Source organism: Haemaphysalis longicornis, unplaced genomic scaffold (genome assembly GCF_048455015.1).
Source record: "Haemaphysalis longicornis isolate Haplotype H1 unplaced genomic scaffold, Haemaphysalis longicornis Haplotype H1 scaffold_12, whole genome shotgun sequence".
Lineage (NCBI taxonomy): Eukaryota > Metazoa > Arthropoda > Arachnida > Ixodida > Ixodidae > Haemaphysalis > Haemaphysalis longicornis.
This window is the reverse complement of record NW_027526225.1, coordinates 103,288,831-103,537,758: the sequence shown is the minus strand read 5'-3', so window position 1 is coordinate 103,537,758 and position 248,928 is coordinate 103,288,831. Positions and strand designations below refer to the sequence as shown.

The window sequence follows — 248,928 nt, the reverse complement described above, 5'->3', positions numbered from 1 at the left end:
CATGTCTGTGGCCGTTTCTAGTGTTGCCAAGCGAAGGAATTGACTACTAAAATTTTCAAGGGATACCACCTATAGCTGCGGTAAACAGAACTATGGCCATACAGTCTCCGGTTTGGTGCTTTGGTATGACGCCGAGTGGTAGAGCACCTACAAACATTACATATTCCGAACGCTGCCTTCTCATATCGCATGAAAGGACAGTGAAAAGCACTTTGCAGACAATTATGGTGCATTTATTTGCGTGCAGTATCGTTTAGCTGTATAATTTTAATGTGCCGGCATCGTACATACTATCGCGCCCAATTCGACTCGCAACAGGCGAGCGCCCGCCGCAGCTGCTCCCCGGGAGGCGGTGGCGCCTTGCAGTCATAGTTGTGAACTAACTAACATTAAAAAGTAAAACTGGTGAACGTATTTTTAATGAATGCCACACAACCTACAAAATATAAAACAGAAGCAACAAACTGTTACATGTCAGTCATATGTCATACATGTTAAAAACAAAAATATTTCACAAGTAAAAGGAACAAACAGTATGTGTAATTGGTTTATTAAGCCAATGAAATACATGTAACAGAAGAACAAAGAACTTGTGCAGATCTGATGGGCGACATGGATGTAATCAACCCGGACGACCGCTTTTTCTCAGTCGTTTATTCCTCGTACGTCATTAAAATGGAATCGCCTTCCCTCTCCTACAGCAACCATTGTAAATCACATGCTTTTCAAAAATGCCATAGTCAACATTGTGTAATTCTTGCTTGTTGTGTACAGTTATGCTTGCTTGCTGGGTTTCTTTTTGTTTTGCCTAATTTTGTATAAGATGTTTGATATGTATTTCTCTCGCTGCTTTTTTTTGTTATTCTTATGAATGTACCCACTCCCCTCTATAATGCCATTGGCCCTGAGGGTATTACTAATAAATAAATAAATAAATAATAGAAGAACAAAAAACTTGTGCACGTCTGATGGGTGACATGTGGAGCAAAAAAACAAAATATTTCACAAGTAAAATAAGTGAACAGTACATATAATTGGTGTGTAAAACCAACAAACTATGGAATAAAAGCAGTAAAATATTGCTAATCTGGAATGTGTTAACGGTGAACAAATGAACAAGACTATTTCACAAGTACCAGTAAATGTAACTGGTTTGTAATACCAACAAACTGCGGAATAAAAGCATTAAACTATTGCTCATATTGCACGTGTTACAATGAACAAACCAAAAGACAAAGCTATATTTCACAGGTGATGTCAATGAACAACACATGCAACTGGTTTCAGAAATCAGTAAACTATGAAACAAAAGAAGTAAACTGTTTCGCGTCTAACATATATTGTAGTAATAAACAGACGCGAATAACGCCAATGAATGGCATGTGCTGTAGGTTCATGAATCCAGTAACACCTATGAACTATGACAAAAGTAGTGCAAATACATCTTTAGCAGTGCACGGAATGATAGGACAAGAAACATGTGGAAACACACAACACGGCGTCCCTTCATGTTCTTGCAGCGCCTTTTGTCCTGTCGTTTTGTGCGCAGTTAAAGATGTGGGGAATAAAAGTATCGCCTATCATGTGTACAGCACATTTCGTAGTATTATGGAACACAGAAACAAGCTAATAAATGCAACTCTTTCACCAGCAGTTGTCCTTGGTGCACTGCTGTCCCCAGAGGGTTCAATGTAGGTGTGATTAGGTGGAGCTGGAACAAACCAGCTGGGAACCGTGATAATGTCCTAACAAATCTGCCTAATCTGCCCCTTCAACACCTGTGTCAGCTAGGTGCTGATGGTGTTGCTATAAGCTGTCAGAAAATCACAACTCCGAGTGAATCTTTATATCATCTTTTTTGAAGTTGCGAGAATATCAAATATTTAAAAAGACACTACCGCTTCAGCTTAAGGGGCACGGGGTCGTCATATACTTACCAGTGTGCCAGTTTTAGCACCTGTCGTTGTACACCTGTAAAAACGAACGCAAGTATTATGGCCTACCTGATATTTTCTAAAAGTGTCAATTAAGTGTAGTGGGTTGCTAATCAATTGCTTGTATTCACTGGCGAGGCGCGCTTGCAGGCAACTGTGTGAGTGCGCCGTCACTCGTTACGTCAGGATCCGCAGGATGGCGGTACTTGTCCGTGCTCGTTACAAACTCTACCTACCATGCGCAAAGTATTGCCTCGAGTCCAATGTGAGTGCGATTAATAACATCTCTGTTGACGCCACCGTTGAGAATCGGTTTGAAACGGAGCAGACGACGCACGCCCGTGTTTTTTTTCTTCGGCGTGCGGGCGCAGTGGCCCAAGCCGCGCCATGTCCGTGGCGCATCGGCCATGTCTGTGGCCGTTTCCAGTGTTGCCAAACGAAGGAACTGACTGCTAAACTTTTCAAGGGATACCACCTATAGCTGCGATAAACAGAACTATGGCCATACAGTCTCCGGTTTGGTGCTTTGGTATGACGCCGAGTGGTAGAGCACCTACAAACATTACATATTCCGAACGCTGCCTTCTCATATCGCTTAAAAGGACAGTGAAAAGCACTTTGCAGACAATTATGGTGCATTTCTTTGCGTGCAGTATCGTTTAGCTGTATAATTTTAATGTGCCGGCATCATACATACTATCGCGCCCAATTCGACTCGCAACAGGCGAGCGCCCGCCGCAGCTGCTCCCCGGGAGGCGGTGGCGCCTTGCAGCGAAGCACTCGAGAAGTAAAGGGAGAGTGGCCGCTCTTCCGATAATCATCAGCAATCCCCGAGTGCTCAGTTACCTTTCGCGCTCCGAATGCGCATGATGTGCCTGATGTAGTTCAGCCTGGCGAAGCCTTGCGACTCCAGAATTGTGACGCGTGATTGTTTCGTTGCTATTACCGCGAAATGATCTGTGGTTCGGCTATTGTTATGGAACGCATTTTTAAAGAAGCTTTGTTATTGATCACCTTAAAAATTAACACTGTCCTGTATGTTATTCACTTTGATTCCTCTAAATTAACTTCGAATCGTCTTAATTCCCAATAATTTATCTTTGTTTTGTCGTCCTTCCTAATCCCCTTTGATCTATCATAATTCCCTTTCGCTCCTATTCATTTACTTTGATTCCCCTTAATTCGCTTTCATTGCTCTTAACTTTAACAACTCTCAATTCACTTTGTCATCCATTCGTGCGCCGTCATGCTCTGGTCCCATTTAACTGCCTTGAACTCGCTGGAGGAGTCCAGAACTTATACATAGGGTATTGGCGAGCGGTTTTCGCTCAAGGACTTGACGAAACGACGATATAAATAATGCTTTGGTCTTAATAATATTAACACTTTTGGAAATACACAAGGTATATTTACTTATAGATGTTCATTACAAATTTAAACTCGCCAAAATTAATTCAGAGTTAACAAATTGAAACTGAGAGTTTATTGACCTGCGCCACTGTATTGGCGTTACATGTCTGTTCGTTATGAGGGAGCAACAAAGCAAAAACATGCAATAACAATAACTTTTGTTAAAAAAAACCTTATGGAGACGAATTTGATGGTGCCTCAGTATCGAGTCATGCCTCCTTTAGCAGCGATCACATGAGTAATTCTGGATGGAAGCGATGCATAAAGAGCCTCCACGTAGCCTCTCTCCTTAATGACGTTCCATGCAGCTTCAACCACGTGCCACAGGTCGTCCGCCAATGCTCTATGTAGTCCTTCCTTCGACAGCGCTACCTTTATCCTTCCCCATACAGGCTCGATAATGCTCACGTCGGTACATCCATTCAAGTTGGCGCACACCGCGGTCAGTTAGCAATTTCTTGACACTTTTTGCTGTGTGCACAGGTGCCAGGTCTTGCTGGAAGAGGTAATCGCCGTCAGGAAATGGGCCGTCTAGGGCATATGGGATCATTACATATTCCAGGATTTCGGAAAATTTCTCTTCATTTAGGGAGCCTTCAATTCGGTGTAATGCGCCAAGTCCATCTCTGGACATGACGGCCCACACGTTTGCGGTGGTCCTTCCGCTTGAGGCCACTTCTTGTATGTATTCCGGCTCGTAGCGAGTGTTCACAGGACGCCAGACGCGACGTTTCTGGAACCATCTTGTGGTAAACGTCGATTCGTCCAAGAACACCACCTGCTCCCAGTCGTCAACGCTTCAGGGGCTGTGCTCAGACGCAAACCTGAGACGTGCTGCCTTGTTGTCGTCGGATAGGAGAGGCTTTTGCACGGTGACACGGCTCCTCAGTCCGGCTTCAGCCAAGCTTCTTTTCACAGTAGTCAGTGAAGCTGAAATACCTGCATGCTGCTGCGCAGCATGCTGTTGAGCATGCTGCTGCGCAGTGCCAAACGGATTAACATAAGCCGCGGTGACCAAAACCTCGTCTTCAATGGCGCTGGTAACGCGGGGGCGACGATCATGAGGGGCGTCACAAATTCGCCCTTCATTTCTATAAGCCTGAATAATGCGGTTCACTGTGTTCGTTGATCGGCCAGTTAATTCAGCGGTTTCTCACTGCGTATAAGACTCCAGGCATAATTCCACAATGCGCACACGTTCACTGTGAGGCACCCTTGACATGGTGCGGCCTGCTGTGAAAAGAACAGTGCAGCCGAAAAGAGCATTGAAAGGGGCGTTAAAAACTGGCATCAGTGCTTTATGCTCTCCTCTCGTTTTTCAGCGTGAAAATGACGCTGTGACCAATAGAAAGCAGTAGGTGTTTACGGTTCCTTGGAAGATATCGTCATGCATATTTTCTTTTATTCTTAGCATATTGTTTTTTACGGCACTTATACGTTTTCATTGTGGTAAGGCAAGCACAGCGGCGCAGTGGCCATCAGTGACGTAGCTGAAAGCATAATAGTGCATTTCGTACCGTGAGGTATTGTCAGAATTAGAGGCAGAAGCATTAAAAAAATGCGGTCAGCCAGTGTTTCACATATCTTTATTTGTGTAAAAGATTGAACGTTATCGATATTTCGTGACTCCCTGTTATTGCCAAAGTGGAAGGCTTGCGCAATTGCGCATAAGAGCATTGCAGCCAATGATAAAACTTATCGCTGGCGGTGCGGTAAGCCACCCGAAAACTTCTGAGGTAACAATTTATACCAGCCGCAAAAGAAAGAACCCAGCAATTATGCAAACGGGGGATGCTAATGGGTATCGGAACAGCTGACCCCTCTCCCTTTACTTCTCGAATGCTTCGCTGCAAGGCGCCACCACCTCCCGTGGAGCAGCTGCGGTGGCTGCTCGCCTGTTGCAAGTCAAATTGGGCGCGATAGTACGTGTATTTTTGCGTATAGTATCCATCATGTATACAGTGTGAACTGTAAGGTTTTTGAGGGAACCTTTAAATTCCTATCTGCGAGAACTACAGTTTGATAACCTGCCTCTTTCACAACCGTAGTGCTATCTCCAGCTACAAATGAGCTCTCAGCAGACCCAGCAATTGGCACAGAGCGAGTAGGCAGTTATTATGTGCTCACGTTTTTACCCAAAGTTCGGGAGCAGGCAGCAAGGAAGTACAAAAAGCTCACCGGCAGCGATGAATTCAAGTAGGCCCTTGAACCTGCGATGGAAACCATTTTCATTTTTGGTCAATACAAAGCACATGCTACTGGAAAAGCAGGGATGGACACATACATACGGGCAGTTATGTCAGCTGGAGTGGCGACTGGTGGCATGCCTGTGCTGAAGCTGAAATATCAGCAAACATCAGAAGGAAATGTTGTCGTTTCTTTTTTTCTGCACACTCACCGCGATGCAGCGGTACTTGGTGTTTGGGAAATGCTCGACGTGGACATCCTGCAGCTTCTGAGTGACCTGGGAATGTCCCAGCCTTGAACACATCAGCGAATAATCAGTCGGGGGAACCTTACGTACCTCGCGTGGCAATCTGTTGCCTAAACTGTTTGTCGCATGTGAAAAAAAGAAATAAAAAGCAGGAAGCTATAGTCTGCTTGCTAATGAAAGTGCATTGGTGATAATTGTGAAGCTTCAGCCACAGAATGTTCCTTCCTTGGGGACATCAGAAACGCCTTGTGGGAAAAAATTGGACGGAAACCATCAAGGAATTTTTGTTCACAGGTTTTGCTGTCATAATCATTCTGGTCTGTGTAATCACTGGTTGTATGTAGGGCTTAATATATGTGGCACTGAGTTGAATTTGGTTTGAAAGATGGTTTGCAGGTGGCTTGATTGCGTTCTCAGCCAGCTCTTTCATTGGAATTGCTAAGATAATCAGACTCCATGACATTTCCCATGGGCTGATTGGTTTGGCCTGCTCATGCTCCTTGATCAGATGGTTTGTTCTTAAAACATGCGCTAACCCATTGCCCTAATTGGTCAGAACTTGTGCATGGTACGTGGTGCTTTTTGTGACGCAGTAAATTACTAATATGATGCACCAAAAGACAAAAACCTCAACACAGTAATGGGATAGTGGTAGCCCAGTTCTCACAATAGGCGGTGAAAACCGAGAGTTTAAGAAAATTGGTTTTGGGCAGGAAATATTCAGACAAACTGACAAAGAGATAAAAAAGCAACTAACTCAATTTGTCCTAAATGACATCCTTGAAGATGTAAGGGTCTGAGGAATTTGCACAAATTTTCCTTTCCTGTGCAGAGTGAAACAAGGAATGCATCTAAAATTGCACGGTGTGCTCCGAAAAGTTAGAATACTGAACTAACATGCTCGGCATTCATAAGTTTTACTCCCTCCTCGCCATCCGCTGTTTTTTTATTTCTCAGATCTAACGTTGATGATAGTTAGCTCTGCCGTAATTGTAGACACATGTCCTCCTGGTCTTTTTGCCATGAGTGCACTCCCTTCAGCCTATTTTGTTCTGCTTGTACCGTCATCGTTTTTTCTATGCGCAAGCCCTTTGTGCAGTTTGCACTGCTTTTGTCGCAAATTTGTACGGACAGATTGCTTATATAACAAGCAGCTTATGCAACAGACAGTACTGGCATTATGAAACTACTAGATGGTCGCAACAAAAAAAGGGGTCTTCTTACCTGCGGCGTCCAGAAGCCACTGCAGGCGAAAAAACCTGGAAAAAAAGGAAAAGAACACGCATTGCTGTGTAATATTGTTTTGGGATCAAATAAATGACCAAGGTCCTGCAAGGAAGGACACTGGAAAAAAGGCATTGGCTTTGCCACCAGTGCTTGCAGTCAAAGGAATCACCCTGAGAAAATAGCACCAGCTCGCGGGACTGAAATTGCGCATAACATCGCCGTTAGGTTTGTTGTTGGCCCTGATGTCAGTGGCGTATCATGCAGCATCAACTGAATGTGTGATCATACGGCGCTGTTCCAACAACTGGTGTGTGAGCAGTTCCGAACGCGGGCATATCCAGGGCAGAGATCGCCAAATTGTTACTTGAGGTTACTTGGGCTCCTGGACTGATTAACCCCACCCATTGTTCTGCGACAGAAAGTTCTCAACCACTACTATACTACTACCAACCTCACGTTAGGCTCAAAATTATGTTTTTATTTGTAACGCTGTCAACTGGCACCTGCAGCTTGGCGTAAAATCAGTTTGATGTAGCTTGTTGCATCATAAGGCCCAGCGTTACCGCTACATTACGGAAACCTAGGTGTAGGCCTAGGAAGGACATTCGGCCTAGGCTGTAGGTTGGAATAATAGAGAGAAGAAAAAAAAACTCAAAGAAAAGGGCTAATGGTAATGAAAGTTACCTGTAAACAACATTCCACGACGAATATTATACTATTATAAATTAAGAGATATTTGGATAGTCATTTTCTTGGATCCTGCAATGGTTGTATAACATGTAACCTACCTTTTTTCAAAAGTTTGGAAACTTGAGAATGTTTCTCAGTGAATTCTGCAACACTGCTGCATATTCTGATACAGCGCTTCTGTGTGATTCACAAGCCGTTATCAGTTGGACTGTCATATCATGCATTTACTTTAAAGTTCTCCACACACACACACTAAAATGGGGTAGGGGATAAAGGAGGTGTGTCCCCTTACGTTGGTACACCGGTGCCATGTGTTTCACGCTCCCATGCTGGCTTTCCTCTGCATAGGTGTGCTGACTGCCGGGCTGCGACAGGTCCTGCACATATGTCCACAACCTCATTACTGGTTGACCTGGCAGGTCTGCACTCTTATTGCTTACGGGTGCATGCAGCAAACACTTGCAAAGAGGGGAGTGCACAAAACACAAGCCTGTGTTGCGCCCAGCCTCGTGTACAGTCTGCCGAATAGTTAATTTGCTTTGCACGCAAACACCTACAGAACTTGAATCCGCGGGGATATATCGTAGTTGTAAACATACGTCAATACTTAACAGTGGGTGTCCAGAAACACTGCGCAACAGGTAATTGGTATATAGCTTCAAGCCAAACTTCGGTTACGTGTTGCCACGGACTGACCATGGCCGCAACCATAGCAGTGGTACGTCGGCTTGGGGTGAACCTGTGGAATGACGCAGAGCGGATGGGGATTACTGTGATGTGATCTGCTTCTGCGAGGTCAAGAGCAGTTATGACCACGAGGTTTTGCATTACCAGAAGCAGGACTCGGGTATTTGCCAGTAGATTCAAAATGACCACTGGACGCCACCCATAGAGAGCAGCACAAGTGTAATCCCCACCACTGCCGTTACCCTCACGTTAATTAGAAGCTTAATACTGCGAGCAACTGGTGGGCTACAAACTTAGTTGCGAACCGAGTTGAGACACTGTTTTATTTTTGATTGACCACTGTTGCTGAAGTGGATGTGCCAGCGCAAACACGTACTCGTGACTAGGGGACTTGTGCCTGTGGCTCACGGAGGTCGGCACGCTGAACACTGCAGCGTGAGAAGAAAAAATAATGGCGGTGCCTTGATGGATCACATGCGCGTAATCCCAGTGAAAAGAGTAATCAAACTGCCATCCACGTACACAGCCATGTGCCGGGCACAGGCGCTTTATCACACTCCCGCAGCGTCGCACCAATGGGTGGCTGCAAGGACTTGCCATGTCTGAATTCGCAGAAAAGCATTTCTATCGACATGCACCGATGATGTTACCTTTGCTTCCACATAGGGCACCAGAATGGTGCGAAAAGGGTTAAGAAAGGCATGCAAATGCAGGAAAACAACATCTTGAGGGCATTGCAACGCTCTTTCAATCTGCAGCCTCTTTGCTGCCGTTTTTCGGCGCGGCCATTGCCGTGGCTACCAGCCCTACAGCGGCCACCGCGTCACGGAGGAAAGAAAAGCGTTCTTTTTTTTCCTCCATGGACGACGTTCTGCCGAGCCAGCGTTGTTCTATTTCCACCCTTCTCCTCCTCTTCTCCGCTGGACGAAGAGTCCTGGCGCGATGTCGGGAGCACGCCGGTCTCCCCGAACGCCGGCTGGTTGCGGAAGTCGCGGGTCCGGAATCGGATCGACCCGCCGTGTACTTGGGCGGCCGCGTTGCTTGAAAGGAAAATAAATGGATGAGGATATGTGGGTTCGTGAAGACCTTGCCAAGTAGGCTAATACGTATTGAATACCTTTGCCTGAATTAATCCACGCAACGTACGTAGGACGCAATAAGAATGAAGATAGGCAGGACAGTAAAATGCAACTGTCACGCACAATCCTCCATGCCACAAAATACTCAGTAGACTTGTAAAACCTAAAAACGTAAAGCTGTCAAAAATCTAAAGCAATGCATGAAATGCGACGGAGAACCGTCGCCGGTCGCTGGGGATGGTTAGTACGTTTGCGTTTGCGACACCATGCACCTGCCAAGAAAAAGGAAAAAATAAACCTTCTTGTCATAGTTATGGGTTTTTATTGAACAAGGGAGAACATAAACAAACAAGCCAGCCGACAAGCAAGCAAGGAAGCAATGCGCAGCGCAAGGGTAGCCAGCGGTCTCTTGCAGCGAACGCGGACGCCATCTTGCATGCCTCGTACAAGGGCCGCGTGCTAGAAAACACACGGAACGGATAGCGTTCAGTCAGTCGCGGCAACGTCCAGAAGGAATTTATTTTCCACATAATGAAGTTTATGAAACAAGCATCTAAACCAGCGTCCTCTTAAATAGGCCACGCTCTCGACTCTCGTGGCACCGCGTGGCATACAATTCCCGGTCGTCTGGCGGTCCACGATAGCTGGGATTTTAACAGCTGTTTAAGCTTTAAGTTTCGCCGTATAGCGTTACCAGAACGATACTGAGGGAAAATGTCGAGCGCACGCATGAGCGTGCGCCTCGTGAGGAGCGCCCGGCGTCGCCCAGGCTCGTGCGTAGAATTGCGCCACGTGAGGAGCCCATAAAAAACACGTGAGCGTGAGCCTCTTGAAGAGTAAGGGTGGGCACTTAGTTGGCCAGCTCGACCTTCGAGAACACCCTTCCCAGCGCTGGTAGCGTGATCATCTCGCCTCCTGTTCTCCTCGTCATTCGCCAGTTCACGTGAACTCGCGCCTGAACTGGGGGGAACAGACGCCGAGTTCGGGAAGCCGGTAGCCGCGGATTCTAGCGCGTGCTAACGTGGTCCCTAATATCGAGGGTCGCTCCCGGAGAGGAACCAACCAACTGTGGAGCCAAGCGCATCATTCGTGAAGCTCAAAAAAGCAGTAGTTCCAGCACCGGGAACAGAAATGCAGTAAACCCTTGTTATAACGAGGCCTTCGGGACAGGAAGTGGACTTCGTTATAAGTGTTGAGAACAGATTTAGCGGAAATCTCCAAGGTGGACACGACTTCTGCAAAGGAAAGTGGTCGGCCGTTATAAGCGGTGCTTCATTAAATACGGTATTGCGTTAAAAGGGGCATTATGATAGAAGCGGGAGTATTTGCTGCAGTGCAGTTGAACCGCGAGAAACTTCGAATAAAATGATTTTGTTGTAACAAGGGCCCGCTGTATGTGCGACACAAGGGGGAGTAAGCGTCACACGCAAATGTGTTTCGTCAGCCGAGCCGTTTAGCTTTTAGTTCCGCCGTGGAGCGCTAGCAGAAGCTAGCCGAGCGCTTGAGCGTGCCGCTCGTGAGGACTGCCCGGCGTCGTCCAGGCTGGTGCGTGGGTTTTCGCCGCGTGACGGGCTTACAACCAAATTACCAAGAAAAAATACCCAGCGGACGTGATGGTGCGCTTCGTGAGGAACGCCCGCTGTCGTCCAGCGCGACATTAGAGAACACCCTGCCCAGCGTTCGAGGCGCGATCTCTCGCATGATGTTCTCCTCACCAGTTCACGTGCGTTCCTGCCTGAAGTGGGGAGCACAGACGCACAGTTCGCGAAGCCGGTTGCCACGGGTTATAGCGCGTGCTAACGCGGTCCATTCTGGGAGAGATGTGAAACCTGCGGACAAAACGATCTGAGCCAGCCAGTCATGGAGACCTTTCAGCGGCAAGTGCGGAAATCCACGTTAGGTGCAACATCCGGCTCTCCGATGAAGGGAGAGGGGCCACCAGCTCTGTTGTTTTGTTCCAGCTTTGCACCATTATAGTTCAAGCTGCACCAATATTGTTCCAATGGCTAACGTCGCATGCATCAAAACAGAGGAGATGTTCTTTGCCAAATACAGTTAAAAGCAAATCGCCCTTCTAGAAGTGAAGAAGCTATAATGTTTTGTGTTGGAGGAGGTTTGGACAGGCGCTGAGAGCATGTTTATTAATGCGCCGTTGACCCAACGTTACTAGATGGTTGTTCCTGCGTTCGCTCGGTTCATAAAGATAAATAGGGGTTGTGCGTCATGATGAAGCCACACTCCACCCAGCGCCAAAGCTAGCAGCGGCAATAGAGAACTACTACCACAACTGCGTCAACCACGGGCCATTTGTTCCGGAACCCTTTTTTACTACAACGCAAGCGCTGGCAGTTCTCGCACCAGCCCTAGTCGCATGAGGACGCCAAAGACAGCCTATCACCAGTGCCCTCATCCTGTGATAAACGGGATAGCAACATTACGGGCTTTCATACACCGATAAAACTGAATCCCTGCCATTGATAGTTTTCGACCCTTGTTCCCTATACGCCAAATCATATAATTACCAAGTGTTGCCAAAATTAACCATTTCTTACCCGGTCTTTTGTTTCACCGGATGATCGGTTTTCAATTGCAAGCTTGCTGCGCGGCTGGCATTCCGGAGGCTGCGTCCGGGTAAATCACGCGATGCGGGTGCCGGTACCCGTATATTTCTACCACGATCGGTAAGACATTGCAACTTCCTCCCCCGCATAGCCTTGTTTACCGTGCAATCCCAAAGGAAATAAAACAAAATTACACCATCTTCCCGTGGGGAACCCTGATGAGGATGCGAAGCATCGTGGCGGTTCCGTGTAGTTCCATTTTGTTGCCGTTATGTTGAGTGATCTGGTTTTTACTAGCGCCAGAGGGAATTCCGCGTCCGGGTCCACACCGGTGGCAAAGGCACGCAAGTGCTGTTGTGTTACGGTGAGTAGGCGGTGGTTCTCGAGGCGCCGAAACTCGTCCATCATGTTCTTGTCGATGTTGTCGTAGTAGTAGAATGGGTAGTCTCCGTCAGCTTTGGTGAGGTAAAGGTTGTTGACATCGGTGCACCGGCTGAGAGCAATGTACGCGCCCTCCTCTTCGCAGCTTTGTTGTTGTTGTTGTTGTTGATCCTGATAATTAATGGCGCATACCCAATCAGGGGATCGGCCAAACAACAGAGGATTGTAAAAATGAATGGTATTCTTATCAATTCACGACACGCCTAGGAAAGATAATTTAGATCAGTTGGTTTTGAGAAGAAAAAAAAACTGGAAAATAAAGCGAGGATGACCAATCTCAATCATAAAGAGAATCGTTTAGAATTTTCAATGTACCCCGTTTCGGATGCCCCGAACGATAGTATAGTCGGCCCTATTAGTGATATCCCCAAACTGCAAAGCGGCACCTCCAGGGACTGATGTCTCAGTCGGGAAAAACGTCGGCATGTCAACAGGTAGTGTTCGACAGACTCGTCTTCGTTGCAATAGCTGCACAGAGCTGTTGGCGCCAGACCAGACCTGTGCAAGCTTTGTCTTCTCGTTCTTCTTCTTCTTCGGCGGTTCCCCTACGAGAAGATGACGACGGTGGTTGAACGCGAACCTATCTCGTGATGGATTCTTTTGTTGGCCAATCCCTAGGGGCATCCTGCCACAATCAGCATCAGAGGCGCTGCGGACGGGGCTGGTTGAGCTGCAAGGCGCGTGGCGCTTCCCGCCACAGCTTTGTTGGTGCTTTGCCAACTCACTCTTGAGCGCGGCGATTTCCTCTCGCAGGCTCTCGGCTTGTCTGGAAGAGATTCCATGCGGTTGGCGGTCAAGGCGGGATACTACTTTGCTCTAAGTCATTTCAATCTTCCAACGAAAAATGCCTTGTGGCACTACACATTTTTGTAACAGCACGGAAGCTCTAGTAGTTACTACGTTTCAGATAAAGTCGATCGCCAGAATAGACGCCCTTCGTCACGCTAGACAGTCACTTGAAGCCAGAAATTTTTTCTGAGAGGCCTGGCGCCGTAGCCGAAGCTCCGATTGCACTCAGTTGGTTCAATTATCCGCAAAAAAGTCGTTCTTAGTCATAAAATTAAAGGTGAGGGGGCTATAAAACGTATCATCGTTCAGTTAAAATACCATTTAGCCCTTAGTGCTCCTTCAAAGACAATCAATTGCCGTCTCAGTGGGCTACGCATCCTCGAGTTAGCAAAATTTCCTGCAGGTGCAAGGAAACAAGTCGTCCACTCTCACATTATTGTGTAATAAAGGTCCCTCTCTCACTCTCTCGTTTGCCAGTCTAGAATAGTTCTAAGCAGTTTGCGAGCTTGCCAGGCCTGAGGGTTGATCCTCCATTAGGCATTCCATAGGGAGAAACAATGTACGGAGCTACTTCGGAACAGTCCTGGGTAGTTTTCAACTCTCAGCGCGGTTTCACGGCCAGAAGCAAAAGTGTGTCATGAGAAGCAGCTACTTAGCAGCATGAAGACCTGGATTCATTTAACGTATTACATAAGAGCCTTTCATTCGTGCGTAGCTTCCTAGCGAGAAGCAACCAGCCACGCTTGCGGAGGAGTGACACACCAAGCAGCTTCAAGGCGTAACATCTACACGTTGCAACCGGCTAAGCAAACGTTTCCAATTTTTACATCCCGGACGAAGAGAGTTTGGTTGAAAAGCAGCAACACGACACTCCGAAGGCTTAAAGTTAAACCATCTTGATTTGTCGCAGTATTGTTTTCTATTCTTACAACAGCAGTATAACCAGAAGCAACAGTTAGTGCTTGCAAATCAGCGACATGACACTCTTAAGGGGTGGTGTAAACCATTTATATCTGCTACAAAAGTGTTTGCAAGTATGACTACAGCTCTTCAACCTAAGCAACCTTCAGCCACTTTATGAAGCCTATCCCACTCTTGTCACCTTTTTTGAAACAATAACAACATGCAAGTTGGGGTAGAGGGGTTGAATCAAAATGAACTAAAGCGCTATGTGAAGTCTCTCAAACGTTCACCCCACCCTGTAGAATGGCAATGGTTTATCATGACTAAGACACTGGGAATCTCAACATCTGGCATTATAGATTGAAAACACTTTTAACTTGAATGTAAACTCTGTTGTAAAACCCCGTAAAATATTCAGTGTAGGAGCACCAGATTGTGCACTGTAAAAACAATCTGTAATATTACGGACAAATTACGGACCAGATGGCCGCAATAAAACAGAGCCGTGTTTCGTTTGATGCAGAACAACGAAAACACCCGCCATTTAACGGAAGTGTGCTCCGTCCCTCAGTATACGGATGCTCTCTCCGTTACACGTCAAACGGAGTCTTTTTCTGCTTTTCAAAATGCGGGCGTTTTCTCTGTATGATGCAGAACAGAAAGAGATCAGTTTATTAATAACTGGAAGAAATATATTGTCGTGTCGATCGTCGGGAATCGATCTAGAACATTCGTGGCGTAATGAATGCGGCTGTCTTACGTTAGTATCTGAAGTGTAGTAAACTTAGTGAGGACCATGAGTGCCATACCGCTCAACACGAGCGCTGTATCCTGTCTTTACGATGATCCGGCGACGTCGCTGCCCCGGACCTGCAAACTGCACATGCAAGTGTGACCGGCACACTTGTAGAAATTATAAGATCATTTGCGTGCAGAAGCAGAGTTGCGGAAGGTAATTTAGTTCTTAAGGAATCAATATCGGCCGAAGTATTTAGCCTAAAGCTTAAAACCAAAGCACAGCAAGCACTATTTATGCAGTGTGAAATCGCAGTCGCAGCCAGTCACACACATTTTTGCGAGCGCTTTCTCGAAACAGCGGAGTTGATGGTGATCAACTATTGTGGGGGGCTTCGCGGAACCTTACTGCGCAAGCGCTATTTAAGTAATCGCACTTTATCAGCCAGAAAATCTGCAAGCCAGCTAGTAAACACCGATGTATGGCACACGCAGAGTGGGCATTCATGTAGTATACAGGTTGTTCGGCATAAGTGTATCGTTCGTGCGGTGGTGCAGTGGTCTCGAGCGTCGTGCCCATTCGGTCAACGTCGCCGGTTCGATTCCTCGTCGAAGTATTTTGTTTCTGAAGGTTCTATCAACTACGGAAAGACGTGCTTTTTGAAACGGAGTGTTTGTTTTGTTTTGTTACGGCCTTTCCGTACTACGGAATGTCCGTTCTTAAAATTCTTTCGTTGTCTAAATTACGGTAATGTGTCCGGCAACATTTTGCCCGAAGCTTTCTCCTTAAAATTGGCCAATTTGTTTACAGCGTAATTATTAAACCACAGCCATCGATAAGAAACTAAACTGCAACAAACAAATTTTTATTACCGGTGAAGGCCATCGCACAAAATCTTCTGAAAGACGATAGGAATATAAACCGTTGGTTTAGTCGTCTGAAATCCGAAATTTTTGGAGCTAATTTGAAGCAAGTTTAATAGCTTACACTTCATAGAAATTCCAACACTGCAGACACAATACAAAGCAATTTGAGCTTAGTCTACGCAATCAGTTTCGTTGGTTGCTGCCGCTTTGATTAGCAACGGGCCATACAAACGAACAGCATACAGGACACAGCGCACATGAGCATTTTTCAACATGCATCTCTAACACGCGTAGTCCTGCCGTGAGGCCACACAATTCCAGCTTTCTGGAATGACGAAGTTCAATATCAAGCAATATTATAGTGCGAATTCTTGGTTTCCCTCTTTCAAGCAGCCACAATCCAGTCACTGCATTTGATTACCTGATTAATATTCGCGCTCGTTCATACTGTTTTAAAGCAAAGCTTTCTACCTCTACCCCCCATGGGTTCTTTCGCGACCGTTGGTGTCACCAGAAAACTCCAGCGAACAAATAAAAGAATTTACTGGCACCGCCGGGAATCGAACCTGGAACTAATAGACTAACAAAGCGAGAGCCCGTTGTCTTACCGATTCAGCTACGAGCCCACGCGAACACAGGAAGACAAATGGTGTACTCACCAAGCACATCTACGGGTTTACCCCCTGCCTTCTCGCTGAATGCCACGTGAAAGCATCACACGCCCACTCACACCCATCTAGCGGCCATGTGCGAACCTTGCACATGTGCTAAGAGTTACAAAAATTAAAGGAAGCTCACACCAATCCATGGAATCTCACTTTTAGTACGCCAATGTGCTAAAGCCTGTGGCCTCCAGTGTTCACGTAAAAAATCACAGCTCCTTGTCGTCCGCCCTCATGCCAAATCAAGGAATACATTCAAATAATCCTTGATGACCAGGCCATCGCTCCAAACCCCAGCATCAAGATCCTGGGCCTACACTTCCAGGCCAACACCAGGAGTGACGCTCCTTGCAGCGCCTCAAAAACAGAATTAATCTAATCATACACATGATCAGGCGAGTTGCCACCAAGAAGCGAGGCCTAAAAGAATCCGGTACCTTTCGATTAATTGAAGCTTCCGTCCTCTCGAGAGTTACTTACGACAAACCCCTATCTTCTTCTCGACGAGGAAGACATAGAGATGCTTTATATAATGATTAGACAGGCGGTTGAGAAGGCCATTGGTCTTCTCATGAGTGCGTCCACACTGAGGCTGCTTAGCACGGGCTCCACAACACGGTGGAAGAGCTGATAGAAGGCCATCTTTCTAACCAGAAGGTCCGACTCAGAACATCGGTGGGTAACCGCATGCTTCACCAGATTGGCTGGGCAGCTCAGAATGTCACTCCGCTTGACGTACTCCCAGACTCTTGGCGACTAAAACTAAAGATGCTCCATTTGCTTAGAAATATGAACCCCTCACATGACGAGGGTCAACGAAAAGCACGGGCTCAAGCGCTAAACACCACCCTCGGTGGGGCTCATGCAGTTATCTACACAGACTTCTCCTAACATCGAGGGCAGCAACACGCCATCATTGTGGCTTACTCCAGAACCAACCTCCTTGCGTGTACCTCGCTTAGGACCCAACAAATGACGGCAGAAGAAAAGGCAGCCATCACCTTGGCTCTCACTCAACCAGGGGTTCGGAGGGTAGTCACCGATTCCCAGCAAGCCTACTGGTATTACCAGTCGGGTTGGGTGTCCTGACCTGCCCTGTGCGTGCTAAAAAACCACTACCCAAACGGTTCCATTCAGCTCATCTGGACACCCCCTCACTCTTCAATGGATGGCAACGAATACGCCCACCCAACAGGCCTGCAATTTTACCTCCCGTGCTATGGAGCTGCACGAGGACAGTCCCCCGCTTGTCACGTTCAGGGAGATAACCCAGCATTATCGCCTTCTGAGACAGACCGTACCCTCGCCTTACCCTGACCTTTCCAGAGAACAACAAACTACCCTACGGCTCCTACAATCCTGGCTCCTTCCCACAGCCTACGTGTCTTCAATTAATGTATCCGGATCGCTACGATGCTGAATGTAAATTTTGCTCAGAAGTAGGAACACTACGCCCCGAAACGGGGTGTGCGACTTTAGCCCTGAGCACCCTCCTCTCTTTCCGTCAACTACCCAACAAGAGCAATGGGAGATGCTGCTATCCAGGCCCTCTCTACCTACCCAGCTTCAGCGGGTGGACAGAACACAGGCCGCGCGGACTGCATATGGGCCCCACAGAAGAAGGAATCACTCCCCAAGGCTGCACTCTGGGTCGTTCAGAAATCCGAACAGAAGTATTTCTTCCTCCTCCTTCTCAGCCGCAAGTCTCGTCGCCTCCGTCCGCGGCGCAGAGACGGAGAAGTCAGATCGTCTAACACTGGGTTGGAGCTAACTTTGATTTTATAAAAAAAAAGTTTACACTCTTGCTAGAACCAATACAACTCAACCAAACACCGCTCATGCATCATGCATTGATTTAACCTTACCAAGAATATCTCTTGGAAGTAATAAATGGTGTGGTTAAGTGCATTTCACTTCTCTCTGGTTTTGCTATTTGTAGAGCCATGTGAGTGATTTTAGTGACGTCGCATGAATAATCGTTACGGGTGCCGTTTACAGCTTTGCTTTCCAACCACATTCACAGGGTGGATTGGCGCGATTTTTTTCTTTTCGACTGTAAAGCTAGGCAGTCTCAGGCAACTATGCGCGAATGTTTAGTTCTTCTCACGTCCCTTTAATAATGCTGTAATCATGCCTGTAATCATCAGCGCTGGTTCAGTGTTATCCTCCCCTTTGTCCCGTTGTTTGTGCGCTGCGGAGATGGTTGCTTGCTTACGTCAGGTAAAAAAAAATCGTTGATCCATCTGAACCTCTACCAGTCAAAGCAACATGGGCAGCCGATGCGAATCAGTAAAGAACGGTCTCTTCCGCTGTTATTTGTAAAGTATAACGCGATACCTAAGGGCGCGTAAAGCTGTACGGCCAGCCGCCCGTATATGACACAAACAAGACGGCACACAAGCGAGCCCAACCCGGAACGGCGTCTGGCCAGACGGCCACAAATTACGTAGGCCTAGCCCTCAACCCCGGGCGCAGGTTACGTTCACAGCGCGAAAAAAGAACCCTTGCAATAGGTCACCGTTACTGTCACAGAAGAAAGCCACTCATATTATTCCCTCAGGGAGGTTGCGTTACGCAAACACACTTTCCCCAATCACTCCAGCCATAGGGCAGCCTTGATGTTCTCGGTTGATTGGTGACGATGTTGCGCACGAAAACAGACCACAACAATTTCCTGATGTACAAATCACGACTAGAAATACGTACACAGAACAAACGCGTTCTTGGTGCACTACAGCGCAATCACAAATCGCGTACACCGCTTTGGTTCGGGCAAGGTCGTAGACGCTGGACGACGCGACAGAGGAACGACGTTCGGAAAGCCAGCGCGGCCATATTAGAAGTAGTTCTCCTTCGAAACGTTCGTCAGTGACGTCACGCTAATGGTGAGACACCATTGCTTTCTGATGAGCATAACTTCCCTTTGATGTGAGAAATGCCGCTGCAGAGTTAAGCTTTGACATTATAAGTCCGGAAATTATTACAACATTACAAGTCCGGAAACACATCCACCATGAAATCAGAGGTTGATTGATTGATTGTAGGGTTTAACGCGCCGACGCAACGCAGGCGATGAGGCGCGCCGTAGTGGAGGGCTCCGGATTAATTTTGACCACCTGGGGATCTTTAACGTGCGCCGAAATCTCGTACACACGGGCGTTTTTGCTTTTCGCCTCCATCAGAAAAGCGGCCGCCGCGGCCGGGAATCGAACCCGCGACCTCGCGCTCAGCAGCGCAACGCCTTAGCCACTGAGCCACCGCGGCGGGTGAAATCAGAGGTACACGTATTAGCAGTAATTGGCTTTCATATAGAAGAGCAAAACCAACAGCTGGGAACAATTGGCTGCGAAGCAAGCATCAACATAGGCAGCAGACTTGCTTTATTTTGCTGCAGACACCACGCTTTTATTTGGAGGCTATATATATAGGGTTGTTCGTTTTCGGGTAAAACCCGATTTTACCCGATTCTTGCACCCCGAACAAGTTTTAGGAGAATCGGGTTAAACCCGATTTCTCCCCGAATAAACCTCCCTGTAGCGATCTGCACAATCGTGAGTTGACGGTCTGCCGTTCTCTCCTGGCGCCCCGCTCACAAACAAACGGGTGCATTTCACCCTGCTGCTTGGAGAGTAGCGCTGCAGTTTTTATCCACGCTTTCTAGACAGGTCGCCGTGAGGGCGTACATGCACCCCCCCCCCTAAAAAAATGCTTGCAGAAGAAAGTGGGAAACACGTTTGAGGCCGGCCACGCTTCGAGTACATTGTGAACAAATTTAGGGTGAAAGAAAAGCAAAGAAATCTGCCCCTTTGCCCACTGCAGATTAGTCTCGGGTATGTGCGCCTGCTTCCAAGAATTTCACGCGGAAGGGACGGGTGACCAGTCGGTGGGGGAGAGATTGAGCGACGAAGACGTTTTGTGTACAGGTTTTTTTACCAGCGTGGGTTCCAACCCGCATTATTATCGCTATTCTTCAGCCAGCCTCCGTCACGGTGACTTAGACGCGCTCGTCGGTCGGCCCTGCTGAGAGCCGTGCGTGGTGTCCTTCCTCCCCCGCGCATCACGCAGCTGGTGATATCTCCTTTCGAATGGCCACAAAAGCAGGGAAAGAAGCCACTGCACTCAAAATCCTGTTTTGACAGGAGCAGCAAAATTCTGGAAATTGTGGTATTGCTCTTTTTCGAAGAACTTCTAAAAAGGGTCACGTTTTTTAGTGGGTGGGGATAAAGACGAACGAGAAGAGAATGTGAACAAAACGCGATCCAAGGTTGGTCTCTTAGGTTTTCTTCCAGTTTTTCTGTGACGAAGTGAATCAGGCTTCTGATTGGTGCGAACTCTAACCAACGAGACGCATATCGCCATCCTCACTTAGCATTACCAGGCGCGTCTTGTGAGCGCAAAGCCACCGTCGCGGACATAAGGCGGCACCGGAAACTTCAGCGTGGAGATGGGAAGAAAACGAAAGACACTGGATGACTGGTGTAAAGAACATGAAGATCTCCAGATCGCAACGAAAGACAGTGAAGGCACCCGCACGTTAGTGTGCAAATATTGCAACACCGAGATGGTCACCGATCCAGCGAAGAAGCCCTACGACCGAATTCGGGAGCATCTAATGTCATCTCGTCATAAGAAGTTCAAGACGGCTTCCAAGGAAGCTGAGACTGCGGGAACGTCTCAGCAGACGCTTTTTGATATGTCCTGTAGACAGCGTGCGAAAGAAACTGAAGCGGACGGCGTTATCCATGACTTTGTTCGTGCCCTAGCGTACAGCGGAATAAGCATGCACCAGGCGGACGGACCGCTGGGAGACTTCGCACGCAAATACTGCAAGGCCGCGAAGACCATGCCAACAGGACAAAGACTTCGGCTGAAATACCTGAAAGAAGCTTTTGACAAGGACATGGAGAAAATACGCGATGATATGCGAGATGTGAAAGTGAGCGTCATCGTCGATGAATCCCCAGACATCACTGGTGTGCCTACCATCAACACTCTCCTGTGCTACTATAGCCAGAAAAACGTGAAGAAGCACGTTGTTCTGGTCGACGTCGACAGGGTAAATGCATCGAACAGTTACACGGTGGCCAGCGCAGTTAGCAAGGCGCTCCTGACGGTTGGCAAGACGTGGAAAGACGTTGTGGCAGTAGCCACAGACTCAGCGGAGTACATGCGAAAGATGGTTCGAGAAATCTGTCAGGCTGAAGGGATCCAAATCTTGCATGTGAAAGATATAGCACACCTTATTCATGTGAGTGTTGACCATGCCATTTCTTTACCATGCATGTCTGATGTTCGATCCGTAGTGATCAAGTTTGGAGCGTTATTTAAGCACGCTAACAAGCTTTACCAAAAGTACACTGAAATTTGTTCTTCTAATGGCCTCTTTGGACCTGACATTAAGAAGCCACCTTCTGTTGTCCCGAATCAATGGCAAAGCTTCTACAAGGCACTTGTGGTAGTCGTAGAAATGTGGAGCTCGTTAACAGAACTTTCTGAAAGCTCGCATGATAGCAGCAAAGCGGAAGCTATTCGAGGGATACTTTCTGAAAAAGAAGTTGTTTATGCGAAGGCAATCTTGATGAGAGATGCACTCGGCCCACTTTTGGAAGCCCAGAAAACGCTTGAAAGTGGGAAGCTTTTGATGCCCAGCTTTGATCACCTGGTAAACGTGAAGCTGCAGCAGATTGTCGGGGAGCTTTCGGCGATGATCGGTAAAAGCGATCAGGCCAAAGCTGTTTTGTCTATGTTACCCAAGCGCAGCGCTAATTTAGTAAAAACATGTTCTGAAGAGTTCTGCACGAAACTCGCCACAAAATGGCGCTGCACTCTTGGACGGAACGTCTCAGAAAAAGAGGAAAACCAGCTAACTTTGTGGAAGTTGGGAGCCGTCCTTGATCCGTTTCAGAAGCGTCTGCTGGGGCAGTCATTTGAGGACTACCGACCTCTGTTCATGTCCGTAACCGACAATGTAGATTCCCTTAATGACGAGTTCAACCAGTATTTGCTGGAAGCGAGCCCCACAAACCCAGCTGTCGAACTAATCGAGTATTGGCATGACTCTACTTCTCGCTACCCAAGGCTTGCAAAAGCTGCACTGACATTGTTGTGCCTAGCTAATGGTAGCTGTGATGTGGAGAGAACTTTCTCCCAGCTGAGATATGTTCAACGACCGGACAGATCTCGAATGGAGACTGACATGTTGCGCATGCAGATGATAATGTATGTCAACAAGGACGTGTAAAAAATCGATGACCAGATTTTCGAGAATAAAATGTATAATTTCTAAGAGTCAATGTTTACTGATTCATTCATTTTCAAACACCACTGATTCATTTTCAAACAAACACAAAATTTCGGGTAGTATACTGTATTTGCTATAATACTCTGGTGTCTGTCCCAATTACCAGCTTGAAACACCAAATTTAACGTGTTATACTTAAAAAGCCCGTGATACGTTTTGATAAGCTCAGTGTAAGTTCTGATAAGTACAACCGTATATTTAACCCGAAAAAACCCGAAGTAAGGAATGGTTTCGCAAAAAACCCGATTTTTCCCCGAATATCAGTTTGAAAAATACCGCCCGATTTTTACCCCCCGAATTTGAAAAAATATAAAACCCGAAAACGAACAACCCTATATATATACCACATGCTGAACATCTGAAATATATTACCCACGGCACCACTAAGCAGCATGACCGAGAAAAGCATACAAGGTACCACTGTGGGCATACAAGCAGTGCTACGTAACCTCACTCAATTTAACGTGCTCTAGCCAAACTAACAAGTACAATCACTGAAATATCCAACCTAAAGGACCCCAGTGCAAACTCAAATGGCAGCTTGGAAAAAATACACGAAAGAAGTAGCCGGAGTCAAACATCCTCTCTCCATTGCAACAAGGAGCTATAGAACCTTTTCAGAAAAGTTGGCGACATAGTACATGCGCGAGCTTTCATGATGACAACACTGAGGTCATTCGCAAACGTCGGGCATGATAAAGGAAACGCGGCTCAATCATAGGCTCTATCTAGTCTGATCGGATAGGTTTTGTGAGCTTTTGCTTGCTGTTTTGATTTCATCATGACATGCGGTTACGAGATCTGGAGGACTCATGCCGACTCAGTGCTGCGTCCCCTTCTGCAAACGGCACGGATACGTGATCAAAGCAAGAAGAAAGATACATAACATTGTGTTTGCATGCACGCATAGGAACTCTTCGTCGTTTCCTAGCATTTCACCCCTTGTGCGCACATCCGCTTGTTAGGCTATCGTGAATTTGTTCTTGCTTCAAGAAGCACCCTCCATAAGCTTCCTGTAAAGATTCGCTCCGCGTTGCACCTCGTAAATGGTTCTATGTGCCAGTTAGCGTGATCTACGCGGCGTGAGGCAAGTCTACGTGCAGGTTAGTGCGGGCTGCGCGGCGTATGGCAAGTCTTGATAGAAGCATCGCAAATGTCGGTAAAGCGCAATGGAGAGGCCGCGTCGTCTCTGCTCTATCACCGTTCCATCCTTCGTGTAGTTGCAAATCCAGGTTTGACAGCTTCACTTGCAAAGTTATGGGTGCTTGTTTCAAACACCAACTCTATTTAGCGCAGCTTGTTTTTCTTCGTTGCCTTCGCACGAAAAGAGCCTGCAGAGTACATTTTTGGCAAATTTCGCGCAATGACGCTGCGACACGATGTTAGCAAGCAAGTATGCAAACGAAAAGAGAGGCATGGTAGCAGTGCACTCGGCGACGTATTTTATTAAACACATTTATCACAACCGCTCGCGGTACAACTGGTCGAGAAGCAAAGCTCTTGTCTTGTGTGGGGAATACCAGAGGTACAATGTTTTTCTTTTATTTACAGATTTCGTATAACAGATTTCTAGCACAAAAGAAATCAGGATGAGATGGATTGCTGCCATCAAGTGAGATGAAGGACCACACTTTCAGATTTCAGAGAAAACAAAAGTTTGTTCGGAGCACTTCGTAGAGTCAGACTTCTAGACTAGCGTAAAAAGCTGGCGGTGGGTACTCCGTGGGTCAGCTCTGCCTTTAATTTTTAATTTCGGAAACCAAAACCACCAACAAAGCCACCTCGTGAAGGTGCGTCCAACCTTGCCCCCAACAAAAAATTGGCTGCGTATCTGCTACTTTCGTTGCAAATGTCGTCAAAAGACGATAGTCTTTATCGGTTTTTGCGAAGTAAATGCCTCCCTTCACTTTCCCGCTCACCTCTCATGTTGTTCCTCTTGCGTCGCGCTCCTCCCAAGGTAAAGACGCCAAAGGTTTGCTTAAATCATTTTAAATTTCCCGCGTTCCACTGCTCCAAACCGGGTGTCTCGATGCGAACGCTGCCGTACGGCGAAGACGCGCGTTAATCGAGGCGCCCTACTTCAACGTTTATAAAACCGCGTTTCCCTACTCCACGTGCGTTGCAAGCAGAATGCGAACCTATCTAGTTGAACCTTGCGTAACTGTTGCCGGTTGATTTCTTAAAATGGCGCCAGAAGCTATATTGGCGCGGGCGACAGCAGGCGACGGCGGAGTGAATTCTTTTTCTGCAGTTGATGAAGTATTTAATTTCGCAAAGGTCAAGCATGTTTGACTTTTTTATAAAGGAACACCGCAAATATCACTTCTGTATTGATTTGTTGTCTCATATTTGCGTAATGTCTTGTTCTTCTTCAACAATGTTGACAAGTATGAACCTTACATCGGACATAGACGGGTAGATTTAGCAGTGACTATATAAGACTATTGCGCAGGCATTGTTTTGCTTTGGCCGGTCGGCTGAATCGAGTCACAGACAGACAGACAGACAGACATACAGACATACAGACAGACCAAAATTTCTGGGTTTAAGTAGCCCAAGAAAGACTATCGTCTTTAAAAGCACTCCTTATGTCGACAACCCACTTCAAATACCGGTCAGCCTTCACTGCAGAACATAGAAGAAGGGAGTAAAAACCAACCTCCTGAGGTGATGTTCATCCTCAGCAGCGAGCTCTATCAAATTCAGTCCATGACAGTCACGCCCCTCTACAGGAAAAATTTGTGGGCAGTGAATTTCAAATTCAGTGGCAGCCTTAGACTGTTGTGTGCGGCTGCAAATATATAATTGCTGCTCAAGAAATGCAGGTGGCAGAAAGCAAACAAAATTAATAAAAACTGCAGCAGCAGCTGGAGAGGAAAGATGCTACAAGTACGAAAAATGTGTTGCGCTCAAGCAAAGTTAAATGCACAAATAGGTGAGCTACATTCGCTTAATGCTGCAAGCAAGGTGGAACGAGTGGAACTACAAAAAAAGCTTGAAGAGGTACAGTGCAAACTGTCTGCTCAAGGCAAGAAACTTGGCCTCCTCCTTGACGAGCTTGTCAAGGTTCAATGCAAAATTGAAAGCCTGCAAGAAGAAAACATACCGTTCGGAATAGAAAACATTTCGAGACAGTGACGAGGACATTCAGTTCTGCACTGGGTTGAGGGGCTAAAGCAATTTTGTTCAAGTTTTGAAGTTTCTCGATGCTGGGAAGATGGTGAGAACATCATACAGCACCAGGGCAACAGCTATCGTAACAAGAGTGGAGGGCCACGGAAGGTGAACGGCGAAGATCAACTTTTTTGTGTTGATAAAGCTTAGACAAGTACTGTTTCATCAGAACATTTGCCATTTGCTTAGCATATCGACAAGCACTGTTTGAATGATATTTTTATGAATTCATGTACCTGCAAATGCGCGAAATGGACATATGGCAATCCAGATTTGTAGTTGACGCTGCCTTGCCAGCAGTATTTGCCAGCAAATATAGCTCAACGCGAGTGCTCCTAGACGCAAACGCGATTAGGTGTGATGTGCCGTCGTGTACCTCCTACTTTTGGCTTGTTGCCGCGTGTCCTGCTCAAGCAGAGCAGACGGTGCTGGTGTCGTGCAGACCTTCTCAAATTGTATATAAAAAACTACATTCGCTTGCACTAGCCGCTTTTATTCGCGAAACATACAATTACCTTTAAATATAGTGAGCCATATGCACAAACTGCATAGGAGTATAGATGGGCACTCCTCTAAAAAATTCTCTTTATGAGCATCTATGCTTCAAGGCTCAACAGCATTTTGTACAGACTATGTTAACAAGGTAAACTATAATAGAAATAAAGCCAACAACAGCGTGCTAGGGCACCAGTTAAAGCATACATGCAGGATGCTGTTTTTTTTTTAGATGGGCAGGGGAACCTTCTTGGGCATCTTCGAAGAACTTCGGCGAAGCCAGAGCTTGTGCAGGGGGAAGGGGCCACAGGTGAAATCCCAGACACCCGAACACTGGAGCCATCAGGCAGGAGCGACTGCTTGTAGGCCATTGGCGAGCAAGAAGGTGCCAGGCCATACCTAGACTTTTTGTACGGCTGCCCAGAAGTATTCAGCAAACACAGGGCAAACGGGTCCCCGGGGATGAAGAGCAACAATTATTTGGCAAATTCGTTTGTGGCGGCTTTTTTCTGCTCTTCGTTGCGAAGATGAATTCAACGCTCACTTGATCGTCCTAACTTTTAGACACCAAGTCCACCCTCTCTAACACTTCTCCAGTCAATGTCTTGAGTGGACCTTCCTTTTGAGCAACTGCTACGGGAACTATCTATTGTTGGGGAAGGTCTGTACATGACAGGTGCTCGGGGGGTTCCGCGAACCCTTTTTCCTGGAGAAGCGAAACTGTCCGCAGCATTCCCATCAAGCGGTTGCAGGCTACTTTTCCAGCCGCACACTCACAACTACTATAAACAACCGCTCCTTGCCCATCTATTGCAGGAATTACAGGGTACGCTTCAGCGTTCTTTTTTTTTTTTGCTGCGGTGGCACTCCGCCTTCGGAAAGACAAGGCCATCACCGAAAAAAAGCCGTTACACAAAATATACAGTGTGGCAAATGGTGTACATGACGCGCATTCTTAAAGCTCGTCTCTCATCTAACTTATTAATAAAGTTCGTCGGCTTTTACTGCGAAAACAAGTCTATGTTGAAGCTTTGCGTGTCGGAAACCTCCTTGCGCTTTCTGTAAAAAAGAAAAAAAAATGCGCAGGTACATGGTGAAAAATGAAGAAAGGAATAAGTCATTGCAGATGAAATGCATCCTTTTCAATTACCATAGCCTTATATTTATGCTGAGGGTCGAGGAGTTATATGCCAAAGTACACTGAGCAAGAACAGTGCTTCTGGGGTTTCATTGAAATACAACTGGCATATACGGATGCGGCCCATTCTTACACAGCTTTACACGGAAACTTGCACATTTTGGTACATCACCATCTTCGTCGAGCCAAATTTTGGGTGACACAATGTGTTACAGTTCTCATTAGCACCTTTTTATAACTCCTCATCATAATTTCAGTAACACTGCTCTTCTGCAATAAATTTATTTTGCATAAATATGTGCTACTTCATGAGTGATGTAGTGATCCTATAGCTTGAACATGTTTATAAGGTTGGTAGAATAAGCAGTCAATTGTTAGCTAAGCACGTTGAGCTGTTTTTCCTCTTAACTAGTGTGATCTCGGAGAATTCGTTCAGCATGAAAGTTTATTAGATCCTTTAAACTAACTGTTGCTGGTCTTTGAATTGAAGTACTGTTTTTGAAGACCCATTTCCGGCTGTTCTATAAAAAATAAGCTGCATCCCTATAATGAAATTTCCTAGTCAGGTTTTCACTGGCGTTGCTGACTGACGAGCACGCCAACTTCGAGGGGGAATGCAAATTTTACCTCACCCGCAGTGTGCTTTAGTACTTCAGCAGCGTCACTTCCCAGAACGAAACAACACAAATGACTGAATGCCGTAACTGCTGCATTTGCTTTACTGGCCAACAGCCACATTTGCCTTTCGGTTTCAGGTGTAGCTGACTGCTTGCCGGTCGGTACGACACTCACGCAATAATGTACATGTGCAAAATGACCAGCATAATGCAGAGAAATGCACACAGTATCAATACGCACCGCGCTTTGCTTGTTCGCGAGTAATGAAAGAGAAAACATACCTTTGCTTGCAGGTGTTTGTTCTCACGGACGACGGCAACGTATGACTCAACACTGAAGTTATAGCTGCGCTCCAGGCACCGCTCCGTGGACGATATGACTGAGTAGAATTCGCGTATGCGCTCGTCGCTCAAACACGGTATACCAGAGAGGTTGCTGTCCCATCGGGTGATAAGAAAGACCAATCCCCGTGACGCAGACGCCATACACCCAGTACCCCAGTACTGAGAGTCCGTGCAGTCCGAGCTTACGCGATGCGCGAGCACGATGAGCCTAACAGCCGGCGCTGCCGGTCTGTTTGCTACATAATGGCAGCGCGCAATGCTGCTCGACTGGCTTTCCGCTTGTCCTCTATGTCTGATAGTATTTTTCAAGGTGTCTATACGCCATCGAGGCAGGCACGCTGGATTCGGGTATGCCCGCCGTAAATTTCAACAATAGCTTTTTCAGTGTAACGGAATCCAGCAAAGCAAAATAGAAATGCATCGGTAAATTTATTTATTTATTTATTTATTTATTTATTTTTATTCATTCATTGATGCTGTCAACCCTCGCTTGAGGGTAATAACACCGAGGGAGTACATAGTGACTACAAACATAAAAAGGAAAAACAAGAAATGGCAATCACAAAGCAATGCACTCAGGAAAACAGAATTGGAAGTACTTTAACCATGACTAAAATAAGCATCGATTTCGCTGTCAAAATTTTGCAGATTGGTTCTATTAATAACATTGGGGGTAAGCGATTCCATGGTTCTAAAACATCCGAAAAAAAAAAGACCATCAAAAAATGTCCGTGCGAGCCTTGAAAGGTTTAATGAGAGCGCCATGGTTCAATCTCGCGCTACGTTTTCCGGGAAGGTGTGTGTACTCGTCATTAGGTATTTTAATAGCCCTTGGATTGTACGAAATAATGTTTTACGTTTTGTTTCCGTCTTCTAATCTCCAGTGATTCTAAATTGCACGAATTTGGCACACCAGTTACTGAATCCAGCCTTCTATATCTAGAGCATACAAACCGCGCTGCTAGCCTCTGAATTCGTTCTAACTCGGCTACCAAGTGTTCCTTGTGAGGGCTCCAAACCACGGAGGCGTACTCCAGTCTAGGTCGAATATATGTTTTGAATGCCAGGAGTTCAAGGTCCTTTGGGGTTTTATGTAACTTCGCCCGTAGAAAACAAAAGCTTTTAATGATTCAGAACAAACCGATTGAATAAGACGATTCCAAGTTAAGTTGTTCGTAATTGTCACCCCTAAGTATTTAAAATACGAAGTTTTACAGATGTTGTTCCTCCTGATGTTGTACTGAAAATTTAGTATATCTTTCATGTTAGTGATGTGTACATATGTTGTTTTCTTGAAGTTAATTTGCATATCCCATTCGCAACACCACAATTTCAAACCTTGAAGGCACTTGTTCAACTCGAGTTGATTATCATACAGCTTACAGGCATATAAAACAAACAATCACCAGCATAAAGTTTCATCTGAACAGGTGGCTTTACAATAGTGGCTATAATATTTATGCACAATAAAAACAACAGCGGGCCAAGCACGGAACCTTGCGGCACACCTGAAAACACGTCAAGCGTAGCTGAAAAAGAACCATCAATCCTCACCGCTTGCTTGCAGTTATTCAGGTAGGCGCCAATCCAATTTCAAATTGCATCACTGAATCCCATTTTTCGAAGTTTAAAAAGCAGTTTAGTGTGGTTGACAACATTTAAAGGTTTACCAAAATCAATACAATTTACGTCATCCTGTTGGCAATCGTCTATAGCTGAGCTGAAATCATGAATGGTTTGAATCTATTGCGCCACTGTGGACTTGCAACTTCTAAATCCATGCTGACAGTCAGTAAGTAATTAATTCGCCTCCAAGTGAACAATGATATGCTTTGCTATAATATGCTCTATAACTTTGCAGCATACAGAAGTCAGTGACGCAGGACGATAGTTGCTGATAATCATTGTTACCGGCTTTACACAAAAAATATGACTATTGCGCAGAGCCAGTCCTGTGGAATAGAGTCAGATTTTAAAGATTTCTCAGTGATAATAACAAGGAAGAACTATACCCATTCTGCGTATCTATGCAGAAATGCATTTGGTATTTTGTCCGGGCCGCTATCGCGTCGAGATATAGCAACCGAGAAAAAACACATTCTCGAGGAAATAAAAGGGGTTCTATAGGACATGCGCATGAATACTGCAAGTTGCTATCACCGAGCACATCTGACGGCGTCGTGCTGACGGCATGGTGAACACCGACTGGAAAAACCTGTTGAACTCGTCTGCTATCTCAGTCTTTTGGATCCCTGTTCTCGCTCCGGCAGTGATCTGTTCAATTTTTTTTTCGGCCAACCATATAAAGCTAGAATATTTGAGGCGCACTCTTAAAAAACTCCGCCAGGGTATGTTTAAAAAACTTAATCTTTGATTCGGACAAGGCGTCTATTAGGCTTTAGAGGCTTGAGATAATTCGGTACTGTTCCTGCCTTTTGTCCGTAGTCTTTTAATTATTCTTTTAATGTGAATTATATTCCTGGTTAGCAATGGGCTGCGTTGTTTTACTTTTTTAAGACGAGACGGCATGAATCTGTGTACACAGGGGTCTACGATGGATTTAAATCGATTCCACAATATCTCCACGGAGTCTTATTCTGAGGCGGACTGAAAGTCGTCGAAGGCGACCTCTAAGAAATCTAAATAGTCGTGTTATTCGGTTCCGCAAATTTTTTTAACTTTTACACGGGAAATACACTTCGGATGAGCACATTTCTCTGTGTTTACGTAGACAATAACAATCCGGTGGTCTGATATGCCCTCTTCCACTGATACCATGTAGTCATCCAACTGGCTTGATAAGAACACAGGGTCGAGCATTGACTGGGTTTCAGTAGTTATTCTAGTGGCTTCCTTAACGATTTGCGTAAGATTGTGTGAAAACAATATCTTTAATAATTGATCTCCGCTTAAAATTTCGACATTACCAGTGGATAAGGTTTCCGAGTTAATGGGCGGAAAGTTAAAATCACCAGCCATCAACAACCGTGCGCTATCATTTACATTGTGGCACAGCAAAGTATTTTGTTCATCTAAACATTCAGGCGATGTAGCGGGAGGTCTATAAAGAGCTCCAATTACGTATACCAGGTTTTGGTAAGTGATCTTACACCACACGGGTTCCTGTAACGTGAAATTAATTAGTGCTGCGCGTATTGAAGATTTCACCATAGTCGCTATCCACCCCCTCCGGAATCTCGATCCCACCTGAACATGGTGTATCGTACTGGAACATTGCAGTCGCGTGATACAGGACTGCAGAGCCATGTTTCTGTTACGATTATCAGGTGAGGAGCCTGAGAAACGTAATACACTCTAGATCAGTTACTTTGTTTGCTATGCTACGAGCATTTAACAGGACTACAGTTAGCTATGCTGATGACGGGTTGTACGAGGAGGACTAAGTGAGGCGTTAGATTCATTTGATGCCTCTTGTGCGTTTTCTCGACCGCCCTTGCCCCGCTTGCTGTGCAAAGGATACGTTTTTTCAGTTTATGGTCCCAACCATAAAGCCTGCTATCTACTTTTAGTTTATCGCGAACCAGTGTTGTTTTTCCCCTGAGCCCTATCTGATGCCGCAATATTCCACAGTTTCTTCCGTACTTGTACGGTTTCTGGGGCATAATCGTTGCTCACGCTAATCGAACTGCGTTTCAGTTTACCGGAATTCTTCATTATGCATTCGTTCTCTTTGAAATCATAAAATATATTATAACCGGCCTAATTTTTCCGGATTGTTCGCTGCCAGTTCGACGGATTCTCTCTATTGTTGTGGCCTGGACGCCGAGTATTTTGTGAAACACGTTTTTGAATACACACACCATTAAATCCGCCTCAGTTTCCGACTTTCGCTCAAGAACGCCGAAAACTAAGGGTTATTTCTTCGACTTCGGTTTTCCTACTCAACGAGCTGTTCTGTCGGCTACTGCACGACAAAGTTGCCGTGCTCTCTTAAGACGTCCATGTCAGTCTGCTTCTTAAGTGCCTCTTCTTTTGATGACGTCACCCCTGTCGGTAGACGGCCAGCGAGCGGTGGTTCGACGATCTCGCATCGACGAACAAACACGGACGCTATCTTTTCATTTCTAATGCTTGTCGCTGAAGTTGAAGACGTAACCCACGGCAATTCCTGCAAAAAAGCAGCAGCACTTCCAGCATGCTGTTGCCAGCAAAGTTGCTTTGCCCACTGCGGATAGGGGCGATTTGACTGAATGTATCGCCTTCTCGCCGCGTACAAAAAATATACTTCCAACGTGGCTTTGCCGACGGTTCAGGGTATTATCGTGCTGCGCTTCCAGGTTTCGCCATGGCGAGTCTATTCGCAAGGTACTTTTTTTTAACTTCAAAGGGATGTCCGAGAACTGCTGCTGAATCATACTTGCAGCGGTGGCGATAGCCACCCGGCGAAACACTAGCATCAATTTCGGCAATGTCTACATCAGGAATATGTCCTACAAAATTGATCTCGTATCAATAGCGGATGGCCTCCCGCCTCTTCAAAAATCGCCAGCGCCACGCTCCATTTTCTGTGCAGCGCTATCGCACTGCTGCGCTAACAACAAATGACGAAAGAGCGAGCCGATAATTCTCAAATTTTCCTCATCAGCAGCAGGCGCCTCCTTCCTTCAATGGTTCTCAAGTTGGAAGCATTAGCATTTTAAGCGTGTTTTGCCCTTGACGATCAGCTTAAAGAAAACGTATACACTTCAGGAAAGCCCAAAATATAACTCATTCAATAAGGCAGCGAGCTACGTTCGGTGCTCAAATGTTGATTGCCCGTCGCGCGAGAGCGCTTTCACCGGATGATCGGTTTTCAATTGCAAGCTTGCTGCGCGGTTGCCATTCCGGAGGCTGCGTCCGGGTAAATCACGCGATGCGGGTGCCGGTACCCGTATATTTCTACCACGATCGGTAAGACATTGCAACTTCCTCCCCCGCATAGCCTTGTTTACCGTGCAATCCCAAAGGAAATAAAACAAAATTACACCATCTTCCCGTGGCGAACCCTGATGAGGATGCGAAGCATCGTGGCGGTTCCGTGTAGTTCCATTGTGTTGCGGTTATGTTGAGTGATCTGGTTTTTACTAGCGCCAGAGTTAATTCCGCGTCCGGGTCCACACCGGTGGCAAAGGCACGCAAGTGCTGTTGTGTTACGGTGAGTAGGCGGTGGTTCTCGAGGCGCTGAAACTCGTCCATCATGTTCTTGTCGATGTTGTCTCTGTGGTAGAATCGGTAGTCTCCGTCAGCTTTGGTGAGGTAAAGGTTGTTGACATTGGTGCACCGGCTGAGAGCAATGTACACGCCCTCCTCTTGGCAGCTTTGTCTTCTCGATCTTTTAAAGCAAAGCTTTCTACCTCTACCCCCCATGGGTTCTTTCGCGACCGTTGGTGTCACCAGAAAACTCCAGCGAACAAATAAAAGAATTTACTGGCACCGCCGGGAATCGAACCTGGAACTAATAGACTAACAAAGCGAGAGCCCGTTGTCTTACCGATTCAGCTACGAGCCCACGCGAACACAGGAAGACAAATGGTGTACTCACCAAGCACATCTACGGGTTTACCCCCTGCCTTCTCGCTGAATGCCACGTGAAAGCATCACACGCCCACTCACACCCATCTAGCGGCCATGTGCGAACCTTGCACATGTGCTAAGAGTTACAAAAATTAAAGGAAGCTCACACCAATCCATGGAATCTCACTTTTAGTACGCCAATGTGCTAAAGCCTGTGGCCTCCAGTGTTCATGTAAAAAATCACAGCTCCTTGTCGTCCGCCCTCACGCCAAATCAAGGAATACATTCAAATAATCCTTGATGACCAGGCCATCGCTCCAAACCCCAGCATCAAGATCCTGGGCCTACACTTCCAGGCCAACACCAGGAGTGACGCTCCTTGCAGCGCCTCAAAAACAGAATTAATCTAATCATACACATGATCAGGCGAGTTGCCACCAAGAAGCGAGGCCTAAAAGAATCCGGTACCTTTCGATTAATTGAAGCTTCCGTCCTCTCGAGAGTTACTTACGACAAACCCCTATCTTCTTCTCGACGAGGAAGACATAGAGATGCTTTATATAATGATTAGACAGGCGGTTGAGAAGGCCATTGGTCTTCTCAGGAGTGCGTCCACACTGAGGCTGCTTAGCACGGGCTCCACAACACGGTGGAAGAGCTGATAGAAGGCCATCTTTCTAACCAGAAGGTCCGACTCAGAACATCGGTGGGTAACCGCATGCTTCACCAGATTGGCTGGGCAGCTCAGAATGTCACTCCGCTTGACGTACTCCCAGACTCTTGGCGACTAAAACTAAAGATGCTCCATTTGCTTAGAAATATGAACCCCTCACATGACGAGGGTCAACGAAAAGCACGGGCTCAAGCGCTAAACACCACCCTCGGTGGGGCTCATGCAGTTATCTACACAGACTTCTCCTAACATCGAGGGCAGCAACACGCCATCATTGTGGCTTACTCCAGAACCAACCTCCTTGCGTGTACCTCGCTTAGGACCCAACAAATGACGGCAGAAGAAAAGGCAGCCATCACCTTGGCTCTCACTCAACCAGGGGTTCGGAGGGTAGTCACCGATTCCCAGCAAGCCTACTGGTATTACCAGTCGGGTTGGGTGTCCTGACCTGCCCTGTGCGTGCTAAAAAACCACTACCCAAACGGTTCCATTCAGCTCATCTGGACACCCCCTCACTCTTCAATGGATGGCAACGAATACGCCCACCCAACAGGCCTGCAATTTTACCTCCCGTGCTATGGAGCTGCACGAGGACAGTCCCCCGCTTGTCACGTTCAGGGAGATAACCCAGCATTATCGCCTTCTGAGACAGACCGTACCCTCGCCTTACCCTGACCTTTCCAGAGAACAACAAACTACCCTACGGCTCCTACAATCCTGGCTCCTTCCCACAGCCTACGTGTCTTCAATTAATGTATCCGGATCGCTACGATGCTGAATGTAAATTTTGCTCAGAAGTAGGAACACTACGCCCCGAAACGGGGTGTGCGACTTTAGCCCTGAGCACCCTCCTCTCTTTCCGTCAACTACCCAACAAGAGCAATGGGAGATGCTGCTATCCAGGCCCTCTCTACCTACCCAGCTTCAGCGGGTGGACAGAACACAGGCCGCGCGGACTGCATATGGGCCCCACAGAAGAAGGAATCACTCCCCAAGGCTGCACTCTGGGTCGTTCAGAAATCCGAACAGAAGTATTTCTTCCTCCTCCTTCTCAGCCGCAAGTCTCGTCGCCTCCGTCCGCGGCGCAGAGACGGAGAAGTCAGATCGTCTAACACTGGGTTGGAGCTAACTTTGATTTTATAAAAAAAAAGTTTACACTCTTGCTAGAACCAATACAACTCAACCAAACACCGCTCATGCATCATGCATTGATTTAACCTTACCAAGAATATCTCTTGGAAGTAATAAATGGTGTGGTTAAGTGCATTTCACTTCTCTCTGGTTTTGCTATTTGTAGAGCCATGTGAGTGATTTTAGTGACGTCGCATGAATAATCGTTACGGGTGCCGTTTACAGCTTTGCTTTCCAACCACATTCACAGGGTGGATTGGCGCGATTTTTAAAGCAAAGCTTTCTACCTCTACCCCCCATGGGTTCTTTCGCGACCGTTGGTGTCACCAGAAAACTCCAGCGAACAAATAAAAGAATTTACTGGCACCGCCGGGAATCGAACCTGGAACTAATAGACTAACAAAGCGAGAGCCCGTTGTCTTACCGATTCAGCTACGAGCCCACGCGGAGACTGGGAAGACAGGTGGTGTACTCACCAAGCACATCTACGGGTTCACCCCCTGCGTTCTCGCTGAATGCCAAGTGAAAGCGCCACGCGACCACTCACGCCCGTCTAGCGGCCCTGTGCGCACCTTGCTCATGTGCTAAGAATTACAATAATTAAAGTAAGCTCACACCAATGCATGGCATCCCACTTTTAGTACGCCAATGTGCTAAAGCCTGTCGCCTCCAGTGTTCAGGTAAACAATCACAGCTCCTTGTCGTCCGCCCTAACCCAAAACCAAGGAATACATTCAAATACTCCTTGATGGCCAGGCCATCACTCCAAGCCCCATCATCAATATCCTGGGCCTACATCTCGAGGCTAACACCAAGAGTTACGTCTCCTTGCAGCGCCTCAAAAACAGCATTAATCAAATCATACACATGATCAGGCGAGTTTCCACGAAGAAGCGAGGCCTAAAGGAATCCGGTACCTTTCGATTAATTGAAGCTTCTGTCCTCTCGAGAGTTACTTACGTCAACCCCCTGTCTCCTTCTCGACAAGGAAGACGTAGAGATGCTTTAAATAATAATTAGAAAGGCGGTTGAGCAGGCCATTGGTCTTCTCATGAGTGCGTCCACACAGAGGCTGCTTAGCACGGGGCTCCACAACATGGTGGAAGAGCTGATAGAAGGCCATCTTCCTAACCAGAAGGTCCGACTCAGAACTGCGATGGGTAACCGCATGCTTCACCAGATTGGCTGGGCAGCCCTTAATGTCACTCCGCTTGACGTACTCCCAGACTCTCGGCGACTAAAGCTAAAGATGCTCCATTTGCTTAGCAATATGAACCCCTCACATGACGAGGGTCACCGAAAAGCACGGGCTGAAGCACTAAACACCATTCTCGGTGGTGTTCATGCAGTTATCTACACAGACGCCTCCAAACATCGATGGCTGTAATACGCCATCATCGTGGCTACCTCCAGAACCAACCTCCTTGCGTGTACCTCGCTTAGGACCCAAGAAATGACGGCAGCAGAAGAGAAAGCCATCACCTTGGCTCTCACTCAACAAGGGGTTCGGAGGGTAGTCATCGATTCCAAGCAAGCCTACTAGAATTACCACTAGGGTTGGGTGTCCTGACCTGCACTGCGCGTGCTAAAAAACCACTCCCCAAACGGTTCCATTCAGCTCATCTGGACACCCCCTCACGCTTCAATGGAGGGCAACAAATACGCCCACCCAACAAGCCTGCGCTTTTACCTCCCGTGCTATGGAGCTGCACGAGGACAGTCACCAGCTTGTCCCGTTCAGGGAGATAACCCAGCATTATCGCCTTCTGAGACAGACCGTACCTTCGCTTTACCCTGACCTTTCCAGAGAACAACAAACTACCCTACGGCTCATACAATCCGGGCCTCTTCCCACAGCCTACGCGTCTTCTCTTAATGCATCCGAATCGCTACGACCCTGAATGTAAATCTTGCTCAGAAGTAGGAACACTCCACCCCGTAATCGGGGTGTGCGACTTTAGTTCTGAGAACTCTCCTCTCTTTCCGTCAACTATCCAACAAGAGCGATGGGAGATGCTGCTGTCCAGGCCCTCTCTACCTACCCAGCTTCAGTGGGTGGACAGAACATAGGCCGCGCGGACTGCATATGGGCCCCACAGAAGAAGGAATCACTCCCCAGGGCTGCACTCTGGGCCGTTCAGAAATCTGAACAGAAGTAGTTCTTCCTCCTGCTCCTTCTCTGTCGCAAATCTCGTCGGCTCCGTCCGCGGCGCAGAGACGGAGAAGACATGTCTAACACCGGGTTGGAGCTTACTTTAATTTTATAAAAAAGGTTTCCACTCTTGTGCTACACCAATACAACTACACCAAACACCGTTCATGCTTCATGCATTGATTTAACCTTAACAAGAATCTCTTTGAAGTAATAAATGGTGTGGTTAAATGCATTTCACTTCTCTCTGGTTTTGCTATTTGTAGAGCGATGTGAGTGAATTTAAGTGACGTCGCATGGGTAATCGTTATGGGTGCCGTTTACAGCTTTGCTTTCCAACCACATTCACGGGGTGGATTGGCGCGATTTTTTTTTTTTATAGTGTAGTATCGCGGAGCTGTGGGTGTAAGGAGGAGAGTTGCGCGTGCGCACTGAGCGTGTGGACGGCCCCGCCATCAACGACGGAGGACCAGGCGAGCCTAAGAAATGCTCCGCATTTAAAAGATGACCTTGCGAAACGCTAACTTATATTTCAGGCTTTTTTCTCACGTACAAGCTGGTTACGTGGTACAAGCTGTGATACAAGCTGGTTATGTGATACAAGCTGGTTTATCCGCGCGACGGATAAGTTAGTTCATCCGCACGACGGGAAAGCTTTGCAGGAAAGCTGGCGTGCTCCTGACATTACGCGACATTTACACACAAGCCAAGAACTACACTGCCAGCGGTACCGGAATGATCAACTCTGTGCTTGGCACATTGGTGACTTCTCACAGTCCATAAGTCACCGCCGTTATCTGTAACTGGTAATTATTGCGGTAAGGAAAGCCTTTGCCGCCTAAAGTTGAGTGTTCTTTCACCCGCCGTGCCGCTAACAGTCGAACAGTATCAGGCGCCCGCATTATCAAAAAACAAATGCCAGCACAGAAACTTCACTTCACAGTTCACCTCACTCTCCCTTTTTCTGCTTCCCTACAAGGCTGCCTTCGAGCCTGCGGTGTAAATACGTTTTACCTTTAAAAAAAGAAACCACGTTAGGCTTAAGCTAATTCTGCACAGCGCCAGCGACGCAAAAGAAGCAGACAGCGCAGTCGTAAGGTGAAACTCCGTTGTGAATAATTGAATGGTACATAACTTGCAAAAAGTTCCTGTGAAGCGTAAAATCCATACAACGCCGGTGTTGCAGATGCAGTCTTCCTGACTCAAAGCGTAGATCGTCGATCGCATGGACGACGCTCGAATGGCTCGGATTCGAAGCGGCGGAAATCGGAGCAGCAGGACAATGAGTGCGCATGCGCGGCGCGATAAAGTGCTGTATTCTTCGCTGCGTGCGCGGGTTGGTGAAGTCCGGACTGGTGAAGTCTGATAAAATGCGATACGTTATTGAGACCTATCACTAGCCTTAATGTGTGCGACACGTGCGTTAGAAACACTCGGATATTCCTCGTGTACGGGCGTCTTTTCACACGTAAATAGAACATTTTTAATGCTACGGTACAGTTCCTGTTTCCTCGATGCAACTGCAAATTGGGTGTATTTTGACGACCCTTACATTTTTCCCTGCCGTTTCCATGTTAATTCACAGAATTTTCTAAAACTGCACAATATGACAATGAGAATCGACGAGTCGGTCGGGAAGACCTCACGGAGGATGACATTGAGCTGTCTTGAGAAGTAAAGATACCCAAGGGGTTCTAGCAGATTACTCCTGGCGATGGCGAGTGAGCGGAACGATCATTGGACACACACACACACACACACACGCACACGCACACGCGCACGCACGCACGCACGCACGCACGCACGCACGCACACACACACACACACACACACACACACACACACACACACACACAAACACACACACACGCGCACGCACGCACGCACGCACGCACGCATACACACAGAGAGAGAGAGAGAGAGAGAGAGAGAGAGAGAAAAGGTTTTATTACCTATAGGGTGTAAGCACTGGATTTTCGACAGCGCGGCGCCCCAACATCCGCGGACACGCCGACGCCATATGTGCAGTTGAACGCTGCCGCGCGGGCAGCGTGTTTCCCGACGCGAAACTTGGTTTGCGGCGTGGTGTTGGCAAGAATTAGGTTCGTGTGGATGGTGTTTTTTCTGTGTGATTCGTGGGTTTGCGAATGCCTTGTCGTAAGGAGTAGCCAGCATTGTCTTCGCTTTGAAATTCCGTACTGCGCTGTTCACACCTCATACAACCGCAGACCCGCGGCAGGTGGCATGAAGCGAGGTGTTTTTTAAGGGGGGCGGGGGGTTGCTGTCTTGAAGGCGGTCTGATTTCGCGCGACGAATGCAACCGTCCAACAATTAGACAGGCGCAGACAGTGGCGTGGATAATGTTTCGCGCTATCTCGGTAGTCGCCGCCACACCTAGTTTTATCACGTACTTACCTCGGGATCGTCTACACCATGAACTTGTGCGTAATTGCTCAGCTTCATTGGGAGCTCAGGTGGAGAATGGTCATGCGTTCCAACGCGCTAGGACACTGTCGCCAGAGCTCCTCAACGTCTCTCATACCCCTCAAGAAGCACGCAGCATGCCGGGGTAGCACGGTAAAACCATCGCCTCGTCTCACACGCCACCACCACACAAAATATCGTTGTTGCCTGGGTGGAGAAATTTTTCTAACTCGACCAGCGCTCGTTTGAAGCAATGCAAGGATGACACGTAGCGCAACAGATTCGGTACTGATTAGCCATATCATCAATAACTTCTTTGCGCTTTCGTCGAATGAAGCCAGACCATCTTCAAGCACTGCCCTAGCTTCGGCTTTGAAATAGAAAAGGAAAACAAATATACCAGGCGGTTGCCTTCGTTGTGTGGTGCGCTTCGGGTCTATAGGTTGTGCGAGGCATGGAGAGCGCAGTCCGGAATCTCGTAGCGAAAACAATGCGGGCTACTCGTTACGACAAGGCATTCGCAAACCCACGAATCACGCAAAGAAAACACCGTCCACACGAACGTTCGTGCCAACACCGCGCCGCAAACCACATTTCGCGTCGGGAAACGCACTGCCTTCGCGGCAGAGTGCAACCGCAAATATGGCGTCGGCGCCGCCGCTCAGGTGGAGCCGCCGCGCGGTCGAAATCGCGGTGTTCTGTTTAGCCCTCCCATTCCATAGGGTCTCTGGTGACGTCTTCAAGCCATTGCCTGATGGACGTGCCAGTTGCCTTAGCACGGGAGAGTGCTGTCCAGGGGCTGGTCCAGAGGTGATGGATGCGGCGGTCGAAAAGTTCAGCAGAAAGTTCAACAACAGGTCAACAGAAAGTTCAACTAGGCTTTCGCCTTGAGTACTTTTAAACTTTTAGGCACCCATCGTGATTTTATTACAGCGAAATTCCTTTAAATAGACAGGCTAAAATTGTCGCGTTTAGGTAGCCCAAGAAAGATTTTAAAGATCGCAGCATGCAGGGGTTGACTGGCTGGCGGGGCTTCCTGGATGTCTTCCGGTGAAGACAGAGGCGAGTGCCTATCGGTTCCTCCTGGCGGCAATATCCGCGCGCGAGGCTGTGACGACGATCCGCACCGGATGCCCGCCGCGCGTGCGCGCTTACAGCCGCAATCGCGGATTCCTTGCGGCCACGGTAGATGTGGATGTGCGTGCTTCTGACTGCAACTACGCGGCTGCAGTCTGACGGGAGGATTGCCCGCTAATCGGCCCTCATGCTTCACAAGCACGTGTCCACATGGAGTGCTTACCTGATCTCTGCTGTTGTACTCCTGTGGGCAGAAGGACGAAATGCCGGTAAGACAACTTCGTTAGATACTTAGGGCTAAGGCATGAGCGGTAACCTAGCCTAGTAACCTAGGAGTAACTAACTGCCGCAGCTTATCTCCTACAAGCGTTCCAAAAAGGAGACTCTGGCGAGGATAAAAAGCGCAGCAGGCTATCGGCGTTGAGTCTTCACATCGCATACCATGCTCCTGGTATTTTTCGTAGAGGCACTAACACCAAATTTTTCGCGCATGTTGATTTGCTATGCGCATACATTTGATTACAATTCGACGAGATATTTGATAATTCTTTGGATGCTAAAGATGAATATCCAGTGTTCTAACCATTTTATAAACCCAGGAAATCCCATCCAAAACCTTCGGATTGCCACATGTGAGATAAAAGAAGCGTACGACTGATTGTCGATGACTGAATGGCGGCATCGATAGCTAAGGAGTACACACTGTGTCAACCGGACACACAACCACAAGTGAGGAGTACGAGGAACAGCAGTGACGCCATGGACTAGGTTATTCGCCTCTTTCTGATTGGTACAAGGGTGGTGGGACACTGAGACACACTGCACGTCGAAAGGGATGGAACACCTGTGATACCCCCTGGCGCTGATCACTTGAACCCGATTCTTTGCCTGTGTGTCCTGCGTGAAACTCCTGTCATCTAGCTCACCAAAGCTATCGCTTCGAAACGGGGGAAATGAAAAACAGAGCTAATTAGCATCGAACACTACCCTTGCTAAGTTCTTGCTTTGTTGTTTGCGAATTTGAAAAAAAAAACATACAGCATACTACGAAAATTAGCATTTGTGCCCATGGTGGGACAAAAAAGCTTCCTCTGCTCAAGATGTTGCCAAGATGCGTGGACTGTGTTCTTGCTGTCCCTTTCATTCGCCAAGGAAGTGTGTTTTATTTCGTGAAAAACTGGTGGTTGAAGTTTCTCCGAGAAAATATATGCATGCCTCGAACGGAAATCAGCGGACAGACGCGTACCGATGCATTTGATGTATGCCAGATTTCGCAATTCGCTCGCTTACGCCGGGATACGTCAATGCGTGAGTACGTTATTACGCGCCCATGTTGTAAAGCCTAATGTAAGATTCGACTGGTAGCTCTCGAATGCTGGAGGCGATGCCGACACCAGTCTGTAGCTTTTACAATGCTGACGCTCAGCGATGGCAGAATCTTGCTTTTAGAGACGGAGCGGTAATCACAGGACGAATGAATTTCGCACTGAAGGTGCCACAACTGAAGACTGAAGGCGCATCACGTGACTTGGATTGGCTCGGCCGCGGGTAACCCCACCCTCCACCACGGAGGAAGGAGCGTTTCCTGAGGCTGTACAAAAAACCCCGACCTTCCCTGCGGATGACTGGTTCCGGTCAGTGACGTCACGCGGAGACTCGAATAGGATCCATTACGTAACAATTCGGCGGATTTTCAATTGCGCCATTAAAAAATATAGAAACGAAAGTTTTCCTTGCTGCCCTCAATGTGAACCTAAATCTAAGGCTTCATCGTCGACGTGGGTTCAGTAAGCGCATGACACAATGGGTAAAGGCTCGCTGCAAAGCGCAACTTTGTAGCGAGCCTTTGACCAAGGTGTCGGACGTTTCAGAAACAGACAAGTTTATGGCGCGTTTTGCGGCAATTTCCGCTTATAGTGACATCTAACTTCACGAAAATTCAAGGGTTCGCGCTGATAAAAATGACGACGTAACCCACATGACTATCATGCATGACCTCCTCAAGTTACGCATATAACACCTCAAGTAGTAGTAGGAAATGTTTATTAGAGGAAACGAAAAGGGCAAAGCGTCCCTAGTCCAGGATGCCTCTTGACAGGGCCGACTCGATGGCCCGAGAAACCAAGGCCCTCTGGCGGGCCGTGTCCGGGCTGGTCAGCTGTCTCCCACTGCCCTGGGGTGGCGAAGGGGGTTGTTTAGGGGAGGGGGGACAGGAGCATAAATCGTGGAATGCGGTGAGGGGGGTGTCGCAGTGCTGGCATTGACGGGGGTAGATGGTGGAAGCGATAGGGTGGAGGATGACGTGATTGTAAAAGGTACCGGCCTGAAGGCGAAGATAGATTATGGCTCGCTGGTTGGTTAGGGTGGGGTGCGGAGAGGGGTATACCCGGCGGGAAGGGGGGTAGTGAGGCATAAGGGCGTTGTACGTATTATCGAAAAGAATTTGTAAGTTGTGGGAGTTCGTGTGGGGCGGTGGGTTCACTAGGTATTGGTGGAGAATGCCCGGAAGAGCAGAGCTCGGGCAGCCGCGTCGGCCGCTTCATTCCCCAGAAGGCCGAAGTGTCCGGGAGTTCAGGTGATCGTGATGGTGGCCTCTTCGGGTAGAAGTTGGAGTGGAGGAATGGCTAGACCTGCCCGGTACAGGCGGCATGCCTGCTGCGAGTCGGAGACTACGGTGATCTGTGGAAGCATGGAGTGGGTGGTGAGAACGCGATTACCAGAGCTTCTGTCGTTTGTATTTTTTTGCGTGCGTGGTGGAGGCCGTGGAGATTTGGCTAGCGTCGACCAAAGTTGTGCGTCGAGAGCAGGAGTCATAGGCGATGTCAGTGTAACGAACCTGTAGGTCATCCGCTAGCTTCTTTATGAGGCAGCGGACTCGAGCTTCCCGGCGGCCTTGGTTGAAGGTGGGATGAATTTGTATAGGGGAAACGCGGATGCCGTGCTTGATGGTAGTTGGGAGACGTTGTGGCCGGTCTTGATGTGGCGATGTAGGGTAGCCGAGCGCGTGAACCGAACGGCATGGCCAGCTGGTGTAAAGCTGAAGCGTTGAAGTTGTGAGTTTCTCTGAGCCTCCATGAGCTTCCCAAGGACGTTGGGCAGCCCCAGTTTGAGCAGTTTGTCTGTGGAGGTGTGAATGGGGAGGCCAAGAGCCGTTTTGTAGGCTTTAAGAATGAGGGTTTCAATTTTTTCGGTTTCTTGTTATTGTGGTCGAATTCTACCACAAGAAACCGAAAAAAAAATAAAGCCCTCAGATTTACTTATGGTGTGGCGTAGGGGACTTTGCTGATCAGGAGGGCTTGGGCCAGACGACAGATTTCTTATTCTGTGAGGCCGTGATGTCGGCTGCGGATTCTGCGGATGAGATGGTTCAAGCGAGTAATGGAGGTTTGAAGTTCCGGAAGGAGTGTTGTACCCGTGCCGTCCCGGTTGAAGGGTACGCCGAGGACGCTGAGGGTGGTTTCCCAGGGGATGAGTTTACCTTGTATGGACACTTCCGGATCAGGTGTTGGAGGAGAGGGCGGTCATGTGATCGGCCCCGCAGGATGAGAAGGGCTGATTTAGCAGGTTGACAGGTTAGGCCCGAGGACGCAGGCAGTTGACGGTGGTGTCTACAGCTTGTTGAAGGGCGTCTTGCTGTTCTCCGCTGGAACCACAGGTGGTCCAGAAAGTGATGTCGTCGGCGTATATTGGATGATGCAGGTTGTGTATTTTGTTGAGAAGAGTAGGTAGTTCAAGTAATGCAACACTGAAAAGCAGGGGGGAAATCACAAATTCTTGCCGTGTGCCTTTAGAGGTTGTCCTGATATACGCGAGGTCAGGCTTCGAGCTTGGTAGTAGCCGTGCAGAGAAGCTCTACAACGTAGAGAAACTCTACAACGTAGTTGAAGGTGAGAGACGCGCAGTGCGTGGCATTGAAGTTGCGTAGGATTGCCTGGTGGGTAACGTCGTCGTTGAGTGTGCCTTTTGCGTCGAGCGCATGGATGTTGCGTGACGTGGTGCGGCTGAGGTGGTCTAGCACCTGCTCGTTAAGTTGTAAAAGAATGTCCTGCGTGGAAATTTTGTGCGAAAACCAAGCGTGAGCCTAAATATAAATCAATACCTTGCCTTCATCGTCGACGTGGATTCAGTCAGGCGCATGACACCATGGTTGAAAGCTCGCTACAAAGTGGCACTTTACACCGAGCTTTTTGCAGCAAGCGAGGTATTTTTCTTTGAGGTAGTCAGTAAGGCGGTGATGCACAAGACGTTCAAAGAGGGTCCCAAGGCATGAGATGATGGCGATCGGACGTAGTGATGTCAGCGAATTGGGTTCGTGGGGTTTTGGGATTAAGGTAATTTCCGAGTGTGCCCTTCGTCCAGTGTGTCTTGAAGAGCTGCAGGAGGGAGTCGAGGTCGAGGTTACGAAGGAGGTGCTTGTGATGCGATCTTTGCTAGGTGTGGTGTTACGTTTCAGATTGGCTAGTGCGGCCTGTAATTCTTCCATGGTGAACGGGCCGTCGAGTGCGTGGTTGGGCTTGCCGGTTTAAGTCCGAGTGGGGCAGAGGGGTTGGTAGCGGGCGTGCCGAAGAGATTCGTCTGGGCTGCGTGGAGCAGATCTCTGGGGTTGAGAGAGCAGTTCCGAATAAGTCTCTGTATTTGGTGGTTACTCTGAGTGCGGGAGATGATGCTGTCAAGTAGGTGGCGAAGTAGATGCCAAGTACGTTTGGAACTTAGGGTACCTTTGAGAGAACCAGTTCTGTCGGTGAAGCGTGGACGCATAATCCTTCATTTGGTTGAAGAGAAGCGCAGAGTATTTCCTGATGGAAGAATGTGCTTTCTTTACTTTGTTAGTTTGGACACTGTATCAATCTCCGAGTCCGGGTTGCTCCACACAAGCACTGCACAAGTGCACATGCATGCGACGCTTCGCTGACTGGTACGCTAGTAGGAAAATTTAAGGCCACTTGAAGGCGGGAGATGAGTTAGCGAAGTCAATATAGTACTAAGGAAATAAAATCAACTAAAACGTTTACCGTACAGCGCAAAACTAGGGAGCAGAAAGCACTTTTTTGCGCTGGGTGAGTAAGCACAGCAGTCAGGAGCACGACCACACATCTGCGAACGCTTTTCCGTCTAAGAAATGCAATTGCTAGACGTGAGATATTGTGGAAGTTTAGGCGACACTTACTGCAGGAGCGCTATAGAACAAATAGTCACCTAAGCTGTTTGAAATGCTAAAACTAAATAAAAGTGTAAACTGGTTGTACATTATATACCTTATATATCCAGCTTCGGCAGCGCTGGCTCGTGCCCTAGTGGTCTGAAGCGCTAGGATTATTGTTTTGCAAGTCACAAGTTTGAATCCCCGTGGGTACATGCTTTTTTTAAAGCAAAGCTTTCTACCTCTACCCCCCAAGGGTTCTTTCGCGACCGTTGGTGTCACCAGAAAACTCCCACCAACAAATAAAAGAGTTCACTGGCACCGCCAGGAATCGAACCTGGAACTACTGGTATAACAAAGCCAGATCCCGTTGTCTTACCGATTTAGCTACGAGCCCACGCGCAGACGGGAAAGAAAGGAAGTGCACTCACCAAGCACACCAACGGGTTTACCCCCTGCATTCTCGGTGAATGCAACGTGATTGCTTCTCGCGACACCTCGCGCTGCTGTGCGATCCCCCCACGGCACGTCTAGCGGCCCTGTACGCGGATTGCGCGAGTCTAGGAGTTACAAAATTTAATAGAAGCTCACGCGAACGCATGGCATCTCTCTTCTAGTACGCCAATGTTCTTAATCCTGAGGCCTCCACTTTTCACGTAAAAAATCACAGCTCCTTGTCGTACGCCCTCGCGACAAATTACAAACCAAGGAACACATTAGAATACCTTTTGAGGGTCGTGACATCACTCCAAGCCCCAGCATCAAGATCCTGGACCTACATCTCCAGGCCAACACCAAGCGTGGCGTATCCTTGCAGCGCCTCAAACACAGCATCAATCAAATAATGCACGTTATCAGGCGTGTTGCCACCAAGAAGCGAGGCCTCAAGGAATCCGATACCTTTCGATTAAATTCAAGCTTTTGTCCTCTCTAGGATCACTTACGTCAAACCTTGTCTTATTCTCGGCGATGAGGACGTAAAGATGCTTTATATAATGGTTAGAAAGGCGGTTGAGCAGGCCATTCGTCTTCCCACGAGTGCGTCCACAGAGAACCTGCTTAGCACGGGGCTCCACAATACAGTGGAAGAGCTGATAGAGGGCCATATTTCTAACCAGAAGTTACGACTAAGCATAACTGCGTCGGGTCGCCGCATCTTTCACTAGATTGGCCGGACAGCACAGAATCTCACTCCGCTTGATGAACCCCCGGACTCTTGGCGACAAGAACTCAAGATGCTCCTTTGCTTAGAAATATGAACCCCTCACACGACGAGGGTCGCCGACAAACACGGGCTCACGCGATCAACACCACCCTCGGTGGGGATCATACAGTTATCTACACAGACGCCTACCAACCTCCTTCACCTTACCCTGACCTTTGCAGACAACAACAAACTACCCTACGGCTTATACAATCCAGCTCCTTCCCACACCCGACGCGTCTTCGTTTATTTCACAAGAGTCTCTACAACGCTGAATGCAAATTTTTCTCTGAAGTAGAAACACTCCGCTACATAATCGGGGTGTGCAACTTTAGCCCTCAGAACCCTCCTCTCTTTCCGTAAACTACCCACCAAGAGCAATGGCAGGTGCTGCTGCCCAGCCCCTCTCTGCCTACCCAGCTTCAGCTGGTGGACAGAGCACAGGCGGCGCGGACTGCATATGGGCTCCTGTGAAGAAGGAACCGCTCCCCTGGGCAGCGCTCTCGGCCATTCAGAAGTCCGAATAGAAGTATTTTCTCCTTCTTGTCACCTCTTTCGTTCTGCAGCCGATCTCGTCGCCTACGCCTCCGGCGGCAGCGACGGAGAAGTGAGATCGTCTAACACCTGGTTTGAGCTGCCTTTTATTTCATAAAAAAAAGTTTGCAGTCATGCCCTTCACCAATACAACTCCACAAACCACCGTTCATGCATCATGCATTGATTTCACCTTACCAAGAATATCTCTTTGAACTAATAAAGGGTGTGATTAAGTGAATTTCTCTTCTCTCTGGTAATGTAGAGCGACGTGAGTGAATTTAAGTGAAGTCGCATGGGTAATCGTTTTGGGTGCAGTTTACAGCTTTGCTTTCAAACCACATTCACAGGGTGGATTGGCGCGATTTTTTCGTAAGTTGATTTTTTTTCTTTTGCGGCAGATGTTTTCTTGACAGAGTTCACCATTTTTGGGCCGTAACGTTCGCTGCTCCACGAGCGACTTCGCAGAACGCGCGCAGACTGACACTGACGCGCTAGCGAGTTATCGTTGGCGTGCTGTTGCCACAAGCACCGGCTACTTGCGGGCAGTGGGCACAGGCCAGAATCAGCAGAACCTTGGCCTGGAGCGAACAGGCTGCTTACGATACAGGCATCAGTGAGGCCAGATCCGAATATGCGGGAACAGCGCATGGCATTTGAGCGTGTGCGGTGACGCGGAGGGCGTTCATCCACTGCCCTCGGCTAGTGATTGCTACGATTCCAAACCGTCATGGTAGGCTTATCTTAGGCATTTTACAGCCGACAACATGGCAGAAGCGCGGTACGACGGTTACTGAGATATCGAGAATGCCCATCCAACGATGCCGTCGGATGTCAAGCATGTTGTTTTACAGAAACGAAACCGAAACTTGTTTGAATGCTACCCTTGGGCATCGTCCAATCAAGGTGCATTTCCTCCTGTCGTCACAGCCGTTAGTGCCGCCACAGACCGCGCATGGTAGTTCTTCTTCTTTCCCGCTTTATAAAATAATTGCCTACTTATCAACCGGAAACGATTGAAAGTTTGCTAATTTGAGCCAGTCTAAGCAGTGCAAGCAAAACCGGTAGCTTGAAAAATTCACTTCAGTGTCCCTTTAATATGTTCAAACAGCTCTTTATTTTTTTTAACCCCTTCACACCAAAAGAACAAATCCTGGCCTACTCGGGACGACGTTCTGTGAATTGAAGAAAAGTACTCTTGCTCTCTGTAGTGGTGTTTTCTATAACGCATATCTGATTATTGGGAGAATAAGGCTGTCGGAAATATACGGTAAATATCCCTCCAGGTCTGAGCTAGCGCAGTGTTACTGTATTTTTACCGTATACGCGATTAGCATGCGTGCACGTGTGTGCGTGTGCGTGCGCATGCGCGTGCGCGTGTGAGTGTGCCTGCCAGCGTGAGTGCGTGCGTGTGTAAGTGTGTGCGTGCTTGTGCGCGTGTGTGTGTGCGTGTGCGTGTTATGGCGCTGCACCTGTTGGTGGGGCGCCATAAGGAGGAGGAACAACTTCATTTCGTCAACAATCATTGAGTTGTTAGATTAATGATGGGCTTCTTCTTCACTCCGTAAGGCGGCCAGAAGACCTTGCTTTATAGCGATTTGGGCCTCAGGCACGGAGCTGGTCACCGCAGTCTACCTATCTGTTTGGTTTGAGAGATTCCATTTGGCTTTACGTTTGAGAAGTTTCTACGACAGAAACAAGAAACATGCGGCGTTCGTTTCGCAACCGGGTAGAATGTAGCAGGTGGTGGTGGTGCTGGGAAAACTTTATTCTTACAAAGCTGCATAGAAAGAGGCGCCAGCTGGGAGCACCGGCAGACTACAGTCCCCTAGTCGACGGCCAGGAGCCCGTGGGCCCTAGCCGCGAGTTCGGCCAGCTGGACCACAGTCTTGCACTTGTCGGTCGGAGCAATGTAGCATGGGCGACCAACGATTGATGCGATGCATTGAGCAGCTCGAGAACGTTTTTTTTGGGGGGATCAAATACGGATTCGAAACAGTCGAGCATCACGCAGTTCTTTCTTTCACAATAAAAAAAAATCGTTTTCCTGCGAGTTATTTTGCCTTTCTTACGAAAGCCCCTGTGTGCATTGGAGCTTTTGTTATAATCACGAGGTTTTATTTCACTAAACTGGCCACAAATTTTCACCATTTCGTTTAACGCGAAACTCTGCTTAACTCGAAAATTTTAGTAGACTTAGGACATCGTGGGAGAAGATAATTTATTACAAACCACATATCAGGGCGCAGCGAAAAGTGGTAACAGAGCTGCCCTAAAAAAACGATCAGTTTCCAAATAGTTCGGGCACTAAACGCACTTCAACAAATGTCTGTGGTGGGGAGACAAGCTACTGCAAAATCAACCCACACAAATTTCAGAGGTGTTCAAAGAAAGAGTTCAAAAATTAGCTGAAGCTCAATACGGTACTATAGATATTCCCTGGATGTTGTTCCAGACCACTATGAACCGCGTGGACCATCGTAACAAAAAGGCTTCGTCGCCTAGAGTTGCCAAATCGTATAAGTGACGCATAGGGATCGACCGTACACGCCACAACAGTGGGAACATCGCCCGTTGCTGTCGGGCGCCAACACACGCGGCCCCGCTATTTAGCAACAATACTAAAGCACCAGCACAGGCCAAGTAGTTCACAAACACGTCATTTGAACGTCTGCGCATTGCCGCTACACGACACTGGAACAAGTCATGTTCTAATGTTTCAGTGTGACCGCAGTGCGGGCACCGTGAGGAACGCACAACGCCGAATATCGCCAGGTGATCACTTGTCGGTAGTTCTTCCCAACCACATAACCACCCGAAATCCAGAACATCAGCCGGAAGTGCCGTCGAAGTCAGCTGGTGCCAAAGGGTGCCGCTTGATCTTGCTATTTGTTGATTGGCTAAGGTTCATTTTTCACACAATGCGCTTGCCGTCCTTTCCCAAAAAAACTTAGGATTGGCAAGGTAGACTGGCCGTTTCTCAGTGTTTTGACAACGTAGGCATAAAATGGTGGCTTCTGCTCGGCAGACGGACCGGCAATGCGTTCGTCACAAAACACTGAGCGGGAAGATTTCAGAAAGTACTGCAGCAGCGCCCTCCCTGGATACTGAGTTGAGTCTTGAAAGGATAAATTTATTATCAAGAAATTCTGGTATCAATGATACAGCGCAACAAGCAGAAACAGTTAAACAAGTGCAGCGCCTGTTGCTACAAAACTAATAGAGCGTGAAGGCTGCCAGTTACAGACACTTACAGAAACACATAAAAAGCTTCAAATTGATTGTAGACAAAAGATTAACATACAAACAATTTAGAGTTGCTTACAACCAAAAGATTAACATGCGAGGTAAACAAAGATAAAAAAACATTCGCTTCAAGAGTGCAGCAATATACAGAAGAGGGTTGGTTTTATGTCACAACGGGTACTGTACCGCACTAACACACAATTCTAACACCAAAATCAATTGTTACAACGAAAATCCCTAAGGACACAGGTCTGGAAAACTGGCATGAATAATAACCCTTTTGTTCGAAACCTCAATACACCATGTAGACCAATGTCGCAGAAACTCTTCCTCACCCAAAAGGGCTAACTCGCTTTCCAAAAAGGACACGAGGTTTTGTCTGAAAAAGGAAAGCAAGAGCCACTGCATACGTAGCTTGCGATTCTGTGCTACGGCCCTGCAGCGATTACGCCATAGTGTCTATTTTTTCATCCTCTTGAGCGAGGGAAATGCCCCCGCCGCGTAGAAATGTTAACTTCGAAGCATGCAGAACCGCGTTAGCCCCCCGCCCAGTAGTTAAAAGCCAGCTCCGAAGGACCGCGTTAGCCCCCCGCCCAGTAGTTAAAAGCCAGCTCCGAAAACAGAATATGCCAGTCGTGTTCTCGAGGTTTCCCGAGCCGATCTCAGCCCCGCTTTTGGGAAGAAAATGTTACGTGTGGGAAGAATAGAGCTCTGGTTTGTTCCTCGGGGTGCTTTCTATTTTTTCATTTTCTTCAGCGAGGGAAATGCCCCTGCCGCGTAGAAATGTTAACTTCGAAGCATGCAGGACCGCGTTAGCCCCCCGCCCAGTAGTTTAAAGCGAGCTCCGAAAACAGAATATGCCAGTCGTGTTCTCGAGGTTTCCCGAGCCGATCTCAGCCCCGCTTTTGGGAAGAAAATGCTACGTGTGAGAAGAATAGAGCTCCGGTATGTTCCACGGGCTTCTTTCTATTTTTTTATTTTCTTCAGCGAGGGAAATGCCCCCGCCGCGTAGAAGTGTTAACTTCGAAGCATGCAGGACCGCGTTAGCCCTCCGCCCAGTAGTTAAAAGCCAGCTCCGCAAACAGAATAAGCCATTCGCGTTCTGAAAAAAAAAAAAAAAACCTCTACGCAATTCTGGAATTGCACATTGGGGCTTGGGGTGCGGCCTGATCCCGGCGACCATTGCCGGTAACGCACTTCCTCACCAGAGCAGGATTGGCCACCCTGCTGTAGTAACGGCCACAACCTCCCATGAATACGCCAATTAATCCACGGCCCTCAGTCCCCAGCGGCTGCGAAGCAACTGACCACGGCGGCGGTCAGACCTCTGACGTAGCAGAGGGTGCTAAGAATACCTGGACCCGGACAGGCCGCCATTGGAATCTGAACCTGGCAACCTTTAACACGCGAACCCTATCTAGTGAAGCGAGTCTAGACGTGTTGTTCGAGGAATTAGAGGGCATTAAATGGGATATTATAGAGCTTAAAGAGGTTAGGAGGACGGGTGAAGCCTTTACGGTGCTGAAAAATGGACACGTGCTATGTTACCGTGGTCTAGTGGACAGAAGAGAACTGGGAGTGGGATTTCTTGTGAATAAAAGGATAGCTGGCAACATAGATGAATACTATAGCATTAACGAAAGGGTAGCAGGTCTTGTAATTAAACTCAATAAGAGGTACAAGCTCAAGGTGGTACAGGGCTATGTCCCAACATCTAGCCACGATGACCAGGTAGTGGAACGCTTCTATGAAGATGTGGAATCGGCATGGCTAAAGTAAAAACACAGTATACCTTAGTTATGGGGGACTTCAATGCTAAAGTAGGCAAGAATCAGGCTGTAGACAAGGCGGTTGGGAACTATGGTCTGGGCTGTAGAAATAGCAGGGGGGACCTATTAGATGAGTTTGCAGAACGGAATAACCTTCGCATAATGAACCTTCTTCTGTAAACGGGAGAGCCGGAAGTGGACGTGGAGGAGCCCGAATGGCGACCATAAAAATGAAATAGACTTCATATTATGCGATAACCCTGGCGTCGTGAAGGATGTGGAAGTGCTCGGAAGGGTAAGGTGTAGTGAGCACCGTATGGTAAGATCCCGAATTAAGCTAGATTTGAGGAGGGACCGTAGCAAGCTAGTACGGAAAAAGCCGATTAACGAACTAACAGTAAGGCGTAAAGTAGAAGAATTGAGGATCGCACTACAGAACCAATATTCAGCTCTTACCGAGGAAGCCGAGCTTACGACACAGGAAGCCAGCGACAACCTTACACGCATTATCAGGGAGTGTGCAGTAGAAGTCGGGGGCACGATGGCTAGACAGGATACTGGTAAACGTTCCCAGGAGACGAAAGATTTAATTAGGAAACGGCAAACCGTGACAACCTCCACCCCAGCTGACAGAATAGAACTAGCGGAGCTTTCGAAGTTAATCAATAAGCGGAAGACAGCCGACATACGGAAGTATAATGTGGAGAGGATTGAATACGCTGTAAAGCACGGAGCTAGCCTGAAAGCGGTGAAGAGGCGTCTTGGCATGGGGAAAAATCAGATGTATGCACTTAAAGATAAGCAAGGCAATGTGTTCACAAATAGGGATAAAATAGTCACAGTGGCCGAGGAGTTCTATAGGGGCCTGTACAGTAGCCGGGACATCCAGGATAATGCCGAACGAGAAAGTAGTTCAGAGGAGATAGGCATCCCACCAGTAACGACCGAAGAAGTAAGGAAGGCTTTGAAAGAAATGAAAGGGGGCAAAGAACCAGGTAAGGATCAGATAACAGCAGACCTCTTGAAGGATGGCGGAGAAATTGTACTTGAAAAACTGGCAAACCTATATACGAAATGCCTAAATACCGGAAGTGTACCGGAATCTTGGAAGAACGCGAACATCATCCTAATCCATAAAAAAGGTGACATGAAGGACTTGAAAAATTACAGGCTGATCAGCTTACTGTCAGTCGACTACAAGGTACTTACTAAGGTAATCGCTCACAGAATTTCTGCAACCTTAAATTTCAGTCCGTAAAGGGTTCCGTAAAGGTTCCGTAAAGCAGGGTTCCGTAAAGGTTATTCAACAATGGACCATATTCACACGATCAACCAGGTGATAGAGAAGTGCGCTGAATATACTGAACCCCTATTAATAGCCTTCATAGATTATGAGAAAGCATTTGACTCGGTCGAAACCTTAGCAGTCATTCAGGCACTACGGAACCAGGGGGTCGATGAGCATTATGTAAAAATGCTAGAAAATATCTACAATGGGTCCACAGTTACCATCATCCTCCATAAGGAGAGCAGTAAAATACCTATGAGGGGCGTCAGACAAGGAGACGCAATCTTTCCAATGTTATTCACAGCATGTTTACACGAAGTATTCAAAACGTTGGGTTGGGAACAGGTGGGAGTAAGGGTTAATGGAGAATACCTCAGTAACCTCAGATTTGCTGATGACGTTGCCTTGCTAAGTAACTCAGGGGACGAATTGCAAAGCATGCTTTCCGAACTGGACGAACAGACTAGAACCGTGGGCCTGAAAATTAATATGCAGAAAACCAAAGTAATGATCAATAACCTAGGAACAGCACAGCAGTTTGGGATAGGGGGTGAGGCAGTGGAAGTCGTAAGCCAATATATCTACGTAGGCCAAGTGGTGACCCCAGATCCCAACCAGGAGGCAGAGATAATTAAAAGGATCAGAATGGGGTGGAGTGCATACGGCAGGCATTCTCAGATAATGAATGGCAGCCTTCCATTGTCCTTGAAGAAGAAAGTGTATGACAGCTGCATCTTACCGGTACTCACCTACGGGGCAGAAACGTGGAGGCTCACTAAGAGGGTTCAACTTAAATTGAGAATGACTCAGCGGGCGATGGAGCGGAAAATGATAGGTGTAACATTAAGGGACAAGAAGAGAGCGGGGTGGGTCAGGAAACAAACGCGTGTTAAGGACATACTAGTAGAAATTAAGAAGAAGAAATGGACGTGGGCCGGGCATGTAATGCGAAGGCAAGATAACCGTTAGTCGTTAAGGGTAACAGAGTGGATCCCTAGAGAAGGCAAGCGTTGCAGGGGGCGACAGAAAGTTAGATGGGCAGATGAGATCAAGAGGTTTGCAGAGATAAATTGGTCACAGTTGGCACAGGACCACGGTAATTGGAGAAATATGGGAGAGGCCTTTGCCCTGCAGTGGGCGTAGACAGGCTGATGATGATGATGATGATGATGATGATATAATCGCCAATTACTACGAATAGTGTGCCTAGGGGAGTGCCAGGGCACTGTTCTCTGTGTTGATACCGTGCAAGCCCCAAACTTGGAGCGGCACGGTGTATGATGCGCCAATAGCAACGCGCAACACTGCAGCTTGAGAAAGTGTGTGCCGTGGATTCTGGTTGGCCGCAGTTGGGACAGGAAGAATTCTGTGTTACTCCCCAGCGAAATAATCTGTCTTTTGTGGAAAGAATTCGCCACGCTTTTTGCCAGTGGATGTTTTTGGTGCCGTCTTGCAGCCTACCTGAACTCAGCCGTGGCCAGGGGAATCTCGGGGATCCACACATCTGTCCCATCTCACAGTAAGTATTTTTTACACAGCCTGGAAGGTTGTTCATTCACAAAATCGAGATCAGCATCCAGTGCACGAATTTTCTTAGGTAAAGTAATGATGGCCTTCAACAGTCTTGACGAGATTGCTGCACTGGGGTGCTTGTTTCTGGCCATAGTTGGGCAAAGAACCCGTCTAGAAGGTCCGAGAAAGTATAGGATCAAAGGTCTGCCCGGAGATTCTACGTCACTGAGAAGTGAAGAGACGACTCTAAGGGCCAACAACTGGCTCATGAGGTAGATGCAAGGGAGACCATAACCCCCCGAGCGGCGTGGGAGGCGCAGGGCATCTCTCACTAAACGCTCCGGGCTTCCGTCACAGAAGAAAGAAAAAATGTTCCGGGACACTTTGTGCGTAACAGGATTGAGAGGCAGCATAATATTGGAGGAAAAAAAGAATTTAACAAGAAAACGCATTTAATCAGATACTATTACTCCGAAAAAGAGAAGTTGAAAGACCTAGCCCGGGCCACATTCTTTTGAATATCATCAACTAACTCGGGCCACATGTCTGGAGAAACCATTCTTCGGTAAATTTGACGCCGAGGATCTTCAGGTCACGAAATATTTTTAAGTTATGAATGGGGGCGAGTGTAGCGTTTCCCAGAGGGAGGACAGCACTTTTTGTGACATTTACCTCGGCACCTGAAAGTCGAGCATAAGACTGGAAGTCCCCTAAAACAGCCGTGAGGCTATCAGTGTCCCAGACAAAAATGGTGACGTCATCTGCGTAGGCAGACACTTTAACCGAGCCTTGTCCGGGCAAGGGGAGACCCCTAATTTTGGGGTTATCAACGAGTTTTCTGATGAAGTTGTCTAGACATAAGAAAAACAAGCGGCGACAAGGGGCATCCTTGTCTGACACCTCTATGAATTGCAATTTCACCCTGTACCACAACATTAAAAACCAGGTCACGGGATAAATTATTATAGAATTCTCGGTGAAGCTGAACAAATTCAGAGGGAAACACATATGCCTAAAATATGACAAGCAGGTATGAATGATTGACCCTATCGAATGCCTGTTTTTGGTCTAAAGAGACACACAGGCCAGCAATACCAGTTTGGTGCGTATAGGCTAGTATGTCTCGGGTTAGGCTAAGTGCCGAAAAAATATTTCTGTATGGGGCGACGCCAACCTGTTGGAGTGAGAGGAGGTCCGGCCAAAGACCTTTAATTCTGGACACCAAAAGCGAAGTTAAAATCTTGTAGTCTGAATTCAAAACGGTTATTGTCCTGTAAGAACTCGGGAGAGAGGGGTCTTTTCCTTCTTTCAAAAGTAAGATTAGACGGCCTCTCTTAAACGAGTTTGAAAGCCGCTGATCTGCTAGGATTGAATTTATAGGTTGCACTAAAGAAGAGCCTAATTCTGCCCAGCGACGCTTGTAGAATTCCGTTGGCAAACCGTCCAGACCAGGCGCCGGACCAGGCGCCGGACCAGGCGCCATTTCTCTTAAAATGTCGTATAGCTCGGAACAGGTTACGTCCTTCAGTATTTGGGAGTGTATGCTTTGTGGAACCTGAGGTAGTGAATTGGAATCAGAACATAGTTGTGCTACCATGTGTCTTTCATCTACCAGGAGTAAATGTCCTTCAAAGACCTCAGAAAAGAAAGAAAGAAACCCTGATTTTATAGCTGATTGGGCTGTGGAGATGGTGTTATCCGGGCAGCGCACACACTGTATAATGTTTGGAGTTTCTCGCGTCGCCAAAAATCTTTGAGTTTCTAAACTACCGTTGCAAGGACTATGAATATTGTAGGAAGCGGATGGTTGCATTGTTTCATTCAGGTTGGCGTTTGTTTCGCTCCTTAAGGATGCCAAGATATTCGCTCATTGAAGGCGTTAGTTCTTTATCATATCTAACTATCCGGATACGCTTGAGCGTGTTGTTAAGCTCAGCTGTGTCACGAACTATTTTTTGTTGGCCAGCTGTTTGAGCTAGTTGCCTCCATATGGATTTTGAACTGTCCCACTGTTGTATCCTAACTTCGACCTGTAGGAAAGAAGAAATATCTGTTTTTAATGATAATAAAGCAACGTCGTCTTGCAGTATTCTAGTATCAAGCTTCCAGTGTCGGGCGCCATGAAGTTACGGTGACCTGGAAATAGGGACACGAACAGTGGGTAATGGTCGTAAATGTAACGGGGCCATACTAGGGAATTGATTTACTTCTATGTTTGACATAGCGGTAGTTAGGTCTGGAGTTATTTAAAACCTGTCTAGTCGGGATATTGAGGAACCGCGCTACCCCGTGTGAGAGAAATGATTTCCGCAATGGAGCAGCCACACATCCTCCAGGTGAAAGTCTTGCAATAGGAACCCGAGTGCGTGCGTTCCACGTCGGTCGTCCCTGACCCGGCCCGCGTACATCACGCGTTACTATCAAGGACGCTGTTGAAATCTCCGCAAAGAATTGTGGGCACGCGCTCCAAGAAATAAACCCCCAGGCAACGAAAGAAGTGGTTTGGAGCTGTGACGCGTGCAGGAGCATACACATTAATGATTTTAAAGCGGGCCACAGAAAGAAAAAATTTCAAGACTAGCAATCTTCCTTCACCATCTGTCGAAATAAAACTGGAGCAACGGATGGTGTGGTAATGGTCGTAAATGTGACGGGGCCATACTAGGGAAGTGGGTAATGGTCGTAAATGTAACGGGGCCATACTAGGGAATTGATTTACTTCTATGTTTGACATAGCGTTAGTTAGGTCTGGAGTTATTTAAAACCTGTCTAGTCGGGACATTGAGGAACCGCGCTACCCCGTGTGAGAGAAATGATTTCCGCAATGGAGCAGCCACACATCCTCCAGGTGAAAGTCTTGCAATAGGAACCCGAGTGCGTGCGTTCCACGTCGGTCGTCCCTGACCCGGCCCGCGTACATCACGCGTTACTATCAAGGACGCTGTTGAAATCTCCGCAAAGAATTGTGGGCACGCGCTCCAAGAAATAAACCCCCAGGCAACGAAAGAAGTGGTTTGGAGCTGTGACGCGTGCAGGAGCATACACATTAATGATTTTAAAGCGGGCCACAGAAAGAAAAAATTTCAAGACTAGCAATCTTCCTTCACCATCTGTCGAAACAAAACTGGAGCAACGGATGGTGTGGTTGAAGATTAGGACGCCCCACAGCCGTGGTTAGACGCCAAAGAAAAATAAGACGGAATATTATGTTCTGCTGAAACGTTCTGACGACTTCAATTGAAAAAAAGTTCACTTCTTGGAGGAACACCAGATCTACAAAATTTTTCCTGGCAAAGTGAATCACCTCTCTTTGTTTGTCACTGTTTTTAAACCCTTGGAGATTTAGGGTTAATATTCGTAGCATAATGAGAATAAATAAAACACTAGCACGTACTAGACTAGCCATAAAAATTAAAAAAAATACGTGAGCTTCAACAAACGCCCTGAAACATCACGCGGTCCTGGAACGCGGAGGTTTGGTGAACGCCAAGACCACGCGCAGCCCTCCGAAAAAATAATAAAAAATAGAGGTATCCCAAGTGAAAAGGCACGCGCATCTAAAACGCAGCAACAATGGAGGCAGACAGGAGCCGTGTGCAGCTTGGACCGCTGTCACGTGACCTCGGGAGAAAGAAGTGAGCCGGAGGGAGCACACAATGGCCGCCATGCTAGTACGAAACCAAACATAGGAGGAAGCAATATTAGAAGCATCAATGGGCTTTCGCGTCGGCATTCGATGGAACTTCTGCCATTTCCCCCACCCATTGAAAGTACCCACCAGCGACAGCGAATAACGGCGGCATCAGGCAAATAAAGGAGTTAATGAAGACAGAGAAGCTCATTGGTGCTACTCTAATTTCACAAATCCGGACTAGCGCTAGGGGAAGGCAGACACAACTTCTTCTTGCGTCTGCTACGTCGTCCGAGTCGGTTGATGATGATAACACGCGCGTGCTTTCCACACGAGAGGTGTCCATCAAGTCCGCAACATGGTTGATCGGGTTGACCAGATGTGGATCTTTTGCTTGCGTTGGACAAGCAGGTTCGTTCGAGTTCGGTAGGTTTATCGGGAGTGAGACGTCGTCCGGGTGTTGTGAGGGCCCGCCAGTGGGGCCTGCCGCAGTCGCGTCACGATGGTACGGTTTGGACGCCTCTCGGTGGACTGGTTTGGCGTCTTAGTCGATGAAGGAGCCGCGGAGTCCACGGTTGCGGTCACCTCGGTGCTTTGCCTCTGGAACAGGGGCAGGGTCTACTGGGTGGGACGACGGGAGCTGACTGCGAGAATCCGCTGAGCCACTTTCTTCCGTGTCGATGTCTGTGGAGGAGGGGGGCGGAAGAAACGCTCCGTTGGATGAAGGGTATGAGTTGCCCGCCGTCTCTTCATTGGGCTGACTAGTAAGCTCGTCGGATGATGACGTGTCCTTCGCAGGCGTCGGCGTAGTTGCCATATCTTCCATCAGCGTCTCGTAGATTATTGTGGCTTGCGAATCGCCATCGCTGGAAGACGAAGCGCTACTGGGGATGTCGTCTGGTATTTCACGGCCGGTATTTCACGGGAGCGGGATGAGTAGAGGCCATCTTGGACGGCGAGACGAAGGTGACGAGCACTCAGATGGCGGATAGCGTCCACAGACACAAGGGGAGGGTGCTACCCAACGCATACCGTAGGGTCGCCCCACAAGAAAACGAAGTAAACTCACTTGATCAATTGGCCGCAACAGAGCTGTCCCTCGATTCAGCCTCCCGGCCAAAGCAGGGAGTCTACAAGGTCGAACACTGTTAACGAGTTATTACTGTACTTACATAGAAGTACTTCTGCTCTTACACCAGCGCAGGAAAGTCCTTCAATAGAGTCGGTGAGCTTGTCGCAAGAATAAGACATTTTAGCGCTAATTATGGAATTATGCATTTGAATGTGAGCATCTACAAGTCACCATGCGGATTTGCAAAAACGTTTTAATCGTAAGGTGGTTATTAAAGTAAATAAGTCATAGCATTTTATTATGTACCAAACACCTATACCACCCAGTTCCAACACCCACCCAGAAGGCTATTCATTATTTCAACGCCCTTTTCCTTACAAGGGCATAAAGTTACAAATTAGGGTGCTGAAAACTAAGAAAAAGGGTGTGAAAGACCGCCAACTAAGAAGAATGTAGTAAGAGATTGATTGATTGATTGATTGATTGATTGATTGATTGATTGATTGATTGATTGATTGATTGATTGATTGATTGATTGATTGATTGATTGATTGATTGATTGATTGATTGATTGATTGATTGATTGTGGGGTTTAACCCGCCGACGCTTCACACGCGATGAGGCGCGCTGGAATGGAGGGCTCCGGATTAATTTTGACTACATGGGGATCTTTGAAGTGCGCCGAAATCTCGAACAGACGGGAGTTTCGCTTAAAAGGTGTAAATGACTTTCAACTTTAGAGGTATGTTATACCCGTTTACACGGGTGGACTGAACATGTTTTCCAAGCGAGGGGATGTTTTGTATCTCACGATGCTTAAAACAATATGAATTTGTTGCAAGCGGAGCTCTTTAAGCTTGAACTGGGTTTTGTGGCGTTAGTAAAAAAATACAAAGAAAACCAACTCCGTCGCCTGCAAAAGGGTGCACCACCACCAATAGAATTATAACAGTGAAGCCGCCTTTCGAGACTGTTCGTGTGTGCACGTGAGCACAACGGGCGCATCGTATGCGCACATCGTACTATACCATTTTAAAGGTACTAGTCATTTTGGGATACTAAAACGCGAGCGAAATTGGTGCAGCTTTTACTAGTGGTGCAAGGCTTGACAAACAGCAGAGCTTGGGGGCGACCTAGCTTATTTAATCTTTGGATCCGCTGTCAGTGGCAGAGACACACTGCAACAGCCTTGTAAAATCCGGCTAAACTTGTCCTTATCCCTCAGCACTTTGCCTATAGCCTAGCAAGAACATCGCAAAACCTAAAAGAAACTTAGCAAATCCCAGCAAAACCTACCAAGACTTAGTAATAACGGAAGAAGATACGTCGACCTCCAGTTCCCCAGTTCTTTTTTGTTTTTGTTTTGCAACTGAACACTTATTTCACACCCTTTCAACACCAAAAAGAAAACAAAGGGTGTTGCAATCGGTCCACAACATTTTCGCCACTCAAGAAGAGTTTAAGGCTACAAATTAGTGTGCTGGAACCTAAGAAAAAGGGCGTGATGACTTCCGATAGCACCCTCATTCCACTAATACTACACCTTTTTTAGGCAATAAAGGTGTAAGAAAATTTAGCGCGTATGTATCATATTTTTAATTTTAAAAGTTTAAATTTATGCATCGGGTGGCAAAGCTAAACTTGGTTCATGAGGCGAACCGCATATGGAAACGAGGATCATTGCAGACGAACATTTTCTTTGCTTTTCAACATTTCTTACGAGGTGGGGAGGAGCGTATGAGCGGATGTCTTGTACTTCGCAGCGCAAATAAACATGCATTCATGGCGTTAATCAAGGAACAACTGAACACCTTTTCCACACTTTTTCAACACCCCACCAAAAGCCAACGGTGTTGAAGTTGGTGTAGAGCTACGAATAAGGTGGTTGAGATTCAAGAAAAAGGGCGTAATGGTCTCCCAACACCCCTTGTGCACTTATAATACGCCCTTTTTTGCCGAAAGGGTGTAAAAAAATCTATCTATCTATCTATCTATCTATCTATCTATCTATCTATCTATCTATCTATCTATCTATCTATCGATCTATCTATCTATCTATCTATCTATCTATCTATCTATCTATCTATCTATCTATCTGTCTGTCTGTCTGTCTGTCTGTCTGTCTGTCTGTCTGTCTGTCTGTCTGTCTATCTATCTATCTATCTATCTATCTATCTATCTATCTATCTATCTATCTATCTATCTATCTATCTATCTATCTATCTATCTATCTATCTATCTATCTATCTATCTATCTATCAATCAATCAATCAATCAATCAATCAATCGCGCACACCAGGAGCGACTTTACTGATTTCTTGTTTACTCTTACCCATTTTTCCTGTTTCTTTTGTTTCAGGCCAGGACAACCCTAAAATAATTGACTGTCGAACAGATGCAGTGAGTTCCGAATGCCCCGTCGGCAACATTTGCTGGTAAGCACTTGATGGTCACTTGCCTTTAAACGAAGCCCACCTTAACGAAGCTTCCGTGGTTTGGGGCCTATATGCAGTTTGTCGCCGATTAATTCAACGGCTATTCAAGGTGACGGTAGTGGCGACACCGCGGACCCCGAGCCCATGTGGGTTGGACCCACCCACGCCCTCGGCTGTGCGTGGCTTTGCCATGTCCGGGGAAAAGGGCATCCTGGTGGTTGAGCCAAAGCCAGGGTTGTTTTGGACCTTTATGGCCCCCTGGCAGAGGCAACAAACCACTTCGGCCCCCGCTTCCTGTAGACGGTGCCCCCAGTCTGACCCGACCTGGGGGGAATCAGCCAGTCGCCTTTTCCTGTCCTCTTCTTCATTCTTTTGCTTTCCTATTGTCCTTCCTAACCCTGTCCTGTCATTTTCTCTTTTCTTTATTTCTCCATTTTCTCCAGGCGGCGAGGGTTAACCCTGTGCGAAAGCTTCAGCCTAGATCCCGAGCATAGGGTTATAGTGGCAACGTACAGTTAGAGTGGGCTGCAAAGCCACGTTCCCTTGTTGTGCTCCGTGGTGGGTGACTGGCATTGCCACCGAATTCATTCCATATTTTATGGCTTCCTTCTCCATTCCGCCCAAACGAACTGATCGGCCTCCGAAACGAGGCCGCACCGAAGAACTTTTCAAACCGATTTCTAACCTCGTCTTCAACCACCCTGACAACTTCCCACGCTTCCTAATGATGCAGTCAGTTGATAAAGCAACTCCCGTTACCAGCAAATCTGTGTTTTTGGTTGCAAAGTTCATTGAAGGTTTGATAGGAAAAAACTATGAAGCGAAACAGCTCACTTCCGGAGACCTGCTGATCAAAGTAAAGAGTAGAGAGCAGTCCAACACCCTTTTGAAGGAAACCAAGCTAGCCGACCCTCAGATCACAGTAACTCCCCACCGTACCCTCAACAGCTGCCAAGGTGTCATTTCCGAATCAGAACTGATCAACGAAACAGACTCTGACCTGCTTGAAGGTTTGCGCGAGCAGGGGGTAACCGCTGTGCGACGCATCACCAGTAGACGGGACGGAAACGAAATTAAGACGAAGCACATAATACTGACCTTTGATCGATGCACTTTGCCAGAGTATGTAAACGCAGGGTTTCTGCACTGCAAGACCAGAGTATACATACCAAACCCACGACGTTGTTTCATCTGCCAGAGATATGGGCACGGCAGCAATTCCTGCCGAGGAAAACAAACGTGTGCAAAGTGCTCTGAGCAGGACCATTCTGCTGACGACTGCAAAAACACCCAACTCAAGTGCAGCAACTGTGGAGGACCCCACGGGGCATACTCTCGTTCTTGCCAGGAGTTTAAGAAAGAAAAAGAAATCATCAACCTAAAAGTGACACAAAATCTCTCATTTCCAGAAGCCCGTAAAAGGTATGCGCTGCTTCCTTCAGGGAGCTACGCCAGCGCGGCCCGCCGGGGGGTGGGGCGGCGTCTGCTTTCTGCGGCCACTCAGGTCAGTGAAACTGACTTGGGGGCGCACCTACCCCCCATGGTGCTGCCCTTGACAGGCCAAACAACTCAGGCATCGCCAGCGGTGCTCGCAGGCCTTGCACCTGACCAGAATTGCACTGGGAGTGGCGTTGCTGTCGCTACTCCACAGACTCCGGCCGCCGAAACTCCGGTGGCGATGGATGTGGGTACAGAAGGCCCCTCTTCTGCAGCCATGTCCAGCACATTGACAAAGGTAGTGGCTGAATCTTCGGCCATTTCTTCAAACGCGTTGCGGAGCGGGCGCTGTAAATCCTCCATTCCGCCAACGCCCCGAAACTCACATGAGGACATGGATGTCGGGCCATCCCGGCCTGCATCGCAGTCGTCAAAAGAACAGCGCGGCAGTCTTGGCCGCGGGAAAAAAACCACAAGCCCCCCGAGTCACTGGTCCTGATTCGGGCTCAGGGACATAGGAATCTCCGTCCGAGCAAAACATACGCTCAATATCTTTGTTCTATTTTTTTATGGCAGTTCAAAGTATTATCCAATGGAACTGTAGGGGACTAATTAGAAACCTCGATGACATCTACGAAATCCTTCATAAGTACCATCCAAATATCCTATGCCTACAAGAAACACACTTAAAATCTACACAAACTAACTTTCTCAAACGATACTCGGTATTCAGGAGAGACAGGGACAGCTGCACTCACTCCTCTGGTGGTATAGCGATTGTCTTGCAAAAGTCTGTCCCCTGCCAACCTCTTCGGTTGCTCACTGCCCTCGAAGCTGTGGCAGTCCGAGCTATCCTCTTTTATAGGTTAATAACAGTTTGCTCTCTGTACATTCCCCCGGATTACCGTCTATCGAGCTCAGAATTCGGGTCCCTCATTGATGAGCTCCCGGAACCCTTCTTATTAGTGGGCGACCTTAATGCTCACAGTGAACTCTGGGGGTCTCAACGGACAGATGCCCGAGGCCGCTTGCTAGAAAAGTTTTTATTTTCTTCCGGAGCTTGTCTACTCAGTCACAAACAGCCGACATACTACAACACTACACACAACACATACTCACACATAGACTTGGCAATCGGCTCTTCTGTCCTCTTTCCGTCTGTTGAATGGGGACTGGACGATAATCCTTATGGAAGCGACCACTTCCCAGTCATCCTGAAAGGCATAGACAAAAGCCCTAACAGTTCCATCTGTCATAAAAGGTTTAACGAATCTGGTGCAGATTGACTGAAATTTAAACAGCTGTCTCAGCTTTCATACACATCTTTAAGCCATTTGGGCATTGATGAAGCCTGTGAACTGATTACGGCCCATATATTTCATGCCACCGAGTGCTCGATTCCGCAAACATCTGGTGCCACACCTAACACTAGGAGGCCGTGGTGGAATGAGGAGTGTCGGCATGCACGGCAGGCTCAAAATAAGGCATGGGGCATCCTTCGCAGGTATCCCACTTCCCAAAACCTCATTTCCTTCAAACGTGCGAAGGCACAAGGAAGGCGCATTCGCCAGCAAGCCAAAAAGGAGAGCTGGCACTCTTTGGTGACTTCTATAAATTCGTACACAGATGCAGGCAAAGTATGGAATAGAATTAAAAAGCTTAATGGACGGAAAACACACATCCTACCCTTAGTTAGCAGTGCGGGTGGCACCCTGGAGGACCAGGCAAACGCACTAGCAAAACACTTTCAATATATTTCAAGTTCTACACACTACACGAATACTTTCTTGCGGTATAAATCATCCATGGAGAAAAAACCTATTAGGGATAACAAAACATCTGACGAACCATACAACTCTGAATTTTCTCTACCAGAGCTTTTGGTTGCCCTCGGAACATGTAAGGCTTCAGCACCGGGAGCAGACAGTATATCATATACAATGATTCAACATCTGCACGCAGAATCTCTCCAAACACTCCTGCACCTATTCAATAAAAGTTGGGCAGCAGGATACTTTCCAAGAGCTTGGAAAGAAGCTATTGTAGTTGCCATATTAAAAGAAGGGAAATATGCCTCACTACCTACCAGTTACCGACCAATAGCTCTGACATGTTGCCTGGGAAAGCTTTTTGAAAAAATGGTAAATAAAAGGCTAATGCACTTTCTTGAATATAACGGCATCCTGGACAGTTGTCAGGCAGGTTATTGTTCAGGTCGAAGCACAACTGACCAGCTAGTAGCCTTTGAGAGTTATGTCAAAGATGCTTTCATCCACAAACAGCACTGTCTTTCTGTTTTCTTTCACTTGGAAAAAGCATATGACACAACTTGGCGCCACGGCATACTGCTTGATATCAAGGCATTCGGTGTGTCTGGGCACATGTTAAACACTATTGAAAGTTATTTGTCACAGCGAACCTTTAGAGTAAGAGTAGGGACAGTGGTATCTGGAACGTACACACAAGAAAATGATGTTCCTCAAGGTGGAGTGTTAAGCTTTACTCTGTTTATAGTTAAAATGATTTCGCTTGGGAAATCATTGCCACCCACAATCTCCTACTCAATGTACGTTGACGACGTCCATATTAGCTTTAGATCATGCAACCTGTCCATATGCGAACGGCAGATACAGTTAGGCGTAAACAGGCTTGCGAAATGGACAGAAGAAAATGGTTTTAAACTGAATCCTCATAAAAGTACGTGTGTTTTATTCACAAGACAGCGTGGAATTCATCCAGAACCGGACATCACTCTGAACGGAGAATGAATTCCTGTCAAGAAAGAACAAACGTTTTTAGGTGTTATACTTGACCAAAAGTTTACATTCATACCGCAAATAAAGACGCTCAAACAAAAATGCTTAAACACTATGAACATTTTAAAAGTATTGTCGCATCAGTCTTATGGTGTTGATAAAGACTGCCTTCTACGCCTATTTGTCAGTTTAGTTAGATCACGTATGGACTACGGAAGCGTAATTTATGGGTCCGCGTCTAAAACGGCCCTAAAAATGTTAGACCCAGTGCTGCATTTAGGCCTTCGCCTTGCTTCGGGAGCATTCAGAACAAGTCCGATTCAAAGTCTCTATGTCGAATGTGACCACTGGTGCCTAGAGCACCACCGTGCTTATACAGCACTGCTCTATGCTATCAGAACAATGTCTATGGAAAATCACCCGTGCACTTATATTCTGAACGACGCCTCGTCTGCCCGTTTATATTTAGCACGCCCCTCGATACCTGCCCCTATGTCCTTGCGTGTCAAAGGCCTTGCAGAGGAAATGAAGTATCTTTTGATGAGGGCATGAAGACCTCCATCGCCGATGTAGTCCCGCCTTGAGAAATGTCAGCGATTTGTTGCGACACATCCTTTAAACTCATTGATAAGCGCCGTGCACCTCGTGAATTGATCTTACAGCATTTTTTACATTTACAACACACATATCCATACACCTCCTTTTACACGGATGCCTCGAAGTCTGCTTCCGCTGTGTCGTGTGCTGCACATAGCCCGGATTTCGCCAGCACAAGGACCTTGAACAGAAATACCAGTATCTTTACAGCAGAGGCTTATGGTATTTTAATCACAGTGGAGCACATTACACAGAACAAAATACAAGAATCAATTATCTACACAGACTCCCTAAGTGTGGTTACAGCACTAGATTCCTTTCAACCTGTAAAAAATGTTGTCCTCAATCACCTTTTTAAAGCTCTTGTGACTGCTTATAAATTAAAACTAAAAATACTTGTTTGCTGGATCCCTGGACACAGTGGCATTCTGGGCAATGAAATTGCCGACCAGAACGCCACTTTGGCGGCCCTCCGTAGGGGTGTTGATGTAGCGCAGGTCCCTTACCTTGATTTGAAGCCAGTCATCCGAAGGGAAATCCGTAAATGCTGGCAGAACACATGGGACACATACACAGACAACAAACTCCACTCAGTAAAACCAAACCTAGGAAGGTATGCAACAGAAAAACTAAACAGATTCATTGAAGTATCGATTTGCAGACTACGCATAGGTCACACTTACGCTACCCACGCATATCTCTTGAATGGTTCACTCCCACCAGTTTGCGACAAGTGTGGGGACCGGCTCTCCGTCCTCCATGTGTTAATTGAGTGCACATCCTGCAATGAGGCCAGAAAACGGCATTTCCCAAAAATATATACCTTCAACATTCTACTACGCCCTGAAACTGTTTTTAGGAGATGAACCTATGTTCACAATCAAATCTCTTTTAAGTTATCTTGCAGAAATCAAGTTTTTAAAGTTCATCTCATACAGTGCGTGACCTCAGAGCCTACGAGCATTGAGCAAGGCCCTGATGTTTCCTACGAGGGGCCCGCTCATGTACCATGCTCTTCGGCTCAAGATACAGTCATGTTCTATCCATAGTCCCCTTCATCTGCCATCATGAATATCTCCCTGTTTTAGTCTTCGGGCCGTCTACACCCATATATACAATATTTTAAGATATATCATACTCATTTTATACATATTTTAAGCACAAACCTCACTATGAAAAACGACGTGACATAGTTTTGGCGCTCTTTGGTCTTAGTTACCCTTGCGCCAATAAATGCAAACATACATACATATATTAATTCATCGCTTGGAGGATGGACTTCCGACAAAGGCGAAAAGAAGAAAAGAATCTGGGCCTAAACTTCCTATTGAGGAATTTAGCGCGTCTCCTTCGCGATTTCCCTTCAGTCTGTTCTTTTCTAATCATTCGCAGCGCTCCACATCTGAAGGCGCGACAAGAAAATGCGCATTAGATGTTTTCTGTTAACCACGTATTTGAAGTCAGTAGCTGCTGCACCGTGGGTCACGAAGCCGCGCCTATGAGCCCGTAAAGAACCACGAAGAGAAGGTTCAAGCAGAGTCCGTCAACGCTTTATTAGAAGGACCTTGGTACAACTGTGGTTTATAGCGAAAAATGCTTTGTCCCGATACCAATGATAGCAATTAATCGCAGACTTCAAGCGAATAACGCACATCAAACTCACGTCAGTGAGCGGGCCGAGGTCACAAAATTTAGTCCCGCAACGGCCGGGGCAGCGAAGAGGTTGAAACAAAGTGTGTGTGTGTTTGTGTGTGCGTGTGCGGAGGGGGGGGGGGTGGATAAAAATGGCAACGTTAAAGAACCAAGTCCTTTCCCACACATTGGAAATATGCCGGGTCATTTCTGAATAAAATTTCGTGCGTCAAGTATTCGAGAAACATGTCGATACAAATCTCCAGGACGACTAAAATGTGGACGCCGATACTGAAATTCTATAAAATATTTGTTCCACGATGACGCTCGACACATATGGCGACTGCATTGGGTGCGCTAAAAAAACAAATAGAAAGAAATGAACTAAGACGCTCATGAGCGGGCCGAGCCGCAATCGAAAGGTCCGCGTGTATGAGACCCCTGACGTAGATGTTAGTGAAAACAGAAGGAGAAACAGTTTCCGGCGATTTCGCTATGCCGCAGTTCTAAAACACAACGACCCGTCCTTCTCGGGTTCCGGTAACTTCTACGGCCAGTGAGCAGATACAGGGTGGGCTGGGACGCTGCCCCGTCCGTCTGCTCGGACCGGGCTCTGGTTCAGCTTCTACGGGCGGCGGCCTCGACCAATGGGATCCCGGAATAAATAACATCACCCATGCCAGAGAGGTCTAACACCCTCTCCCTCCCTTTAACCCTATAGTGTGCATTAGAGAAGATTTTCCTGCTGCCCCTCAATAACTTCACAAAATATGGTTTGTGCCATTGCCAGTCGCCGACCAAAGCCACTGCTAAGAAGCATGAATAAAGGATTGCAGTGGGGCCTCCAGTTCCGCCGTGAAATTAAGTCACTTCTAACTTGAATGGTAATAGGTAGTTACCACACTGAATAATATTGTTACACCATGTTGCCAAATTATAATAATATTGATTAATATTGTCACGTTCTTAGTGCTGGCCCATATTATGTCACTCCTGCTCATATTACATCACTTTTAGCGCGAAATTTAAAAGTTCTTTTATATCTCTTGCTTTTTTTCTGGCAAATACCGTAAAGTTCCGACAGAATCACCCACCCCCGAAACGTCGCCAACCTCCCCTTAGGGGGGGGGGGGAGGGAGGGGTATAGTCAATATACCTAAAGGCCCTAAACATCGCCCATCCTCTAAAACCGATGACTTCAGCACCGATAAGTGAACAAAATAATAAATGCGAATCCTCTATTCATGTGTTGATGCGGTCAATTATTTGTCCTTTCCGCACTTGAACCGAAGTTCGCCCATCTCGTATTTTTCACTCGAGATCTCCATATTTTTGGGTTGACTTTCTTTCGGAACTTTACCGTAAACGTTTTTCGTGGCGGATGATGGAGCTTATCAATAGTTACCAAAGGCTAGTTTTTTTTGTTTTTTTGATATTTTTTGTTGACATCTTCATGGCCCTTTTAGAGCACGCCATTTCGACAGCGCTACTCGTTGAGGAAGCGGCCGCGATCGAAGCAGCGACCTGGCGGAGTTCGCTTTATCTATGTGGTTTAAACCAGCCGAAAGAATTTCTTGGCGCCGCATGAGCTCACAGTGCCGGACAGCGTCTCGCTCTTTATGTTTTGTTTTGGTTCTGCTATCATCTCGCCTCTCTTCGACGCTAATTTATCCCTGTTTCTTTCCCTACAATTCAACCCGACTGAATTTGCCATTCTTTATAAACACTGTAATTTATTAATTGTGTCCCCTGTGGTATTAGTTCGGACAGCACTAGATCTATTTCGCAGCAGGAACAGCGTCCTCAAAATCTGTTAGAAGCAACAGGTCACCGTAAATATGTAGTTCAGCAGTTGATGTTGACGAACATAGATACGCTACACATACACTTAGTGATAAGTATAATTTGTTTTCCTTCATTATTCGTATGACACCTTCTAGACGCAGACAGGCAGTTGAATTTCGCGCTTCCTGAGTCCTATTTTCGAAGTCAAGCGCGCAGGTGCTCTTCTCGAGCATAACTGGTTGGGAAAACAGCGCCAAGAACGGTGACCACGAAAAGAAAACAGTTGTGTGTTTTCTTGAGACTGACACCGTAATTTGTGCGGTTTTTACATGCAAATCAGTCGAAATGAGTGCTCAAGAGTGAGTACGCCGACCTGCGCATGCAACCAGACTCTCCCCACACTCCCCCTCGCTTGCCACATTTTTGTTATTTCTATCGCGGAGTGTCGGGGTTAGCAAATTTATGAGTTTACTCGTCCAATATTGTAACGATAAACCAATTCTGTGAGAGAGAGAGCCCGTCGTCATGCTAAAAACAAGTTGAAATTGTGGTTGATAGTGTTCGAACAATGGCCTTAGTTGATACGGGTGCAACAGTGTATGTGATGAGCGTTGAGTTTAAAAACAGGCTTGGACGTAAGCTGATACTTACGTAGGACAAGGTGGTTACATTTCGTGGTGTGGGTGGTGAGTTGCTGCACCCTCTTGGAGTATGCTCAGTGAATTTCTCCTTCGGCGGCCATTTATTCAGAGCGGAATTTACTGTGCTCCCGCGGACTACACATGACGTCATCTTGGGCATCGGCTTTTTGAGGCAGTGTGGTGCTACGGTTCACTCTAGAAGGGGAGAAATTTTTATAGACGGCACTGCCTTATCTGCATTTGTTGAAAAGTCTGCTGCCCACCAGACCACATTGGACACATATTGCGTGTTGGAGGACACCATCATGCCTGCACGATTTTCCCTATTTGTCCTAGTATGGTCCTCCGGAGCCCCACATCGTGAAATTGACGCTTTAGTGGAGCCCATTTCTCCGAATTGTGCCAAGAAAAACATCGTCGTTCCCCGCGCAGTTGTTACCGTTGTCCATGGTCACTCTACGTTGTGGTCTGTCAACTACTCCAGTGAGGCCGTAGTGTTGCCACGATGTCTCAAACTTGCCCACGAGATTCCGTATGCGTACCCTTCAATAGCAGTTTTGAACAAAGAGCTGAACCCATCAGTTAATACTTGCCCTGTGGACACCGTGTGCCACCCGAAAGTCAATGAGCACTCAGAAGAAACAGCAATGATCGTGAGGGTAGCGAAACAAGCACAACTAGAAATTACTGTAGAGTTGAAGGTTCGTGATTCGACATCGGAAGCAAGAAATACTGCATTCTCTTATCCGGTTAAAACAACGCTTAGCGTACCCTACAACGAGAACTGGCGTGAAGGAATAAAAAGGACATCTGAAGAGAAAGCGGGAACAGGCAGCAGACTTCTCGATAGTCGGCACACGTTTAGGTTCCCTGAATTGGCCGACCGCATAAAATCCCTGGAATGTCGTCAGAAAAACAGAAAAGGGACCAGTACACCGAAGGGAAATCAACTTAGGACCAATTTTCCTCGCAACCTGATGTATTCAATATGCTAGTGGCCCCAAAGAATGCGGACTGTTAGGATGAAAGTGGAAAAACCAAGTGATAGACCGCCTAATTCCGACAGCGAGGGTTAAGCGAAATGAAATAGCGAGAAAAGTAGACGGTTTATTTACAAGGAATGTCTACGAGGTGCATCAATAAGATACAAAGAAGGCCAAAGTCTTTATGGACAAAATGACTGCCGGCTGGCGAACGAAGTTTCCACCCAGAATAGGCAACTAAAAAAATCTGCTCGGAGTGTATTTTCCACAGTTTAAAGCAAGAAAACAGGTCTACTCTTCGGCACGCTAGCAAGCGCCGTTTTCATCGATGGCAGCAGAAGTGGCGAGGCCCCCGAATATGCTTGCTTCAACGGACTTGAATTCTTAATGACTGCCAACTGGACTGGTTTCAACCATGGACTCTGAACACATAAACTTGTAACCATTTTCGAGCGGGAGAGGATGTAGAAAAAGATGACGCCTCGACTCCTTTGTGCAATTATAATCATCATCAGTGTTATGCTCCAATAAACGACGCATCAGAATGGGTCTTGGCGGCTCGTCGCTTTCTCCACATTCTTGACAGGAACAACAGCGTGGTTGGTCGCATATGTCTGAGGTCATGCCAGTGCAGCCAGGGTCGCGTACAAAGAAATCAGTGCAGTTTATCTGCTGTAAGGTGTGACTCCAGTGCACGCGTTACAAATTTTCTCTCACCTTTCTTGCTAGGGTGACACGCCCGGCCGATTGTCCTACACCGGATGTGCAGCTCAAGTTGTGGGGCACTGAAAAATACACCTGGGTAAGTTACGAGTTACTCTTTCAACGCATGCATGAGGTGAACATCAGTGTTGACTTATAGAAAAAAATGCAATGCAAATTCACAACCCAGAATTTTTGTTCAAATTACGGGTATGGAAATCGTATTTGTTATCGGTGTATACGGAAATCATCAACATGATTACTTCGAAATGGTACAATGACAAAGTTGAGAGAAATGGCTAAAACCAGCAAAGAGAGCTGTGGCCTGCTTAGGAACGAAATGAAGTGCGAATGGATGTCCATACGATAAAGCTATGTTATCAGTAATTCACGTAACTGGGGCCAAACGTTAAAACAAGAAGGGGAGAATTTTCCAGCAACAGTGTAAATAATAACTATTAGGGTGCCATGGACCATCGCACATTTCTTTGCATATTGGTAGTTTTAAAAAATTAGTTGAAATAAAATACTTAATATTTAATGAGTGAGTTCAACCAAACTTGTTCATTGCACACTTGTAGAGCAACCAAAAATCGGGAAAATACAAAAGTTTCTCCGAAATGTTTTGTAGATACAGAGAATCAATTCTTTCATTGAAAAAGCTGTGGCTACTGGCAAAAGCGTGGCTGTGTTCATAGAAATTCTTTATTAAGATTCATGTGTTCTGGTTTTACAGTCTGTCAAAGCCTGAAAGAAATGTTTTAAATCCAACTGCCTCAGCATTTTCCCATTCAGGACCAAGTTGCTTCACTTCATTTACTTTTTTGTTTCTCTTACTGCCTGGTTTTGCTTTCCATATGCCTTAGCAGCCCTTTTATGTTTTTTTTAATAGGAGAAAATACGTTTTTCTAAAGACATGTAATAATTTGTTTGTTATAATTGTATCTTTCACCCCCTTGCACCTGTGATTCTTGCTCGACTTACAGTAGCTGCAGCAGTGACAGCGAGTAGCAGTTTGTCCACATGTATCTTAAAACAAAGGCAGCATGCAAACAGTATATGACTACTTGCCATGAGGCATCCAATGGCGCTTTGGTTCAAACCTGTTAGGCTTTCTCTGGCGCAAATTATTGAGTGCAGACATATGCGCAGCAAAAAATTGGATTTCAAGAGCAACTGCCGGGTATTGGTGAAATGAAAAGGTGCGTCTGAATCCCCACAGGACTCCCAAATATGTGCGGCTGCAATACATGACCGACGGCTGTCTCCATGGAATGCGAGCACTCTCACCGTAGCATTCAGGCGTGAAGTAGATGGATTTGCAAACTTTCGTGGATCCTGGTGCAACCAGCTGAAGTCACTCAGGTGAGGTGGGCGGAACGAATACATTGCACTTTTCTTGATAGGGTGGCAAGTCGTACGACTTCCAGAACATCTGGCCAAACAGACAGTACGTTCAACGTTCTGGTGGAAAAAAAATTCAAGCCATTCCACTCAATGTGAAAGCTGGTGGAAGTGCAGAGCAGGGATTCGCCATAATGGGCTGCAGCGCCGTTATCCTCTCACTGCTGCATTTCAAATTTCCCGCCTTCCTAGTGTTCGCGTGCCCCCTGCCTGAAATTGCGCCAGTGTGAGTTCTAGTCTTTTTCAGCTCTGTTTAATTTCGTATGCTGGAGCTGTTTTGCGTCATTTCAAACGCGTATTTTTTTTTTTTTTGAGCGGCTTGAGCCTTTTTGCGTCATATCGAATGCGCCATTTTTTCTTGCGAGGCTGGAACCTTTCTGCGGCATTTCGAACGCGCCATTTCTTTCTTGCGCGGACGTGTTTTTCGCTATCGTAGAAATCAACCGAACGAGCGTTCCTAACTAAGTGAACGTGGGGGCTGCCGGTTATATACACAGATTTTGCCCGAAATGTACATGCAGTTTTCGTTTCGCTAAATAACGGGGAGATGTATGACAAGCGCCAGCGGTTCACGAGGTTTGAACGGTTATGAATATTTAAACTGCGTGGTTTTCGAAGCCTCAGCGTGACTCCCTGACCCCTGTACAGGGAGTCACACTGAGTCCGTTAGCTCGCTCCGCCGCCTGATTCCGGCAGTCGCATCAACCGTTAGCGAGCTAAGACGACAAGGCGAAACCATAAAGTGCTCTGCACTTAAAATGAATTTTGGTTTGCATGCAGGCTTGCGTAAGTACTGATTGCAGATCTTAGGAAAAAGTCCTGTATTGGTTACCATATTTTTCGAGGTAAAAAGTGGGCCACACCAGTGGGAGGGAGCGTACAAAACATAAAGGATTCAGATTGGGAGAAAAGATTTAACACGACAACTTCTCTTATTTGAGACGTTACATTTTGCACTTAGTCCTTACTCAGGAAGAGGAAACAATCACACTCATAGTTCAACTACGTCCATTTATTTCAAATGTCCCGCTGCAGGCCCTCCGTTGGTGTACTTAGCGGACGATTTATTCTTTTAAGCGGGACTTTATCCCAGAGACGCGGTTGTAAAATTCTTCGCACTTGTGCAAAAAATAACGCTGCACGCAATGTTGGCAGCAGGCTGATGCCCATGTCCAGTTTACAATAGAGGAGGAGGAGAAACCAACGTTTATTTTATATATTTAAAGCAGATAGGCGGCCGCCTTAGTCCAGGTAGCCGCGTGCTGTCGCTGCTCGGGAGTACCGCTGGATCAGGTTTTGCTGGTCCTGCAGGTCCGAGCTAGTCAGAGCGCATTCCCACTGCTCGGTAGTAGGTGAGGGAAGTGGGGAGTGGTGATGTGGGCAGAAGATGGCTGGGTAGTGGCAGTATTGGCAGTTGTAGGTGAAATAGGTGGAGGAGATATGAGACGCGATGGTGCCGTTGTAAAATGTATTTGTTTGGAGACTTCGCTACATGCGGGATTCTTCGTTTATGAGCGCAGGGTGGGGAGGAAGGTATTCTCGGCGGCTGTGGCGATAGTGTGCTAAGATATCGGAGTAGGTGGCTGGTAGTGGGTGCAGCGTGTCTCTCAGGGTGTCCAAGTCGCCCGGCTTCGTCAGGAATTCTCGGTAGTGGAGTTCGCGGGCCGCAGCGTGGGCTGCTTCGTTTCCGGGGAGGGAGGCGTGACCTGGGGTCCAGACGATGTTTACGTTAGTTGGTGATACTACGGCTTGTAGAATCTTGAGGGCAGGTAGATGAATTCTTCCAAGCAGGTATCTTCGACAGGGTTGCTGCGAGTCGGTGATAATCGCGAGGTAGTCGCACGTTGCTGTATGCATTGCTAGGGCTATTGCCGTAGCTTCCGCTGCAGATGGGGATAGGTGGCGGTAAGTGGCTGCAGTGTATATGATGCCGTTGGTGTGGGTGCCCGGTAGGGTTGGATGGGAAGGTGAGTGACCGATGTCGGTGTCCGATGAGTACTTCTTTTGTAGTTAGCAAACACGAGTGTTGCGACGTCCTTTGTTGTAGTCGGGATGAATATGGGGGGGGATTGGTGTGACTTTGATGGTGGACCGTATATCAGGTAGTATCGGCTGTAGTGCTTCATGGGGTTCTGGTATAGGACGGCCTAAATTCTAGAGGACTGTGCGGGCTGTAGGGGGGAGCGTTAGGCGAGAGAGTAGGCTGGTTCTTTTAGATTTATGAGTTCTGAGAGCGAATTATGTTTTCCAATTTGGAGGAGCGTGTTGATGGAAATGAAAGCCAGTAGTCCCAGGGCTATCTTTTAGGCTCCACGGATGAGAGCATCCAATTTGAAGTGTTCTTGGGGTTGGAGTTGCACATAGGGAGTGCCATTGGTAAGCCTGCTGAGCAGTACTGCTAAGCAGGCGTATTACGTAATGCTTGCACAAATTGACGCGCGTCTTTGTCTTTAAACAAAAAAAACGATCTCCACTTGCGCCACGTGGTTCCAGGAAAACACTGGGCTAGTTCCGCGAAGCGAGAAATCTCAGTGCAGCATACATACATCTCCTACTTGCACCCATCTCTCAGAGACCGAAATACCTCAAGCGTTTAAATATCCTAGTTTCTTTTCAATTTTTTGCTTGATGATGGTCCACAGGTGAAATACAGGCGAGTCCACTTATAACAATACCGCTTACAATAATATTCTGAATATAACGATGAACAACGATGGGACTGCCCACTTTTGTATGCACTCTACGGTAAAAAAAACAGCTCATCATGCTCCGGCGCCGCGGTGTCGTATATAATGATTGAATCTGGTTGCAGCGTGCACCAAAAATGTGAGCTACCGCCGGCTCTCTGTGACGAAGGCATTCGTAGTGGCAAGCCGCGATGCGCCTCGCATCCCTTCTGCCCTTCAGAAAATTATGTAAATGCGTTTCCTATTCAGTACAGCCAGCCGTCACCTGAGCTTTCTTAGGGGTGTTATATCAACGCATAAACGTACCTAAAGCATACAAAGCCACCCAAACTGAAATAAATAACAGGCAAAATGGACATGAAATGTTTGAAAACCGCGGTGTAGAAAAATATTACACAGAAATAGCCGAAACTAACCAAAAAGGGGTAAACCAGCAAAATACGTACAAGAAGCAGTAGCTCAAACTGACAAAAGTCAACGAAAATACCCGAAATATCATTTATAATGCATAAAGATGTCATAAATAGATTATATGCGTGATAAAAAATGTTATTATTCAAATATCACAAACCTTTGAAAATGAAACAAAAGCGGTGACGGGATTTGAACCCGGGTTCGGATGTTCGCTTCCCAGCGGAACTACGCAGGAGGGGAGCAGCTTTTCTTCCAAACACTCCTCCCGACACTGCCGCTCTGGCATCGTCCTTACGACCGCTCGCCCTATCGCAATGCTCGCAATGCTCACGACTCGCGAGCTTGCACCGCTCGCTTGCGCGTAACCTGTTGTCTCGCGTGCGCAACACCTTGAATTTCGCTGGGTGCCTCTTCAATTGTCTGGGTTTTTTCGCGGAAGGGATGTCAGGGCCGATGTTTTCGAAATGTCTGAGTGCCTCAGTAAAGATGGAATCGGTGCGCGGATATGTTCTGCACACAGCAGTCACAGTGAAGACTCTTAGGATGGGTTTGCGCAGCCTACTCAGGTAGTGTCTTCACAGGAGGCCCAACGCATGATACAGTCCCTCAAGGACTTCGTTTCCGCCGAAGTCCTTTTACTCATCTAGGTGAAGCACCTGTAAAAGCTTTTGAAAAGGATGTGCGCCCGCTTCGCATGAACTAAACAAAGCAGATCGACTATGGCCTTTTTTCTGCAACTAAGCAGTAGTACAACGTTGCTGGCGTCAGAATACACTGTTCTGACATCCGTTTTGTCTTCTTTTTTCACAAACCGCTTATAGCAATTAGTGATTATAAAGATGGAATTTTCTTGGCACTTCAATATAGTTTTAAGTGGACAAGACTGTAATGCCTTTGCAGAGTCATTTCGGCAAGACACTTCAAAGCGTTCTTCGGTAAGAATAGATCTAAAGTTTGTCTCTCCGTAAATATTTTAAAGGACTTAAAGTCGTGTTTGTAAAATATACTTGTAGCGAGTCGGTACAGTATTGGTTTGGTAAACATGCTTGGCGCCAATTTTGAAACAATGCTTCACTGCGAAAACGGGGCTTGATTGTGTATGGGAACAAAAAGACTGGACGGCAGAAGCAGATCTTTAAAACGGGACTGTTCCGGCGAAAACGGGACGTCCAGTCACCCTAGGCCTGTACCTTCATTTATTTCTCTTAATATTAACTCTCTCCATACCACAAGAAAAACATACACCATCTTCCCGTGGGGAACCCTGAGGAGGATTCGAAGCATCATGGGGGTTCCGTGTGGTTCCATTGTGTTGCCGTTATGTTGAGTGATCTGGTGCTAAGTAGCGCCAGAGGGAATTAAGTGTCCGGGTCCACACCGGTGGGAAAGGCACGCAAGTACTGTTGTTTGACGGTGAGTAGGCGGTGGTTCTCGAGGCGCCGAAACTCGTCCGTCATGTTCTTGTCGACATTGTCGTCTCTGTGGTAGAATCGGTAGTCTCCGTCAGCGTTGGTGAGGTAAAGGTTGTTGACGTTGGTGCACCGGCTGAGAGCAACGTACACGCCCTCCTCTTCGCAGCTTTGTCTTCTTCTCCTTCTTCTTCTTCGGCGGTTCCCCTACGGGAAGATGACGACGGTGGGTGAACGCGAAGCTTTCTCGTGATGGATTACCAATGTACACGCCCTCCTCTTCACAGCTTTGTCTTCTTCTTCAGTGCTTGTCCTACGGGAAGATGACGACGATGGTTGAACGCGAAGCTATCTCGTGATGGATTCTTTGGTTGGCCAATCCCTAGGGGCATCCTGCCACAATCATCATCAGAGGCGCTGCAGACGGGGCACGGACAAGTGACATCCCCACGAGCAAGAGATTTAAACGCCAATTTGCCACGGGTTTACCTTAATTTTGCTCTTGCAGAAGCTGTTGGATGGAAAATTGATACGCCCTACTTCACATTGAAGTAAAACAGGTGTTTTAATACATAAAAGAGGAGGTCTTATGATACAATTAAGTTTCATTTGGAAAATAGAAAATTTTGAGCAAATGAGCAAGCTGTATTTATAATGAAATTTAAAATTGAACACAAGCAGAGAATAAACAGCGCGACGTTGAATGGACGAGAAGGTTCAGTACACGACAAACGAGGGCTGACTGTAAACTAATGTTTTGTTTTGGAACACAAAACAATACACGCGGGCCCTTCTTGTCCTGTCCACGTTGCGCCGTTTGGTCAAGAATGCAAGCGTACCAACCAGTTCATGTTTATATTGAGCTAGCGGGCATTGCAGAAGTGGATGTTCTAGATTAGCATTTTTTTCTAGACTAGAGTATGTTTAGTGCAGGACAGTTTTTAGTTACAACAAATTAATTCAGTCTTTATATGTAGTGACATTGTAAAAGGCAGTCAAAGTAAAATTGCTAACCTGTTCTACCCCCTCCCCCAACTCAACCCACGAACTTTCACAGCTCTGACTGCAGCTTCTTGGAAGTTTAGGTTAGGTTAGGTTAGATGTATCGAGGGCTGGTCTTGATTTCACAGATCTACGTTGCCTGAACAATGGAGGAAAGAAAACTTCCTATGGTGTAAACCGGTCTGCCATTATCATCGTCATCATCATCATAACTAGACTCATTGCTGTTGGAGTTATTACTAAAATCATGGTGAAACTAAGTGTGAGATCAGCAGCGTTTGTGAGCACGCTGCGCCCACTCACAAACAATTGCATTTATCTTTTTCAGCTGTGATTGTTGTTTTAGCGGTCAGTTATGAAAATGCCTGCATAGGAAAAGCACACATAATGATCTTTTAAGTGAGCCTCTGAGCATATGGATCGTGGGGCATCTGCACTGAATTGGCATGGCGTGAAAACAGTTGATGGCACATTGAAAATTAACGTTAAAGGTAATTTACCTGAGTTACAAAAGTCTCAAGCTGTTCTTAATAAATTTTGTGCATTTCATTCTGCACTTCCCTCATTATATATGTGACAGTGCTGAGGTGTGATTCGAGTGTGGATTGTCAACTGTAATGATAAAAAGCTATTTTGCTTCTTCAGCCACGGAAAAACATCCTACTACAACTACTACATCTCCGAGGTCGATAATGGATGGTTCCACTTTGTAAGCCCCCGCATTGAAGGTGAGGCAACTTTTCAGCGTAATATGTTCATGAAGTGAACTTAGTGTGTTGATGTTGTCTGGGTCCAGTATGCTGGTCTAACTTTATGAATTCTTTTTGCAATTGTGTTTTTCCTTTGTAACAGAACCAGTGCTGGACTTGACGTCAGTTCACGTGCGCTACCGTCATGGTCCTCGTGTTGCCAACCACGTGCAGGTCTGCTTCGGCCCACCAGAACACGATATTCGTTTCGCTCAATACGAGGGGGATATTTCGCCATACTGGGGAACCAGGGAGTACGAAGGCGAGTGACCCATCCGGTATTCGCAGTCCTTAGATTGAGTTGAATTCAAATTTACTTCTAAATGTACATTTAGGGTTGTTCGTTTTCGGGCTTTATATTTTTTTAAAATAGGGAGGGTACAAATCGGGTGATATTTTGCAAGCTCATAATCGGGAAGAAAATATTTTTTTGTAAAATCATTCCGAAATTCGGGCTTTCACGTTAAATCTATAGATGTATTCAGTAATACCTCTGTTAAACGGGCACTTTCAATGGTGATTGAATCATCCGGATCGGGTGCTGCTACAAGGCAGTTTCAATCGCGATCGAGCCCGATCCCACTCGAACTCAATCCTGGTTTCTCAAGCGCGATTGAAGTTTCCGAGCGTGATCGGACAAAAGTGGTAATACTCTCGTCCTCGAGTAGTAATGGCACAGAACGTTACAACCTCAACTAACGCCGCAAATTGTATCAGATACCTTTACCCAAAAAAGCGTGAAGTAACATTTATATAGTTCCGTATAACTACGACCGCGTAAAGTTACCAAACGCCGGTCGCGAAGTACATTTTTAGCGCCATCTGGCATACGTGAGTGTAATTGGTGCAACCTATCGATAGGGATAGAAACGTGCCGTGTAGCAGCCGCAGTGCGTAGCGCGCTCGAAAAGAAAATCGCGCTACGGTTCAATCCTCATTGAAAGTGCCCAATTCATTTTATCAGAAGATATGCCGAGCTTCTTAACCCTAAATCACTAAAATTGGTGTTTGTTGCAAGCTGGGAATAGGAGCGACATCAGGGTTTTCTAGCAAACATTCCCCAAATTGGCGTTTGTTCGGAAATGAATGAGCAATGGTGACAGTGAAGAGCTATAACTTCTCAGGAATGAAACATTTCGTTCATAAACAGCTGCCTGATTCATTTTTTTACACATTTATTTATTCATTAATCACACTAGCCACATCACCAGTTTGGCATTACAGTGTGAGGAAGAATTCATGTATCATTGACAAATGAAAGCGGTTAGTACCGAAAACATGAAGAGAACAATTACAGTTCAGGGGAAATCGCTGATTCAAACAAAGAGCAAGAACACTTATTGCATATTCGACAAGAACAACAACAACAAAATGAAAACATAAGCAGAACATAATCGCACATGCACGAAGCGAAACAAATTGACTCTGGTGATGCAAGTAGCAAACTAAAAAAAGGAAACGCAAATGCAATCGCACGGCTGTAGCAAAGGCATCACTTGAAGATAGCGATACGACGTCACGACGCAATCTGTTCCATTCACTGAGCGTCCTTGGGAAAAAAAGACATCTTAAAAAGTTCTGCTCTGCATTTATGCTCTTTAGACTTGAGTGAACGGTCGTGCCTTGCAGAAGTGTACTCTGCTGCCTTAATTTAGCTCATGTATATTGTGCAAAAATTTTAATCTGAATGTCTTTCCATAATTTTGAAGTGTATTCCAGCATAAGTTTTCCTTTGTGTGGGATGCGCTAAAATACCAAGTATAATTTGGTAACCTTCTCGCCCAGTTCTGTTCAAGGGATAAGAAATCGGAATTCATGAGCAAGGCCCGAAAAGCGAAGCTCCTCTTGAGCGACATCAGCATAACACAGACACCTGACAGTCCCGTGTATGTGAATGAACATTTGACTCCTGCGAACAAGGCGCTCTTTTCTAAGGCTCTGGTTCTAACGAAAGAGAAAAAATGGATGTTTCTTTAGACAGCAAACGGCCAAATAAAAGCACGCAAGACAACCGACAGCAAAGTATACAGGATACGCGATGAGGCTGATCTGGCTAAAATAGACTAACTGGCTCCCGTTTTACAAAATGCATATGCACCAGCCATGTCTTTTTCGTCGCCTCTTCTGTCACAGGTACAACTAAACGCGTTTCTAGGAAATAACTTCCGCTCTTTTATTCACTTTAACGCCAGAAGCCTTGGAAAACACTTTGGTGAATTTCATAATTTTCTTTTATCGTTTACTAACCCTTTCTCAGTTATTGGTGCAGAAACCTGGTTATCGAAAGACGATAGAAATATTTTTTTGTTTTCCTTCGTACACAGCTCATTACTGTCACAGGTTATCTAGCAATTATGGTGGCGAAGCTGAACACGTGTTCTCCAATGTTTCCTGCAAATGAAGATTTCATGTTGAGTTAAACATCCTTCACTGTGAATCCGCCTGGCTTCAATTTGGGCATACTTTTCTTGATCTAAATAACAAAAGATTCATATTGGGCTGCATTTACATTTCACCATCTACATCAGTTCCTGAATTTTTCACAAGCTTGCAACGTTCCCTATATGTTATTTCCTTTAAAAGCAAAAATGCTATTATCATGGGTGACATCAACAATAATTTACTTGCAGATTTGTCCTCTAAGTCAATCAACGATCTAGTTGCACTAAACAGCTTCGGGTATAAATGTTTAATCTGTCTTCCAACTAGACCAACCAGCAATAGCAATGGATCCCTCATCGATCATGCATTTTCAAATCTGCTCACTGCACCAGATGCCGGAGTGCAAAAAATAATATTACCGACCACTATCTGATATTTCTGCGATTCGACTCTGGTGAAAAATGTAACTTACCTTCATTTATCCGACATAAATTGGACAAAAAGAAATTTATTGTTGCCGTTGCTAATACTGACTGGTCTGAAGTTTATCTTAAAGCCGACTCACAAGAAGCTTTCCCCCTTTTTCATCTATGCTCCTATCACATGTTCAGTACTGTACAGATAAATAAAATACAAAAAAATACAGTGGAACCCCGATAATACGACTTTCAAGGGAGCGCGAGAAAGCGTCGTATGACCGGAGCTCGTACGACCGGGGTGCGGGTAAATGCCGGCCTAGCAGACGGTCTCACGCGACAGGTGGGCTCAGAACTTATTTAAACTACTATATTTAGCACGTTCTCACGTTATTTGGGAACCTTCAACTGAAATCGCATGTTTAAAGAAATGGCAACGCCTATGTTGTGCCCCCTCCCCGCGTCCAGCTAGCCCGCCAACCAAGCGCCGCGCGCTACTCGAGATAAGGCAGGCGTGGTCGATCAAATTTACAAGGAAAAGGCGGGTGTGAAATTGCTAAAGCCTAGCGAAACAAACGATAGTGCAAGGTGGAGAGGAACAAAAACGGCATTGCGATACATGGTGGAGACACCCTTTGAACGGTCCCGTGCCGTCGCTATTGGGTTATAGTGCTCAGCGCATAGCTGTTTTCGTTTCCCAAAAGACTCAGCAACGCGACATAGATAATGTAATTGAAGCTTCACGACTCAACCATGTTGCGGCGAAAATTATAGCGCGGTCTCGCTACAGTGACGCGTTGCAGCGGCCAGCGAGTGACTCGAACTAGCGGTGCCAACGGGTACGAGACTCCACCCATCGCCTCGTGTATTTTGCTCCACTTTTGCCGCGGACGCGCGTGAATTGAGGCACTCTGGCAAAGAAAAGAGCGGAGTGACAACGCGGCTTTGAAAGACACTCATTAGCAGAGAGCAGAGATACAGGGAGAAAGAGCGTCGTGGAAGAAAGAAACTTGGATCGAGCGGGCGGGGGAGCGGCTGTTCGGTCATCGCCATGGGCTTCCGTCCTATGTGTTTTCGCGTTCGTCGGCGGCTCAATGTTCTCTTCAAATTCATGGTCCACCTGCCACGTGAACTTCGACTTCTAGCGGTTGGCTCGTTGGCGTACTGCTACCGCGTGGGGTCATCGCAGCTCAACTCCCGCTCACGAGTACCCGCCTGCTTGCTTTTGTCTGTTCAGTAAGTGGTATGGCCCCACTGCGGACCTTTGCACATCAGGCAGCGTCAAACGGAGGTTAAGAATAAAGAAGGTCAGGGCGGCTCGGCAAATGGATGTAAAATATGGGAAAAGCGCGCGTTTATCCGCGCCAGGGTCTGTCGTATGAAGCGGACCGCGTGCAGCGGAGCTTCATATCATCGGGGTTTTTAATGCAATATTTCTATGGGCAGTTTGCCGGGAACGCGGTGATTTGTCGTAAGAAGGGGGTCGTCGTAAGTCCTGTGGTCGCATCAGCGGGGTTTCACAGTAATAGCATCACCAGCAAATTATGGCTGACGAGCAGATTTCCAATAGACATGTGCAAACGTGATAACTTCTATAAAAAATTAAAGGGAAACCGTTTAACACAAATTGGCTTCCTCGTTACAAAAAGTTTTGCTACCTAATAAACAGGCTTCTAAAACAAGCTAAAAGAAAGTATTATGAGGAAAAAATAACTAAGGCCGGAAATAGTACCAGAAAAAGGGAAATCATTAATTCTTTTTAAGTAGTGGTTAACAATGACGTTACTTATAGCAACCGAACTTACAACCCCGATCAGTTTGCAAAGTTCTTCTTTAACGCCGAGTTCACCCTATCTCCAATAAATGAAGTGATCTTAGATTGCCTAAAAATGACAAGTGCTGGCCTTGAGGGCATTCATCCCTGCCATAAAAAATGGTAGCTCACCTTGGATCAAGTGCATCCGCTTTAAATGTGAATTTAATGTTTAAATCTGGTGTTTTCCTGCACGAACTGAAGCAGGGTAAAATAATCCCCGCGCATAAAAAAGGAGATACTTCGTTACTGAATAACTACCGCCCCATTTGCATCTTGCCCTTTTTGACAAAGTAATTGAAAAACTGATCTCTACATGACTGACAAATTACCTGCACAACTTGAATATACTATCTCTCTGTCAATTTGGCTTCCGTGCCTGCTACTCCAGTCACCTTGCGCTTATTTCTCTTACTGACCAAGTAAAAGGCTATCGACAGTGGTTACTATGCGGGCAGCGTTTTCATCGACTTAACTAAAGCTTTCGACACGATACCACTGATGCAGTGTCTACCCAGCAAGTCAAATTTCCCAGAGTGAAGGAATATAAATATTTGGGAGTGGGGATAAACGAAGGGTATAACTACTTAAGAACTCACGAGGAGCAATTTAAGGGTAAGGGAAAGCAAAACGCAGCTATAATAAAGCGTAGAGCTATTTGGGGGTATAACAAATATGTAGTAGTGAGAGGAATGTGGAAAGGAGTAATGGTTCCGGGTATCACATTTTCGAATGCTGTACTCTGCTTAAAATCTGACGTTCTATCAGGCCTTGAAGTGAACCAGAGAATGGTAAGCCGTTTTGCCTTAGACGCGCATGGAAAAACAACTAACGGAGCAGTACAGGGAGATATGGGCTGGGCGTCGTTTGAAGTTCGAAAAGCACAGAGTAAAATATGTTTTGAGATGAGGTTGGGAGCAATGGATCAACGAAGGCGGGCAGCTAAGGTTTTTTGGTACCTATACTTCAAAAGCGTGGTCACGCAGTGATTAAGGAAGACTAGAAGGCTAACGATGAAATACAGAAAGAACAGTGGAGAATCCAAAACAGCCAAGGTAACGAAAAAAGAGGCCAGGCAGATTGAAACGAATTAACGGAAAGAAAAAATGGGAGCTAAAACATTCTTAGAGATGTAAAGGGCTGAGAAATTGAACATCAGAAAGGAAAATTTCTACTATAATTCCAAGGACAGTGCTTCGCTTTTTGAGGATAGAGCAGGTTGCTTGTAGCGAACTAAGAGCTTTGTGGGGAAGTATTCACAAAATCATGGGGTATGCGTGGTCTGCGGAAAAGAAACAGAAACTATGAGGCACATGGTGTCAGAATGCGAGGGTATTCATCCAAATCTACATGAGGTAAATATTGGGCTTCCAGAAGCCTTAGGATTTAAGAGGAAGTTAATCGGCACAGAGGAAGTTAACTTCAAGGCTGTTGAGGTGACGAAAGGAAGATTAGAATGCTGGTATACGAAAAGCAGAGAGTTGAATATTGCCTAGGACAGTTACCACTTGTAACGGGAAAAAAATATTTTGTGCCTAACAAGCTTTTTGTGCCTGCCCTAAGCAGCCCTTGTATTAAACCAAGAGTATAAAACATAGGTATATTAGTCCTTTTTGGTAAGATGACACGTCATCACCCCGCTAGAAAGGGGGAAATCAACAATCATCATCATCATAATCAATGATGACATTCCTTTCAATAAACTTGAAGTACGTGGGATAACTGGACCACCATTACTATTATTGCGTAGCTATCTCCGTAAACATACACAGAAGGGGGTAATTTCTAATGCATATTCCTCAACCATATTAACTAATATCGGCGCACGTCAGGGCTCTATTCTGGGGCCCCTTTTATTTCTACTCTATATTAATGATTTGCCGAATCGCCTTTCGTCCTCAAGTTGTACATTATACGCAGATGACACCACAATTTTTAGCTGCGATAGTAGTATTACGTCCTTAACTGAAAAACAAAATTCTGACCTGTCACAACTGGCTCGGTGGTGCAGTAATAATATGTTACAAATTAACGCGTCTAAGACAAAATTTGTCGTCTTCACTTCTCCGCAAAAACCTTTACCTTCTATTCCCCCGTTAAAATTGCTCTCAATAGCAGTGTGTCGAACCGAAAAAAAATACCGGTTCGGTTACGGTTCTGGTTCAGGCGAAGTCATTTCGTTCCTCTTAAGTTCCGGTTAGACAAAATCATTAACCGAACCCGTTCGGGAACAGGTTTGAAAGCTTGAACCGGTTCGCGAACCGGTTAGGTGAGTTGTATTATCATTGCAATTAGAAAAAAAACATTTGGTAGCTGAAAATGACAGTCAAATCAAAATACAAACAAAAATTCGAAAAAATGATGCTGTTCCCCAAGGGCGGTGGCGCAGTTGCAAAGATAACTTTATACAATTACCAGATATTACAAAAACAGAGGAAGTGGCGACGATTTACCACCTACCTTCCCGCCCAGACTTTATATTCTCCTAGCGACTATTCATAAAGCCACCGCCAAGAGATATGACGGAGGGATATATTTTCTGCCCTTTCCTTTTAGATGCGAAGCATCTCATGCTCGGGGCTGTGTCCCTTCCTCTCTCGTTGTCGTTGTCCGCCGTCTGCACTCTACTGCACATGCGCGTCTCTTCAGCCCCGTCAGCGTTTGGGCTGACGTCAGCGCAGTCCACTATAAAAAAGAAATAGTTAGGCGGCGCCCGGTTTCGATCCCACGACTCTCTCGCCGCAACGGGACGTACGTCGCGCTCTTCCCACTGCGCTACAAATCTGGACGGGAGCACGTGCTACGAACGCGCCTTATACCCCTGTCAAACGTGCCTATGTAAGTGCACTTACGCCGAGTGCACTCGGGCTTCCCGAGTGACATTTCGGCTGCGCGCTGCTAAACGACGAAATAAAGTGTCCTTAGTCGAGATGTCAGTGACGATAGCCGGCGTAAATATTACTCAAAATTACTTGAAAATCCCCCTGTTTATTACGTGAGAAATAATGTTATTTCATTGTGTTTGCATTGTTCAAAATCGCAGAAGTCCACAAAAAAACGGAGTTGGGGCGGCGACTGTACACCGGTACCGGCGCAGATGTCGTCACTGTTATTCACTGCGCAGCGAATAACAGCAGCATTATCGTTTAAGGGAAATTATCTGAAAGCGTGGAATGTAACAGACAAGGTTGAAGCGGGAACACAATCACAGGACCACAAGAAACCACCTACGAGAATGCCGCAGAGAACGGCTGCCATGGAGCAAAACCCCATTAGGCGGCGGTGGCATGTCGTAAGAGAGAGGTTATTTTTTTGTTTTTAGTCGCTGCTTCTCTTTTCGTAAAAGTAAATGAGCAATATATCTACAATTAACTTTTAAAGTTACTTATTATCATGTAAACGCTCACGGTTTTAAGTTATTTTTCCTGATTTTCGGACTTCTGCTCACGAGATTACTCACTTGGCGAACTGGCCCCGGTAAAGTTTGTTCGGGGAACACACTCAGCTTAAAGTGCGTTCCTTGTAAAGCGTCATTCGTGTGTGCCGTTTAGCTGCTCTCGAATGACATTTTAGCCGAGTGCACTCTGTGCAAGCTCACTTTAATAGGCGTGTTTGACAGAAGTATTAAGTCCTTCACTCATTCAAACAACGTCAAGAAGCTACTGATACAACTAAGGCACGCGAAGCTGAACGTCAACGGAAACGACGAACTGAAAACTAATGGGAACTTCAGTCGACCCCATGGCTGCTTCGCATACTACTCAGGGTTCCCCTACGGGAAGATGGTGTAATTTGTTTTGCTGGAATCGCAATCGTCGCTATGAAATCGCCCATCACGCTAACCTTGAAGCTTTCAATTTAGGCCTGCGTACTGGCGCGGTCAAATACCAGCGCTTAATACCAATGGCGCACATTTTTATATTTGTAACAAAACAGAAAACCCTACAACAGGCACATTAATACTACCAATGAATTAGATTATTTGGTCACGCTGAATTATTTGTAGCTGTCATCTTATCGAATGTGTAAGCCACATTTTTGTTAAAAGTAAGCTTTAGTTAACGCTCAGTCACTTCATTATTGCTCAGACCACTGCAATTCTTTTTGCGATAGCTATACCGGATGTGGGCATTACAATCAGTATGTCATCGTACCGCCTGGCCCCCGGCCATCGTTTCGTGTGCTACATTGCGGAATCTTAAAACCGATTATGCTGTTACAAAATGAAAGGGAAATTTGACTCGCGGACCATAAGATGGGACTTTTTTGGGTAGACGCACTTTAATTCGTCCACAGCAGTACTCCCCTCCGGAACGAGTAGCAGTAGAAGTAATATAGCGAGTTGGGCAGTCAGTACAAGTGCACCTTCGAAAAAAAGCAGATCTGAAAGAGACAAAACTGCAGAACAAGCAGAAAAGATGATCGCTGGGCTAATGGGGCAGTGTGAAGTGCCGACCTGCCTTTATGCACGCGCCATCAGCTTTATTACTGTTTCTGCTTCCAAGACAAGGTCGAGGGCTGCAGTTTCTTGCTAAGAGATTAAGTACGCACCATAACAGTTTTTCCTGATATATCTGTTGTTATTTGTATCCGTAAAAAACGGAACTTGTCCACTGTAATGTCCTCAAAAACTGACCATGGAACTCACTTCCTTCCCATTGATGACACGTTTGGTTGTGAAAGGCAGGGCAAAGAAACGTATAGAGCAATATCCACGTTTTGGTGCTTTTTTTACTTATTCGGTTTTACGTACTTTTAGCGTAAGATTTTAAAACAACGTGATCCGCCTTTGTTGTTTTCTGTGCAAACACATCTTTTATCAAAACTGGCGCATTTGATGCCCCGTGCTATATATCTGCTCCGAGGCGCAGCTTGTGTTGCATGTCGGCAGACCAATTTTAACCAGCTGGTAAAATTAAACGTGGATCAAAACCTTGATACACGGTTGTTCTCGATTTCCATCTACTTCAGAAAAACGGTCGTGGGGAAGGGATATCGAGGGCACTTGTGGTCAGAAGCAAATGGCTTAGCCACTGAGCAGCTCCTGCGGTCACACTAGTCAAGTATTAACAATTTGCAGGTGTCGGACCTTTTAAACAAATTATGAAATTCAAAAAGTTTGCACACATCCACGGTGGGCAAACTCCTGTAGCCTGATTGCTCCAATAAAGTCGCAACTACGGGAAGGAGAAGTTGTTTTATATTCCCTGCAAGCTGCCGAGAGTGACATTTCGTTTGGTCAGCTTGCACTACGCTCGCGTTTCAAGCAGCAACAGGCCATTGCTACATTGGTGCTCTTTCATTTCCCCTGTTGTTACATAGAGCGTGATAATGTTCAATTGTCTGAAGGTGAAAGTACGCGAGCGGGTATGATGTTGATGGTACGTGAAAGAAAAAAAGGCCTGAATTGCATTGACTGTCAATATCAACAACGGAGGGTGGAACCGTTTCGGCATGGACTGGTAACCGTTATTTTTTTCGGTTCCGTTGCGGTTCAGGTTCAGCGTGCTCAAAAAATAGCGGTACGGGTTCGGGTTCAGTTCCGGCAAAAATACCGGTTCAGTTCCTGTTTTCGGGGCGGTTCGGTTCTGGTTCAACACCCTGCTTAATACCATCTCTGCAAGTGACTGCTCTAAATTCCTAGGCGTTGAACTCGTACGCAACTTGAAATACCACCGACACATTGCTTATATTGGATAAAAAATGATGTATGGCGTAAGAACACTGATCAAACCTCGCCTTTAGTTCAATCCCTCAACACTAATTTCACTTTATTTTCCTTTTGTTTATTCACACATTTCGCACTGTATTATTTCATGGGGTGGCACAGACACCACTCATCTCGCTTCAGCTCGGAAAATTCAAAATCAAGCAATAAGAATTGCCACGTCAAGCCCATTTCTCTCTAACGCGACATTATTGCTTCACGAAAACAATATATTGCAATAAGAATTGCCACGTCAAGCCCATTTCTCATTAACGCTACGTTATTGCTTCACGAAAACAATATAATAACTGATGCCGAACTTGTTAAATATAACCTTGGTAGTTATATGTATAAGATAACAAACAATCAACTTCCGCACTTAACTTAATTATTTCAAGTAGCAATGTTACGAGGTTTGCTTTAAACATTCTTTTTCTCTTGCCTAAAATGCGCACTAATTACGGCAAGCAAACCGTTTATTTTCCAGGAATTTTTTCTGGAATAGTCTAACTTTTTACCTTAAAGCATCCCGTTCCCCGAATGTAATTAAAACGAAGCCAAAAAATCACATCATGTTTACTAAATAGCCTGTTTTCTATTAATAATTTTTTATGGTTCATTGTGAGTTGCTTTTTGTAATCCCTTTTTTTTGTTATGGCAGTGTGTTTTTCTTGATTTTCAATGGTGTCTGTATGATTATAAGCGTATATTGACATTTTCTTTGTATCAATTGCAATTTACTAAAGTTTTGTTTCTCTGCTATGTAAATAAAACTATTGCCACTTCTACACTGTGCAAAAGGTCCCCTTTGAGTCTCTGACTTATGGGACCTATTTCTGTATATCTTGCATGTGTTATATGTATTTCGTACAAATAAACCTTTTTTGATTTCTGATAACTTTGAACCACGAAACGGGCTGCCAAGCTTTGTACCCTTAACAGTTTCATTGTGTCTGTCACAGTGCAGGGGGCCCGAGATGGCACAAGGATATTCCAGTATCGGTCGTATGTTATTCTTGTAATGTTAATTCATTGTTTCTAAAGGAAATTATTTAGCATTTCTCCGTAACATACCAAGGACTGTACATTCCTTAGCATGACAGTGCCAGCACAGTTGAGGGGTCAAGTACGCACTCAGGTATTTATATCCGCGCACGGAGGCAAAATGTATTCCGGTAATGCTATACATATATACGTGTTGTGACTTTTGTCCAGTAAAAGCACATCTGCACAGTTTTGTCAAAATTTATACCCATGCCCCATTTATCACACCACTCTGCAGCCTTCCCTAAATCCTTCTGTAGTTCATTGTTTACATACATTATCATCTGCATGCGCAACATGCCGGCCTCCATTCGAGAGCTGTCCAATCGTAGAACGTACCTCAGCTGGGGGAAGTTCTCTCGACATCAGAGCTTCCGTTAGCTAGGCCCAACAATGGCAGTGCTGCATTTGCCAGCCTGGGGTTGCAAGCAGCAGAGTCATGTCAATGCTCAGTGAGGTCGACAGATGTGCTTGTGGGGCTTGCTTCCAGTAAGTAGTGGTTAAGAACGACGGACCATCTGCGCAAGATTGTGCTGCAGATCGCTACTTTAAAAAGGCTCATTCGCGGACAAATCGGGATTAACCTGAGTCTCTTAAATATGTTCGCGGTGTAAAAATCGAACAGCCCTATGTATAGTGGATACATTTTTTACTGGCTGCACAGTCAGTCCAGGAAATGAATAAATTTTACAATACTAAAAAGCATTCATGGCTTCTCCAGCTACTTGCAAAATAAGCAAGATCATGCTTTGTCGTTATTTCGAAGTAATTGTTATAAAAAGTTTCGGTGGTTTTCTCATATTTTTTAAACATAATTTGCTGTTTAAATGGTTATTCGGCAGTGTGTATCATTTTGCTCACGTATATTGAACTAGTTAAAACTGCAGCGAAGACTGCACGAGGTTTTGGCATTGGAACTTGGTCTAGTTCCAATTTTTTTCTTTTTTCTCTGCAGGGGTCTTTAAAGTAGACTGGCCTATCGGCAGCAGATATGCTTTTGGAGCATTTGTCTGCTCCGTGCACAAAAACATCCTCTCTTCTGCCACATCTCTTGCCATGCCGACAGCACGTGAGTGTGTTGTGACTCAGTGCAAAATTGTGGTTTTGGGGACATACCCTGCCCCAATACAAATTGTGTTCTTGTACTGGCTGAAGTCAAAGATTCTCACAGGTTTAATTTTGCTCTGAGGGCAAAATACTGCAAGCAGTAAACAAGCAAATATTGAAGCTCACTGTTCTAGTTGCTTTGACTGAGTTAGTAAAATAGGCTGGTACGTGGCCAATTATTACGGCTGGCGTTGATTTCAAATCTTGATCTCATTGATCGCTAGAATTTGCTTGCTGGATTGATTCATTTGTTGTGCCAGTGTAAACGAAGTAAACTATTCAAAATTACTATTCCGCATTTTATGGATATTTTTACGGTCACGTGGTCAGTATGGTCATTTCAGGCACTCACACGGAGTTTGTGTGGCTCTTTAAGCGAAGAAGCTCACGTTTTCAGATGAAATATTTTTCCAGGCTTGTAATTTCAGGTTGCATAGACTCATAATTGCCGTGTGCTGATGTGGCCAGGATGTTCGTCACTGCTTTCATCATTTTCAATATTTCTGGAAGGAGAAACCTCAGTCACATTGTGATAAAGAGAATAAGGAAGTTAGCGACGGTGCACAATGGTGATTGCATGAGCGGGGCAGGGATGACCGCTAGCATGGTGCAATGATGGCAGTGAGAAGAGCTGACTCAGGTAGAAAGTTGCAGCGTTGAACTTGATGCCATGATCCACTGTTGGTACACTTGTGGTGCGTTTCGTCTGGGTGCCAGTCGGCACCTGCTGCACACACAAGTTCTGTTCATTCGTATCACAGGTCATGGAACTGTGAAAGACCTGCCGCAGACTGACAGTTCTTTCTCCTCCCCAATCCTTTTCACATTGCTCTTTTCCTTTGTGCAGGCTCGTTCTTTCTTACTCTCATGAGCGCAGCACCACCTCTTGCAGCCGGTTGCTTTATTGTACCTTTTACCTTATTTTACCTTTTACCTTTCACTTTACCTTTTACCTTTTATTTTACCTTAACCGCTTTTACCTTGCGGTTTTTTGTTGTCTTGGCATGTATGTGCATGTTTACACGCATACTCATAGGCACACACACATGCCCACCACATGTGTGTGCACTTTGGAGAACATCCCGCAGAGGCAAAAGATGGGAGGCACACGTTTTAGAAATGTGAAATGAACCATGGCCGAGAAAAATCTCGGAATATCTTTGGTGGGTGCCCTTCTTTTAACGTGCGTTGTCGTGCACTGAAAAGCTAGACCGAATGAAATGTGCGGTAGAGGAAATGTTTATGCGTGCTACATCTCAATGACAGGTGGGCGTTTTAGTGCACACAATAACACGAATGCAAACCTTGGTGTCTCAAAATGTGCAGACTCTTGTTTCAGTTCCTTTCCACTTGACCTATCTCTAGATAAACATGTAAATTGTTTTCTTTTCTGGAAGCAGTTGAAACACTCGTGGGTTATGTTGCACATGAGTAGTTTTTAATCAGCACCTCGAGGTGAAACCTGATGACTGAACTAGTCAAGGAGATGCCTGTTTGACATCAGTGGACAAAACTAGCCCTTCATCCTAATCGCACGGGTGGCTGAATTTTTGTTGGCCAAACAACCCTTGTTCGCCATTAGTGACACACTTCATGTGAGTTTTGGGATGGAGTCATTCAAGCGTCTCATGGCTCAAACATCCTGCTGTCATTCAGTGCATAGCTGTCAGCCGCAGTGCTGTTTTGTTACCCACTCTTTCTAGTAATTTAGTAGTGGGGCAGGTTGCGGTTATTATCTGGCGTTTTGTCCTGCTTGTGATTCCAGCGGATTTTCCGAGACCCCTCAGCCAGACCATCAACAAGGGCGAAGCAGCTGCGGTTTTGAAAGTAAATGGAGGTTTAGCCTTCTGGTACAAGGATGGAGTCTATGCAAGTAGAGGCTCAAGGTTTGAAGTCTCAGATGGACAACTAGGTGACAGCGGACTCTACACATTCCATGAAAATAAAATGCCTGTCCAGGTCTCCAGGATTATTGTGAGAGGTTAGTAATACCCTCACCCATGTTCTAGGAAGTCTTAGTGATCCCACAGAAATGTGTGGTGTGGTTCTTTGCGATAAGATGACAGCAGGCATTGAGCATAATCTGCCTGCGTGCATGCACAGTGCTGCTGCCACTTGCGAAGCCACTGGTTGAAAACCAAACTGCAGCAGTCAGGCTTTATGAGCTGAATATGAAAAATGGCTGTGTGGTTGTAAGCCTGTGCAGAAGCCATGCCATTGTATCTATGGGAGCCCCATTCTTACAGTTCTCGGCACACGATGTTGGTGCTTGCTTTGTGTGCAGTGGGATTGAGATACGGACGCTTATCAGTTAAACTTTATGCCAAATTGATAGGAAATTGTGCTGCGTGCATAAAACATGCACCTATGATCATGGGGCTGCATGCGGTTTGACTTTTCGAGAAAACCCCGCCTACCGGTACTCCTCACATGATCTTGGCTTCTTCTCTAGCAAACTGCACGAGCCCTCGCTCCCCAATGCGTCAGGCCAGATAGGTGCCTAAGCTGCGTAAAATATTTATTGTTAAAAATGTTTGCCTCTCCTGAGGGGTGGTGTTTCTGCTGTGGTGCATTTTTTGTGCGTCTCAACAGACAGTTTCTTGCTTCCGTCACTGCGTGCGATATGTTGACCGTACGAAAAACCAAGGAGCCAGTCCGGCCAACACACGATTCATTGGAGATGCCACAACTGGGTGTACATATTAGGGACTGGAACGTAGACACTTCTTGTACCATGGCCTGGGAAGAGAGTTGACTATAATCGGCGACCTGGCTGGTTGAGATGTTGAGATTATGTTCGAGTCGCCACAACACTGCCCCATGTAGGTGTTAGTTATAAATCACAATAACCTTGTGAATGTAATAATACACTTGGCTCATTTGTTACTAGTGAAAAAAAAATCCGGGGTATGCAGTGGGGCAACTGCGTCCACTCATTTTTAAGGCGGTGATGTTAGCTTACAGAGCATCATTGAAGGTACACAGAATCGCAAAAAAATTTGGAGTGTCTTCTGGACAATAAAAATAGCAGTGTTGGAAGAGAGGTCTAAGGAAGGGCGATTGAGCAGGTGTTAGGAAAAGGAAATAGCAGCAACAGAGAAAGGATCTGATAAAGGGTGACACCCCGGCCAATGTTTTAGACGCGCTTATAGCAGATCAACAGAAGATTCAACTAGACTTTTGCCTTTACATTCTTTTGCTGTGATGGCTCAGTGGCTAAAGCATTGTACTGCTGAGCCCAAGGACGTGGGTTCGATTCCCGGCCGTGGCGGACGCTTTTCTGATGGAGACATAAAGCAAAAACGCCCATGTGTTCGAGATTTTGGCGCATGTTAAAGATCCCCATGTGGTCAAAATTAATCCAGTGGTGCCCGTTACCATGCACCTCATCGCCTTTGTAGCGTCGGCACATTAAAGCACATAGTTCATCAATCAATCAAATCAACCTTTCCGTTCGTAGAAAGTTCTAAACTCCACTGTCCCCGCAATTGTGCCCGCATATGCCTCACTCACATAGGATTACTTTTTCTTTACTTACTTTTGTCACTTTTATTAATGTAGAGCATTCTTTGCTTTCTAACCCCACTTGCTATGGCCTGGATGGCTGCCGAACCTTTTATTGCAAGTGTGCTCAAATGAGTAATAACAGTTGCCTTTAGCATATCTGCTACACACATGCATGTGCAAATACTATAAAACAAAGTGCTGCCCGTTGGCTATCTTTGCATTAAGCCACCACTAGCATGCCTAGTATACATTTCTTTCCAGTGTCTGGAGCAGAAGAAACTTATCGAAAAGTCTCTCTGTAATTAATAAAGGGGCCATGCAGACCAAATACAAGATTACTTTATTCGAACGATTTGGGTTTATAGTGGTGCCTGCCCTTGTCCGTATTCACAGAGAAATTAGTGAATTTAAGTTAAAATTTTGATTTTCCCGCCAAATTCTGTGTTTCACGATGTCTGCGATGACGTCACAAGGATGGATCTTCAAGCAAACTTCAAGTGCGCTGCTTCGTTTCCAGCGTATGAGGACCCTTGTTTACCACCAGTCCTACGACTAGATTATGGCACCATACTGCTCTGCACCGCTATAATCATTTATTTTGTTTTTTACCGTATTTGCACCTGGCTTGTTTTTGTTACGATAGAAATTAATCGTTTCTTGAAACATGGGGTAGGTTTCACTAATAGTCACATAAGACAGTCGGTTACGTCAATCTGGCACTGTCATGTGAAACAACCAAAAAGCGCCGCACTGATGTTTAGTGCGCGTAGTACCAACAGCAGTACACATTGGTACTTATATGTTAACGTGTGCATTCGTAACTTTCATTGTTTACGCCGCCATTCTTAGTGCTGTAAAATGAATATACGTTGCACTTAAGAGAAAAAGGCTCATTCGGCAAGCACCCCTGCCTAACTTGCATTTACTTTTTCTGGCCTAAGACAATAGCACTGCTGTGCATAATATGTTATGGGTTCCAGTGCGGGAAATGAGCTAGTGGGTCACATGGCCATTCCCTTTTTCTAAATAAAGAGTTTATTTGAGCGGAGTTTATGTTAAAAGTGGTGTCAGTGTTATTCTAACGAGGCAATGTTTCGAATGAACCAAACTCGTGTTTTGTATGCAAGGCCCCTTTAAGCATGCTCGGGAACTGTCATTGTGTTGTGGCAACGTCTGTCAAGGTTTTTCTTCTGCTGCATTACCATCCTGCTTAACTTTGCCGTAATCATTTGTTCTTATCGAGCACTAGCACGTGGACACACAAGCGCCTTAATTTATTAACACCAATATTATCCTTTTTATTGTGTGGAGCTTTGTACACATTAAACCAAATATAATTTTATTAAAAATTCATGATCTCTTCTAAGGCAAAAATTTTGTATACGTAAACCTCCTAATAAATATTTTTGAAGCTTCTATGGGCATTTGGTGAGTGTGATGGTGGTTGGGCTATCATCACTCCTTATGGCTGATAGTCGTTGTCCTAGAGGCCTCTACGACTTGTTCCCAAACCATTTCAGCTTGCCAAAAAGGCGCATATGGCCCAGGGTGCAGCAAACACTGTCCTCAATGTCAAAATGGTGGAGTCTGCCACGACATCACAGGCGCCTGCATCTGCCCTCCAGGGTTTGCAGGTCAGCTCTGCGAAAAAGGTGAGTGATGGATTTTGAAGTAAGGAGGGATTTTTACATTGCCTTAGTTTTTTATGTAGTCTACCTACCAAATCTTTCGATAACAAGAGGATCAAGCACGCGACAACATTCTGTACAAGCGCACGTAAGATTTGTAGTGCCAGTTGGGGCCACTTTCTCTTTATATTTTCATTCCTCTGCTTGGTAGGATCAGGACTACTAAAAAATGTGTGGAGCCATCCTTAAATCACACTTCCTGATTAATAAGCAATTTCTGACAGCTACCATTTACCAGCTAATTCAAAAGTAACAACTAAAGACCTCAGGAAGCCTAATATCTCATTTTTGCAATCAATTTTTTGTCAGGTGTTCCAAAGTAAAAATGAAGAATATAAACTGCTTCTTGAGGTAGAAATGGTACAACCAGTCAACGTTCATTGTACACCCGAAAGACATTCAGTGTGGTGTTCTGGGTGCTTGCAAGACGCCCGCAAAGATCCGAAAGACGTTCTTCAAATACTTAACAAAGCCACAGAGGTACAGCACAGTAATGAGGGCAACACAGTAAGAAAGATATAATGGCAAATTTCTTATATTTGTATCCCATCCGAAACTGAATCATCAAGGGACATGCTTGGGGTACCGATACGTCATGCATTGTTTGGATATTGACATGTCATGCACAAATGCCTTTTCCATAAGCCTCGGTGCAATATACAAATGCTTTATTCGGTTAGAAAACACTAAATTAGTCTTGTCTTAATTAGAAAAGTGTGGTAACTTTTTGCTTTATTTTATGTCCAATAATGTCATTTTAAGTTCAAGAGTTATTGGGTCCGTCCGTGAGTGGACATCCAGAAGTCTGTAGTGTTTGTACATTTGTTGTTGGATGTTCATTGTGCATCTACACATGGATGTACAGCGGACGTGTAGTGGATGTCTAGTTCTGGCGTTGAACGTTTGGCAGTTTTTCGGACATCATATGGTTGTTTGTTGTTTCTTTTGTAAGCACTTTCACAATACAAAAATTCAACAACATTGCTGTGTTAGGGGTGAAGCTTCTTAGGGGCTCGGGCTGTTGCCGTCTCATGTCGTCGTTATCTTATGTCATCATAGTACTAAAACACCGGGACACTCGTTTTCCAACGCCTCGCGCTATAATGTAATGCGTACGAAAAGAACGCACCGCGACCTTGCGCTACAATGCTTTGTGCTTCAAAGACAGAAGAATTACAGCAAAGCTGTTTATTTCCACCCCAACGGCTTCATCTCCGTGGGCAAAAACGCCAAGGCTCCAACACTTATAAACTGCATGTTTCGCCCCTTCCCAAGTTTCACGTTAGTGTTGATGACCCAGGATTTTTCGTTTGCATTTTTAGAGATATACACTACCACCACTACCGCTATGATGGAAAGTGAGGTCATGTGCAGGAAACACAAAATCACCGTAGAGAAAGAGCAGTGCTTCAAATTACACAACAGGTGTAACATTTGCAGCACAAGGAAAGCCCCTCATCAAGTGTTGTAGCTAGCAGACAAGGGGAACAATATGTGCGTTCGAAGCACGATGTTTCACTGTGGACTGTGCTATAAGCTGCCAAATATCTTGTTTTGTTCTTTATTGCTGCCTTTAAAACCATTGTGATCAAGGATCGGTGCTATTTCTCGTGCCTTTCAGCTTGCGAGCCTTACCACTTTGGCCAGCACTGCAGCCACAACTGCACGGAAGTGGCGTCTCTGTCCGGAGGCGGCGATGAACGCTGTGGGGGCATGCTGTTTTGTTTGCCTGACCCCTATGGCTGCTCCTGCTACCCTGGTTTCTCTGGCATAGACTGCACCACACGTGAGTCGTTTCTGACGTACGCACCAAAAACTGTGTCCACGACACTATGTCCACCCATGAAAAGAAAACAGTGACCGTTTCGTCAGAGCATTGGATTCAGGCATTCCTCCAGTATGTTCCCATGAGTAAATGTGGGTCAGGAGGATCTACTATTCTGCAGCTGTGTCAGTCCCAATGGTTATTCAAAGTGCACACAACCTGAAGTCTTCTTTGGACATCTCTGGCACAAGTGTGTGGGGGGTACTCCTGTTCACTTCAACAGTTATGGATCCTATAAAAATGTTCTTTCGGCATGTAGAACAGAACTCCCTTCTCCTTAATTTCTTGCAATTGATTATGTTATTTGATTATGTTATTGTTTATGCATTTTCTTTTAGTGTGGGCTGTGCATTTGATTCCCCTTCCCCTACTCCCCCACTTCCCCGGAAACTGCTACGCCACCGTGCGTTCATCAGTTGGACAAGTACACCGTTACCGATATACGAGCAGTCTCGGAAGTGTAAAGGGAGTTTTGGGAGCGCGCCTGCCCCTTGGTTATGCCCGGAATATGACTGCACAAAACAATTATTCCACCCCGATGTTTCCCCTGATGGCCTGGAGGACGTTTATAAAAAATGATAGTCTTTCTTGGGCTACTTGATCACACAAATCTTGGTCTATCTGTGTGTTTGTTTGTCTGTCTGTCTGTACCTCAATTCAGCCAGCCGGACAAAGTGAAAGAGAGAATGAACAAGACGTTTATTTACCCGCAACCATTCCTATAATCATCTAGATCTAGGGGCAGTGTTCATACATGTAAACATTGTTGAGCAAAAACAAAACATTACGCAAATCTGAGACACAAAATCAATACATAAGCGACATTTGCAGCGTTCCTTTATCACAAATTTCACGAATGCTTGATTTCCGCGATGGTAAAGAAATACTACAGCCACTGCAGAAAAAAAATTCCCTGCGTCACCTGCTGTCGCGCGCGTCACTATAGTTCATGGTGGCATTCCAAGTTGTTTAACAGTAATGAGATCCCAGTAGATGGGGCGTGAACCGCGTGTGGGAAGGGCCACAGAGGGGAGCAGTGGAGCGCAGTAAACTTGAATTTATTTACGCAGCAGGGGCACAGACGACTATCCTCTTCAAAGACATTTGCAACAAAGTCGGCATTTGCGCGGTCATTTTTCTTTTGTCTATAAAAGCTGTTGGTTCATTTCTTTAGGTGCTCATCAACGCCAGTATCAATATGTGGCAAGTGTGTTTGCCGGCCGTGGCCCTACATCCCTCCTTTCGCCTACTTTGTGTCTTTTTTAAAGGGGCGCCATGAAGACAAAATACAAGTTTGCTTGATTCGAAATATTTAGTGTTTTATAATGCTTTCAGCACATGCCCGGCAGCAAATGATGCTTTAAGCGCGAGACACATGGACGATTGGTGCATGCGATTCGCATGCGACTGATCGTTACGAGGGTCGCCAGGACTAGTCGGGAGCGTGAATTTGAGACACATGGTATTCTAGTTCACTATAACATGGTCCGATGCGCGCTTGTGATGCGTCGTTGGCGCCGCTCCGCCCACTGTTCTTGCTCCATTGTTGCCTCCCTGTTTAGGCGCACTCGGGCCAATTTAGATATATGTGCAAGAGAAATCCGAGCAGGAAAAAAACATTTATCTACTTGAAGAGAAAGTAAAAGTGCTATTTACGTTATACATTGCATTTTTATAAGTTCAGTACAGCGTGGTGCGAACATTTAGCACCCGTGATTCCGCTCGTCCATGCTGTAGGTACCGCTGGCAACATGTGTCTACCAGGGGGACAGCGCACGGGTCGGCGGTAGAGTGTACTAGAAGTTTTAGAGTGGCCCGAGCGGCGGCCTCTCCCATTGCTCCGCCGGGTCGACTTTCGCGCAGAAAATAAAAGCGGTATAGCAGCGGCGCTGCTGTCGTCAACAACTGACCAGCCGGCGCTCCCCGGCACCAGCTCCCAGCCTGCGCGCGGCAATATTTGCGTTGCTCGCTGCGGTGTTTTGCGCTTACGAAGCTGATTTATTTTGGATTATGAGGTTTAACGCGCCGGCGCTACACAGGCGATGAGGCAAGCGCTACTGGAGGGCTCCGGATTAATTTTGACCACCTGGGGATCTTTAACGTGCGCCGAAATCTCGAAGACACGGGCGTTTTTCGGTTTTATCCTCCATCACAAAAGCAGCCACCGTGGCCGGGAATCGAACCTGCGCCTTTGGTCAGCTGATTTAGAAAGTAGACGCAGAAACGTTATGACTCCGCTTGAGCAAACTTTAAACTTGTATGACCCGCCATAAAATTATCGACCACCCCTCCTCCCTCCCCCCCCCCCCCGCCCCAACGATACTTTCTCATTTTGTATGCGTTTTCTGAAAACGTTAATTGTTGATATACAGTAATCTCTCGTTAACTCAAAGTCGTAAAATTAGCTGAAAATTTTCAGATAAGCGCGGAGTTTCGAGTTAAATCAAATTCAGAAAATTTGTAGCCAGGTCCCTGAAATAACAGCTATATATATAGTGCTGCTAACAAAAGCACTATTGCACAGGGGAGATTTCGTAATAAAGGCAAAATAATTCGCAGGAAAAAGAAACTTTTATTATTGCAGAATAAAGACACAGCTGTATTGCGCTCGGCTGATTCGCGTTCGCATCTGCATCCCAGAAAAGCGTACCCGAGAATTCTCAACGCATCGCATGAATTGGTGGTCCCCACCGCTACAATCTACGTTGTTACAAAGCAGACGCAGCATGTATGTTGTTTCTGCCGTTGTAGGCACGTCTGGAGGCTCCTCCCCGTCCGCATGATCAGCTGCGTCGTCCACAGCTATCTTATGCGCCAGACAGCATTAATTCCGGTAACGGGAACGCGTAGTCCGCGTAAACTTGCACTTCACGACCGCGTTCGGCGAGTAGTGGGAGTAATCATTCGAACGGGGACCTTATCAGCTGCCTGCAGCGGACTTTGCCTTGTGTCCTCTCTGCCAGTATTTTGAGACTTCCGTGGTCCTCCGAAAAAACGTTTTGAGATAAAGCGGGCAAATGCGTAGCGCCTATGGGAGGTAAACACGGTGAGAAAAAGTTTCGAGAAGATATTTTGAGATATAGCAGAGTTCGAGTTAACGAGGGATTAATTTAACGGACAGGCACTAGAAATGTTCTTCCCTTCCCCTTCTTGACTGCGCATGAAGCAAAAGCGGCGGGGCGCACATTCTATGCTGCAAAAAGTTTACTGTTTTTTACGTTCCTACTTGGAACGAAAATACCAAAAGCCTTCTTCTGGGATACCCCTAACGTTGATGCGTGTACTGTCGTTAGTAGGCTTATTTTATTAACCTACTCTGTCGCAGGCACTTGGTAAGAAAGTGTGTACTGAAAACGAAGTGCCAAGTCTGCGGGACCAACTACTGCTTCCTGCATGCCAGAAGACGATGCCGCTGTGTTTACTACCTCTTGTAATTTGGAAGGGACTTCCGAATCCTTCCGCACATTTTTTAAAGTTTATAAGCGATCTCTAGGACGTTTTTACCGGTTGCTTCAGCGACAAGGAGCTCCACCGTGACAGCGTTATGGATGTGCTGCAGCCCTTATTCACAACAAACACCTTAACGGCGTTGGTTGCGACCAGCACGTGATACCTTGACCGCAAATTTGGTTTGGTTCTGTATACATTGCGACACGGATTCATTTCTACATAAAATGTTTAAACAAGTTCCGTGATTACATGCGGAGGTGGGAGCAACACCTTAAACTTAGCCGTCGCTAATGATCGAGGGCGAGTTATGAAAATGCGTTGACCAAAAATGTCAATTTAAATATCCATGTTACCGTGATTCCTAAACCTTTACATGTGTAGACTTTGTGCATGATTTCCCGCGTTACATTTCATTTGCTGGGCTATTGAAAATGAAAACAAAATGTGTATTTGTTCCAGTTCCGTTTATTTGAACCTCCATGTTAGCCTTCTTGAACCTTTACCTCTATAGTAGACGTGTTATATTTCATTTTTGTCGCGGTCAATATATCTTCTGATCTATGTTTTGCATTTGTTTTATGTGCGTGTAATTGTACTCTCAGCATACTTGCGAATTAAATTTGTGTTAATCTGATTCAACTCCTTTCTTGATCGAATCAGGTGAAAGGTGGTGCCATTAATAGAACGTTGCGGGAATAGTTCTATGAAAGACGGTCATTGGTACAACTGAGCTAACTGAGATAACCACTCTAAAAAGATATCTCGCTTGCGCGTGTCATTTTCTGTTCGGCCACCACGGTGACCCGTAATTATCCCAAGCGGGCCACTGCTTAAATACTGCTATAATAACAACTCACGCAATAAAAAACAAACGCAACAACTTATGATAGTAACCCACATAACTGCAGTCCGAGCGTAAATTGCAAGACAATAACTAAGAAATTTTTCTGAGAAGCTATCATCCCAGTCCTCATATTTTTTCGTGTCATGTCCATCAAGCAACCCAATAAGGACACAATCATAACGCAATGATGAACTGGTTCATATTTGTCAATTCAACGCAAAATACTTTTTTATGGTACATTGGAATAGCGAAAATGTCGCTGCAATTACTTTATTTAAGATCCGTTACGAATGCTGCACTGAAGGAAAATCCGTAATTTTCCTTGTTGTCGAGCGGGAAAGGCAAAACTAACGCAAAATGAGCTGCAGCGTTTATTTTTCATTTCGTTACTCACAGTCCACTGTACCTACAGTACATTTCAGCAATTGGACGACCCGCAGAAAAAATTTTTAGCGCTCCACGCGTAAAGCGTTTCCTGGCCCGGTTTCCTCCCCGCCGCTTTCGCTTTCAATGGTCGTTGACTACAGCGCCGCCGCTATTTTCTGCGCGAAACGAGTACCTCTCCGGGCGGCCGGTCGGGCCACTCTAAAACTTCTAGTTCACTCTATCGGCGGCGGCGGCGGCGGCGCAGAGCTGCTCCCCACGAAATACTCGAAATTGCCACTGGCGCCACCTCGGGGCTTTGAAAGAAACTTTGTCAGCGATGACCCCTTCGGCCTCTCATTGGCTGTGGCCCCACGACAATCGCAACAATGGCACGACTGCATCTGGCTTGGCAGTCGCACTTCGTGAGCCTCCTCCGACCAGCGAACATCGCCAAAACCGGTCCTAACGATCAGTCATATCCATCAGTCGCATGCGAATCGCGTGCACCAGTCGTCCGTGTGTCTCGCGCTTTATTTACCGAGAAATTGAACTGTTAAGCCAAAATTTCAATTCTCCCGCTAAATCATGTGTTTTCGTTACGGCGACAATGACGCTTTAAGAGCACGGCCTTAAAACTAAGGATAGCCTGCTGACCAGGGCTGATACCATTTTACAGACGGTTGTTTGGTTTTCTTGTTTAACTCCCACTTTCTCATTGACGGCGCTGTAATACTGCTGAAGTGCCAGTATTCGCACTTTGCTTCTGGCCGGACTTCTATAGCTGCCGTATTTTTATTCGGATTAATGCCAAGGAGGTTTAAAAAGTCAAGCATTTCCCAAGTAAGAGGGAAGATGGCAAAGTACGAATGCCCGAGTTTGCCCGAAGTTACCCGAAGTTACCCGATTTGATCCGGAGGGGCGCTATGTTAAAGTCTTTGGCATTCGCACGTTACGTACCTCTCACTTGGGAAATGCTTGGGAATGCGCCCTCGAGCGTCGGAATGCGGAGCCGACGAGCGAGCGCCCTCACGCGGACGGAATGCGAAGCGAACCGGCACAGCGGCGCGCCGCCCGCAGCTAAGCCGAGCAGGAGACCGTTGCTACGCCGAGACCGTTGCTACGCACGCTCTCTCTCCTCCTCCGCGCCGTTGCTAGGGGAGAGGGGGAGCGCGGACGGCGGGAGAGACGCGCGCGAAGGCGCAGTACCGGCGAGGGGGAGATGTCACGCGAGGGGGAGAGGCACGCGCCGAGGATGAGTGCAAACCTAGCGGGGGGAGAGGCGCGCCAGCTGCAGAGCACGTGATGTCACGGCGCGAGGGGGAGGGGGGAGCAGACGGCAAAGGCGCCAGCGCGCGGTCACGTGGAGTGTGACGTCACGGTGTGAGGAGCGGTGCGGAGCCGGTGCGGGGCGCGCGCAGCCACGGCGCGGGAGGGCGGAGCGCGCGCAGTCACGTGGGGTGTGACGTCGCTGCGCCGTTGCTACAGACGCTCCCCTCCGCTCCTCGCGCCGTTGCTAGGGGAGAGGAGGAGGCGCACTGCGGATGGCGGAAGGTTCGGGGTCGCTTATAAAGTACATTAAAAAACTTCTGGAGTGGAAGCCGCGCCCCGATGTTGAAGGCGGCAGCCGCCATATTGCTCCAGGCAGAAAACGTGAAAGCGGCCATTTGGGGCCACGCAGCCGTTGCGGTGTTTGCGGTTGTTCTCCACTATTCTTGTGTTAAAACGCTTCTGAACGCTGCGGTGAACTCGCGTGTCGCCTTCGGCACGCGAGTCGTGCGAATAGTGCGAAGCAGAAGTCTAGAATCATTCTGATGAGTAAGTACGCGCGAAACAACCTTCAATCGCTTGTTCCATTCAGCGCGCTATCTAACTCGAGGACCCCAGGCACAGTTGCAACGGGAACGCTCTGTACGAACTTTTTTATCTGGCAATACAAGGTGAAATATGTTTTTGTGTTGGCATCCCAGGTTCCCGAATGACAATACGCTGCGTGAGACTCGGAAAGATGGCTGGATGCCTAAGAATGCGCACGTTATTTTCTCGGAGCACTTTGAAGTTAGCTGCTTTGCGACGACGCGCCAAATAACGCTGCGACAAGGGGATGCATTCCTACCGTTTCTCCGCCTTTCCACGCACATATACGCCTAAACCTGCAGTGCCCCAGCCATTGGGAAATGATTCCGATCGGTTACACCCATCGGATGGACTTTTGGAAAAGCCTCTCGCCTTTTGTCGGTGCATTAGTGCCATCAGAAGTTGTGACACCGAAAGGGCATGGTTGCAGTTGTGCCGAGTCAGTTTCCGTCCTATACCAACCTACATGCTCCCGACTCATTCCAAGGAGCGAAAAACTGCTCTGTGCCCCATGTAACGAGTGCACGCAAGCGAGCAAAATTCAGGGGAGCGGCAGAGAAAATTTAGTTTGTGCAAGAAAAGCAAAACATATCCGTCTAGAAGACCCTGAGGCTGACCGCACACACATTGAATACTAGCTGCAAGAAAATATACCTTGGTGAGGAAGACGTGAAAAGTGGATTAAAAACTGAAGACCGCCACACGACATTTCAACTGGTCGCATATATTGCAAATACAAAAATGAATGCACCTCGCCTTCAAGTGAAACAGCAGAGACTGAACGAGCGCTTGCAAAAACTTCAGAAAACCTGTGGTAAATTCAGAAAAAAGTTCACAAATATGAGGTCAACAGAGCTGTGCAAGCTCTAAAGGCCCTTTCAGAAGTCGCGCAAGGAGGAAATAGGAATGCGAAATTTGTCACGGAACGATTATCAACTATTATAAGGTGTGGCCGAATTGGCAAGAGCCCACACTAGCGGAATGTGTGTCGACATCCTGTAAAGGTTACAATCATGTGTGGGAAAAAAAAACTGCTGATGCTGCCGTGTCGAAGCATGCTAAAAAAGCTCCTCGGGACTTCTACATGAGAGACTGGTTTAAGGAGTTCAACAAAGAAATGGCTGCAAGTGGAAAGACAAACCTTGCGGTTAGAAAAAGAGCCATACTGCAGCCTCACTATTGGTGAGATGTCAATACAGCAAAAAGTAATTTATGATCGTCGAGTTGACGGAATTTTCACGATTGTTGATATCGACTGTGAACATCGAATCAGTGGTGGCACTGAGATAGCCAACAAGCTCCTTTGTTATGCACGGGCTTTCCATGGCTTACGTTATCCCCGTAGGGTATTTTTTACCAGCAAACTGAAATATGACCAGCTGCACAACCTGACGCCCGAAATGCTGAAAGCTGTTGAGGAGGCGGGGTTTCTCATTATCCGTATTGTCACGAACAACTACCAAACAAGCACGGGCATGTTCCGAGGCATGTACTACAGCATGTTGAACCACATCCAGTACGGGAAAACAATGCATTATTCCTCTCATTTACCCAAACCACCTGATCCAGAAACTTTCCGCCACGGCTGCTATCGCTTCCGAACTGCCACCATGTCACCAATACCCAGCGCCACAGGCGACGTGGCTGAGTGAAAGGGAACTATCGCTCTCACAGGTAGAGAGGAGCATTCAGCAGGCCCCACCAAAAAGGGGAAGATCGAGTGGCTGTGGGCTTTGTGTAGAGTAAACAGTTTTCTTCCATCATCTTAAAGTTGCCATGCAGACAAAGCACAAGTTTGGTTTTTTCGAAAGATTGCCTCGTTAGAACCACACTGACACCCCTTTTAACGTAAACTTCGCTCAGATAAGCTGTATAATTAGGAAAAAGGGAATGGCCATGCGACCCACTAGCTCATTTCCCGCAACAGAACCTATGATGTCTTGTGCCCAGCTGTGCGATTAGCTAAGGCTGGCAAAAGCAAATGCAAATTAGGCAAGGCTTATTTATAAGCTTGCTGAACGAGCTATTTACACTTACATTTAGGGCACTTTCTTTTTATAGCAGTAAGAACGGTGGGGTGAACAATCAGAGTTACGAACGAACACATCAACACTGGTGCAGTTAGCGCGGCACTTTGCCACCGTCGGACGTGTTGGACCTGTCTGACACAACATTGACCAACTGACATAAGTGCATGGTAACTTACGTTACCATATTTTTCAAGTCATTGCTTATGCTTTAGGAAACGATTATTATTAACCAAGGAGGTTGAAAAAAATAGGCAGCATCTCCACTCCGTGGATGATGGCGAGGGTGCGGAGTACGGGGACTCGAAATTGCATCCAAGTTGCGCCCCGAGTGACATCCGATTTGCGCCCCGACCGTCATTCGATTTGAGCCGTGAGTTGCACCTTGATTATTCCTTAAATTAAGCTGCAACTCACGGCCTAAAGCGAATTTCGCTTGATTTTCGCTCGATGGTGGTGTGCGCACGGATGGACGCGGACGGACATTGCGAGGTCCTAAGGTACTCCGCACCGTTACAGGCGAGGGAGTAAGCCGTTTGACTCTGTGATTTCTTGCGATGGTAAATGCTATGCGCACGGATGCGGACGGACTCCGCACCTATAGAACTTCTGGAATGGAGATCCCCTATACACGCCAACGCGAGCGGGTGAAGCCGGGGAAGCCGGTTGGCGGCCATCTTGCTCCTGTCAAGAGCCAGCGCTGCGTGTGCGCTGGCAACGTAATGAGCGAGAATTCGCGGAGGCGTTTCAGCATAAAACAGGACAGTCGGTGTAGTTGATTTTGCCCACATTTCTTTTGTTATGTTATATAACCTATCCATAGTACACGGCGAAGTTTTTTACGCAATAATATATGAGCTAGGGTTATTCGCGTATGTGCGTATTCGCTCGCAACATTCCCGACGCGAGGTGCACTGTGGAACAGATAAAGTGGTAAATAAATTTTTATTTTATCTCAGGCTTTAGGGGCGTAGCCCGAGAGGGGTGAGGTGTGTTTCGGTGTCAGAACACTCTCCTAAATTTTCTGCTCGGTGCATTCCTTCTTCTGTCTCCTCCGTCTTTCGGCCTTTTTTCGTCTACGCCGTTCGCGCATTGTATCGTTATATTAATATGCGAAAACAAAAATATCGGGAAAAAGCATAGGCCGTATTGTCTTCTATGCATGGATAAAAAAGCAACAAATCCTACGAGAGCTGCCTAACATCACAATGCAGTCCAGCAGGAAACTAGGAACATTAATAAAACACGGGCCCTTAACAACCAAGCCGAGCAGAAACATACAAAAGAATACAAAGTCGGACCAGTTGGCCAGTTTTCCGCTACTATGATCTCCATGTGTCATTTACAGATTTGTAAAAATTGCTCCTTGTAAGCTGCGTTCGTACCGCGCTATGCGAGTTTCCGGGTTTATTTCTTTTAAAAATTGGTGAAACTCCACCTTTATATATATACAGACTGGCAATCTTCTTTGACAAAGCGTTAATTTCGGTTGCTGAGTGGATCGATGAGGCTCCAACTGAGGGAATAATGCTTGGTCATAGGCCATTGTCGACATCTTTACGATAAGGTGCGCTCGCTACTCGCACGTAACGATTTTTTTCTCTTGCATTTTCCACATTGCGGCAGATCTTCAGCTAGGGCATGTTTACACGGCTCACCATTAGCTTTCACAGCTGCTGGCAGCTCACTGGACAGCATCTCAGGGCAGCATTCGCCGCGGAATGTGCAACCATGCCCTTTCGGTGTCACAACTTCTGATGGCACTAATGCACCGACAAAAGGCGAGAGGCTTTTCCAAAAGTCCATCCGATGGGTGTAACCGATCGGAATCATTTCCCAATGGCTGGGGCACTGCAGGTTTAGGCGTATATGTGCGTGGAAAGGCGGAGAAACGGTAGGAATGCATCCCCTTGTCGCAGCGTTATTTGGCGCGTCGTCGCAAAGCAGCTAACTTCAAAGTGCTCCGAGAAAATAACGTGCGCATTCTTAGGCATCCAGCCATCTTTCCGAGTCTCACGCAGCGTATTGTCATTCGGGAACCTGGGATGCCAACACAAAAACATATTTCACCTTGTATTGCCAGATAAAAAAGTTCGTACAGAGCGTTCCCGTTGCAACTGTGCCTGGGGTCCTCGAGTTAGATAGCGCGCTGAATGGAACAAGCGATTGAAGGTTGTTTCGCGCGTACTTACTCATCAGAATGATTCTAGACTTCTGCTTCGCACTATTCGCACGACTCGCGTGCCGAAGGCGACACGCGAGTTCACCGCAGCGTTCAGAAGCGTTTTAACACAAGAATAGTGGAGAACAACCGCAAACACCGCAACGGCTGCGTGGCCCCAAATGGCCGCTTTCACGTTTTCTGCCTGGAGCAATATGGCGGCTGCCGCCTTCAACATCGGGGCGCGGCTTCCACTCCAGAAGTTTTTTAATGTACTTTATAAGCGACCCCGAACCTTCCGCCATCCGCAGTGCGCCTCCTCCTCTCCCCTAGCAACGGCGCGAGGAGCGGAGGGGAGCGTCTGTAGCAACGGCGCAGCGACGTCACACCCCACGTGACTGCGCGCGCTCCGCCCTCCCGCGCCGTGGCTGCGCGCGCCCCGCACCGGCTCCGCACCGCTCCTCACACCGTGACGTCACACTCCACGTGACCGCGCGCTGGCGCCTTTGCCGTCTGCTCCCCCCTCCCCCTCGCGCCGTGACATCACGTGCTCTGCAGCTGGCGCGCCTCTCCCCCCGCTAGGTTTGCACTCATCCTCGGCGCGTGCCTCTCCCCCTCGCGTGACATCTCCCCCTCGCCGGTACTGCGCCTTCGCGCGCGTCTCTCCCGCCGTCCGCGCTCCCCCTCTCCCCTAGCAACGGCGCGGAGGAGGAGAGAGAGCGTGCGTAGCAACGGTCTCGGCGTAGCAACGGTCTCCTGCTCGGCTTAGCTGCGGGCGGCGCGCCGCTGTGCCGGTTCGCTTCGCATTCCGTCCGCGTGAGGGCGCTCGCTCGTCGGCTCCGCATTCCGACGCTCGAGGGCGCATTCCCAAGCATTTCCCAAGTGAGAGGTACGTAACGTGCGAATGCCAAAGACTTTAACATAGCGCCCCTCCGGATCAAATCGGGTAACTTCGGGTAACTTCGGGCAAACTCGGGCATTCGTACTTTGCCATCTTCCCTCTTACTTGGGAAATGCTTGACTTTTTAAACCTCCTTGGCATTAATCCGAATAAAAATACGGCAGCTATAGAAGTCCGGCCAGAAGCAAAGTGCGAATACTGGCACTTCAGCAGTATTACAGCGCCGTCAATGAGAAAGTGGGAGTTAAACAAGAAAACCAAACAACCGTCTGTAAAATGGTATCAGCCCTGGTCAGCAGGCTATCCTTAGTTTTAAGGCCGTGCTCTTAAAGCGTCATTGTCGCCGTAACGAAAACACATGATTTAGCGGGAGAATTGAAATTTTGGCTTAACAGTTCAATTTCTCGGTAAATAAAGCGCGAGACACACGGACGACTGGTGCACGCGATTCGCATGCGACTGATGGATATGACTGATCGTTAGGACCGGTTTTGGCGATGTTCGCTGGTCGGAGGAGGCTCACGAAGTGCGACTGCCAAGCCAGATGCAGTCGTGCCATTGTTGCGATTGTCGTGGGGCCACAGCCAATGAGAGGCCGAAGGGGTCATCGCTGACAAAGTTTCTTTCAAAGCCCCGAGGTGGCGCCAGTGGCAATTTCGAGTATTTCGTGGGGAGCAGCTCTGCGCCGCCGCCGCCGCCGCCGATAGAGTGAACTAGAAGTTTTAGAGTGGCCCGACCGGCCGCCCGGAGAGGTACTCGTTTCGCGCAGAAAATAGCGGCGGCGCTGTAGTCAACGACCATTGAAAGCGAAAGCGGCGGGGAGGAAACCGGGCCAGGAAACGCTTTACGCGTGGAGCGCTAAAAATTTTTTCTGCGGGTCGTCCAATTGCTGAAATGTACTGTAGGTACAGTGGACTGTGAGTAAAGAAATGAAAAATAAACGCTGCAGCTCATTTTGCGTTAGTTTTGCCTTTCCCGCTCGACAACAAGGAAAATTACGGATTTTCCTTCAGTGCAGCATTCGTAACGGATCTTAAATAAAGTAATTGCAGCGACATTTTCGCTATTCCAATGTACCATAAAAAAGTATTTTGCGTTGAATTGACAAATATGAACCAGTTCATCATTGCGTTATGATTGTGTCCTTATTGGGTTGCTTGATGGACATGACACGAAAAAATATGAGGACTGGGATGATAGCTTCTCAGAAAAATTTCTTAGTTATTGTCTTGCAATTTACACTCGGACTGCAGTTATGTGGGTTACTATCATAAGTTGTTGCGTTTGTTTTTTATTGCGTGAGTTGTTATTATAGCAGTATTTAAGCAGTGGCCCGCTTGGGATAATTACGGGTCACCGTGGTGGCCGAACAGAAAATGACACGCGCAAGCGAGATATCTTTTTAGAGTGGTTATCTCAGTTAGCTCAGTTGTACCAATGACCGTCTTTCATAGAACTATTCCCGCAACGTTCTATTAATGGCACCACCTTTCACCTGATTCGATAAAGAAAGGAGTTGAATCAGAATAACACAAATTTAATTCGCAAGTATGCTGAGAGTACAATTACACGCACATAAAACAAATGCAAAACATAGATCAGAAGATACATTGACCGCGACAAAAATGAAATATAACACGTCTACTATAGAGGTAAAGGTTCAAGAAGGCTAACATGGAGGTTCAAATAAACGGAACTGGAACAAATACACATTTTGTTTTCATTTTCAATAGCCCAGCAAATGAAATGTAACGCGGGAAATCATGCACAAAGTCTACACATGTAAAGGTTTAGGAATCACGGTAACATGGATATTTAAATTGACATTTTTGGTCAACGCATTTTCATAACTCGCCCTCGATCATTAGCGACGGCTAAGTTTAAGGTGTTGCTCCCACCTCCGCATGTAATCACGGAACTTGTTTAAACATTTTATGTAGAAATGAATCCGTGTCGCAATGTATACAGAACCAAACCAAATTTGCGGTCAAGGTATCACGTGCTGGTCGCAACCAACGCCGTTAAGGTGTTTGTTGTGAATAAGGGCTGCAGCACATCCATAACGCTGTCATGGTGGAGCTCCTTGTCGCTGAAGCAACCGGTAAAAACGTCCTAGAGATCGCTTATAAACTTTAAAAAATGTGCGGAAGGATTCGGAAGTCCCCCCAAATTACAAGAGGTAGTAAACACAGCGGCATCGTCCCCTGGCATGCAGGAAGCAGTAGTTGGTCCCGCAGACTTGGCACTTCGTTTTCAGTACACACTTTCTTACCAAGTGCCTGCGACAGAGTAGGTTAATAAAATAAGCCCACTAACGACAGTACACGCATCAACGGTAGGGGTATCCCAGAAGAAGGCTTTTGGTATTTTCGTTCCAAGTAGGAACGTAAAAAACAGTAAACTTTTTGCAGCATAGAATGTGCGCCCCGCCGCTTTTGCTTCATGCGCAGTCAAGAAGGGGAAGGGAAGAACATTTCTAGTGCCTGTCCGTTAAATTAATCCCTCGTTAACTCGAACTCTGCTATATCTCAAAATATCTTCTCGAAACTTTTTCTCACCGTGTTTACCTCCCATAGGCGCTACGCATTTGCCCGCTTTATCTCAAAACGTTTTTTCGGAGGACCACGGAAGTCTCAAAATACTGGCAGAGAGGACACAAGGCAAAGTCCGCTGCAGGCAGCTGATAAGGTCCCCGTTCGAATGATTACTCCCACTACTCGCCGAACGCGGTCGTGAAGTGCAAGTTTACGCGGACTACGCGTTCCCGTTACCGGAATTAATGCTGTCTGGCGCATAAGATAGCTGTGGACGACGCAGCTGATCATGCGGACGGGGAGGAGCCTCCAGACGTGCCTACAACGGCAGAAACAACATACATGCTGCGTCTGCTTTGTAACAACGTAGATTGTAGCGGTGGGTACCACCAATTCATGCGATGCGTTGAGAATTCACGGGTACGCTTTTCTGGGATGCAGATGCGAACGCGAACGCGAAGAAGAAGCAAACCCTGAACAGGAGGCCGCCTCTTAGCCTTCAACCCAGCGTCCGGGGTAATTCCAGTACTAGCGCCGAATCCTCCCCTGGTGATCCTGGGGAAACATTAGTGCTTAGTGATTGCCGTAACAACGCTGCCGCCTTGTTGGCCTGGGAAGCGTTATAATTGTCATGGCAGCCTTACGAGAAGATGCAGTCGATAGGGTAAGAGGTGATGTAATCGCCCTGTTCGGGCCTTTGATTCTGCCCCCTCCTCTCCCCGCCCGGCCACCGCTGCCTCCGTTGGGCCCCACCCGTGCGCAGCTAACGCAGCCAGGGCAGGCCAGTGCACACCTGTTGGGCAATAAAGACAGCAGCGCAAATCTCACTTGAACACTTTATTCGCGCTAAGTCCGCGAATGCAACGTGTTGTAAGAAACACCAATGCACAATACAATGTAGAGTTGTCGTCAATCGCGGCGCTCGCACGACACAAGTTATATTTTCCAGCTCACCTTCACGGCACACGAAAACGTTTCTCACCGTTAACTACCACGATACAAAAAACTTCGTGTTCCGATTCGCCCTGGTTTTTGGCGTCTCTTTTTCTGCATTGTAATGTCCGAGAAAGCACAGGCGCGAATTTTCCCGCAACGTGAGACGCGCGCGCTCGCCTTGCCTTACAGCAGCAGCGGCAGCTGTGACCATTATCGTCATATAGGATGGTTGTCGCTACGACGAGAGCCGGGGAGGGAAAAAGTGAGTGGAGGAGTGTTTTCCCAGGGCCGCTACGTTTTGGAGCGCAATCATTGAACCGAAATTGACAAAAAGTAACATTGGCCTGCCCTGAATTTCATTTCTCTGATTTTTTATCTCTACCTGACCGTTTATTTTTGTTGTATTCTCGTGCATCAGCCACAGGTAACGTGCACAGCATTTCTGCGGAGCGGAGATCGCCAAAGGTGTACAAGTTCCAATGGTTTCCACCCACACTCACCAACGGAAACCTGCGGTCCTACAATTTTCTCCTCTACCAGCGGAAATGCCCTGAGCTCGAAGTTGTGTTGATAGTCAATGCATCTGTGGCAGCCAACGTGACGTCTTTTGAAGTCAAGAACTTGGCGGCTGGTGCAGCGTACAGAGTCCTGATATCGGCCACAACAATCGCTGATGGGCCATGGACGGCCTTAGACGGGGCCACCTATGAGGAGGGTTTGTTGTCTCTTGGTTTCTTCTTTTTGAGCTCTTTGAAAACATTTTCAAATAAGAATGTGGCTGCTATTAGGGTTGATGACTGACCACAGGGGTGATGCTAGTTAAAATGACGCGATAGTAGTCTACTGGGTTCAACTAGTTGGAATGAACTTGTTTGAATAAATACTTCTCCGTGCAGGAGACTTTCCATAACAAACATAGTGAAATGGTCTCCACAAACCACAATGATATTCTGCAAAATAAAGATAAAGAAATGGGAGGTCTTTACTCCGTATGAGCAACTTTGCTGAAGCTTTACTGATGTTCATTAGAAAAAATAAGATCATGCACTTTATTGTAGGGGTCAGAACTGTTTAAGTTTCCCTGTGTAGGAATGGAATCAATAATCATATTGTGGTTTTGCCCCCCTAATGTATGCTGTGGTAGGTCATCCCACTACTCGCCAATGGGAGGAGTCGAATGGGAAGTCAGATCACGGACTTGCTTTTCACAAGCGCTTCGAGCATTTAGCCCTCGAGGAAAAGTATACTTAATACAGGGTAGATTTTGTACCTGGCAAAACAAGCCTCGAGGCCCTATCAGTGACAGGTCATTAATTGTTTGAAGCCTTGTTTACTGTGCTGTTTTCTCGGCCTTTATTGAATTATTGGGCAAGTGCTTTTACCAGGTTTTATAAAAACTGTTGAAAAATTTTTTTCAAGTTCCTGAGGGCCAACCACGCCTTGCGAAAGCTCAAGTAGGCTACCGACGGGTGCAGTTGTCATGGTGGGAGCCCGACTGCCGACTGGCTAACGGCGTCATCACCGGCTACCGACTCGTACGCTCGTCCACGGCCGATTGGGAGCCGAATGCGGTCTCATCAGAGGTGAAGATAAACAGCGTGACCATGAATGACCTCACGCCATTCACCAAATACACAGTCAGCATTTCTGCCAAGAACAGTGTGGGCACTGGACCGGGTACCAACGTCACATTCACGACTTTGCCTGCTGGTATGTTTGAGCGCGGCTTTTTTTAAAACCTGGTTTTGTTTGCATTCTGGAAAGCCTTCTTAGTGTTTACACCTCATCTCGTGAGTGAGAGGCTTTGAGGCTTAATGTTGACGACACGCTTAGATCCCCACGGTGTCATGCAAAACTTGCCACACGGGTTTCGTCATGCATGGAAATTTTGCAGCGTGAGCTGTCAGTGGTGCGATTTCTGCGTTCCTGGTGCACACTAAACTTTTTTACACCCTTTTAGCCAAAAAGGGTGTAGCATAGGTAAAAAAAGGGTGTTGGGAGGCCTTTACACCCTTCTTCTTGAGTCTCAACACCCTTTTTCTAGCTCTACGCCCTTTTTGTTTAAAAAAAAGGGTGTTGATCAACTTCAACACCCTTGGTTTTTCTTAGGGTGTTGAAAGGGTGTGGAAAAGGTGTTCAGCTGTTCATTGAATAAGGCCATGTTCGGATGCTTTATAGCACTGTAAAGAAGAAGACATCCCCTCATATACTCCTCTACTCGCAAGAAATTTCCAAACGCAAAAAAAAATAATTGCTCTTATGCAATGATCACTCGTTTACTTATTCGGTGCACCACATGCCCCAAGTTTAGCTTTGGCACGTGAAACACCAATTTGAACCTTCAAAATTAAGAAGACTGTAGTCGTGTGGCGAAAAGGCTGTTTACCACCTGCAACACGCTTGGCTTTCTGTAGGTTGTTGAAACGGTGTGAAATAGATGTTCAGTTGCAAAAAAAAGAACAGCGGAGCTGGGGGCGACCTAGTTTCTTCCGGTGTTGCTAAGTTTTGTTATGTTTGCTAAGCTTTACAATGTTCTTGCTAAGCCAGGATGACCGCTCAGGGATGAGGCCAAATTTAACCGGATTTTACAAGGCTGTTCCAGTGTGCCCCCCTTCCCCCCCCCTCCTCCCCCCCGCCACATTTCCAGGATATCCAAGAGGGAAACAAGGTAGGTCGGCCCCCAGCGTTGCTGTTTCTCCAGCCTTGCACCACTATTGCAAGCTGCGCGAATTTTTTACCTTTTAGAATCCAAAAAAGACTTGTACCTTTGAAATGGTACAGTAAGAGGTGCGCATACGCATACGCCCCTTGAGCTCACACTCTAACAAGCTCGAAAGCCGACTTCACTGTTATAATACCCTATCTGCGGTGGTGCACCCTTTACAGATGCCCCAGTTCTTTTTGTTTGTATTTTTTGCTAATGCCACAGAAACTACCTCCTGAAGCTTAAAGAGCTTCACTGGTAATAAATTATGCCAATTCATATAGCTGTAAACATCGTGAGGTACAACCCCTCCCCCCGCCCGCTTGTAGAGAATGTTCAGTCCACCCGTGTAAACAGGTACAAAATGCCTCCAAAATTGTAGGTCTCTCCACCTTTTTTCTTCGTTGGCGGTCTTTTCTTACACCCTTTTTTTCTTCACGCCCTTTTTCTTAGTTTCGAACACCCTAATTTGTAGCTCCACACCCTTCTGGGAAAAAGGGTGTTGAAATTATGAACACCCTTTTTGAAGGGTGTTGAGGTGGTAGGGAAGATTTGTATGGTATTTAATAAAATTCTATCAGTTACGGATCAGAAAAACTACCGAGTAATTAAAAAGTTTTTGCAAATCCACGTGTTGATTTGTATATTCTCGTAGTAAAATTCATACTTCCAAAATTAGCGCTAAAATATCAGTTTTTTGCGACAAGCCCACCGACTCCATCTGGGGGCTTTCCTCTGCTGGGTATAAAAGCAAGAACAGCACATGTATTGCTAAGTAAGTATGCACTCCCTGTACCGCTTGCATCCCGTGTTCCAACTGTAACTTGTATGTATTGGCTGTTTGTGTTGAATGCTGCGCACTCCGCCGTTTGACATTGCCTCTGCGCATGCCATCACCTCAAAAAAAGGGTGTGAGACTCAACACCCTTTTTTAGGGTCTTGAGAATCCTCAACACCCCTTTTTAAAGGTGTTGAGCTCAACACCCTTTTTTCATCCATACACCCTTTTTTTGCCAAAACACATTTTAAGGGTGTTAGCCATGGGACAAGATTTTTACACCCTTTTCGGCCAAAAAGGGTGTAAAAAAGTTTAGTGTGTGGAGCACGTTTGCATAGGTCATGTTGATGCCTGTCTTAGATGGGTGGACCCCATGCGCAAACATACATATCTTTTAATTACAGAATAGCCACTGTGGTGGTTCCGTGGCTGAGGCGTTGACCTCCTGAGCCAAAGGATGTGGGTTCGATTCCCGGCCGTCACAGCCACTTTTTAGATGGAGGAGAAAAGCAAAAAAGCCCGTCTTTTGGGATTTAGGTGCATGGTGAAGATCCCCAAGTGGCCAAAGTTAACCAGGAGCCTCCGAATATTGCGCACCTCATAGCCAAGGGGTCTATAGCTTCATTGCACTAAACCCCCAAAATTTGAAGTTTTTCTTTCTTTTTAACGGCAAAGTGTCACATCGATGCCTTATATGACCTGGCGCGCCCCCCTAACCTAAGCGACGCTCGCTAGGACTGAGCCTCGCAAATAGTTATTCTCTCTCTCTTTCGCACCAGTTTGACTCGATCGGCTGCAATCAATCAAGCAGTCACCTTCAAAAAAGTAATAATTGTAGTCAATAATAATTTTGCCTCTTATTTTCACATTAGTTTTTTTAAAGTACAAGAACACTAAGTGCTACTCTGACATGCCCGCGTAAGAGATTTTTGGAGTTTTTATGAGTGGGACAAACAGTGAACAGTGTGCGCGCAAATGCTGTACAGCATTGCTAACAACAACGTTGCTTTTTTTCAGAATAGGGCAAATGATTTTGCCTTAATAATTGTAAAACACCCCACACTGCACCAAAATCTCCACCACTACTACGTAGTTATCACAATAAACGGAATGTGCCACATAGGTAATTTAGGGTAAAAAACAGCCGTTGTTGGTGTTGCTGTTATAGTTGTCTAGTCAATAAAATGGCCGCCGCTGATAAGAATAAACAAAAACAGGTGCAATACTATGTGATTTAATTCAGGTTCTTCTGGGCATTACAGCTACAACGATTGCAGGCGGCACTGGCTTGTAACGATTGTATTTTATATTCATGTGATGCAAATCTGACGATTGCTTTTAAACATGTATCCCCGCTGTAGCTGCCCACTGTGCTACCAACTTTGCTGTCTCCACAGTTGGAAATGGGGAAACAGATGTTGCTGCTCCTTTCATTGTAGCACATAGCCACTTTTGGGAGTTGGGAGCTTTGAGGGTCTGATAGGTCAGCTTCACAAAATTCACAAAACTATGAATTCGAAAACGCTTAAGATTGTAGTATAGGGCGCACCACGGGATACCCGAACATAATGGCACGTGAGTAGGACAGGTGCTCACCAGCTGCGCAGAGCCTTGATTCTTGGGAAGCTGTAGCGCACAGAATTTCCGCCGTAAGGCGAAGAAACGAAAGCGAAGAAAGAGACGCATCCACGATGTAGCTGAAAAGAAGCCGGTTGGAGTACGAAACTCGTGCCAAAGTACAAAGATACAAAATTGTAGAAATAGACTCAAATACGATGTGCCTGTAGAGAAGTTTTTAATTAGTACCACCAAACTTTCACCTTCAAAGCATGTAAGCAGACTTAAGTGCCCCGAAGAATTTTTATTTGTTTATTTGCGCTTCACGTGGTTTCCGTCTTTGTCATTTTAAAACTTCTTCTCATTGGCAGAGATGGTGTAATGAGGTATTACGAAACATACGGACCGTGCTGACGCAGGATTATACGAGGAGCGGTATTCTCGTGTTTGTCCGTTTTGAAAACGTCCGTTTTGCGTCCGTTTTATTGGGACGTACTCTCCCTTGTGGGTGGGCTTTGGATTGACTTTCGCGCAACTGTTCTTGCAAACACATTTTAAACAACTAAACCTTTTTTAAACGATCTTTTATGTGTTTATTGTTCCGCCAGCGAACCAACATGAAGGAGACGAAAAATCGTCTGCTCCAAATCGTCTGCTCCGAGAAGCTGTGGCTCATCAGAGCTCTTTGATGCAGGCAGTTGCGAAACTCCGCCTCAAAAAACGCCCTGCACCTGGACCCCCCTGCTTTGGATCATGCGTACGCTGGCGCCACTGCGGCCGCAGCACGAACTATCCAAAAAAACAAGCTATATATTCAAACTGAAAATTTAACGTTAAATTTTCTTTTAAAAGGAATAATTCTTTATTTTTATGCTTGGGATTGGGATTCAATTAAAGTTTATTCCTCCTCCTCCTATAATAAGTTATTCATTGCTATGTTAACTCCGGTTTTTAGGTTTGGATTGTTTCTGCGTCCGCGCAACTGCCTCGACAAATTAGCGCTTGTGCGGGCACTCCGGACAACATAGGTGCGACCTGAAGTACTCCATTTGCAGCGATCGTTTGGCTTACAGCACATTGTATGCCAAAAATGATCCAGTAGACGATCAGGTGGCTCTAATCATTTTCAGCTTGCTTAAAGCCGTAAAGGGGACTTCCAATTTATTTTATTGCCACCAGAAGACTGAAAAGGACGCGCAGCCGACGACAGTGCGCAAGCGACGGTTGACCAAACGGTCGCATTTCTTTTTACTGCTCTTGCTTCGTATGTATAAAAAACACTTGCATAGTTGAACCCATTGGGCTCATTTGGCATAACAAATTTACGTAAGCACTCAAATACCATTTTACATACAGCTCGTCGAGCGGCGAAGCAAGTTGTATAGTTTATTTTGTCACCAACAGATGGCGCCCCTGTAAAACAAGATCCAAATCAGTGGACCAATCGCAGGGCCACGTTTGGATGCATGGGGCCTACGGGGAGTTTCGCAACACCTATATCAAGTAACTCTGGTGGCTCATAGCTCCTCCGTGCTTGCATGGCGTCACATCCGGGTGTTCGCTTTTAGCCAATGAGGGCTTGCTCAAAACGGACTCTTTTTAAACGGACAAAAAACGGAGAAAACGTGAGAATACCACCCCAGAAGTCCGCTTTCTAGCTCTGAATTGTTTTCTCTGACCGTTAACAGAGTAACAGTGCCTCATTTGTCTGAACTGACTTTTTCTGCCCTTACCAGCGCCTCCACCTCCGACCAACCTGACCGTCTACAATCACAGCAGCCAGCAGCTGCTCGTCAGCTGGCTGCCCCCATACCCGCCCAATGGTGAACTCGAGCGTTACATCGTCCGCGTCAAACCGGTCGAAGAGGACGTGCAACCCAGAAATTTCTCTCTAACGCCAGGGAACGCTAGTTGTGACAGCAAAGTCCCGGCCGGTCACCACTGCGCCGTCCTGTCTCCCTTGCTTCCCAACAAGGCATACCAAGTGCTTGTAAGAGCATAACAGGAACTTGTATTGGGGCTAATTGTTGGGGCTAAAGGGGAAAATGATTTTGACGTGCAAACTTGTTTAGACGGCCTATTTTAGCTTTGCTCTATGGAAAATTAGGTGCAACAAAGAAGAATGAACTGAAAGACAATTTGTCACTTGCTTTATCTCGTTTTTCTGCTAGACACCCACTTCAGATGTGAAGGTTTCCGGACCTTCATTTAAGAATTTAGTTATTTTACTTTTACAAATTTGAACTTAATAAAATGGTTTTAGCTGTTATGATATGGTTTGTTTGAGTGAATGAGAGAAAAAAGAGCCATTGCTACTGAAAGGGGCTTACGTTTTTCATGCGGAAACGTCTTTAAAAGTACTCATGATTAGAATGCTTGCTGTTATTTGAGAGGGTAAATGGCATTCCAACTGAAATGGGTTCTATTTCTCTTACACGCCTTCCAATAAAGGTAATAGCCAAGAATAAGGATGTGCTGCAATGGAGTGAACGAAGCAACATGATAACAGCTAAAACACGAGAGTCAAGTAAGTCGCTGTGGTTTTTTCCACCCATGTTTAACATGTGCTCTTGAGGCAGTCTTCAAATGCCAGGTTTTAAATGCCTGACCAGGTCGCGCCACTTTCCCGGTGAGCTTCTGGGATTGTGTGAAGAAAGGGTACTGGTGCAGGATATGTACACGTGGCAAGGGGCTGTATTCTCGTAGACACAGGAACAATTTTTGTTATGACCAGTGGCTGCGTGGAACAGCACTTTCAACAGCACTTGGGAGGTGTGATCGGGGTGCGCAATTGATTAGAGCGACACGCTGTGAACCAATTCGGACCACTATAACTTGCTCTCCCACGTATTGAAAATCTCATTTTCGACAGAATTTGTCCCCAAATGTCTTTACCTAGAGCACTGTCTGTCTTCGGAGGTCTGAGAGACAACATGGTGTAATGATATCGTATTCATATCACTAAAACGCCCATTGCAAATCTGTCAATGAATTTCTTTTTTGGTCATTGGACTTGCGAATAATCATGGAAAGAAACATGGGTCTAGTGGGAAAAGCACACAAGGGCTGTCCAGGGGGCATCTACACATAGTGTGTAGACTGGAAAAAGTATACGTATTTTGAAGGTCCGTCTTAGCAACAGATGAATTATGCTCAGCTAAACATAAGTCAACACAGCATATTATGAAAAACAATACGCAGGTCTTAAACAGCCGTTTCTTTAATCAAATCCTTGTATCAGCTCAGCCACAATTTTGTGTTTTGCAACCTACAAAAGTACGTAGTAAAAAAAATACTGGAAATCTGCAAAGATAATTGCGACGAACTTTAAAATAAAAAAAAACGAAACAAAGGCACACAAAAACCTTGACAGGCAGTCATGTGTGAGGTATGGGATGAATGGGGGAAATCATCATCAATGTCATCATTATCAGCCAGCTTATGTACAGATACAACGATTTATTCAGTGTATTCATCCTCTGAAAGAGAAGCAGCTGTTACGATATGTTATTTGCTTTAAAAAATAGCGCACATTATTCTTTAGTACCCTAGTGAAAAAATATTACTACTAGTTTTTTCCTATTGAAACTCATAGTCTTAAAGAAGACATTTTAAGTGACCAGTATTTAATAGGGAACTTTGACGCCCCTGGTGCAGTTTTGCCACACTGCGAGAAGAGTCGCGAGGAATTAAGACGTGATCATATTGTGCAGGCATTTCTTGTCAGACAAACGTGATTATTTCCCTGTTGCCATCCTCAGAACCTGGACCACCGTCTCAGGTTTATCAGAAAGACCGACAAGAAACTGCCGTCGTCGTGGCCTGGAAGGAGCCAAAGCTGTCCAACGGTGTCATTCTAGGCTACAAGGTGCGCACTTGAAGTCTGACTTGCTTGTGCATTCTGCTTGGCCTATGGACAGCCTAAGAAAGAAAAATAAACCTTCTGGACATTCTGCATGGATAAAGAAAAAACTTTTTTTGCGGCAGGAAAGACTAGTTTTTTTTCAGGCAGGGGTTTAAGCCAGCCAGCCAATGATTTTTCTATGGAATGCAAATGCTTGATGTATATGTGCTTGCTAGAAAGCTGGTGTGAAAGGTTCTGTGATAACTGCTGTCTCAAGATGCTGCTCTCACAAGCTACACCAAGCAGTGCGTGCAGAGGATCGTTTAACACACTATGGAAGCAAAGGACAGGAGCGCTTCTTTACACAACATTGGGTTCACTTCAAAGAACCTTAGGGAGTTCAAATAGATCCTCAGTTCTTGAACCTCAGTATACATCATAACCTTGGTGTCGCTTCGGCACTTCAAATGCTCAGCTTTCCGTTTTTGTGTAATGCACTGCAATGGCCCAGTTTAATTGCACGCTCCCTGCAGCATTAGAAGGAGCATTGTTCAAACCGCGTAACATAGCGCTGCATTCTACTTGATTGCATTGAAGTCTGTGACATTTCTTATGAACACCAGTTCTTCAGTATGCCGGCATTGGCTAGTAACGTCAAGATAACGGGAATGTTTGCATGCACTCTACGCAGATTACAGTTAAACCAGGATGTAATGGAGTTGACAAAAGTTCGCAATTTTTCGTTAAATTCAGGTTTTCGTTACATGTAGGTTTTGATTTAGGGATCGCAGGAATGAATCAGAAACAAAGCCAAAATGTTAGAAATCAGTGAAGGTGAACTCACCCTTCATAGATTTATTTTATAGCGAAAAACTGCGCGAGTTACGCCTGTTGTTTTCGCACGAGCTTAAGCACTACACGGCGCTCCAAATGAGCAAAGCCACTTACCCCGTATTAGCGAACATAACTTATGTATCACGTCGGCGGTGTGACACATTTTGGTGCCTTAACCCATTACAAGAACCAAACTTATGCTGAAAGAGTGCCTTTTGCGAATGGGATGCTTTTTGCGGCACTCAAGATTGTTGAGAGAATGCGGCAACATTCTTCTTTCTCGCCAGCGAAAACGGCATTTAAAATTGTGCGCTATTTTTGAAAAGGCGCAACTTTTCGCTTTCTAGCAGCAGCACTCATCACCGAAGAAGCGATAGCACAGATAGAAGTGGAGACGCGCGACTACACGCCGACAGGACGGCCTGGCACCTCAAAACTTAAAGGGACACTGAAGTGATAGGTAAACATTGCGGGATTACTTTCGCAAATTGTAGTCCGGAGTCCCCAGGCCATGTTTCGACCACCCTTGGCGCGTTTACGCGATTTTATTTAGTAGAAAAATTAATTCGAAAATGCTGTCCTCCTCTCTTTACGCTCGCCCATTTTCTGCGGCGTTCTCGTGTGACGTCCGGAGGGGATAAGCTGGCAATTGGCTGCGCTACTGCACGGCTCCCCGGCCTTCAGACAGAGTCAGTCGGCCCAGCGTTTCGTCCGCCGGCCGCCGACGGGTCGTCGCAATTCGTTCGCTCAGTTGAAACGAAGCCAGGACACGCTTGTGAATGGTAGAATTTGCCCTTCTTTACTTGGTTAGTTTGTACACTGTATCTAGCTCCAAGTCAAGGTCGCTTCACACAAGCGCTGCACAAGCGCACATGCGACGCCTCGCTGACTGGTATGCCAGTAGGAAAATATAAGGCCTCTTGAAGGCGGGAGAAGAGTCAGCGAAGTCAATATAGGTACTAAGGAAATAAAATCAACTGATATTTGTACCGTACAGCGTAAAACTAGGGTGCGGGAAGCACTTTTTTGCGCTGGGCGAACAAGCACAGCGGTCAGCAGCACGACTACGCATCTGCGAACGCTTTTCCGTCTACGAAATGCAATTGCTAGACGTGAGCTATTGTGGAAACTCGGGCGACGCTTACTGCACGAGCGCAATACAATAAATAGTCACCTAAGCTGCTTGAAATGCCAAACTAAATAAAAGTGTAAACTGGTTGTACAATATATACCCTATATTACATTTGCCAGCGGAGCCCGCTCCTGTGGCCGAGTGGTCTGGGTTGCTAGGTATGCCACCGCAAGTATTTTGCAAGTCACGAGTTCGAATCCCCGCGGGTGTGTGCTTTTTTTTTTGTAAGTTAACTTTTTCGTTTTCCGCCGATGTTTTCTATATTGAGTTCACGTTTTTTTGGGCCGCAACGTTCATGGCTCCATGAACTAGTTCACAAAACGCGCGCAGGCTGGCACTGGCGCGCTAGCGAGTTCTCGTTGGCGTGCTGTTGCCATAAGCACCGACTGCTTGCAGGCAGTGGGCACAGGCCAGAATGAACAGACCCTTGGCCTGGTGCGAACACGCTTTTTACGACACAGGCATGAGGGAGGCAAGCTCCAAATATGGGCGAAAAGCGCATGACATTTGGGCGTCTGCGGGTACGCGGAGGACGTTCATGCACTGCGTAGGTTTCGGCTAGTGAATGCTACGATTCCAATCCGTCCTAGGAGGCTTATCTTTATGCATTTTAACAGCTGAAAACATGGCAGAAGCGCGGTACGATGATTACTGAGTTATTGAAAATGCCCATCCAACAACGCCAACGGTTGTGTTTTAGAGAACCGAAACCGAAACCGAAACTTGTTTGGTTGCTCACCTTGGGCATCGTCCAATCACGGTGCCCGCTCCTCCTAACGTCACAGCTTTAGTAGGTGCGGCCGCCGCAAACCGCGCATGGTAGTTTTTCTTCTTTCGCGCTTTGTAAAATAATTACCGATTTGTCAACCGAATAAACGATGAAAAGTGTGCTAATTTGAGCCAGTCTACGCAGTGCAAGCAAAAACGGGAGCTCGACAAATTCACTTCAGGGTCCCTTTAAGTCTGGAACTAAAACCGCAATCACACGTGGAAACGCACTGTAGTTGGCGGTGCGGGCAAAAAAAAGAAGAAATGGGAATAGTAGTTAGACTTGCTAGCTGGTGTTGTGTCAGGCTACACAAGCAGAACCAAACGTAACTGCTACCTTAGCCGCGAGATGGTGCTTTCCCCTACGTTCATCGTTATCGCCATGATGAATTTCGTATTTAGGTGATATTAGGCGTTTTCATTGCTGGTGGTTCCTTACGGTAGTGCTAGTATTCGCTAAATTATTTCTTTTATCCGGCCGATTTTTGAGTAAAAGTGCAAAAGACACGACTGATCAGCTCGCCGGCTTCGTTACATCAAGGTTAACCGCCACGAGTTTTCGTTGCATAGAGGTCGCCAGCACATGGGCTTCATTGGGAGGGGGGGGGGCATGGGGAACTTCTTTAAATCCAAGAATTCGTTCCATTGAGGTTCGTTACATCCAGGCTTACCTTTTTTCGTTGTTAGAATTTTTTGCTATTCGCCTTCAAAACTGTTTTATTTAAATTTGATCTCAACTGAAATTTTATTGTTTGCATTCCTCTTCTCTTCATTCCTTTTTTTGTGCTGTTTTGGGTCTAAGTAGGTCATTCTGGTTAATCTGAATTCACCGGGTGCGGAAGAAGCATCAGAAGTGGGACCAGAAGCAAGACAGGTGCAATTTGATGGGCTGGAAGCTGGCACAGCGCACGTAACGGAAGTGTCGGCAAGGACGTCAGCTGGTTACGGCAAGCCAGTGAAGATCACAGTTTACACCAGGCCACGTGGTAAGAAGTCTTATTTCTTCCACGCATGCATTCTTTTAGAGCACCACATTCACCGACGATCGGCCATCATATGTAGTCATGAGGCATTAAGACTATTACCTGTGAAAAAGCGCATGCCCACACACGGGGCAGGTTAAAAAACTATAAATGTGTAAGTTATACCACAAGTCACTACCGCAATATCAGCATTGGTTGTGACTCGTGAGGTGGCGCTATCATCACTGTATGGACAGTGTACTGCAGATGAAGAGACAGATCACTTGTTATTGCCAGATCGTGTAAGTCTCTTTTAGCACTATACCTGTAAAGGGGTCATGTTTCATTTGTGACATCATTTTGCTGACATTGAAATTTGGAGAACCCCAGTAAAGCCCCCCCCCCCCCTCAAATTCTTTCCTTCCTCTTGTTATCTGATCAACACAAATACTGCTGTTACACAACGTGACATAGGAACGTTGCATTTAACACGACTCATAATCTTGTTAATCCAATGGGTACTAGTTCAGAACCTCAGATGAGTTTGACTGCGTCTTTGCAAGCCTTGTTCATTTGTTTTTAGGGCGGAGACCTTTGGCGGCCGTGTCTGGGCTGAGCTGCGTCGTTGTCGTAACCGAGTGAACGATGGCAATAACAACTGGGACCAGTTGGCACCAGCTGGGACCAGCAGCGCCCATTTAGGAATTAGGCCATAAACCAGCTGGGACCAGCTACCATTTTCTCCAGGGTGAATAGTGAAAATACCGTGTGAACGATGGAAAGACAGAATAGTGTAAGAAAGCAAAAGAAGAGAGTGTCGCGAAAATGGGAGCGGAGGGCGGCTCGCCGTGGCGGCGCGAGCGCTCTCCGAAAGTGCGGTGGGGGATGATTGGGGGGCCGTATGCTGTGCCCGCATGAGAGGCTCGTCTGCGCGATGCTGGCGAAAACGGGAGGGGGACGTGCGTCCCCTCCTGAGACCTGAACCGACTTTTTCTGCCCTTCCCAGCGCCTCCACCTCCGACCAACCTGACCGTCTACAGTGCCAGCAGCCAGCAGCTGCTCGTCAGCTGGCTGCCGCCGCACCCGCCCAATGGTGAACTCGAGCGTTACGTCGTCCGCGTCAAACCGGTCGAAGAGGACGTGTTTCCCACAAACTTCACTCTAACGCCAGGGAACGCTAGTTGTGACAGCGAAGTCCGGGCCGGTCACCACTGCGCCGTCCTGTCTCCCTTGCTTCCCAACAAGGCATACCAAGTGCTTGTAAGAGCATTACAGGGACTTGTATTGGGGCTAATTGTTACGCTCTTGAAGGGTCAGGGGGAAAATTATTTTGACGTGCAAACTTGTTTTCCCCGCCTAGTTTAGGTTTGCTCAACAGAAAATTAAGAGTAACAGATGAATGAACGTAAACAAGAAATGTTAATTGATACCCACTTGACACCCACTTCAGATGTCAAGGTTTCGGGACCTTCATTTTACAATAAAGTAACAATTGTTTATTTAGTTATTTGACTTTTACAAAGTTGAACTTCATAAAATGGTTTCAGCTGTTATGATATGATTTGTTTGAGTGAATGAGAGTAAAGAAGGCAGATGCTACTGAAAAGGGCCCAAGTTTTTCCTGCGGAAACTTCTTCGAACGTACTCATGATTGGAGTGCTTGCTGAAAGCCGAAAGGGTAAATGGCATTCAAACTGAAATGTGTTCTATTCCTCTTACACACCTTCCAATAAAGGTAACGGCCAAGAATAAGGGTGTGCTGCCATGGAGCGGACGCAGCAATATGATAACAGCCAAAACAACAGAGTCAAGTAAGTCACTTTGGTTTGTTCCACTCATTTTTAACATGTGCTCTTGAGGCAGTCTTCAAATGAAAGGTTTCAAATATTTGACCAGCTGCTGCCACTTTTCCGGAGAACTTCTAGGATGTTGTGAAGGAAGGGTACTAGTGCAGGATGTGTACACGTGGCAGGGGGTTGTATGTTCGTTCACTCGGGAACAATTTTGTAGCGAAAGCTACACTACGCCATCTCTGGCAGTCTTCGCGCAGTGACCAGTTTTGACCTTGAGATCTAGAGATTAAACCATACCCCCCTTCGCAAGCGCCCGGAACGGAGCACCGGCCCGATGGTGGGGAGAGCTAGGCGGGACTGGAGAGACAGGCGAGGAGGGAACGGAGCCGTGTCGCCACCTGGCGGAGTAAGGCGAGGATGCCGCCGCCGCAGCGATAAGCGCGCGCCATAGAGGAAAGCCTGGAGGCCATGTGAAGCTCAGGGCTGTCTGCGATGAAGGAAACTTTCGCTATCAATTAGGGTTAGCCAAAGCTAAACCACAGCAATTTTTTTGTTATTACCAGTGGCAAAGTGGTACATAGCACTTTGAACGGCACTTCGGAGCTGTGAGTGGGGTGTGTGACTGATTCGAGCGACACGCTGTGAGCCAATTCGGAGCACTATTCATTGCTCTCTCACGTAATGAGTCTTATTTTCGATAGAATTTGTCCCCAAATGTCTTTACCCAGAACACTGTTTCTGTCCGGGGGTCTGAGAGGCAACATGGTGTAATGATATCGCATTCATGTCACTAAAACGCCCATTGTGAATTTGTCAATGAATTTATTTTGTGGTCATTGGAATTTCGAATAACCATGGAAAGCATCACGGGTCTAGTGGGAAAAGCGCACAAAGGCTGTCGAGAGGCATCTACACATAGTGAGTTGACTGAAAAAAGTATACGTATTTTGAAGCCCCATCTCAGCGGCAGATGTATTGTGCACACCGAAAGAAAAATCAACATGGCATATTGTGAGAAGCATACGCTGTTCTCAAACAGTCGTATTTTTAATCGAATTCGCTTATCAGCTCAGCCACAATTTAGGGTTTTGCAACCTACAAAAGTACTAAGTAAAAACGGACTGGAAGACTGCAAAGATAATTGCGACAAGCTTGAAAATAAAAATGAAACAAAGGCCCATGAAAACCATGGCAGGCAGTCATGTGTGAGATATTGGATAAATGGGGGAAATCATCATTATTGTAATCATTATCAGTCAGCTTGTGTACAGATAATACCATTTATTGAGTGCATTCATCCTTGGAAATACAAGCAGCTCTTACGATATGTTATTTGCTTTTAAAAAATGCCGCAAATTAATCTCTAGTACCGTACTGGAAAGTCATAACTACTACTAGTTTTTTTTTCTATTGAAACTTAGTCTTAAAGAGGACATTTCAAATGACCAGTAATTATAGGGAACTTTGACGCCTCTGGTGTAGTTTTTCCACACTGCGAGAAGAGTCGCGAGGAGTTAAGACGTGATCATATTGTGCAGGCATTTCTTGTCAAAACAAACGTGATTATTTCCGTGTTGCTATCCTCAGAACCTGGGCCACCGTCTCACGTTTATCAAGAGGGCCGACAGGAAACTGCCGTCGTTGTCGCCTGGAAGGAGCCAAGTCTGTCCAACGGTGTCATTCTAGGGTACAAGGTGCGCACTTGAGGACTGAGTTGCATGTGCATTCTGCTTAGGCTATGGAGAGCCTAAGAAAGAAAAATAAATCTTTTGGACATTCTGCTTCGATGAAAGAAAGAAAACATTTTTCGTGGCAGGAAAAGGTAGCTTCTTTAAGGCGCGTTTTTTGTAAGCCAACCTGTGAGCTGTGTTTCTATGGAACTCGAAAGCTTGATGTATATCGGCTTGCTAGAAAGCTGCTGTGGAAGGTTCTGTGGTAAATGCTCTCTCAAGATTCTGCTCTAACAAGTTAGAGCAAGCAGTGCGTGCAGACGATCATTTACACACTATGGAAGCAAAGGACAGGAGCGCTTCTTTACACAACATTGGGTTCTCGTCAAAGAACCTTAGGGAGTTCAAATCGATCCTCAGTTTTCTTGAACCTCAGCACACATCATAACCTTAGTATCGCTTCGGCACTTCAAATGCTCAGCTTTCCGGTTTTGTGTAACGCACTGCAATGAGCCCAGGTACTTGTGAGATCACTGCCGCAATAGAAGGAGCAGTGTTCAAACTGCGTAACGTGGCATAGCATGCCTGTCACCTGATTGCATTGAAGTATGCGACGTTTCTTATGAACACCAGTTCTTCTGTATGCCGGCATTGGCTAGTAACGTCAAGATAACGGGAATGTTTGCGTGCACTCTACGCAGATTACAGTTAAACCAGGATGTAATGGAGTTGACAAAAGTTCGCAATTTTTTGTTACATCCAGGTTTTCGTTGCATGTAGGTTTCGAGTGAAGTATCGCGGGAATGAAGCAGAAACAAAGCCAAAATGCTAGAAATCAGTGAAGGTGAACTCACCCTTAACAAATTTCTTCTATAGCGAAAAACTGCGTGAGTTGCGCCTGCTGCTTTCGCACGTGCTTAGGCACTACACGGCGCTCCAAATAAGCAACGCCACTTACTCCCGTGTTAGCTCAACATAACTTAAGTATCACATCTGCCGTTTGACACTTTTAACGCGTTACAAGAACCAAACTTATGCTGAAAGAGTGCCTTTTGCGAATGGGATGTTTTTTGCGGCACTCAAGATTGTTGAGAGAATGCGGCAGGATTCCTCTTTCTCACCAGCAAAAACGGCATTTAAAATTGTGCGCTTTTTTGAAAAGGCACAACTTCTCGTTTTCTAGCAGCAGCACTCATCACCGAAGAAGCGATAGCACAGATAGAAGAGGAGACGCGCGACTGCACGCCGACAGGACGGCCTGGAACCTCAAAATTTAAGTGTGGAACTAAAACCGCAATCACACGTGGAAACGCACAGTAGTTGGCGGTGCGGGCAAAAAAACAGAAACGTGAATGGTAGTTAGTCTTGCTCGGTGGTGTGGTGTCAGGCTCCACAAGCAGAACCAAAAGTGATTGCTCCCTTAGCCGCGAGATGCTGCTGGCCCCTACGTTCATCGTTATCGTCATGACGAATTTCGCATTTAGGCGATATTAGGCGTTTTCATTTCTTCTAGTTCCTTACACTAGTGCTAGTATTCGCTAAATTAGTTCATTTATTCGGCCAATTTTTGAGTAAAAGTGCAAAAAACATGACTGATCAGCTCGCCGACTTTGTTACATCAAGGTTAACCGCCACGATGTTTCGTTACATACAGGGTGGCAATTGGGAATTCAAAAACTTCGTTAAATGCAGGAATTTGTTCCATTGAAGTTCGTTACATCAAGGTTTCACTCTATTCGTTGTTATAATTTTTGCTAATAACATCTAAAACTGTTTTATTAAAATTTAATCTCAACTGAAATTTCATTGTTTACATTAATCTTCTCTTCATTCCTTTTTTTGTGTTGTTTTGGGTCTAATTAGGTCATTCTGGTTAATCTGAATTCACCGCGTGTGGCAAAAGCATCAGAAGTGGGACCAGAAGCAAGACAGATGCAATTTGATGGGCTGGAAGCTGGCACAGCGTACGTAACGGAAGTGTCGGCAAGGACGTCAGCTGGTTACGGCAAGCCAGTGAAGATCACAGTTTACACCAGGCCGCGTGGTAAGAAGTCTTATTTCTTCCACGCATGCATTCTTTTAGAACACCACCTTCCCTGACGATCGGCCATCTTGTCTAGTCATGTGGCATTAAGACTATTACCTGTAAAAAAGCACATGCCCTCACGCGGGCCAGGTTAAAAAACTATATATGTGTAAGTTATGCCCCAAGTCACTACCTCAATATGAGCATTGGTTGTGATGTGACGTTATCATCACTGTATGGGCAGTCTACTGCAGATGAAGAGACAGATTCCTTGTTATGGCCAGATCGTGTAAGTCTCTCCCAGCACTATACCTGTAAAGAGGTCATGTTTCATTTGTCACATCATTTTGCTGACATTGAAGTTTGGAGAACCCCAATAAAGCCATCCCTCAATTTCTTTCCTTCCTGTTGTTATCTGATAAACACAAATACTGCAGGTACACAATGTGGCATAGGAACGTTGCATTTAACACCTGTCATAAGCTTTTTAACCCAATGGGTGCTAGTTCCGAACCTCAAATTTATTTATTTATTTTTATTTTCAAGATACTGCAGGCATGAAGCCCAAGCAGGAGTGGTACAGGCAATAAACAGGAAAAAAAAGAATATGAAAAGTCAATCAAGTCTAACATCACATACATACAACAATCAATTAAGCGTGATTACATGACTTACATTTTTCAAAAAAAGGGGGGTGGGGAGAGAAACATGACACTGAAGTAAAACAATGCAACAACACAATGAAACAGTGGATAAGGCAACAGCAAATCATTTTCACGTCACCAGGAAGACATGCGCGTCAATAGAATCTGTCGACAGAAGGGCGGCAAGCAATAGCTTGTTCCACTCACTGATCGTGCGTGGAAAAAACGAAAATTTGAAAAGATTAGTTTTGGCGAAATATGGAGTTAAGGCAAGGGCATGTAAATTACGACCGCGCCGTGTTGCCAGGAGACTAATGTAGGGGCTGGAATCAAATACGAGCTTCCGGTTAAATAATTGATAGAGTAATTTTAGCCGAACTGATTTACGTCTGGATTCTAATGTTGGGATACCATGTCTTTCCATGAGGGCAGAAACGGAGTCTGTTCGCCCGTGCATACCATAAATAAAGCGGATGGCTCTTCTTTGAATTCTCTCGAGGCAATCGATATTAGTTTTCGTGTGAGGATCCCAAATAACGCAAGCAAGAGGGTCCCATAACGCAAGCATAACGCAAACTCCGTCTTAGCAAGCCTTGTTGACTTGTTTTTAGAGCGCAGCCCTGTGGCAGCCGTCTCTGGGCTGAGTTGCGTCGTCGTCGTAACCAAGAACGATGGCAAGAACAACAGGGACCCGTTGGGATCAGCTGGGACTAGCAGCGCCCGGCTGGGAATTTGCCATAAATCAGCAGGGACCAGCTACCGTTTTCTCTAGGGTGAATAGTGAAAATACCGAGTGAACGATGGCAAGACCGAACAGTGAAAGAAAGCAAAGGAGGAGAGTGTCGCGAACGTGGGAGGGGAGGTCGGTTCGCCGAGGCGGCGCAAGCGCTCTCCGAAAGTGCGGTGGGGGAGGATCGGGGGGCAGTATGCTGTGCCCGCACGAGAGGCTCGTCTGCGCGATGCTGGCGAAAACATGATGGAGACGTGCGTTGCCTGCCTGAGACACGGGTTGCGGTCTCTTCCTGAGACGCACTGCGCCACCGATGCCGAGGCTAATCATCGCTGCCGTCGAGAGAACCCACAAATAAGTGCTGTCTCAGCGCACTTCTGCTGGACCCAAATATCGCATTAGGGAGCATCGTAATCGCCACTCAATTTTTTTTATCGATGAGGAGACACTTGAATATTCTGGCACATTTTGCGTTCATGCGAAATAAAAAACGAGCTCCTCAAGCAGCCATGCTTTAAAGATGTCCAGAAAAGTACCATGTCCTGACACGCTATCGAGCCCATAGGGTGCCCCCCCCCCCCCCCCCCTCCCGCGCAGCCCGTTTCCAGTGACGTCCTCCCGCCTGAATTTTCTCAGTTCAGTGAGTGTTAACGGAGTCATATCGCACCTAAAAAGAAGTGCAGTGGAGGGGAAGAACAAACTTGGCAGCAAAATTGTGATCTTCCTATCATTCGTGAAAAAGCGACATTAGTGTGAGATATCCTTGATCAATGGTTGCACGAGTTTACTGACCGTGTTCAGAACGTGTTTCGGGCCCCTTTAACAATGCAAAGAGAGTTAAAATGATTGGTATATAGGCAATCATACGTGTATTCTTGGCTCTATACGGGAGTGGCATCATGCCTACAATGTTCCTCTACCGTGCAGTCCCTGTGATCGAGACAAAGGCCCAGCTGAACTCTGTCAGTGATACAGCCATCACGCTGCAGCTGGCACCACTTGGCGATCAGTCGGATGACATCAAGTAGGTTTCTTTCGGTGTCTATTTTCTTTCTGCCAGTCACACGTCACTATATTCAAGGCTGGGTGGGTCCGGCGCCAAGGCATGATGATCAAAGTGTGTTTTTAACGTACTAACTTGCGGGCAGCAGTTTGATACTCAGCGAATACCTGCATTAAAAGCAGAAAGAAAGTACATATTTTGTATGGTTGAAGCGTTCCTGCATTTAGCAACAAAGAGAGCTGCAATAAATGTGAGCTCTAACTCAAAATGTTCTTGAGCTGCAAAAAATGAAAGTAAAACGCTTTGCATTAATTGGCCAATAAGTGCCTGATTCTCTTCTTGCCTAAAATGGTTTGCTGTACAGACAGCAGCTGCCAAGATGATGCCAACATATTTCATTTGAGGCGTGTGAAATTACTGACAGCAATAAAATGTCTGTGTTACCACTTAAACACGTGAACTAGGGCGAAAGCATTCTGCTCTGCTTTTTTTTCTTTTTTATAAGAATGTTGTTGATATTAAAAAAAGCACTATTGATGAAACTCCTCTCACTCTATTTTTCCGGGTGACAGAGCATTATGTATGATTCCGAAGTGTAACGTTGTTTGCACTCCTGAGTGTCCAAAATGCTTGCATCGGATAGTTTAGTTTTATCCAATTACAGCACTGAACTTGTGCCGAACGACTAAATTGTATTTCTTACCGGCTACAAAAAAGTAAACATTTGGGCTGGTTGGTACATATTCAAGAATAGCAAAAACAGCGCAAAGGACGGGACAAGAAAGAGCAACTGGACTAAGCGCTTTAGAACAACAGGACCGCGTTTCGTCCTGTTCTTCCTTGTCCAGTCCTTTGTGCTGTTTTAGCTATGCTTACCGGCTATTTACGTTCTTTTCTGCCATATTGCAGGGCTTACTATGTGCTGGTCCAGAGGCACGATGACCGAAAGAACCGTACCAGGCGGTCGGCTGGCGATTCCAGCGAGGCCAGTGGTGCCGATAGCGCCCTCCACGAGTGGACCAGTGGCACGCGAAACTACAATGAGTCGATGGCCATGAACCTCTCGTTCTACATGGCAGCTAAGCTGACTCCTGATGAAGTGAAGAGTCAGGGAGAGTTCACCGTGGGTGACGGCCGCTACTACGGGGGCTACTACAACGCGCCGCTCATTCCGGAGGCTACGTACAGCGTGGGGCTGGCAGCCGAAGTGAACTTCCAAGGAGTAAGTGTGTCTTGCGTGCGGCGGAAGTGACTCGGCCCATAATAGTGGCTGAACACTGCAGTGCAGCCACGATTTACTGCACGCTTTGGCGTGAACTTACCCGATTCGATCAAATCCAACCCACCAAACCCCAACCCAACCTACCCTCACCTAACCTAACCTAACCTAACTTCTTCCATCGCCTTTAAGGGGCCATGTAGACGAAATACACGTTTGTTTTATTCGAAAGATTTCGTTTTTTTGTGGTGCACCCAGTGCTTGTCCGCAAGCAAACGATGCTTTATTCACTGGCAAATTAACTGGCAAATTCAATTTAAATTAACACTTTGAATCTCCCGCGAAATCGTGTTTTTTCGTGACGTCTGCAATGATGTCATATAGGGTGGGGAGCCCTGTTTACCGTTAGTCAACCTAGATGGCGCCACCATCCCACGGCTGGCCGTTTTCTGCCTTTGCTTTGTTTTTTGGCCGTATTTGTACCTGGCGTGTTTTTGTTGAGGTAGAAAATAAATGCTTTGTGAAACACTGTGTTCGCTGGACAAAATGGTCACATAAGACACTGTCGCTTGCGCCAATCGGCCTGTGTACTCTGAGACAACCCCAAAAAGCGCCGCAGGGCTGTGCAGCTAAAACAGCATAGTGCGTGCGGTACCAACAGCAGTACACACCGGTACTTCTATGTTTACGTGCACTTTTGTAACTTTCCACTGTTTCCAGTTTCTCTCTTAAAGCTATAAAAAGACTGTGCGCTAAATGCAAGCGCAAATAAGTACTTTGGCAAGCTTATAAGCTGGTCTAATCTGCGTTTCCTTTTGCAGGCCTCAGCCAATCGCAGAGCTGTCACATATGACATCATAGGTTCTGTTGCGGGAAATGAGCTGGCGGGTCCCACGGTCATTACATGTTTGCTTAATTATGTAGCTTATTTGAGCGAACTTTACATTACAAGTGAATTCATTATGATTCTAACTAGGCAAACTTTCGAATAAACCAAACTTGTGTTTTGTCTTCATGGCCCCCTTAAATGGACGGACAACCGATTTTTGTCGAGTGTATGCTCTTTAGCATAAATACAAGAGCGTCCCTTAAAACACCTTAGCGCGCAATGGTGTTGCTGATAACGACCTAGAACTTTTTAAATCAATACTTTATAACTACGAGTGGTATGGGCCCTCCTAAAAATATTGCTGTCAACCATGACACACAGTAGCGCGGCAACATACTTTTGTCTGCATGCGAGATGAAAAGCGGTATTTAAAAACTTGTCCCCAGCGAAAAAAATAGCCAATTGCCGGGTTTCTTATTACTTTATGTGTTTTCTTATTCACTAGTCCAATTTGCGCGAAGGCGCCATCTGTTGGGATGAACGATAGGTAGAATGCTGGCTTCATGTTATGGAGGTCGGCAGTTCCATTTTCCCCAGGCGTCTTCCTTTTTTTAAGCTGCAGTTGGCGTTTTCGTGAACTCAAAACGAATATTTCGGCAGAAGCAACGCCCCTGACTCAGGCACAATCGTCAAAAAACATACAACACAAGCAGGAAGCTCTTTCACTTGGTGTGTTTACTGAACGCTGCCGTAGACCCTGGACTGAACATGGATGTTCAGTTAGCCACAATGAGAGCAACGCAGTGGCGGCGGCGGGTGGCATGTCTCTGAAATTTTCAAAATAGTGTCTGAAAATGCAAATTCAATTTAAACTTATACAAATACTTGTGTTAAGAGGTTTTCAATAGGCGATTAAACGTCTCAGCTGTTTCAGTAGCTGCAAGGTTTGCAGACAAAGAATTGAAGCGCTAAGACAATGGCACAAGCGAGTCAACACACACAAGGCGCTACTTCCAACAGTTTTATTAGCAGGCGAATACACATATATATACACATGAACACTGGCCTACGCCAGTGTTCAATTTCATCACAATTTCATCACATCACGCTCGATTAAAAAATCACGCTATTTCTTTGATAAGGCGACAGATGCAGTGCTAACACACTCGTGGTCTGCTTTCGCTATCATGTGGCAACAACTGCGCGCTTGTCGAACAGGGGCTTGCAACCATGCTGCTTGCAGTGTGACACAAGCCATCCCCCCGTGTTGTTTTTTGCGTTATTGCTGTGCTCACGGAGACGATCATTGAGGCACCGCCCTGTTTGGCCTATGTACTTTTTCCCACATTCCAACGGAAGGCTGTAAATAACGCCTTCCTCGCAAGCTACAAAGCGGTTTTTGTGCTTTTTGTTGCACGTCGGTTTCGTGGGAAGGCTGGGGTCTCTCAATCTGCATAGCTTGCCCAATTTGTTGGGAGCCGAAAAAACAAACCTTACTTTCTACCGCTCGGCTATCTTTTTCAAATAGTGGGAAAGTTTGTGTACGTAGCGTATAACCGCCGTTTTTTGCTTCTGCATGGGCATTGCCTCGATCTCACCATTGTCACCTTTTTTTCCATTCCTTGAGCAATGTTTCGGCTACCGAAACTAACAACTGTTTGGGGTACCCGGCAAGAGACAAGCGCGCTTCTTGATTGCCAACGCTCTGACTCATTAAATGGGGCATAATTTACTTCTAGCATTCCCGAAGCACGAATTAATTTTACAATCCCCCTTTTCACAAGCTTTGAATGCGCAGAGTTGTAGATGAGGAGCGGCTTATTCGCTCGTGGTGCGTAGCACCAGCAGACATGTTTATCGTTCAATGAAAGATATAAATCTAAAAACCAGATTGACCATTGTGAGGATTCTTCATGTGTTAGATCAAGCCGTGCGAGACACTGCCTAACTTTTTCAATACCTTAAAAGCCTCCGTCTCAAATATGTCACGCTTGCAATTACAAAATTAGAAAATCATCCACAAACATAAAGATCTTAACCACCGACGTCCCTTCAAGAGAAGCGGAGACGACCTTGTCGAGCCTTGAAAGATAGAGATGACTAAGAACGGGGGTGATACAGGATCCAACGCAGATTCCTGGCTTCTGAAGGTGTGCTTGATCGTTGCACAAGATAAAAGTAGATCTAAGGTAAAAATCTGAAAGCTCTAAAAGTTACTGCAAGCTACTCCGGTAGTGTTTTTGAAGGCAATAACGCCATAGTCATCTATAGCACTTAATACACACGTTAACCGGTCTGTATGAGGTATCGAATAATACATGTTCTTCATGTCGAAGGAGAAGGCATTAACTCCCTCGTTCAAGCGTGACGTGAAGAACTAGATGACCTGTTCTGAGTTCTTAACAATGTAAGAGTGATCTACAGGCAACATGCTCAATTTTTCTTGCAAAAACAAAGCAATGGTCTTAATCCACGTTCCATTTTCAGAAACAATTACACATAACGGAAGGTCCGCCTTGTGGGTCTTGGCGCTAAAAAATACCTCAAGGTAGTCACGCTTACTACTGTCTATAGCTTGGGCTAGACCGCTGAGTTTTAGGGCATTGCAAAGTTTTTCCCCTCACGTTTAATGATTCCCCTCACGTTTAATAATTCCCCTCACATTCATGACATAACAGCGAATCCGCTGTAAAACGTGACGGGAAATAACTCGCGAAATTCATATTTGACGCTACTACGCAGTTACCAAACTTCAAGCCTACTGCCATGGCGCCTTGGGAGTCCGCAACAGATCCTCACCCAACGCTAACCCGATTTCTGCGATTAGAACTTCCGATGCAAGTCAAAATATAACACCCAGTTGCCAGATATCTGTTCCGACGATAAAATCGCTTCAAACCGGCCTTACACACCGCCAGCTGTTCGTCTGCTAGTTTCGTTTTCCAGGGGTCTAGTGTTGCGTCTTAGTTGAACTGTCTATTCGGACGGAGTCTCCAATAAGTTTTGTACTGTTTCATTTCAAAAATGTTAGGTGGCACTGCAATGCAGGAGGCTTGTAGTGCTGATCTTTTTTATTTCACAACAGCTACTCGGCCAAAGTTTGCAGGCCACGATTCTAGCGCACCGCACTTGGTTCCTGCAAGCAAGGCTACAATATCAAGTCAGAAGATGATAATAAAGCGCAACTTCATGTTTTATGAGATAACTGGCAGTGAACGTCAATTAGTATCAACAACGCAGTTCCGTTTTACACTTTATGCAAGTATTTCCGCATCGCATGCTTGTCCAAATACTGTCTGGCCGTAAATGAAACGTCAGGCATTAAAAAGATGTGTTTACGTTTCAGAAGGGGGGGGGGGGGGAAGGCGAATTGGTGCCTCTGATAATGTCAAACTACCAAATTTGTTCTAGAGAACCACCCAAAATTGCACATTTTGAAACGAAGGCAGGACTTCACCGCATGACACGAGCACCACGCGTGCTAACTTTTTCGTATAGATCTGACAAACTGTTCCGCGCAAGTTGACGTTTTTTTCTCTGGCGTGTTTTTGAAATGTTCTTCTACAAAATGTATATTCTAATTTTTTTCTACTACCGGTGGTTTGTTATACACAACTCCTTTATCATTTTCTTCGACAACTGAACAACAATTTTTATTTTCCTATTTTTTCCCCAAATATGATGCATGAAAATATTTAAAAAACTGGTGTTATTGGAAAGGCCATTAAATATTCTGCATTTTGTTTTCCTGTAATTAGTGCCTAACCAATTTTGTAGCAGAAAAAAATGTTTTCTTGGAACCCTGAAACTCGGGGAATTTTCCCGCGGTCACGAAAGAGATAAGGGCTGCCAATCTAGGTGCTCTCATTCGTCTACACATTCGTGTAGCCTACAAAATAAACTGCGACACCTAAGGATGCGGCTTGTCATAGTGGGAGTTGGAGAAAAAAAGCTGTCAAGGTTGCAAGAAAAGGGAAGAAGTACTCAATGGCTTAATCACTACATTGTCAGCTGGAAGGGAAAATATGTCAAAGGCCAATGAAAGATCTAGTTAGCATGGTCACAGTAGGGTAAGTACGTGCTTCACGACGGCAGTATTTTTCGGTAAGTTTTATTCCTGATATGTGCAGGAAACACAGAAGTTGCACCTGGTGCGAAATATCCAACAGAGACTACATTCACATTTTTGGTATTTCAGGACAGCAGGATATCCTATCAGCTCCTTACAGAGCCAATTACAGGTGAGGGATTATCAAGTACTTTTTTTATTTTAATCAGGGCGACAAAAGGCAACTGTGATTAGGTTTGCATGCAAACATCCTTTCTTTTTCAGAACTCACTTAGGCTGCCAAATCGTTACTTGTGAATTTTTCAAATGATGTAGTTTGTGTACTACGTTTCGAAATACCTAGTCATACGGTTGCTATTTACTGTTATCAGCTTACATATATGAAATAATTTTATAAGCTGTCTGCACATGCATGCGTTTGCAGAAATTTTCTGGGGTCAATCCATTTTTTTTAATTTTTGTAATAGAATAATGTGCAACACGCTGCGTAACTCTACTGGTTCTGTGTCAGAAAACTCGTGTGCGGGTGTTGCCATTGCACAGACACTGTGAGTGGCCTTGAAAGGTCATAGGTGTTCTGAGTGACCTTGAAAGGTCACAGGTGTTTGCGATGTGTTCATTTCAGTACGGAAGCAGGATCCTAGCCCTGGCTCCTCCTCTGGACCAACCGCTGCCATCGTCTGCATCGTGATTCTCATGCTTGCACTTATAGCGGCCTTGTGGTGGGTTCTCAGTTTCTTTATTTTTAAGTGCGAATGCACTTTATAAGCGACCCCGAACCTTCCGCCGTCCGCATAGCAACAGCTGAGAGTGCGCGCGCTCTTCGTCTTCCTTAGCAACGGGGGGAGATGGGCGCGCGCTGCCTGGCCGCTGACATGGCACATACCCACGTGGGAGATTGGCCAGGAATAAGTGCGAATGCACTTCTTAAGCGAGCCTGAATCGTCGCGCTCGCATAGCGCCTCTTCTCCCCCCTCGCCTACTCTCATAAAGCCCCTTTACTACTCTCCAGCTCGCAACACCCTCTCTCGGCGCGCCAGCCAGGCCACTACACTATATAAAAAAACAGCATCCGGCGCCAGGTTTCGATCTGCGGACTTTGCGGCCGCAGCGCGACGCTCTACCGACTGAGCCACGGACGCGACGTTGATATCAGTGTTAGTAACGCGCCTTATATCTTTAACGCATTCAAACTACGTCGTCAGCGGCGTGCGTTGGCGACTCAGCGGCGTTATAGCGGCTTGATAACTGCGTGGTGTACACGTGATACTACAAACCCGCTAGTTCTGCATTCTCTCACGTGACTGCGCCTCCTCTCCCTTCACTCCGGTCGGCGCTTCGCAGCTGCGGTGCGGTGCGCTCCTCCTCTCGAACATACACGTTAATTCACCAAGATTTCCGCAGAGGGACAAACGAGGCGTGTTAAGCCGAACGTTATCACGAGGGGGTGTTAATGTAACTAACGGGCAAAATGCCACCAAACTTCAACAAACTCCCCCTCATAGCATCACCCCGTGCTTCGCACTTCCTCATACTCCCCTTCGGGGAAATGCGGGGGAATTTTTTTTCGTGTGCATTTTGTAACACACAGCTCACTCATTTGCTTTCCCATTTTACGCGAATGTCGCACTTTATGGCCAACAGTCGAACCGGACTATATCGAACTCGTTTACATCAAGTTATCGTTTATATCGAACGATTTCCGGACTTGGTATGTTTATAACAAGAATATCTATCCAAAATTACGCCTATATTGAACAAAAATACCAGCGACTCCAAATATACAGCTAAACCTGGATATAACGAAGTTGACAAAATCTTGCAATTTTTCGTTACATCCACTGGGTCTCGTTACAGGCAGGTTTCGAGTTAACGCGTGAAGGATGCTGAAACGAAACCAGAATGTTTGAGATCAGTGAAGGTGAACCCACCCTACCAGGACTCATTTCACAGTACAAAACTGCGTGGTTTGCGCCTGCTGCTTTCGCACGAGCTTAGGCACTACGCGGCGTTCCAAAGAGGCAAGGTCATTTACCCCCGTATTCACAAGCGTAACTTAATTATCGCTTTTGCCTTTCGAAAACGGGTTTCAAGAGCAAAAATTGTGCTGGCAGTGCGCCTTTTCGCGAACCTCATGCTCAGTTCCGCACTCAAAAGTATTGAGAGGGTGCTAGCTGGGATGCTGTACCGAGCAGCGATGGCATTTACTTGCTCGTCTTGAAGAGAGAGAAGGTTTCGTTTTCTGGCAGCGGAACTCATGACAGGCGAACCAACATCGCAGATAGCAGTGCAGATGCGCGACCACACACCGACAGGCAGCCTAACACCGCAGCCAGCCGTGGGAACGCACGGTCGTTTGTGGTGCGGGCGAAAAAATTAAAGTGTAACAGCCCTTTCGACGTGGTGTGTAGCGAAATTAAAAATGGGTGCTACGTTAGCCATTGGATAGCGCTAGCCACTCCGTTCATCATCATCATCATCACAACAAATTTTGTTTTCAGCGATTCTAAACGTTCTTGTAGCTGCTTGCTCGTTAAAGTAGTGCTAGTATTCGGTATGTTAGTGCGTTTCGCCAGCCGATTTTCGGTAACAGTTAAAAAAACACTGACTGATCAGCTTGATGAGTGAACTGGATGAGGGATCAGCTTGATGAGTGATGACTGATCATCAAGGTTAAACGCAGCAATGCCTTCGTTACATAGAGGTCGCAAACACATGTGCTTCAATGAGTGTGTTTGGTAGCCTTTCCCTCATAGTGGACGAGAAATGCCACAGGCTCAATTTAAATGTGGTTTCGGCTGGCCGCTCAAGGGCAGCAGCCCTTGTTCCTTTACCATCACTGCGCTACCACGCCGTGTTCGTCGAGCTGTTGAGAAATTCCCATGCAAAAAATGGTCCTGGCCCGCCCATTGCGCTCGCCATGCTTTTCTTGTTCGTTGTGTTTGCGTCGTTCGCACTTTGTGGACTTTATTTCCTCCGTGTTTCGTGCGCTTCATGGACCTTTAATCTATATCAGTGGCGGATATGAAGGGGGATGTTGCCCCCTCCCCAGACGAACTGACATAGACCATGATTAAGGCCTATGACATGCGTCACTCTTTGGCAGCAACCTGTTTTGCCCGTAGGCAAGTAGATTAGATGGTTTGCCATTGCGCGTCTTTTTAATTCGATGTCTGCGCAATACGCAATGCGGCAAAGCCAACTTTACGCATTTGAGTTTACAAAATGGCGGTAATGATAAGCGAGGGCCCATTAAGCGTCTTAAGAAAAAAACGCTTCCCGTGGTTGGTTTCGCACCTGGGGCCCTCACGCTTAGAAGCCAACATGGTTGAAGAAGTTTGGATGTTGTACTGTTACATTGACACAGGTTACATGAAAAAAGCTTTGCATTTTAACCTTCTTTCTCGTAGAAAAGGGGCTTCCAATTTGGTTTTTCTACTGCAGAACACTTACTATTGAAACAGATAATAACAAGGATGTTTACTAACGCATCGGAAAGAAACTTGCCTTGGTCAGAATTGAAGTCTGTACCCTTAAAGACAATTCCTTTGCTGATACATAAGTAAAAGTCCTTGGTATGGTTCTTCCTGTGTGTACAACTTTTCAATCGTACTGTTTCTACGCGTTCTTGTATATATATATATATATATATATATATATATATTGAAAGGTGATTTATTGACGAAGATCTTTCTGGAGGCGAGAGGTTAGGAATCGCGGATCAGGGAAGCGGACACGAGCCGATCGAAGCAGACCGAGAGAACCCCGTCACTCCAGGCGATGGCGATGAGGATTACCGACAGTCTTTTTGCTGATGATGACGCTGCTCGCACTGGTCAACATGACCCACTCTGGGTAATGACGACTCTGATGCTTTTCGGGAGCAAAGCTAACATTCTTCACTACAATCACCCCCCCGGGAAAGAGGGTAGCCATCCTGGCGACTCAAGGTGATGGCGAGACGAGCGGGTCATAATAATGCTTCAGACGAGCAACATGCACTGTGTCACGTCCACGGCGTCGGAGATCCTGGGAAGGCGGTAGCGGCTCGACGACGTAGTTCACTGGGGAAGTACGTTCGACAACACGGTACGGCCCCTGGTAGTTCGACAGGAATTTCGAGCACAGGCCAGGAGTCCTGGTGGGTACCCAGAGCCACACGAGAGAACCGGGAACGAAGTCGGGTGCGGGCTCTCCAGCCGTAATGGACTTTTGTCGCTCCTGCTCTTCAGTGGTGAAAGAACGGGCAAGCTGGCGACATTCTTCGGCGTGTTTGGCAGCCTCAGAAATCGGCGTGCACTCAGATCAGGATGGTAGGGAAGAATGGTGTCCAGCATGCACGATGGCTCACGTCCATATAGAAGGAAAAACGGAGAAAAACCCGTCGTCGCTTGGATGGCGGTGTTGTAGGCGTACGTCACGTAAGGGAGTACGAGGTCCCAGTTTCCATGGTCAGACGCAACGTACTTGGACAACATGTCCCCGAGGGTACGGTTGAAGCGCTCTGTGAGGCCATTCGTTTGTGGATGGTAGGCAGTGCTCGTTCGATGGATGACGCTGCATTCCTTAAGAAGCTCCGCGACGACGTCAGACAGAAAGACGCGTCCCCTGTCGCTGAGTAGCTCCTTAGGCGCACCGTGACGAAGTATAAAACGCCGCAGGAGAAACGAGGCGACGTCCCGTGCGGTAGCAGCTGGTAGAGCGGCGGTCTCAGCATAGCGCGTCAAGTGGTCGATGGCAACTATAGTCCAGCGGTTTCCGGCGGCTGTGCAGGGTAACGGTCCGTACAAATCAATGCCCACACGATCAAATGGTTTGACTGGGCAAGGCAGCGGCTGTAACGGACCACACAGATGAGGTACCGGCGGGTTTCGGCGTTGGCAATCTTGGCAGGATCGAACGTATTTCCGCGCGAAGTTGTACATCCCGCGCCAGAAGTAACGAAGACGCAAACGTTCATAGGTTTTGAGTAGGCCGACATGACCACACGTGGGGTCAGAGTGGAACAAGGCACAAACATCGGATCGCAAATGACGAGGAATCACGAGCAACCATTTGCGGCCACCCAAGTAGTAGTTGCGTCGATAAAGCAGCTGATCGCGTACTGCAAAGTGAGATGCTTGCCTACGGAGAGCGCGTGGCGTTACGGCTTGGGAAGGATTGGTGAGCGAGGTGAGGAGCGCAACAATCCATGGGTCCTTCCGTTGCTCAGCTGCCATATCAGTCACAGCAAGAGAAGACAGATCCCCTGGAGAGTCCGATAGATCAGCAGGTACGGGTGAACGGGAGAGAGCGTCGGCGTCCGAATGCTTCTGACCAGACCTGTATTTCACTCGTATATCATATTCCTGGAGGCGAAGCGCCCATCGCCCCAGACGACCTGCCGGATCTTTCAAAGAAGACAGCCAACAGAGGGCGTGGTGGTCAGTGACCACATCAAATGGGCGGCCATACAGATATGGTCGAAATTTAGTAAGCGCCCAGATGATGGCCAAGCACTCCTTCTCGGTAACTGTATAATTGGATTCTGGCTTCGTTAGGGTGCGGCTGGCATAGGCGACGACATATTCGTTGAAACCTGGTTTACGTTGGCACAGCACAGCCCCAAGGCCAACTCCGCTGGCGTCAGTATGAAGTTCGGTAGGCGCTGTAGGGTCGAAGTGTCGAAGTATGGGTGGCGAGGTCAGGAGACGGCGCAAAGTCTGGAACGCGTGGTCGCAGGCCGGAGACCAGGCAGGCAAGTCACGGGCACCACCGAGGAGCTTCGTCAATGGCTGAATGATGGAAGCAAAGTTGCGAATGAAACGCCGGAGTACGAGCAAAGCCCTACGAAGCTCCGAAGGGATTTTATGTTGGTTGGCTTCGGGAATTCGGCGACAGCGCGAAGCTTGGCTGGGTCGGGGAGCACGCCGTCCTTGGAGACGACATGACCCAAGATGGTAAGTTTCGTGGCGGCGAAGCGACACTTTTTAAGGTTAAGTTGGAGCCCAGCTCTAGAAAGGCATGTTAGAACTTTCTCCAAACGGTGAAGGTGCGCCTGAAAATCGGCGGAAAAGATGACAATGTCGTCGAGATAGCAAAGACAGATCTTCCACTTGAGGCCCCGCAAAACATTGTCCATCATTCGTTCAAATGTTGCAGGGGCGTTGCATAGCCCGAACGGCATGACATTAAATTCATACAATCCATCAGGTGTGACAAATGCCGTTTTTGGGCGATCATCATCCGCCATAGGAACCTGCCAATACCCGGACCTTAAATCAAGCGACGAGAAAAATTCTGCACCCTGCAAGCTGTCCAGAGCATCATCTATGCGAGGGAGAGGATAGACGTCCCTGCGCGTGATTTTGTTGAGGCGGCGATAGTCTACACAAAATCGAATAGAGCCATCTTTTTTCCGGACGAGAACGACAGGCGATGCCCAGGGACTGCTTGAGGGTCGAACAACGCCACGCTGGAGCATGTCGTCGACGTGCTGCTCGATGGTGCGACGCTCGGCTGGGGAGACGCGATACGGCCGTTGCCGAAGGGGAGCATGGCTTCCAGTGTCGATGGTGTGCTCCACAGCGGTCGTGCGCCCAAGCGCGTTGTGTGAAAAATCAAAAGACGAACGGAATCTCTGAAGTAGAGCCATAAGTTGAGCTTGTTGGGTGCTGTCTAGAGCATCGTCCACGGAGGCACGGAAAAGGTCAGTCGCTGAGTTTGGATCTGACGAACACGGATCTAGTCCATCGATGTCAATGTGTGACACGCCATCCGTAACGTTGAAAACAAGGCCAGGGTCTATATGTTCTAGACTTCCAAGAGTTTCGCCTTTTAGGAGGGCGCACGGTACGGTCGAAATGTTCGTGATGAACATGGCGCTTCCCCCGGAGTGGAAATCCAGAACAGCAAACGGCAGCGGAAAAAGGTTGCGGTGGTGAAACGTGTCAGATGGCGTAAACAGCGCCGTGGCGTCGGTCACAGACACACAGCATACAGGCACACATACAGAAGAACAGGGCGGAATGGGAGTGTCTTCTGCCACGACAAGTTTAGCAGCGTGGATGGGATGGTCGTCGTCGAACAATGCGTCAGAAAAGGTAGAAAGTTCCACTTGTGCGCGTGCGCAGTCAATCACTGCGTTATTGCGAGAAAGAAAGTCCCATCCTAATATTACTTCATGGGAGCACGCCGGAAGCACTATAAACTCAATATGGTGCACGACGTCCTGAATAACGACCCGAGCCGTGCACGCAGCCATTGGCTCGACATGTTGTGCACTTGCGGTTCGGAGCGATAGTCCATCCAGGGGCGTCTTTACTTTGCGAAGGGAACGGCAGAGATCAGCGTGAATAACGGAAACGGCGGCTCCTGTGTCGACCAGAGCTAATGCGCGAATGCCTTCAACAATAACATCGATGACATTGGTAGGGGACGGAAGGGGATGAGGCCTTGGACTTTTCGACATCGACGCAGTTCGTGCCTCAGGAACTGCGGCGTCTAGTTTTCCGCATTTTCTGGACCAGGACGGCGCCGCATCGGGGAGAGCGAGCGACGGCGTGGTGACGGCGAGCGGTGGTCAGTAAAGGCGGCGCGGTTCGAAGAGGAGGTCGGGAACGACGAACGTGGAGTCACATGGACTTGAGGCGACTGAGGAAAGTCTGCAGGCGCAGAGTTCAAGGTTGACGGCGGATAACGACGACAATAGTGTGCAACGTGCCCAGGCATCCTGCACGCAAAGCAGATAGGGCGATTGTCCGGTGTACGCCATGCACTCCGGGGTTGCGGCATGAACTGAGGTTGGGAAAGCACCGGAGGCGGAACCCGAGGTCGAACTGAAAATGGCGGCTGGAACGTCACGGCAGGCTGCTGCAATGGTCTGGTGGCGACATCGGCATAAGTGACTGGCGCAACTACTGGCACGTACTGCGGAGACGACGGCGGAAGTGCTTCGGCAATTTGACCCCGGATGACATCTCTGAGGGCAGGCTCTATCGTGGACACAGACTTCGTCGTGGAGGGTAGGAGGGACAACTGTCGGGCCACTTCCTCACGTACGAAGTCTTTAATTTGCGTAAGCAATGCGGAATCGGCCGAAATCGCAGCCAAACTCAACCCAGAGCTATCCCGTGCAAGAGATCCTCGAGTGAGGGCCCGTTGCTTCCGCAGCTCATCAAAGCTTAAGCAGAGCTTGACGACATCGCAACCGTGCTCAAGTCCTTGGACAAAAGCATTTGGAAGGCGTCATCATCTATGCCTTTTAAAATATGCTTGACTTTATCATCTTCCGCCATAGATGGGTCGACGCGCTTACATAGGTCCACGACGTCTTCAATATAGCTAATAAAGCTCTCGCCAGCCTGCTGTGCTAGAACACGCAGACGCTGCTCCGCTTGAAGCTTTCGCACCGCTGGTCGGCCAAAGGCCGCAATGAACTTTACCTTGAACTCAGACCACGTCCGGCAGTCGCGCTTGTTGTTCCCATACCATAACTCGGCGGCGCCCTTCAGAGAGAAGCCGACGTCATTCAGTTTCATGGCGTCGTCCCATCGGTTATGAGTGCTTACGCGTTCATACAGGGACAGCCAATCCTCGGCGTCGTTATTGTCGGTTCCGTTGAAGAATGGAGGTTCCCGCTGCATAGCACCGTAGCACATCACCGTCGGTGATGAGGGCGTAGTACTCTGGTCCGGTTGGTTGTTCATGGCCGAGGGCAACTTCCGGCTCCGGAGTTCCAGGATTAAGGCGTGACCCCGGCTCCTCCACCACTTGAAAGGTGATTTATTGACGAAGATCTTTCTGGAGGCGAGAGGTTAGGAATCGCGGATCAGGGAAGCGGACACGAGCCGATCGAAGCAGACCGAGAGAACCCCGTCACTCCAGGCGATGGCGATGAGGATTACCGACAGTCTTTTTGCTGATGATGACGCTGCTCGCACTGGTCAACATGACCCACTCTGGGTAATGACGACTCTGATGCTTTTCGGGAGCAAAGCTAACATTCTTCACTACAATATATATATATAGTCGTGAAGTGGAGTCCTTAGTTGCTGCAGGAATACGCACAAAGTAGAAGTGCGCTCTTCGGAGACTATTTCCAACGTTTCGACCTGAGACAGGTCTTCCTCAGGAATGAAAGCTTCGGGTAAAATCGTACGGACTCAGAGTGGGGGCGGCGCCCCGAAACACAAGCCACATGGGAAACAAACACACAAACGACCACACACAGCATACAGAGCTTATTCTGCCAAAGGCAGGCGAAAAAGAGCCTTCAAAAAGAAAAAAAAAAGGCGAAAGGAAGAGGGAGGAACAAGGTGGCAAGGAGGAGGCAAGAAAGAGGCAAGGAGGAACACACTGCATGAACGCGGGTGGTGGGGATAGCAGAAAATGCGACGAGTTCACGGGTGGCGAAAGGCCCAAAAACATCCGGTGTCTCCGGGAGGGAAAAACTACAAAGCACACGCCGCCACGAGCAGTGAGTTTACATGCGCGTCACCGGCAACAAGGATTAACTACTGACCGTCTTCAGCGGCATGGTCAAGAATGCAAGCGGGGCCAATTATATATATATATATAATTGGCAATGTATATAATATATATATATATATATATATATATATATATATATATATAAATCTAGAGAAAGATAAAACTCACAAAGCGCGCAGAAATAGTTACACAGCAAGAACAATACCAACCAAACAAGGTTTACTAACGTAGCGGCAACGGGACTTGTCTTCATCAGAGTACAGTTACATGATTTTGCTGTCACAAACATTTGGAAAACATTTCTTATATAGCTTTGCAGAAAAATGTTAGAAGGAGCGGAAGATGTTTCGGAAACGGAGAAAATGCATGCAGGCGGGCTACGCCTATGTTACAACAACAACGACAACAACTACAACAAAAAAAGAAAAACCAAAAAAGGGGGGGCGATAGAGAGAGAGAAAGGGGTCGTGTTAACAAAACAGCGTTCAAGCTTGCACCATGACGGGGCAACGTACGCGGAGTGGGCTGTAAGTTCAGACAATGCGGGAAACTGGACAATCGCGGTTTCAAAAGAAAGGGAAGAGTATACAGTACGGTGTTCAGTGGCTGGGGAGACTGGTTGAGGCCGAAGCGAAGATGGGTGTGCCCCCCGCGGATGAAGAGAATAGATATGGGGCACAAAAGAGCATTTCACAGAAGCTAGCAACTGAACAGGAAATAGGTAGGTTCTATAGATCACAAAGGGTTAAACATTCTTAGGTGGTGGTGGGAACGAGGCCTCCTTCCCGAGGACAAATGGCATTGTTGAGTCGCATTAGGCTAATAAAGCTGCTGTATTTGGAGAGTTTCTGCGAATTCTGATGGGAAACTCAAGGATAGGATTAATGAACATAGTTATAAAAATTATGAGGCCACCAATTTTAATCGAGGGATAAGCATGTTAGTTTTCCGTAACTTTAATTAATCCCAAGTGTCGCTGACCCAAATTTATAAATGAAATAAGATTCCCGAACCTCGCGGTCATGGTCCGTTTTGAAGGCGGATTCTAAAATCGTTGCTTTAAGATGTTCAAATGCATGCCCGGGACTGTTCACATGTCTTGACAGCGGCAAATAAGGGCAGCTTTTTGCATGACAGCTGTGATTATTGGACCATATTCGGAAGGGCGTTTCCGTTTGGCCGATATATTGTTGCCTACAAACAGTGCACTCTGGAAGGTATACGACATTAGTGCAGTCACAGTTAAAGTTACCTTTTATATTTACGTAGTAGTCTGAAGCCGTGCTGGTGGCGCGCTGTGTAGTGGTCATGTGTGGGCATACTTTATATCGGGGTTTATTACAGGGCATGCAGCCAGTAGTTCCCGGTCGGTTGATACGAGAGTTAGTGAGAAAGTTGCCTAAATTCTTATTACGCCGGTAGACAACGCGTGGTGGTTCGGGGAATATGCTTTTTAAGAGGTCACTTTGCATTAGGGTATTGTGATGTTTTTTTAGTACGGTTAACACTCTTGGAGCGGAGGATGAGTGGGTTAAAACTACGTTTGCGGGTTACCGTTCGGGGCTTTTTTCTTGCAGATTTTGTTACGGTCTAATTGGTTGGCTCGCACAATAGCGTCGTCGATAACTTTTTCCGGATATTTTTTGTTCAGGAGGGCGGTCTTGAGTTCTCGACAGTTTGAGTCAAAGTCGGCTTGGTTTGAGCAAATTCTCCTAAATCGGTGGGCTTGGCTGTAAGGTATTGCTGTCTTGCAGTGTCTGACATAGCTACTTTGGAAGTGCAAATACTGCCGCGTGTCTGTCGGTTTTCTATACAGTTTAGTTTGAAGCCGACCTTGGGAGGTAGTAACGGTGACTTCCAGAAAGTTTACACTGTGTTCCGAATAGGAATGAGCAAGGGAAATACTAGGATGGGCTAGGTTAAATGCCTCAATGAAGGTGAGGAGCTCCGCGTCACCGTGTTGCCAGATCATGAATATGTCATCAATATACCTTTTATAGTACATTGGCTTTACATTTTGGGTGTCAAGAAAGCTTGATTCGAGGTGAGCCATAAAGATATTGGCGTAGTTAGGTCCGATTCGAGTTCCCATTGACGTTCCGCTGACTTGCACGTAATGAACTCCGTCGAACTCAAAATTGTTAAGTTCAAGAATAAGCCTAAGGAAGGTTTGGAGAGCAGAAGAATCGATAGGTTTGTCGCACGATGACTGCTCATACGCAAGGGATACAGCGGCGATGCCATCTTCATTTGGGGATGTTAGTATACAGTGACGCAACATCGAGGGTGACTAGAAGGCAGTTATCAGTAATTTCAATTTTTGAGATGTCTGAGAGAAAGTCATTGGCATCCTTAATGAAGGAGGGAAAGCTGGGCGGAATGTTGCAAATGAGATTATCCACATAGCGCGAGAGGTTTTCGGTAACAGTGCCAATGCCACAAACAATGGGGCGCCCTGGGTTGTTCACCTTGTGAATCTTTGGGAGAAGATAGAATTTACGGGCTACTGGGCTTAAGGGGATCAGGGAACGAGCCGTGGTTTCATTTATTGTTTTATTTTTAACCAGCTCAGCAAGTTTATCTTTGACAATTTGCTTATAGTCTTGAGTGGAATCATTGGGTAGTGCTTTATAGAACGTCGATACCGATAGTTGCTTATTGGCCTCGTTAACATAGTCGGTTTTGTCTAGGATTACGATTGGCCTCCCTTGTCGGCAGGTTCAATAATTATGTCGGAACAGCTTGCGAGTTCCTCTAGGGCTTTCTTTTCGTTGGTAGTCATGTTGTGGTGGAAAAAAAATTGTGTTTGGTATGCTTTTCGCACATCGCGTTGAACAGCTTTGATGTACATGTCGAGGCAACTATCACGCTGTGTGGGAAGGGTCCAGTGCTTATAGCTAGGCAGGATTCTGCGGGCTTCTTCCGTCGCGGGGTGATCGTAGGAGTATTCTCGTATCCTCATGTGTCTGGCGAAATTATCTAAGTCCTTAAAAAGTTGAAATTCCTCAAAACCACCAGTAGCCGGGCAAAAGTTTAGGCCCTTTGACAGGACGTTCATCTGAGCTTGGGAGAGGGTTATACTTGAAAGGTTCATTGCATTCCCGGTAAGATTTTGTTTTGTGACGGCAGACGAGGGAAAATTATAAGTACAGGGGTTTAACTGAACTGATTGGGTTGCAGTAGTTGAAGCATTTATTACAGTCGTAGTGACATCATCGGTCGTATTGTCAGAGTGGGGGCAATTACTAGTGCCGGAGCTTGTTAGGTTCTTACGCGTGTTGCCAGTGTTAGAAACCTTATCTCGGGTAAATTTTCGGGCTTTTGTTCGGGATATGGCGGAGGCCGTCTTGGATTCGTAGTTGCTTAAAAGGTTCGACTTTTTTTTGCTTAGTTCCTGACTATGTAGTTCTTCTTTCTTTCGGAGAAAATGGGCCGTAGTTTTGTAGTGATTGCGAATTATTTCAGTTAATTGTAAAGATGCTTTATCGAGTAACTGTTTCCACTTATTCATGTTTGACGGGGAGAGTTCGGTAGTAGCAGGTTTTATTCTAATCCTAAGACTCTTGGGAGCGACCGCGGCAGTCAAATACTGTGCAAGAACGGAAACGTGCAATTCGGAACGTATGCACTTTTCGGTGATTTTTCTTAACTTTAAAAACTGTCTTGAAACAGGGAAGGAGGCCGCGTTACCTGTTTTTTTTTTGTTGTAGTCAGTTGCTGCTATGCTGATTCTTTCGAAGGTTTTAAGGGCATGTGGCACGGAGGGCTGGATTTTGGACCCCGGAAGGTCCGTGGACGCGCTGCTGTTGGTTTTCGTGGGCTCGGCGGTCGCCGAAGATGCGGAGGTTGGGCGTGGCATGCTGTTGGTGCGGCGCTGGTCGGGGAGCTTCGTAGTGTCGCCGCGAGCGTTCCCTCGGGGCGTTGTGGCCGCTGCAGGTTTGCCAGTTGGGGCATGACACTGGCGCGACGCTCGTCCGTGGACTTCGGGGTTGGGGTGCTGGCGCTCTCCCGGGGCGCCGTGATTGCTGTGGATCTGGGGGGCGGTGGCGGTGGGCTGCTGGCACGTCAATGCTCCGGGGTCCTTACACTGGATAGAATTGGAGGCAGTGGTGGAAAGTCGCTGTCATTTGGCAAGATAGCGGGGGCTGCAACTGGGTTGGCGGTGCATGCGAAGTCGTGCCAGCCCAGAGGATTGCAGAGGATGAAGCAGAGTGCACGAATGTTGCCGGCCAGCAAGGCCAGACCCTCAAAGCTCGGGTGTAAGCCATCAGCAGCGAGTACTCGGCAGGCTGGAAGGTTCTCAAAGCCATGATTGACGAAGCGGACAAAGCGTGAGCGGCGGCAAAATTCTCGTAGAAGTGAGTTGAAACGGCGTGCCTTTTCGTTGCAGCAGCGAGCGAAGCGAGAGATGCGGTAGTCGCGGCGGCGGTTAGCGGAGCGGGGAAGAATGAGACTGACGTATATAGTGGAAATGTTCGGCCGATATTCAAGAATGAGGTCAGTCAGTGCGCGGTAGTCAGAGAAAGCATGTTGGCCTTATGGGAAGCGCCGGGAGTGAAGGCGGGGGAAAGTGGCGTGCTGGCGGGAAAAATGAATCAGGCCTTTTACAGCGCTGAGCTGTGTCGGCATGGACGCGCTCGGCAGCTGGCGTACTTACGTGGGGTCCGCTATTCTGGGTCTCGGATGCATGGTACTGACGGGCCGCAAATGTTTCTGCTCGTTGGTTTGTGTCACGGCGGATTGAAGATGTGATAGGCATGGTAGTGGCAGTATGGATTCTGGGGGATTCGTTTAAGGGGCACCTCCTAACAGGCAAGTCAGCGTTGGATGTGCTTTGGGGCTGAGGAGCTGTGCTCTGAGGGGTAGCAAAGGTTTGTGCTTGGTACTTGAGGGGAAAAGGCGATCTTGTTGGTTTGCTTGCATCACGATAGGTGGGGGCAATATACTGATAGATCGGCCTAGATGGTGTGGCAGCCAATGTGGCAGGCAGAGTAGCAGCATCATGACCTCTCGGTGTTTCACTAGAGGAGTGCTTTCTGACCGGTGAGCCCGAGCCAGACGCTTCTTGTGGCGGGGGGGCTGCGCTCTGAGTGGCTGCGGAGTTTTCTGCACGGAAGTTTGGCAGAAAAGATCTCGGTGGAGCACCTGGTACTGCATCACGGTGGATCGGAGAAGTGTGCTGGCGAACTGGCCTGGGAGGGGCCAGAACCAACGGGAAAGGCTGGCTAGCGGCATTAGGGCCTTGGTGCGCCTTCGTTGAGTTGATGCTAGTTGCTCCTTTTTTGGTGTGCGGGGGGGCTGGTCTCCGAGGAGCTGCCAAGAATGGTGACTGGTGGCTGGGCGCTGAAAATTTTGATGTTGGTGGGGCTGGAGCTGCAGCACCATTATTCGCCAGGGGCTGATGGAGGCAAATAATTGGTTTGGAAGCTGTCGCAGGTAGTGTGATGAGCACAGCAGTGGTGCTGCTCATCACACTACTTGCCAAACCAAAGAGACCAAAGTTCGTGTTGTTTGCTTGGTGGAGGCGGGAAGAAAGGCTTCGAAATGGCCAGTCCAGGCAGCTTGTCGGCTGACACACGGTGGGGCTGCGGGGAGCTTCATTCTTAAGTTTTCCAAGTGCTTCGATAAGCCCAAGCTAGTGCTGCAAGCACTGGGTCTGTTTGGCTCTGGTGTTTGAGCTGAAATGGTCGTTGTCTGCGGTGGCTCTGGAGTTTGTGCTTAACTGGAGGGTGGCCATGATGGCTGTGGAGGTTGTACAGAACTGAACGACAACTGCAGAGAGAGCTCTATTTTGCATAGAGCAACATTTCGACTGGGCAAGTCATTGCTTTGTTTTGAAATTTTAACCTGGTTGGCACATCCTTGTTTGGGTGTGCTTGGAATTGCAGATGTTTGCTTTCCTGGTGATACAGCGCAAGGTTTGCTCTGCGGACTCTTTGTAGGGTGTCTCAGTGGTAGCACCCGTACTTGAGCCACGCTTATTGATATAGCCTTTTCTTCTTCCTCAAGTGCACGCTTTATATTGCCTCGAGTCTTTCGACTTCGGCTCTCGGCTCATGAATTTGCCTTTTGGTAGCTTCGGTGCTAAACTTTACTCCGGCCAGTTTGACAATAAACTTGTTCAGATCGTCGTCATTGCGCGCTTTCGCAGCCATAATCTGCCGTATCTGCTCATCCATGACGTTTATGCTTGCTTGCTTCGCTTCACATTCTTCTTGCAGCAAAGCGACCGCCTTTTCTTCACTTTCTTCATCACGGAGTTTATCTGACGTCGCAGAATGTCGGTGGTGCTTTCAAGCATCGATAGTTCCACCTTTTTTGCCACACCGTTTTCCTTTTCCTTTTCCTTTTCCCGGCTGTTCGAGCTCCATGGCTTCTTTCACCAGAGCTTCGGTGACCTGCTTCAGTGAGTTCAGGCTTAACTGCTTTGTCTCAAAAACTTCCCTTTTAATCCTCAGTTCATCGTTGGCTCACTCTGTCCGTCAGTTAGTTGTACCTTTATTTGCGCTTCAGCCTCTTTTAACTATTCTAGACGCTGTTGGCGGGCAAATTCTTCAGCCCAACGGTCCATCGTGGCCATCTCCCGCTCAGTGAGCGCAGCACTTATAGCGAAATGCGTGAAGCTGCCGTCTCCCTCCATATTTTGTTTAGAGTACGTCTGTCGTTCTCAAAATAACATTAAAAAATTACATTTGCAACGCGCGTTGTAGCAGAGGACACAAAGAAAGCAAACCACACTCCCTGCACGCGCAGCTGCTTGCTCTAAGCGCGAGTGAGAGTGCCAGGGCTTGGACTAAACAGCAGACAATTGTCTCTGGTCTAAAGTATATTAGAGGCCAAACCGAGCAATTTATTTTGCAAATGAGAACTGTTCCTGTCGCGGCAGATGCCAAAAAAGTGGGCGCGGCTTTGCCGTACCAAAAAAGTGTGTGTTTAAGAGTAACGCTAATGCGCCATTTTGTTTCCTACTTTATTCCTCATTTGGTCTTCTGCATGGTTATGCTATAGTGTACTAGAATTGTGGGACACTATAGTTAAATTCACGCGCGTGCCATTTCCGAAGCGTCGCTGTGGTGGTTAGCGCTAGTGTCACTAAATAAAGGTTTATTTAATGGCTATAGTTTACGCGAAGTGGCACAATTTAGTTTTCGACGTGGAGCTGGCATTCATAATTGAGTCGAACGTGGTCAGAAGTGTGTGGAGCGAGCTGTCAGAGTTTGTGGGCGCTGTTTCGGGGTCATAGGTTGGCGAGTATGTGAGTGTGGGTGATGGTGTCGCGAGCACGGAGAGATTTTAAAACTACATAGCTGACATCGCATCGAGCGCAAGTGAAAACGGACGCAGCCATGGTCCTTTGCCGACATCCTCCGTGGTGATTAGTGCACTACACCTAGTCCGACGCCTGGAGTAAGAAGACAGGTGGGAAAACGGCGCTTTCTAAAGAGGCCAGATAACGTCTAACATTTGGCCGAAAGTATGCTGGGGACATCTGTCGTGGTAGAAGAATCTGCGTAGGCGCCGAGATCGGCATTTCACCGTGCAGCCACGGGATGAATTGGCGCCGCTATCATTTCATTCATCCGACGCCGCCCACCCTGTCCTTCACTGCCATGGCTTCGAAGCTTCGTAGTCTGCGTCGGTTCTCATTGTGCCATTATCTGGGCGCTCGCCGCAATGGGTCGTTTCGCCTTCTATTGCGGCCTCAGCGGCCTGACTCTATAGACATTGCGGAGAAGTGCGTATTATCTCAGGCAGGGAAGTTGTTCAAGCAGAAGAAGATACAGAGCTATTTTGCATGTAAGTGAGGCATTTTCATCAATAAAGTGTTTTTATGAAGCCTGTGTCTAGACTTTCATTCAGATGGATCGATAAGGAATGCTAAAGTGCCGTCGAGACAGAACCCAAAGTGAAGAATGAGTTCCGTCTTGACGGAACGGCCGCTGTAACGTTTCGTTCAGAGGATGCGTGAATTTAACGTTGGCTTCACAATTTGTGCTGAGTGCGGTCTCTCTTGATTCAATACCCAACCGGCCAACCCGCTTCCACTCACCGACTAGCCGGAATCACTGGTTATTATTTATTCATATTTACAGATGCTCGTACTAACTGGAAAAATCTGAAATGACCCACTCATACACACACGCTTTTCGCGGCAGTAGCTAGACGAGACAGGAGCAAATAATAATGTTTTGTACAGCAAACATTAAAAAATAGGCAGACAGAGTGAACTGACCGCTTACGTCTGCCCACTGTCGACTCAAGTGAGTAGCACCGCTTGAGCCGCTGCTGTGAGTACTTAACAGCCGGTCGCGTTTTGTTCCATCAAACATTTCCTTCAAATGACTTTGCAGTGAAAGGCTCAAGAACTGAGAAAGAAAGTGCATTGGCGGCCTGGGCCATGATACCAACTCTCTAGCCTGGGAAAGGCGCGCTTCCTCGCAAAAAAAGGGGGTGCTTAGATTCGCATGCAAACTTTTTTCATTTTTTGCCTCAAAATTGGTGGGGGGCTTAAACTCACCAACATACGGTATTAGTCTCCCCAATTACAATCCCAAATAAGGCAATAATCACTTCATTCACACACCAACTAGGTGGTGTTTACCATACCAACAAATTTTATTGTGGCGCTGTTTTCATTTTAGAAAACCAAAATGCGATAAAAGTACATCGCAATGCAGTCGTACACATCTGTAACGGCTTTCTTTCCACTACAAGTGAGCATGAAAACGCAATTATCATATGTCAGCCAGGCATCTTCGTGCTGGCTCGAATACCGATTTTATAGTGCGTAGTAATTTGTTTTGCCTCACTTGTGACCACTGATCGTGGTGTTAATGAATAAAACAGGCCATAAAAGCGACCATCGAGTAAAATCTGAGCACAAGTGAGCGATTGATTTGCCCAAGAAAGATATTTGAGAATGTCTGTAGTAATGTGGCAGCACCCAGCGTATTCTGAGAGCATCGGAGTGAGACGGACACCGCTATGCTCTGCAATGGAGAAGTGAAGCTCACAAGTGGCTCTGTTGGAAACATGCAGGAAGTTCCGGGGGAAGCTCGTTGGGAGGCTACCGCGAAGGTTCCGTCAGAGGTCCCAGCCACCGGCTAGCGATGGTGAGAACACGTGCCTGTTAAGTATCTACATTTAATTAAGCTCTCACATATTGAGCACCACCAGTGCGGAATAAATTTAGCCCGAAGAAGTAACAACCCACCCATTTCTAGTTTTAAGTTGCTGAGCTTTATTTCGCCCTTGCTGGATGACCTGCATGCTGTGAGATCGCGAACAGGAACGTTGTTGAGAATTCTGTTGTCTCTCACTGCACTGTTTTCTTTCATAGTTTTACTTTTTCTCTTTTGCAGCTGGAAGCCTCTCGATCGTGGAAGAGAATGATGGCTTGGACGAAATCAGTGGTAGTAGAAACGGAGCCAGCTCAAAGCCACTGCCGCTGTCTGAGCTCCAGGATTATGTGCAGCGTATGCTTGCCTGTGATGGCCTCAAGTCAGAGTTTATCGTAAGCCATGCACATTTTACTCCCATGTCTGATAGAGAGACAGAGCGTTCTGTCAGTTATCATTTTGTCCCCTCGGGCACGCAGATGTGTGTATAAATAAATAGACACTAAAGCGTGGAGACAAGTTGACAACTGTCGGTAGATTTCAGTGCTGTGAATGCAAATACAGTAGAACCTCGTCGATACGTTTTTTTTAAATGCTAGGGAGATACGTACAATCCGGGGCAATGTACTAGCGGGTAAGAAACGTGTAATTGGGAATTTTTAGTGTTTACAGTTGAGAGCGTAGTAACCAGGATTTTATACAGGGTTATACAAAACCCTGTATACCGAGTGGTATACAGGGTTTTACTGTGTACCACTCGGAGCAGAATTAGTTGTTTATTATTGTACAGAACCCCAAAAGCATGAAAACAGCTATTGCAATCTCATGTGCTTCTCATACTACGATTTGTGACATCAAAAACTATGAATGATAAAACAGGATAGGTGGAGTTTGTCTCGGAAGCTTCCCGAAACAAACATGAAAGTGTGTAAATGTAAGATAAATCGGTGCAGGAACTTCTGTTGAGCACATAAGTTTAGAAAGGGTCGTTATGAGCAAGTTTCACTGTAAATGCACAGTTGTTCACGTCTTCTCAAAGCCCCGTCAACCTGAAATCAGATATAAATAATGACTGCTAAATGTCAGCGAATGAAAGAAAAGGGGACACTTGAATCTCTTGATAAAACTGCACACCTGAACAATAGGCAGTACAAAGACCATCGCAATGTTCGGATTCCGCCTATGGACCATATGCATATGTGAGTATTTCTTTGAGATCTAAGATGAAACGTACAGGGAGCAAATTTACCACCACTCCTCGTGGTGTTAGCTATAATTTCTATTTTGAAAGAATACAATAGCAATCTTTTCCCTTTACTGTTTTCCGCTTACTATGTTTACTAGGTATTCCTTGGCACACAGTTTGGTGTGGGGAACTAAAAACTCTGCCATGTGGACTGATTTCAGAGCCAACCCAAAGGCCGTCAGTATCCAACAGTTGAAGCCCAGAGGGTTGAGAACAAAATCAAGAATCGCTACGGAAACCTTCTTGCCTGTGAGTTGACAGTGTCGTTGGAAACACTGAACAGAAATAGGTCGCAATGGGTCTGGGGTCTCAATGTTGCAGTGATGGAGAGTCAAATTTAGGTTGCTGTTCTTTGGGGTCAGATGGCTTTTGCAACACTATGCACATGAGTTCTTCCTCTTATTCTGTAATATAAGTTACATCTGGATAAAAGTTAGAGTGACTCAAAAACTGGTGGTTGTAAATGGGAACAGGTTGTTTGTGGAAATAATTCACAGGAACTAAGCTTGTTAAGAAGGCTTAAAGGGGCAATGCAGACAGAATACAAGTTTTTTTTATTTGAAGGATTTGGTGTTTTATAGTGCCCCGACGCTTTCCCGGCAGTAAAAGATGCTTTATAAACTGAGAAAAGAATCAATTTAAGTTAACATTTTGATTCTCCCGCCAAATCATGTTTTGTGACGTCTGCCATGACGTCGCATCGACGGATCTTTACAAAATTCAAGTGCACCGCTCAGTCTGCAGCCGACTGCGGAGCCTTGTTTACCATCATACCTCCTAGGTGGAGCCACCATACCGCTCTGCAACGCTATTCGCCTTTGCTTTATTTTGACCATAGTTGCACCTGGCTTGTTTTGTGAATTTCTTCGTGAACCATGGGGTATGTTCAGCAAATAGGGTCGGTCGTTTACACCAATCTGCCAGTGTCGTCTGAGACAACCCCAAAGTACCACACTGCTGTGCAAGCTCTAACAGCAGTACTACCAAGGGCAGTACGCACTGGTACTTCTATATTTACGTGTACTTTCGTAATTTCCATTGTTTCACCCCACCATTCTTACTGCTATAAAATGAATGTGCATTACATTTAAGAGAAAATAGTTCGAAGCCCTGCTTAACTTGCGTTCGCTTTTGCCGGCCTCAGCCAATCGTATGGCTTAGCATATGACATCATATGTTCTAGTTCAGGAAATGAGCTGGTAAGTTGCTTGGCCATTCTTTTTTTTTCTAATTGTATAGCTTATGCGAGTGAAGTTTACGTAAAATGTGGTGTCATATGATTGCAACCAGGCAATCTTTCGAATGAACCACACTTGTGTTTTGTCTGCATGGCACCTTTAAAGAATGAGCAGATGAAGCCAGGTAGCAGCAAGGCAAGAAACCCTAGACAGTGTGAATTTTTTGCCGCATCAAATTTTGTCACATCCGATAATGAACTAAGCAAAACTTCTTTATGAACTCAGCAAAAATTCTTTAAGCAAGTTACTTAAAATTCTGAAATTCCTACAGCACTTTCACTTCACATATACCTAGCCTGAGTAGATAAACTTTACATTTCAGTGAACCATTGTTAAATCTATCCTGCACGCGCATTGAGTTGGGTCATGGAGGTAATAATGTTCGCATTTGCTCTGTGCTACTTGCTTGATGATGCAGCGATGGCGTAGAGGTAGAACACCCGCCTCGCGTGCAGAAGGATCGTGGTTCGAATCCCGGTTCCAGACAATTCCCACCGGATTAAAAAAAATCCGCGTATTGATGGAATTGCACAAAGGGGCTTGGGGTGCGGCCTGATCCCGGCGACCATTGCCGGCAACGCACTCCCTCACCAGAGCAGGATTGGCCACCCTGGTGTAGTAACGGCCACAACCTCCCATGAATACGCCAATTAACCCTCGGCCCTCAGTCCCCAGCGGCTGCGAAGCAATTGACCACGGCGGCGGTCAGACCTGTGACGTAGCAGAGGGTGCTAAGAATCCCTGGACCCGGACAGGCCGCCAATGGAATCTGAACCTGGCAACGTTTAACGCGCGAACCTTATCAAGCGACGCAAGTCTCGAGATGTTGTTTGAGGAATTAGAGGGCATTAAATGGGATGTAATAGGGCTTAGCGAGGTTAGGAGGACGGGTGAAGCCTTTACGGTGCTGAAAAATGGACACATCCTATGTTACCGTGGTCTAGAGGACAGAAGAGAACTGGGAGTGGGATTTCTAGTCAATAAAAGCATAGCTGGCAATATAGACGAATACTATAGCATTAACGAAAGGGCAGCAGGTCATGTAATTAGGCTCAATAAGAGGTACAAGCTCAAGGTGGTGCAGGGCTACGCGCCCACATCCAGCCACGACGACCAAGTAGTGGAACGCTTCTATGAAGATGTGGAATCGGCAATGGCTAAAGTAAAAACACAGTATACCGTAGTTATGGGGGACCTCAATGCTAAAGTAGGCAAGAATCAGGCTGGAGACAAGGCAGTTGGGAACTATGGTCTGGGCTGTAGAAATAGCAGGGGGGACCTACTAGTTGAGTTTGCAGAACGGAATAACCTACGCATAATGAATACCTTATTCTGTAAACGGGAGAGTCGAAAGTGGACCTGGAGGAGCCCGAATGGGGAGCACAAAAATGAAACAGACCTCATATTATGCGATAACCCTGGCGTCGTGCAGGATGTGGAAGTGCTCGGAAGGGTAAGGTGCAGTGACCACCGTATGGTAAGATCTCGAATTAGGCTAGATTTGAGGAGGGACCGCAACAAGTTAGTACGAAAGAAGCCTATAAATGAGCTAACAGTAAGACGTAAAGTAGAAGAATTCAGGATCGCGCTGCAGAACCGATATTCCGCCCTTAACGAGGAAGCCGAGCTTACGACACAGGAAGCAAGCGACAACCTTACACGCATTATCACGGAGTGTGCAGCAGAAGTCGGGGGCACCGCTGGTAAACTTTCTCGTACTGGTAAACTTTCACAGGAGACGAAAGATCTAATCAGGAAACGGCAAACCATGAGAATCTCCACCGCTTCTGATGAAATAGAACTAGCCGAGCTCTCGAAGTTAATCAATAAGCGTAAGACAGCTGACATACGGAAGTATAATATGGAGAGGATCGAATACGCTGCAAAGAACGGAGGTAGCCTGAAAGCAGTGAAGAAACGTCTTGGCATGGGGAAAAATCAGATGTATGCACTTAAGGATAAGCAAGGCAATGTCATCACAAATAGGAATAAAATAGTCACAGTGGCCGAGGAGTTCTATAGGGATCTGCACAGTAGCCGGGACATATAGGATAATGCCGAACGAGACAGTAGTTCAGAGGAAATAAACATCCCACCAGTAACGACCGAATAAGTAAGGAAGGCTTTGAAAGAAATGAAAGGGGGCAAAGCACCTGGTAAGGATCAGATAACAGCAGACCTCTTAAGGATGGCGGAGAAATTGTACTTGAAAAACTGGCAAACCTGTATACGCAATGCCTAATGACCGCAATGGTACCGGAATCTAGGAAGAACGCGAACATCATCCTGATCCATAAGAAAGGCGACATGAAGGACTTGAAAAATTACAGGCCGATCAGCTTACTGTCAGTCGTCTACAAGGTATTTACCAAGGTAATCACTAACCGAATCTCTGCAACCTTAGATTTCAGTCAACCTAAAGAACAAGCAGGGTTCCGTAAAGGTTATTCAACAATGGACCATATTCACACGATCAATCAGGTGATAGACAAGTGTGCTGAGTATACTAAACCCCTATATATAGCCTTCATAGATTATGAGAAAGCATTTGACTCGATCGAAACCCTAGCAGTCATTCAGGTATTACGGAACCAGGAGGTAGATGAGCATTATGTAAGAATACTAGAGGATATCTACAATGGGTCTACAGCCACCATCATCATCCATAGGGAGAGCAGTAAAATACCTATAAGGAAGGGTGTCAGCCAAGGAGACACAATCTCTCCAATGTTATTCACAGCACGCTTACAAGAAGTATTCAGAACGTTGGATTGGGAACAGGTGGGAGTAAGGATTAATGGAGACTACCTCAGTAACCTCAGATTTGCTGATGACGTTGCCTTGCTAAGTAACTCGGGGGACGAATTGCAAAGCATGCTTTCCGCACTGGGCGAACAGAGTAGAACCGTGGGCCTGAAAATTAATATGCAGAAAACTAAAGTAATGATCAATAACCTCGGGACAGCACAGCAGTTTGAGATAGGTGGCGAGGCAGTGGAAGTGGTAAGCGAATATATCTACTTAGGCCAAGTTGTGACCCCAGATCCCAACCATGAGGCAGAGATAATTAGAAGGATCAGAATGGGGTGGGGTGCATACGGCAGACATTCTCAGATAATGAATAGCAGCCTACCATTGTCGCTGAAGAAGAAAGTGTATGACAGCTGCATCTTACCGGTACTCACCTACGGGGCAGAAACTTGGAGGCTCACTAAGAGGGTTCAACTTAAATTGAGAACGACTCAGCGGGCAATGGAGCAGAAAATGATAGGTGTAACATTAAGGGACAAGAAGAGAGCGGAGTGGGTCAGGGAGCGAAGTGGTGTTAAAGACATATTAGTAGAAATTAAGAAAAGGAAATGGGCGTCGGCAGGGCATGTAATGCGAAGGCAAGATAACCGCTGGTCATTAAGGGTAACAGAGTGGATCCCTAGAGAAGGCAAGCGTTGCAGGGGGCGGCAGAAAGTTAGATGGGCAGATGAGATGAAGACGTTTGCTGGGATAAATTGGTCACAGTTGGCACAGGACCGAGATAATTGGAGAATAATGGGAGAGGCCTTTGCCCTGCAGTGGGCGTAGATAGGCTGGTGATGATGATGATGATGATGATGATGATGATGATGACTTGCTTCCAACAGAATTACCAATGACGAAAAAGGGCAATCGTTAAACACAGTTTTTCGGAGAAGCCCTATGAACTCCTAAAAATTCACTTTCACGATTCGTTTGATGTTGCTTGAGTAACACATACATACTCATCTTGTTCTGCTCAGATGACCACAGCCGTGTGAAACTCAAGCCAACTACTGGTGTCCCATACTCGGACTACATCAACGCCAACTACATTGATGTGAGTGGGGAAAGAAATCCCAGAGAGTAACTATGGTGTCCTTGTATGTGCTTTATTGAGTGCTCGGTTTTGCCTTTCAGGGCTACTGCCGACCGAAACGCTACATTGCCACGCAAGGTATTTTCTAAATGCCTGAATCAGATCTTTTCTGTTTTGTTCGACTTAAAGAGAGAAAGCACGAGGGCATGCTAACGCGACTTTGTAAACTGTGCGTGCTGCAAGGTAGGAACGGGATTGAGTGGTATTGCGACGTTGTAGTTACGAAGAAGCTTGTTGTGCTGTACCGGACAGTCGTTGAACAATGAGCCCTTGAAACATTTTCTCCCCAGGTCCCAAACCTCGCACAGTGGATGACTTTTGGCGCATGGTGTGGCAAGAAAATGTCTGTAAGATTGTCATGCTGACTGGCCTTGTTGAAAACGGGAAGGTATGCACGAATGTTTCTGTCTTTGGAATTTGTAAGAAATTTGCTGCGTTAAAGCGGAGAGTTTAAAAGCTTTTACATGAGATGGCTGCTCAAAATAGTGTAGCACATTGGCATTAACAGTCTGCACTATTTCCCACAAACAGTTACGAAATACTTTGTTTCATTGGTTTAACCTGTAAATTCACTCTTTCTAACTACGTAATTTTATATTGGGGAATTTTGCATGTTTTTCATTATGGCGTGTTGCTTTACAGTGTGTCTTTAGGCATGCTAAAATGAAACTACTATGTATTTTGCATGATTTATTAAACTCTGAATGTAAGAATGCTGCAGTTGCAAGAAACGCACTGTGCTTCTGGCACCATGATAGAATGCCTTTATTAATAGCTAAGTGTTTGTACTTATGTTTTTTGAAGCCATACATTATATTCATTGACCTTCACCTTTTAAAGTTGGCCTCACGATTGTTGCTGTACTTTGTGATAGTGCTAGGCGTAATATCAAAAACCACACTCCAGTCAAGATAAATTTCACGTGAATCGTCCTGGCGGTTTGTTCAGTTCCACAGCGTGAAGAGAAGAAAAGTAAACCTTTTAACTTTTTTCAAGGGTTTTCTCAAACACGTATGCAAGAATGCAACTGTCAAAAAGTTTGACGTCCTATTTGAGATTAAATTTGAGTTTGAAGTCCTGGACCTGTCGTCAGTTTCAGTGTTTAGTGCTGCACTGATAACTCTCTCAGGTGGCCAGCATGGTTGAGTGTCTTTTGTAGCGAGAGCTACAATGGCCGTATTCTCGCCGTTTCGCTAGGACCGGTGGCCGCCCCGCGAGCTGAGCGGTTCCGTAGCTGCCAGCGGTTCCTAGGGAACCTGCGGCGGCTAGGGAACCCAGCAATTCCATAGCCGCTGCAGTTGGCAGCGCCCCTTGCGCGCCAAATAATATTAATAATAATAATAATAATAATAAAATAAAAAGAAACATAACAATACATAAAGAAACAGGAAAAAGAAAAAATGTGTGTATAGAAGGGGCGGCTCGGCGGGATTTGTCATAAGGCTTCGTTGTCGGAACGAAACCAAGGTGCAGCAGCGAGCCGAGGAGACGGAGGAAGAAAGAGCCGCACGCCTCGATAAGCGTCATAACCGCGCAGAGAACAAAGCTGAACAAAAACATTAACCGTACCTCTCACAACGTGTGCCGAGACATAACTGAGTTAAGCCACAGCCAATTTTTTACGCGTGATCGCAGACCAAGTGCGAGAAGTACTGGCCGGCGAAGAGTGCCAACTACGGGGAGGTGCAAGTGCACTTCATTTCGGAGGAGAAGTTCCCCGATTACACGGTGCACCAGCTGCACATCACGCTGGCTGACACGACGCGAGAGGTTAAGCACTTCCACCTGCATTCATGGCCCGACCACGGCGTGCCCCTCTACCCAAACGTGCTGCTCAGCTTCCGCAAGAAGGTCAACCAGTACAGGACCTTCAACGAGGCCCCCGTCGTGGTACACTGCAGGTAATTAAGAATGTTTTTTCTTTGGCCCGTTATCTTGCTTGTCGGTTAACCGAAACACATTGCTGTGACTCAGCCCTGCTGTTGAGTTGTCACTGCACTGACCTCTTCCTTCAAGTGAATTTTAGTGAACAGTATATACAGTTTTGTGGGTTGAAAAACTTTGCCCTTTCTTTGATTTAAAATAGCAATAACAAATTTTCTGGCGCGTCACATTCCCATACTTGCCAATTGCCTAGTAGTCACTGAGTGAAAGGTTGTTGATTGGAAATTTTCTATTCCCGGCCACGGCGGCCACGTTTCTGATGGAGGCGAAAAGCAAAAACACCAATATGTTTGAGATTTCAGAGCACGTTAAAGGTGCCCAGGTGGTAAAAATTCATCTGGAGTCCTCCACTACGGCGCGCCTCATCGTCTGCGTTGCGTCGGTGCGTAAAACCCTACAATCAATCAATCAGTTGATTCGAAATTAGGAATGATTTGAACTCACCACCCCTATCTGAGCATGCCTCCAGTGAAGTGTACATAATAAAAAGGTAATGATTTGTATGTACAAATCGTTCCCTGAACGATAATTGATATTTTGCATCACTGTGAATAGGAGCATGTGCAGTATGGTTGTTTTGCGAATAAGGCTAAGATGTGCCCATATGAGATCTCAGCCGTACAGCTCTGCTAATTTTCTAACCATTTTGTAATAAATGGAATCGTGGCCATCAAATATTATTGTTGCTCGCAAGATTGTTGATGAACACCAAAAACCTCGCCTTTAGCTGGCACTTTAATTAACCTTCCAAATTTGTTTTTTGAAAAGAATAACAAACCGGAAGCGGCAAAAAGGTGAAAAAAGTGAGTAGCAATTCATGAGGTAATAAAGCACAGGCAGTACCCTCAACTGAACGGATAAACTTAAAACTGGGCCACCTTTACAGTGCTGGCATTGGTCGAACTGGCGCTTACATCCTGCTTGACAACGTCCTGGAACAAGCCGATGCTGAGGGTGTGGTTGACGTCGTTGGCCAACTGGCTGCCATGCGCCAAAACAGAATGAATGTCGTCGAGACATTGGTACGTTTTCTTTTTGAGTTTCCAAACAACGTGGGTGGCATATGTTTTGCATCCAGCGAGTTGATTTCTTGCACCCGCATAGGCCACACCTAAAACTGTAACATTCCTTTTTCTCTCTGTTTTCCTGAGGCTGCACATTGTTAAGGAGTCACGTAAGTAGGCTTGTGCACCTGAATCGTCCATGCACTGATGGTTGACAAGGAAATATGCATGGGGAAGCATGCCATGGGGACATTAGATGTTAATTGGGCTGCACAAGAAACTCACGAATGGCCGCTAACGTTACCTCAAGCACGTTCTAATCTGTGAGCTTAAAACAAAAGCAAGAAACTTTTACTCGACATTTACGAAGTGGAATTTTGGTATCACTCTTTGCTGTGTGCCCATACGTGGGGGGCGGCATTTTTGCCCTTGTGCAAGTTTGAAAGGAACAGGGAAGATCAGTGAACTTTTTCTACAACCAGTAATGCAGATGTGCAGACTAGCATTGCTTCTTTTTTTCCTTTATGTAATTCAGGTTTTTTTTACTATAGCAGTTTTATGTCGTACATCTTCACAGTGCACGTTATACGTAAAAATGTACAGGTGTTGCAAGGATACCAAGCTATTGAATTGAAGTGATTAAATTTTTTTGATACACGTACTGACAGAAACCAATCGTGACACAATGTCCTGTAGATGTTCTGACACAATGTTCGGTAGCATGTGTATGCCAGTTTTTGTGACAGACGAATGAACCATGAGGCTTAGGGTGTGCTAGTTTTCATCTAAAGTTTTGAGCACACGAGGGAAAAAGCTCTTGCGGAACTTTAAAATGACCCGAGGCAGAGAGCTGCGTTGTGAGTTGTCTACAGCTGTCTTCAGCATCACTCAGGAGTCGCAATCTAAATGACTGTCTTTGCTGTACGTTGAGGGATATACCACATGCGAAGTGGCATGCTCGACCTTCGCTTAAAGTAAACATGAGTTTCCAGCGCACAGCAAGATTTTTTCAGTTGAAGTTGGTTTCAAACCGTGTCCAATAGAGCATCGTTGGCCCATGCGTCGTATAAAGGCAGCACAACTGTGAAGCAATACAGGTGTTCTGGCTTAGGTTTTCTTCATTGCTAAGATCACCTGCCGCAGGCTCACTCGCTGCAAAAGTTGTACCTTGTGAAAATTCCCAGTGGCATAGTGAGCTTCCTGATTTTTTACAGCTTTTCAGGTTGGACACAGCCCTTCAAAAACTTTTTAATTTTTAAGTAAACTTTTTGAAACTTGTCAGTCTTGTTGCTTTTCCCCCACTTTTTTTCAAATATGCCAGTCGTTTTCCAGTAAGTCAATTAGTTCCCAAGATATTCGGAGATAATTAGCCATTTTTAAGAGAACAGTGACAAAACAGTGTTGGTCATAGCACTGTAATCTTTACATTTTCTAATACAATGAACACGGGTGAATGCAATAAGAGAAGAGGTTTCTTGATGCACCGCTTGGAACTAATTTTACAGCTCATTCACCAGTGGCAAGAAACCATTTCGAACACTCATTTCAAATACCAAAGTTTAATGAGTTCAAAATTAGCTCCAAGCGGTACATCAAGAAACCGCTTCTTTAATTGCATTCACCAGTGTTCATAGTATTGGGAAATGTAAAGATTACAGTGCTATGGCCAACACACTTTCGTCTATTGTTCTGAATACAGTGCTATGACCAACACTCTTTTGTCTATTGTTCCAAAAAATGAATAATTATCTCTAATTATCTTGCGAACTGAGTGATGTGCTAAAAAAATAATGGCATAGTTGAGATTAGTGGAGGATAAGCAGCAAGGCTGAGAAGTTTCACAGAGTTTTTAAAAATTTAATAGGTTAATAAGGGCAGTGTCCACCCTTAAATTGCCACAGCTCTCTTTCTGCAGAACCGAGTACAGACGCTTGCCTGGACAGTTTGGCTATACCATTGCCTAGTGTGAGCCATGGGTCAATGCATTACGCTTCTTTCTTCTCTGCGTACAAGTCTAACGTCGAACTTTGTTTTATTCCTGTCGATTTTAGGAGCAGTACAACCTCGTGCACCGGGCCCTGATGGAAAGCGTGTGTATGCGGGACCACAGTGTCCCTTGCAGCAAAGTGGTGCAACGTTACCGAGAGCTGCTCTTGGTGGACGATGTGTCTGGAAAGACCCATCTGGATAAGGAGTTCGAGGTATGAGACTACGAAAAGAAACTGAAGCCGGGTTTTAGTTACTTCAGAATTTATATTATATTGCTATTTAATAGGTTTCAGCCAAGTTGGAATGAACCAATCTAATAAGCGGGCATTTTCACGTAGGAACTCCGGTCTCTGAAGCCCTGGTTTAGGCCGGAAGATTTCACAGCAGCCAACGACCCGGCAAACCTGAGAAAAAGCCGGGATGTGTCCATACTTGCCCGTAAGATGTTGCACCTTCTGCTGTGGTGCAGTTTTTGTACTTTGAACTAAGGTGTATGAGTTTTAAAGCCTTACATAGAAGATGAGACGTACTATTTGTGGAAGGAGATCTTGTGTTGTTAGAGAACTCAGTGTTCGTAATTTTATCCTCCCCCACCTTTCTTATAAAGTTTAATTCACCTCACCCATGTAACAATCGACTTAAACCTTGCTTTTCTGTACAAGACTTCGATGGTGGCTTTGATTTCCATCTTTATGCATGTATTGCAGCTCGCATTATCACTTACTTTATTCACGTCTTATCTCTTGTAGCGGACAGGTGTCGCCCACTGCTGAGGGACGGGACATTTGTAAACGCCGTATATGTCAATGTAAGTCAACTCTTTTCATTTCGCATAGCGGACTCGTTTTTGTCAAAGTCATCAACATGGCAGCATTGCAAATGATTGTTCAACATTACTGTCACGGCAGTATGCTTGGTCCAAGATTGGTATATACTGAAGTCGTGTTTTTCTATGGTACTAATGTACTGGTAGACGGATGGAAAACGGCATCGAAAGCCTTCAGGCTTCGAGATAAAGGCGAGTTCTCTCTTACTCCTCCCCTCCTTTTCCACTTCGGTTGCTCCGAATTCCTTTCCCACTGCAGCAACTGTGGGCAGTTTTTCACACCGGCTTATGTAAATGCTGTTGCATTTAGAGCTACATATATCTCAGCCAGTTTTTGTAAGACCTGCATGTTTGAAATTTGGATGATAACGGTATTTTTGTACCATAAACACATAAATGAAAGACCCAGGAATGTTCGAGCTTGTCTTTTAAATGCAGAGCATTTCTTTAACTCACATGTAGCGTCCGCGGTCCGTCCGCAACAGCTCAGCGTGCAGGTGCGCCCTCTCCCCCACTCCTCCTCTCCCGCATCACGCTACCCTCCTCGCTCTCAACAACAGGTCCGCACCCCTCCCCCTACACTATATAAAAAATTATAGTTATCGGCGCCTGGTTTCGATCCCACGACCCTGTGGGTGGAACGCGAGGTACATGGTGCTCTTCCCACTGCGCCACAAAAGCGACACAGAATCAAAGGGTACGAACGCGCCTTATATCCTTGACTCATTCAAACTACGTCAAGAAGCTGCTGATACACGGTGGCAGTTGCATCGATCTCGTCTTCACCAGTTGCTGCAACGCACGACCACTGCTTAAAGACCCCTTAACAGTACACTTTAGCGACCACGAAGCCGTCATTCTCACCGTCCAATACAACGACAACAGCAACAAATAAATAAATAACGACTTACAACAACCTACTCCTTGCCTTCACTTCTTGCGTCACAAAAAAAAGAAAAATTGGGCCCATTTCTCCACGAGGGGGGACTCGAGTCGCAAAATCATGAAAGTAATAATTAATGTATGAAAGAAATAATAATAATTAATAGTAATAAGCAATAATAGATAACACATTCACTACCACCCAACCACCACCCCCCAAACACTAACGTTAACGCAATACACCCACCCCCTACGCGGCGCATTTACTTGAGTCCCCCCTCGTGGGGAGATGGGCCCAATTTTTTTCTTGTTCCCAAGCACAGCAAAACACCTAGTGAAAATAAGGCGATGAACGTGTTTTGACACACTCTTCTGTGTTCGGTTAGATCAGTAAGTGCGTGTACTTCTTTGTGCTTTGTGTGTGCGAACGGGAGTTTATCTGCAAACTTTGAATTCGAATCTGTGAGGCATTCGGCTGGTTCTTGATGCAGGGCTTCCAGAAGAAGGACAAATTTCTGGTGACCCAGACGCCTTCGAGCAAGGACGTCGACGACCTCTGGAAGATGGTGATTGAGTCGGGCACGAGAACCATTGTCACCCTGGACGTCTTTGATGAAGGCAGTGAGGTGGTGAGTTGGCCGCACTGACTGATTGCTCATTCAGGCTAGTTTAAGTTTTAAGGGGCCATGCAGACAAAATACAAGTTTGTTTTATTCGAAAGGTTTTTTTGTTTTATAGTGCACCCAGTACTTGCGCGGCAGCAAACGATGCAGTATTCACTGGAAATAATAAATTTACTTTAAGATATTGATTGTCCCGCCAAACCATGTGTTTACATGACTTCCACCTTGAAGTTACAGGGGCGGGTATTCAAACGAACTTCCAGTGTGTCATTACACTCAGCAGCCTTGCTTAACATCAATTCCCTCAGATGGCGCTACCATACGGAGCCGCAGACCGTTGGCCGCTGTTGCTTTATTTTTCACCGTATTTGCACCTGGGTTGTTTTTCTAACGGTTGAAAGTAAGCTTATCGTAAAACATGGTGTATGCTCGACAAACAGGGTGGCGTAAGACAACATCGCTTACGTCGATCGGGCAGTGTCGTGTGAGACCATTCCAAAGCGGCGGACTGCTGTGCAGCTCAAACAAGCGAAGTGTACTAAATACCAACAGCAGTGCGCATCGGTACTTCTATGTTTACGGGTATTTTCGCCACTTTCGTTGTTTACCTCACCGTGTTTACGCCTGTAAAATGAAGATGCATTACATTTAGAGCGCAGATAGCTCGTTCGGCAAGCTTAAATTCCCTGCCTAGTTTTAGTTTGCTTTTGCCAGCCTCAGCCAATCACACAGCTCGGCATAAGAGATAACAGGTTCGGTTGCAAGGAATGAGCTAGTGGGTCACTGGCCATGTCCTTTTTGCCTAATTATATAGCTTATTTGATCAAAGTTTACGTTAAGAGGGGTGTCAATACGATTCTAACGAGGCAATTTTTCGAATGAACTAAACTTGGGTTTTTAAGTGCGAATGCACTTCTTAAGCGACCCTGAATCACGCGTCCACCGCCGTCCGTCCGTCCGCACCACATACCCACTTAGGACGATTGGCCAAGAAGAGTTCCTAATTTCTTTAGCACATACCCACTTAGGGCGATTGGCCAAGTAATCTGAATCACGCGTCCACCGCCGTCCGTCCGTCCGCACCACATACCCACTTAGGGCGATTGGCCAAGAAGAGTTCCTAATTTCTTTAGCACATACCCACTTAGGGCGATTGGCCAAGAATCGGGCGTGAGAAGGGCTAATGCACCCGCTTAAAGGAGTACTGACACGAAATTTCAAAGCTGAGATCCGCTCTAGCAATCAAGTACAACGACAACACAAATAGGTGTCTGTGAATAAATGCATCTTTCTTTCTTTGTAGTTGTGTGTGTGTGTGATCTCTCTTTCGCGAACATTACCAAACCGCGCAAATTCAACTCCTGCATTCGCACTTTCACATTCTTCCCCTCGGGGAAATGCCGGGAAGTTTTTCTGCATGGCCCCTTTAAACATTATATCTATTAGAGTAGTACCACAGAATTACACCTCAACTGACCATAGCCATTAACATTTAAACTTGTTTGGTTACAAATTCTGGTGCACTAAAGCCCGAAAGGTTGTGTTAAGATAGTCGCTCTTTATGGCCGGCGTGAGTCGTAAATATGCACGTTCGTCCTAACGTCATGAGATTACATTGTCTTTCCTATTATAAGTGTCTACCAAGGTGAGGGATGATATGCCCCGCCCCCTTCACCCACTCTCCCCAATGTTTTTCACGTCAGAACTACAGAGAACACTCCAGTTTCAAACTTAACGCTGCAACCACCTTTATTTTTGCAGTTAGACCAAACAAGAGCCTACCTAATAACATGTTCGTGTATTTTCTTCATTGCAGTGTACAAGCACTCTCTCCCTATTTTTTCCCGACCGTTTCAAAGATTTCTGTGGGTGCATGCTTGACACTTTGCGATAGTCAGAAGTTTTTTACGGGACGCTGCTGCAGTTCCACCCAGCCCCAATTGTTGTAAGCCTCTGTCTGTCTATCCACCGCAGGTTCCCTTTTGGCCCAAAGAAGGCTCCCTCCGCTATGGGGATCACAGGGTCGAGTGCTTGGAGAGCCAGAACGTGAATGACATGTCCGTGCAGGTGTTCAAGGTCACGTCCAAACACAAGGTGGGACATGCGCGACTGTTTACTGCAGGTTTGGTTGCATTAGCAGACTGCAGCGGAGACCAGACTAACTAGAGCCGTAGAGCACCGCTCAAGTATGAGAAAAACTGAAGACATAACAGCTTGATTCTGTTGCGACAAAGAGACAGAGCACGATTTTTGTGATCTGTTGAAGCCGTGCTGTGACCCATCGAGAAATGGAGTTAGCGATTTTATTAGCTGACCTTTAAATACAAACGCATTCTTTACAACTAGTTTTAAGGTCTGGGACTTGTAGTACAGCAGGCTGTCTTTACCTGTGCAATAGAAGGTTTACTTCAACCACTGATCAAGTGATAACATCAGTTTTTGGCTATAGAAATGACGCATAGCACTGCCTAAGCAGTGGCACTAAAAGGAGCATTCCTTGTCTACCAGTGTAACTTGCCTCAAGCACAACTGCTACAATGGCTGTCGTGAAAGTTATTGATGAACGCGTGCATTTTTTCCTCTGTGAAAATATTCGAAGGGTTAAATTTTCGCTGCAGATATTTCTTGAAGGGAACAAAGTAGATATATTGATGCCTATAATTGCAGTTGTAGAACCTGACTTCGCAATGCCGGCCTGTATTACCTTTTTTTGCACCGCAACTGCTTTGTACCACTGAAGGTTGTAGTAGAGGTTTAGCTTGACAGAACCTTCGTCAGAGCTACTTTCTTGAGTGGCAGGAAATTCTTTTGACAAAGCTTATTCAGTGGGCTCATATTGCGTTTCGAACAGGTTATCATTAAAATCTTGCGTTGTGCTATTCGAAGCAAAGGAGCCAGATAAATTGCTGAAGCTTTGCTTGGTTAAATTTTACGGTTTCAAGTTTTTGACCTGAAAGGCTAGTGAAAAAAGAAGTGGCGGCATGTACGAGCACGATTCTTTTCAGGGACCCGGTTCTTCAGGTGTGGTGACAGTGAGGCACTTCCATCGCTCGACTTGGAAGAGCCCGGAACAGATGGTGGACCTCATTGATCACGTGGAACGCTGGCAGCAACAGTCCGACGACAAAATCATCATAGTGCAGTGCAGGTAGCGTTGCGGGGCAGTCACATGGTTCGCGTTTCTTCACCCCAGTTGCCTAAGAGCAAAGGCACGGCCACTGTTTGGTGGGGACATAATTTACTTCGAACCTCTTGAGAAAATTACTGGTTGTCGTCGGTTGTCTCGAGACTAAGGTGACAGTAATGATTGATACAAACTGGGTGTGTTTTCAGCGCCACGTATTTTGTTACAAATATAGTACAAAATCCTGGAAACCGTGCTACCAATTTTTGTAGTTTTCCAAGAACCATAATTTGCACACCCAACGGTATGCTTGCAGGTCTACATGCCTTGGTGAAGGTTTAGCCTCAGGGGAAGGGGCACCTTTCAGCGCGCATCTCCTAAGGCACGGTTATGTTTTTCTTGTGTAGGAACGGATGCTTTGCCAGTGGACTTTTCTGTTGCTGCGCGCTCGTCTTGGAGAAGCTAAAGTACGAGCAAGAGGTGGACGTCTTCTATGCCACCAAGATTGTTCGGGAGAACCGGCCACAATTCATCGTGGATAGCGTAAGCCTAGTGTTGTTTATTCTTTTTCCTACCCAAGAGAGACACGTTCTAACAGAAGATGGTGCTCTCAGGTTGAGCTTCGCTGAGAAGAGTGGCCTGCCTTAAATATTGCCTTGTATTGTTGAGCCTTTTCCTGCCCATTGCACCGGCACAAAAACCAGTTTCACTTTATGCGCAAGGTTTTTGTGCTGTTTCCTGCTCCAGTGTGCGCAAAAGATACAATGCTTTACAAGATTTTGTTTGGGTAAGTTAATCTTGAGAGGTTTTTTGTTTATTTTTACAGTGAAGAATTAAGTATAATTCATCCACAGCACTGACTGTTTCTAAATACATGTGCACAGTTGGCATTTCGAAATAAAAACAACCTTTTCCTTATTTCAGGAACAGTACAAGTTCTGCTACGATGCAGCCATGGCCTACCTCGATAACTTTCAGATGTACGCTAACTTCAGACAGTGACACCATTGTGAAGAATAGGGAAGGAGCCGCCTATAACACTAGCTGTGTTCACCGCACAAATGAACATTTTTCTAAAAATGTATTCTTCTAAACAGAAAATGCTTACTGATAACAGTGCTAGGTCATAAATTTGAAAATAAAAAGATTTCAAAATGCGATTGCATTGTTTCTGATGGATAACCCAGGAAAAGTATTTGCTACATTGGACCGACGCAAGTGGTGGATGCAGAAGTGAAATAAGCAGCAAGAAAGAAAAGACCGCGAAGTCATCTAATCAAACCTCAAGTCTCTCATGTAGCAGGCAGTATGGCAGTAGGCTCATAAAGACAGTATGCGCTGGAACAAGGTTCAGCTTTATTGCCAACATGCGAACAGTACAGCGAATAAAGCGAACAAACAGCACAGGAGGTAAAACTAATCAACTGTAAATGCCACTGACCATAACACCAATGAACCGAATGAAATATGAAATAAAACCACTAAACTATACATGTCTGGCATATTTTGTCGTAGCTGTAAACAAACAAGCATTTAAAAAGTAAAACGGGGGAACGGAATAAAGAATTGACTCATGTATAATTCAATCAGCGTGATGCAACCTATAAACTATGAAATAGACGCAAAAAACTGTTACATGTCAGGCATGTCTCATAGTTTTTAAAAATAAAACTATTTCAAAGTAAAACGAACAAAGAGTATGTGTAATTGCTTTGTAAAACCAATAAAATACATGTAATAAAAGAACAATAAACTTGTGCACGTCTGACAGGTGACATGTGGAACAAACAAACAAAATATTTCACAAGTAAAATAAGGGAACAGTACATGTAGCTGTATTGTAAAACCAACAACACTGGAATAAACGCCTTAAACTATAGCTCATCTAGCATCTGTTACGATGAACCAACCAACAGACAAAGTAATTTCACAGGGGACGCTGATGAACAAGACATGTAACTGGTTTCAGAAACCAGTAAACTATGAAACAAAATCAGTAAACTGTTTCATGTCTAACGTTGTAGTGGTGAACACATGCAAACAAAACCAATGAACGGCATTTGCTGTAGGTTAATGAAACCAGTAACACGCATGAACAAGGACAAAAGTAGTAGGTATACATCGTTATCAGTGCACGGAATGACAGGACAAGAAACAGGTGGAAACACACTACGCTGTGTCCCTTCATGTTCGCGCCAACTTTTTGTCCTCCCGTTTTGTGTGCAGTTCAAGACGTGGGAAATGTAAGTATGACCTATCATGTGTCTAGCACATTTCGTAGTATTGTGGAACAGACAAATAAACTAATAAGTGCAACTTTTCCAGCAGTAGTACTTCTTGGGGTACTGTTGTCTCCAGAGGGTCTAATGTAAGTGTTCTTCGATGAGCTGGAATAAACCAAACGGGAACCAAGACCCTGTACAAGCTGACAAAGTTGTAATCCGCTGCTTCAGCACCTGTGTGTGCTAGGTGCTGATGGTGCCGTCTTCTTTCGTCCAGTCTCGTACCATCAGCTGTCAGAAAATCACAACTCTGAGTGAATCCTTAGAACATCTTTTTTGAGGTTGCGAGAATGTCAGATGTTTATAAAGAGACTACCAATTCAGTTACAGGGGCATGGGGACATCATTTACACACAGGGTCCCAGTTTTGGCACCTGTCGTTGTTCACCTGTAAAAACGAAGGCAAGTATTCATGCAGCTGACTGCGCGTGCCAAAGGAAAGGACAAAAGAAAATTCGAAATATGTTCATTGCTGTCTTTGCTAAGCATGATGCCCTACCTGATATTCCCTAAAAATGACAAGCAAGTGTAGTGGTTTGCTAACTAAACGCTGCAATAAACAGAAATATGGCCCATTTGGTGTCCGGCTTCGCGCTATGGTATGACGCCAAGTGGTAGTGCACCTACAAACGTTACATATTCCGAAAGCTACCTTCCCCTATCGCTTGAGATGACGGGGAAAAGCACTTTGCAGACAACCATGGTGCATATTTTACATACAGCACGACTCATATATATCATTTATGTACCGGAATCATATATATATGTATTTATCCGTATAACATTCATCACGTATCCAGTGAAACTGTGAGATTTTTGAGGGAAGCTTTAGATTCCTATCTACCCCAACCACACTTTGATGACCTTTCTATCCAGTGTGAACTGTAAGATTTTTGAAGAAAGCTTTAGATTCCTATTTGCTCCAACCACATTTTTATGACCTGTCTCTTTCAGAACCGTAGCACTATCTCCAGCTACAAATAAGCTCTCAGCAGGCCAAGCAATTGGCACATACCGAGTACGCAGTTATTATGTGCTCACGTTTTTAACCAAAATTAGGGAGCAGGCAGCAAGAAAGTACAAAAAACTCACCGGCACCGATGGATTAAAGTAGGCCTTTGAACCTGTGATAGAAACCATTTTTTGGTTCAATGCAAAGCACATGCTACTGAAAAGCAGGGATGGACGCACACGTACGGGCGCTTATGTCAGCTGGAGTGCCGACTGGTGGCATGCCTGTGCTGTAACTGAAACATCAGGAAACATTGGAGAAGGAAATGTTGATTGTTTTTCTTTTCTTTTTTTTATGCACACTCACCGCGATGCACCGCTGCTTGGCCTTTGGAAAATGCTGGACATGGACATCCCAGAGTGTGGGGGTGACCTGTGAATGTTCCGGCCATGAACCCATCAGCGACTAATCAGTTGGGGGGAACTGTATATACCTCGCATGGCAATCTGTTACCTAATCTGTTTGTCACGTGTGAAAAAAGGAAAGAAAAAGCGGGAAGGTGTAACCTACTTGCTAACAATGTGCATTGGTGACGCTTGTGAAGCCGCTGCCACATAATGTTCCTTCCTTGCCTTGGGGACATCAGAAATGCCTGGGAGAAAAAAACTGGACGGAAACCATTAAGGAATTTCTGTTCACAAGGCTGAGGCTTGACGTCGTAATCATTATGCTGTGTGTAATCACTGACACTGTATAGGTCTTAATTTCTTTTGCATCAAGTTGAATTCGGTTTGAAAGGTGGTTTGCAGCCGGCTTGATTGGGCTCACAGCCAGCTCTTTCATTTGAGCTGCTGAGATAATCGGACTGGATGAGTTTTTCTATGGTTTGATTGGTTTTACCAGCTTATGCTCCAAGATCAGATGGTTTGTTCTCAAAATGGTTGCTAACTCATTGCCCTAAAATGGTCACGACGTGTACATGACTTTTTGTGACGCAGTAAATGATTAATATGATGCAACAAAATCAGAAGACAAAAGCTTGAACAGTGTAACGGGGCAGCACTGGCCGAGTTCTCAAAATGTGTGACGAAAACCCAGATTAAAAAATAGCTTCAGACTCAAAATTTTCAAATAAAAATAACAGAGATGAATGAGCAACTCTATTTGTCCTAAATGACATGCCTGAAGAAGCTAAGGTTCTGAGAAATTTGCGGGAATTTTCCTTTCCAGTGCTGAAGGAAACAAGAATTGCACTAAAATTTCAGGGTGCGCTCTTAAGGGGGGACATTGCTCTTACAACAGCTTTTTTTTTATTTTGAAGCAAACTCTGTGAAACATGCCAGTCTTGCTGCTTTTTCTCCCCTATTTCAAATATGCCACTACTTTTTCAGTCTGTGAATTAGTTCCCGTGATAATTATAGGTAATTAGTAATTTTGAGGAACAATATACAAAGCAGTGCCAGTAATAAAACTGAAATCTTCATATTTTCCAATATATGAAATCTGGTGAATGCAATAATCGAAGGAGTTTTTTGATGCACAGCTCGGAAGTAATTCTCAGCTCATTTAACTTTTGTGGCACCACTGGCAAGGAACCATTTCGTATGACCATTTCAAACACCAAAGTTCAATGACTTATAAAATTATTTCCAAGCAGTGCATCACAAAACCGCTTGCCTTCTTGCACTCACCAGGGTTCTTAGTACGGGAAAATACAATGATTTCAGTTTTATGACCAAGACTGTTTTGTCGATTGATCCTCCGAAAATGACTAATTATCTCTAATTATCTTGGGAAATAACTGACTGGCTCAAGAAATAATGGCATATTCAATATCAGTGGAAAAACATAGCAAGACTGGCAAGTTTCAAGGAGCTCACTTAAAAACTAACATAGTTTTAGCAGTCCACGTCCCTCTTACTGGTCGCACCAAAAGAATTGGTCTTGTTACCTGTGGCGTCCGCCAGCCTCTGCAGGTGAAAAACCTGGAAAAAAAGAAAAGAAAACACATTGTTGGTAATACTGTTCTGTGAACAAATAAATGACCGAGGTCCTGCCAGGAAGGACCGCGGAGAAAAAGCTTTGGCTTTGCCGCAGTGCTTGCAGCCGAAGGTTGTATGAATTAAATAGCTTCAGCTCATGGGGCTGTAGCTGCGTATATTGCCGCCATTAGGTTTGTTGTTAGGCCTAATGTGAGCAGCGCACCATGCAGCAACAACTGAATTTGTGATCATACAGCACAGTCACAACAGCTAGTCTGTGAGCAGTTTCGAACGCGGGCATATCCAGGGCAGAGATAGCCAAATTGTTACTTGGGGTTACTCGGGCTCCTGGACTGAGGAATCACACCAATTTTTATGCAAGATAAAGTTTTCAGCCACTGCTCTAGTACTACCAACCTCACATTAAGCCTAAAGTTATGCTTTCAGTTGTAACGTTGTCAACTGGTACCTGCAGCTTTGCGTAAAATGAGGTTGATGTTGCTTGTCGTATCATAAGGCTCAGCATTACGGCTACGTTACGGAAACCTAGATGTAGGCCTACAAAGGACATTTGGCCAAGACTCTAGGTTGGAGTAACTGAGAGAAGAAAAAGACAACAGAGAAAGGCTACTGGTAATGAGAGTTACCCGTAAACATCAAGCCATGATTATAATACTATTTTAAATTGATAGATATTTGGATGGCCTACTTTAATCATTTCCTTGGCTCCTGCAATGAGTGTATAACATGTAAACTACCTTTTTCGAAACAAGTTTGGAACCTTGGGAACATTCCTCAGTGAGGGCTGCAACACGGTTGCATATTCTAATATTGCACTTATGAAGAACTCACGCCGTTATCAATTTGCTGTCATTTAATGCATTAAACTTTACAGTTCTTTAGATAAACACAAAAAAATGGGGGAGGTGGGGTAAAAGTAGTGGTCTCCGCTTGCATTGATGCACCGGTGTCTTGTGTGCCACGCTGCAACGCTGGCTCCAAGCTGGCTGCCGTCTGTACAGGCATGCTGGCTGCTGGGCTGAAACAGGCCCTGCAAAAATGTCCGTGACCTCATCACAGGCTGGCCGGGAGGTCCACGGGTATTGCTTATGGGTGCATGCAGCAAGCACTTGCAAAGATGGGAGTGCACAAACTTCCATCCATGTACGAAGCCATGTGCCGGGGACAGGCGCTTTTTTCACCCTGCTGCATCGTCGCACCAATGGGTGGCTCTAAAGACACACTACGTCTGAATTCGCAGAACTTTGTTTGAAGAGCATTTCCATCGACATGCAAGGAAGCTGCTGCCCCTGGTTATATGTAGGGCCTCATAATATTGGGCAAAGGGTTAAGGAGGCCATGCAAATATAAGAGCACTACATCTTAGCCTCTCTGCTGCCGTTTTTGGGGTCGGTCATTGCCATGGTTGCCACTCTACCGCGGCCTCCACGTAACAGAGAATGGACCACGTGGTTCCGAGCCAACGTTATTCTGTTTCCACCCCCCTCACCTCCGCTGGACAAAGTCCTGACACGATGGCGGGAAAACGCCGGTATCCCCGAAAGCCGGCAGGTTGCGGAAGTCGCGGGTCAGGAATTGGGGTGACACGCCGGGAACTTTGACTGCCGCGTTGCTGGAAGAGAAAATAAATACAGTCGAACACGGATATATCGAACTCCAAGGGGATCGCGAAATAGTTCGATATATGAAAAATTCGATATAAAAAATATGGGCTCTGAGACCTCACATATTGCGGACGATCACTTACCGATCGTCGCATTCAAGAATGACAAATAATTCCGCACTCACGACGCAACAGGACGCTTTATTTCCGTGAAAAAAAAAAGGCTGATCTTGGCCTGCTTCTTCGTCCTGGAAATGAAATTAAAGACTCTGGTCTCGATCTTCTCGAGGCTGCACAACTAGAAAATTCCAGCAGTACGCTGCGCCTTCGAACACCATGCACAACACGCACGCAAAAGAACAGCGCGCACGTACCACAAGAACTTTGAAGGTAACAATTCCAAGGCTCTCTGAATGGACTCCAACAAAGCGCTCGCGATGGTCATCTCCGAGAGAAGCAGTGATCTCCGAAAGGAGCAGGACAACTCGCCAAAACAGCACCAACAGCAGCAAAATGCCCAAGAAGGAGGAGGCCGCCAGCGCCTTCGTTCCCTCTTCCCTTTCCCGAGACGACATCGGGGGAAGACAGACCCAGAGAGAGAGAGAGAAAAAAAAACTCTTTTTCGGCAAGCCGTGGAACGTACGCAGCCGAAAAAAAAAGGACGTGCGTAGTCGGGGCATTCCTACCTCGCACTGTCACATTTTCCGAGCGTTCGGCCTTGTGTGCCTAGAGACATTTAGCATACCGGGCTCCGTCCGCTAACGCTACGGCGGCCGGTAGCGGGCAAATTCGTTCCGGTAGGGGGGATTAGTTCCGCGAGCCAGTCTTCGCCATGCCCGCGCATTCCTCCACATCCTCCTCAAACTCGATCGGGGGTGCAGCGACCGCCGAAGAGCACCTTCCAGCTCGCGCGGCGTTCGATATACCCAATGTCGGGAAAAAGACAGTTCGATATAAACGTACGAATTCCTATACTGTTACACAGAATTTTCAAGGGGATAAATTATGAGTTCGATATAGACAATAATTCGATATACCCGTGTTCGATATATCCGTGTTCGACTGTAGAGGGGATATGAGGGCTCGCAAAGGCCTTGTCACTTCGTCTAAAACGTTCTGAATATCTTTGCGTGTATAACTGCACGCAACCTACGTAGGACGCAAGAACACTGAAGATAAGCAGGACAGTAAAATGCAACTGCCATGCACAATCCTCCTCTCCTGCAAAAAAAGTCCGCAGACTAGTAAAATGCACAAATGTAACCTAAAAATGTAAATGTAAAATGTAAAGCGAAGCATAAAATGCGGCAGCGAACCGTTGCATGGTCACTGGGGATGGTTAGTCAATTTACGTTTATGAAACCGTGAACCTGACAAAAAAGAAAAAATAACCCCCTTGTCATAGTTATTGATTTTTAGTGAATAAGCGAGAAGATTAGCAAACAAACCAGCCGATAAGCAAGCAAGCGAGCAATCCGCAGCGCCAAAGAAGCCAGCAGTCTCCTGTAGCTAACGCGGATGCCATCTTGCATCTCTCGTACAAGGGCTGCGCGGGTAGCGTTGTGTCAGTTGCGGCAACGTTCAAGAGGAATTAATTTTCCACATAATGGTCGATATAAAACAAGCATGTAAACAAGCGTGCTCTTAAAGTAGGCCACACCCGCCGCGGTGGCTCAGTGGCTAAGGCGTTGCGCTGCTGAACACGAGGTCGCGGGTTCGATTCCCGGCCGCGGCGGCCGCTTTTCTGATGGAGGCGAAAAGCAAAAACGCCCGTGTGTACGAGATTTCGGCACACGTTAAAGATTCCCAGGTGGTCAAAATTAATCCGGAGCCCTCCACTACGGCGCGCCTCATCGCCTGCGTTGCATCGGCGCGTTAAACCCTACAATCAATCAAATCAATTAAAGTAGGCCACGCTCTCGTGGCGCCGCGTGGCATACGATTCCCGGTCGTCTGGCAGCTTATGATGCCTGGCACTTTAACAGCTGTTTAAGCAGTTAGTTCCGCCGTAACGCATTACCAGAAATTGATTTAAAAAATGTCGAGCGCACTTGAGCGTGCGCCTCGTGAGGAGCGCCCGGCGTCGCGCAGTCTTCCGCGTGGAATTGCGCCGCGTGAGGAACTCGCGTAGAAATACTAAACGCAAGTGAGCGTGTTTGTCGTGAAGAGCAAGGGGTGGGCTCTGAATTGGCCAGCTCGACCAGCGAGAACGCCCTTCTCAGCATTCGTAGCATGACCTCTCGCCGGCTGTTATCACCGATTTAAAAGGACCCGGAAAAGCCTTCTGTAAAAGTTACAAAAGGCCTGTATTGTCACGTAGCACCAATATAGCGATGCAATGCCGTTGAAATTATTGATCTACATTCAGTATTAGCTGCGCCAGAAGCAATTAAAGGCACCTCTCCCCACTTGCCGATCGACTCCTCCTCCCTCTCTGCCTCCTTCAAAGCAGCTAGCTACATTCCTGCGCCCAGGCTCGCGTCAATCACTGCGGACCCGCCTTTGCCGCCTTTGCCTCGGGATCGCGCAGGAAGGAGGAAGAGCAGCCGGAAGCCAATGGCAGTGACGCCGCCGGCGGCCGACCTCGCCGGTGATTGGGCGAATCAGGGGCGCCTTCGAAGTTGCGTCAGCAGCGATCGCCGTTGCGTCACCCGCGGTCGCCGTTGCGTCAGCCGCGGTCGGCTCGCTGCGGCGTCGCGCTCATCGGCTGAGAAAGGCGATCTTCAAAAATTGTTTACAAATTATCTGTACAACGTATGGGGCTCACACTTGGATCAAAAATCCCCCGTTATGTGTTCTACCACCTGAATGCATTTGATTGCCACCTTCACAAAGCTTTTCGGGGTCCCTTTAAGCCTCGCAAGATAAAAAGGGCCCATCTCCCCGCGAGGGGGACTCGACTAATTGCGTCGCATAGGGGGTGGGTGTATTGCGTTAACGTTTAGTGTTTGGGGAGTTGGTGGTAGTGAATGCGTTGTATCAGCAACTTCTTGACGTAGTTTGAATGAGTCAAGGATATAAGGCGCGTTCGTAGCCTTCCATTCTGTGTCGGCTTTGTGGCGCAGTGGGTAGAGCACCATGTACCTTGCGTTCCGCCCGCAGGGTCGTGGGATCGAAACCAGGCGCCGGTAAGTATTATTTTTTTATATAGTGTAGGGGGAGGGGTGCGGACCTGTTGTTGAGAGCGAGGAGGGTAGTGTGATGCGGGAGAGGAGGAGTGGGGGAGAGGGCGCACCTGGAACGGCTGTTGCGGACGCCGAGGCACGCCGACAACGCCGGGTGACATCGTGAGTTAAAGGGACCCTGCAGCACTTGTCATCGACTACTAGTACTGTATTTTTGGATAAAGTCTATTGTCCCAGAAATCTCCTCCCGCAAGAATTATCAAAATCCGTTCACAATTAACGAAACTACGCGCGATGGGAAATCGCGCATAATCGTTCTCTCTCAACTCGAGCGCGGACAAGGCGACGAAAGCTGCGCGCTCTCTCCCGGAGAGGGGGGCGGCTCGCGGTGTTCTCTTCGGCGGCCTTCGATATATCACATGCCGGGTAGTTCTCTCCTTTTCTCCGCAACGCGGAGGGGCCTATTTCCGGTCTGTTGCCACAAAAAAGCAGGCACGGGTGCCTGCTCGCAAGTGCGCGCTCGGGCTGGTAGGGCATTTTTGAAGCAATAAACGTTTGTAGTCGAGTGGGCCCGTTGAAAGGGAAGTATTGAGCTCATCACTCAAACTCCGCGCGCACTCAAAACACAAAATAAACGGCAAAACTGTGCCTACAGGTTCAGGCATAGAAGAGGTTCGTACACAGCGATGACGACGACGGAAATGGGAGAATCTAGCCGCGAAGTTGACCAGTGACAGCCGATCGGGCAGCCATGGCCTATGTGACGTCCCTTAGGCCATGCATAATGAGGACAACTGAAGAGAGAGCGGTTTGTTTTTCCGCGTCTTTCCCATCGATTTGCGCGCTCACCGCTTCACGTGCACGTGTAATATTTGGCTCAGGTATTCCTGGCAGTGTAATCTAAACGTCGCGCAGGTTTACTTTTACTGCTCAAAGAGTGTTGCAGGGTCCCTTTAAATAAATGCTCTGCAGTAAAAAAAATTCCGTGTTCTTAATGCCATACACAGGCTCCACCGCGCAAGAAAAAAAAACTGGTGCATTCGAAATGATACGGAAAGGCTCCAGCAGTGCATGGAAAACAATGCCGCGTTCGAAATTGTGAAGAAAGGCTCCACCGGGCAAGAACAAATAGCGCGTGCGAAATGCCGCAATCAGGCTCCAACCGCGCAAGAGAAAAATGCTACGTTCGAAATGCCTCAGACACGCTCCACCGCGCAAGAAAAACTGCCGTGTTCTAAATGCCACAGAAAGGCTCCAGACACGCAAAAAAAAATAACTGGCGCGTTAGAAATGCATCAGAAAGGCCCCAGCCTCGCAAGAAAGAAAATGCCACGTTCGAAATGCCACATAACGGCTCCACCGCGCAAGAAAAAATGGCACGTTCGAAAGGATGCAGAAAGACTCTAGCCGCGCAAGACAAAAATCTGGTGCATTCAAAATGTCGCAGAAAGGTTCCAGCCGCGCAAAAAAATGCTGCATTCAATATGCCACAGAAAGGCCCTACCGCGCAATGAAAAAATGCCGCGTTCTAAAGGAAGCAGAAAGGCTCCACCGTGCAAGAAAAAATGGTGCGTTCGAAATCACGTAGAAAGGCTCTTGCCGCGCAAGAAAAAATGGCACGTTCGAAGTGACGCAGAAAGGCTCCTCCGGGGAAGGATAAAATGGTGCGTTCTAATTGATCCAGAAACGCTTCAGCCGGTCTAAAAAAATTCGCGTGTTGAAAATGACAAAGAAAGGCTCCAACCCGCAAGAAAAAAATGGCGCGTTCGAAATGATGCAGAAAGTCTTTCGCACCGCAGGAAAAAAACGCGCTCTCGAAATGCCGCAGAAAGGCTCCAGCCCCGCAAGAAAAAATGCCGTGTTCGAAATGATGCAGAAAGGCTCGACCGCGCAAAAAATGGCGCGTTCAAAATGACGGAGAAAGGCTTTATCACGCAAAAAAATGGAGCATTCGAAATGATACAGAAAGACTCGAGATGCGCAAGAAAACAATTGCGCATTCGAAATGCGGCAGAAAGACTTGAGACACGAACGAAAAAAATTGCGCTTTCCAAATGCCACAGCAAGGCTCCAGCCACGTAATAAAAATACTCCACGTTTGAAATGGTGCAGAAAAGTTCCAGCGCAGAAGAAAAAACAGCGCGTTCGAAAAAATGCAGAAAGGCTCCAGAATAACTGCCGCGTTCGAAATGCCGCAGAAAGTCTGCATCGGGCAAGAAAAAATGCCGTGTTCGAATTACGCAGAAAGGCTCCACCGCGGAAGAAATAACACTCACGTGTTCGAAATCCCGCAGGAAGGCTCCAGCTCCGCAAGAAAAAAATGCTGAGTTCGAAATGGCTTAGAAAGGCTCCACTGCGCAAGAAAAATGGCGCTTTTGAAATGATGCCGAAAGGCTACAGACGCGCAAAAAATGGCGCTTTCGAATTGCTGCAAAAAGGCTCTACCGTTCAAGGAAAAATGGCGTGTTCGAAATGATGCAGAAAGGCTCCACCGCCCAAGAAAAAAAAATAGTGCGCTCGAAATAACAAAGAAAGGCTCCAACCCCGTAAGAAAAATATATCTCATCCGAAATGATGCAGAAAGGCTCCAGTGCACAAGAAAAAATGGCGCGTTCAAAATAACGCACGAAGGCTCCAGCTGCGCAAGAAAAATTGTCGCGTTCGAACTGCCGCAGAAAGGCTCCACCACGCAAGAAAAAAATGACGCGTCCGCAATTATGCAGAAAGTCTCCACCGGGGATGAAATCACACTGGCCCGTTCGAAATCCCGCAGGAAGGCTCAGGAAGGCTCCCGCTATACAAGAAAAAAATGCTGAGCTCGAACTGATAAAAAAGGCTCCATTGCGCAGGAAAAAAATGGCGCGTTCGAAATGATGCAGAAAGGCTCCAGCCACGCAAGAAAAAATGCCCCCGAAAGGCTCCACCGCGCAAGCAAAAATGGCGCTTTCGAAGTGATCAGAAAGTCTCCAGCCACGCAAGAAATAAATGCCTTGTTCTAAATGCGGCAGAAAGGCTGCACCACGCAAGAAAAAAATGCCGCCTCCGAAATGCCGCAGAATTCTTCCCTGCCAAAGAAAAGATACGCGTTGGAGAAGATGCCAAACAGCCCCAGTTACGAAATTAAAGCAAGCACAAAAACAACTGAATTCTCGCTGACGAAGTTTGAGGCAAGGGGAATGCGAGCACTGCGATGGCGGGTAACTTGAAATGCATTGGGTTGCAGCAGTGAGCAGATAACGGGGCCGCAGCCCATTATGGCGAATCACTGATCTGCATTTCCCACAGCTTTCACATTGACTATAGCGGCTTTAATTGTTTTCTAGCTGGAATATTGAACCAACAATTTCTTCTAGCTAGAAATATTTCTAGCTATAAATTCACTTTCTATTTCAATTCTAGCTGTATTGAGACTTTTCTACGGCTGGCAGGTATTACTTGCATCTAACGTTTATTTGGCAGTCCATCTGCAAGGAAAGAAACCCCTGCAACATGGAGATGATTGTCTCTGGGTATAAGTGTTTTTCTAGTTAGAAGCTGTCGATTCCAGCTAGGCTCTGTAAATCTAATCATAAATGAAGCTGGAAATTATTATTTTAGATGCGGAGCATCTTACAGCGGTGGCCTGTCCCGCGTCGGCGTCGGCGTCGTCGGTTTCCGCACTCACACTGCGCATGCGCGACTCTCCTCCTTCCCTATCTCCAACAGCTGCGCGTTTCTCTCTCCGCTCTCTCTCTCTCTACCAGCTGCGTGCGCTTCACGTGCGTTCGCTTCTACTCACACCGCGCATGCTCGGCGCTTGCGCATCTCTCCTCCCCTAGTCTCCTCTCCTTCAATTGTGAATATAAGCAGCGGTAGCGCGCTGCGCGCACTGCGCGCGTCAGTGCAGCGCTTGCTTCGGTTGACGTCAGTTGACTCCGCTTGACTCCGTTGACTTCAGATGCAGTGTGATGGAAGCAACAGCCCCATCTGCGAGTGGGCTGACGCAACCTCATACTAGCATCAGCACAAACGCACACAGCAACGTTACTTCCAATCAAGACAAAGCTGCGAAGCGAGGGTCACGCGACGCTGAACGTAAACGTTTGAAGCGAGCGGCAGACCCTGAACTACAACAACAAGAAGCCGCTTCGAAACGACAACGTCGAGCAGCAGTACTTGAGCGAGCAGCAGTACTCGCTCCGCATCACCCCATGGTTCCCCTCGGGAAGATGGTGTAGTTTTTTTGCTATAAATGTTCTTCCCATTTTCGCGCAAAATATTTGAAAGCGATTACGATTGGGGAGAAAAAATTCCCTCGCACTTCCCCGAGGGGGAGAGTGTGTAAGTGCGAATGCACGAGTTGAATTTGCGCGGGTGGGTAATGTTCGCGAAAGAGAGATCACACACACACACACAACTACAAAGAAAGAAAGATGCATTTATTCACAGACACCTATTTGTGTTGTCCATGTCCTTGATTGCTAGAGCGGATCTCAGCTTTGAAATTTCGTGTCAGTACTCCTTTAAGCGGGTGCATTAGCCCTTCTCACGCCCGATTCCTGGCCAATCCCCCACGTGGGTATGTGCCATGCACAGACACCTATTTGTGTTGTCGTTGTACTTGATTGCTAGAGCGGATCTCAGCTTTGAAATATCGTGTCAGTACTCCTTTAAGCGGGTGCATTAGCCCTTCTCACGCCCGATTCCTGGCCAATCCCCCACGTGGGTATGTGCCAAGTAAGTGGGAATGCACGGGTGATGCGAAAGAATTCTTCTTGGCCAATCGCCCTAAGTGGGTATGTGCTAAAGAAATTAGGAACTCTTCTTGGGCAATCGCCCTAAGTGGGTATGTGGTGCGGATGGACGGACGGCGGTGGATTGTTGTTGTTAAATCTTTTATTCAAAAAGGGAAGGCCGGAGGCCCTGTGGGGGAGTTGGGAGGGGAGGATTCATGGTTGAAGGGGGCTCGTATGAGTTCGTGGTCTTCGGGAGGTGGCATCAGTTTTTCACAGGACAATTGTTCAGCATTGAATGGTCCATTCACTGGTGTAGGCCATCGCTATATAACTCGCGCTAGACCGCTCTTAGTGGCGAACCGTATTATAAGGTTAAGGGTGTGTTCATCTAATGTGAGGGGATCGATACGGGTTGAGGGATCTGGGTTTGGGGAAGTGAAATTCCGGTATCGAGAGAATTTGGGGCATATCCAGACCAGGTGGTGCAAATCAGCTGTGACGGCTTGCTGACAGTATGGACATTTTGGGTTGATGTGGGGGTAGTACCATTTGCGAATTGTTTCCGGTGAAAATGATGCATCTGTATAAAATTTGTTAATAAATATTTCTTGGGTTCTTGTAAGGGAAGGTCTGTTGGAAACGTGATCCTTCGGCGTAAGTTGCTTGAGTCGGAGTTTCTTTTCGTGTTTGTACCGGTGTATGCGAATGGCGGGGGGTACGCTGATATTTTCGGTCGTGTCCAAGCATTCCGGAAGGTCTGAAGGCTGGGCGACGGCGAGGTCAGCGGAGGATAGGAAAGAGCAAGCCTCCTGCGCAGCTTCGTGGGCTGCCTGATTCCCCGGTGCCGCCAAATCATGGCCAGGAGTCCAGTCTATGCGGACTTGAATGCCATGCAGTTGTAGGGTCATTGTTTGCCGAATAATTTGGTTTACGGAAGGGTGCGTTGAAAATGGTCGTCGAAGTTCTTGAAATGCTTCGTAGCAATCGGTTAATATTCGGATCTTTTTTGGTATAGGTTGATGGTGGTCGTACATCAAGTAGTCAAGAGCATGGGTAATGGCGAGTAGTTCCGCTTCCGTGGGTGTTACAGGAATTTTGGAGTGTCGGGTTCCTATAATGGTTCGGTCATCTGGGGAAACCCAGGCAGTTCCAACATTTGGTGGTGTCAGGCTGGCATCAGTATAAATGTCGATTTCGTCGGGTTGTTTTGCGCTGAATAGCCTCTGACAACGTTTTTGTCTAGGAATGGCCGTTGCGCGGGTGATGGGGTGAGTTGTTGTTGGTTCGGTCAGGAGAGGTCGTTGCCACGGAGGAATAGGTATCGGGAAATCAGGTAAGGGGATGTGATCTTGCTTATCCCAGGCCGTGAGTATGGCACCTTGATGGGTAAGTTTCCGTTTGAAGTTGTATTGGTCGGTTTGCTCTTGAATAATTTTTTCAATTGGTGGAAGGGCAGCCGCAGATTGGAGGTTAGAGATTTTGGTATGGCGTGGTAAGCCAGTGATTGTACGAAGAGTCGCATTGTGAAGGACATTAAGAGCGCGTCGTTGGGTACAATTCAATGTGTAAGATTGGGCTCCATATGTAAGAATACCCACTGCAACGGCGCGGGCAAGTGTCTGCACTGCTTTTTGCTTTGCTCCTCCATGCTTATTAGATAGTCTTCGTATGGCATGTTGAGTCGAATTCCATTTCTGTTTTAATTGGTTCAGCCATATAGTCGGGCTACTTTTGTAACCGACGGGGATGCCTAGTAGGCGAATGTGGTCCAGTTTGGCGGTGACAGGTGTGGTGCCAACGATGATGCAAGGCGGACTAAAGTCAGGAGCTGGGTTGCGGCCAAAAACTGACAGAAATTCGGTTTTATTAGGGGCTAAGGAAAGCCCGAGATCCGGTAGGGTAGATTCAATGCTTTCTACTGCATTTTGCAGGGCCGTAATCATAGTTCGTTCATTCGGGTAGTCCCTTGACTCGGTCCATATTGTGATATCGTCCGCATAAATAGTAAACCTCGCACTAGTGTCTCTTTGAAGGTTCCGGGCGATCCTGGTCATGGCTAGATTAAAGAGTGTGGGACTAAGGATCGAGCCTTGAGGAACTCCTCTGTCGAGGTCGAAGGTACGAGGGGTCCAACCTGGAAACGTTCCTTGAAGCTTGATGGGGCGGGCTTCTAGGAAGTTTCGGACCCATGTCTGTGCTCGTTGGCTAGGAAAGGCCTTAGCAAGTTCATCGAGGATGGCTCTCTGACTGACACAGTCAAAGGCCTTTCGGAGGTCCAGTGCGAGTACATAGTCCGGGAGTCTCGAACAGCTTGAGCGATTAATGACGCGTCGCAGCAGCCATAGGCTGTCGATAGTGCCGAGATTCGGGCGGAAACCAGTTTGCGCTGGGTGGAGGTATGGTTTGACATACTCGAGGTAGTGCAGTATTCGATTGTTAATGAGTCGTTCGATGAGTTTGCATAGGACAGGTGTGAGGGAGATTGGCCGAAGATGGAAAAAATCGTTAGGAGAGGTCTGTTTTTTGTTAGGTTTCGGTATGGGATAGATGAGGGATAGCTTGAGATGTGGAGGTACCTGCCCGGTTTCCCAGGAATCATTGATTTGTTCCAAGAGTTTATATCGTGCTGGTTCTGGAAGGTTGCGGAGGTGGGTCCATTGTATGCCGTCGTGTCCGGGGGCAGACTTCGGTCTACCTTGATGAATAGCTGTAGAAAGTTCAGCGATTGTGAAGGGGCTTTCAAGGTCGGAGCACGGTTCCGGGATCGGGAATTCGGGTAAAGGGGGTGGGAGAGTTAGTGATACGTGTGGAAAGAAGCTTTTGAGCAGCAACTCTTCGGTATCCACGGGATTCATGCTGCTCAGCATGATAGTGCTAATTATTGGTGTCTTACTGCGTTTTTTGTCCCCAAGGCTGCGGTAAAGTTTCCATAAAGAAACATAACCTGGTGTTTTCCCGAGGTTGTGACACAGATTTACCCAGTTGTCGCTTGATAGTTCTTTTTGGTATTGGTTAATGACCTTGTACTGATGTCGGATACGTCGGAGTATGTTGTGCCTTTTTCCAGTAGAGCGGTAGAGCTGGGTGAGGTACTCCATTCGTTTCCAAAGGTTGGCGAGGTGATTGTCGAAGGTAGGGGAATCTTCATCGCATGTAATAGTTTCCAATGCAGCAGCAGTGGATTTCCGTATAATTTCAGCCATTGCTGCAAGTGATGTAGGGGGATCGTATTGAAGCAGATGATCTCGGAAGGAAGAACAATTAAGGTGGGTGCACTGTTTCTTGTTCCGCCCGTCCCGGATTCGTTTACCACGAAATGTGATGATAATAGGGAAGTGATCACTGCCCCACGTTGAAGAGAAGGGTACCCATGAATTTGTAAGACCTGGCGAGGCCCACGTAAGGTCTGGTGTGGTATCCTTTTGAGACGGATGTAGACCGATGCGGGTAGGGTATATTGTATCATTGATTAGTTGAAGATTTAGCATTTCAGTAAATTCAACTAACTTTGTTCCACGAGCCGAATTTGTTGAGTATCCCCATGCCGTATGATGTGCATTGAAGTCACCCCCTACGAGAATGGGGGTATTTGGATGTGCATTGATAAGGTATTGAAGCCATGTGAAGGGGCCAGTGCCGGTGGAGGCAGTATATGGCTGATAGTAGGCGGACACCAAGACTAACTTTTTAGCGTGGGGTGGCTGGGCGACAATCGCCACAACTTCGTGCATCTTCGAGTTCGAGGCGGGAACCTGTAGTTGTACAGCCGGAATCGACGCATCGACCAATATTGCTGCATACCCGGGGGTGGCTCCTTTTCGTGATATGGAAGGATTTACGAAAGCGTTGTAGCCAGAAATTTTCGGGGTATCCAAAGTTTCTTGAAGGAGGAGGAAAGCTGGTCTGAGTTGCTTTACTTTACTGGTCAGAATTGTTTTCGCTGAAGAGAAGGTTGGGCAGTTCCATTGTAGGGCTGTGAGTGATGTGGGAGTCATGGTTTGGATCGAGGTTACCTTTTCTTGGGGGTTCGGGGATGGGTTCCGGGGGGTGCATTGATTTGAGGACTTGCTGGAGAAGGTCTCTGATTTGGTTGAGTTGACCTTCAAAATATTCTTGCATGCGACGGCCGTCGTCCAACCGTGCAAGCCGTTCTTGGTGGATCTCCGTGCGAATTGTTTGCAACGTCTGGGTCATCTGGGTATCATTTTTGGCCTGAGAGGTAGGGGTTCGCTTAGAGCTGGGGCTGCGGCCGCGAACTGTAAGCGGCGCCACAGATTGTTTTGACGGAGGGTTATTTGGGGGGTTTCGCTTGGGGACATGCGCTCGCTTGAGCTCAGCGATTTCAGCTTTAAGTTGCTGATTTTCAGTTCGAAGAGCATTTAACTGAGCAAGGATGGCGGCGAGTTGTGGATTTTGGTCGGTTGTCCTGGCTGCATTTCTTGTTTCGTTTAAAGGGGCTGTAAGTGAAGGAAAGTCTATTTCTTTGTTGCTGTTCTTGACACGGTCTACCCACGAAATTCCTTGAGCTTTATCTTTGGATGGGGAGCTCTGGGTGGTTTTGGGGTACGCGTCCAGGGAAAGTTGGGTTCAGCGAAATGTGACCGAACTCATCACAGACCACGCAGTAAATCGTCGGGCCACAGTCCTCTGACTCTGGGTGCTTTTTTCCGCATAAGCGGCACGCCGTTTGGGAGGGGCAGTACTTTGACATATGACCAATGTTATGACAATTAAAGCACACCATTCTGCGTGGTTGGTATGGGGACACTTTCACGATGGCCATATAGTATTTGACCACTTTGGGTGGCACGGGGGAATCGAATGTAATGACAGCTTTGTTAGTGCGGCCAAGGCGGTGGCAGTCGAGGATTTTGGCTTGTTCACATCGTAGCCAATGCTTGATTTCATCATTGGTGTCACTGGGTTCGATTTCGATAACCCCACGAGAGGAGTTGGGCCGGTAGAGGGAAGGCTTTATTTCGACTGGGAGGGTGAAAGTGGTGCCAGACTGAGGAAACTGAAGGTGAGTTACTGTTGGGAGGCGGTCCTTGTGGGTTTCGTCGTACGTGGTGATGTGCAGGCAGTTTCCGAGAGTATCGTATCGATGAGAGGCTAGTTCTGCAAGGTACGGTTGGGGCGCGGTGTTACCGATAAGGTGGGCGAGAGTTTGTTTGGGTATGTTGTTAATGTTAAATTTGGATAGCGGTCTTAGCACGAGCAGATAGCGAGGTCTACTCACCCGGTCGGTTTGGTTGACAGGAGGGTGTGCAGTGGAGGATCTCTTCCACGTGACCGACTTGCAACGAGGATCGGGGCCTTGATGTCCAGTCTGAATGAAGTTGTTGGAGGCGTCTTGATGATTCCAGCCGAGTTGATGACCAGGATTGGTGTCCTCAGCAGGAACAGTTTCTGTTTCATTCATCGCGACGTCTTGCGGTGTGGTTGGACGGTTAGCAGGGCTCGGGTCAGATGGCGTTGGAGAGTGCTGGGGCTGCGCGGTAGGTGGGGGCTCTTGCAATTGTGAAGACGATTGCGGAGGCGTGGGGGGGTCATTCAGGTTGGTCGGCGGGCATGGATACGCCAGCAACGGCGGCCGAAACAGCCCCGGTGGCGTCGAGGAAGACATGCCCCATTCACTAGGCCTAACGGCCGGACGTCGCTGTTGATGACGATATTCCAATGTAACTGCGAAGCAGTGGGCGATAAGAAATGCCAGTAAGGAGCGGTGAAAGTCCACTCACTGTAGAGGCACGTTTGAGGTGACCAAAAGCCAGTCTAACGGGCGAAAGAACATTGAAAAAGAGAGCCCTTGCAACGTGGCCGGGCTATGGTTCACTTCTTCTTCTTCTCTATCGACGGCGGTGGACGCGTGCTTCAGGGTCGCTTAAGAAGTGCATTCGCACTTAATAGGTCGTCTTGCGGTTTGCTGGGCTTCGGGCTAGCCAGCGGATCAATGGGTGGGGAGGGGTTCGCAGCGTATCCCTTCCCAGCCTTCTGTCCTTTCTGGCGGTACTTCTATTGGCCCGATGCTATTCGAATGGTAACTCTGGATCCGTATCTGAGACAGCTGAGGAATTTTCGACACTTCACTGCTTTAGCCGGAGTTGCGATGAGTGCGGTGACCCTGTGCTGATTACCTGTATGCCTTCTATGACTATATTGGAACTCAGAGACCATGCTCTGCCGCCTAAAAGTAGTACTGACACCAAATTTTGGCGTTAATATTATCGCACTGTTCGCTTCGTTTGCTCACGGAATACTTTGGCTGAAATATGAGCAGCCTGCGACGCAAAGAACATTCTTTATTAAATCTCATTGGATCTCATTGGATCTCAACAGCACGCAGAGCGGCACTCAGCAAATAGACATCAACGTGGCATCATCCTGGTGTAGCCAAAAGAAGTGACGTGGACACCGTTCGTCAAAACTCGTGACGTCACTCCACAAGCGCGACCTCTTGAGCGGCGACTGGGCGCTGGCGTTCACAAAAGTGTGCACGTAGCCAGAGCCACAGGCATAACCGCTCTCCAGAAAGGCACTGTTGGCAAAAATTAAGTTCCACAGACTGGAATCCTTAGGAAGCGATAATATAGCCCCGAATCGCAATAGAAGTCGCCATCACGACTTTTATGGAAAGCGGTCATAGAATTTCCGCAGCAAATGGTAGGCCTAGCGCCTTCAGGCAGCTCAGCCATTCAGTACCGGCGGCGGCGCGGTCGAACAAAACGCCCTCACCGGCGTCGGCAATGTTTTGACGTCCTCACAAAGCGGTGAAGTCATGCCGGGATTCTGTCAGATGCGCCCTTCGAGATGAAAGCACGGCAAATTGATACGGATAATTTTAGGCCAATCAATGTAATTAATTATAGGGCGCTGAAGTGTTTAAAGTGCTTTGTCGGGTTCGCCAGACCATTAAGCATCGATAAAAGCAATAAAAATGTATTATAAAATTTTCGCGTGAGTACTCCTTTAATAATTATGATCCGCTTGCAGTGTTACACTCCTCGTAAAAGCTGCGGCAGGACTGTTTAATTGGCAGTCGAAGCTCTCGCGCTTTACGGTGGCGCATCCTCAGCCCTTGGAGCTATTTTTCTTCCATCAGCAGGGTTTTTACGTCAGTGACGGGTTCAAAGAAAAATAATGCACCCCTCCCTGTAACGACGACGATGGTTGAACGCAAAGCTTTCACGTGGTGGATTCTTTGGTCTGTCAATCCCACTCTTCGGTAGTGTGCTATTCTCGAGGTACGCACACATTTTTTAGAATGCCCACACCAACACTCGGTTGTGCACTCCGTAGGCCTAACGTTCGTTTGGATTCGGTGTTTACGGCGCGAGTCGGTACCGGCTGCTTGGCATTCGCTTCGGCCAAGACGAAATGGAGCAATCGGATAGACACCCCCTTCATAACGCGAGGAACCCACTTTCGATTGTGGCCACGGGAAACGTTTTTTTTTTCTTTCGCTTCACCCACTATCATTCACCATTATCATCAGAAAAAGTTGGCTTTCCTGCAGGGCGTATTGACGAACAACGGCCTCAATGAGGAAATTATAACTTCGCTTTAATAAGGAAGGGCCAGCGAATTCTAAAGGTAACACTGCTCAGCCTACAGCGCGCGCCTTCCAACCTCGTTCCGGCCCGATCTTTGACACTACCCCCCTGTCTTCCCGCCATATCTGCAGCCTCCAAGCATGGCACGCCATTTTGGATGCACCACTGTTTCAAGGTGGAAGGTAAAAAATGGCCGCGTATCTGCTGCTTTCCTTGCAAACGTTGTCCAAAGACGATAGTCGACTGGCGCCCCTGGCAATTAAATGCCTCCCTTCTGTTTCCCGCTCATTTCTAATGCTGTTCCTGTCTCGTCTCGTTACTCCCAAGATAACACGTAGAAGTTTGCACAAGTCAATTTGAATTTACCGCGTTACACCACTCCAAGTCGGGTGCCTCAATGCCAACGCTGCCCTACGGTGGAGGCGCGCGTAAATTGAGGTACTGTACTACAACGTTTATAGAACCAGTTTGGCATACTCCACGTGCGTTCCAAATGGAACGTGGATCGTACCTTGTGGAACTTCTTGTTGCGGTTACAGTTTCATTTCTTAAATGCCGCCAGGAGCGCAGGTAACAGCAGGCGACAGTTTTCTGCAGTTGATGTAGTATTTCATTTGCTATAACAAAAGGCAAGCATCCATTCATTTTATAACAAAGGAACACTGCAAGCATCACTCAAGTATTGATTTGCTGCCATATATTTCCGTAATGTCTTGTTCTTGCTGAAGAGTGTTGATAAGTATGAACATCGGCACCGGACGTTTAGATTCGGCAGTGGGTATATATAAGACTATTGCGCAGATTCAGTTTCACTTGGCCGGGTGGCTGAATCGAGTCACAAACCGACGGACAGACAGACAGACAGACATGCAGACCAAAATTTCTTCATTTAACTAGCCAAAGGACTACCATCTTTAACAATCAGCGCAGTTTCTGCCGTTTATGAGCGAAAAGGATGCTGCGCCAGCTACGTAAATGAGCCGCCAGTTGGCGTGCACGCTGCCGAATGGTGATTCTGATTTCAGCGAAAATTAATCCGGAGCCCTCCACTACGGCGCGCCTCATCTCCGGCGTTGCGTCGGCGCGTTAAACCCTACAATCAATCCATGGTGATTCGGCGTGCGAATCAGTTTATTTTTGCAAACAAAAGATCTACCGTCCCTTCCCAAAAAAAGTTGATAACAGCGTGAAAGCAACGATTTCTCGCACACCAGGTAAACGCATCCACGAAAGATCTAGTTGTGTACAAATACTTGGTTTATGAGATAAAGGTATACTATTGTTCTCCTTCCTCATGATCGATGCATGTATTGTCTTATCGAGATCCGTTCTTTTTTGTGTGGTTTTCAACTGACCGTAGTGACACAATAGAAGTCCGGTTTCATAAAATGTCGAGTCGTTCTAGAGAATAATTGTCATGTAATTTGTCTCGGGATATTTTTGATAACACTACAGTTAGAGCCGTATTCTGTAATCATATGCTGCTGGTGCTGCTGCTGATGAAGATTGCTATTGGTTTCCCTATGCAGTGGGTTGATGACGTGTCATTTTACCATCCGTAGATGGCCCTCCGTAGATGATCATGCTTCACTGCAGAACAGGAAATGTGGGAAAGCCAGCTTGCAAAGACAAAGCTTGAAATTATACTTGAAAGACAGCTTCGCCTCTAAACACAAAAGCATTGATGGCATTTTTAGGAGCAATTTATGCCGTCTTATACCAAAATATGAAGGCCCTAAGAGCTTTTTTTTAATATTTTATGCGAGCTTTTCGGTCGGCCAGCCAGACCACGGGGAAATGCTTGAGAGAGAGACAGAAAACACCTTTAATGAAAACTGAACAGGTCAGCCCCACTAACGGTAGGGCTTGCTACTCCAAATGGGGTGAATACAGTGAGGTTACAGCGAAAAATAGAGAGAAAAAGAAAAGGAAAGAAAGAGTGTATTTACGAGAGTTGAGACAGCGTGTATGTATGTATGTATGTATTTATTGCACAAAAACAAGAAAGGAAGGTCCACCAACAAGCGTAAATTGTCTCGCCTAGGGGCGGACACCGGAACGCCTGCTGGTGTAAGGGAGGTGGGATAGGGAGGAAAGAGTACATAGGAATAGGGGGATAGGGTAGAGGGCTAACATAAATATATAAAACATGGGCAAGAATAACCTATATACAACGTTAGGTGAAAGAAAAAAAACGAAACACTAGACAAATAAATAAATATCAAAATACAGGACACGAAGGAGTAGGACACCTGCACACTTACACACACACACACACACACACACACACACACACACACACACACAGGAATTCTACCCTAACAGCTACACTCCACTGCGACCCGGGCAGTTACGTAGAGTTGTAGCTTAGTGCATTGTGGAGCCCCGAGGCCCCCAGGTATGCTCCCAGGGCCTCGAGCACTTTGTCCCGCTCCCTGGCATTTCCTGGGGGCCAAAGCTGTTCCTCGAGCGGCCGCACCCCTCGGAGCACGGCCAGAAGCTCCGCCCGCCCTGCCGCAAACTTGGGGCACTCGTACAGTACATGCGGCAGGGACTGCACGGGCGCTCGGCAGTGAGTGCAGGCGGGACTGGCCACCCGCCCCAGTCGGTGCTTCCGCTCTGACGTCCACGCGGCCCCCACGCGGAGGCGCAGGACGGCCGAGCGCAGTCGGCGAGGCAGGCGTGATGCCCGCACAGGCGGCAGACCCCCTCCGACACGCAGCCGCGGGTCTGGATGCCCGGTGCGGAGGTGTCGCTGGATGAGCAGGCGGGCGTCGTCCGCTGCCGCCTGGGCCAACATGTCCGAGGGAGGCAGCGCGTGAGCCCCGGCGGCCAGCTCGTCTGCCCGCTCGTTTCCGTCCAGGCCGATGTGGGCGAGGACCCACTGAAGGCACAGCCGAGTGCCCCGGTCTGCCAGCTGCGCCGCTTTCTCCCGGATGCCCCGCACCAACAGGGAGTGCGAGTCGCCGTCCCGTAGACGCGCCAGGGCCACCCGGGAGTCGCACAGCAGGGCACAGCGCTCGGGCAAGGGCTCCACCCCCAGCAGCAGGTCCAGGCCCAGTCCGACACCCACCAGCTCGGCTGTGGCCGAAGATGAGGCCTAGGGCAGCCGCGCCTGCCGGGTGGCCTCTCCAAGCACGGCGGCCGCTGCGGCCGACCCCTGCTGCTGCCGCACCGAGCCGTCCGTGTAGACAAGGGTGTGGCTTTCGAGGTCGCCCCAGACGACGCCCCGTGTCAGCTGCAGTTGTCCGCATGGGGGCGTCCGCCGCTTGCTGCGCAGACCTGGAATGTCCAGCCTCACTTCAGCTGTCAGAGCAGGAGCCGGGCCACCAGGTTGCGCATCCACGGGGGCCACCACCTCTTCGTAGAGCGCGAGCATGCGCCCCATGCGCGAGTGGTGGTGGCCCCTCAGTCGCTGCAGCAGCGGGCCGCCCCCCTCGGCGCGCCGCAGCCGGTCAATTTGGCCAAGCGCCCGCCGGTCAGCCGTCATCTGGAGGGTCCACGCCCCCGCCTCGGCCAGAGTCTTCTCGCACGACGAGCTCTGGGGCAGGCCGAGGCAAGCGCGGACCCCCTTGCGGTGATCCCTTTCCAGCTGCTGCCAGGTCGGTTTCCGCAGGCTCACCAGCGGCAGCGCATACATGAGGAGACCCACAGCGGAGGCGTTGTACAGCCGGAGAGCCGTCCGCTGTGAACAACCCCTGTCCCGGGCCAACATCTTGTGCACCGCCGTGGTGGCCAGCTGCGCCCTGGCTCGGAGCTCCTTGGCTGCCTGCCGGAAGTTCAGCCGGTGGTCCAGGGTGAGTCCCAGGTACCGCACCCTGGTCTTCCACTGGAGCTCCTCACCATCGATGGTCAGGCGCCGGGTCCGTGCACGGGCGGCGGCGTCTGGATGCACCAGCATGGCGTCTGTCTTTGACGCCAACAGGTGTAGGCCGACGCCCGCCAGCTTGGCCCGGACTGCATCCATGGCCGCCTGCAGCTGCCGCACAATGGCTCGGCCCTGACCCTTGGGCCCCAGCACCCACAGGGCGATGTCGTCGGCGTACACCGAAATGTACACTCGGTGGCCCCCTCCTCTGGGCAGGCAGCCTGGCAGGGCGGCCATCACCAGGTTGAAGAGGAAGGGGCTGATGACGGAGCCCTGTGGGGTGCCCACGTCCACCGGCTGGGGGGCCGACAGGGCGTCTCCCACCTGCACCTGCGCCGTGCGGCCCGTCAGGAACGCCTCGACAAAGCCCCGCAGCTTGCCCCCAATGCCAGCCTCCTCCATGGCCAGGGAGATGGCACGACGCTGCAGGTTGTCGAAGGCGCCCTTCACGTCCAGCAGCACCAAGGCCGCCACCTGCTTGGAGGCCATGGCGTGTTCAAGGGCCGCCACGACGTCGGCCATGGAGTCAGTGGCTGCCCGGTGCCTCCGGAAGCCCGTTAGCTGCTCGGGGATGGCCTCTTCCTCCGCTGCGATAGCCTCCATCCTCCGCAGTGCCACCCGTTCGAGCAGCTTGCAGCCACAGGATGTGAGGGCCACAGGCCGGTACGCCGTGACTGCCACAAGGCCCTTGCCTGGCTTTAGGATGGGCCGCAAGATGGCTAGCAGCCACTCTGGTGGCAGCCGGCCCGCGTCCCAAATGACGTTGTAGGCGGCCAGGAGCCGGCCGAACCCCACCTCATCCAGATTGCGCATCATCTGGTAGGTGAGGCCGTCCGCCCCTGGCGCCGACTTACGCTTGCAGCTGCGGAGGGCACTGCGGAGCTCAGTCTCCGTGATAGGGGCGTTGTTGAGGGGGTGAAGTACCTCCTCCGTCTCAGCAACAGCAGCAGCGGGCCCTGGTTCCGCCTGGTGTGGCGGCAGGAAGTGTGCAGCGAAGAGGTTGGCCAACTCCGCAAAGCTGGCCTGCTTGCGGATGGCCATGGCAGCCAGGGGGTTGCGGTTTCTCTGGGGCTTCAGGACGGCGTTGAAGATGCCCCAGAGGCGGCGGCAGCGTGGGTCGGCCTCCGAGCTGACGCATAGCTCGGCCCAGCGCTGCCGGCTCAGGCGGTTGGCGTGACGGCGGCAAGCCGCATCCACTCGCCGGTATGCTGTCCAGTCCGCCCGCTCCCCCGAGCGTTGGGCCTTCCTCTCCGCACGGTTGCGCACCGCCCGCAGCTGCAGCAGCTTCAGGTCCGGCGTGGTGGCCCCCTCGGCTACTGTGCAGCTCTGCGTGGCTTGTCTGGCGCAGCAAACCAGGCCCCGGAACAGCTCGGCTCCTTCCCCCAGGTCCTGCTCGGCAAGGCGGCGCCGGAGCAGGTCCCAGTGGGTGACGTGGTGCAGTTAGAGATGTGAGCAGTTGAAAAAAACAAAAAAGCATTAGGAGAAAAACATGTTTTTTATTGTTTTTTTTCAACTAAGGTAAAATTGAAAAAAATACAGTACCCCCCCGTCCTCCGCGGAATTGTGTTGTTATGCAGCTCCTTTTGACGTGCTTGAAAGTTTCTTGTTTAACTTTTAGTAATTGTACTATTTTTGTGCTTCTTTCTTACCGCTCCATTTATTTCGCGTGAGTGATCGCCAGGAAACGGGGGTGCAAGCCGTGCTGTTTCCGAACAACCGAACATTACACCACTGCGGCTTCAGTTGCGTAGTCTCTTCCAGGGCACCACGGCGTCAGCGGCTAGCGCCGATACAACGGCAGCCGTACCAGATAGCGCGCGCGCGTGCTTAGCGCGGAGGCAACGCCCAATATCGCGCCTGCGCCAAATTCACTCCAGCACAGTAGTGCTGCGCTAGTGAAGTGAACGGATGGGCGTTTGAGCACCTTTTTTCAATTACCCTGCCATTATTTCAGTCAATCCAACAAGCTATTCATGAGTACTTCAGCGTAGAAAATATAACCCAGTTTCCGCTATGGTACGTCCGCGGTCGCACGTTTGGAAACATTTTAACGTGTGCGACTCGCCTACCTCGGGGAAGAAGCAGCAAGCCTTCTGCAAGTACTGCCAGGGGAGTGAAACTTCCTATACCTTGCATGGGATACGAAATTCGCTCGCAGCGCCGGACAAACCCCTGGTGTTTGGGGGCGGTACTAAAAAGATGGCGGCGCGTTTCAGACATGCACTGGGAGACGCCATCTTAATGAGGACTGAAAAGCCCAGGGGGGGGGGGTGGGATTTAGCGATAATTCAATTGGGACGCACATGCAAGGTACGTTGAGCGAGTGGAATGTATTCAGATGGCCAGCGCACGACCTTGTTCCTGTTGCGCAACCCGCCACATTACCAAAAGGGCAATTGTTTTTTCTGATTGATGAAGTTTTGCGCTCCCACTTCTTTTTGCACCACTTATTATCAGTACGACGTTGTTTTGGTTTATTAGCACACACAATCTAGACAAGAATAAAGAGTACAGTTATTTTAATTTTATTGCCTAAATGTACCATCCATACAGTAAAAACCCAACGCGGATATTTTCCACTTTTAGTCGCAAACAAAAGTGCATGGCACATGGCTGCATTCTAATAACTAGGTATCCAGCCAGTGCATATGTGTCCAGTGCCTTGTCTGTGCAAGGTCCGCGTAGCCTCTGCTGGTGAGATGGGCAGGACACAGTCGGTAGCTGCTGTGGATCTGTCGGGGTGGTAAATGAGCCAGGTCCTGCATTCTCGCACACTGGAGCCAAACGCGAGATCTGGAACATCAACAAGCACGTTTGTATATTTGGGTTACAATGAATACTAGCTTTGATGCGGCTTTCGGGCGCACATACTTTTGAGCGAAAACTGGCATCTGTATTCGAAATAAATGTTATCTGATGTATTAGGAATCTTTCTTTCTTAAATTGATTTTGGCTACGAAGACGACTTGTGACAACACCATTCGTAAAGGCAAATTTTAAATTACAATCATCCTTTATTATTAAGAGACGCGGATATGTTTTTCTGTTTGTGCGATCATAATGCTCGGTGGAAACGACCCACCTTTCCTCCTAATCCAAAATACATTTCTGCAGACAAAAGCAGCCATCCCACACCAGAATCGCTAAGCAATTATTCATGCATATATACTTTCGCGCACTATGTATTCCTGAGCTATTTCTCGGGCCCTGCAGTAAACCGGTTATAAAAACCTTATTTAAAAACCTCTAATAAGGTAAGGTTAAGCCTGCATTGTCTAATTGTTTGTCGGCTTATAGCTGTAACTTCGTTTTTATGAATATATCGTTCTTGTACTTAAAGCTGAAACTCGAAGAACGGAACTGTAGCGTAAATTATAAATTATAAGTGGCGGAATCATGGTTATGATTGTATTATAAACATATGCAGTAGTTGCTTACTTTGTGTATTTATTCTAACAACTTTATTCTGATATGTTTCGTTGATTCACGTGAAGAGAAAATGCAGAACACCCAATTGAATCGCAATTAATTAAACATAGTGCTAACAACACGATATGAACCTGCAGACCCACCCTTTGAGTCATAAGTGTATGGGAGATGCCTTCCTCCAGCTATAGACATAAATAGGCTGATAATAACACCGATAACAATAATACTGATAATAATAATAATAATCACAATAATAATATTATTATAATAACAGCAGCAACGCATGCTACAAAAACAAACTAAACGCAGGCAATGAAAAGCTAACAAAAAAGTGCAGATAGGCTCACACTGTTCCATTAGTTTTTGTATATGTTGCCTCATATACATTTTGCTGCATACCGTGCATTCACTTGCGCTAAAATCCAAAACACACAATCGAAACGCATTAAATCAATAACGCACGAATAAACAAACGTGTGTGGCTAATGTAGACATTGGATAAAATTACCAAATGCTCTGCCGCGCATTTCATGCGTAATTCAAAAGTCAAAGAAGATAATCAGAATGTAATAAATAAATAGTGCACATTTATGCTCACTTAAATTATAAAGCTACTGCTGCAACCGCATCCTGCTATCTCGTGCAAGCGTAGAAAAGCAAAACGAGCAGCATGCAGATCGTACCTTTCGTCCGCCGGGATCCAAAAGAATTTTATGCGGCCTGGCGTGAAGAATTTCGACACCACTCAGTACAGCACGATCTGTGATGACGGCGCGAATCCATTCATGCGTCTGTTCCGATGAAACGAACTTTTACGGTGAAAAAAACGGCCCTCGGAACACCGTGGACCGTAGCATACCTGTGGGCGCGACAAGAAACGCCCCTTTTCAGCGGTGCGAAGTAGAAAGGCGCGGTTCCCGTTTTCCACTCCTGGTGGCGCTCGTATTTTCGCAATCTCTAACTGCAACTTTTAAGTTGACTTGCATATTAAAAACTCCATAATTAATAAGTAACCTGGTAATAAATATAAAGTGCAACAACAACGTTCATTTATGCTCGTATGTAGTACAGCCCCCAAACGTTAGGATCGCTGCAGTCACGGGACAGAAAAACGGCGGAGTTGCATCCCCCTGGTACTGCGATGCATCCCATGGTTTCCTCAACGCTACCCGCCTTACGAAACATCTGTGGTCCTGCAAAAAGTGCACACAAGAGGTTAAGGAGCGGTACGGCTTTCCATCCGAAAACAAGCAACCAAGGATCTCATCGGCGGCCTCGTCAAGTGAGTACCAAAGCACCGGTATCTCAGCAGCAAGTGTCTCAGTTGTAAAATCAGCAAGTCTCTCGTCTTTTGTTGACATAATTACACCTGAAATGCAACAAAAAATTGACGAAGCTTTGGCTAGGGCTGTGTATGCGACGAACACACCATTCTCTTTAGCGGAAAACGAGCACTGGCTTGCCGCTTTAAAGATGCTTCGGCCTTCATACAATCCTCCTAGCCGTTACATTTTGAGCGGTCGCGAAAGGAACTGGTCGGAATTCGGAAACGTGCACACCAAGCTACGCAACCGGCTTTCAGGCGATCGCGTGCAGAAGCTCGTGTACGTGCACTCGAACCTGAATGTCCGGAAGGCTTCGTCGGCTTCACAGCAAAGAATCGACGTGGCAAGCGGAATCGAATCAGACACGGATTGACGACTGTTCGCACTTTTTGATCGGAACTTTAAGAATTGACGTGAAATGACTCCATTGATTTTGAAACTGAAAGCTCTGCTGGAATTTTTGTGTGCAGTAATGAAACAATTATATTCTGGAAAGTGCTACTAAATAAATGTGTCGGGTTTTTAAAACAGTGTGCGCACAAGTCTTTTTTTCCAAGTTTTCGTAATTTTCTGAAAAAAAACTAGAAAAAACCTGTTTTTTTTTCAAGCACCTCAAATTTTCATGAAAACTTGCATCTCTAGGTGCAGTGCGGCTCGCTTGGCTGTCCTGTCGGGTGGTGCGATGTGCAGCGGGTAATGGTCGGATCCCCACGTGCTGGGCTCCCTCCTCCAGGTGGCCTCAACCCCGGCTGACACTAGGGTGAGATCAATGGCGGTGGCTGCGCAATTGCCCCGCCGGAAGGTGCTCTCACCAGTGTTCAGCAGGGACAGGTTGAGGCGCAGCATGGCGTCCCACAGATGCTCTCCGCGAGCGTCTATCCGGCCATCTCCCAAGGCAGTGTGGTGTGCGTTGAAGTCACCACAGAGGAGATGGCGGACTGCACACAGGGACACTAGCCGATCCAGGAGGCACGCGTCCCAAGGCCGTCCAGGGCGCACGTACACACTGCACACTGTAAAGTCTGCACCACCCGCACTGAGACGCAACGTCACTGCCGCGCACTCTTGCACCACTGTCGTCACCGCACTGGTATCCAGCTCTGCGTGCTGCACATCGTTCCTCACAAACAGTGAGGCACGCGAGGTTCCTGGGGGGTGGGACGGGTCGCCACACACCACCTCCGAGCACTGGGCACTGTCACACGCCGTAGGGCTGTGATAGCCGGTGTAGCCCGGCAGGCGAGTCCCCCCCGAGCCGTCCCTTCCCACTCGCACATAGCTCTCCTGTAGAGCCACGACATGGGGCTCGTGCTGCAGCAGAAACGTACTCAGCTCCGCACGACGCGGTCGCAGCGAGTTGACGTTCCACTGCAGCACTGTAGGCACCAGGGGCTGTGTGCGGCGGCTCCTAGCCATGGCGGGGCTCGGGGTGTGGCCGTTCTTGTGAGGCCGGCTGCTTGCACAAGCTCTTCCGTCCTCGCTTCGACCGCACAGGGGCCGCCTGGCTGCTGGGCTGTCGCTGGGCTGTGTGCTGCTGCCGCTCCGTCCCGGATGCAACACTGCTGCTGCCTGGCTGCTGGCGCATCGTAACGGGTGCGACAGGGGGCGGCTGGGGCTGCGTGGCCGCTCGCAGGGCTGCACGGACGCCCATGCGAGAGGCAGGCGCCGGGGCTCGTACCAGTTCCGCACACACACGACGCTCCTCCTGCCAGCGCGGGCAGGAGTGGTCGAGCACGACGTGGGGGCCCCCCGCAGTTGGTGCAATAAGGCTTCGCGGCCTTGCACGCTGCCTTCAGGTGGGAACCCCCGCATCGCCAGCACCTCCTCTCGCGGTTGCAGCTCGCTGTGGCGTGGTCCAGCCTGCCACACCTGCCGCACTGCAGTGGTCGCGGTCGGCACACTCTCACCGGCCGTCGGAGCTTGTGCAGCGCTACCTCCGCAGGGGGGATCGACGCCGAAAAGCGCAGGTATATTGCAGTCCCCCTGCGAACAGCTGACTGCACCGGCACGGGCGTTTCGAGGCTGGAGGCGACTCCCTCGGCCGTGATCGCTATGTCGTCGACCACGATGACACCCGTGCTGCTCGACGACGGCTCTCGCGGGCTCACGTCGATGCCACAGATGGTGGTGATGGCCAGTAGCACCTCCATGGCCTCCTCGGAACCCGCGTCCGCCGCCACGACGTTACGCTGCGCGTTCACACGCACGTCCACCACGCCAGGCCGCGCCGTGAGCTGCCCAGCGATTGCGTCGCGCGCCAGCTTCGCGAACGTTGCCCTCGGATCCTTCGGGCGAAAAAGGACTGTCCCGAGGGTTGTGGGGCGTGGGGGAAGCTTTTTCCCCTCGTTGCGAAGCCTACGTGCCGCTCTCTTACGTTTAGAAAGCGACACGACCTCCTGCCAGCCGTCCTGTGCGGTGTGGTTGCGGCTGCCGCCGCTGGCCGCCAGGGCAGGAGGCTGCGCTGCGCTCGCGTCCTCGCGTGGGCAGCTCTTAGCGCTCACAGCGCCGCCTATCACTTCCTCACTTGCTCCGACGGGAATTTTTTCTCCTCCGACGGTAGCGGAAGGGTCTCGAAGGGCGCTGGCCACCTTGCCGTTTCTCCCTTGTGATGGTGTCCGTCCCTTCCATGGAGGAAGAAAATGTTAGGAGGGAGCATGACGTCAGGCGGCACAGCTTTGGCAAGACAACCTCCTCTGACGCCGCATTCTCCTCTCCTCGGGCTCCTCCCGCGCAATGCATTATGGAAAAAGCACCACTCTCAGGCCCGCGGTAGCATTTAGTGGCTCCGGCTGGCTGCCGGTGGAGATGGAGGCGAGCGCCGTCGCCGAAGGCGCCGTACAAGATTGTTCGCCAGCGTTGCGCTCCAAGCAGGGACGCCGGAACCGGGGGGGCAAGGGGGGCCAGAGCCCCCCCAAGCATTTTTATGTCAGGGCTCGGCCCCCCCTACTTCCTGCCTCATTGACATTTTTTTGCGCAACTTACGGTCTCCAAGTTTCTATAAATTTGGCTCCATCACTGACGTGAGAGTAGCCAATTTTGCGTTGATAATACTCGCAAAACGTGACAGCTGCAGCCACGGATTACCGAACCGACACGCTGACACTGGTCTGCGTGGCTGCAACTTGCGCTGAGGTAAAAAAAAGCGGGAGCTGTTTTCTCGTCTCCCTAGGCCTGCAGTCTCAGACGTTTCTTGTGCGGGGTTACAATAGGTATTGTACTGACTCAGCATCGCGACGTGGAATAATTGCCACCACCACCACTACCAACAACATCATCATCATCATCATCGGCCTATTTAAGTCCACTGCAGGACGAAGGCTTCTCCCATTGACTTCCATCCGCTCCTGTCCTGCGCTGTTCGAGTCCATTCTTTGCTTCCGAACTTTCGTATTTCGTCCCTCCATCGAGTTACCGGCCTTCCCCTCCTTCTGGTCCCGTCTCTCGGTAGCCACTCAGTTACCCTGGTGGTCCACCGGTTGTCATTTCGTCTCATTACATGGCCTGCCCAAGTCCATTTCTTCTTATTTTGAATTATGATATCTTCTACTCGAGCGTGTTCCCTGATCCAGGAGGCTTCGTTTCCTGTCCCTAAGTGTTACTCCTATCATTATTCGTTCCATGGCTCGTTGAGCCGACCTAAGGTTTCTTTCCAATTGTTTAGTAAGGCGCCAAGTTTCCGCCCCATATGTCAACACCGGTAGTACGCATTGGTTGTATACTATTCTTTTTAGTGATAGAGGTAGCTTAATTTTGAATATTTGGGGGTGCTTGCCGAATGCACCCCGTCCCATTCCTATCTGGGCCAGATTTCTTTCTCGTGGTTAGGGTCAGCACTGACAACCTGTCCAAGATGGATATAATCTTCTACTTCTTCTAGTATTTCGGTACCTAGGCGGAAGAGAGTGCTTCCAGCATGTTTATTTAGCATTACTTTAGACGTATTCATGTTTATCTTTAATCCGATGGCCCAGCTTTCTGACTAGGTCTTGAAGCATTTTTTACAGGTGTTCTGCAGTCTCACTGAACAAGACTATGTCGTCCGCAAACCTCAAATGGCTCAAGAATTCTCCGTTTGCCCGTAATCCCACCTCTTCCCAGTTAAGCTTCCTAAATATATTTTCCAGACATGCTGTGAACAATTTTGGTGCTCCCTTTCTGATCGTAAACTTTTCGCTTTTCGTGTGGAGGATTTTCCTGCCCGTACACCCCTTATATATGTCGTCTAGGAGTCTTATGTAAGTCTCCTCGATTCCCCGGTCTTTTAATGCTTCCAGCACTGCTGCGGTGTCTAGCGAATCGAACGCTTTTTCATAGTCTATGAATGCCATGTGAAGGGGTTTATTATACTCCGCTGATTTTTCAATTGCTTCATTGATGACATGGATGTGATCTGTCGTCCTTTTCTAAAGCCGGCTTGTTCCCTCGGTTGTTGGAAATCTAGGCTGTCGCTTATGCGGTTAACTATTACCTTGGTAAACAACCAACACACCACCGAGAGGAGGCTGATCTCCCTTCTTGTGGATAAGAACCCCCCCCCCCCCCCCCCGTAGGTGCGCTGCGCCACTGCTAATGGTGCTTTACATTACCTGCTTGTAGGGAGGCGGCGGCAGCAAAGAGACGAGTGCATTGAACCTGCGGGTCGGGTTATAACTATGCGAACTGACCCCTTCTTCTGGCGGCTTTTCTGTTTTAATCCGGTATTCAAATCCATCCACGCTCTTTCTCCGTATTTTTCCACGAACAAGCGCCCTCCCGTTCCCCAACGGCGTGTCGAGGGAATGAAGTACAATGGCTAATTGTGTCTTACTTTACCTGCCAGTGGCGAGGCTGCGGTAGCGCAGACACAGGCGGCGGCAGCAGAGAGACGAGACGAGCCGTTTGAACCTTTGGGTCGCGAACTGACCCCTTCTTCTGGCGGCTTTTCTGTTTTAATCGGGTATTTAAATCCATCCGGGCTCTTTCTCTGTATTTTTCCACGAAGAAGCACTCACCGTTCCCCATCGGCGTGTTGCGGGAAACGCATGAAATACAATAGCTAATGGTGTCTTACTTTAACTGCCAGTGGCGAGGTTACGGTAGCGCAGACACAGGAGGCGGCAGCAAAGAGACGATAATTGCCTGGTGGGGTCATTCTCCCCGCGCGAGAAAGCGGCAGAGGGGCGCGCAGCTCCAAGTCAGTCTGGTCGGAAAAGGGGATTGACTCGTCACGCCGTGGCGGGGGAAGCAAGGCTTGAGAGTGAGTGGAGGAGACAAACTAGAAACGACTGCTATTGATCCTTGAGGAGTGCTACCGAGGCTGAAAGGCGACGCCGAGCTTTTTCTGGCTTATCAGTAATGCTTGTCAGTAAGTGACGGCGGCAAGCGAGGTACACCAGCTTTTGATGGGTGAAACTGAAGAGAAACCGGCGAGCAGGATTTCGTATTTGTGTTGCACCGGAAGGGGCGACGGAGCGGACAATGTTACCATGCACCAGAAGCCGAGGCGGCAGACAGACGACCATTCTTGCGATGGATGACCATAGCTCTCGAAAGTACGGAGAATTCGGCGCGTCATCGTAAAAGCCACGTGGAAGACCTTAGGTTAACGCACCCACCGGCATGTGTGGTGGTTTGGCGGCAAGATAAGCCGCCAAACGATGCCGCGCCGCCGTGCAGAAGCGCCAACAACAGTTGTTCTGTGCCACCCGTTTCTCCCCTCTATTCCACGTCTTTGTCGAAACCGCAGGAGCGTTCTGTGTACATTATAGGTGTGCAGTCCTCACGTTCGTGCACGGCGTGTTAGCTCTCTGAAATGGGGAGGAACGGAGTGTTTCTATGTAAAACGCGTATGGCGGCACTTTAGCTCAACGCATCCAGCTGCATGCGTCTTGTGGCGGCGGAAGGGCTCGCACGTGGGCCAGGTCCTTTAGCTTTAAAGAATAGCGCGAAAATAGCGCGAACGATGCCGCGGCGGCGTTGAACATCCTGTAAGGTGCTGCAGTGTGTCCCCCCCTTCCTCTCCTATTTCCTGCGTTTTTTTCTAACCGGCAAGGGCATTGAGCGTAAGATTGTTGTGGGTATGCAGTCTTGCAGTGCGCCCAAGGCGTGTCCCTCTTTTGAGGGTGGTGCAGCAGAGAGGGGACCTGTCACTTTTCCGATGGGACAGCATTGTTTGCGGAGACTTTCTGACGTTGGAAACCACGAAACGATGGGCAGATTAAAAGGCCCTGCGGCGGGTCACAAGGTGTTTAAATAAGCAAGTTCAGCTTGTGCGAAGCTGCACTAGTCCTTCGCACAGGAGGCACGACGGCGACCGGCCCTACTACCGGACCGGCAGACTGCGCTCGCTACGGTATGTACCGTCCTTTACAATTATTATCAGTTCGGTAGGCCTGTTTAGTCTTCCTTTTTTGGACATAGACAATCAGTCACTTATACACGCTACGCTACAAATTCACTAGGCCCGTTGGCGCAGTTTGTGAGCAAAATAGTCGTCATTTTCCATTTAGGCGTTGGAAAGGACGTTCTTATGAATTTATCCACATGTTGCCCTTAATTCTTGAGACGCGACAGCCTGTTCTGATCTTATGTTCTACTTCCTCCAATCAGCATGTAACGGCTTTGGCAGTACTTTTAGACCGAGTTTACTACATAAAGATCGGTGAGATACTCTAGGCTTTTAGAAGCAAGATGCATCCGCGCTAATACTTTGATGGACGTGAACGGAGAACGAAAAGAAGTTATGATATAAAGTTCTCATTAAAGAGCATTGCTGGTACCCGGTAAGAAAGTCGAACGTTATTTAGCTAGGTCATGAATTTTACTTGATGTTTGTTTTTATTTCTTTTGACGATTTGATATTTACGCTTGATGTAGAAAAAGGAGACTGTTTCCTTTTGATCGTAAATCTTGATCGTAATCTTCTTGCACATGAACTGGAATTCTATGCTATTCGAGGTATGGCTTTCAGCCTTATTACATTATAATTTAGTCATCGTTCCCAGTTTGTGACAATAATACAATTGCAAGTCGGATATTCAGGAAACATGTTCTGGTGTTCCCCAGGGCAGTATTCTAGGACTGCTCTTATTTCATATTTATATTAATGACATTGTGCAGATAGACCCGTCAGTGAAGTTCGTAATTTACGCCGACGACACGAGTTTGTTTATCGCAGAAGAGGCTAGCGAGAGATTACTCCAACGAGGTAATGAGGTCGTTGAAAAATTAGCCGTATGGGCTTGTTGCAGTGGGTTCAAGAATAACACTGAAAAATCTAAGGCAGTTATTTTTGGTGCAAAAGGTGAATATGTCAATAAAAACCAATATTTAGTTTTAAATGCGTGTCCTGTAGAGATTGTAGCCAGCTTTAAAAATCTTAGGAGTAGTTTGGGAACACATGCTTTGGGAATTGCACGTTGACCAAGTTGTCAACAAACCGTCGAGAGTAACGAGATTGCTTTACAAAAATAGTGACCTATTGCGGACGAATACAAAGCTACTCATTTATTATTGGCTGTTCCTGTCGTACTTAAACTGTTGTTTTCTTGTTTGGGGCCCAACAACGGTTACAAATATTCCTACAATATCTAGGTGCAAAATAAAGCTGTTCGATTTATACCTAACGTTGCAGCAGACAACCCAACTAGATCTTTGTTCAAATAGTTTGGTTTAGTCAACACGAACAATTACTATAATTACCGTTTATGGAAGGCGTGGGTTGCTGAAAGAATAAGGGAAACGTTTTCTATTTGTACTATGTCCAACCTAACCGTTAAAGAGCATTCCTACAACACGAGACGACCTGATTATTAGACTCTCCGTCCCACTAGAACAAATTATGACGACCACTTGATGCAAAACATTGTCCCGAAACTTTGGATGAGCAGTGGAAATCGACTTACATTCAAAGATGGGCTTGATTTGTATGTATAGCGTAGTGTTTGAGCGCCATTGTCGCTAATGTAGCGTTTGTTTTTAACTTTACCACCTTTCTTATTTTTTTCCGTTTCCATTGTTTGCGAGTTGTACATCTCCCATGCAAGTGTTGGATAGGTGTTTGTAGCATGCAAATTTTGGTTTTTCTCTGATGTGAATAGCTTTGCTTGAATTATTTATGATTTCACTGTTGTACGCCATTTTCTTTTCTCCGAGTGGGAGAACTTTAACAGTTTGGTTTGTCACCGAAGCATCCCGTGATTTTCTCACATATGTGTTTTTATGTTAATGTTTTTAATACGTTTTCTCATGTGGTATTACAACTATGTAGCTGTTGACCTCGTAATCGGGCGGGGGGAGGGGAGCAATGTCAAGCTACGAATGTTTCTATTTGCAAACATTAAATAACGTTTCTATGTCGACGTCTATGACAGCCACCACTTGGGGGGTCTCGGGGCCTTTGGGCTGTCTTTCAGATTTTTTTAAATAGGCCATAAAATATCCCGAACCCGAATTACCGAATTAAAAATACTTCCTAGCTCTCATATTATAACAGCCACATGCTGCTCGACATTTCCTAATACAAATGCAATTTAAGTTCCCATTATTCAAATTGATATAGCCCTCGGATTACGGATCACCGCTTTTCTATACAATAAAATATTTGGCCTCTATATTTTCTTTCGTACTGGTCACAAACTGTTCAAAACAGAAAAAGAAACAGGACAGAGGTCTATCAACGCTGAGTTTTGTTCAGCTCGATCCATGTTGCACTGTTAGTGCAACAAAACCAAACGAACTGGGGCATTGATCATGCCGACGTGTGTTAGGTGTGGGCAGCGTCAACTAACGGCTCTTTTATTTGATCCCAGCCCTCACGCAATTCCCGGCTCCCAAAGAAAGATCAGTGGTTTCTTTCTACCAGCTCCAAAGCGTGCATGCCTTGGAAGCAGAGATTGTCAAGGTATAATAATGCACAGATTTTTGTATATAATCACGAGTTCTGTTTGTGTGAATGCCTCCGTTCAACAATTCTCTTTGCTTCTACGCTTTTCTCTGTCGCTACCAGATATTTTTTCTGAAAGACCCGGCCTACAGTGTCATCGCGCAGAGCAAGGCACAGGCCATGATGGTAATAATTGATATTTCATTGATACATTTTTGCATTTTAAAAGTGGCATTTTGAGACAGTTAAGGACGGTGCGAATTTTGCAGAAATTGGTCCATCCCGTACCGACAACACGAACGCCGTTGTTGCACAACCATTACCTGACGACAGCGCCCGTCCTCCGGACCTGTCACCACTGTCGACTGATTGCTCAGCGGGTAAGTAGTTTCAGTATATCCAAATTAAGGTCATGTCTATCGGTTATGCCAATAATACTTTTTTGTTAGACATAGGCTAGGGAAAATAGTGTAAACTTGATTTAAAAACCGAATAGGAACAGAAGAAGCAATGAATGCCTTTTATTTCATTTGTACAAGCCCAAACATCGCGGCCTGCTAGCCGGACGGAAGAAGCAACCAGCTCGGACGAAATGAGCAATCTGCAATCGCTCGCCTTCAAGAATTCGAGAGAGAGTTCAAGCGAGGACGAGTCAGCGCTGAACGACCATCCGTCACTTCCGGCAAAAAACTACAGGTTCCCAAAAAACCAAGGAGGTAGATCATGTCAACGTGGCTGGTTTGAGCGATTTTCTTGGCTGTCCTACCAAAGCAAGAGCGACTTAGTCTTTTGTCAAGAGTGCCGTCGACATTTCAAGAAAAAAGGGGACAACACTAGAAATGTGGAGCGAGCTTTTGTTAAGACTGGTTTTAACAACTGGAAAAAGGCTATCGAAAGGTTCAAATCGCACGAAAAGAGCCAATTTCACGTTGACTCCGTGAGCCTAAACTTGTCATACCAGAGAGGCATTCCTGTTTTGAGTCTCCTTTCGCAGCAATGCAACAAACATCAGGAGGATGCCAGGGCAGTACTTCGCGTCATAGTTAGCTCTGTGCGCTATCTCTGCCGCACAGGGCAAGCTCTTAGAGGACAAGGTAAACTGGATGGAAATTTTCTCGATTTGCTTCATGAGAGATCAGAGGATGTCCCGGTCCTTAAGACGTGGATGGCTAAGAGGGACAAATGGGTGAGCGGGGACGTGCAGAATGAGCTTATAGAAATTATGGCGCATACCGTACAGCGAGAGATTGTGGAGGACGTGAAATCCAGCCCGTTCTACGGTATCATCGCTGATGGAACAACGGATGTGAATGGTGACGAGCAGTTCACCTTTTGCGTGCGGTGGGTGCAGAGCAAGACCCTTGAGCTTCGGGAAGAGTATATTGGCATGTACAACGCGCCCGACAGCAGAGCTGAAACTCTATACTCTGCCATCAAGGACATGCTTTTGCGCCTGGGCCTAGACTTTCACTGCGTCCGTGGCCACTGCTTTGATGGGGCGGCAAATATGTCCGGTCGTTTTTCGGGTGTACAAAAAAGAATTAGCGATTGCGAACCGCGTTCTTTGTATGTCCACTGCAGTAATCACTGTTTAGATCTTGTACTGCAGGAGGCTAGCAGGAGCTGCGACATAATTGGAGACGCTCTTAGCACTGTTAAAGATATTTCCAACGTAATCCTCGACTCCAAAAAGCGCAAAAGTGCTTACGCCAACATAGTAGTTTCTACAGGGGGCGAAGTAGATTTGGAGAACGGTTCCAGGCCAAACAATTTACTGCCGCTTTGCCCTACGCGATGGACCGTTAGAGTTAAGTCCATGCAAAGGTTTCTTGACAACTACGCTAGGGTACAGGAGACGCTCAAGGAGCTTTTGGAGACACCAGGTTCAGTGACAGATGGCAGCAAGGCCATTTTCAGGGGTTACTACACCCTTTTGCAGAAATTTGAAACGTTGTTAGGGATCAACATTTCCATAGCTTTTTTCGGCCCTTGTGAAGAATTGGCAAGGGCTTTCCAGAGCTCAACATGTCGAGCGGCGGGTGCAAAAGAGGCTGCAGAGGCTCTCCGCGAGGCGATCTCTCGGCTGCGCTCTGATGCCGCGTTTGAGGAGCTGTGGCAGCACACGAGCACAACTGCAGCACGCCTATGCCTGAAAGAGCCTCGAGTGTCCAGGCCGGCAAAACCGCCTAGGCGGTACGAGGCGACTGACAGGCCTGTTCAGCCAGTTACACTCGACGTTAAAGCAGCACTGCGCAAGGAGTATTTCGCTGCTGCCGATCGGATTATGAATGAAACGCAACGGCGTTTTGAGCAGCCGGGCATGTTACAGCTCGTAAAACTGGAAGGCATTTTAGCCAGCGCTGCAAGGGGAACTCAGTTCACAGCTGATGGGCTAAAGGCGTCTTTGGGAGTGCATGCAGTAGATTTTGACCTGTGCAGACTCTCGGCGCAGTTTCTGCTTCTACCAACTCTTCTACACGATGCCGATTCCACCACATCCCTGGGCATTTTGAAGATGCTGCAAAGCAAACCGGAAAACATTCGCGAGCTAATGGACCAGGTCGTGCGGTATGTGCAGCTTTTGCTGTCCATACCTGCATCGGTCGCTTCTGGGGAGCGCTCTTTTAGTGCTCTGCGCCGAGTAAAAACTTATTTGCGCAACCGAATGACCCAGAAGCACGGTGTAAGAATATTTAGGTGTTGACACTCGCCGGCCGCCGCGGCGGAGAACGCGGCCAGGTCGTGTTCGCCCTTAGTACATGCGCAGACCGCAGCGGCGCGGGGGCGCTGCGAGAGGGGCCGGCTATCGCTTGCGGAGTAGCGGGCGCAGCTGCGGTGGTTTCGAGGCGTCCTTGACTTTCCGTGTCATTAACGCTGCGTTTCGGTGTTTTCTGCTGTCAGAGTGAGGAGTAGACATTACGATTCAGCTTCCACGCTGTGTTCGTCACCGATCACTGCGGCACCAGCCGCAGTGAGCGTTGTGGAACTCATGCGGCACAGCAAGGCGACGCAGTGCGCGGATATCGCGGCCCATGTGCTTTTCGATGGCAAATCTCTGAGAACGGCACTTGTAATGCATTGTGTTTTCTCCAGCAAGAAAGGCGACTTGTAGTTAAAAATGTGTGTTATTTTGGATTTCGTGGAACAAAAATATTTTTTTTATCCTTATGCTGAATGTAAACATGGGTAATCAGGGGCCTAGACAGAGCAATGCCTCGCAGCGCAGCGAATCGTTATATTAAAATGTAAAAACAAGGATAACAAGAATGTTGGTTTGTTCAGAAGTATGGTTCTTATACGTATCCGTATTTTTGTGCAGATATTACGTCGACGAAACAAATAACACAGACATTACTAAAGCAGAAAAACGAAAATTATTTCGCCGCAGGATCTATTTCTTTTTATTTTTTTACCTGTGGCGTACAGCAACCCCCGAAAATAATTTCTGGATACGCCACTGTGGGAAATAATAGACACATCAATGCAAGGCTTCAAATTAAAACCAAATTGGATTATTCAAATCGTACAGAACACGGGCACCAGTTGCATTCTTTCGCTGATGCCGCAGTCAGTGTTACACTTATGTTGTTCGATTGAGCTCCCTGATCAGTAAAATCTCACAATATCAAAAGTCTGGGGGTCACAAGGTCCCCGGACGAAATAATTGAGGCTTCCGCAAATTTTTCACAAAAAAAAACCGTGCATAGATAAGGACAAAGAAAGGAAACCGAAACATGAGCTCTTGTATTTTCATTTATTCGCCCTTGTCTACGGGCAGTCTTTTTTGTCAAAATGTGCGAAAGAACCAGTTAGCCCAAGTTCCAAATTTATTAGAAATAATTGAGGCTACCGATGCTGGTATCTTTTATGTGTTTTCAAAGAAGCATTTACACATGCACACCACACGCCGTATGCCCTGGCAGCGATGCGGTTAAGTTTATACAGCCATCGCGGGCCCAGTTTTTACCCGCTGCACATTTTGGTTCAACATAATACGTTGACAAAGCTGTTTAATTTGCCCTGACCCTACTAAGTTCGGTGGAGAATTTTGTGGTCCACGAAGTCGCCTTACCACGCCGATTGCAATTATTCCAAACTGACGTACGCCAATCCCAGTTTAGAGTCGCGTCAGTATTTTATATCTGGGCGTGCACGCCTGTGTTTACGTGAGATAGACAACCGCTCAGCACCGTCGGTATCGTCGTGAAAGCCGAGCTTGATAGAGAAACGCCTGGGAAATTGTCACTGATCATTTTCGCGTCGAGTAGGCAGCACGGCAGTGCCTCAGCCATTAAAATGTCGCATATGTATTGTCTTGGTTTAGCTTCGTTCCGGGCCCTCGCGCGTACAACGGCGCAGGCGTCACGCTACACAGCAAAACAACGCGGTTTGTGTGCCTAGCTATGGAGGTAGCACTTCTGATACAGGCGAAATACGAAAGCGTCACTGACTTCTCTGGACACGTTAAAGAATCACAGTTGGACGAATTTTACCATATTCTCTACACGGCGGGCATTACTACCTCACACCTTGGGCGATTTACACTGCTCAAGCACCATTTTATGCTACGCGTAGGCTCTTCGGCCCAAAAGGGCGAGCGTGTGCGTTTAACACAACCTTTTGTTTTAAAAGGCGGTAAAGTAACCACGCTGTCAGGAGTCGTGCGGATGAGCAAAAAAAAAAATTATTCGCAATAGAAGCGTTTCGACAACTAGCTCGAAAGGGTCGCACGACCGCGTTCACGCTGCTGTTCCGCGCAGTGCTGCAGTTTCTGTGAGTACAAATAAAAGTAGCCCAAAATTATTTGGTGTTGACAACATTTTCAATCTGTCTGTGCCTATCTGCAATTAAAAAACTTCACGTACACGCCGCTCAACCGAACGATCCCACAGCACCTGCATTACGGCTGCCGTAGCTCGGCGAGCAGACAGGCCCTCGTGGCGGGGCGCACTCTGGCGGCGTTCCGGAGAAGCGCATGGAGCGGCGAACAAGATCTGGCCGTGCCGCCGCGAGCAGTGTCAACACCTAAATATTCTTACACCGTGCCCAGAAGAGGTTGTCGCATCTTCTGATTTTGAACATTCATAAGGAAAGAACGGCGGCCCTCAGGTTAGAGGACATCATCAAAGAATTTGTGAGCAGAACAGCGGAGCGAGTAGCAACCTTTGGTCCCGTCTAGCTGTCCGAAATGCCTGCTGCTTTTGTGCATTTTTGACATTCATGTACAGTCATGGTCACATGAAGTGCGAACACAAAATTATGAACAAGAACACGCAAAATTGAAAAATGCTGTTCTTGGAGGTCCAAAAATGGCGCACTGTTGGTATATTTTGAAAGCCACATTTTCCATCTTTGTTATTGTTATTAGGCCACACATCAATGTGACTTGCATGGAGAGAAATCGCGCTATTTATGTGTTCTGGTTTATATTATCCTGGTCGCGTTTCATTTGTCCGTGACTATACATACATGTATTATAGCGTGCTTGTTCGTATTGTTGCATTTCCATTATTTTTATGTCATGTTTTTATATGCGTCAATATACAAATAGAAACAGACCTAACTTTACAGGATGGCATCAAAGAACTTTGGAGATAGCAGCAACCTTTGGTTCCACCTAAGCCCCTATAGCAATAACACCACTGACTGATAAGTGTGATGCTTGTGTGCAATATTTTCCAATTGTATGTATGTATTATAGCGTGGCTGTTTGTACTGTGGTATTGCAATTTTTGTATTTGTATTACGCTTGTTTTCTGCGCCATTGTATAAACGTACCAAACATTCTGTTGCTTAAATAATATGTCAAATGCGAATAAATATGTGGTCACTGAAAATTCACTCTATTTTCTGCTTAATAGTACGCGGCCTATCTTGACTAAGATGGCCACTCGCAACACATTCTCTTTCTTCCCCCTTCCCCATCCCGTTTATTTTTTATTCAATGAACGTATTATAAGCACAATTTAAAGTTAAGAATAACCAGTGGGTAAAAAAAGATTTTTGCACGTGGTTAATAGAAAAGAAGTCGATTTTTTTTCTTTCTAGCGAAACTCTGATTTTAATCGCGTAAAAATTTCAAAGTACATAAAAAAATAAAAAAATTGCTTCAGCCCCCCCACTGAAAATATAGTTCCGGCGTCACTGGCTCCAAGCTTCGTATCGTAGAAGTACTGCCGCTGTCGCTGTTCAAAGCAAGGCGAGACTTCGATCGCATTCTTACGAAGCACCCTCACGAGCTGCAAGCCGAATTTCACTTCTGACGTTGGATCGCTCGACCAAAAAAACATTCACAAGCATGGAGCGGCCTACAGCTGCGCGGTGTTTTCCAGGTGTGCTGTGACGATTGCGTTTGGCATTCTGCTGAGTTATCGCGCGTAACGAGTGTCGTGTTGGCGGGGAGGTGGTGAGACTAGCTTTGGTTTCGCGCGCGCTTTTGCATACGTTCGCCTTTCCGGTGCTCCGGCGTGATGGTACGTATTTATCTACTTCAGTGCACTGGAAAACAAAGGGTTCAGAACCCTTATGTTGGGTGTGACCACCTCGCGTCGTAAGCAGTACTCCGGCTGTTTGTCCGCTGAGGACCGCTCGATCGGTGCAATACGTTATATGAAAAAAAAAAAAAACGAATGCTAGATTACGCCTGGGAGGGACCTTGCTGAATTGTGGACTGACTGCGCCTTGCCAAATGGTTAAAGAAACGGTTGAAATGGTTGATCTTTTCAACTTTGCCTGAGCGGCAAAGTTGAAAAGATCATTTCCACTTCTGCACGCGGCGGCGGCACACAACTCTCCGACTGCGGCGTGAACATCGACGGGTCCGAAAGCTCAGTTAACAAAGATGTTTTCTGCCTCTCCCGTCCGACCACTTTGCCCGCACGATCTGGCCGCTGCGCGTTTCGGGTTGCAGGCAGAGCTGCGCGCAACGACTCGTCGCCGAAACTCGAATACGCGGACGGCCCGGCAACCAAACGGATAGACGCACGCACGCAGCGTCGGCGAAGGGCCACATGAGGCGCAAAGAACTACCGCTTGCCTGTCACGTGAATAGAACACCTCCCATCAGTCTTTCCTTTTTATTTTTTATGACTAGGCTTCACGATTGTCACGTGACGCTCCCTCCTAAACTTTTTTTTCCTCCATGGTCCCTTCCCCCGCGGCCGCCGGCGTGGATTTTCCCGCAGGGCGTCCGCGTAGCTGCCGGCAGCTCGCTGGTTTCTTGGAACGTCGTCAGGCCGCGCGGCGACTGTCGCCGCCGGGGCCGGGCTGCGCTCCTCCGCCGCTGCAGCTGCGAGGAGGGACCGAATGGCCGCCGCTACAGCGACATCCTCCCCCGCTCCGTCCAACATGGCGCCGCTGGTCGCCTCGCCGTCTCGCCGCCAGGAACGCTCATGCTCGATGTGGACTAGGGTGCCTCGATGCGCGCCCGCTCCGCTGAGGGTGAGGACAACCGCGTCGTCTGCTAGCGCGACCGCCATTTTCTTGCATCCGCTGGACGCGGGGCGCGCGTTTGCTGCGTGACGCGCCTTGATGGAGCTGGTCTCGCTAACAGTGTGGGCTTGATTTGGCTTTACTTTTGATATTCATTCCTTTTCTAGGGTAGATGAACAGAAGAGTACGGTTTTGGTGAAGGGTTCTCTATTTTGAGATGATTAGCGAAGGTATGGTGTATCCCGTGTGTTTCTGTTGCGCTACATTTGATCACTATGGATTACCAACTAGCCCAGTATACAGCTTTACTTTTGGTGAAGTAAGCGTGATGCGCCGGGATGACGCTTCGGTACTGAGAAAGGTCGCACACCTTCTTACAACGAGCGCCTTATTTCATGATACAAAATGAAAGAACTGAAGATCCAAACCGCCACACGTTTCATATCGGCCCGTCCGTTTGTATCAATCAAATATAAAAAGGCCGCAAAAGCATGATGAAACCTCGAACATAAACGACCCGCCGCGGTGGCTCAGTGGCTAAGGCGTTGCGCTGCTGAGCACGAGGTCGCGGGCTCGATTCCCGGCCGCGGCGGCCGCTTTTCTGATGGAGGCGAAAAGCAAAAACGCCCGTGTGTACGAGATTTCGGCGCACGATAAAGATCCCCAGGTGGTCAAAATTAATCCGGAGCCCTCCACTACGGCGCGCCTCATCGCCTGCGTTGCGTCGGCGCGTTAAACCCGAGAATCAATCAATCGATCGAACATAAACGCATAAAACCGTGTGTCTGGTATCTAGAAACAGCCACACAGACAAGCTGACAACAGCCCCAAATGGATTTGGCACTGCTGAGAAGCCGGGTACAGTGGTGATTTCGCTTAGGGTAAACATGGGAGCGCGTGCGCGCCGGTACCATCAGAGCAGCATACCGTCGGCCGCGCGAAGCATCGCGCATGCGCTGTGCGTGTCGAGCCGTAATTTGCTTTGAACGCCCGGATTGCGTCATCGGAGCGTCTGATCATCTTCTCCTATGCTGTGCGTCGTCTGCTAATGGTGCCTCGCTTCGAACACCGAATCATCGAACCTTGTACGAACATGCCTAATAAAAACCACAAAGTATCTTTTCCACCGTAAATTGCATCGGGGTTGTAGTGCCCTAGCTCACTTTAAGCTCTCAATTTATTTCTGACAAACATTGTGTGCATGGGCTCCATTGGTTTCAGCGGCAATTACTTAAAACAAATAAACTGCTGTTTCAATTAACGTCATCTTTTTATGGAGTCTCATTGAAGCATGCTGGCGAGTTGCGAACTTGCGATGTGACGAACCAATTGCATTGCATTCAAGCTAATGAACGAATAACCGCTCACCAAGAAACAGTTTTCTTGCGGTTTCAAGTTTCCACTTATTTTTACAGCGGCCGATTTCTCCACCGCTTCAAGCACGATGAAGTTAGCAGACGACGTTCACACGCTCCGATATGACGCGATGCGCACGCTAGAATTATAGCCTCGCTCTACACGCATCCCACGGTAGGCTGCTCTGATAGTACCGGCAGCCATGCGCACCCGTCTTCATCCTAAGCGAGATCACCACTGTACTTACACTGCATATGCAGGAGTGGTTCGTCGGCTGCCACTTGTCCCGCTTGATCTTCACCGTCCACAAAACTTAGAAGCCGCTTTTTTGGGTCTCTAAGAAACGAAAACATCCCCCACAAATTTTTAGAGCTGTTAGAACACTGGGGAACGCAGCACCCAGGCGTTCTGCAAAGATACTTTGTGAAGAGCGCCGCTTTTCGCGCGCCTAGCACGGAGTCGACGGGGGCGGGTTGCAAGAAAATGGCGGCGGCGCCTCCCGAGAACCGGTCTTGGCGGCGGCGACCCCTTCAAAGAGTGGCGCCACCCTCAGCGGAGCGGGCGCGCATCGAGGCACCCTAATGTGGACGGCGTCCAGTTCGTCGATGACGAATGCGGCAAGCGCGATGACCAGTTGGCCGCGCTCGCCCTGCGCCGTCCGACGCCCGTCCAGGTTCCGCAAGTTCTCGAGCTGCCGGCGAAGCATTTGCAGCGTCGCCCTCACTGCGGCGTCGGCGTGCTGCCGCTCGTCGTACCCCGGCGCGCGTTCCACGGTCGTTAAATTCTTGATTTTTACGACAATTTTATACATAGCTCTTTGTGAACAGGGGAAAACATCTGAAGTTATTTTGCGTGAAAAAGTTTCTCTTCGTCCAAAAATTCCGAAAGCCTGCCCGGGTCACTGTCACGTTGAGCGGCTAGCGGTAGAACTTGAAAGTTCTACCAGTCTAAATCAAAAGCTACTGCTATCGCCCAAGTTCTTTTTATGTAAATACGTGCATACTCTTAAATGATTTACCATATTTGTGCTTGGCATGCAGCGAGAATTTCTGTTAAATAAAAATTCCCAAATTGTTTTTTTTTAATTGCCCAAATGTGGGGTTGTTTTCCCTGCAAATTAAACAAGCTAGGTAGTTACAACTTTTAGTGTTATTCTTCTATTCTTTATCAATCTTCGTGCTACTTGTAATTTATTTGGTCAAGACGGTTCAGTTTGAAAAATTCGCTCCATGGCAGCTAGGTAACGCATTTTGGTATATTTTGAAAGCCAATTAGAAAAAGGGCAGTCTTCGATTTTTTCGAACTTTCACAAATTAAGGCCAAGGTTGCTCTATATCACTTACATCAAAAACATGTTGCATTTTTTGTTGTTTTGCAGTTACAACCGCTCGGCGGGTACTACACGCCGAGTCGCGCTGCAAGGGTGGTTAATTCCCAATGTGACTAATACCTGTGCTACATGAGCGTTTGGAAGTGCATTTCAGTCCAATGACCTTCGAAATTTCAAATGTCAGTCGAACTGGAAGGAGTTCTGTCGATCTACACGACCATTCTCGAAGGCAGTTGAAAGTTTCCGTGTTCGCACACCATGTTTTGGTGTCGAAACTGCCGCCATGTTTCTTCCTTGGCGAAAATTAAATTTTAGAGTTAAACTCAGCAAAAAAGCAATTTTTAGTGATCAAATTGCTAACGATCTACATGCGCGCACAAAACATGCACAAGGCGGCCAGTTTCTTTTTGTCTTTTCTCGCACCGCCGGTGTTGAGATTTCCAAGTTACCTCGTAATCATAGAGCGAGTAACAGAGAACGAAAACAAATGAAAAATTATGAAGATCTTGCACATCAAACACCAAGTTTTACTTGCAAATAATTGTTTTTGTTATTACGGCTTACAGAAACTGACGCCAGGGTACGACCGTTCGTGTTTCAAAGGCCTTGGACACTCTCAAAGGTCAGTTGTCGTGCTTCTTGACTCAAACGCCATTTTTAACCAAATGCCTTTGAAAAACGTCGTGTAGCAGCTCAAAGGTGTAATTTGAGTCAAATGACATTCGACTCGAAGGCCTTCGAAACGCTCGTGTAGCACGGGTATAAGATGTGGCGTCCCGTTTGGCTGTTAGGTAAATGCTCATGCTGTTCTAACGTTTGGGCCTCAGTCAGCTTTTCGAGGCAGGTAGTCATTAAAAAAGCTTGCAACTTTTTTTAAAATATCGGAGTTGAAAGTCTAGTTGGACACCCTTGTCTGTCTGCTGTTGAACTTTCTGCTGAACTGTGCGGCAGCTCCAGTAACCACTCGACCTTGCCCCTGGACAGCATTTCCCGAAAGTCGCTCGCCATCGCCAGGAGCCTCCTATCTGCTCTAGTCGCTACTTTCTGATCTCAGTGCCACCCCACGGCATGTGCGGCAGCGAGGCTGGTATTTGCCCTTCCAGGAGCGCGCTCCGTTACCTTTTCTTTTAACCCTCGTCTTGCGCTGCTTAGAGTCACTAGAAAAGGTTACAGGGTATCGGCACTCTCTTCTGTATTGTTCCGTGCCGGTAGCGTGATCATTGCTCAGGTCGCAGCCTGTGACATTTGTTTACACTGCTACGGTTCATGGGCGCTGCCATTTTGTTGCTTGTGCATTTTTAGTCGGTAAACTGTGGTAGAATTAGCTTGTCCCCCCTGCTCTGCGGCTGCGCACGAATGACGTCGTTTCGAGCGCAAAACAAAAATAAGGCTTGAAGCAGCATTTCAACAGCATTAGTGTGTCCAAAGATGCCATTTTTCTGTATCTTCGGCAGTGTTGCTAACAAATGACCCTGTAGAAGTGAGCGGTGAGGCCGTGGATGCGGTAATCTCGCAACACTGATAAGCACCAAAATGGCCGATGTTGCTGCCTTGCGTGCCTCAGTGGTGGTAGAGTGAACTATAGTTCACTCTAGTGGTGGTACTCCAAAAACTTATCTAGTGTCTCCGGCGCTGCGGTTTCCACTTCTCGGCATGCGGCTTGCGGGCTGGAGGTCCTATTTTCTGGACTCAGGGATGTCCGCGCATCCGCCTGCTTCACTGCAAACAGGGAGTTTTAGGAAACCGTTACCGCGTTTACGTTACCGTTTACCGTGTTACCGGAAACTACAGTAATGCAAGTAGCGACATCTGACGAATTAGTCTCAAAGAAAATGACACAATTCTTTGTTACTCAGAGCTGTTTGCTTACGCCTGAAATAGCTTGAATGTTAGGCTTTCTAGTTTGCACTCTCACAATGCAGCATTTTTTAAATAACTGTAGTCATGTCCAGTACAGATGTCGACGCCGCCATTGATTTGTCAACGTCGATGCCGCCATATAGCGGGCACAATTAACATCAAATATCGTAAACCAGAATTTAAGCCTCTGCTAAATATAGCTGCGTAGAATGAGTAAAATAGGCTGTTATAATTACGCTTAACCGATACTACCTTTCCCACGACAATTTTGGAGGACTAAGAGCCCTTTGCGAGCTCCTAAACTTATCTCAACTATTTATTTGAGGCCGGCGAGGATTAGCACAAGATAGAAGTGGCCATACCCGTCTCCCGTCAGATAAAGCTCGTCACGTGACGCTCCTCCGACATCATTTAACAACTATCCCTTCCTGAACAACATCAACAAACGTTAGCCTTATTGGTTCTCCCATGCATTAGGCGTCAAGATCAGTGTTTTGGCTGTAATAATGACGCTGGCAGCACAATGGCGACGGCAAAACCTGTTCCAGAAAGTTACCGTTCGACGTAACGGCTCGCGCATGCGCTGTCAACTCCCGCAATAACGGAAAGTGGTAGCGTGAACCCGGTCTTCCGCCGTCCCTGCCACGTAACCCTCTATACTCTCCCTTCCTCCCAACCCTAATGCTTTATCCCTCCCCTCTCTCGTCTGGTGATGAATAAGGTAGGGGCTTGCTCAATTTAATTCAATTTTCCCGCTTCCGCGCTGCTCGTGGGCCACCTGGTGGGACAGCGTTTGCTTTTATCTCGCCTCTCTTCGAAACCATTTTTAAGGTGTCTTCGTATTTGCTATCGCAAGAAACGATCCAACGAACATTCTCATATAAAAACCTCTGGTAACCTCCGTCTTGTCTTTTCATTTTTGTTCAAATACGCGCCGTTCAATAAGGACATGTATGAGTCATGGAAGCAGATCATTTGCAGTAGAGGAAACAGTCAGCTGGCCTTTTTTTTGTGGTAGGGAGGCAGTTGTGGCAAGGAGGATAGACAGTTTTACTTTCACGTGCGTACAGAGTTCACTTACGAATACGTGAGAAGTATTCACCCCGAGATCGAACACAGTCGGTCCCAGGCGGCGGCGTGACGAACCGCTCCTAGTGTGGATGGCGCTCTCGCGTCGTCTGCTCGCTCACGTTGGGCCAGGCGCAAGACCCGTGCGGCACGCGATAAAAACACCAATATGTGCTCTTGTTTGGCAGTAAGGAATGACATAAGTACTTCTTTTTGCGCATTTCCTCTAGCGACGCAATCATCAGCGGCCTTTGCGGGTTAATGCGCTGGTTTAATTCCATGAAACATCTTCGCCGCGGAGAAACGTGTTATACGTTTAAACGCGTTATAAACATTGTTTCGACACATTGCACTTTTCTTATTGATGAGTGCAGTCATCTACCGTTTCAAGAACATCAAAGGGGGCTTTTTGAAGGTGGCGTGGTGGTTATTCAAAGGATAAAAGTTAAATACACGAAACGGGTAAGAAGCGACAAGAGTTGTGCATATACGTGCATTAGCCCCACCCTTGTAACATTGCGCTGTGTCCTTATAGACAGAAGCAACAAACGAAAACAATTACTTAGCACTATCGCCCATACATTACCGAAGACGTATTTTACACCTACAAGCGTCTGTGTGATCGAATTCTTCCCAGACCTTTTATTTATTTGTTTATTTATTTAGAGAATACTGCAGGCCAGAAATAGGCCCAAGTAGTAGTGGAAAGACAAAAACATAGCATATAGGGCTAATGTAATGGAAAAAAATTACTCCATCTTCCCGTGGGAAACCATGAAGATGATGCGAAGCATCATGGGGGTTCCGTGTAGGTTCCATTGTGTTGCCGTTATGTTGTTTCATTTTTTGGAGCACGAATGTGAACGTAGTGTCAACCCCCATGTAGAGACAGAAATGTAGAGAAATGTAAAGAAATGTAGAGACAGCGAAGAGACCGACACCGGCGTTACCTGATCGAACACCTCCTGGTTCTCGCCTTTCTTTATTGCGTGCTCACGCTCCTACCCCGCTGCCCACCCTTTTCGCCCTCTTCTATGCTTGAGCTGCAATGCGCGTGGCGCTTCCCGCCACAGCTTTCCCGCAGGAAATTCAACATCCTCCTGTAAAGTTTTCAGTTCGTCGTTTCCGTTGACGTTCAGCTTCGCGTGCCTTCGTTGTATCAGTAGCTTCTTGATGTAGTTTGAATGAGTGAAGGACATAAGGCACGTTCGTAGAACATGCTCCCGTCTCGGTCTGTAGCGCAGTGGGAAGAGCGCCACGTACCTCCCGTTACGGCCAGAGTCGTGGGATCGAAACCGGGCGCCGTCTAACTTTTTCTTTTTATAGTGGACTGCGCTGACGTCAGCCATAAGGCTGACGGGGCTGAAGAGACGGGCATGCGCAGTAGAGTGCGGACGGTGGACAAAAACAAGAGAGGGAGGGAAACAGCCCCGAGCTTCAGATGCTTCGCATCTAATAAATACCATTTTTGGACAGTCGTTGCTTATACTGTGTTTGTAATTTACGTATTATTTAACATACGTTTGGGTGAATGCGCCAGAGTATCTCGGGTGGATTTCTCGTTAAATATGTGTAGTGGTGATTTTGCGCCCCCTGTCCTGTGGCATTTGGTGCGTCATTTTCATTATCCCCTTTTCAAATACCGACATGAATCCTCCTGTCCAGAAATGTGTTTCCCTCAGCATAGCCAAATGCTTAATATGGTCACGTCTTAACCACTTAAGGTGGACCGAAGTTTAAAGGAGGAGGAAAAATCACGTATTATAATGTACGTTGTTGCCCACATATGTGGAGGGTGTGTGCCGTGAACCTCTGTACTTTTTATTTTTCCCACAATTGTCGCTTTCAATACAATTTTGAAAAATGCGAGCCACAATTCCTGAACAAAAGGGGGATTGATCTGTTTTGAAAATACTGTCGTCTACTCGTTGAAGTACTGATTTTAAGTGCGAATGCACTTCTTAAGCGACCCTAAACCTGCGTCCACCGGCGATGTCCGCGCACGTGGAGATGGGCGCGCGCAGCCTGGCCGCTGACATGGCACATACCCACGTGGGGGATTGGCCAAGAATCTCCTCGTCTTCCTTGGCAACGCGGGGAGATGGGCGCGCGCTGCCTGGCTGCTGACATGGCACATACCCACGTGGGGGATTGGCCAAGAATCGGGCGTGAGAAGGGCTAATGCACCTGCTTAAAGGAGTACTGACACGAAATTTCAAAGCTGAGATCCGCTCTAGCAATCAAGTACAACGACAACACAAATAGGTGTCTGTGAATAAATGCATCTTTCTTTCTTTGTAGTTGTGTGTGTGTGTGATCTCTCTTTCGCGAACATTACCGAACCGCGCAAATTCAACTGGTGCATTCGCACTTTCACATTCTTCCCCTCGGGGAAGTGCGGGAAATTTTTCACCGCTACGGAACACGATGCCTAGCGTACTTTCAATTGCAAGTAATACTGATAACCAACGTTTGGCTTTTAGCGTTACATGCGTTCTCGTCTCGCCGCGCTTGGAACGTTGGCAGAATCCCCCTCCCCACTTTACTCCCCCCAAAAAAACGAAATTCCCAGAAAACTTTTATCCGTGCCAATTTGAGCCAATCCTCAAGAATTAAATGCCAAGACAAAAGCGAGCTTTACTTTACAACACAAAGTAGTTTCCGGAAACCCGTTTCGCTGTTTCGTAATGAGAAAAAAGGAGGAGCGTTTTACTGCATCTGAAACCGGGTAAATTCATTTGCCATCTTTATGGTTCGTAAGCGACATTACGCAAGAATGCCAATACATCTCGCTGTTTTATAGGTACCTGTTAGAATTTAAAATGAGCGCAATTGGTCAACAGTGCACCCGTAACTTAAAACCTGTGCTCACTGTGAGGTCCCAGAAGCTTGGTTTGCACACTGTAAGCCTGCTTGTAACTTAGCACGTTTACATAAAGATGAGATGTTGATTGTACTGAGCGCGTTTGCAATTTAATTCGCAATTTCACTAGCGACTAAAGCCTTAAATAAGTGATCCAACACCGTTATTCATCAAACCTGCCTTCAGAGTCACTAAAATATCATTTAACTAAAGCTGCGCGCAAAAGACCTGTTAGAACGGTTGCATTTATATCGCTTAAATATATCATTTATGCCGGTTAAAATTCAGTAATTTTATGTTGCCTTTCGAAATCACAAAAAAATATTGTAAGCTCTTAGAAACCATTTACGTGCACCCAACAGATGCAAGTATGCGTCACGCTACCAGTGAAAACCATTCAAACTGCTGTTGTGAACTGAAATGCGGATATCGAGGCGTCCTGATTTGTTTCTATCGATGATTTTATTGAAGGCTCAAAGCTTTATTCTGGAAAGACTAAACTTGCTACGAGCCAAGGCGTACAAGTTTATTGTCATTGTCAGGCGCTTTTTTGGCGTAATAATGAAGAGTTATTGCCGCTTCCATGGTACACATTGAATGCTGAGGAACCAAACTACAGTATACCACTCTTGTCTGCGCCTTTCGTGCTCACACACGGCGCGAAAAAGGCACGAAAGGCGCCCACAGTGTGCATTCTCCCGGGCCGCTCAGCGGGGCATCCACACTAGCAGCGCAACGCTGCCACCTACATATCGATCTCGCTGCGAATACGTAGCCCACGCGAACGTAGTTTGAGACCCTTTTAGTTACAACGCGCCGCACTCCACGCGTAGGGCGTTTCGATCAAGGAGGTTCAAAAATATTGCAATTTTTTTAACCTGCTTGATTTCGATGCACGCGCTCTCCGCCCATAGCCGCGCGTTATTCCAAGCGCCATCTACTAACAGTCACTCGTGATCTCGCGAGCCCGTTGTATACAACAAACGCTACTTCACCAGGCTTAACAGCAGAAAAATCGCTCTTCTATCTGAAAAACACAAGCTGTTTGTCGATTTAAACTTCAGGTTAGGGTAAGAATGGGCCAGTTCAATGCGAAATCAACATCTTAGAACGCGATATCGCACCGAGCGATTAGCCACAAACCTGTTTTCGCTGCGAAGCAGGAGGGCAGGGCGCCGACAGGATGGTCAACCCTGCGTACGTAACACGGTGTAAGAGTATTCTTACACCGTGTTACGGAAGCAGCGTGAACAACGCAACGTAAAAATTCGAACCTCACGCATGTCCGTAAGAATCACGTAGTCCCTTTCCATTCTGAACATGCGCACTGGTCACCCATGAAAGTATTACGTACGTGAAACAAAACTGTCTAATAACAGGTGTAAAGGAGGGGTTCATGGGGGCCCGAGTAAAGCGGCGTCACCGGAATAAAAACTTGAGGCCGGGCTATATGTGTACTGCTTCGACGTAAAATATACACAACTATTTTTTGACTACTTAAAATGTCATGCAACCCTTGTACGGAAATTCCTGTTCAGGAGAGGCATGTACCCTATTTGTGAGAATTGTACATACGTTGCTAACGTTTAAAAAAGAGTGATACCACATCGCCGTTCGCAAGGAAGCTTGGTTCGAACACATTCGTTGCACTAAAGAGTGTAACGCTGAGAGAGAGAGAGAGAGAGAGAAAGCGCAGCACTGCGCTCAGGGAGGCGTTGGCTGGCAGGCGGTGCTTCCGGGATATCCTCCGGTGAAGACAACTGCGAGGGCCCATCGGTTCCTCCTGGCGGCAACATCCGCATGCGAGGCTATGACGACGATTGCGTCGAAAACTGGCCGCGCGAGAGCGGCTAGAGTGGCAATCGCTCACTGTCGGCGGCCGCGGTCGACAGTTCGTGCGGGCTGCTTAGTGCGGCTACACGACTTCAGTTCGACGAAAGGATTGTCCGCTAATCCGCCCTCATGGGCCCCATGCATGCACCACCATGGAGTGCTTACCTGATGTTCGCGGCTGTACTCCTGTTGGTGGAGCGGCATTTATCTGCTGGTAAGTAGCAACGAGTTAATTGGCGTAATTGGCGTATTCCAGGGACAAGAAGACAGCGGAGTGGGTCACGGAGCAAACTGGTGTTAGACTTATTAGTAGAAATTAAGAAGAAGATATGGACGTGGGCAGGGCATGTAATGCCAAGGCAAGATAACCGCTGGTCATTAAGGGTAACAGAGTGGATCCCTAGAGAAGGCAAGCGTTGCAGGGGGCGGCAGAAAGTTAGATGGGCAGATGAGATCAAGAAGTTTGCGGGGATAAATTGGTCATAGTTGGCACAGGACCGAGGTAATTAATAATGGAAGAGGCCTTTGCCCTGCAGTGGGCGCAGATAGGCTGGTGATGATGATGAAGTAGCAACGAGTAGAGACAACTTCGTTGCCACTTGGAGCCTCAATCGGTATCTGATGAAGTCAGGCGGTATCCGTTTGTCGGCGCCACCAGGTGTATGCTTGCGCGTGATTGAGAGACGGATGTAACGGAGGATATTTGCATCGGAGATGCTTGTAGTGGGTAATGCTGGCTTCAGCGGCGGCCACGGGGTAGGCGGTGATGCCTTCCACGGTCGACGAATCGGATGCTCAGGAGTGAATGAGGGAAACACTTTATTAAACGAGACGCCCTGGGGCCCTGGGGGCAGCAAGGATGAGGTGAAAAGGGGAAGGTCACAACACGCACAATCAACACAGTTGCAGTCCTGGGGTCCTAATCGCAAAATGAACTCATTAAAGTCAGTCAGTAGCAGCAAAATGCACAGTTCACACTTAAATGTACAGTTCACACTGTAGGCAATGCGGTTCACACTGAAAACAGTGCACGCTGCAGACAGTTCACATTGCAGGCAGAGCGGGGAAGTCGACCAGGCTGTTACACCAATTTGTAGAGTCCGTTTTCAAGGGCCTACTCGGTGATTGCTTCTATTATGATGGGATCGTCACGGACCCGATTAACATGTTCCTCTTCCAGTCGCAGGGGGGGGACCTAAAGTTAAAAGCTGATGGCGATTACGGTCGAATAATGAACAAAGCAAAATTAAGTGGTAAATATTTGGTGTGCCTTCACGACTACAGTGGGGGCATCGGCGCTATTCGGATCCTGCTGGAGCTGTGTATTTATAAATAATGTAAGGAGTATACGTTGCATTCGCATACAGTTTATTGGCGAATACTTCCCCCGAACGCGAGAAGCGCTTAGAGGGGCAAGGTTGCCAACAGGTGTTTCTACCCGTAAGCGCTTGCAGCTTTCATTCTTGAGGTGGTGAAGCTGGAGTTGCCCGTCTGCTTGGAGTGGAGAGACGGGCCTGGCGGCCACCGCGGGAAGTGATTGTAGCCTCTCCCTGGCAGCGTCGTGTGCCATACGGTTGCCTTGTGCGCCTGTAGTGGGTCCGGGAGTGCAAACAATTCGAAATCTGAAGCCTTCAATTTGTAGGTTTCTTATCAAGGTAAGGATGTTGGTTGCCGTATTGTTGGTTGCCGTAGCAACATATATGAATCCGTGATAATACGACATTTCTTCGTGGATAGATGGCCGGAATGGTTATAAATTTGCCGCGCGGCTCCCAGAATTCCTGGAAGTTATACGAGCATCTGGACCATTCGACACAAGGAAAAAAACTTCAAAAACGGGACCACACAAATAGTCAGCCAGAAAGGACCGATTTGCCGACAATAGTACAATCCGACAATCCAAAAACAATACAGTACAATACCCGACAATACAGTAAAATCACGTTACTACGAACCCCAAAATAATGAATTTTCAAATTGCGAACACTTTAAGAATCCCCACCAGATTACCTATATTTTCAATGTAGCTTTCGTAGATTTCAGAACTACGAATTTCAATACAGCGTATACTTCAGAATAAGGCACGTAATTTCTTTCCCCCATTATAATCGAGCAATATCAGTATTACGAATTCGGCTAAAAGTCACAGTGTCGCAACTTTCTTGTGAAAGAAGAACCACCATTTCTATGCGTATTCTTTGAGTGCAGTAGCTATCATCATAACCATGCCGAGTGCCAACAGCTAGCGCCACCACAAAGCTGTGCTTTAATGTTGGTATTAACTCAATGGTTTAATGTGCAGTAGCCTAGCAGGCCTAGCCGTGTTTGCCTTTTCTTTTCTGTTGTTGTGATGGGTGATGGTGACCGGTCGGTCGTTCTTTCCGCTAATCACGTGTGCGGGCAGGGATCTCTTTGTTGTGGGTGATTTTGCTGCGAAGTTCGTGAGAGATCGAAAGATGAATGCAGCTAGCGACAAAGCAAAGGAGAAGCGAGGGGAGTCACGATCTTTAGGGACGATGATGTCGCGAAGGAAGAAGATTGCACTTCACCTAACGCAGAAAGAGACGAAATCTTGTCCAACATTGATGTTTTATTCCACATGAACGAATTCCGAACTTTCATCGCTCGATGCAATGACGCCCCGCATGAGGTTTTGTGCAAGGTAGCATATATAGAAAGATTCCTAAACGGTCGGGCGTGCTGCACGCGCGAGAAGAAAATAACTGATATCCTCAATAAAGTAAGCTTTGAAGTGAGCGCAACATTTTTGTTTGAGAGTTGGCCTGTGTGCACACCAGTGTACTACTAACGTATGTCATTTTAATTCCTGGGTTATTAACGCCAGTTTTTCAATAAACAATATTTCAAAACAACGAATCATTGTCGGTGATCCCACGTGATTCCTTATATCGAGATTTGACGTTATTGATTTTTAAAGTTAACGTGCCCACGTTCTCAAGTATCCCCTATATGATGGGTTAGAACTTAGGTGATTGCAGGCTTTTCAGAACGGCAGTGACAGCTTCCGCCGCACTCTTACCCTCTTCACTTATCCGGAGAAATTACTAGGGATGCTTAGAACGTTCTGAGAATATGAAGGCAAAAGTCTAGTTGGAACGTTGCGACCGCGCCCGTCGCCACTTGACCCGCAGCCCCCTGGACAGCCCACTCGTAACGCTTACTGTCCATCGCCAGAAACCTCCCGTTTGCCCTCGTTGGCGGCTATCATGGCGGCTCACCCTTTGCGCTGCTGTTTCTCTTCCCTGATGATGATGATGATGGTGGTGGTGGTGGTGATGATGATGATGTGCTATTGGTTTCCCCATTTTAGCGGGGTGATGACGTGTCATCTTACCAAAGAGGACTAATATACCTATGTTTTATACTCTTAGTTTAATACTAGCACTGCTTAGGGCAGGCACAAAAAACTTATTAGACACAATATACTTTTTTTCCATGCAACATGTGGTAGCTGTCCTAGGCAATATTCCCCTCTCTGCTTTTCGTCCACCAGCATTCGAATTTTCTTTTCGTGGCCTAGACAGCATTGAAGTAAACTCCCTCTGTACTTCTCTTATATCTTAGGGCTTCTTTAAGCCGAACGTAGATTTGGTTGGATACCCTCGCACTCTAAAACTATGCGCCGCATATTTTCTGTTTCTTTACCGCAGAGCACGCCTAACCAATCATTTTTTGAATACTTGCCCACAAAGCTCTTAGTTCGCAAGCAACCTACTCTAGCCTCAAAAAGCAAAGCACTGGCCTGGGAATTATCGTAGAAATTTCCCTTTCTGATGTCCAGTTTCTCAGACCTGTACATCTCTAACGACGTTTTAGCTTCCATATTTTTCTCTTCTCTCTTCTCTTTCCTCTCTTGTCTTGAGTTTTTTTTTTTTTCGGTGCGCGCTGCGTCACCCTTTCTCAGAACCCTCCTCCCGGTCCCGGTCGTGGCGCGCGAACCCCAGCTCGCGCACCGATTTTCTGTGACATCCCACGTTCCTCACAACTATTATAAGTACGGAGCACTTTGGGAGCCGTGCTTGTCGTCGTAGCCGGATCATGGTCATGGTGTCACGTCGGGTCACGCACCCAAACACTCGCTTCGAAAACATACCCGCTTGTCCCGCGATTGAACCTTCTGGCCAAATGGTAAGAGGATAATTAAAAAAGAAATTCATATAGGCAAAACCGTTACAAACTTCTGGGCCACACGGGACATCACCTGTACAAATTCCAGCAGCCATCTTCACCTTTTTGTTCCACACGTGACTCGCGAGAATGCATTCATCATGTCATATGCATGTGTCCAAAGTGTAGTGTGCAGAGACAGAAACTCATATTACCTTTGTGCACGCAGCCTGGGGCGGTACTTGAGCTGAAGGCTGCTTTGGGTCCTTGGTCAAGTCAGGCTACACGGGCAATCAAAGCTCTCTCGGAGTTTCTTGGGAGCACATAACTAGATGGAGTTTTGTGATTGATAATTTTGGGCGCATCAAATGACATCTTTTCATTTTTCTAGTTTTTCGTTTTTCGTTTTCTTTTTGTTTTTCTTCTATCAGCTAGCGTAGCAAGCCAGCACGACGGCTCGACTAACTTCGCTGGTCTCCGCTAAAGCTATACTCTCTCATTCTCTCCTGGAACCACCGGCACTTGTATTTAATGTCCCCATAATTTAGCGCAAAGAAAACTGCAGGTGAATTCGAGGCAAAATATGGCAGGCCCCGCGTTCATTTGATTAGGAATGCTCGTTGTGTTTATTTCTAAGATAATAAGCGAGAAAAAGCGGCACCGGAAGAAGAAAAAAACGACGCGTTCACAGTGGCCCAAACAAATGCGCGCCGAAACAACCTGTGAAGGTGGTGGGAAAGCGAAGGTATGACGCCACCCACAACGATTACTCATGCGACGTCACTTGAATTTACACACGTGGCTCTAAAATGAAGGAAACCAGAGACAAGTGAAATGCACTTAACCACACCCTTTATTACTTCAAAAAGATATTCTTCGCTAAGCGTAAACCGTTGCATGATCCAAGAATGGTGATTGGTTGAGTTGCCTCGGTGAAGCAGAGGAGTTAACACTACAAAACTGAAGAAAGCTCGAACCCGGTGTTAGACGATCTCACTTCTCCATCTCTTCCTCCGCCGACTGATGCGACGAAATCGGCCGCAGAGACGGAGGAGAATTGAGATGGTATGCATTAGCGTGAGCTTCCTTCAATTTTCACTAGCTCCAAAGAGCATGAGAAACGCGCGCACACTGCCGTAACACGTGCCTTGGGTGGACCTCGTAAGAGGTCGCGTGACGCTATCAAGGGGCATTCAGCGAAAACGCAGGGGGTAAGCCCGCAGATGTGCTCGGTAAGGGCACCGCCTGTCTCCCCCATCTCCCCATGGGCTTGTGGCTCAATCGGTAAGACAACGGGCTCTCGCTTCGTTTCTCTATTCGTTCCAGGTTCGATCTATGGCGGTGCCAGTAACTTTTATTTCTTTACGGGAGTTTTCTGTTGATACCAACGGTCGCTACAGAACCCTTCGAGAGTAGAGGCAAACAGCTTCGCTTTAAAAGGCTCCAGCACGTGGGACATGAAAACAAGCACACAAAAACAGAACTCCCGCTCGTGTTGTTCCAGGCAGAACTAGAAACAAGAGCTCGTAAAGCACGCGAGCTGCCCAGCAGAAGGCGTGTGAGCATGCTGCGAAGGCGGGAAAATTGAACTGCATTGAACAAACCTCTGTTCAATTCGTCTAGAGAGGACTCAGAAAGGGAGGGTAAGGGCGTGAAGAGTGGTCGCAAAGAGCGGAGAACGGCGCCACAGGCGCTCTGGTGAATCACTGTTCCGCACTTCACAGCATTCCCATTGATTGGAACAGCTTTGACCAGCGATGTTCCGTGCGGGAAATTTTCCCTTTTTGTGGAATTTAATGCTGTAATTATAGCCAAAAGCGAAAGAGGGAATCTTAAATTGATGCAGAGAATTTTAGGAGTCATGGAGACAACAACAAAAATAATGTATGTAAACCAGACCTTGCATCATTTATTGCTTCGTTTTCTTTTAAAAGGATCCCTTAACAATTCGTCGGTTTCATATTAAAATATCTGCAGTGGTGTTCCCGCAAGGAACAAGCTCAAAAACTGGTTCCAATCCAGTTAATAAAACAGGAGGGAGCACAAAGGAACGAGTACCCATGACAACGAGCTAGTAATGCGTGAAGCGGCAGCGGCTGGAGGGCTGATGCCTGCTTGCATGTATTCCTGTGCAATATGTATTACAAAAAAGCATTTCGGGTGCACCTTAGTCCGCGTGTTGTCAACGAGAGATGGCGCCAGCATGCCGGCGCTGAGCTGAAATTATCTCAATTTCCCAAAATATTTTGTTGTTTTTCATACCTGCTGTTTTAACTTGGAACTTTAGCATTCAAAGTGAGCTTTTTTCTTTTTTGGTTCAAAGCGGGAAATGCACAGTCAAACGCTGCTGCGCGGAAGATGTGGTAGAATTCCGTTCACGCTGGAACTCTGATTCTTTGAATGGCATCTGCGCTCGGAACGCTACATAAAGTCGACACAGTTTGCGCTGGCTGACTCCCAAAACCGAACGGGAAACCACGTAAGACCTATCAGCGGCCGAAAGAAAACGAAGGGAATTTTGCAGTAACCCTTGAGAAACCTGCGGGGGGGAAAGCTAAAAATAGGAAATTATGAACCTCCAAAGGGTAATTTTTCTCGTCAGTACGTAACATCACTGTCTGACTTTCTCGCGACTCTCGCGTTTCATGAAGCGTAGGGATCTGAGGGTTTCGCCTTAAAATACACCTTACTACGATCCTGAATAAGCAACACCAATATGCAAACCGTGCTATCACGACTGTTCTGACGAGAGTGATATAACGCGGGACTGCCTTTTTTTCTCGACAGACAGAAAAGAGAGAGAGAGAGAGAGAGGAAATTTTATTTTCTTGACAACGAAGCGGAATATCGCTGTCGGAGAGCTTCATGGAGTCAAGGTGCCTCCGTCCAGGCTCCCACTGATGGCCTTATCGATGAAGTACACCAGGCCACGTTGCTCTTAGTGGTTGCTAGTTAGTGCAGTGCTGTCTGATTTGCACACAAAGTGGGCACTCCCATAATATGTGCTGTTGATTCGCGACGTCATCCCAAGACTGGTACATTGGGTGTGTATCAGCTCGTCGGAGGTGTAGTCTATCCGGTGGATGTAGCGTCCGGCTTCCGTTCGTGTGCTGCTGTCTATCTAGGTGTGGGTGCGGTTGCGGTAACTGCAACCTGGTTGTCCTGCAATCTTTTGGGTGCATCTGTTTTTGAGCTTGATTCAGTTCCTCTCGGATTTCCGCCGTCGTTGCTGGGAGCCCAGCAATGCGCTACTCAGGCGAGTTCATCTGGTCTCCCATGGAACGCCAGCGTGACCCTAAATCCAATATATCTCGCCAGAGGCTTGGATATATCTAAACAAATGAGCCGAGATTTGGGGGTGCATCCCGATGTTATTATTAGCCAGGCGTTCTTGCTATCTGCGTATTCATTCAGGGGGTGGGTTGTTGACTGAGATGCGATATTGACTTTCCTATAGCGTAGATTTCTGCTTCTTCTGCCTTGTGAAGCACATGTTGCTCTTAGTGTAGGATCGGTTGGATGTGTCCTAAAATGTTGTTGCCCATGTGTTGTTGTCTAATGCCTCGTCTGTGTAGGCGTGCAATTGGTCCAGCTCCCTCTTGGGTCTCTTTTTAAAGTACTTTTCTCTTATGGATCTTCTTTCCGTGTGTTGGATTGGAAACATAATTAGTATGGGTGCCATCCTCATCTTTTGCCAGTCTCGTGGTTATACTTTGGCAACGGGTGGGGCCCATTGGATGATCATGTACCAGGAATTGTCGACCGGGTGTTGATTGGTTCAGTCGGACCAGTTGGTTGTGCTTGTGAACAGTGACTATTTCGTCCACTTTCACTGTTATCCCCATTTAATCAACGCCTTTACTGCTCGCGCTGATAGAGACCTGTTGTTGATGTTGATGTCTTTGGTATGTTGATGCCTTTGCAAATAAGGGTGTCTTTTTTTTAAAGCTGCGTCTTGGTAAAATTGGTTTACGGGGCTGCATATCTAATTCGCGATGTGACGTGGGCTCGTACAGCCTCAGAAGGTCTTCTCTTTAAGCCCCCTCTTCGTCTTGGAGATCCATTTCATTAATTTAAGCGCCGGCTGCTCTCCTTTCTTTATTATCTTATTCATTGTGGCATGTTCCCCTCTGTATTTTTGGAAGTAATGTCCCAGTGCTTTGATAGTGAACGGAGTTGGAATATTGTTGCCTTGCAAGGTTAGGTTAATTGGAGGCTGTCTCCACCGTCTGTTGCCTACGGTTAGCAGTCCTGTTTTTTCTGCAAAGCATGAAAGTCCTATAGTTCTTGCTGCTTGTGCACTATTGAGTGTTTCAAATGTGTATGGGTGATTCAGTTGTGCTCGATATGATAATGTCATCCGCATATGCGAGGTGTTTGATGCCCGCCACTTCTGATAGTGCCCTATGATTGCGTATAAGTTTTAACGCGCCGACGGTACACAGGCGATGAGGTTCGCCGTAGTAAATGGCTCCGGATTGATATGACCACCTGGGGATCTTTAAAGTGCGCCTAAATCTCGAACAGACGGGCGTTTTCGCTTTTCGCGTCCATCAGAAAAGCAGACGCTTCTGCCGGGAATCAAACCCGTGTCCTTGGGCTCAGCAGCACAACGCTTTAGCCCCTAAGCCAACGCGGCGGGTGATAGTGGCCTATGAATCATGAGTGTGGCTAAGGTGAAGAGAGTTGACGATAGCATTGTTCCTTGAAGAATTCCCTGCGGCGGGTGAGGTATTGGTCCTGTTTCGTGGTCCCCCACTGCTATCGCAAGGATTCTCTGCTGATGGAATGGATTAACGTAGTTATACATATTCACCCGCATTTTGTCGCCGCTAGCTCCAAGCATGATGTCGTGGTCAACACCGTCGAAGGTGTTCTTGAGATCAACCGCCAGGATGGCTATGAGTTGTGCCATAGTGTGTTCTGCCATTGCTTTCAATGGATTGCAAGGAGTGCATCCTGAGTCAATAAATGTTGCCTGAAACCTGGTATATTCAAGAAATTATGTACATTTCTTCAGGGTAGTTTTGGAGTCGATGGAATACCATTCGTCCCGTGAGTTTGCCTACGCTTGATGTGAACGTTATTCGTCGCAGGTTGCTTCAAGCTACTGACTTTCTTTGCTTAGGGTTGAATGTCATCTTGACTTCTTTCCATGCGATATGGAGCGGTTAATTGTCGGCCTGTCCACACATCTTTCTAGTTTTGTAGGAGGAGTCGGCGATCTTCATCCCTGAATTCCTGAGACACGGCATGGTCATCTTGCCCGGCCCCGCTGCTTTGTTGCCAGTGCTTTTACTTATTTCTGCGTTTAATTAGGTCAGGGTAAACTCTTCATTGAAGAGGGAATTTGCTGGACCGACGTATGCTTGGTATTCAACTTGCACACGAGGAGCTACGTAAGTTTCCTTCATAGTTTGCAGTAGCTGTTCGGTGTCTTCAAGTTTTTGTGTTAGTTGGTAAATTTTATGCGTTGACATAGTGTTGGTAGGTTCATGAGGGCTCTTGATGGGGGCTTTTAGTAGGGTCCACGTTTTCCTCATTCCCATCGTTCCTTGGAGCTTGTCGCAGGTTTCCTGCCCCTGTTCTTGGTATGCTTTGGTAGTGTACTCCCGGATGTGTCGATTTAGCTCCTCTATTCGCTTTCTTGGGTTGCTGTTTGTCTTACCTTGCTTCCATGGCTTGATTAAGCTATTGCGTGGTATCTCAGCAGTGTACGGTGTGTCTATCTCCTGGTCCTCCGTTTTCATATTGCGTGATAATCTTGGTATGTAAGTGCACAACATTTAGCAGCTGTCGGTCCGATCTTCAATGCTATGATGGGATATAATAATGCGCTCTTTACGAACCTTGTCGCGAATGCGCTTTTTCTTCCACTTTACCTGTTTAGGAAAGCTATTGATTTTTATTCTGATGATGGCGTGGTCGCTCCCTGGATATTCTTGAATATTGCACTATTGCACGTCTTCACCGCTTGATGTTAGGGTTAGGTCTGGCGTTGTCTTTTTTTACTGAGTTGACAGAGCGCGTGGGCTGTGTAGTTCATTATGTAGAATGTACTGCTGATCTTGAATCTCCCTGAAGACGCGTTGACCATTCTTTGTGTTTCTAGATTAGCTCCGTGCTCTGTGAGATGCGTTGAAGTCCCCCAGTAGTACGTGCTTGGTAATGTCGTTTGAATGGTGCATTATTATTTTCATCTCTAGGTCATCCTTTGAGGGGCTGTAGAGGCTAGTAATGTTGGTCACGACTTGATCCTATGTTGAACGTTAGGTTGCTGCCATTAGTGACTTCTTGGGATGCTAAGACACCTCTGCGAGTTAATGTTCCTATCTTCGGGGATGCCTGATTCGTGGTTAGCCCAAAATCTTTCGGTTGTTGCCTTGCTCTTGCAGAGCAGTGATGTCTGGAAGGAGCTTGTTTCTGGTGAGCCATGAGTGGATATGTCCTTGCTTCTCCTAGAAACCTGGACAGCTGAACAGAAAAATTTGTAAATGAGTCTTACTGCCCACTTAAGGGACACACAACAGATTTTTGTGGAATTCGTATCCTGTAGCTCATATGAAAGCCGCCGTTTTATGGTAACCCCTAAGAATTTCCTAATAAACAGGCGGAAAAATTTTAATTTGGCACTAAACTTTCTGAAGTGTCAAAACCTGACACTACCGTACATGTCCAAACAACTGTATTGTTTTCAATGCGTGATTCAAAATACGCATAAATAAATAGCAAGAACTGCACATTTTCCTTGTTTTAGCCGGGGATAAGGTTTTACACACCTCTTTTCACATCATGTACAGTTGAAAGTATGTTGCCCCACCGCTCCCTGTCATGGTTGGCAGCCTTCCTTTTGCCAGGCCACGTATGGCTCGTAGATCTAAAAAGTCCGGTTTCAAAAGTTCTAGACACCATCACCAAAAACGTCTCGGGTTAAAGTGTTTTAACTGATGCCCTTTCATATCGATAGGAAAATATACTCGACAAAAATCGCTTGTCTGTCCCGTTAAGTTTCTGCCTGGTCATGTCGAGTTGGCGTCGTATGGCTTGCATTATTTTTTGGACCGGGAGTCACTGGTCGACACATTTTGTGGCAGCCCTGGATTCCGTCGTGTGGGCAATTTCTGATACTCGTTGGCTCACGCATAGCGTCTTATAGCGCATCTCCGTCATAAACTATTTTAAGGTGCAATTTAGTGCTACTAACATAACACTAGTGGTTGTTTCATCGGTTTACCTGCGTTTATTTTCGGGTTTGCTTCAGTCATTCTCCTGATCGTTTCCATAGAAACGTTGCCTACGAGCTGTATGTCGGGAAGGGGTGGGGGGTGCTGTACCGACGTGCTGATGGTACACTTGCGCATTGTAGATCGGGGCTTTGAGTATAGTCAGATATAGTGCGGGCACCCTGTATGTTCTGTTAGTTTGTTTGTATAAAGATGACTTGCTCACCTTTTCGATCTGCTGCTGTTTGCTGGGGTAGGTCCCCTTGTCGGGCTCTTTTTCTCATCGTTGTTGGGCTCCTTGCTTGGTTGTCGTTGTCCAGGAGCCAGTTGATCTTGATGTAATTGCTGAGGGCTCCTGGTTGCTTAGTTGTCTGACCTTAGGGTGGCTTCTGGGGCTTTTCTGAAAGCTGCTGTTGGCTTCTAGATGACGACGACTCAGCGGCGTGCTTCCATTATTGAGCCATGGCTATTGCCGTAGCACTGCGTCGTCTTCGAGTTTTTTTGAGCAGTTGGCGTTGTCGGAACGATTCATTGCTTGGGAGCTCACACAAACAGTAATGTACGTTTGAACTTCGCCCTTGTTGGCGTATTCACAGTTGGGGCAGCGAGAAGTCGTTGCACGGGTGCACACATCAGCTCTGTGTCATAGGCCGAGGTATTAGAAGCATATTTCTGCATTGGGACGGTGCAGTTTGGATTTCTGAATGGCGCCACCCAGGCTCAGTGAGAAGGATATGTTCCCTCAAAAGTTATAGTCGCCATAGTGGAGCCTCCCATCATTCTTGCTGCGACAATGTCGAGTTCTGCTCGGCCGCTGGATATTCCCACAGCGAGTTCGTCCTGTCTTCAGTTGCCCCGACCTAATTGCACGAAAGCTCATCATCTCCGGCGCACACCACTCTCTTGTTGCCCTTCAATACTTACGGGTCCTCCTGTTATTAATAAAGGCTTTTCATCGACACCTCCCCGTTGCGCCTCTCCCCCCTCTCTCGATCGTCACGCTAATCGTCTTGGACGCCAGTGATCCGACAAAAAGCTAAGCGTAAGCCATCATGTCGTTGCCACCACCGCCACCACACGGGTGGACACAACCGCATTAGACGACGGTAAGAAGAAAAAAAAACACACACGCACAAAAATGCTTTTCTGAAAGCCAACTTTATGGATCGCTTCGTGGTGAAGTCAACTTTATAGCGAAAGGTAAAGCAAATCAAACAATTGCCATTGACGCAAGGGATGATGTTACCTGCTCGTACTTGGCTCTGAGCGTGCAACCAAGTCCTGTCAATCACATGACATCGATAAGTTGCGAACATAAAAAGGCCGCCCCAAAGACAGCGCAAGGGTTCTGCGACATACACTGGCTCCAAAAGTGTCATTTGCGGGAACAGCAGGCTCAAGGGTATATCGTGACTGGAACAGGTGACCCTTCCAGTTTTCACGCCCGACCCACCTTCAGGGGAATCACCGCGCAGACGTCACTGCAGGGCTTTGCAGTAAAGTACAGAGGGTGCGAAGCATTACAATGGATCCTGCAGTTGGGGAGAGATCGAAAAGAGCAGAAGCAGGCAGGCTAGGAGGACGAATAAACATTCATTTGAGCAAGGGGGTAGTGGTGCAGGGATGCGGTCAGCTTCCTAAGCCCAGGAAACCGCGAGCCTACGCCGATTCTGGAGCTCGTTTTACCAGGGCATTTTGAACTTCCGGCGCCGAGCTGATTAGTGCAGATTGAGAGTTTTAGCACTCCGTATGCTCCGTCCGTTCGATTTGTACCGTGTTGACCAGGACCCGACTATAGGTACTTACAAAATTGCTCCGGTAGATTAGTTCCGCGGGCGGGCCCTCACCATGACCGCGCATGCATTACGGTGGAGAGCGTCCTCCAAGCCGTGCCCCCGCGCGCTGGTGCTATCGGGTCCTGTTCAACGCAGTACTAACGAACGAACGGAGCATACAAAGTGCAAAAACTTCCTAATGGTGTAGAGATTATGGGGACAGGAGTATTGCGAGATGATACGCCGTAAGGGGGAAGTTGCAGCGCGGGCAGTGGTAAGAGGGATGGAGATATCTTCGACACTATTGTGTTATGGTAAAATGTTTCTGTTTGCAGCCTCCGGTATCTGTGTGCTTGGTAGTTTGATAGTGATAGG

The 248,928-nt window shown here is 47.1% G+C and overlaps 1 protein-coding gene and 1 long non-coding RNA gene across 2 annotated transcripts; both read left to right on the top strand.

Annotated features, from left to right (window-relative positions):
• The first annotated feature begins 41,486 nt into the window (after positions 1–41,486).
• On the top strand, positions 41,487–179,128 carry LOC144163147 (receptor-type tyrosine-protein phosphatase S-like). Its single transcript, XM_077693972.1, has 41 exons — positions 41,487–41,729; positions 56,098–56,160; positions 63,216–63,291; positions 73,852–73,924; positions 75,047–75,189; positions 81,386–81,468; positions 81,593–81,751; positions 93,807–93,920; positions 95,724–95,939; positions 98,986–99,117; positions 100,775–100,939; positions 116,470–116,766; positions 117,471–117,761; positions 122,827–123,080; positions 123,542–123,617; positions 124,852–124,958; positions 128,474–128,654; positions 129,637–129,890; positions 130,366–130,441; positions 132,011–132,117; positions 133,957–134,137; positions 136,421–136,517; positions 137,406–137,718; positions 142,743–142,785; positions 143,239–143,335; positions 161,124–161,197; positions 161,447–161,598; positions 162,611–162,698; positions 167,461–167,537; positions 167,618–167,654; positions 167,867–167,964; positions 169,212–169,477; positions 170,407–170,542; positions 172,576–172,725; positions 172,852–172,951; positions 173,263–173,321; positions 174,713–174,850; positions 176,819–176,938; positions 177,850–177,992; positions 178,376–178,511; positions 178,893–179,128. Exons 1-41 carry the CDS (start codon positions 41,648–41,650, stop codon positions 178,968–178,970), a joined length of 5,532 nt encoding a protein of 1,843 aa, XP_077550098.1. The 5' UTR covers positions 41,487–41,647; the 3' UTR covers positions 178,971–179,128.
• A 38,688-nt stretch (positions 179,129–217,816) lies between these two features.
• On the top strand, positions 217,817–220,251 carry LOC144163146 (uncharacterized). The gene is made up of 3 exons (XR_013320840.1): positions 217,817–217,872; positions 217,956–218,066; positions 218,226–220,251. It is a non-coding gene; the product is annotated as an uncharacterized LOC144163146 (long non-coding RNA).
• Positions 220,252–248,928: the final 28,677 nt, after the last annotated feature.

What these genes read in the sequence shown, in the direction of transcription:
- LOC144163147 (XM_077693972.1), top strand. Translation starts at nt 41,648, where the DNA reads ATGCTTCACAAGCACGTGTCCACATGGAGTGCTTACCTGATCTCTGCT. An exon ending in AGTTTACACCAGGCCGCGTG is followed by an intron (nt 134,138 to 136,420) that starts GTAAGAAGTCTT and finishes TCTACCGTGCAG; the next exon opens with TCCCTGTGATCGAGACAAAG. An exon ending in CCTTACAGAGCCAATTACAG is followed by an intron (nt 142,786 to 143,238) that starts GTGAGGGATTAT and finishes TGTTCATTTCAG; the next exon opens with TACGGAAGCAGGATCCTAGC.